A 274571-nucleotide genomic window follows, 5' to 3' on the forward strand; every position below is an offset into this window, starting at 1 on the left:
CTGATGGCAACAGGGAAGACAGAAACTCCCTGCTTGTTCTGGCTGTGAAGGTGCAAGCTGCCATCCTGCCCTGTTTAGCTCTGGGCTCACAGGCAGGTTAGCCTTGCCTCCTGGTTTACCTTCTTCAACTAGTTTCCATTTCACTGAGCCTTGTCACATTCTTCAGTTTGTTCCCTTCTGCACGTGCAGAACCAATTTCCCGGCGGATCCCACCGTCTGACAGGTATTGCTGCTGTTGCCTGGATGGCTGCACAGACAGCATATACATGATGGAGGCATTTTCTGGACAGGAATCAAAGCAATGAGAAACAGCTCTTGAGGCAAAGATGTCCAGGAGCAGAAAGATCAAGGAAAAGCATTCGAGCTTCTTCTCACACATTTTCTCTGTGGATTTTACCCAGCTGTTCTCCACCTTCTAACCCTGTCAAAAATACAGCAGCTTAGTGCCCCTCCTGGAACTGCAGACTCCTCACTGACCTGACACCATGCTTCCAGGGGCAGGTAATATCTAGCTGCCAGGTAAACAGAGTGGATAAACACAGGCCTTTGAACAAATCTCACATGCCCCAGGCATCAATCCTCAAATAGCGGCACAGATATTCACAGGTCTCAGGTGTTGTCTTACATTGCAGATTAGGAAAACAGACCCTGTGGGGCGGATTGGCATCGTGCATCCCTCTCCTGCTGTGTTTCACCAGCTGAGTGTCTTCCTCAGGTGGCATGCGAACAGTCCTCCCCAAAACACCGCGGGTGGCTGTGGCTGAGCTTTAGGTAGTTGTGAGACAAGGCCCCTGTTTTTGGTAGGTCCTGCTGTCATGCTTCAGTGGGACATGGTACCCAGACTGCAAGGGCGGGGCTGTGAGGTGGCCACTGGGTTTTAGGATTAGGAGAAGGAATAATATCAGCCTCCATGAAATATGGGGTTGTGTTAGTGAGGGCAGGTAGAGGGAAGGGGTCATCCCACCAGGGCACAGACAGACAGCATAGAGCCTGGGCTGGTGTGAGGCCATGACCTTGATCGCAAAAGTTCTTTTAATTCTTGGCTAATTAGTCATCTATGCCTACAATAGCAATATTATGACCTAAGTACATCAGCAAAACACTCCCAAAAGCAAGCAAGGAAACGAACAAAGCCTTGGGAGAAAAACAAAAGACATTGAGACATCCTTTCTTGATGGTCATGCCCTCACAGTTCCAGTGACAATGAAGAAACCTGAAAATATCCAAAAGAGATGACTTTAATTAACCTCCCGGGCATTATTCTGCTGTCTGTGGAAAATCTTAAAATATAATTTATTAGAAGTTGTGAAACATGGAGGAAGGGAGAATTAGTGAAATCTGGTGATGACCCATAGCACTAGACATATGTGCTGTATAAAATGATAATTTCTCAAATTCTTGTTGTAAATAGGTCTCTAGGGGAGAGGATAGTTGATGGGTTTTTGACTGATCATTTGCAGCACCTTGCCCTCAGATCACCTCTGAGGGATGGGTGGGAGAAGAGGGAAGGATCTTGTCCTGCTTTGAGCAGGAAGCCGAAAGCTGAGCATTGCTACGGGAACATGTTTTTGCCTTTCTGAGGAAATGTTACCCAGCCAAATGCTTCTCATTTCTTCAACACAATTAAAGGAAAAGGAAGAGGAAGGCTTGGCTTGATCAAAATAGGCAGCAGATGCCGGAGGAGAAGAATGGGGAAGGTTGTCATCTGGAGCAAAGGGGAAAGAGCAGCCCGGTGTGTGTGGGCACAGCTGGAAAGGCCACAGGTCCATCCACAGCTCTTCTGTCCAAAGCTGGAGCCACACCAGCTTATTATGTGGAGGAGGATGGCTTACAAATACCACTTGCAGAAAGTGAGAAATGATCTCTAAGCACCAGGATGTAAGAGATCAATACAAAATTGAAGCCAGATAATTGCTGTAAGAAAATCTACTATATTCAGGACCTCTTCTTACAATTGTCCCACCCAAACTCTACATGGCTGGGGAGGAATTATCTTTCTGCTCTGATGTCTTCTTCGTAGGTATCATTTTTTCCTGTAGGCATTCAAGATATTCCGTGCAATGGTAGGAAATGGCAGGCCTTGACCTGGATGACTTTCAGCCTAACTGTGTAATACAGACAACGGCAGATGAAATAACTCGGTGAACATCACATAGCCAGGCAGTACTGCAGCTAGCATGGCAGGTGGGTCTTTGGAGTTGCAGTACAAGTTCGTATACCCCAAATAGGTCACCCTGCTCCAGGCTTCCTGAAGCACAGCTCCCAGTGACAGAGACAGCTGTCACAGAGAATTTGTTCTCGTCCCTGGGAATAGACCAGGTTACACCAGGTTGTAACGACAAACAAACAACAAAAATCCCCCCTTCACTGGAAAGCAGAGAGCACCTGTCCTGGGGCTGTGTGGAGAAACCCTGTGGAAATGTATAAATTTTGTTAATTTTTTTCTTTGTCATTCTTTCTCAACAGTGACAGACAGAAGTGGCACAACTCGGTGGAGGTTCACTTACTTGTCTTCTGCAGCTAAGGTAACTACAAAATCTCCTTCAAACTTGTAATAAGATAGAACAAATTCTCATCCTGAGTTCTTATGCACTTGTGCACTTCTGCAGTAGCCCTCAGTCAGGATTTGGTTGGCAATTTCCAAGAGCGAGGCATGTAGCAACTTGGGTTGAGTGTGAAAAGGGACACGCAGAGGAAAGTATTCCTGCTGTGTTATTTTTTTATTCTTAGTGAGTAACCTGTAATGGCTGTGCTTTGCAATTTGTTGTTCTCCTGGACCTCCACCACATTACCTGCATGCATGCACATGCACACACACATCTATAACAACTTTTTCTGTTAAGATCCCTACCAGCTAAAAACTGCTGGAGCTGCTATGGCCTGTGATTGTCTCCCAGACATTCTCTCATCCCTCCAAATGACCTAAGCTAACATTTTGCTCCTGACAAAAAGAAAGAGGATTTTCTGATAAACTACACACTGAAGCATCCCAGCACAAAGAAACCACTCCTGCAAAGGGCAGCCGGGAGAAGTTCTCTTTATTCTGTGCTATTATATGAAATTATTTCTAAATGACGGCCTTTCACTCTAAGTGAAAAAACAAACAGGAATGTCAGCAGAGTTGGTCTTGATGAGTCTCCCAGTACCTCAGAGTTTGTCATTACCGCAGCTGAAAGCAAGGAGAGAGAGAGGGAGCATTCACCTTTCTTCTTCCCACTGCTCAGAGAAAAAAATAAAATTGATGAATAGTTCACCTGCAAGCAGTGTGTACCATAAGCAGGAAAGGATAGTTATTAATGAGTGTTCTTTGTTAAAACTTGAGCAGAAACATCACATCGCAGAAAACACTTAAATAATCTCAAACTGGAGAGGGGAGAATTTTTCTGTTCTAACAAAGACAAAAAGAAGCATCTTCTTTTCTGACTTACCGGGCTGACTTCATTTTTATATAGATCAGTACAAACCACAGACATTCCCAACACCTCCTCACTCCTACTCTGACATCCCTTAAAATCCAAATTTTCACACAAGCATCTGCAACCACCTCTCTTTAGTCCTTAAGTTAAGAATATATGCGTCAGCAAAACATTTTCTAACATTAGTCTTTGAGATTTGTTTTATACACATGAAAGCAGCTCTGGTTTCCAGCTCAAGAAAGCTGGCAAGGAAAGGTTTGTGCAATGGCTTGGTTAGCAGAGGGGTGAAAAGCTTCATGAAGCCTATAAAGGCAGGCTGGTGTTTGGGTGGATGTGCATCCAGAGGAAGATTGGCTGGTGTATGTCTTGAACTCCTGACATTTTTGGACAAGAGATAAGACTCTTTAAGTAGAAAACAGAAATGTTTGTTTGTTGTTGTTGTTGTTTTTTAATGATTTATTTTTATTTTTTTTCAAAGAGGAGCTAGATCTTACAAACCTTGTCTCTAATGGCTGTACATTTGGACTTCCAGTGCTGTCCTGTACCTCTGTGATTCATGACAAATTTGGGAGTTATGCGAGTAAATGTGTGTGCTTCTGAGCCCTTGGAAAATTCAGCTACAAAGCTGAAAAACCCTCACAGCCTTAACTAGGAGAATGCTGCTTCCTGCTGTGATGTAGAGCAATGCAGTGAGTATAGGGAGGGATGAAAATGCTGGTTAAAGACATGAGAAAGCTTTTAAAGGAAGACAGACTGGAAAGATAGAAACTGTTCAGTTTACGAAGAAAATGAGTAAGAAGGATGTGCTGCAACTGTGTGAATTATGGACAGGTTAGAAAGAGTAAATCCTTAACACTGTCCCCTAGTAGAAAAATAAGAAGAAATCCATGAAGCTGATGCTTGGTAAATGCAAAACCAGGGGAAAAAAAATAAATTACACAGCACACAGTCAGCTCGTGAAACTCAGTGATGCTTAAATCAGGAGCTCAGCAGGATCCAAAGAGAGAGAGAGTATTGTATGGGGGGAAACACCCCGAGTACCTCGCAGGCAGAGCCAGGCAGGCCTCCCACCCTCCCCAAAAGCAAAGAAGGGCTCAGATTGTGCAGCTCCCACTCAGCCCTGTCCTGCTGGGCAGATGGGAGAGCAGTGAACAACCAAAACTGAGAGAGGCTGCCAAAGCACACACCTGCCCTCCCGTCCAGCCCTGCTCCTGAATGAGGATGGTTCTGGGATCTCCGAATCTATGCCATTGCCCAGTTTGACTCCTTGTATCAGTCATTCATGAAAGTAGCGATTGCTTAACTACAGTTTTTAGAAAATCAACAGATAAAACTTACTTTTTATGTCTGAAAGCTTTGAATCTTCATACAGGCTATTTACAATGTGTGCTGCTCAATTAGAGGAGCCCTGGTTAAACATTACAGTTCTGCTACTCATCATCTTGGGAAATACAAAACAAAATAAAACAAAAATGTTATTAACCACACTTGGTATTTGACACAATTAATATCTTTAGTGATTTTCTGTCTTTGTCCAGTAATTCCTTCTCCACGTTAATTTAATGGTGATTTCCAGCATGAAGTCCAGTCGTGGTGATGAATGCTTCCACAGGCACAGAACCAGGGAACCAGGCTGGCCCTGCAGCTGGTCTTTTTGGGGTGAGATAATGATCATTTTGAATGCAATCAGGTCATCATATATCATCTTTAACCATCTTGGCAACAGTGTGCCAGTGGAAATTTGGCATTTTGGGTGTTGAACGTTTTAGCTTCTAAGACAAGTCTCTACAAGAGCTGTCACCACTTAATACCAATAATGTCACACCACACGTATGCAGGTCAGGTGGGCCTCTTCCCCTGAACCTCTGCTCCAGCTGATATCATGCTCATTTGCAGTCTCCAGTCTCACCTGAGTTTTGTAATTTCTCTGAAACATGTAGGAAGAAAAGACTCAAATCCTCACTGTGGCAACTGCAAGTGACCCTGTCACCACCTGCACAAGGTGGAGCTGATACAGCTGTGACCTCCTAAGCTACCCCGAGTTTTCTGTGAAGAGCAATGCCTCTTTTCTCACCTGGTTTTATCCAAAGCCTTCAGGACCACTGCTGGCTTTGTGTTGCCCACTGTGCCCTCCACCAACGACGAGCACACCACAGCCTTGGCGAGATTGCCAGTGCTGGTGGTGCTCTGACGTTAGCTCCTTATGGAGGAGGGCACTTGTAATGCACCTACTGAACGAGCCCCTGTCCTCAGGCGTGCTTATGCTATATGTCAATGTAAATCATCTCATCTATGAGAGGTTCCTGTCAGTTCTGGGAAAGATGAAACAGACTTTTTTTTTAGGGCAGCTTTCCCAAATCCTCTCTTGTACTGAAGTTCTCAGTCACTGGGAAGGCTGTCAGATTTCTCTGCTCTTCAGCTTGGGAGAAAACAGCTCTGGGCCCCGAGCCATCTCGGCACAGTTTTGTGGCTTCAGCTTTCAGAACATCCACACCTGCCTCTGCGCTACCAGCCTGTCGCTGCTGGACTGCGATCTGAGATGCTGGTGACGTGGCCGTGGGGGAAGGACGGGTGGGCACTGCACAGGCTGGAGGGAGCAGGCTGGAGATGGCCATCAGCTGTGACAGGTCGCCCTGCCTGCTCTTCCCCAAAGTGATGGTCTCAGCTTTCCATCCAACTCAGCCACAGTACCTTCAGAGGCAGGGAAATCACTACTTCTGCTGATTTCGTCTCCCCTGCCAAAGTAAATTTCATGCATGAAAATGTGAGATAGGTTTCTTTCTAGCACTTAGGGATAATCATCCAAAACCTACACTTAAATGAAAGTATGAAAAATGAAACCATTCAGGGATAACTTTCTTTTGAAGGCAGTGCATCCGTTTATCAGGGACACTTTGATGATGCCATTCGAGTAGAGCACGTCTCATTTCTTCAGATCAGTGTCCAGATCAGTTATAGGATAACCCAAACAGGTCTTTTCTGTACTGCCCCTGTGTCACTGCACATGAGAAAATGTGCAAGTAAAAAAGTGCAACATTGCCCAGCAGTGACGAATAGCATGGAGCAGCTCCAACACCCTGGTCATGTAACATCCATCGAGCTGACAGAAACCAGGGTTCATGCTCTAGAGTAATTATTTTTGCACAGTTAGACATGTCATCTCTAGCACGATCTATTCTTGGTATCTAGCTCCTCTTTTATGTATACACAAACTCAGTAAAGTCCTTATAAACAAATTTGGAATGCCTTATTAATAACAAAAGTGGTTGTGATCTATGGGGCATGGTGCATACTTGCATGCCTGCCCAAAATCCAGCAAAAGGATTTAGTCTTATTTAAATAGGTCTCCATTTTCTTTTTATTCTTTCTGAAATTTAACCTGCCTCATAAAAGCTAGCATTTATCCCAGTTCTCTGATTCTTTCCCAACTGTTTGGTCCTCATGTGTATCCCTATGACACATCTGATGTCGATGGAGCTCTTCTGGTGGCACCACATGGCGCTCACTGCTCAGAAACCTGGCGATGCTTCTGCACGTTCATTTCTCTTGCATTATGCTGTAGAGGCATATGTTGCTTTACACTGTGTAACCTAGTGGAGATGACTTTACTGCGTAGGCATGTTTTAATATTGTGATATTAAGGGTTAAACCTTGATTACGGAGTGACAAGGTGCTGCTTTTCCAAACACTCTATTTTGCAAATTGCCCATTTACTTTCTCATCAAGACACAAAAAAAAGGCTGTTTATTCTCCTGTCAGAGTACTAAGAATTACTGCTTTGATCCCTCTGCAGTCTCACAAAATCTATGAGATTTCAGAATTCCCTTGCCTATGTTATTATGTTTTTCATCTTCTTTTAACCTTCTTTGCTAAATGGTCACGCACATGGTTGAATTAGCGCTTAAACTGTCAAATTCAGCTTTCCTTTCTTTAAATGAGTTTAAAATGGACTCATCCATGAATCTGAACTGTTGTGACTTCTCTGTTTAGTCGGTGAAGGAGGGCAGCAGTTTCTGTCCCTGATGAACTGCTCTGTCTGGTTCGGTCACTGATGCATTTCCAGAAGATCCCTCACTGAAAGTCCGTGTAGTAACACCCACTGCCTGCCAACCTGTGCCCACTGGCTTATTAGGTTGCCTCTGAAGCTGTGAATATGATGGTGTCACTTCCACGGAGGTGTTTTGAAAGGTGCAGCTGACCCAGTGACCACAAAATCTTGCTCCAGCATTCATAACAGGAGCAGTTTTTCCAAACCCAGCCAGCACTAAGCATCTCACTTCCCACAACATGCAGATATGGTCATTTTACCTAAAAAAACCTGTGCCCTTGCTGCATCTGCAACTTAATTGTCACAGCTGCCAAAGGGGCTTAGATCTGAGCTTCATGTGTGCAGGGCAGGGCTGGGACTGCATGGGCAGGTAATAGCAAGTTTATTGTCATCACCTTCCTCTAATGCATGTGCTCATTCAGAGGGGTACACAAAAAGCTCTTTGTGTTTGCAGATCCATTGCTTCCAGTTGTTTTCACACAAAAGAAAATGATACCTGTGCAGGACAGCACACAGCCATTTCCCCGAAGCAGTTGCCATTGAGAAATACATTTTGGATGAACACTCAGCCTCCCAGAGCAGGCTGTCCTGCTGTGTATGAATCCAGCATCTGCAGGGGATCAGAACTGGTATGTTTTACTGTTTTATTTATTTTTATTTATTTATTATTTTTTTTAGAAAGAACTCCAAAAGCTAGTTGGAAATAATAGCGACTAGCTAACAGCAGTAATCACTGGGAACTGGAATCCAGATTGAAATCCTTTGTGCTAGGAACTGATTGGATGGGTCCATGGTAAAAATCAGCTCTGTCTCCAGAAAAAGCACTCATGGAAGTTGTCTGTCGGAGCTCACCCGCCTGCTGGAGAGCTGCCAGGTCCAGCAGATGATTAAGGTGTCAAAGGAGCACTTCAGGGGAGAAACAATTGAAGAAAACAAAAGGAATGATTTGCATCAATGTTTATGGTAGAGGAGCTCAGGGAGGCTCCTACAGCAGAGTTACTTTAAACAGGAGCCGAGTTGAACTCTCTCAGATTCAAACGCAGGGAAATTTTTGGAACAAACTAATGCAATGAGCAGCAACAAATCACCATGACCAGCTTTCACCCAGCCCTTAAATGGTGTGTAAATACAACACGGTTGAACTACAAATTTTGGGATATAACCTGCTGCTTAAATTTGACTTTTTATTGGAAGAACGGAAAGTGGGAACCATGGCACAATTTTCCAGGCCAGAACTCAAGGGATGATGTGAGAAACCATAAACCAGCAGTTGTGTTGCCCACACTATCAGATGTTGAACGGTGCAGGGAAGAGGAACTACCAGGGTTTTTGCCTAGGGAAGCCAAACCTCAGTTACCTGTGGGATCTCTTGGAAGCAATCCCCACCCCTGGAGCTGCTGAAAACTTGTCTAGGCCTAGTAGGCCCCTCTCACCTTGATCTGTCCCTGTTTTCAGTGGGGAATAGGGCTAGACAATGTTATGCACGTTCTCTGAACTCCCACTACAGGTTTCTGGAAGGGCTACAGCATTAATTGGGCATTTATTGTGACCGGTGTGCCTGTTCTCATGTACAAAAACAACACGAGGAAGAGAGTAGTGCGTGCAGGGCTGGAGGGGAGGGAGGCAAGGCAGCAACAAGACCAGTGTGAAGCAATGCTTTTGGAAGCTAATTGTCTTCAATTAGCCTTTCACCTTTGATTTAGGATGGACTGCTACTGCCAAAAAATGCCTCCTGAATATTCATTTAAATTAACTTGCCTTGACCTGCTGTTTTCTAGCTGGGGTTTGTTTCCTCTGAATGCTCGCAGAGGGTAGTTATTGTGGCACAGAGGGGGCTGTGAATGGGCCTGGCAGAGCTGTGTGCCCAGCTATTCATAAACAAGAAGCCCTGGATTTATGCACAGGAGTGTTTATGTTGGGAGCACCAAGCAGGAAACTGGTGCAGTGTGGCTTTGTTGAACAGTCTCAGTAACAGAGCTTGACTTGCAGGGAGCTGTTAGTGGCCCAATGGGGACTGAAAACAGAAAGCTGTGAACATCGTTTGATGTCTAAAAACAAGCAAAATGAAAGAATATGCAACAATATACAGTCAAGGGAGAAGAGACTAAACAAATAAGCCCTTACTGACTGCAAATCATTTGCTTGTTTCTTCCCAGCAGGTTGAATTGTGCCTTTCTCATAGCCCATCAAACATTTTGGAAAGCAAGAGGCTGTGTAGTGTAGAAACTATGGTGTCACAGTCCTCTCAGATTCATGCACCCACTTCTTCATCAACCTCTTCAGCATCCCTGCAGGAACTCCACGAGCTGGCTCAACTCTGGGGCAGAAAAGCTGATGCACATGGAAGGATGTGTCCCCAGAGCTGAGACATGCCAAATCCACTGAGTAGCATCAGAAACCCTGTGCTTTAGGTGCTCAGAGCTGACTTTCTTCCTTCCCTACACCACTCTGCCTATTGTGCCAGACTGCCTCAGTCTGAATAAATCAGAGTCATAAGGTCCTTTCTACCACCTCTTAAAAAGCAAAGCTCAAAGAGTCCTGGCAGTGTATAAAGCCCTCCTAACCCCTATCCAAGTGGTAATGATTAAATTTGACTGCCCTGCGTGACTTCACGTGCAGCATTTACAGCTCCCAAGTCATTGGAAACCTTCATATCTATTCAGGGCACATTCTGTTCCTCCACAAATCATCCACACATTTTCTTCCCTCCATAAATGCTGTGATAACAGCTGAAAAGTGAGAGAAAAATAAAGCTGTGTGATATATGTGAAATGCAAAATGGTTGCTCTGTTCTGGCACCACTTGTACATTCATTTTTCCCCATCACCCACAAGAAGGAAGGTCGTAAATAGAACAAGGCAAGGACTGTAAGGGAGGGGATGCCTTGTATTAGGTTAATTGGTACAGTTAGTCTCACTGTGACAGTGGACTCTTTTAGCTGAATTTGTATTGAAAACCCATCCTTGAAAAATACAGCTCAGAAATTCAGAGATAATTTAAAAATGGAGGTATGCAGAATGACATAGCTGCCACTAGGGCCTCTTGCCTTCCTGAATCCCAGCACAAGGAATAACTCTGCTGTTTCCCAACCAGAACATGGGCAGAAATCAACATCAGCTGGAGGATGAACAGGATTTGGGGCGAGGGGAAAACCTGCCTTGGGAGAGAGCTCATAGTTCAGAGCCTGGTCCTGAGTGGTACAGCACAAGGTGAGGAACAGGCCAGCAGCTGTTGCAAGAAAATGAAAGAAAAGAAAATGAGTGAAAAGAAAATGATCATCAAAATTGCCATTTCTAGTGAGGATCATTGTTCCCTGTCTTTTGAGGGACTGGAAGTGTGGTCTCTGCTCAGAATAGCCATCAAAAAAGGGTACGATGGCTCCCTCCTGGCCAGCCCAAAGTCACCACACGCCTCCTGTCCCAGGAAACCCTCTGCCCTTCCAGGGACCGGCGCTCTGCCAGCTCAGGGGAGAGGTCTCTTCTTTTGCATGGTTGAGCACTCAGCTCGAGTGTGTCGACACCTGGTGCTCTGCAGAGCGGCAGAAGTGCAGCAGTTGCCAAGTGCTTCATGGAGAGATGAAAGCTGCAGCATTACAGACACGAACCCAAGCACTTGTGCGACCCTTCATGATTTAGCACGGGCCTTTCAAGATGCTCTTGAAGGCCAGGGAGAGGAGGCAGGTTGGGCATCAAGGGCTGATCTGGAGATGTGCAGATCTGAAACTCTTCTATGGCTGTGCACACACACACGCATGCAGGTGTGCGTTTATTTTCACATTAATACCTTTTTATATCCTTTTTTCACTTTAATTCCTTTTTACAGAGAAATAATGAGATGAATCTGTATGACAGTAACAGTGAGGGATTAGGAACTGCAGACTCACTTTTCTTATCCACCACATGTGAAAGTCTCCTTGTCTCATCCCCTATCCATAGGAGTGGATAAACTTCCCTTATCCCTCTGAACATTTATCTATGTAATTGTAATGGCACCTGTCCCAAGAATGTTCCAATTTGTCATGTCAGTAGAGCCAGCTCCAAAATCCCTCAGGGATTAAAATCTATTCATACTGGGGTAGGAAAGAAATCTATGCATTGTGCAAGCAGCTCAAACTAGATAACATCGAATCTGGCTGTCAGACCTCTAACACATGACTGATAATAATAATAATAATGAGAGAACATACTGCACATTGTCTTTGATCCAACCAAAACAGTCCCCAGCCTCTTTTGCTATGCTCGGTGGCTTCAGCCAGGGCTGCAGTGGTTTGATCAGGATGAGGATGATGGTGGCCCCTGCGGTGGAGCACCGCGGGGCTGGGCTCATTAGCATGCTGAGAAAGCCCCATCCTAAGATGGAAAGTACCACCAAAGGCTCATTTTAATGCTCCATAGTTGAATAAGCCTGCAAACAAAAAATATATCATTATCTGGGCACATCTTGTAATTCTTGTTCGAGCGTTTTGCATAATTTGCTGCTACTTTCAACTTTTCTGTTCCCCATGTGGCAATGTTTGACAAAGGGGAAATAGTAAGCTATCTATTCTTGGAACATTTTCCATTGCTTATTGTCATGTGGCTTCAGGCCAGGCTCTAATTCAAAGGAGAAAAAACACATACAATGAGGAGTATGAATAGGACTGTCTAGTGGAAATCAATACAGCTTTTAGTAGTGGTTTGGTAAATGTTTCGTTACCTCTCACCTAGAGCTGGGAGTGGGAAGGGACCTTAGGCAAAGCCAGATGAGTCAAAGATCAGTCTCATTAAATACAGCTGGAGTACGCTCTCACCACTTACCACTTACAAATGATGAGGGAAAAGCAAGGAAACGCACAAGAAATGTCTTTCCCGTACCTGTGTGCTTGTGTGGTAATAGGATGCATATCTGAGGCAACAATGTCTCAAAACTGCCAATTAAGACCACTTGGGACTTATTATATGATATAAACCTTTGCTCTGCAGTTTCCCAGTTGTTTGTAAGTACCCAGAGCAGCCCTGTGCTGCCGTTCCTGGGCACACGGGAAGGCAGCGGCTGCATCCTGCACACAGATCTGCCTCTGCCCTCCTGCGAGGATCCTCATCCCCTCGGCTGAACGGAAAAGCTTCCGCACCTTCCAAGGGCAAAGGTACTCAGTTTGGTGGGTAAAAACACAGGTAAGGTCTGGCAGAATTTTGCATGCGTTTTTTGAATGTCAAAGGTGTGGAAAGAGGTGATGTGTTTAAAGAAGTGATTTGTGATTTCTGTGCAAGCTAGAGAACACCGTGATTTTCTTTTCCCCTCAAAGAAAAAAAAAATCAAACCCAAAGCATTAATATTCATGCTTAAACACTAAAACATTTGTTGCTTAAAAGTAAGTAAAGGCACCAGTGACTAATTCCAGCCATAAACACATCGCAGCATCATCCATTTATCTCAGATTAATTTAACTCTGCCTTTTGTATGTGTGCAATAAATGCTAATAAAACCACGCTGGGAGGAATGAGGTGCCTTGCCTCATGTATGGACACTCACTCACAGAAGATGCCAAGGTGTTATTGGAGCATGGTACTGTTGGTTTGCACTGGCAGGAACAGGGCAGTACCAGCCGTACCACGACTCACAGGCAGGGCTCAGCAGGACCTTTCTGCAGCCTTGTCCTGCCTCTTGGCTTGTGCACAGGATAAAGCAAGGGAGGCCAAGTGCTGAGCCTGCCCCCTGTGGGAATTGACCACTTGCTCTGCTCTTGGAGCATCCTCCTGGGCCGTGTACACCACGGGGACTCCTCCAGGGACAGGTGACACAAGGAGCAAGTGGTTATGCCTGGGAGGTGATCCCAAGCCCAGTCAAGGGCTATTTACCTTCTACTTTTCATGTTTTCATATGATGAGGAGTTTATGGCAGAGCTCATTGGTTGTACCTGAGAAGTTGCAAGGGGGACAGATATTATAGCAAATCTGTGTTATGATGAGGGCGTTTGTAACGTGGCTCAGCTTCATTCTGGAAAGAATCCTGTCTCCACAGCGTTGGAGGAAATCAGCTTTGGGTATTTGTTTTACAGCCTGCAAATGCTCTGAGATCTTCCATGAAGTGTTAATTAGAGGAAGGTAGCACTGGGTTTATTTTCATCCTAGATGTTGTGGCATGTTCATTTGACAAAGAGAAAGAAAAGACAAATTGCTCAGGCTACCACTGGATTTGTATATGGCTGAGAAACTTTGTCAGACCAAGGCAAAATCCCCCTGTGGTGGTGCAGAGAAATGATGGTCGGGTTGGTCTTCTCCAGGCAGGGTGCCAGGACATGTCCAGGGGGGCATCACTGCGCTGCTTAAATGGCACAGTAGTAAATGGAAGCGGATAAACTCACCTGCTGAGTCTATATGAGAAGTCTGCTAACTCTGTACTCGCTAAATTGGAGGCAGATAATCTCCTTTATTCGGTTTGTCCTCAGCTGCACACAGGGTTATTGTGAGGGAAGTCAAGTTGCCTTTCCTCTGTTGCCAAATGCAATTACAGGGAGCGTGTCCCCATGCCGCCGCTGGCTCCGAGGCAGTGCCAGAGCCACCCGAGCTGCTAGAGCCCCTAAAATGAGCAGAGGTGCCCACTTGGTGTCTGTACCCAGAGCCTGCAGCTTCCTTCTGCTAGCAGAGGGGCAGGACAGTGGGATGCAGGTGGAGAGTTCATAGTATCGGCGTCCTGATTTGCCCAGTGCTCAGCTACTCCTCCAGTAAATTTTGCTCTCAATTTTCCTTCCTTAGCACTAGTTCTTTCTTTCTGTTTTATGGTCTGCTGTCTGTGTGATTAATTCCCCTTCCCTCACGGCTTCTGTTGTGAAGCGTTTACAATCTCCCGTCAAGTCTCTCTCCTCACACCTTGCAATCACTCTGAGATGCACGATTCGCATTTCACAGGCCTGGCTTCTCTCTTTCTCATGTCTCTCCTCACTCCCTGTTTCCTAGGCGTTTTTCTCTTTGTCCTTCTTAGCATTTTTTTTTTTTAATACTAATTTTTTGGCATGTTTTTGTGAAAAGAAACAAAGACATAAAAACAGGATCGCAGAGCATCCCTGGTCCCACCCTGTAATTCATTGCCTTCCTCCTCGAGCAGCTCCGATAAGGTCTCCATGCTCCTGCTGTGACACACTGGCAAGTGCTCTACAGGACATACAGAGGACCCCCCAACCACAACTTGCACTTAGCTCAAGAAGAACATCTGCTTTTAACCCTTTGCATTGTAGAGCTAAGCTAAACAAAGTAAATCTGACTTTTGCCTGGGACATCTGTGTTAATTATTCTAATTGCTTAGTTTTCATATTCTACCTGCCTGACAAACTTCATTAGCTCTGGGTTTGGATGATTTTATTTTATTTTGTTCTTTTAATTTATACTGTGTAATGGTACAACAAATGTGATTTCAAAGAAGTATTCAGAGATTCCACTTCAACTTCCATGACATTTCAAACCTGGCTCGAGACAGATTGTAGTGATCACAGAGGAGGACTGAAGACAGGCAGACTTGACCCAAAATGGAGGTGAATACTATATCTGTAAGCCATGACAGGTGAATAAACAGTGGAGTAATATAAATTATCAAAAGAAGTGAGGACAGTAATCATAACTGTCACTGCTGATATTAATCCCATATCAAAGAAGCACCGTTCCCCGGAGAGATAGGAGCTGCCATAAAGTAATAAAAGAACGGTATGAAAGGACTGTGCACTCGGTCAGGGGAAGCAGCCAAGGGGCTCGCCATCTGCGTAGAGTCTTCTGCAATAAAGTCCAACAATGTCTCAAGGGTGGCAGTGATGGGGAAGAGATCCCAGTGTGCCCCTTGGAATGGACTTTGTGAGATTCATAGAGGCAACAAAATGAGAGGCAATGTTCAGTTTTGCTTTCTTCTTGCTCTGTCTGAAATTAGCTGTTCTGAACCCAGGACACCAGAGGTACCTCCCGGTTTAGGCATAGGCTGTAGTCCATGGTTTAAATGCCTTTTTACCTTTTATCACATTCCTCAAGCCAAAAAGGGGGCAAAATGCAGGGATCGTGTTTGATAGCTGTGATAGGGTTTGGGTGTGCTTGTTATTTGTCTGGAACCCTTTACAAATGCTGTTTTCCTGTACAATCACTGCCAAGAGCTGAGTTTTTCCTGAAAAAAATAAAATAAAGTAAAAAGGAAAGGAAGTGTCAAGAGAAGAACTGGTCAGCTAGTAACATTATTCAAGAATGTTGAACACAATTTTCAGTAGGAAGCCAAGAAAATGAGACTAACTTGCCAAAGATGCTCTCACCACTATGATCTCAGGGCCCCTGGTCTGCCAGTTTCCAGACACCGTGATTTCCTTCCCGCAAGCATGAAAAAGGGTGGTGGTTGGTCATTAGCTGGGCTGAAGACCAGTGTGGAATCCAGCCTCAGCTCTTGCTGGGTTATTATCTCTCTTTAATTAAAATGCCCTGTAACGTTACTTTTCCTTACAAAGAAAGAGCCTCTAAAAGCTGTTAAAAACCTCAGGGCTAAGTAGCAGAACTTACAGCTCTGATAACTGGAGACAAGGGAAGGGTTGCTTGTGCAAACCAGGGAGGCAGATGCAGGAGTATATTTGCCAACTGAATTCAAAAAGGAAATCTTTATCCTCGAGACGAAGCCAATTAGCGAAGCTTGTGACTGCGTGTCCCACAAAGGGCATTTTGTGGGAGGAGGAGAAGAAGTCATTATTAGATTTTGAAAAGGCGATGTATTTCTTGTCCTTTCTGTACAGGGCAGAGCCTTCTTCTAGTGATCATACTGGCCCAAGGCTTCTGCTCTGTTGACCAGCATGCAAGACCTGAGGTCTTCATCTCTACTAGCCAAATCCCCAGCATAGGGTCCACCAAAACTTGCTGATCCCCACTGTCATAATCCTGAGAGTACCTGGCATCTTTCCAGTGTCTTGAATGCTGGATCTGACTCATATTGTCTGTTTTGTTTATATACTCACCATATTTGCTTCCCACTTGTGCATCAGTGTAGCTCATGTCACAAAATTAGAAAATGAGACAGACTTGTCAGAGACCAAATACAATCCCTGGTTTGATTCAGTGGTGTTTATGTGGTACTACCCAGATATAATGTGCTTCAGCAGGTTGAATGACACCTGAAAGGGCGGCTTATCCTAACTTCCCATTTTTTACCTCCACCCAGGAAAAAAAAAAAGTCCAAAACACTGAAATTAATTGGCAACCTATGATATTTTCATAAAGAATAGAAATAGAGACGCATTGACATGACTTAGGTTTTTGTTCAAAACTTAAACCTCCCTGAAAAGGTTTGCTGACTTCTCCCAGCTGTAGGAGTGATTCTCATGGCAGGTGCTCCACTCCCTCCCAAACTCTCTTGCTCACAGCTTTATGTAGGATGTAAGATCACCCTGATTTCAGACCTGCAGAAGCCTGAATCATCTTTATCTCCAGCTCTGAGGCTGGCTGTTTCTTTACATGTTCTGGGGCAGGTGTGGACGAAGTGACTGGCAGTGGAGGCCTCCAGAAGAAATGCGAGATCTGCGTGTGATGCCCTGGCTGGGGCTGGTTGCTGCACTCACAGCCACGTGCAGCCACATCTCCAGGGGGTGGCAGAGGAATTCACATGGACAACAGCTATACAGGGCAGCTTCCTGGAGTTTGTGACTGGGCCAAAACAGGATCAGGCAGCCAGCAGAGCAGATCTGCGTAGCCAACAGAAACAGGCACCGAAGGCAGTACCTCCAGGAAAACAAATACAAGTATAAAGGCACTGCAAAAATACAATATTATGGTGAGGAAGGGAGCTGAGCTATTGGAATGACACAAGCACAGAAGGAGACAATTGAGTTGGGGGATGATGCTGGTGAGGGCAAAGGACCCTCCTCTGCCTCCACGAGCCATCTGCTGAAGGAGTGGTGCAGCCTTCATGCCGGGCGGATGCCATTCTGCTGCAATGCTGAAGAAATTTTTGGCTAAGATGATACGGGAATCTAAATCTACCGGGTCTGCATCCCCCACCTCATCTATATATCTCACCGTGTCCTTGAAACTCTCCCTCCGTCACAGCCAACATAATGCTGTGCAGGACAACTTGTCCTCTCACAGACAGAGATGAGTTCAAGACAGGTATTGACCTAGCTTTTGAATCCTAACCAGCCTGTGAGGACACACTCTTGATTTTTAGTTCCAGCCCCAGATTCTCTGGACTCACATGAAAATACTTGATACCCTGTGACTAAATGAGTTCAAAGTGGGAATTCTTCTGTCTCTCTAAGAAGACTCCCATATTGTTCCCATCAGGTAATTAATATCATCTTTTCCTGATGGAGAACTACTGGATTCCTCCATGGTGTTCCTCACAGAGCCTAAATGGTCTGACCCTCCCCACTGCAGGTTATGAAGCCCTCTTCCAAAACCTTCCTGCCATAATGAGAATATTTCATAGCTCTTAAAGTGAAAAGGTTGCTGCTTCAGTGGATGGATTGGGGAGGGAAAATCTAACAGGAGCTTTGCCTGAACATCTGACTCTCCTCATACTTGTTTTGTGGAGAAAGCCTTGGTATAAGGGGCTAGATGAGTAGAAACAAGAGGCACTGGTGCTCTAGATGTGCTTCTGGTCACATTTCTAGAGCCTGCAATGCCCCTGACTGTGATGTTAGTACTATTTTGGGAGTATGGGTGAGATTTAGCAGCTTGCTGGGCAATGGCTGCAAGGTGTGGTGTACCACAGGCTTGGCACACACAAACCCGAGGCACCAAGAGGTCTGGTCCTGATCGATGAAGCTCTTCCCTGAAGGCAGTCCCTGAGCTGGACGCTGTGAGGCTGTGGAGGTTAATGACAGGGTCTCTCTGTCCGCAGGATCAATAATGAGGAGAGAGGTGGATGTGCCACGGGCCCTGTCTGCCAAGTGCTCTTTGTGCTCCCCCTCGGAGAGCATTGGTGCACGTAAATCAAAGCAGGGACCATCGCAGCATGTCGCACTCATTTCTTGTGAGAGAAGGTGCAGCTAGACTTTATTTCTCTTTCAGTTTTATTTAAAGAAGGAGAATAATCTTTAATATATTGAAAAACCTCTTTAATCCCTCACACACACTACAGAATATGACAAAAGCCTCAGGATCCCTGAAGTGAGTTACAGATCAGGAATGCTGTTCTCACTTTCATAAATCAAAAAACAGAGCAAATTTCTTGAATTCAGTCCTGCTATTGTGGTTTCCCCTACTTTCAATATGAACACCAACCCTCCTCGCTGTATGCAGCTCTTCTAATTGCATCCCCAAATCCAAGAGGATACGTTAGCTCTCACAAAGGACGAGTTTGCTGTCTCCAACCAGTAATTCATATGATTTGCTGTTCCATTGGCAGCTTAGAGGCTGTACAGACAAATCTGCAGAGCTCTGAGCAGCTCGCAGCCCAGCGGAGCTGTTTGGGCACCAAGCAGAAGCGATGCGGGCTGGGGGAGAGGCGGGAGGGATGCAGCATCCCCGCGGCTGGCAGACCGTGGCGTCTGACTTCAGGTTTGCAAGCCATTACCCTTACACCGACTTGTGCAATTGCTCCCCAAGGAGAGAAAATTGGAAAATACAAACATTAGGGTCTGACCTAATAGTTGGAGGCATATTATTAATTCAAGTAACAATTAAGTCCGATTCCAAATACGCCCAATCCTTCATCTCCTGTTTATTTCCCAGCCATTCAGCATCCCACCTGTACCCCCTCACTAAAGCTGCTTAACTAGGGGGGAGGTAAGGTTGCTGTTCCCTAAAATGCTCTTCTTTCATTGCTGTTTATGTCTGGATCCCTTCCTGCCCTTATAATTTGTACATGTTAAACACTGTGTGCTCTCAATATTTACCTATTTTTAACCCTGACTCATTCTGTTTATTTCCATAATGCATGCCTCTCTACATTTTACTTCTCAATGTTCGTATTCATTTTTATTTTTTTTAAACTACAGAATATCCTCATTTATTTTCATTTGTAAGCACTTTAGTAATTTCTATTTTCAGTTTGGTTTTAACCCTTCTTGTCCAGATCTTGTTTTTTCTGGGATGCAGGAGGCTCTTCTCCATCCCAAAACAACAAAAGCATTCCACATCCCTCTGCATCCCCAGCTTGGAGCTGCTGTCTGCTCATCAGAAACATTCACCTTGCTCACACTTTCCTCTGCAGACATACCAGTGCCCCCCTGAGTCACCTGACGAAGCGTTGCATCTCATGCTCCATTGTACAGCAAAGATAGAGTGGAAAGTGTCAGGAGACAAATAATCTCTGCAAGCTCAGCTAGCAGGAGAAAATCAAAATGAAGATGTTAGAGCTGGATCTGGTAGGAAGCCAGCATGGGCAGCAGTAGAAAGTAGCCCCTGCCTGTGATGGGTCTTCCTCTTTCAGCTGGTCCCCATCCTCCCCTTGGGAGGCTAATTGCAAATGTAGGGCACGTAGGAGCTGGCGTTAGCATCGCTCCCCTAACGAGGTTGCGTGGCAAATGCCGGGGTTGTCGGGAGGTCGCTGGTGACCCCCTGACCCTCGGGGAGGCAGCGCTGGGATGAGGCTCCCGCGACCTCCTTTGGGGAGGCCGGCTGGGGCTATCTCCCAGCGAGCGAACAAAGCAGCAGACAGAAGGGTTAACGCTGCTCCATAAATGAACTGGCATCAAACAAGAGAGGCTGGAATCTTTCTTCCCCTGTAATATAATTTGCCAGCGGCTGGGAGCCTCCCCTCGTGTAGCTGGGGCCTTTCTCAGACAAATCGGGGCGGGCGCTGCTTGCACAGCTGCAACATTAATTTCCAGTTCGGGGGTAGAAAAGGAGTTATTTTCTCCTCCTTTGTGTCATCCCCTAACGAAAAAGAAGAAAAATAAATAAAAATCCCCGCTGTACTGGATATGACAGCGAAGAGCATTGTGCAGGGCACAGCCCGTCCTCCACCCACCCTCTGGACACAACGCTCACCATCATTAGCTGGGCTTTTCATACAGAGGCCATCGCCCGAATTAATTTAGGATCGTTTATTGGATCTTATTCAGATCAGCTTAATAGGGCTTCGGTTAAGCGCAGAGAATCCATTTCTCTCCAGCAGTAATGGCAAGCGTGGCTCAGAGTGACCCCTTCCAGCACAAACACCAGCGCTGGGCCCCCAGGGAAGGCTGGGGAAGGGTTAAAAAAAAAAAAAAGAGCTTGGCCTCCCCATATGCCAGGGACTTTTCAGCGACTAACCCCCGAGCAGCTCAGCTGTGTGCTGATTGATAAAGGCTTTCATTTCAACCACAGCGTCTGGGCCTTTGTTCACACACGTTGGTGACCGCCTGAAGCCCCTCTCACAAACCCCTTTTCCTCAAGGCACATCTAGCATGAAAGGGTCTCGGGTGGATGCACATGCATGGGGGTATGATTACTCGGAAGATATTTAAACCTCTCCAACGGGCTCCTCTGCCTGCATTCTCCGCTGCTCCTCTGTTCCCATACCACGTTTATTTTGGAGACCTGATATACGTCACACTGTGTGGATGGATTTGCTGCTCTTTGCCCCACCGCCTTGCCAGCTTGCTCGTGTCAGGCTGTTTCCAAGGCTCTGTGAACCCGTATCGCAGGGCCACCCCTCGGTGCCACGCTGAAGGTGGGTGACAGCCTGCTCCCGAAGGTGGTGGCCTCCCAGCACCCACACGAGCTGAGCTCTGCTGATTAAAATGCAGCAGGGAGTGGGGTGAGGGAGAACAGAGAGAGCCCCTTTCACAGCCTCCCCGAGCCCTCTGACCCTTTATATGAAAAATTAGCATCATAATACTTGGCGGTATCCCGGCGCCTTTGATTCCTCTCTCATTGTCCCCCTGAAAGACGCGGATGGCATCGCCTATTGCTGATTCTCAACCACAGAGCTCTCTTCAGAAGAAGATAAGCGGGTTGCCCTACAACCAGCCCCATGGGTTTTTGCTGAGCCCAAGCACAGCTGGCTAGCCTGCTGAGGCACAACACATGCATTTGTAGCCCAGTGTGATAGGAGAGCTCAGCAGGTTTGTGGCAGAGCCTCTCCATTCCTTTGGCAGCATCACTGGGTGCTCAGGGCAGCGGGGAGAGCCCTCCTGTCTTGCGTACCATGAACATGGATGACATTAAAGACAGCTCAGGAACAGCATCTTCCCTGGTTTTCTTAGTCTTTTGGAGAAGAGATTTTTGGAAAGCCCGAAGGAAACATTGACCTAAAGCTACTCTCCAAAGATAACAGCCACCACAGACAGCTTTTGCAACCCTGTCCCCAGGCAGAGAGAGCCCTTCATTCAAACAAAGTGGTGGCAGTCAGAGAATTACAGAGTCATGAGCTAAACTTCAGTTTCAGGGGGAAAAAAAATCATAAAACAGATAATCGAACAAAATTTTTGCAAGCACCTCAGTGATAAAGCTGAGAAAAGTTGAAGTTAATAGGAAGATGTCAAGAATAAATCACATCAAGAGAACTCAATTTCCTCCCTGACAGGATAATAGGCTTTGTGGATGAGGCAGGAGCAGACGATGCCATGTGTCTTCAGCAAGGTTTATGGCACCGGTCTTATATGACGTACTTATAAGCCAGTTAGGGAATCGTGGCCCAAAGAGAGCTTCTACGGACTGGGTATAAGGAGGTCTTAAAACTGCTCTGTTAATTGTCAGGTTGGAATGATTCATCAGCTGAGATTTTGCAGTGATCATTCCTGTAGCAGATGTTATTCAATGTTTTCATTAATGACTTGGATGATGGAATGAGAACACACATTAAATTTGAAGGTGGTATTAATCTGGGAGGGACTGCAGACACATTTGATAAGATTAGAATTCAAAATGGTCTTGATAAGGTAAAGAAATAGCCTGAAAATAAGAGGAGACACTTCAATAAAGACAAATACAAAGTAGTACACTTAGGAAGGAATAACCAAATTCTTAAATACAGGATGGAGATGGCTGGATGAGTATCAGGCTTGCTGGAAAAAGAAGGGCTTATAAAGGATCACAGATGCAGACTTTAGAACGTAGTTACATTTTGATGGAAAAAAAATAAATGAGATCGGAATGTATGAATAAAATTTGTAAAACAATGAAGTTAGTCTACTTTGGCCAAGAAAAACTTTCCTACCAGTGCAGGTTCCAGCTTCAGGCTCTGCTCTTCCAGAAAGGTGAGGACCAGAGTGTCAGAGTCCAGAGGAATCCTAAGAGGTCTGGAAAACGCAAGCCATGAGGAAAGAATTAGGTTTATTCACCCCAAAAGAGAGAGGATGGAAACAGCCCTGAGAATTTAAGCAGCAGGAAGAGCAATAAACCATTCTCTGTGCTTACAGCGGATAGCACAAGGCATAACCTGTTTCAGGGACAGCGAGAGATACTCAGACCAGACAATGCACAAGCCTTTCCAGCTGCAGGGACCACTCAGCACTGTCACAAACTGCCCGGGAGACTGGTGAGTCTCATCACGGGGGGCTTCCAGGCCTTCTAAAGCACAGCAGCTGCAGTTTATGTCTAAACAAGTGGCCCCAGAGCTGCCTCTTTGCTGCTTTGGGCGCACAGGTCCCACTGAGCATTGGGCAACCAACTCTCCAAATGACCAACGCGTGCAAACTGCTCAGACGTTGCCCTCACTAGGCAAAATGGTGATTGTTTTTTTTTTCAATGGAGCAGAATTTTGCAATTCTCCTACTCTGAAACCAGGCTCTTCCCCAGCTGCTCGTCGCTGCCCAAGTCCAATTAGAAATGTACATGCTGTCCCCTGGGAACCCTGTGACCGGTGATACAGTGACAAAGTCTCCCTGAAACAAGCTTGTTTGTTTTCCTTCACTGCTCTCTTCCATTTGCTAATAAACAGCCTACACACATATTTAGTCCCATCTAATCTTATGCTTCACTACAAGTGGAATTAAATTGGTTTCTCTCTTGTATAACAGGAAAAAAAAAAAAAAAAAAAAAAAAAAAACACAAGAAAACAGATGCAACCTACAGTATTTCTAAAAGTCAAGGACCCCATGGAATCCAAGCTGGTCTTTACTTTCCTCCTGACTCCCACTCCTCTCTGCTTTTTAGCAGAAAAAAATATCTTTTTCTTCTTTTCTCCCCAGAGCAAGCCTCCTGGAGCCTGCCCAAGCCCAGCTACGCCCATTTGCTGGCATTTGCCACGAGCGCTGGTTTCTCCAGGAGGCAGTTTCAGGGGTGTTGGAGCAAACCCAGCTGCTCTCACCCTGCTGTGCCCCTGTCCCTCTCCTTTGCCTCTGCTCATGCCAGCCTCGCAGTGCATTAGTATGTAAGGCTTAACAAACGCCCGCTCAGCCATTCCAAAGCACACAACTTTTACCTTTATGTATACATTGCTGTAGACAGCTTACAATATCACGATGATTGCTGTTTGCTATAACCCAGGCAAATGCTCTCCTGAGTGCCCGCAGGCTTTTCAGGCCACTCAAACTAAGATTTTTTACAGTCAGAGGGGTCGTTTCGCTGGCACGCATTCACCTAACAGCACATTTGCAGGTAGCATTAAAACCCAATAAAAGAGGAGAAAAGAAAATTGCAAATCTGAGCATAGCAGCCTGGGAGTCACACGTGTCCTGGTGATCCCATTGTGTGTGCTTGGATGCTTTCTCAGCCCGTCCTCTGGTGAGAGCAGGGATGCCTTGCAGGAGCAACCCGCACCAGCACCCCCATGCTGGAGCTGCTTTTGGGTTCTGCCTCCACCTGGCATTAATTCATTGATGGATTAACGGGGCGTACGGCTGTCCCAAGCCCTTTTCACCACCATCCTTCCACTACAGGCTACCCCCACCACTGCTGGCATCACCCATTCACCCCACCCCCAAAGGCAAAAACACCCAGTGCAGCAGGGACCTGGGTGCCTGAACATCTCAGATTTGGTAATTCGGAGCGGACACAGCTTGTGCTCACACAGCAGCTTTTGGGCAGCTTTTCTGATGTGCTCAGATGGGGTTGGGTTGTAGGACTCAGCCTGAAGGGACTTTGTTCTGCTGCAGTGGAGCATCTGGCCACACAGCACAGCTGAATGAGGAAGCGCAAGGCTGAATTGCTGTGGTAGTTTCACCGTAATAAAGCACAATTGAGGAAATGGATTTGGTCGTGGTTTTGGCTGGGATGGAGTTAATTGTCTTTGTTTCATCAGAAGAGCTCTGCACTAATGCACATGTTAAAGAAACACACAGAAAATCGCCTTGGACAAGAGAAGCATTACAAAGATATGGGGGAACATGGCAAGGGGCTTAGGTCCCCAGGCACCAAGCTAAGTGGTTTCCTCTAACCTGGGCTGAAGTTAGCTGGGCAAATCACTTTGGGCTTCAGCAGTAAAGAGTGGGTTTTTCCTTAATTTGTCATATGGATTTTTCCTGATAAAGAGAGTGCAATTTGCCAGGTGTGATCCTAGGAAAGCTGCTAAGCCTTATTTGGCCTCTACTTAACTTCAGTATAATTTGAGAGTGCACAGACTTTGTACATCCACTTCTAAACAAAAGCTGGAGCTCACACTTGTCATAAGCAAGTTTGGGCTGAAATGATGGACTTCTCAATCTTTCCCATGTGTCCTTTCCACCAAGGCAGAGCTGTAGCCTGCTAATTGCATTTCCCCTGAAAAGTTCCCAGTTTTCCCCATAAAGCAGGCTCTCATCTCCCTGATAGTGCTTGTTCTAATTTTATGCCATTTGTCTCCTTGACTACCTGGCCCTACTCACCTCCAAGTGGCCCAGAGAAATTCTATTTTTCCATTCTTCGGAAAAAATACAATTACAATTTTACTAGAAAGTGCGGGCCGAGGTCAGCTTGCACCTCAGCGAGGTCAGTGTTGAAGAAGAGGAGCCAAAAGCACCTCTGCCCACAAGGGCACACTGGAAAAGTGGGTAAAGTGGGTGCCTCGCTCTGCCCAGGCTCCTGCAGATCTGAGAATCCAATGTCTTTTCTCTGAGCCATGCCTGGCCTAGGGGACAACCTGTGGATCTCAAAAGAAAAACATTTTTCCACAGTCCCATGGCCAGCTGATGCAGGGTCTAATTTCTTCTGGCTCTCAATGGAGGCACGACATTTAAAACTCAAGCCACGTGCTCATCTGGATTTGCTCACTGCTGATGCTTGCTGTTCTCCTTCTGGGGTGTGGGCACATCCCTGCAGCTGGGGACGGGGCGGAGGGCAGGGAAAGGACCAAGTCTGCATCACTTCATGCTGTGGGATCCGCCCGATGCTTCCTGCCAGCGCTAGCTTTTGTTCCCTCCTTCCCAAACCTAGCCCTAACTTTGGCTCCCACTTTTAAGGGGCCCATTTCTCCTCTCTCCCTGGACCCCAGGGATGGCCGCCCTGGGACCTGGCTCCCTTTCTGTGTGAGGGCGGCTGTCTGAGTGCCCAAGGATGCAAGGAGTCCAGCTGGAGGAAGCCTTCTATTTACCCTAATGGGACTGAAAACATGTTTCGTAGATTGGCAAAATATACTGAGAGCAGAGCTCAACATGCTGGAAAATATGGGAGCTGGCAAACGCATTCATGGCATTAAAAGTATATATGTAGGGGTGCCAAGCACGATATTTGCATAGCTAGCAGGCCGTGGAACATTTCCATCCCGCTACGTTGTCACCAAGGCACTGCTTTACAGGGGAGAGATGTCCTCAGCATCCAGCCATCAGCTGCCAAGAGCTCTGGGCTAAACGCCTTGATGTCTGCACAGGTCATCACCTGGGCACCATCCAGCACCTCCCGCCTTGCTCAGCCTCACGGGTTTTCCTTATTGTTAAAGATCTCAGTGATCGGTCTTCCATGCCTTGCTTCCACGTAACAACAGTGAACTTAGGTCAAAATAAATACGCATCTCTAAATTGCAATAAGGCTTCCCCGTCGGTGCTGATGCTGGGCTGCTTGCAGATTGATTTCAAGGCATGCCAACACCCGTCAGATGGTGTCTATGCCTTTTCTTCTTCTTGTCCAGTCCCATGCTACAGAAGTAGAGCACAGATGCATCAGAAATAAATACATGTGTACAGCACAGGATATAAAGGCAAAGTGTCCTCACTGGTGCTGTATAACAACACATCATCCACATTCCTGCTGGAAACCCTCAGTCCATGGCCTGAGTCCAGGGGCTGAAGCAGTTAACTGCAGAGATGTTGGAGATGTTAAATGTGATGGCCTATATATGCCAAGAAGCCTCATGATTGCTCTTTGATGTTAAATTTAATCTGTAGTACGCTGTGCGAGCATGGCTGGCTGTACATCTCCTATAAATTAATTACAAAGGCCTTGCCATGCATGTCGAGAAGGGGCTCCATCTATTTACAGATCTCGTGCTAACATATGTATGCTCCCATACATATAGCAGCCCTCTGTGAGGACCAAATGTAGGGCCTTTAGGTACAGAATCCACCCTGCTGCTACTCCTTGAGCTAAAAACGAGACCCACCTGGTGCCGAAACCAGGTGTCCAGAGAGAGGGGAACACCTGTGGAGAAGCTCTACCATTTTCTGTAACCATTTTCTTTCTCCCTTGTGTGTTGACCAGAAGCCTTTAGCATTCAGGAATGCTAAAGCAGCTTCTGCAGAGCTGCTTTAAAGACTGGTCCCCGCTGCCTTTCTGGAAAGTGTGCTGCAGCCGAGGAGAAGCACGAGTTGTGGTGCTCGATACAGCTCTGACCAGACGCGATGTGAGAAGCTGTGATGGATACAGGAGGTTGGACTGGGCAGTTTAATCATCTTTGATTTTACACGTTACAGATTACCACTCAGCGCATTTTCTGAGGCATCTTTCAAAGGAAACAGCAGGAAATATTTTCTAGGATGAGAAAATGACTATCTAAAGGGTGAGAATTGATGTCAGCAAGTATCTTGACATGCTGTGGGGACAACAAGACAATCTTCGATACAGAGCACAAAAGGACCAAAAGGGCTGAAAAGAGGACTCTTACGGGTGCTCAGAGAGGCTTGAGCTGATGTGGAGAGTAGGCAGAGGCAAAAGCAACTAAAAGGTTGGAGGGAAAAAGCCGTAGTTTGAAAACAAGGGTAGCAAACCAGAGGAGTATGGGAGGCTGCTGAAGGGGCAAGAAAAAGAGGGAAAACATTCTTGATGTGGCCTTTTACAGTCGATGGAGTTTGTGCCCATCCTGCTGAGACAACAAAGCTTTCTGCAGGTGCTGGAGCCCCTGTTGGTGATCTCTGGTGCACAAGGACACCTTCAGAGTCCTTCAGATGACACCCTTGGAATAGCTGGGTGACTGTTTTTTATTTTTTTTCCCCCTGAAAATGCCATTTTGGAAAAAAAAAATGTAATTGAGAAGGTCTTATGCTGCTTCAGGAAAAAATAGAAGAGACTAGAAGAGACTGTTAAGTTTTTATTTGAATGGCACTTGATTTTTCTGCTTAATTGGGTAAACACAGAATTATTTAAAAGACAGATGTTCAAATGCAACACTTCGCATGCACTGAATCAAAATGCTTTGACCTGAAACAACAGTTTTTGAGATTTCCTTGGGAAAAAAAAAAAAAGAAGAACAGAAAGCTCATGCCAATCTGGAAGCTACTTGTTCTTTCTAGGCCTCACCACTTCTCACAGATCAGAAAGTACAATTTGCTCAGCAGCTTTTTTCCGCGACATCTGTCTGTCTGACTGTGCAGCATCCTCAAAAGTGAGCAGCGTGGGGACACCAGATCTTTGTGCTCCCCTCCCCATCCTCAATTTGATGTTGCTGTGAAAGCAGCCTGGGTCTTGTTATGGGTTAAGACATCATCCCTGTCATCATCTTCACCTTCCAAGCCCCACCTCGGTGGCAGAAGGAGGTCCAAGCACAAGAAATGCTCTCAGCACAAACTGTGCGCTGTCTAGCAGGGCCTGTGGGGACCGGGGTTGTGCCGTGGGGACCCAAGGAGATGTCTGGCTCCAGCTGTGAGAGGTGATAACAGCAAAACCAGGATCACCTACGGACTATTGATTATTTCCCTCTCCTTCCCTGTTGTACACAGCTGCCTGCTGCGTGTGAGCTGGCCGCCTCGCTCCCTGGGGGCTGAGGAAGATGCGTTGCCCTCCGTGCCCCCCCAGAAATAAGGGTCCTGCATGGCTTCCTCCCAGGACGTGTTTTAGTGTGCTCAGCGCTGCAAAGAACAGATCCTGCTGGTCTCTCTGCCTTGGCACGCCAGAGGCACAGAGGTTCACAGGCTGGCCTGTGTGGAGGTGCAGGAGGCAGGCGGCTGTTTCGCCATCCTGGGACTCCACAGGCCGCTGCTTGTACCCGCTGGCCTGCGGCACCACGCTCCAGTCGTGTGTGGGTCTGTGGGAGAGGTTTCTGGCACGGATCCTGCATGCACCAGCCTGTCACCTGGGGACCTGGAGCCAAATGCAAACGAAAGCCTGGGGTTAATTATTAAAGCTGGTTTGCATGGCCCGGTGCTAATGCCGTGGCTGCACGCCCTGAGCTCACGGCCCCAAAGAGAGGCAGGATGGGGGCAGACCTCGCAGAGCATTTTTGGGCTGCTGCTGTGCCGTGTTTAGCAGCATGGACAAAGGCTGCTCCCCGCTCTCTGAATGAGGAAAAGGTAGGCAGGAGGGCTGGGTGGTTCTGGACAAAGCAATCACTGCAGAAGGCCTCGGGCTCCAATTTACAAATTCAAATCTTGTCTGAGGGTAACGCTTCCCAGAGCACATTTATGCCGCTTTCAGAAATAACACTGGTGCTCCCTGTGACATATGATGGCACAAATGCTTGAATCGCTTTTGCAAAATGACACTTGCTATTTACTGCTTGCCCCAGTGCAATAGCCGGAGCTATTGCCTCAAAACTGTTTGCTCATTAGGTCTTTGAAAAAAAAAATAAAAAAAAATTGAGCGATTTCCTTGAATGCAAATTTCTATTTAAATAAGTCAACATGACATATTTTGACTTGCCTTGTTTGACAATATCGTAGTTATTTCACTTCAATAAAGTGAAACATGGTTGTTTCAGCTCTGCCTTCTCACTTTGTTCGGCGTGCTTTTGTATTACATTACGATATTTCACTAGCACAGAGCACAGATGGAGCACATGCAGTATTTCAGCTCCTCTATACGTCTTGGCATAATCGCACTGAAAATTTTGAACGCTAGCACAGTGAAATGTTCTGCTAGCTCCAAGTCGGGGCTGGATTTGTTTTGGAATTTTAATATATATTCTTTTGAAAATATAAAAACTTTAGCTTTTTTTTTTTTTTTCTTTTTTTTTTTTTTGCTTTTCTTTGCCTCTTTTCTTAATTTTTTTTGTCTTCCCCATGTTATGCAGCAAACCCAGCCGCTGAAACGACACTCCCTCCAAAGAAACGCTGTTTCCTCCAGATTCATTCCTTGGCCTCTGTGAAACGAGTTTTCACCCCGGTTCCCTCTGGCCAAGCCTTCTGTTCTTACAAGGACCCCCTTGTGCCTGGGATGACCTCATCATGCTGCACATTTTGGGATGCACTTCCCCATAACGCTTCGCCCATGGGGTCCAAGCCAGCTCCAAGCCTCTCCCCCCACCCTGCCTGTTTGTTTCCTCAGCCCTTCTCCTTCGCGTGGCACCAGCTCGAGGTGCGCCGGGTCGCGCACCCACACCAGGCTCCCCACCGGGCGCACGGGGGGGTTCCCAAATTGCGCCCTCGGGGTCTCCCCCGGCGGGTTGCAACCCCTCTGCCTTTGTTCCCCCGACGGGGCGGCAGCAGGGGGGTGATGGAGGCAGCACTAGGGACTGCGGGCGGGGCCGGGGCCGCCCCGACAGGAGGGGCGGTCTCGGTAAAGCGGCGGCGCGGCGGGGGCCGGGCTCAGTGCGCGGGGCTGCGCGGCGCCGGCCGCTACGCTTCGCCCATGGGGCAGCCACCGAGGGGCCCCCCGGCCGGCCGGTGAGTGCGGGGACGCCGAGAGGGGGACGGGGGGAAAGAGGGAAGGGGCGTGGGGGGCTCCCCGCTCAGCCCCGGGTGGGGGGCGTGGGGTGCGGAGGGTCCCGAGACGGGCTGCTGCAGGAGGAGGAGGAGGAGGAGGGAGATGCGCTGGTGGTGGGTAGGTGGGATGCAGGGGGGATGGTGGCTGTGGGACCAGTGAGGGGACACGCACGCTGCTCCTTGAAGGCTGGGGTCCTGCCTTGCTGCTCCCCCCAGCAGTGCCCGTCCTTTCTTGCTTGCTGGTGAAGGAGTGAGAGGACCGCGGTCCCCAGATGGTGCCCGGGTGGGGAGGCTGCGACCCCAGCCCTGTGGGTTGGGATGTTGGTCTTGCTGGGTTCTTGTAGGATCCTGGGGGTGGAGGGAGAGGGACGGGGTGAGGGCTGGATGGAGCTGGGGGTGAAGGGAGGCAAGATGGGGGAGAGCTCCCCATGGCAGGAGGGGAAGGTGAGGAGAGCCAGCTCTTTGTGGGCTCTGCGTCCCCGTCTGGCTCTACCCGTGCCACCTGTGGGCATGGCTGTCCCCCAGCTGATATCGGGCTCTCCAGGTGTCTTCTACCCCAACTCAGCAAACTGGGCTGAGAAGGAAGCAGCACCTTAATCCAGTGCCCAGTCCTTGCAGCTGGAGTCCTCAGGCAGCTGCCCAAGGGCCAGCCAAGCCCGAGCTGCTGGTGGTTGAATGGGTACCGTCTGATCCATCCCCTCTGTCTGCACGGGCTGCGAGGTAAAAACGCCAGCAGCGACCGAAGCCTTGTTGACATTAGGGCTACCGGCGGTACAGCTGAGCCATGAGAAATTACAGAGCATGCAGGAGCACTGGCTATTCTGGACTTAAAATAAATAACTTGCCCGGTAACTCTATCTGCGCTAAAGCAGAGTCTGCTGAGTAATGACGTCCAGGGCCCGCGGATGAGGAAAGTGTTCGCTTAAATAAATAGTAGTTACCCTTTAGACAGGGGAGCTTTTCCTCTGGGAGGAAATTGTCTTAGGTTGTGGTGAAAACCAAAACCAAACAAGATCCTCGGGCTGGGCGTGGAGGTGCCTTAGCTGGCCATAGCCATTCCTAGCTGGGATGCATAAATACACCTTGTGAGCGCACGGTGGTTTGTGGGGGAAGCCACCAAGGGGCCCTGGTGCCCTCAGCAGGGGCGCTGGGTGCTGATCGCAGCTGGGAGAAGTGGGATTGGGTTGCTTTTGGATGTCTCCTTCCTTGTTCTGCACCTTGTGCAGAGCGAGGCAAAGGGAGCCTGGGTGGCTTGTCGCAGCCAGGAGGCTGAAGAGATGGTGCCTGCCATGTGGTCCCAAACTCAAAATCTCAAACTTATCCCTCCTGCTCGTGGACCTGCAGCGAGGATTTATTGCAGAGAGGAGTGGGCAGAAGAGCATCTCCAGAGATGTGTTGGGTGGGACTGGGGGAGCCACAGATTTGTGGGAGCTCTGCCTGGGGTCTTCTGTCTGTTTGGAGCTGCTGGAGGCTGGGGCTTGATCCAAAGGGAGATGTTTTTCTATTCCCAATGAGCGTTGAGTGCTACAGTGTGCAAAATGCCCAGAGTACATCCTCAGCTGGTAGTTGCTTGTCCTGCAACTCTCTGAAGGTTGGAGTTAACAGCAGGGGATGCTCCTGGTAGGGACCATTCCACCCATTTTCCTTGGAGCTGCCTGGATAGTGGTCTGCTCCGTCCCATGTGTGTGCTTGACGATGCCTCATCCATTCAGCACCCAAACTTTTAATGAGAACTGCTCAAAATGCTGTCACAGCACAGAGCATCTCGCTCTGCGGTGGGCAGGATGGGCGCTCGCAGCACCGGGCTGTCCTGGCACAAGTGGGACCAGGGGTGGGGGTCTGCGTCTTCCTGCTGCTATGTTTTTTGGTTTCGAGCCATCCCCTGTCACGGGGAAAAAATAGTCATAATAATAAAAAAAGGCACACGTGCAGCAGAAAGAGGTTGGGGTTGTTTATGTTGTGATTTTGGCCTCGTGCCAGGGTGAACAGTTTGGTGACCTCAGCACTATTGGGACGTTATTTATAGAAAGATCTTCTGGGTTTTGTGTTTTTGACGTAAGAGTGAAGAAAAAAAAAAAGTAATGGGAGAAAAAGACCCAATGTTGACCCCCAAATACATCGGGTCTTTCTCCAGATCAGCAAAAGCAAGATGTAAGAGGTGACCAGGTGCTCCCCATTGATGTCACTTTCTGCCTTCTCTTGGAAAATGTGGTTTTGATTCTGTCCTGGAGATCACAGGCTCGCGTGAGTTTGCTCTGTGTTTGAAGGGTTATTGCTCAAGATGCTGAAAGATGTTCACAAAGACAGATCCAGCTACAGCTGAAGACAGCTTTGGAGTTAAAACACGAAGGGAAATGACAGATGAGTTGCTGGCCTTCTTCAGTTTCTTCTGTCTGTGAAGCTCTGCCATCTGCAAGGGTTAATGCATCTCGGTGCCTTTCACTGCCCATCTGTGGCGCTGCGTGGTGCGGCTTCCCTGCCTGACAGATGGGGAGCAGGAGGCTTAAGAGCTGTGTGGGGCCTTGCTGGATGACCCCACTGGAGTCAGTGCTGCCCCACAGCCCCAGCTCCCAGGGGTTAACCCTGCAGCAAACTTTCCCTCCTGGTTTCATGAGGTGCAAACCTTTCTTGCTCTCGTCCTGCAAAGTGCTTGTGTGCTCCTGGTAGATACATCCACAGGTGTCTCTCTAGTCCTACGTATGCAAAGCAGGAGTTTCTTTAGCATGTTTGAGCATTGATTTTGATGGGGAAATCTTTGCCTGGGCTATACACGAATAATCTCTACCAGACCTTGGTTTGTGCGCAGTGCTTTACCCAGCTCCTTCTGCAGGGCGAAACCAGGGACCCAACACAAGCAGAGCCTGTGAGGAAGCTCTGATCCAGATTTACCCTGACAGCCACTGTGGTTGCAGGGGATGAAGGAGCAGAGATCTGTCGCCAAAAGGAGGAAGCAATCTAAATGATTGCTAGCAGGGTTTAGCACTGAAGCTGAGAGGTTGCCACTGGTGGTGGCGAGCCCCGTGCTCCTTTCTTGGATTTGGCCCAACAGGCTTAGAAGGCTGGGCAGGAGGACTGGTAGCTGGCTCCTGGCTGCTGGGCTTCCTCGAAGTTGGTGTTAGGGATTTGATTTAAGATCGTCGACGGCACTGAGCACAGGGAGAGAAGCAGTTAGGAATAAATCAAGCAGTGATTCAGTGGCCTGGTCCCCTGGGGAGTGGCATTAGCAGCACGAGTCGATGTCGCCGGAGATGTGTGTGTGTGCCGGAGTGCCAGGTCTGAAGGGATCCTGTGTTCAGAGGGAGATTAGAGAGAGTCCCCACTGCAGCTGGCTGCTGCTGCCTGCAGGAGAGAAATCCCTGCCTTTCTTATTAAAATCAGGCAGCACTTAAAGTGCAGGGCCTGGAGGAAAGCAGGTGCAGGCAGAGCAGTACACAAAGGCTTGCAGCCGTGTCATTTTTAGCTGTATCCTGCCCGGGTTGAGAAAGTAAACAGTCTGAGGCCGTGTCAGCAGCCGAACAAGAGACCTACAGAGAAAACCCACAAATCTTCAGGAAACTCTGTGGGTGACTCAGCCAAGTGTTTTTGTCGGAGTACGAATTCATTCAGTAACCCATGATGGCAGCAGGAGTGCTCTTTTGTGCCGGTGCCATCTCACAAGTGAAGTACAAACCCCTGGCCTTCGGTGTTTTGTGGTCATGGAAAGACTCGAGCAGCTTTTACAGATGACAGAGGTTATTTCAGGAATCCCACTGTTGAGCCCCCAGATCCTCCAGCCCTTGGTAGATGCTGCAGTCTCCTGGGCTCACATCTGGGCCTGCTGGCGATGCAGATTGCTGTGACAAAGAGCCAACAGCTTTCCCGAGCTCAGCCAGTGCTACCTAGCCCGTGTTCATCGTGGCCAAGAAGATGCCTTGAGCCCAGCCCAGCCCTCCTGGCCACTCTGCCCTGCTGCATGGAGCTGCAAGGCCGGGGTGTGCTTGGAGAAACTGCACTCGGTACCGCTGGCAGTAAAGGAGCCTCAGGAAACAGGCTATTCACTTAGGAAAGTAGGTATTTTAAAGGCTCACGGTTTTTAAGTCCCTCTGAATCCTGTTACCGAACGCTTAATTTCAGCTGCCTGGCACTTAATTCAAGGTTATGTTCCTGAGAGACAGAAACACGAGCTGCCTCCTGCGAAGAGGAGAGGGAACTCCAAAACAGCAGCACTGAGTCCAACAGAGCTAGGCGGCATTGGGTTTTCACAAGCAGGCATCTGACACGTGAAAACAGCTACATTTTCTTTGTGTTTGGGAAAGGAGCTGCTGTAGAAGCTGCTTAGCAGCAATCAAGAGCACCCAAACTTTGCTTCACAAGCAAGCAGGAGTCTGCCAGCAGCCAAAGGCTACACCTGATGGGGCTGAAGAAGTGGGACCATCTGTGTGCTCCTTCCTAGGTCGTTTTTGTGGTGACTGAGAGTGCACGCTTGTGAAGAGCAGACACCTGTATTGCACCCTTTCATCCTCCTCCCCTTGTGCCCAGTGCAGTCACTTGCTCATTGTGGTGTGTGAGCCTTATCTGCGGGCATCAGCCCAGGTGCTGCACACCATGAGTTCAACAAGCCCCTTCCATGAGCCATGTCGATGTGTGCCCTTCAGCTCTCTGGACAAGTAGCTTGCATTTAGGGTCGGTGCATGGGGAATTAGTAAAGCAGGTAAGCTCGTCTCCAGCCCATTTATTACCTGCTCCACATTTCCGGGCAAAGCGAGTGCCTTTCATCAGCACTTGCAAAGAGCATGGGGGGAGGAGAGACTGGCCTGCCGTCCCCAGAGCCACTGCTGCGTGTGAGTGAGTGGCATTTCGGGTAAGGTAATGGGAAAGTGTTGACTAAAACATGACACTTCTGTGCCGTGAGCTGGAGGCTGCGTTACAGGCTTGCTGATAGATACACCAGGAAAGCAGTAAGTGTGCGTACACACATCCACGCGTACACAAGCTGATGGGTGATGCTGGCATTACTGGGGCTTTTTGGATCCACGTGTCTGAGAGTTAAAATTGTAGAAGTAAGGGAAGGTCTTTGAACCTGCCTCAGTAACAGAGGAGATGTGGCAGTGCTGTGTCTTGTGTGGTTGCTGATGTGCATCCTCCGTGGCTGTGACTAATAAGAGCGGGTTACTGAGGATGTAGCTTCTCCATGCCCGGCAGCTGGGAGGTTGTTGTCAGGTTTTCATAATCCCAAAGTGTGACTCTGGTATGAGATGTGCAGAAGTGATGTGATGTTTGCTGGGAGTGTGTACTGAAAAGTTGAATGCTAGCATGAGGAATTTGCCTTGCCCATACGTATAAAAGCAATGAAAACCCTTGTCTAACTCATAGCCTGTGGCATAAGCCTTCCCAGAAGCTGATGCAGCCCATCCTAAAATAGGCACCTCTGGGGGATGGCTCCCCCTGCCTGTTTCCCAGATAGCCAAAAATAGGGAGGTGAAGAGAACCATAGGTTCCCGATACATTTCATGCTTCCCAGCCCCGCTCTCTTCACTTGTGAAATGTATTTATTCTGTGTCAGGGACAAACCACCTCGTCGTGATCCTCGCAGCACACACATGCTGGCCTTTTGTGGAAGCTGGAGAACTGCTCTCACATCCGAGGCATCGTCTCTTTTTCAGTCTGAAGGTTCTTTATATTGTTTCCTTCTTCCGATGAAAGCTTTCGAAAGGGTACTTGTGTGCTGAATACCCACTGCTGATAATGCACGTTATGAAATCTGAAAGGAAGGTTGAGATTAAATGTCACGCACTTCACAGTCGGGGAATTCAGAGTCTTGTTGATCTGTGCACAATTTGGGGGCTGACAGCTCATGCATAAACAACCGTGTGCACATACACACACACGCGTGCATGCACAGGGTGATTTCCCCTGACTTAGCAGCAAAGAAAAGCAAAGTCAGGCTTGTATGAGCTGCTTGCTGAGGGGGTGAAACAGCATTTGTGTGGGAAGACTCTGGGTTTGTTGGGGCCGCCCTCCTTGTCCTCCTCCTGTGGCATTGCCCTGAGTTGTGGCTGCTTTGGTCTTCTGCAAAGGGGTTTTCTCTGCCAGGAGGGTCTGCTGAGAGCCTCTGGCACATGTGCAAGGGCAGTTTCCTTGAAGAACTTGGGCGATGGCTTTGTTTTTCCAGGAAAAATGGGAAAATGGAGGAGAGAGGGGTCAAATGATTGAGTCGGGGTTGCATGGAGGGCCAGCAAGTGCCGGCTTGCGGGTTAGCGAAGCCTGCGGTTGCTCTTTTCCCACGTAGCCGATTATTCAGAAGTTTCCCTCGTCTAAATCGGTCCCATCCCCTGTTTGCCCAACACGGGGAGTTCTGCATTGAACATTTTTAGCATTAACCTGTTGCTATAGAAACCAGCAAGGTGTCAGAGGGAGATTTTTGCCACTCGGGGGTAGGCTACCAAGTAGCTGAAGTATGTGTTGTACTGGGAGGCCGTCCCCGTTGCTTATTTGCTAAGCAACTCCCTGAGTCTTGCCTGTGCTAATTTGGAGTCTGAGGAGCCACGAGGGAGCGATAAACCTGAAGTTGCAATTGTGTGCAGATGAACAGGGCTTAACGTTGGCAAACTGCTGAGGGAGGAAGTGAAAATGTGGTCCCAAGCTGCAGGTGAGAGCAGTGTGCAGGGTGACTGGGGCCGAGGGATGAGAGCTGGCATCTGCCTCTTGTGCAGCAATGCGATTTAACTGGATATGGGATGCGAACATGTAGTATGAGATGCCCTATAACATAGGGTTGATGAGAATTCAGCTGTTGACTGATGGTCACCGTGGCCAACCCCTATCAGGCCTGACTCACAGGACAAAAGGAGCAAATTTTTGTGCTTGCTCAATGGGAAACTTGAGTCCTGAGAGGGTTTGCATGTGTGGTGCTCAGGAAATGACCTGATCAGACCAAAAGGCAATCTCCCTGCTTAATGCAAATGTATTTATCTGCCCGTTTTTCCCTGCTTGTGTATGCCTTGACTGCACATCTGGGCGTATCATGGCAGAAGAGGAGCCCTTTTTTAAAGAACAGGATAAAAACCTGCTGGTGTGGGGATGCTCTGAAAAAGCTGTTTCCAGGCCAGGGCTGCAAATCCATGTGCAGCACGGGTCAAAAGTCTGCTTTTAGGATGCAGGCGTGATGCAGCCGGATTGATTTCATCTTCCATTTCATGTTTGTGGCCATTTTCGTAGCCTCTAAATTGCGGTTATTACATTGTGTGGGGTAAGCTACTGGACTGCAGATGCAGAACTAATGTTGGTGTAGATGCAGTTTGTCATCTTTTGAGAGAGACTCCATCAAGAACAGCTTTGAAATTACAGTCCTTGGTGGTGGTACACAGAGAGATGTTGCCCTCACATGTGGTGGAGGGGACCAGATCTTCCTGATTGCAATTTTTTTTTTATTATTATTTCCTTTTGAGTTCTGGAAGGGGGCAGAGCTGTAGGGTGGTTGGGAGGAAAGGGCATTGGCTTTTTGGGGAGTGCACGAAAGACAATTGTGGAGGGTTTGAGGCTGGAGTTGTTTTGTGGGGGGATGATTATTTTTTTGCTGGTGCTTTTTTTTTTTTTTTTTTTTTTTCCATTTTGTGTGTATATATAGGTTTTATTTCTGCTTCTAACGTTTCCCTGTAGAAATCATCTGCAGGACAGATGGCCCACTGAGCTGCTGGGGCTGTCTCCCACAAACACCTGTCTAAGGCAGCTGGGAAATCAAAAGAAGAATTTTTGTCTTTTACTGCTCTTAAAGGAAAATGGTGCCTGTTCCTGACGCATCTTATTTCCTTCACATCCTCCCAGCTCCCTTGTGTCCTGCTGAACTCAAGTGCTCGGGATGTTCAGCTGATGATGCCGAAGTTGTCTGAGTTACCCAGAGAGGAGTAAATCCGCCAGGAGCGCCTGGCCGAGCGTGCTGGATGTGTCAGACAGCCCGGCAAGCTGCTGCTGGCTGCAGGACAGCATTTCTTGTCCGAGGTGAGCCCAGCTGCTCGCTCTCGCCGTTGGCGTGCTGCTGCAGGTGGTAGCAGGACCGGGGCTGCTGGGTTTAATTATAGCTCCTGTCTGAGACACTAATAGAGCAACAGAGCGTTTCTGTCTTCTGCTGGGGAAACCGAGCACTTTGCAGCTTTTGATTGCTGTGTAACACTTCCCGTGACATGGGAAGAAACTTTCCTGTTCCCTCTGCGAGAGGAAATTGGAAACCTGTGGGCAGTGAGATCCTGGAGCTGAGATGCAGCCCCCAGGCTGCGGTTTGGCCTCGGTTTGTGGTGCTCCTTGGGATAGGATGTTTCTGTCTCCGTGCTGCCCAGCCTTACCAGAGTGTCGTCAGCCTTTTGTTCTTCTCTCAGCCACTGTCCTGTCCATTTGCCAAGGGAGTGCATATCTTAGATCCCACCTTTCTCCTTCCCCACTCCTTACAAAGATGGGCATTACCCAGGTGCAGGCAGCCCCCAGTTGGCTCTGTGCAAAATCCCCCTTCAGCGAAGGATTAGTTGGGGTTAGTCCTGTGCGTGTGCGTGTGTCTGAGGTGTCTCTGTGTGGTTTGCAGCCTGCAACGCAGGTGGTCTGAGCTTTGAGGTTTCCTCTGGCTTCTCTGCAGGAGATGGTCTGGAGGCACCGCTGAACGAATGTGCCTTTGGGCCTGTGCCTGCTGGAGCTGCTTAAAGAAGCAGCAGGGCTGTGGCAGAGCCAGGGGATGAACCTCTGGCAAGAGATGTTTCCTGCTGGCGTTGCAGAGGGACTTCTGGAGTTAAAGGGCAGCTTTTCACATGGGAAAGGAGTCCCATGTACCTGGCAGGTGAGGAATCTGCAGTATCCCTGTTGCGTGGGTGTACGGACTGTGCCAGACTGGGCAGGAGCAGCAGTCACATCGTACTGCCACGGCAGCTGAGTGCTAATTGTTTCTGCTGCCTGAGCATCCGATTATTTCGGCTAGATCAGGTTTCATTCCCCGTAGCTCCAGAAGGCTTCCTGACCTGCAGAATTGGTTTGGGGAGTTTCTTTTTGCTGGGCTGGTGAGCTCATACCCCTCATGCTGGGCAAGGGTTGCTGTGCATTCCTCCCTGCAAAAAATGCAAATGATGCTGTTATTGTTTGAAGATGTTGGTAGCAAAGACTTGAGCTGCAGCTGGCAAGGAGGATATCCACTGGGAGGTGGGCAGAGGGATGCTCTGCCTCAGCTGGCTGGTGGCAGAGAGGTCTTAATCATCCGAATCCCAGCTCTGGAGAGAAGTCTAGGCAAAGGGCTGGCTCGCTCATCACGGACTCAGAATGTGCAGCTGCAGAAATACAGCATGGGATGGCTGTACCTCGGTACCCCTGGCTCAGGGGTCTGCTCCAGTATGGATATCCCAGGGAAACTTTTATGAGGTTGCTTGGATAGGATCCATAAAAGAGCCTTGTGGCTCTTGGGTGTGCATTTTGGGTTAGATGTGGGATTTATCTTGTCCCTTAGGATTTCAGAGTCTTCAAATGTAATAGTTTGCTAACCAAGAGATTTTCTGCACTTAAAAGCAAGCGTGCTGCGCCTTCGTATGTGTGTGGGGAAGGTGTCTTAGATCCTGCTTGATGAGGCAGGTCAAAGGTTTGCAGGAGCCAAGGTAACGAGTACCTCTTTGGATCCTGTCTTCAGTCTCCTGGTGTTTCCAAAGCGGGGATGCCATCTGTCCCGAGGGTGCAGGGCTGCGGTGAGGCGAGATCGGGAGGCACCAAGGTACTTTGGTAATGAGCCTCTTGGAAAAGAAGAGGGAAGAGAGGACTTTGCACATTTTTTCCATCAGACAGCTCTTTCCCTTTCTGACTGGCCTTGCTCTTGCATGACTGCTCTGACCTGTGCACCCACTGCCTCTCTTCTTTGCCCTGCCCCTGTGCTTGAGCCCAGACTTTGTCTCTGTCCCTAGCTGTGTAGGTGCCTGGAGACCTCTCCTGGGGCCTCCCGCCCTGGGTCTTGCTTTCTGCTGGGCGGTGGGGCAGAAGGCACAGCTCAGCACGGGAAAGGAGCTGGCTGCTGTCCCTAAAGATGGATCTCTTGCTCGCACAGTCCCTTGTTTGGAGACATCTGTTCCAAAATTGCAGTAATTAGGATGTAAACATCTGTGCTCTCTCGCTGGGTGCCTTGGCCACTGTGGCTGCTCCTGTGGCATCAGGGATGAAAAGCTGCTCCATATGGCACGGTTGCCTCAATCTTCCCCCGACAAGCTGGCACAGTGGCTGTCTGGTGTGATGAGAGGGAGCGGGGCAGGATCTGTCCTGCTCAGCCTGCCGGCCCTTCTGTGGGAGCTGCTGACTGGGAAACCATTTGGCACTTCTGCTGCCATCTCTCTCTTCCCCTGACGCAAGAAGGCATGGTTTTACCCTCGTGGCTCAGTGCTCATACCTGTGAAATGCCTGTAGCAGTGTTTGCCTCTTCAGGTTGGGTGAAGAGCACCCAGGGCTTGCAGAGCTCAGTGGTGACGTGGTGTTGTACAGGGGCAGTGCTGCATCTCCGTATTTACCAATGTCTCTTGACCTGTGCTCTGTGAAAGGTGCTTGGGCATGGCAGGTCAGAAAGAGCATACGTCCACTGCAGGAGTATAATAACTTCTTGGTCAACATCTACAAATGAAGGTGGGCTCAAGGCCTTGCCTTGCCTCTGGCGTGTTGGTTTGGGAGCTCTGAAACTGGAGCCTGTCAGGAGAGCAAGTCTACTCCCTGGCCTCAGCATAGCAGAGCAGACCAAATTTATGGCCAGGATAAATGTACTAACGCTGTACTTTCACTCATCCTGGTTCAACTCCAGTTCATTTTTATTTTCACTTACTCTGCTGGCAGACTGGGAGTGTTCTCAGACCCTTGCAGCGAGCTTTGTGGTGCCCTCATGAGCAGCAGGACAGCTCTCTCAGCTGCTCAGCAGCAGCGTGCTGAAGCCATAGGAACAGGGGCTGGTCATTTGGTTGCTGCACCTTGCTCCTCGCCAGACCTCCCTCGATGGGCACGCAGCTCTGGCTGCTGAAGGATCATCAAACATCCTCTTGTTCTCCTCTCCTCTCGCTGGGAGGGAAGCAGAGATGCTGGGGGAAGAGCTGTGGAGGTGGGGAGAGATGGAGCTATCTTTAGCGTGGCACCGGTGAGGTTTCTTTGCACCACTAAGCAGTAGCTGTCACCACTGAGTACAGTATGCGAGGGGACAGATTCCGAAAGAAGCCTGTGAAGAAAAGGGATATTGAAATTTAAATAATAAAAAAACATCTTTCAGCTTCACATGGGCAGTGTCAGTCACTGGGGGGGGGCGGGGGGGCAGAGGAATTTCCTCTATGCAGTGATTGATGTACGCAGCCACTGGGATGCTCAGAAAGAGGATTGAGGAGAAAATCACGACAGGAGGAGGTAGAGGTTCCCATTCTGTAAATGCACAGGCTAATAGGAAACATCCTCCAAATTCTCAGTGTGTCAGGGTACATTAATGTAAGTATAATGCTTTCAAATGCTCAGCATCTTCTATCCGAATGTCATCGAATTAGTGCTAATGCATTTGTTAGCTCATTATTCATTAATATTCAGTACTCATTAGACTGGCTCTTCCCCTGGAAGATGGGGATAATGGGACGTGGGATTGGCTGCAGGGCCGTGCCATAGCTGTGCTTAGCACAGTGGGAGCATGGTTTTTACGTAGCAGAATGGCCTTCAGTGATTATTTTATTGGTGTTTCTAGCTGGCTTATCCTGTCCCAGTTCTTGGCTGCCAGTTTACCACAAATCAGTGGAAATTCTGAACAGGAGAGCAATGTTAATAATGATGTGGATAAATTGCTACTAACTCATGCCCTGAAGGCAACTGGCAAACACAACTGATGAAGCCAAATTTTGATCTGTTTGCCTGTGCTCGGAACTGCAAAACTGCCTTTGTAATTACAGAGCCATTTATCTCTCAGCCTGTGAGTCCTCCCTTTGAGCCCTACCACCTTCCTTTACTTCGTGCCCTCAGGATGCTCTAGATCTGAAGATGTCTTTTTCCTTTTTTCCCTATCCGAAAGGGTCTTAGTAAATGTTTGAGTATGGGATTCAGTCATTGCATTGTCACAGCGAGACCTCTCAGATTTGCATCACAGCAAGATTTATGTTGGCGTGCTCTGGGAGCCTGCCGAACTGACTGGCTGCTCGCGTGGACAAAAACGGAGAAGTTTTCCTGGGAGATGCAAACCCTTTGCGAGGCAGCGGGAGAACGCTTGCGTGCGTGATGCCAAAATAACTGACACCTCTCACTTCATTACTCCCTGGAGCCTTGTGAACCCTTTAGACACGAGCATAAATTCTGTTCCCCTGGGACAGCCATGGGAAAGTGCAGCTGGGGTGAGGGATTGCCTGTGCTTGAGCCCTGGCCTTGTTTGGACCAGAGGAGCTGTGTCTGATGCCTGGGGGGGACATTTTTATGGGTCTCTTGGAGGGTGAAGTAGCAAATGGAAAAAAAATGTTTCTGTGTTCAGTTGAGCCGAGATGAAAGGAAGACAAATTGGGAGGAAGGACTTTGTGAACTGAGAGTTTCCAGGGTTTTATGACTGGATAATGATATAGAGGGATTTTTCAGGGACTCCTGACACCTCTATGTGTCCAGGAAAGTTGTCTTTTCCACCTTAGCTTCTGTCAGATACCTCTAGCTTGTTCTTTTCCTAGTATTCCCAGTGTTTTTACTCTGTTTGCTGTCATCTTCTGTTTCTGAGGAAGCAACATGTTGTCAAGGAGGATCTAGCCTCTGGTTTCTTGTAGCTGTAGGGCTGGTGTGTTCTGGCTCAGCGCAGGGGCTGCAGCGTCTGGGGGGAAAGACAAACAAATGTCTGAGGTCTGCATGGCATTTTGCCTGAAATGGCAACCGAAGGGTGTGATGTATGGCAAGGAGAAAGTCATTAAATGATGCTCTGCTTTTTGTCTTCAATTCCTCTTGTCTGGGAAGTGTTTAATGATGCTTAATTGCCCTAGTCTAGGAAGCAGCAAAGAGTTACCATGCTCCTAATGGGATGTGGACACTGCCTCATGCTGGGACGGGCTGGAGTGTGGTTTGTAGGTCAAACCCACTTAGGGCACCTTCTGGTGAAGCTCGGGGCTGCTCTCAGCATGAAAGCATGCACATGAGACATGCCGATGGGTGGAAAGCTGGCGCTCGCACCATTCCCCTGCCCCTTTCTCAGGGCTGATGGCAAAAGCCAGGGTGAAGGGCGTGGGGAGCATTTCGGTGCCTCTGTTCCCACACTGATGATTTGGTTTCGTTCCCTGTCTGGCAGGTCACGGTGACAGCCGGTGCGTTGCTCTGGGACCGGGACAGCTTCCCCACAGCCCGCGATGGGTTGCCTGCAGCCGGCCCCCAGCACCCTGCCCTAGAGGGGATCGTTCAACCCGCGCCGGGGCGATGAGGAGCAGTCTACCGGCGTAGCAGCAAGATCTCCGTGCTTTTTACAAACTTTTGATGCTCTGTACCCGGCGAGGTTTCATGTGAAGCGCTTCCCACAGCCTCTCCCCTCAGCTGTCCTGCCGGCGGGGCAGAGGCCCGTGTGTCGCCATGGCGGCCAAGCAGCCGCCGCCGCTGATGAAGAAGCACAGCCAGACCGACCTGGTGAGCAGGCTGAAGACGCGCAAGATCCTGGGGGTCGGCGGCGAGGACGATGATGGCGAGGTCCATCGCTCCAAGGTGAGTTGTGCTGGGCAGGGAGGTGTTCCCCATCCCGCCTCGGGGTCCTCCGTGCTGCTGTCCCGCAGCCAGGGGGCCACTGCTGCAGGGGGATGGCCACTAAACCTGTGAAGTGTCACCTGCTGGCACGTGGCAGGCCACTGAATAAAACCCAGTTAATTTTTTTCCAGCCTTTACCTTCTGCAGCCTCTTTGCCAACACCAGAGCTCCCAGCTCTGCCGGGTTCATGCAAGGGCTGCTGTGATAAGATTAATGCTGCCCTTTGGCAGAGACGGGCTGTGCAGCGTGGTGGAGGCACAAAAGCTGCCTGAGACCACTTTTCACAGTAACACAGCGAGCTCTGCCTTTAAGTTGCTTTAATCCACTGGTGAAATGTTATTGTCAATATGCCCATTAGCTAGCTCGGAGCTCATGGTACCAGCTCAAAGCTCACTGTATTCCAGCACTGTGCCCTGGAAACTGGGGCGGCAATTAAAGAGGCAGGGTGGCACCTCTCTGAAGCGACCCAAATCACAAACAAAGGCATGTGGTCTGTTTCAGCAAAATACCAGTGCTGGAGAACAAGGACACGTCCCTTGGGAGCCCTGTCCCGAGTGCCCTCTGGAGAGGTCGCTGGCAGGATGCTTGCTTGCAGGAGAGCTCACATGGAGCTTGCTTATTCCACCCCGTGCTGAAATTTCTCGTCTTCATCCTCTTTTCAGTTGTCTTGGAGATAAACTGCTACATGGGGTTAAGATACATGTTGTCTGGTCTGAGTTATGCTTCCTAAAGGCTGGGGAAGGGTCTGCTTAGTCACCTTGTGCCTTTTGTTTGAATTTCAGATTAGCCAAGTCCTGGGAAATGAAATCAAGTTTGCTGTCCGGGAACCCTTGGGGCTCAGGTAAGACATGAGGCCACCTTAGAGCAGGGCCATCAGAGGGCTGTTGGCCATAGTGTTGCTGACACCAGCTCTGTCCCTGATACAAGCCTCACTGCTCCCTGCAGAGCTTCTCAGGGCTGCAGGACCATCCATCCTGGCTCTGCTTTTTTCCCTCATAAACCAGCCTGAGGGCCATGAGCTCCAGTCCCTTGGCAGGTGCTGGGAACCACAGAGGCCAGAGGACCTCCCTGTCCTCTTTGCAGGTCCAATTCTCTCCTCTGCTTGGGTGAGGGGGGTTCAGCTCTGTGTTGCTAGTGAGCCTTGAGCTAGCAGTGTCTGGGGAACCACGTCTTCATGCAGAAGAGCCACGGCTGCCTCAGTTGGGTGAGGAGGGAGGGCAGAGGCTAATAACCACATGGACAGCATTGGGAATGCATTGTGAAGCAGGGGCAACAGGCTCACTCTGGGCCCTCTGTTTTCCCTCCTGTGCAGGGTCTGGCAGCTGGTTTCCGCAGTTATGTTTTCCGGGGTGGCCATCATGGTAAGTGAGGGCTGCAGTCCTGGGCACCACCAGCTCCTGGATGCCACAGCGTGGCTCCTTTGCCGCTTATTCCCCCTGCTTTGCCTTCAACAACTGCCGCTGCTTTCTCGTGAGAGCCCTTTGCCCTCTCTGCGTCTCTGTAATGGTCTCGCCAGCAGTGTCCTTGGCTGTTTGTTCCCATTGCCAGAGTCTGTTTTCATTAGCAGGTTCATAAACCACACACGGCACGGCAGCCTCGGTCACAGAAACCGGCCTTGAAGCCAGCAGCTGACACGCTGATACTTCTCGCGCCTCCTTAATTCCCAATTTCCTGGCCGATGGTTCTGGTCACCTCATGTCTCAATGTCAGAGCACCACTTTCCCCTGCCTGAGACAGCGCGTTTTGATGGCTCTGGGAAAGTGCTGCTGAGTCTCTCCCATTCCTCCGCCAGGCCCTCGCTTTCCCTGACCAGCTCTACGACACCATCTTCAACGAGGAATCGGCGAGCAGCAAGATTCCCATCCGGCTCTATGGAGGAGCCCTCCTCAGTGAGTGCTGTGCCAGTATCTGGGGTGTGATGCTGCCCTGTAGAGCAATGGGGCGAGAGGCCAAAAGGGCAGGAGCAGACAAATTCTGTGTTTGGAAACAGCTGCTGTTGGAATATTTTTTTTTTATGGGTCTCTTGTAAAGATCAGCTTCTGTTGCTTTTTCCTAGCAAGGTCTCAGGCTCCCTCATCCTGTGATTGCAGTGCTTGGGGGGGACCTCGTGTATGGCACAAGAGACGGGGCCAGAGGGGAGGGTGAGGGGCTTGAGGGGAGCCTGGAGAAACACTCTGGAAAAGAAAATGAGTGGAGGAATGAAAACACAGAGGGTTGGTTAGCTCTGCACCCTGTGCTGCAGCCACTGCTGCTCTCAGGCTGCGAGGGAATGCGCAGGGAGTGTTTTTGGAGGGGTGGCTGGGCTTGAGGGCAGGCAGCCAGGGTGGAATGCCCTTGCACTGGCAGGCTGGTGGCTGGCTGCTTCTCGCAGGCTGCAGCAGCATCTCGTGGGGACGGCTGGAAATGCAGCAGCCGCACCAGGCAAGGGGAGAGTGCAGCAGCTGCCTGCACTTCTTCCCTCTGCCTCCCCCGTGGAGGCCAAAATGTTTCACCTGGGGGGCAGGCGGGTGGGCTGCCCCTTCCCGGTGGTCCTCGCCTTCCCTCAGAGCAGCTGTGCTGCTGTCTCTCCGCAGGCATCTCGCTCATCATGTGGAATGCCCTGTACACAGCTGAGAAAGTCATCATCCGCTGGACCCTGCTGACGGAGGCGTGCTACTTCGCTGTGCAGTTCCTGGGTGAGTAGCTGGGCTGGGCAGGAGGTGTGTGCTGTGTGCCCACGATCAGGGTGGGGAGGAGGGAGCTGTTCACTCACTGTTCTAGGGTAACTTCTGTTATTAACCAAAAAGGGAGCTGCTCAGAAAACAGGTAGTGTGAGTGGACTATGTTTTCATTTGTGCTCTTGCATTTGACAAATACTTATCAGCACTGGAGTGGTTAAGCCACAAAGCAACACACAGATTCCACAATTAAGACCTGAGCAAATGGGAAATTCACATCTGCTTGAGTTCATGTTTCAGGCTGGCTACCTGAAGGCAGAATTGCCTTTAGGGAAGCGTTTCTATAAATGGGAGTTTTGTGACCCACGGGCCCTGTGCCTAATTTTGAAGCTGTCAAATCAAGCTGTGTAAGAGCTGTGTGTTGCAGGTTTGCTGAGTGTGAGACTGGTGGGCCTGCAGTGACAGCTTTTGTATTCACAAGGCTCAGCTGGTCCCTCCAAAAAGCTACGTTAGAGGGCAGCAGAAAACAGCTCTGTGCTGCTCAGATCTGTTTGTTTCTTGTCACCAACCTCTGCCTTATCTCCCTCCTTCTCCTCCAGTTACCACGGTTTCCTTGGTTGAGAGTAGCCGGATAGCCACGGGTGCTGTGCTCCTCCTGGTCAGCCGAATCCTCTTCGTCCTCATCAGCATTTATTATTATTACCAAGTTGGACGCCGTCCCAAGAAAGTCTAATTCCTGGGCTTTTTGTCATGGGAAGGGGGGGAGGAGGGGTTGTGTCGGTAATTTTGCATTTATAATTATAACTTTTTTTTTTTGTTAGTCCCTTTTTGTTCTAAAATGGTTTCCTTTTCCACTTACTGGCATGACTCAGTGTGTAACCTGATGCTGGTGGCATTGCCAGGTGAAAATTTGGGGAGAGCAGCGTCGTGCGGGTCCCCTCCCACCAGCCCCTCTGCGGGAGGCAAGCAAAGAGCGCGAGGAAGGCTCAGGGAGGTGCACAGGCCTGGCAGCCTCAGGGAAAAGAGCTGGTCTCCCGGGGGAACTGGCTGATGGGATCACAGGCTCTGAAACCATTGAGAATAAAAAGCACAAAACAAGAAAGAAACAATCCTTGAGGAGAGAGGGAGTTAAGGCAACCAGTGAAGGACTTGGCTACTCCCCCTGGTAAGTGTTGCACCTGCCTGTTGGAGGGTGTCCTTGTGTGTACAGCCTGTCCCCTGTAGCACGCACTTGCTGTTCACCTGGCCGGGAGCTGACAGCAGCTCAGTGCTGTGTCTGAATTCACAAACAGCTGTGTTTTCCTTGCTGCCAGAGGTACCACCCTGGCTTTATTTTCTTCAGTGGGTGCTGCTCTCTTGGCAGGAGAGACAGCGAAAACTCCTGGTTTGTTCCCTTTGCAGGGACAGCACTGGGAACGGTGGTGTGCAGCTTGAACTATAGTATGCGAGAGGTCAAGGAAGCTGTTGAGAAAAGCCTGCTGAGCACAAAGATGTCCCTTTGCTTGGGACATTCCGTGACGTTTCTACGCTGGGCTCCTGTTCCCTTTACCCCAGAACATTTCCTACAACTGCAGCTCTACTGCTGGTCACAGCAGGGGTAGGTGTGAGGCAGAGGGCCTGACCCTAGTGGAATAGGGGCTGGAGGCTGCTGTGGTTTGCAGTAGTGAGAGCAGAGTGAGCATCAGTGCAGCTGCTTGGATTAGGCTGCAGCCTCCAGTGAGAGTCCTGCTGCAGGAGACAGTGTTCCAGTTCTGCTACAGCTGGTGGCGTCTCTGGTTTTGGGAGTAAAGGACCAAAGTTCATAGCATTACAATGCTTAGGACACTACTTAACTGGGATGAAGAACAGCAAGGCGTGAGGGGTCATGAAGGCTTTGTTGTCTTCTAGCTCAATCAAGGCAGGATGTATGTGCTGTACCAGTCACTGGCCAGTTTCTCCAACACCTATGGGGCTTAGCAGCACTGGCTGCCCATTTTCCTAGCGCTGTCCTTGCGGATTATCCCTGTCCACAGCTGGAGGCTGCACTTTTCTCTCTGGGCCTAAAGGCAGAAGGGCTGTGTACAGGTATGGACTTCTTATTCAAGCACTACTGTTGGTGGGATCGAAGCATGCCCTGGAGAAGAGCTGTCCCAAAATCCTGGTAGAAAGCTGCCTCCGCAAACAGAAGTGCTTGTGTGACCAACAGACCTCAAACCACTGGTGAGACTGGGATCCATGGCTGTTTGCTGTTTAATACCTTAGTGTAGTTAGAAGAAGCTAGCGGGTAGTTACTGTATGGTGTGTTAGTGTTTTTGGCGCTTAGAAGCAGCTGCATCAACCTGGGACACTGTGTGCAGTGCACCCACTGGCCATGCAAAATGTGTGTCAGGTCAGAAGTAGCGGGACCAGGAGGCTGGTTCAGCCTGCAACTGGAAGTATTTTCTCAATGAAATAAATCCACCACAGAGGCAACATCCAACAGCAGACTAAATGCTGGAGCTTCCCCACGTATCCCTGCCAAGCTGCTTTCAACATGTCCAAACTACAACAGCAAGCAACTGAAATTTATGTTTTAAGAGGAGCCTTCCTGTTTAGGTGGAGGAGTTGGGCTCTGGGAGGGAAACCTCTTCCCTGTGAGGCAGGAACTGATGCTGTGCAGCCCACAGAATATCACAAAGGAGACCAAAGGGTGCTGCATGTGGGAACTGGCACGTGGCAGGCTGTGGCTGCTGCTCTCACCCTGCACACCGTCTGCATGAGCAGCACAGGGGTGCATGGCTTCAGTGCAGCCCCGCAGCTCTAAGTGTTGGTATAGGTAAGTGAAGCGTGATTCTTTTTGTGTTTTGGGGGTCACATGAATGTATACACAGACTGATCGGAGGGTTGGGGGTGGGGGGAGACTGTTTCTAGGAAAGACAAGTAAAACTGACCAAACCAAAAGCAATCTGACAGAAGGAGATGAAGGGCCACCTTAATGCTGTCCTCTCCCACCCGTGGTGGCTGCAGGACCTAGGATCTTAGTTAAGCCATGACTTTGGGGCTGTAGAGAGAACTGCCTGAGTAGGGTACCTTAAAATACCATCCAGCAGGTGAAAAATTAGTCAGCACACTACATGAGAACAGTTCTTTGAAGACTTCTTGATGGTTAAATCAGGTAGGGGTGGGCAACGAAAGCTTTCCAATGGAGCTTTAAATCAAGTGAGGTGAGATTCCTCTTCAGTTCCCTGCTTAGCAGCTGTCTGCAAAACTTAGAGCAGCAAACCACTTCTCGTTTTGCCATTTGATGTCTGTCTGCAGCGCTGCCAGCAACCAACTGTGGCTGTTTGTCTTCACTCTGATGTGAGCAGGGGAGAGGAGGGAGGAGGATGCTGAAGCTTTTGTACTGAAACGTGTCCCTGAGGACAGCAGTTTCGGGCTTGTGGCTGCAGGTGGCAGTTGTGCACATAAATTGGGATCAAAAGCCTGAGACAGCGCTTCAGGCCCTTCTCCTGAGAGAGCTCCATCTCCACAGGCCTCAGTTTCCTCAGCTGCTCATGTGTGCAAGAGGCTTGGGACTGCTGTCATCTCCCATGGGAGGCAGCTTGCACGGGATTACCTGTTTGCATTTGTGCCACGAAGGTCGTGCTCTCCAGAGGGCCGTGCTCTGAGCAGGCACAGGCAGGGCTGAGGCTGACCTTGCTCCTGCCAGCGAGGGACCCAAACCTGGCATTCCTGGAGCTCTCGCATCTGAGGGTGAAGAAGGCTCACGTTCACATAACTCTCTGCATCGCCGTATTTACGCCTAACCAACATCTGGCAAACTGGACCTGGTGACAAAAGAGAGGCTGTCCGTCTGTCTGTCCTAAGCCGGCCAATTCTTTCTGGTCAAGGGTTTTTACTTGGGGGGAAGGGGAGAAGGGGACACTTCAGTTTATACCTCATTTTGGCTGCTGTACCTGAATTTATTCTTCCTCCTTTAGTAAGAAAGTGACTGTACTCAACACCAAACAAATAGTGAAAATTAAAGCCGTTTCACTTCACTGTCACAATAGCTTTCTTTTATTTCTTTTTATTTTTTTTTTAAGAAACGCACACAAAAACCGTGCAGAGAGTGCTTCAGGCTTGTGTTCTGGTTTATATTACCAAAAAAAAAAAAATCCTTTCAATATAAAAAAAAGCATTACAGTAGGGAATACGGGATAAATAAGCTCCACTATCTAATAAAAAGAACATTTACAGTTTTTTAAAATAGATTTCAAACATCATTATTTCACACGCAGCCCTTTCCCAGGCATTTGTGACAGTCGGTTGAGCATTAAATAAGAGCCGGGAGGCAGGGGTGTGCAGAGGGGCCGTGGGCTGGCAGGCACAGGCTGCTCTCCACAAATTACATCCAAGGTGCATGGGCTGTGGTCACAGTGCTACAGCGAAGGAGCCAGCAGCTCCCTCCGGTCCCTGGCCCACCCAAAGCTCTCCAGCAAGCAGGGATGCTTGCTTGAGCCCCTGCTCCCACCAAACTCACCCATAGCTGTTAAAAACAGATAGAAAAATACAGGTGTTTCTCCTGCCTACTGCTCTGAAAAGAGAAAAAGCTACTGTACAACAGAGGGGGCAGCCACGTAACCACTGGACAAAACCAACTACTTTACATGCTTTGCCGTACAACAGGAGGCTGTTTTCTGGGCTTGCTTGTTCATTAAATTCCCCAGGGAGAAATTCCTCCCACCCGTTACCTACTTGCACAGGTCCTCTCGGATTTGCATGGATCTTTACAGCAATTTCCACCTCTTGTTTAAGATGTGCTGCCTGGCCTTTGCTTTGGTTTCAAGCTGTGCTCCCAGGGGCACGCCAGCCAGCTGCAGAGGGGAGGTGAATTCTCCATCCAGAAAAAAAGCAGAAGGGGGACCAGACAAGGTAAGAGAGGGGAAACTGTGCAAAGGCCAGAACAGTAGAAGAACAAAGGATCTTTTGAAGACAGAGGGACAGCCCTTAGGGAGAGAGGGGATGTGAAAGAGCTAAAAACAGAGGAAATAGTACAGAATTAGGAAAGCCAAAGAGAAATAAGCCTGCAGCGATCCTACCTCAGGCTGATATATTTATGCCTTAGTGCGCTGGCTGCTCTGAGAGTTAATCCCCCATACCACTGGTCATGAAAAAAAGGGCATTGATTTTGGTTTTTAACTTCAACCCCCCTCCCCCCCACATCAATCAAGGTGTTCTCCTTCCAGGCTCTGCCCTGAGACAGCCAGAACTTTTCAAAACAAACTCAAAGGAAAAAAAAAAACTGGAGGGGTGATGGGGTGGTGTTTTTGCTTTTCTTGCTCACCTGCATCCAAGTTACTGTCTCTGCTCGCAGTTTTGTTCCTCCTTTCTGAATTGCTCTACCAGAACAATCACTGACTAGCTCCTGAGGCAGAAGTAGAACAGCAAAGCTTGCCTCTGTTCGAGTTTGGCTCGTGTGGCAGCCCATGCCCTGTAAGATCAGTATATGCAACAGATTTTTCCCTATCTTAAGAGCAGCACCTGCTGTTGGGTACAAACACTGCTGCTTTTTGGCTAGCTAAATTGTTTTCCTTCATTAAACAACAGACCAGAATTTAATGCTAAAATGCATCATTAAAAACAGGTCCAGAGGGAAATTGTTCAGAAAAGCTTTCCATGAGGTTTAATGCAACATCTGAGGCCACTCAGCAACCCTGACCTCACTCTTGCTGATGGCGGCGCAGGGAGGGCTGCTGCTCTACCTGCCCGGGCCCTCTCCTGCTGCTGAGCAAATTGCTGTTCTCAAATGAAGCCTGGAAAAGCTCTCACACTTCCTTCCTCTTCCTTCGTATCCCCAATTCCCCAGCCTGGATGTTTAGCCAGGAGCTTTGTTTACTACGGAGCAGTCTTTCAGCTGCTTGCCACCTTGCCTTGCAGCCTCTGCAGGTGTATCGGCACGGTGCCCCTGGGAGGGCTGCAAGGATGCAGAGCCCTGCTGCCTTCCCCCTCTGTAAGCCTTACCGGTGGTTACAGCCCTCAGAGGGGCTGGTTTAACTCTAAAAGCACTCCTCGACTGTGAAAAGGCCTGAGCTAAACAAGGAAACAGCCTCACTGTGCTTGGGGGGGACCAAAGCGTTTGAGGTCAGGGAGAGAGCTCGTGAATAATGAAGCCAACAGGGGCTGAAGCTTCCTGAAGTGCTCTTAGGCACAGTCTGGGGCCTCAGCACCACCTAAGCCTCTGACCACTACCCACTCCCAGGCACGTTTCTCAAGTTCACTTCCAAACAAATCGGTTAGATAACAACTATCTCAAGTGAGGAAATGCTCTCGACTAACACGCAGGCTGGAACAGCTCTGACTTGATGCTTTCCTTGTGAGCCCATGGGAAAACCTCAGGGGAAATCCCCAGAGCAGAAATGATGCCCCAAGGCAATTTAAGGCAAGCAGCAGGGGAGCAGCTGACAAACCTCAGCCTCTCCCATCCAGCACCGTGCCTGGAACTCCCCTTGGGGCAGGAAAGCATGTAGGAGTCCACTACATGGATCTATGCTAACAGAGCACCACGAACTATATTTATTTTTTTTTGCAAGTACAAAGTGAAAGGCAAAGGCTGGCAAGATTTAAATGCTATTTCCTCCCCTTCTCAGGAAGGCATCAGTGTCAGCTAATCTTGACCAGAGCCACCATTTTTCCCAGGGGACAGGAACACAGCAGGTAACCACTTGCTCTCTCTTTCACAACAACAAACAGTAAATCTAAAAAAACAGGAAGGTAGGCACCAAATTCTTGACCATCAGCCAGCCTTAGACAAGCCCCATTTCTACGCGAGACCACTGTGCCCCTGCTTGAGGCTCCAGAGAAAAGCCAGGCTCACTGAAGTGTTTGACTTCTCTGACAAGTTTCAGGTGATAGGGGCAAAGCTTCCACCAAAGCACGTGTGTTTTCATTTTGTGGCTGGGAATTAAAACCAGAATCATGCAAGCAACAACTGCCTGTTCCTCAGAGGAGCCACCACCACCACCACCACTTGTTTTCAAACCCACCTGGGCAGTCACAGACTTCGGCCAACCTGCTGCCTTATCCAGCCCCTGCGCTGCTGTTCTTCAGTCCTTTGCGTCTAAAGCACGATAAAGTTGCAACCAGCAGGCACAGCCTTGCGCTGACGAGCGGGAGAGGCAGTCGTGCTCCTCCTCCCGCTCCCCTCTGCAGGCTCTGTCCTTCGTTAGTGCAATCAGCTGCGCTGGGCTCCTGCTCCACGGCTGCTGCGGGTGGCTCTGGGCAAGGGTCTGGTGTACAGTGTAGTGCACATCACCTCAAAGTTCCAGCCCCTGAAGTACAATCCTTTTGGTCATTCATATATTACAACCCTCTTTTTTTTTTTTTTTTTTTTCTTTTTCCCCCCCTACCCCGTTTTGTTAAAAAAAATAAAGTTTTTTGGATGTTTTCAGGTTTTGTTTCTTCTGATTTTCCTTCCTTCTTCTGAGCGTGTGGGGAATGTGTCGGTTCACAGGCCGCCTCTTACTGGATCCCTCGGAAGAGACACATGGCAAAGACCATGGCGAACAGCTGGGAAGGGGGGAAAGAAGAGGGCAAAACCAAAATGAGGAACCACAAGAAACAGCTGCGTCTTCGAGAAGAATGGCAAAGCCCTCCCCAGCCTCAGGACCATTCCCATCCCTCCCTCCTGCCCAGCCGTCAGCGATGTGATGTGTCGAGAGGCCTCTTCCCACCACCCAGGGGAGGCTGTGGGAAAATGTTTTTTGCCTGCAGGGGATTCCCTCCCTTCCAAGCGGAGCTGCTGCTGGCTGCAGCAGCAGCAGCTTGCTTTCATTTCCAAGCTGCCCTTGGTGTCACAGCGGAGCTCTGTGCCCCACTGCCACTGCCCAGGGGCAGGGTGCACTCGTGGGGGGCTGCTGGGGCCCTGCCAAGCTCCCTCTCCTTTGCACAAGACGTGGGGCTAGGGAAAACACCTGGCCTTGTCCCAGCCATGCTGTCGGGTAGCACTCCTGGGCTAAGGTCCTGTCTGGTGGAAGCCTGTTCTGCAGAAACACCAGCAAAGAGCCAGATGCTAATGCTGGATAATGGAGGTGCTCCTACGGCAGTACATTTCCAGGCTCTAAACTGAGCTTTTAAAGCAAAGGCACAGTTCGAACACAACCAAGTGACACAGCAGGCAGCTTGCTGGGATGCTGCTGCAGTGAGGACAGGAATCACATCAGGTCCCGAGGCAGGCAGCAGGATCCCCAAAGCCTCCGCGACCAGCGCGGCACAGCTGCAAACTGCGGCAGGGCCAACACGAGGCGGCACTGCAGGCTTGCAGCAGAGGTTATTTCCCTGCCTCTTGTGGCAAGGGACCAAGTGCCCGTCTCTCCCCAGGCAATTAAAAACCACAAGCTGATAACCCGTCCGCACGTCGCAGCAACAGCTCCCTGCCCTGCAGCCGGACATCCACTGACAGTGCTTGTGTTCCTTATCACACAACAGTACCTCGATGGCCAACACTCCGATGGCAAGGGCTCCCGCAAGGTACACGTAGGTCTCAAAGGAGTTCAGGATCACGGTGTAGCAGCCCTAGGAAGGACAAAACACGGTGAGAAACACGGAGCAGCATGCTGCATTGCTCTCGCAGCACAGCCCGTGTGCATATGAGAGGTGCTGTCAGACCCAGGCGCCAAAAGCACGGCTCCCTCTCATTCCCCCACCCAGCCCCACAGCAAGGGAGGCAGCAACCAGCGTGACACTGGCAGGGAGGGGAAGGTTTTGCTGCAGTGGAATGAGAGTAATCCACACACACAATCCCTCACTGACCAAGAGGAATTGTGACTTCTTGCAGAACAGAGGGGAGCAGCAGGGGAGAGACATTTCATCTGCAGAGGGGAGAGACTGAGCACAAAGGAAAGGGCCCTCTGGGCATATGACAGGCAGCTGAGGCTGACGAGGGATACAGGCTATTTATTTAAAGCCAAGGCAAGAGATTCTTGCCTTGTATTTCAGTCACAGCCAGCAGCTATTTCACACCCTGGGACCTTTTCTCTGTGCCTTCACCCAGCAGGAGCATGGATGAACACTTGCTGATTCCTGAATATAGGAGAATTAGTCATTAAGAACCCATGGCCATGCACTGCTGTAATCCTTCCATTTCTGCAGCAGAGCTACCATCATCTTTAATGTCATTTGTTACCGCTCACACAATTAACAGCAGGCAGATCCTCTGAAAAGTTTTTAGGGTGGTTCTGGAAATCATCAGCTTATCCTGGCCCCAGTTCTCCCAGCCTAAAATTCCAACCCACCAGCAAATTTCTGCAAATAGGTCACGTATAAAGACAGAAGTAGACTGGAGTTTCTCCAATGTAAAAAGGACCTCTCCTGTCCACTTACACATGCAAACACAGATGTGTAGTTCCATCCATATATCTGGCACGTTTCAATCACCTGATTATTTTGCTTTCACCCCAAAAGAAAATGTCTGAATTGAAAAAATGGCATGACACTTCCATGCTGGTGTCCGTCCCAGACCCTACTCACCAGGAGCGAAACACAGAGGAAAGCAAGGGAAAGCATGGAGGGGACCCACTCATGACACAGCCCCACAGACTGAAGGCCATTTTGGGGCAGTGGCCAAACTATTAAAATCACTCTTTTGTCACCAGGAGGCTGCTCAGCTGCAGCTCTGTTCCTGTCATATTTCCACACTGTAGTGACAAGGGCTCACAGAAAAACTCTTCCCATAGAAGTGTTAGGCCTCGGCATTACTGCTTAGGAAAAGCTTTTTTTTTTTTTAAAAAAAAAAAAAAAAAAAAAAAAAAAGCTAAAAATCAGCTTTATCCCTGTTTCTCAAAATGCATTTCTTTCTCCTCCCTGCTGTTTGTCATCTCTCCTTCTCTCTCTCTTCCCTGTCTACTCGTGGCAATCAGACCTGGCAGATGCAGTATGGTGCTGTCTGCTATGATCTCTCACCCAGTGTGCCTTTGCCAACCGTTTCCAGCTGCCAGACAAGGAACAGCTCATGCGCTGCTTCCAAACTCCTTTACTCCCTTTCACAGTCTGTTTTCATGTGCTGAAAAGAGGACCGCTGCTTAGACCGGAGAGAAAAGGAGGCTTAGACACGCAGTCAGCACAGAGTTCAGCTGACTTGTGAATGCCGAGATGAACACAGTCAAGAACTTTGCTAGAAAAGTTTTTGAAACTTTAGGTCTTGGGGAAAATATAAAGAAACAGGGCTGGTGGTATCAGTGTCAACGACTTTACTCTGAATTGCCTTGTTCTAGCCTAGCATAGACAAGAATTGCTAAGTCAAGAGACCTGCTCAGAGAAAAGCCCTCTTTTTACTGTAATCAGTAAAAGGGCAGAGAAACACAGCTTTCCAACACTTCTCTTCCTCGGGAAGCGGACATGGTTTTCTGTGGCTGTTTAACCCGCAATCTCTTAGTTGAATATGGTGTTGATGAGTAGTCTTTGTGAACTAAACTGGAGCCCCTACCACAGCCTATAAGAGCCAAACTCATTACATCATTACTGACCTGTGCTGGCTTGCCAATTAACTTCTTCTCAGAGACAGTACTAACCTTCAGAGCCACAGTAAAGCTTGACATGAACTTCTACCCCACTTCTTAATCCCCTGGGAAAGTTTCCATTATTTCTGCCGATACAGCACAGCACGGACTTAGCAGTCCACACAATGAAGGGGGATGTTCAGAATCAGATATATCCACGACTTCAAAAGCTGTTACCAGTGTAAGCACAGTTGCAAGCTGACCTGCAGTCAGAATGGCACAACCTGCTATCTTCACAACCCACCCATGGCTCCCACAACTCCTTTTCCTGGCATTTGGCACCCCTTACCTGTCGGTTCTGAAATCTCTCAACGCCTGTGAGGCAGGCTTCCTTGTTAATAAACATCCCTTCCCGGCTCTGGAGTTCTCGCTGGCAACAAGCCTCTGGTGTTGCCTCTTCAAAAGAGGAGTTTGGAAGATGGGGGACAGCTTCAAAATCTTCTGGTCCATTCACTCCACAGCAGGCAAACTAGAGAGAGGCATGGAAAAAAAGGAAGACAGTTTATGCTTTGCCCTGAAAAGAGATACCGGAATTCTCCCAAAGACCTGTTTTTGCAGGGATCAAAACTTTAGTCAAAGCAGAGACAAAACAATTGCTATTTCCAGAGAAGTGGGTTGTGCTTGTACCTCGGAGCTTCTGTTTCATCAAAGCCTCTTTATGAAGTCCCACTGTTCCCATGTCACACTGTGGACTCTAAGGTACCGCTGGGAATATTGCCATGATCTACACAGGGCTTTGGAGCACATCCAGAATGACTTGCTTGAGATCACCCAGCAAGCCTGTAAAAGAGCCAACAGTGCAATCCAGGCTCCCGACTGCCCGTTCTCCCATAGATAATGGTCAGGATTGTTGCTGTTCAAAGGCACTGCTAGGTGATCCAAGAAAGCTCCCTTTTTAGGATTCAAGTCAGGTCCTTTTTAAGGATTCAAGTCATAGTCTGTCTCCTTTCAGTCAGCAAAAGGAAATGTCTTCATTAAAATCCTGAATCAGCATGAAGGGCAGCAATCATCTTTTTCTTATAAGATTAAAATTGACTTTTCCTCTGCAGAGCCTGACATCTTACTCTTCATTCCTGAACAGATACAATGTGGGCTGCACTGAGCCCAAAGTTCATGTGTGTACACACAGACACAAGCACACACAACTTCTTGCAGCAGACAGGAAGGAACAACTTGTAGCAGATAAGAAAAATTCCAATTCCAATGACACAGCCAATCTTTAATCCGCCTGATTAGGACTGTAGTAACAAAGTCAATTTTGATTGCAAATATTTCTGCTTTGAAAATACTCCATTAGGCATACTCCTGCCTCATCAGTCGCCTACCAACTCATTTAACAGGCTGTAGTAAGAAACCTTTAATAAGCACTATTTCTAGCTTTGTGAGCTGGGAACAGTACCAATGGCAGCTCGTGTAGAGAAAGCCTGTCTGCCAAAGGAATTGTCACCTTTGTCCCACTGCTGCCACCACAAACCCTGGTGCTGTGCTTGACACAATGGAGTGGTTGGGGCAGGCTGAACCCAGGCGAGCTGAGGGTGCTGGCTGAGCATGGCATTGAGAGCTGACCACCAGCAGCATGGGACTGGCGTGGCCTGGCTTACCGTGATCATGACAGAGTTCCAGGTGGCGGAGAAGACATCTGTGTCATTGTTCCTCAGGTAATGCTTCTTCAGCTCCTTGGTGAAAAACTCTCTTGTCAACTGACACACACAGACAGGCGGAAATGCAAAGGGTTACTGCCAACTTCTCTCTTTAAAGCACATCTTTTAATATTCAGGGCTGTTTGAAAGCATTTCAGAAATTAAAACAAGACTAAAACAGATTTTAGGGAGATCTTCAAATCCATACCCAAATAGTAACTTAACTTACTATATTACTCAAGGTCTGCAATCAAGGCATGATTTTCCCCTCATTTTTCATTTCAAACCAGTTATCTTCCTACTAGCATCAGGGGAACTCCATGTGTGAGAAAGGAGAATCAAGCCCTAATACCAAACTTGCTGGGAATGAAAATGAATTAAAACACATGGAATGAATATGAAATGTTCAAGTCAACTTACAAATCAGAAAAAAAAAGACCGTTTCCCTGACAATGTCTTAGATCTAAACTCACCCACACATGTGAAGAAAAAGAAATCCCCTTTTTATATTTCCAGTGTTTATATAATTTAAACTTTTTTTTTTTCCTAAGGTCAACAATAAAAACTAATGGAATTTCATTTACTCCTGTTTACATTTATAGTAAAATAGAAAAACCAAGCCAACATTTCTGCTCAGACTCTCCTCAAAAAGTTAGACACCTTGAAATTACATTTATGTAGGATCACTCTCCAGGGGACTAGTAAATATTCAAACTTAATAGTCTCGTTAAATTGAATACTTTGATTCAATCTTGGGCCCTTTCTATCACTTCAGGATGAAAACTTCAAGGAATCCCCTTTTCAGGCTCCCAATAGGCCTTGACTTGTGTGGGCCCCTGGCTAAAATACCTTCCGAGTTGATCCACACAGACACCATCTCTATGCCAGCGCAAAGCCTCAGTGTTACACCCATGCAGGATTGGGAATTAAGCTGCTCAAGAGAGAGGGTTTTTTTTTATCTTTTCTTTCCTTTTTTTTTTTTTCTTTTTCCTTTTTCCTGTTGTTCACACAGTGTAGCAGTATGTGTTAGTGCATCTGCAATGAGTTGGTTTCAGGTTCTTGATATGCAACGTGAAATACCACAGATACACATACATATGCATGAGATGTATGGGGTGGGCACAAAAGCACAAGCACAAGCTTGGCTGTTCTCTTTGTAACTATATCACAAAACTTAAGGAAAGCCAAGAAGGCTGTGGTCATTCTTTAAAAGACCCAGAACACCACTTAATATTGTTTTCTCTTTTACAGATACAAACTAAGGCAAAACTTAATGACTACATAGACACTGGGTAAAACTTTGTCACGACAACTTGCATGGCATAGGGAGCTAAGTCTCACTACCTTTTAATGAGATTGTCTCATAAAATCTGAGTTCCTAAATCACTTTTAACTCATGGTTTTTTGCTTCCAAAATATTCAAATACCAGAGGATCATAGAGGACTGGCATTTTCCTTTGGGAATTTGGTGCAGTAAGGGGAGGCTAGGCTTGAAGATGCAGAAACATGCCCTCAGTCTTCTCCTTTCCTTCCCTCTCTGCATACTTTACCCACCCAGCATCCTTGCCTGCAGAGACAGCAGCACATTTTTCTGATGCTTGTCTGTTTCTGAAGCACAGACTTTGAAACTGATATTACAGTTGGTAATAATCCCAGCTGGCTGCCTTTGGCCGGGTCTAAAACAAAAGAGTCATTTAAATATAAAGTGAAACCTTTATTTTGACAGCAGCAATCCCAGAGGAAATTGTTCAGAGTTTGTGTGAGATTTTTACGAGACTTGGCCCAAAACAAAGCCTAGTGCTGGAAGGGTAAGTCTGCCAGGAAAATAACTGATTCCATTTCATTGTTCTTAAACTGTTTGTCCTGAACATCTGAAGTTCAGAAAAACGTTAAAAATCGATCAGCAGAAGTGTCTTTATTCTGTTAAAAAATTGCTGACAAAGGAGGACAGCAGTCAGTAAGACAGTCCTACACGCATATCCATGGTCCCCCTGTTGCTGAAGCCAAGGCTGTGCACACTGGAGTACTGTGCAAGCACTGCTCAGAAGGGAGAAAAGGACCTAGTAATAAAATGACATCTTCCAAACACGCTTCTGACAAAGCAGATACATCAGCCACAGCCGCAAGCAATAAAGAGCCATTCAGTCGTGTTCCTTCCTAGCTGATCAGGGGAGAACATCTCCTGTACAGAAACAGCGCGTATGTTTACACACCAGAGCATGAAGTGACCACCAGTGAATGAAGTCACAGAATCACAGAATTGTCTAGGTTGGAAGAGACCTCAAGATTGAGTCCAACCTCTGACCTAACACTAACAAGTCCTCCACTAAACCATATCACTAAGTTCAACATCTAAGTCACCACCACACTGTGCTTCACTGACGCTTCCTCTCACGGCCAATCTCAACAGCAAATATCTCTTTTCTCCCTTCCTTCTGCGTCTAAAATTTCTTTTACTCCCACAGCTATTAATAATTTAACTCTGCTGCGTGCTGGGGAGCTGGTTTGCATGTAAAACCATACAAGAGAAAACTGCACCAAACATTATCTGGAAAGCAAGCAGATAGAGCTTGCCCTTTTCTTGTGTCTGATTTTCTACACCCAGCGTGGCTACAGCCATAGGTACTGGTTCAACGACCATCACTGAACCTGGTAGGCCTCCAGGAAATGTTGGTTGCCCAAATGTGCTCTTACCACTGCAAGCCTTGAAAGTAACTTCTTGTTTCACAGGGAAGAGAAAAGCACATCTGAACCTGACCTTAAATGACTACTGTGAAGACTTCTTCCTGACACAGGGTCACTGGGAGATCACCCCACGGGCATTCTGCCCAGCCATCTGGCTAACCCACAGATAACAGCAAAATTAGCTGCAAGTAGTTACCCAGCCAGAGGAGCTACCACCAAAACATACAGCAACAGCAAAACAAGTTTTTTGTTCAGAAGAAACCCTAAGAGCGGACAAACAACAAGAATTTTCAGACTGAGTTTATCTTCTGCGTAGAGCTATCTGCAGCTATGTTGGGATCCTGACACCCTTCATTTCTTCCCATTTCTGCCTCTTCTGTCAGTCATTCTGACAGAGTGGGAAGCTGGTGATGCAAACGAGACAAGCTCAGGAGAGACAGCAGAATAGCTTGCTCCCTTGCAAGTTTTGCCTCACAAACCATCACCAGATGTCACAGAAGTCTAGAATAACCACTGCGATCTTATCTGGCGAGTGCCACATCCCCGCGCATCCCATGGCTGCCAAGGAATGGCAGATCCTGATGCTCTGCAGGACTCTAATGGCTGAGGGAAGAAGGCACAGCCATCCCACACACATGACAAACTTTGTTCCTTGTGCCTCTCCTAAGCTCCCCACAAACCTGGCTCACCGGGCAGTGCGTTATCTCCCCTCCGTGAAGATCATACCTGGGCCTGCCGGGAAGCACACGGGTGCGAGGCGTTTCTACGTGTGCGGTCTGCTGCTTGTGCCGTACCAAAGGAATTCCCTCAGAGCTCCTAACAGCAGAGTTGTAATGACCAGAACACACCAGACCCCCCGGGCTGCAGCCTATTTACAGAGCTGCAGCTATTCCCACAAAGGCATGGTCTCAAAGCCTAGGCTGTAATGGGGCACCCACACTGTGTACAAAGTGAGTTTTTTTTTCCCCACTGTTCAAATCCAAGGCAAAGACAAAAGACCACCGGCTTATACAGGGGAAAAAAAATGCTCCCACTACCTCTCCCCGGACTATCCTACCGTACAAACACTGCACTGTTTTGCCGTGAGCTTTTTAAGTATTGATTCTTTTCTTACCAAAATCTCTTAATGTGAATAAAACTAAAAGTATATCCTGGCTCAAGAAAATCAAAATCTGATCATCATTTTAAAAGGTCCTTACTTGCTCATGCTACACCTCTGTGACAATCAATACAGGAAATGCGCTGTAAGTTTTCTTACTGCTGGCAGATGCCAAACAAACAAGATAAAAACTAACAGTCACTAACTAGTGACCACCATCACTAGCTGATGTTTTGTCACTGCCATCACTCAGAGTCGTATTTCAAAGGTGGGCTGCCTTGAGAAGGACGGACCTACTTTAGTCAGGCTCTTCTTTGTGCATGTGGGGATGTGGAAAAATGCAGAGACTCTTGCAGGTTTGGGAAACAATGAGGCGACGCTTACTCCTAGCATGGGGGGGATGATGGGCATATAATAATATGCACAGGAGCAGTGCAGAGAAAAGCTACACCATATAAAGCTGTGGAGAGAAGGATTCGAAATTTGTAAGCAAGGCAACATGCAAGAGAACCATTGATGGGACTCAAAAAAGGACATGGGGAGATTTGGTCAGAGCAAGCTAGGGGGTGTGTCTTACAAGCAGCATTGAGAGGAATCTGGCAAGTATCAGAAGATGAAAATTCAAAACAAATATTAAAAGATGCACAAGAGAGTTTTTAGCACAGCAGACAGAGCAAGCATTGGCTCTGCTGGGGAAACGGGAGGTTTCACCGTTAATATTAATATTAAACATATGCTATATTGAAAAAAGAAAACAGTGCTTTTAACCTTAGTGTGACTTTATTATAAAGCTTCTCCCTGATGGAACATGCACTTGGTTTGGCTGTGAAAGAACCGAGAAGACTGAAAACTCCAGGACTTAAGTGGTCCCCCAGCATATATATCTTTTGTACATAAACCATCCACCTTGCACATGCCAAACTAGTTAGCATTCACTGGCTTGCTGGCAGTTCTGCAGCCTGAAGATAGTAATGAAGCAGGTTTGTTGGCATTTGAAACAAACAGTCACTATCAGCCACCATCTGAACACCACGCTCCAGCTGGGTACAATCCCACTGAGGTTCATATTTTGCCCACCATAGGATACTTACATTTTCTCTGAAGATAAAAGCCAGGATTGCAGCTGAGAGCTCCGCCAGGAAGATTAACAAAATAAACATGAAGAACTACAGGAGAGAAGATAGAGGAAAAAAAGAGACATACCATTATGTGCACGCAATAGGCTTCTGGAACACAAGGTTTGCAAGTCACCAAAGACATGGAAAATATAACTGAGGAAATTTATTTTCCTACCAATTAAAAAACAAAACAAAAAAAAAACAAACAAACAAACAAAAAAACACACACACACACAAACAAAACTACGAGACTATAACCTGGGGCAGTTGTAGCCCCTCCTCTGATCATATCACAGGACATGGGAGCTCACAGCACGTTTTGGCTTGTTCTAATGGGTACAGCAGATAAGCAGATAAGGCTTATCTGCTAAGGATCCTTATCATCCCCTGATAAATCTGCACCAGGTTAAAACAGGAAAGCCTATTTTAATAGAAAAAGTTATGTGATTGTGTAGATGCTCATATAGGGTTAAGCTGCCCTGACACAGTGAGGGGAATTGATGCAGGTAGCCCATCACACATGCACCCCTACACACACAGCCCTGCTCACCACAACATAAACAGCTGTCCTGTAATATAAACATGGCTTATTTTGTGTGGAAGGAGGCAGTTACCGAAATAGTTACACCTATGACCAAAAACTGGACCCTTTTTGGATCATTCTCCATTTCAGGAGAAAATCAGCCTTGGTTAACAGCCTCCCCATCCACACGATGGGGTTGCACTGAGTTAGGTACATCAGTCACTCAGTTGTTGTTCTCCTGTTACCAGGCCAGAACAATTCACAGTGCCTTCCTCATGCACCCCCCAGAAGTAAATCAGACCTACGAGGCCTCATCCCCACAGAGACTGATGCTGTGCTGGGAGGGAAGCGTCCCCAGGACCTTTTTTGCCAAGATCCCTCAGGTGCTGCAGAGTTTCCTGCCCAGGATGAACACTGGGACCTCCTGCCTGGAGGCAGCACAGAAAGCTGGCCCACAACTTTAAGTACAACTTCTGATTTTTTTTTTTTTTTTTTTTTTTCTGTATAAGAAGGCTATTGAAGGTCCTTCTGAAACAGAAGGAAGGCAGATGGGGCCAGAAGTACTATTAAGATCCCCAAGCAATGATTTATAAACGATGTCTGGAATGCTGTGCACCATGTATTTTGGTAATGGAGAGAAAATTCAGACCACCTAATTGAAACATGAAAATGTTCTTTTGGTGTCAATTATCAGAGCTGTAAGTGATTTTTCCCCACTGGAAAAATGCACACATTACCCTGTCCCATTTGTCTTCCTGCCTCTGCAATGGAAACAAAAGAAAAGGTTCCCAGGCTCAAATGACAAACAAGACGAGTCAGATGGACAGGGACTTCAGCCTGCTAACAGAACACCGTGGCTTGATTTGCTGAACTAGTTAACTATAATTTATTCTTACTGCTAGAGTTGTACATGTGGCTTCTTTTTTTTCCTGCTCAGAGACTGTTTTGTTTTTAATTTCACCATAGGAGGGCAAAGAACAAGTGATGAGGATGAACCACGCTTTGCAAATCCACATCATCACCCATCAAGGGATCTCAGCATAGTCACTAAGAGGTCTAAGGTGGTGATCAAGTGATTAATCCCATCACCTTGCTAATTGCATTTCATTTACTGATTACTAGGAGACACACATTCACCCGAGCTCCAGCACAGGTCTGTGCAGAAGTGGAAGCAGCCAATTCCCAGATTCTGTCTGATAAGCTTCATTATCATTCCCAAACTGATTTACACTTACATTGTGTAGTCTGCATTACCATTACAGATTTGAAATAGTTATTGTAGAAAAAACATGAGCAACCATTAGGGCTGATGAGAAAAAGGAGATGGATCATCAGTGTTTCAGAACTTGCTCTCATTCTGCATTTTAAGGAAGGGCTGAATCTGCTTATTATGTTTTGCCTCCCAGAATTAAATTAAGCAATTACTGATATATGAGAGCACTAAACAACCACTTGGTCAGTGCAGTGTATGGGACACTGCAGCCTCACGTTCAAATTCAGGTGCTGAGACCCTGAATACAGGTACCCTCTTCATCCAAGGTGAGGGCCTGAACATCCTTGGAAGTGCTGTCTCCCATTTTGGTCAAAAACCTCGCCTCAGCTCCTGGTGATGCCTCTCCATTTGTCAGAAATTTCTACAAATCAGCATTTCACATTTGTTTTTCACAACACATCTGCCATTCCAGTTTCAGCAATGCTGTTCTGGAAAGAGCTGCCACTGTCCTTTAATCCAAAGGACACATTTTCATGCTGAAAAGTGACTACTGCATCTATTTTATAAGAGTGCAAAACAGGACATTTGCACTCACAACTAAGACAAATCAAGCTAACACAGACTTCTCTTGTTGCAGACTTGAATGCAATTGTGTCAAAATGACATTATTTGCACATTATTTTTTGTACATTCATCAGCATTCTGGATTCTGATTTTTATGGTGTTGTTTTGCAGCCATAGGGTCTTTAGGGCAATTCAGAATTCACTCAATCTTCAGTTTAGAGCACAATGCTTGTTGCTTTTTGTGAGTCAGGTTCAAATGCTGGGAAATCTAGAAACACTTCACCGCCTTGTGGTTAAGGCAACACGCTAGGCTCCACAGTGATTTTTCAGTAGTGGTGGTGGTGGTGAGGTGTTGTTTTTTCCTCAAAAGACAAGCAGCTTAAGGTAAAATAAATGGCCTTGCAAATACAGAAGCCAGAACTTAGAGAACATGCATGTGTGCATCTGTCTCGTCCCTTCTATCCTCTATTTACATTTAGACTGAAAGCTTCAGATATACATTATGCATCACTGTGAAATCCCACTTGAGCAGCTCTGGCTCATCAATTCTTTAACAACTTTGTAAGCGGACTTGATTTGATCAGGCAACTTCTCCCCAAGCACCACCTCTGAAGCCTAACACTCTCAGTTCCGCAACGGTATTTCCAGTCTCGCTGGCATACGCTCATGAATGGTTTGCCTTTCCGACGCCTGAAACTTACTCCCATCAGACTTCTGCTTTCACAGATCTTTCATGCTTTTTAAGGTCAGCTGGTGTGGTCCCAAAAAAGCAGAAATGAGCAAAATATTTCTCCTCATTTGGTATCAGCACAGGTTTTTGTACAAGTGCTTTGCTGCTACTGGACACGGGATGGCAGGTTACAAGAGCTGACTTCGACACCAGAAGCCCTGCTCAGGCTGGAATGCCAATTCCTCATCCAGTGATTATTTTTAGAGTTCCTGCTAGTCCCAGGCATTACTTCCAGCCCACATATTTCTCACATCCCACGTATAAAATAAAAACATAAATAAATAAATAAAGCAGCAGGGCTCGGAATTACTTCTATGAGTCAGAAAAGTAATAACCACAAAATTGAGTTTACTGGAATATAACTAAAACACCTGGAGGAACACTCAAACTGTGGTGTAACGCTACTGACTTCAGCGATGCTAAGTCAGGAAAGCGCATGGCTCAGAAGCCCCTTTTCTAGCCAGATTCCTCAATCTGTATGCAGCTTACATGGTCCAAACTGAAAATACTTTTTTCCCCATTCATTTTCAATCAGTGTTTCTCATACTTAAACATATTCAATACTTAAACATAACTGCTAGTTTTTAATCTGACTGGGACAGGCTCTGGAGTAACGTCAGGCTCATTGGGCCTGACTCTTCACATTTTATGAGATTCCTTTAGGCAGATTTCCCTGACTTCACAGGTGATATATTTAGTTTTCTGATTTACTTCTGAGATGAGTTACCACAGATCAAACCCACAATGGCTTCTGGAGAAAGGCTCTCGTGTGCAGGTCATGAATTCAAAGGGTGGGTGAGCAAAATGCCAGAAAGAATTAATCTCAGTGGAGCCAGGCTGACCTCGAAGAAAAAAAAATGTTTATCTTTTATAAAAAAGTGGACTTTCCTATTCTGTTAAGAGACAAGCCTGTTTCACACTGTGAAGCAGCTGTGCAAGATACAATCATAACAAAACACTGTAAGAGGGAGACTTAAACAAACATAAATAAAAACAAACCAACAGACTCAGAGGGAGAAACAAAAGGTCACATTTGACAGAAGTGAGAAATAAAACTATAGAGCTTTGTGTTTTGACACATAATTGGCAATGTCTTCAGCTAAGAGATAATGGCTGGAAACCCTGTAGTATCAGAATTTATGGCAGAGGTCAAAAAAGACTTATTTTAGTGGCTAGCTCTTTGCAAATATTACCTGATGACCACATGGGCTGAAATTTAACCCTCAAAGGGAAAATTGCCTGAAAATAACAAATGTGGTTCATTTTAGGAGCAAAGTAGATGCTCCCAGACTCCGCACTCACTGGACTCAAGCCTGGTGCAGGGAAGAAGCAAATTCTCTGCCTCACTAGTAAAAATGCCCTAAGTTTATTTAATATCTAAGGCAATAACGGCTACAATAATGGACATCCATTCACGCACTTATCACAGCATCATTTATTCAATGAAAAAGTCTCCCCCGTTCCTGGGAAACACCAAAAGGCCAGCAGAAGGTGCAAGGACACTTACAAAAAGCAGGAGGCATTTGTTCTCACGGATGGCGCCGCAGCAGCCAAGGAAACCCAGCAGGAAGAGCATCGCTCCCATGGCCAGCATGATGTACGCTCCGGTGAAGAGCAGAGGGTTGGCAGCCACTATCTCTCGAAAACCTGTTGGATCCACAATGACCCAGATCCCAACTCCCAGCAGGCATGCTCCTCCCAGCTGTCATGGAACAACAAGAAGGGAGAGAGGGAGATAGGTCAACATAAGCAACTGCTGTGGGAAGACTGGGTTCAGTAGTATCTTTTGATCAGAGGTGTTCTGGAGAATCTGTGTTTCTCTGTGACACACATTATCTGCTGAGCAGGTGATTGCTGACATGATGCTCCTACTGTCTCTTGCTCATTAAATGAAACATTTGCAGTAAAAGCACATTTCTTTCTCGACACTTCACTCTACCAACTGTTGATTCCCTGCCTAATCCTGAAAGATTGCATCTCAGGTTGCTGCCACGTTTGCAGGGGACAGACCAGTGAAGCAGCACATGAGAACCTTCCCCAACACAGGGGTCGCCCTGCCCCCACTCTGGGCAGGGTGGCTGGGCGCTCCCACCCTTATTGCCAAAGGCAGCAGCAACACGGGTCACCAAAAACAACTCTACATGTGGTAGGATAATGGCTGTTTCCTAGTCAAAACCTCTTCTGCCATTCAAGGTTAGACCACGTACACCAGTAGTTACAGCTTTCCCACTGGTTTCCCTTGCCAAGGACGGACATAACTCAGACAACAGTGACCGCTGTGCTGCCTTGCTGAATGCCTGAGCACCTTTGGCTGCCATAAAACAAAAACACCTTGGTGATTGCTAGTGCAAAGCTGAGGGCATCTTCTGGCAACTTTACCAAATTACAGTGTGTTCTGCTGGGGAGTAGCAGGCTGCTGGAAACATGAGGATGCAGGATAGAAAGTTGATTCCAAATACTTACGAATATAAAGAAATTGAAAAGAAACATCAGGTACTTCATGCAGCTCAGACAGTCTCCCTCCATGGTCTTCAGGCTGCTTGATCCAATTCTTCCTGCAAAACACCAGAGTTCCCTTAGCACACTGAATGACACAGGATAATTTCCATTTGTATTCCCCCCAGACCCTGTGGAGTTCATTGTACAGAAGGGCTCATTTCTTAGCTGAACATGGTACCATAGCACAGGTTAATAAAAGATAAAGTTCACTGTTAATTCCTTTTGCATTCTTCCAGGTGTAGAGGAGAATGCAGATGGGAAGAGGAAGGTTGCAACAGAAGAAAGAGCAGAAAAATGTTTCAGGGGAAACATTTAGATGGTTAGAGGAGGTGGGCTGGGAAGCTTTTAATCACAGGGGGGGCGGAAAAAAAGTCATTTTTGCATCTTGATACGCCTGCACTAGACCACAAACTGCTTAGGACAGTACTTGTAATGGAAGAGCAGCGACACATTTTCACAAGGTGAGGCAACATTAGAAGAAAATTTCTGCCCCCAAAAGCTTGCTGTTAAATGAATTGACTGTGTCTCCCAATGTGCAATTATATCACCAAGCACCCTACAGGGACAGACAAACGAATACATAAAATAGTAAAACTTTCACTGAAACAGAAGCTAATGCAGTCACTGCACCTTGCACAGATGGATGCTCACATATGCAAACACAGAGGCACAATTTTGCTAAGCTCTCTAGAGAAGCCCTCTGAAAGCCTGCATGCTTCTTAACCTATCTCTTCCCCCTTGGCCACAGCAAATGCCTTTCCCAAAACAGACCTACACCCAATTATATGATGTTAGCAAAGTATACTCAATCCACTCGAAAGAATAAACCAGAAATTATCCAAGGTTTTCACCAGCTCAGAAATAAAACTCTTTCTTCATTGCTCTTGTTAATCCACAAAATGAAGGAGTGCTGTCAAGCCCCGTGCGGTCCTTCCTTCTGCAGCCACGCTCTGCTTTAGCCAAGAGGCTGAGAAAACCCAGGGCAGGCAGCGCTCCCAGCCAGGGGCTGCTAAGGTGAACAGCCAGATCCGTAGTGTGTCTGTGTTTGCCAGACTTCTTTGATTTACTTTAAAAATCAACACAGTTCTTTCCTAGTGGCAAAACAGGGAGAGGCATGAGTGGTGTGATGTAGGAACTCCTGTACCCAACTGTTCTGCCCAGAGAGACTCACAGCCGCTGCTGTGAACACAGGAGGTGGAATGGGGTGCAGAGCTCTTCGGTGGGCCTGCAGGAGATGCCCACAGCTTCCTGAGGGTGTTTAAAGCCATGTCTGCCAATCTTACAGAGAGAGGAGATCTGGAGGAACAGAAGGGAAAGGAGCTGGGGAGGGAATTTTTCATTTTAACGTGAAAGGTGAACCTCCAAGTTTCACTGACCCATGAAGTTGGAAGCTATGGTAGAGAGGATACAAGACGATGAACAAATGAAGAGAATACTGGTACTCGAAAAGCCCCAGAATAGTGGCACTCACACGTTCCCATCATCACACACAAAAAGTTATGCCCCAGTGGAACACAGGATAGCAAAATCCCACTCTGTCAGCCACTGCCTAAAAGTTCTCAGAGAAGCTTCTGAGTCCTGCTGCCTTGAGCACCCACCCACATGACCTATATCATAGTTGTCCTAGGCAAAAAAAATGATAAAAAGGAAACCAGTTCAGCTGTACTGTGCTGCTTTGCATCAGGCATGCTCATCTCACTGCACAGGCACCCACAGGAAAAACAGGCCAAGAAGCAGCAACTCCTGAGTCCAGCCCTGTCCTGCTGCTTTACAGTGTAGATAAATCACATTCCTGCCTTATTTTACCTTCCACGTTGGGGTCTGCTTCCTCTGCAAGACGAGCAGGCTTCCTTGAACAGCTCTGATTCACACTAGCTGACCACAGGCCTCCTCTTCTTTTCAAAGACAAACCTAAGCTACAATTCCTTGCATTACTCCTTCACATGCAGCTACTCGGTATGTTAAAATGTTTTCTAGGCGCGAGCTGGGAAGGGAGACTAAATCTACTGAGCAGTAGTCAGGTCCTGAAAACATCACTGCCAGGGCTGGCATGGTCATGCAGCCTCAGTAACCTGGGAGCAGCAGAAACAAATACACCCTCAGCTTTGACAAGTGAGGGTTCCCCTGTTTGCCTGGCCCAGAAATTGTTGCAGTGGTGCTGCTGGGTTCAGATTTGTGATTTCTAAAATCACCATGCTTCACACAGCAAAACAAATAAGTGCAACCCAGCTCACCGTGCTGTGCTTCAAGCCGGGAACACTCCTAGTGGGCTCACAGATCCCACAAGCCTTCCAGCTCAAGATGTGCAAATGAAGTGTGTCACCGGCGACAGCACGAGGACTGGGCTGGGAAGCCTGGAATAGAGCTTCTCAGAGATTCACATCATAAGAGCTGCACACAAACGTTCAAAAAAATGCCAACCCACTGATCTGATCTGAGAACTGGGAGCCCTGAGTGTCTTTCTCAGTACTGGAACTTACAGCTCGGAGAGATCCACACGTAGCAGCAGGATGAACCCCTTCCAATTTCGTCTGAGCACACATATCCCCAAACAGCACATGAAAGCTCACCATCTGGATCCTTTGACTGCGCCGATTAAAACAGGGCAGATCAATCTGAGGTCATGATATGACCCCTTATACAGCACTTAAAACTCTTCCAAGTCAGAGCTCAGCCACTTCAGCATATCTGAAATGTGTTCCCATCTAGTTTGTACAAGTAGTAGTGCTCCAGACTTGGAGGGGCATATAACGAACACTATTTACAAACAATACAAGCAAAATGCAAATAATGTTCCTTACAAACAATGTCATTACTAAACCATTTGTGGTAACTGCTGCCTTACTAATTAGCTGAAAATATCTCCGATCACAGGCTGCAAGGAAAAAATAACTAACATGAAAGGACAATCCTGACCCACAGAGCTGCTTTTTCCTTCCACTTTTAATCCATACAAACAAAAGGCAAATTTTTTTTGTTACTCTTACTGCACACTGATGCAAGTGAGATAAAATCTGAACGCATACGTCTTAATCTACCCTTTAAAAATATCATCTCTCCCCTCCTCCAGGCCTCAAATTTGTGACAGATTAAGTTCTCCTCTGCAGGAGACATTTAATGCTAAGCAAACATTAACAGTCAGAACTGCAGAAGACAGCGGCTGACAGATGCTTTCCCTGGCTTGTCCCATCTCAGACCTGTGAGACATATGAGATGCATTTGTTTTTGTCTGAAATGTAGCTATAAATGTTCCACTTTCTCTTAGGCAGCTTATTCAACATTTTCCCCCTCATATGAATTTTATCCGGCAAAGTGATGGGGAGGCTAAAAACCCCAGCAGTGTAGCCAGGAAACACGCCCCAGCTGCTCTAATCAGTTAGGAATAAAGTCTAATTTTTCAAGGCAATGCATTTTTTTGTCCTACAACCACCATTTATTTCCTTCCTTCTGACATTCATTTTTGCACGCCTTGAAGCTACCTTGAACTTCTCTTATCTAAAGGCAGCTGCTCAACCATTCTCCTGAAAACCGCTTACGTGTTTCTCCCTGCTACCACTGAAATTTCCCTCTACCCCCAAATCCCTTTCACACTGGACTGAAACTTGCAGTTTCCCTTCAAGTGCTCCTCCACCTTTGCCTTGGCGATGAAATCACAGAAAAATGTAGGTTGGCTAGGACCTCTGGATGTCATTGAGTACAACACCCACTGCCTCCAACCTGGGCCAGTTCCAGGGCTCGTTCCAACTTCAAAGTTAGAGCAGGCTGCTCAGGGTCACATTTTGTTAAGTTTTGAGTATCTCCAAGGGCTGAGATATCCCAGTCTCCATGGCACCTTTTCCAATGTTTCACCACCCTCACTGAGAAAATATTTTTCACAACAGCTGTTCAAAAAGCATCCAAGTTACCTTGTGGCAAAAAGAACAAGAGCATTCTTCAGATGTGGCAGTCTACCATAACTCTCAGAAGCACCTTATCATCACCAGTATAAATTCTTGCCTCTTCCATACCATTACTACTCCTACCCTCTACAAAGACAAGTGTGTGAACCATTTTCCACATACAGTTCAGACATTGTGCACTTGCTTGATGGCTCATCAGAGTCTCACAGTTTCTGCAACTGGATAGAAATCACAGCATAACCAAGACTGGAAGAGACCTCTAGAGGTCACCTTGTCCAACCCTCACACAAACCACTTTTTCAATCTCTTATCTTCTATCACATTGTCCATGTATTTCTTCTTCTCACATAAGTATCTCCTTGCCTTCATCATACATGATGACCTTGTCCACTGAACTGATCCCACTGCTTACTTGAAGACCTGAGAACCAGCCCTGCTGCATCTCCTACAAAATATGAGCCAGTGGCTTGAAGAGCAAATGCTGCTAACTCACACTTACTCTCATATTTACACATAGCGCAACCAAGTAAAAGCAGAAGATATATTTGAAGTTCTCCCCACCAACACGGCGCACACCCCTTGGCTTGAAGGTATGGGGACTTGGCTCAGGCTGCTTCCCTTCCTTCACAGAGGCAAGCAGTTCTATGTTCAGTATTTGCAAGCAGTATCTAGCTTCTTTTTAAACCAAAGCAGTGGAGTCTGCTAATAGAACTTATATAGTAGATGGTGCCTTCCAGAAAACCCTCTCAGAGTATGACTTCCACACAGTCTGCCCCTCTAGACAGAACAGAGATAGGGGCAGATTGAATTGGGAGACTGAAGAGGGATCACTTGGCGAAGTACACCTCACAGGTGACATGACAGCAGATGAGCTGTGCACTTCTTACCCCACTTCTGCACACCACAGCTACATCTAACCAGCCCTGGCAGAGACACAGAGAAAGCATCTGAAACGCAGAAAGAAAGAACCATAAACAAGGTTCACCTTTGGAAATCTTGGGACTTGTAGCAGAGTGTCTTTTCTAGTCTTTAATCGTCTGTGTGTCCCATATATCTCTTTGTTGCCAAGCTTGTCCTGTAAGAGAAAAACATGCAATTACTGCAGAAGTGAATAAAATACAACTTTGTTAAATACACAATTTATTAAAACAAACCATCCTGATGAATATGCTTGGTCTAATTTCCACCTTAATTTAGTGTACATTAGCACTAATGAAGAGCTTTTAATACCCAGTGAGGGATCTGATTCCTCAGAATCGCTTTAACAACATTTGGGGTGTTTTAAATGCCCACAGACCACATGTAAATCTATAGTCCCATTGCATACGCACCTCATACCACAACAGTGCTAGATTAATAGCAGCTGCACCTTCAATATTTTATAGGAGGTTTAGACAAACTTTAATCTGCTGTGACTTTACAGCCCATTTACTGGGAAAATGGAAAAGGCAGAGGAATGGAGATGGAATGTGTCTTTGGGAGGCGCAGCACAGCCGTAAGGAGCGATGGCCTGAGACGCTGGGCGATCTCCCTCGTCCTCCCTGCCATCTCTCACGTGAAGTCGAGCAAACTGTTTCCTCTCCCTCTGCCTCATTTCCACTGCCTGTGGAGCAGTGAGAGAGGAGCCACAAAGCCGCAGCACTGCCTGCCCGAAGCCTCAGAGATAAACCGGTGCCGGCAGAGGGCCCTGGGTGCAGACCGACGCTGCCCTTGAGCGAACAGCAACAATTTCCTCAGATGTACCCTTTTAATTTCTGCCTGCACAGTGCTAATGACAGCCTTCACCTAAGATGAGGTGAGACCACAGATCAGCACACAGAGGGTCCGATGTTCACGTAAGGTTGCTGTGCCCTGCAAGAGAATAATTCATCCTCCTCACATTGTTTTTGAATGCTCGCAGATAATCTGAAGCCACTGCTTAGCTGTGAGCCATGAGATAGGTCACCTGGGTCTTGCTCTGCTCCCTCATGGAAGAAGCGTGCCAGAATTTCAGCGTGATTTCTGGGTAGGGTGTATTTAACATCTGTTTTCCACAAACATTTGTGAATGCGCCTTTGAAAATTGCCTCCCATTAAGACTTCTGTGAGCAAAAGTCTATCGTTTGTTGTTGGCAGGAAGTGAACAAAGAGTTTCAAGGTGGCTGAAGCTAGTACAACATAAAACATTTAATGAATATTCATAGAGCTTTTGTTTTGCTTTAATCCCTCTTATTTTATGTCCTTTGTCACATCACGGTGGACCTACATCTCTGAATGACGAGCAGGGATGGCTCTCCTTGGGAAACCTGCAGGGTGCAAACACCCTCAGCCAACTGCCCCATCTCCATTGCCAAGTCCTTCAGGTACCTGCCGAGCAGCCCCTTCATGATGCCGTGCGGGAAGGCAGCCCCAAATCCACACCGCATTCAGGCTGGTGGTGCAGGTGTCAGAGGGTGCCACAGGGCCAGCAGAGAAGGCTGCAGCAGACGCAGGAACCTCTGGAGAAGGGCTTGCAGAGGTTGCAGCTGGGACAAGAGCCACTGTCACTGCCCTGCAGGAGAGGGCCCCTTTTTGACACTCAGAGCCCACTGCCCACCCTTGCCTCTTATTTTTTGTGTGTGGGGAATGCTTTGTCCTGTGTTTTGCACATGCAATTGAGAGACAATTTCTTCAGTTGTCCTACTCTGAGATGCCTCTGCCCTGGGACAGCTGCTGCCATGAGAAGATGGCTCTAACTTTAAAGCAGAAATGACACTGTGCTACATAAACCTATCATTAGGAAAATAACCAGAATGATAGGATTCCTGCTCCTACTGCGCGTGCATATAATTACATCCATACAAGCCCTCAAAGGTCTGCGTGGGAGAGGAATTTTTTTTTTATTATTCCTCTTAAGTCACAATATTTTAAAAGAAATTACAGCACCACAGAGAGGAAGAGCTTAAATGCTTCAGTAGGTACCAGCAGGTGCTGTGTCAGAAGGGATGAAAGAGCACGTCTGGTGCCAAACAATAGCAATTCTCCATCTTACTCTATGGCCCTAAAGGGGAGGAAGTCCCTGCCAAACAGACTCTCTTTGGTTAATAGCTACAATTTTGTCATTAGGGAGAACTGCAGAAAGTGCAAAACCACCGTGCCTAATTGTGACTTGAGCAAGCTGATGCCTTTAATTGCAGTCGCTGGGGAAACGTGGGGGAAGCTGGAGCTAGGGCCGAGGCCAAGCCTCCTTCCTTGGGGCTGGCTCGTGCAGGCCACGCTGCCTCAGCTGGCCGGGCAGCTGCGCCTGGCACACGTCTTCCTGCCTCCGCCATGGCAAGCCTCCTTGGAAAGAGCTGGCTTCTCCTTGCCTTCAGAGCAGCCCTTTGTGGGGAGCAAGCTTTGATGAAGGAAAAGCAGCTCAGCTCCTGGCTCCCGCTGGTCTCCCGCTGCATGGAACTGAGCTGGAGAGCCAGAGCAAAGAGAGGGGAGGCAAGAGGCAGCTGATGTAGTCAGCGGGTTGCAAGGCAAGAAAGAAAGGAGTGGAGGTGTGAGAGGGGGGAAACATCCATCTGGTTTTGGAGAGAAATCCAGTCTCCTGTATGTCAACCAGTGCAGGAAGACAACCAAAGAATGGCTTACGGGTATCCTGCTTCAGGAGTGCCCCTAGCTATTACCAGACCCCTTTGCTCACCATACTTGCAGGATCTAGAGAAACAGAAACACGTGCCAGCCCAGATATTCAGCCAGAGGAGAAGCCGAAGAAAGAAGTCTCATCCTGTGGGATCTCTGCAACAGGTCACAGCTTTACTGCTGCAGGGTGAGGAGAAATGTCTCCGCAGAAGCAGGCTCTGTTTAACATCATTCCTGTGCAACAGCTTCAGAAGAAGGTAAAACATTTACTACTCCTGAACTGGAGCTTGGCACAAGCTGTCAGCCCCACGTGTTATCCTGTAACTACAGCTTCTAAATAAATAACTAATTGCCCTGGAATTTCATAGTGCTTACATAGCAGAGTCATTGCTGTGACACGACTCCATTACCGCATGTAAATCCAATTAGATCCCAAAGTGCACTGTGCAGCTACAATCGGCCCCTGCGGAGCTGCGATGAGGGGACCTGCACAAGGCCATGCAACTAGATACTAAATTACAGTCAATCTACCTCCTCTTTAGTTGCATTAAAATGCTAATGCTACTGTAATATGGGCCCATTTACCAACAATGACTGTCTTACCATGCAACACTGGAGTGAACAAGGTGCACTGCCTGGGAGCATTTAATTCCTCAGTACAGTTTAGCGAGCAAAGCCCTGCTACATCTTATTCCTTAAACCAATAACCAGATCAGCTTTTATAATGCTGCAATCGCACGAGGCTGGGGATGGTGTTCACATGAATCTGAGCTGCTGTTATGACTACCCTAAGTTTTCTGGCCAAGCAAAGCACTCTGGACAACTGGACCATGTCCCCTCCTGACTGTCTCTTTTTAATGAAGACGCATTTCTGCCACGAAGCAAATGTGCCTAGGAGCACATCAGCCACACACAAGAGGAAAAAGAAGGGTGGACTGAGCCTCTTTAAGCTTCATATAAATAACATTAGCTCTGCAACAAGAACAATAATACAACACTCAGAAGCTACGTTTTGTATTTGCAACTTTGCACAATGTGCACACAGAATACATGAAATCATATGGTCATAAGCTCTCCCACACATATGCAAAAATTCAGAATGGAAACTCAGAAGTGCCAGAGTGGAATGTATTCTCCCAAATGCTGTAACGTTTGGAGAAGTGCTAGTGCACATGCTTTAAGTACCAGTGTAGCATGAGGCCACAAGCCACTCCACTTCATTTAGTAGAGCTGTGCTTACAGCACTATTCCAAACATGAACTGCTCTCTTTGGCTCCTTCCCAGGCTGAGTTCAATAAATAATGTCTGGCTTTTCACACACAGACACCAGCCACCCTAAACAAGAAGATCCTGCATTCAGAACCAACGTGTCTGATAGCCTGCAAGTCTTTTAAGTTCTGTTCCTTAAAAAAAATAAATTAAAAAAAGTCCTCACACAGCTTCATAGGTGTACCTTCCCTCATCCTAACTGCAGTACAAGGGAACCACATGGTACAGATTGTCTTTCTAAGCAGACATCCCAAAGATTATAGGCACTGATAATACAATAATATTAATTCATTTTAAGAAATAAGAAAAAACAAGGCGAAAAGGGGAATGGATGCGCTAGATCTCCTGACTGACCCACAGGACAGCACTCTGCTCCCCAGTCCATACTGAGACCCATGAAAAGGTTGATTCTTTCTGGCTGACAAATTCCACCCTCTGAAAGGCATCTTCTATCTCAGAAAGAAGCTTACTTAGCATACGAAAAGGGATGCAGCTAACTTTGGCCTCCTATGTCTGAAAATATTTCCCCTCAGATGGAATAAATGTCACCCCCAGAGTGGATCGTGCAGTTGCATCACAAGCCGAGTGACATTACCTGCTGTCACGTCAGATACTGTCAAGTGTTGAAACACTCCATACACTCGCATGGCACTCCAGATGGTTAGGGCATTTAACATGAAGTGTAAAAGCCTGACACTTTTTCCTTTAGCCTGACACATCTCACCTTTACAACTGACTCCTTGGTGCTCTTTTCCACTCTTTTTCTATAGCCTTGCTTTGTTTGCAGCAAATGCCTCAGCAGTTTGTGGCATTTGAGATAGCTGGGAAAGATGCAGGAACACATCTCCGAAATGCTGGGCAGTTGCTGTGGCAACCTTGTCCTCCTCAGACCACAATTTCCAGTATTTTAAGAAGTTCCCTGATACTTTGCAGGCTTGAGGGAAACAATGCAGTGGAGAAAAACGAATGATTTTAAGGTCAGGAGGCAATCAAAATGGATTACTATGAGCCACTGGTCCTTGGCCTATCAAAAAGATGATAATGACCTCTTCTTGGCAAGGAAAAGCAGCGTCAAAGCAGTTGTGCAGAGGCACAGGCAACGGCCTGTGGGCAAGGCAATTTGAAAACCCCTGCTTTTATCATCTGTTTTAACGCAGAACAGAGCTCCAGATCAGTAGGTTAACAACTTTTTGTTGTTGTTGTCCTTTTCCTAAGTTGAAGTTGGGGAACAAAACCAGCCCTTTAACACCATTTCACTGGGGACTAATAATCATAATTGCTTTAAAAAAATCCCAAACAGAACTATGAGTGCATTAATTATCTCACAAAAAAATAAAAAATAATCTCTCTTTGTTCCAGGTAGCTGCCTACACAGATGCAAAACCGAAACATTCAGTTTAGTCAGTTTAGAAAAGCAAAGGTTAGGAAAAACATCCTGTAAAAACAGATGATCTTAAATGAAGGATTTCAGTAATTCTAAATAAAACAAAATTACTGGAAATCTGAGTGGTGGCATCATTTATGTTATCCTGGTCCTCTTTTAAATCTGTAAACAAGAATAACACATCCCAAAGTGCCACGGATGCTACATACAATAGGAGATTCTTTATACTGCACAATTCAAAGTGATCTATTCCTTTAGGAAATACATAAATCTCACAAGCTATAGGGGCTATATTTTAAGTAAAACTTGAATGCAACAGAGGTGGTGAGAAACAGCCCAAGGAAGAAGAACAGCAAACCTGGGATCTAAGTTCCCCTGTTAATAGCCAAACTGATGCATGTAGCACATATTGCGTGCATAAATCTGAACTTAGTTTCACTGCAATCAGTACCTGTAATTCACTCCAGGACACAAAATTTTAGCTAATGTGGTGTTACAGGTCAATGTGAGGGATCTCAACCACACATGCCTCGATTAAGGTACGAACACCCAAACATCTGATGTCTTTTGCTATTGGTATTTCTGATTAAGAACGAATAAGAAGGCGAAGGAGCAGGGAGAGCACTGCAACTACAGCCCACAACAGAGCTTCAGATGTTCTACAGGAAAATAAACGAGAGTTAATAAATCCCATAATCTTGGCATACGTGTTTCTAAACGCTCTCCCCCTGCCTTCAGAAGATGTATAATCTAACGGCTCCAGCAGCGATCAGGTTCCAGGCAGACAAAAGACCCTCGGCACAACTCATACGTAGATGACAGGAGCGGCAGGACGAAGTGAGGTACGAGCCAAGACTTGCAGGCTGGCTCCCAGCTGCTTTTGCTTTCCCAATGGATAACAGATACTGCATCAAGACACACAATGTCATGCTAGTGAATTCGCTGCTCTCTTAACACCTCATTTTTCTCCCCATCTGAACTTATTTTGAAAGCGCGCAGTTCACTGTCCCCTTCTCCTTTGTCCTTACTTGTGGCAAGGGAAACATGAAAGAAAGCATGGCTGGTTACTGTTAATGCATCCCAAAGTGCAGCCATTAAAAGAAGGGTTATTCTGGAACGTGTCACGGTTTTCCTTGCTATTCGCCCAGGCAGCTAATGATCGCCCTAATAGCTCCTCTCTCTGAAGTCGTAATAAGCTTACAAATGAACCCATTCAGCACGTATTAAAAAGCAAAGGATGCTCCTTTGATTATAGCCTTTATGGAAACCTGCGCTTATCTGTTTTGTTGCTGCACAGCCGCAATTAGGAGATGCTGCTGGGAGCCGTGTGGCTTGGACACCTCCGAGTGCCATGGCAACACCGTCACCTCCGCTTCGGAGGCTCCCGCTGCCATTGGGGCCAGGCCAGCACACTTCAGCACTTCCAGGGATTAAGGAATAATAGGGGCCTAATTAAACCTCTTCGCTGACGCCTCGACATGGAGAAATGTGTGCTGCAGCTCCCGTCAGCCAGGCAGGCGGGATGAGAGCTGGGAGCCCCGTCCTTGCCACACTGCTGCCCCGGACATCTCATGTCCCACTTTGGGCAGGAGGCATCCTGCCACACGGCAGGAACTCAAGGCAGTAAGGGCTACATGTGTTGAAGAGCCTCTACTTTTCCCCGTAGTGAAGAGAACACCAGGCACAATTATATACTTCCCCCAAGTATCCTTATTCCTAAGCATCTGTGGGGAACTTCAGTGGAGAGCCGCGGGGAGCAGGTCCTTTTGCCAGATAAGGACCGCAGCCTACGTGCTGATGAAGTGGATGAAGGGGCTTTCAGACAGCCTTCCCCGTGGGGTGAACTTTGCCCCCAAAAAGTATCACATCTGCTCTTAAAAAGCTCATCCTGTAAGTAACCGCTTCTGCTTTGCCTGAAAGACAAGACCTTTGTGTGGAAGAGAGATTTGCTACATCTCCAGGAGACCGGCTGGGGTTAAAGCAGGTCAAACCATGAAATACAGATAGCTTTGTGTTGATACTACCCACGGTGCCTATTAGGAAGGCCATAATTATAAGAAAGCATTGCTCAGCAAGGATATTTAATACAGTGCCAAGGAGTCTCCCCAGGCAGGCTTTGTTTTAAGGTTTGCAAGCTTTGAGGGGGAGAAAGGATTGTATCTCTTGTTGTGAAGTGGTTCAGGGCCAGCGTGTTTTTAGCTCCATTTAATCTAAATAACACACAACGGCAGCAGTGGAAACTTCACTACCAGAATCGCTTGCAAGCAGGCTGGGAATAGCCTGGGGCAAAACCTGAAGCACCATCAATCATCCCTCTACGTAAGAACCGGTGTGCGCTGACAGGGTGTCATAAGGACTCTTTCAAAAATGAAACGGCAAATTTAACCATGGAAATACTCTGGATGCTGATGAAATTTCTTTTACTCAGCCTTTTACCTTTCAGGATTTAGTAACTGAAGACAAAACTTCTTCTAATCCAAATCAGAATGGTGGATTAATTACAAATGTACCAGCGAATGATGAAGGCATGATCTGAAACACCAGCTTGAAGCAGCTCACATGGCCTTCCCTTCGCACCCCTAAGAAGCAAGAATGGAGTCAGATCTGGTCCAGCAATTCCTGTTTTTATAAAGACTTGCCCCCCACAGGGAATGAGCACCCAGAGGTTAAGGGTGGCCTCAGTTTTGAAGCTGGTGAAACAAGCATGGGCTTGCTTCACCCAGACCCAACCAAAACCACTCCCCATCAGCTCAAATTTTGTTTGAGAGGCTACATGATATTCTTTCTTTCCGCACTTCCCCTCCCTTCTGCAATGCACTGTCTTGACACTGTTATCTGCATCATATATCACATATGATACTTCTTTTGTCATCAGATTCATGCATACAAGTTGTCATTTGGCAAACCTGATTTTGCTCAGAAGCATCAAAAAAAAAAAAAAATCTGAGTCAAAAAGAATGAATGAAAGTTTAAAAGGGAATGCCAAGCAAGCCCTCGGTTAAGCACTTCACCTATTCTGTATGGAAACACCAGCTCCTGAAATTCATTTTTTGTTGAGATGGCATGTCCTTGTGTAACACCTTATCTTTCCATTATCCTAGGGCAAAACTGCTCAGGTTTCTCAGCTAATACTTATCTGCTGCTTTTCCTGCTATTCTTGGAGGATTACAAAGCAGTTAGGTGTCTCCAAAGCATCTTGGGGTAATAGCCAGCATATCCTTCTGGTAAAAAAGGCAAGTCAGAGGTGACCAGATAACTACAGAATCTATCAGTACACACTGGGGGGATTCACGCTGTAAATCAATGTAATGCTGCTAAGCCTATACCAAACACCCAGGATAATGACTTACCCACTGCTTAATCTTTACTATTGGCCCAATGAATCCAAAATCAGTCCCTTCAACTGGACTATTGCTCAGTCTAGAGATTAAAAAATAAATAAATAAATCCCTCTGGAGACAGGATTTTTTTTTTTTTTTAATGTCATCTCATTCACACATCCCTTCTTTATTTTAAAGACACAAAATACAGGATTTAGCTCATGAAGCCAGTTTGAAGTTACCATCTGAGGTTATTACCTTAGCCTTGTTAAGAGACCCCCACTTACATCCTAGCTGTAGCAGCTTATAAAAACAAAGGCGTCTGCCTGGGGCGAAGGGCCCTTAACCTCCATGGGTATAATGATATCTTTGGGTTGACTGTGTTTCACCTCCCCAGCCATGCAACCAGACCATGGCCTGATCAAAGAGCCAGCTTCTGCTCCAAATGAGGCCACGTTTTTCTAGCTAAAATAAAATGGTATGTCACGACTGTGTTCCCTTTACAGGATCAATTTCTTTCCTACTGCATCTGAAGGCTTAGCAGGCATTTTAACTGAAACGCTAAAATTTGGGGCATTTGCCTTTTTAAAGAGGATGTATCCTTTTTGTTAAAAGATCTAAATGCAGATACACCAGAAAAAAATTGTTCTCTCCCATAAACTAGGATAAACCATACCACAGAAGGGGATTTTGCCACTTCAACTACACAAGTACAGCTAAATTAGCAACCCTGCTTAGTACAGAGCAAGGTTTCTTAGCATCTGTCCACTTTAAACAATGTCCAGCATGAGCTTTCAAACCAATACAGCTTACTCCAAAATCCCAGAACAAAATACCATCAAAAGCCTTTTGCTCACACCAGTTTAAACACAGGCACTTTAAGCTTTATACAGCCACTCAAAATATACGTCCGTGAACAAAAAAAAAAAAAAAAGAGAGAAAAAGAAAAAGGACAGAAGGTCCATGTGGATCTGACCTGTGAAAGCATTACTTTATATATTAAATCAAAGTAGTACCACTAATTACAAAGCTTAACGGATTCTTTGAACACCGCCAAAAAAAAACAGAACATGCACTTGTAATGAGAGGATTGAACAAACGCATAAAAACATCAACAGAGCATACAAACAAATGGCTAAATCAAAACCTACCAACTGTCCCTGGGCTCATCCTCTGGGGAAAATGTGAGCAGAGACTGACTTCGTACCGAGCCCCAAAGGTCAAGTGCTTCAGTCACGTCCCCAGCAGTCCCCTCGCCAGCCTGCTGCCCCACGCTGCTGGCGATTACGCACCTCAGACAGCAATGGGCTCTTGTGCAGTTTCTGGAAATGGGAGAATCTGAGACCCGAGCCAAGTTCTTGTACTTGGAATTGCTGCACGGAAAGCAGCAGCTGCAAAGCTGGGTGACGCAGCCCCCAGCTCCAGCCAAGGAGGACTGGGGAGCTGCGAGCTGCCTAATAGCAAGGTGGGCACCATGCAGCACCCAAGGGACCTGGCACCAAGCTCGTGTGGCAGTAAGGGATGGCAGGGATGAACAAACAACCCCATAATTGTATTACAGATCATCTGGGGTGAAAAAAAAACAAACAACCAAACTATAATGTGACCTACTCAAGAGCTCAGGGCCTGAGCTCTTTCTCACAAGGTGCTGGTTCAGAACAAAGCCAAATCTTTCCAGCTCCCCTGCCTCTGCCAGCATTCATTCCTTACTGGGACAGTGAAAGGGACAGCAAATGGTCTCCTACAAAGTCTGATTTGGCCATACTCTATGAATAGAGAAAATGTAGCATAATTACATTAGTAAAGGTAACTGCCACATCGTTGTTTGCTCTTTAATTTAACCAAAGAGTGGAAGGTGGCCATAATTGGGGGAAAAAAAAGAAAAAGGTGAAATTGTTCTGCTTTTGCATAAGTCTGACTGCATGATTATAGGATGTTGGATGTGTCTAAGAGGGAATATTCTACTGAATATTTAACCTTAGAAATGGAAGCTTGGTTGTCTCTTGTCCTATTAACATCCACACGTATCTTCCATTAACTCTAATTAGGGATAACAGGGTGTTCACATAAGTATCTCCATAATTAATGTTAATAGCAGTTACGGGCAAACGCTGATGGGAGACAAAATGCCAAGTTTTTTCTCCGGGGTTAAACATTCAAAACCTAGATGTCTCATTTCCAGCTTCTCCAGTAAAGGCCGTCTAATCAACTGCATGCGTTGTGGGCAGACTTACACAGCAAGCCTTGCAAAAAGAGACACACATGGTCACGAGTAACAGCACACAGTTATTTATACAGAATGTAAACACAGACACACAATACCTGACACATGTGATGCTGATTCACTCCTGGATGCTTACTGCTGTACATATCCCACAACAACAGAAAACTGGTGCAGACTGACACTTCCCTTTCCCTTCAAGGTGCCCAGGCTGCACAGAGGAGCAACAATTTTTCTATCACATATTAAGATAAGTCACTTTCAATTAACAAACCAAAGAGCAAACAAGATTATAGCAACAACCTCAATTACCCTTATTAATGCTATTATGCCACCCCTACTTGATAGACTATACCATATTCCCAAAACAGACATTATTAACAAACCATTAAATCTGTAAATGAGAATAGCAGAATTTTCTGCCATAATCAGAGCAGTGATAATAATGCACCTTCCATTGTGCGTCTGCCTTGAGCCCTCAGCTCTGCAGCAGTTCATTTAAAAGCATTAGCAGACTGCTGCCAGCCAGGGGTCACTTGCTAGCACAAAGTCTCGCTCTCCGCCCTCTCATCCCATCACAAGCAGAGAATTTCCATCCAACTTGTGCAATTCTGAAGCAGAGCGGATTTATAAGCTGCCTTTAGTTGGGCAAGTATTTATAAAAGCCTCAGGGAACCAGGCAAATACTTTGCTGTTTCTCTCCTCACGAGTTGCAGACATTATTTGTAGAAACCTTACGGTGCTGAAGCCTTTGCAGGGACTTCGTGAAGGGGCAAGAAGCACCAGAGCAGGAGTGACGGGGAGAGCCTGGACAGGAGGAAGAAGCAGGATGAAGTCCTGCTGATGTTTGCCACTGGAGCCAGAGGAGGAGCTGTGGAAAATCTGACTCATGCATCTAAGCCCTCCCTGTGCCCTAGCGCTAACAATCCCTGGTCCTTGAATGCTTTGGGATAGCTCCAGTCACAAAATGCACGCGGGCATGAGTCCCACTGAAATTAGTAGGTGCTTTGTCTAAAGGATGAGGAAAAAAAATCAATTTGTGCGTTTGTCAGCTCACCTACGCTGACCCCATGCTGCATTACAGAAGGGATGTCCCCCAGGACTCATCTTAAATCAGAAATGGACGTGTTTTAGCTTTGCTGTGTAAAAACAAACTTTTTTTTTTCCTTGCTTTGTTTTCTGCCTTGGAGAATTGGTGACTCAGGCAGGATGCCGAGTACTCAGTGGGATTTATTTTTCAGCATGTTGAGGCTTTTTTTTTTTTATCAGGCCTGCTGGTTTCTTAATGCAGCTCCATTCCAACTAAGATTTTCATTAAATCATCCTGCTTCCCATTTTTTCATTATAATTTTAAAGGGGGGAACTTGGGGAGCTACTGTTCTGGAAAGCAAAGAATAGGGAGCACAGAAGGCATAGACCTGGCTGCCTGCAACAGTGATAGAGCCATCGATGCTTCTAACGCACCAGCCCCTTTGCCATTCCCTTCCCAGTCCCTTTTACCAAAGGAGAGCATCACACAGCTGCCAGGACGTGCCCTGCACTGGGCACCCAAGCACTGCTTTATGGTGTCACTGTCCCCATGCTGCTTCCCCTCCTTTCTCTAGTCCATGCTCCACCAGACGCTTCTGAAGATCCATCTACCTGTGTCTTGTGCTGACGCACCCACTGTGCTGCTGAATGCTGCAATCCCACAGCTTCAAGATGCACAGAAGTGCCTAGGGGAAAAAAAACTTTCCCTTGGTCAGGTCTGGCTTCCCAGAGGCACCTTTCCACGCAACTTTTCTCAGAAGAGGAAAAACATTCTGTCCAGGAAGATACTTGGCCCGCAAACATTTTTAGCCATGTTCTCACTAAACAGAGCAAACAAAGGGTTGCTTTTTAAAATACATTTTGAATACTCATCATACAGTATCTTTTTTTTACAATCGGACAAAGCAGTGGAAATGTATTTAGCAGCAGCAGAACCCAAAATGAGCAGACCTCAGCATTACCTGCTGCAAAACTGCCCCCCTCTCCATCCTGCTCATACTTTTGGCATTTAAAAGTGAAGCAGAAAACATAGTCAGTAAAAGTAACACTTGTAAAATTACATTTTAAAATCAGAGTGCTGTAAAGTGGCGGCTACAAAACGAGGTGAAATGCTAAGCAACGAGTTGCCCAGGCATTTTTATAGGAATTGGAACGAGTGGCCAGTAAGTGTTCACGGAAATGGGATTTAATTGAAACTTCTGGCTACTCTGTCTTTTAACTGCATGGCTGGTGTGGCTTCAGCTCCTGGCCAACAGACTGACAAGGATATTAAAGGAGAGCAGGAGGGAATCAGCCAAGTGCAGTGAACAGTCAGTTTATAAGAGGGCAGTTCATCTTTTCTTCATTATGAGTCAACTTAGCTAGGATGTTCTCTGCTTATGCTGGATATTCATTTAATTTTCTTCAGGGCTGTGCAAAACACAGACCTATACTGGCAAGACAGGTGATATAAGGAGATGGATCTTATCTGTAGGAATTTGCTTTCACTATTTTTCTTTTCCCTGAACACAAAATCAGAAGTGATAGAAAAAGGTCACAACCACAGATTGTGGTACAATAGCTTAACCAGAAGCTGAAAACGTGCTCCAGGGTGTGTTTCATAACTTCCTGACATCTCTTTGTCTTTTTGTGCTTCTACTGCCCACCTTGCCTTTATGGGTTTTCTGTCCTAGCTAAAAAGAGACCGTCTTCCAGTATGAGATGCATGTGAGCGCACTGAACTACTGATACATGAACAGCTGACTGGTTTCTGACACAAAACAGAAGAAAACTCTGACCTTCTGCAAATGTAGCTACCTGGGCAGCATTTCTAGTAGCAGCAAGTTCAGAGGGACTCCTCACCCATTTCCCATCATTTTGCACGATGGAACATCACAGGCTGCCAGGCAGCTTGTTGCATCTTCCAGATAAAACCTGAATCTGTCAGCTAAGAATTTATTTCAGGCTGGGGAAAGAGAGTTGTTGTTGCTATATTCTCACTCTTTCTCTCTAGGAAGAAAGTTTTAACTAGCTAGGTGCTGCCAACAGGGCATTAACCTGGGATACAGAGGATTAAGACTGACGTTCCTGGTCAGCCCAGCTCTCAGCAAGGAACTGAATTAACATTTCCCTTGCTGGGCCATTGAGCCAAACACTCCACCAGGCCAAACCATGGTGGTTCTTGGAGAAGGCATCTTGTTCTTACAGAGACCTACATTTTTTGGTTTTGTTTCTTTACTTAGAACTGTAGAAGGGTTGGTATTTTTGGACCACAACCAGAGAGAATGTCCCCAAAACTTCAAATCCTGGCATCTGGCTCATGAAAGAGATGAAACAGAAACATGCCTCTTCTGCATGAGCCTAACTTAAAGATGATGCAATGTTTCACAGGGATTAAAGGCTCTAGATTTTGGGGTCTGCAAAGCAATACTTTCCAGCTAGAGGCATTGATTTTGTGCTTACGTTCCTATTCAAAAGGCTACTTGCAATTCTGTTTTGTACAGGTTAGGAAATGTGTTGGGAACTTATGGATGAAAGATAGCACTGGAGGGAATAGTATACAAAACAGCTGACTGGCTAGAACTTAGCATCCTCCACGGAGCACTCCAACCAGATGCTGGGAGATACTTTCTGATGCACTGACATGTCTTGTGTTTTTAACAGGCAGAACCAAAACCAGCTGCAGACTTACTGATATACCAGAGACAGCAGAAAACTTAGCAAGGATCCCAACTACTGGCTCAGCAATTCACACCAGGATGACAATACAAGTTTTTGCACTGCCAGACCCACCCGTGCACTCACAGCAAAGCCCTGCTGCGATGCTGTGATGCAGTGAGAGCTGGGCACCGTGCTCAGGCTCTCGTCCAGCTGCTCAGCCACAGCCCTGACTGCAGGGAAAGCACATGTGGCACCAAACAGCCCAGGCTGGCATTGCTTAAGGACCAAAAACAACCACAGAAGTCATTTGCATCCAAAACCCACAAAAAAAAAAAAAAAAAAAAAAAAAAGTATTTATTTTCTTTCTCTCTCCAAAATAAAATTAAACACAGTTATAATCATCCTAACCATAACAGATACTTCAGCTCGCAAACACTCTCAAAGCTGCAGCAGGCAATAAATCAGACGTGTCACTTCCAGCAACTCATTGCTGGAATTGCTTGCTACATGGCCAAAATATAGAGAGAGGCTTTTTTCCTGGTGATCCTCAGAGCCAAGAGGCTCTGGCTCTTCTCGTGCTGGCTCTTCTTTTAACAAGCACTCCTGTAAAGTACAGATAAATCTAAATTTAGCATTTAATTCCTAATCATTTTCCTCTAATTACTGAGTTGAAGGTGGGTTTGGTTCTGATAGCCTGATACACTGTGTCTTATTTATTTAAAGAATTTAGTTTAGTTTACCCAACTCCAGATGTATGTAAATGATGTCTCCACTACATTAACTCATCATCATCACATAAACACTTTGAAGGCAACTGAGATCTGGTTTCCAGGCAAATTGTCCCAAAAAAAACAACCAGAAATCAGTAATGGGCAAAAGAAGCTTCTGCAATGTCATGAAAGACCAGCAAAATGCTCTGAGGACATGCCCAAGCCCAGCTGCAACATCCCATTCCTTCCACATTACTCAGAAGGATAAAAGAGCATTTTCAATAAAGCCATGAAGAATGAAGGCTCACACATCTTTGATATCCTACATCAGCAGTTAAAAGTCCACTAATCGTGTACCATTTCCCATCCCTTAGTTTCACTTTTGAATTTTGGATAGTGTTGAATCAAGAAAGAGAGGTTAATTGTTTAACCTTACAAAAATAATCATGCCTGTTTTGGTGCTGCCTTTTTGCCTGTTTCCTATTTTTAGTTTCCCAAAGGATTTGAAGCTCCACACGCTGAAAAATTCTTTAGTGTGTACCACACCTGTGGATTTGCTAAATAAAAATGAGACAAGTCTTCAAGTTTTGACATCCTTCAGATCTACCTGTTGTAAATACACTAGGAAAAAAAAATCCAATTTCTTTGGAATAAAACTTGAAATCAGGCACTTCTTCATTTTAATTCAGTGTTCAATACTGCGTAAGTTCAATTCAATTACCATCATGCCACTTAGTACTGTAAGCTTGCTAGGAGAAGAGGATGCACGGTTGTGTGGAATATTTACCACCACTTTTAAACTCTTCCAACCAGCTTTTTAAGAGTTCACTCCAGTTCCACGACAATTTATCCTCCTGTATGTTGTGAGCTATGATTTTTTTTTCCAGTAAAGAGGTAGTTAAGTAGAGATTGTTCCTTACTCTCCCAGTGAAGGAGAGCCCAGCCTTGCCACTCAATGTTAATCCAATCTTCCGTCTTCATTTCAACAGAAACCAGAGTGCACATTCACTCCTCTCATCCCACCTCATTCATTCCAGAAACGATACAGCCCTTTTGCCTGCTGTCTACATAAAACAAAAACAAACCAACCAAAAAAGAAAACCAAACAAACCATCACAAAACCACACCATCACCACCACAAAAGAAAACAACAAAAAAACAAACAAACAAACAAAAAAACCACCATACATTCAAGAAAAAGGGGTGTGCTTTTGCTTTTAAAAAGGAAAACTTCTATGGTATAAATTGCTTGACCTAACCAGTTAGAGGGATGTTAATACTAAACTCTGATTAAGACTTAGGATTTTATTGCTACCTTTAGTTAGCGTGTACTTTGTTTTATCAACACAAAAGAGCTGGCAAAACACCTAACAATTTTATTTAAGAAGAAAGGAAGATGACAGGAATAATACACCTATTTAAAAAAAAAAACAACAACTTGTACTAGTCTACAGCAATTTTATATCTAACTTTGCCTTCAGTAGGAGAGGGAAGGACTTCTTATTTCTGCTTACAGCAGACACTAAGCTTCTGTGAATAGTGTTATTTGCTGACAATCAGTGGCTTTGTGTACATATTTTCATTCTTATATATGTGTATGTATATTTATGCACACACACACACACAGAGCCTATGAATATATTATGTTTTCTTCTCTTCCCCTCAGAAAAGCCAAGACAAAGCACATTCTAGCCTGGCCTTTCAACAGCTGCCTCACTGAGAGTCGCAGTGAACTGTATCCTTCACCCTCTGCCTTTCTTCATGCACATTTAAACAGAAACACAAAGCATGAACTCCAACATCAGAACATCCTGCTTGCGTCACTGATCGCTCTGCATTCATTTTGCAGAGATTCAGAAACCTTTATAAAGAATGTTTTCTAAAGACCTAGGAAAAATTGTTCCAAGTTTCCTGAGCTTCCACTGTCTTGAAACCCTCCAGATTTTCAGTCTTCCAGTAGATTTGGTTTTAATATTAGCTCCGTCAAAGTAAGGTGCTCTTGTCCTTCAGCACTAAGGATGAGCCAGTCTTCCCATAACATTCCCATAGATGAGTTCCATCTCTCAGAGAATATGGCAATGTGTTTTAGAAGCCCAGCACAGAAGTTATGAGAGACCCAACCTAGTGGCTATTAAAGTCACTGGAAAGACCACTGACTTCTCTGTGGCCTCGTTCAGGTGTTCATTTCCCCTGCCCCTGCTGCACCACGCTTGTTTGTTTTCACATGTCCGGCCGAATGTGCGTGTTCTTAGATCTGAAAGTATTTCTGTCATGCAAATTTACAGCACTTAAAACAACAGGACCCTGGTGCCTTGTTAGAGATCAACTACCTCAACATAAAGGTTAATTTCTATTACTTTACTAATGCTCATTGACACAGTTACCAACTGCTGTTAGATACCGTAGAGCACAGTGCTCTACAGACTTACAGAGCAAAACCAGTTCTGTTCCACTACGAACTCGCCTAAATTTAAAGTAACTGAGCCTAAAAATGGAGCTTGACTGACCCCAGTTAGTAAAGCTCATAGGCGCTTCCCTGTGTACTATACACCAGGACGTCCTGCTGATGATGGATGAGCTTTCCAAGTGCTCTGCTGAGGAGCGAGGCGCAGGTTTTTGCTGCACAGCCAGCACGCTCCTATCCCAACACAGGAATTATGCATGACGTGGCCAATAGCTGTCACCAAGCAGGGATACGTACGGAGTGCAAAGAGCAATTTCATGTTTAAGAGGAAATACTTGTCTTTAAATATGCAGCTGCCATTTGTCTTCTTCATATTGTTCTCCCAGAGTCCCAGCCAGAGGGAAGGCAGCTCACGGGCTCTGATGCCATATTGCCAGGATGGCTACTTGTCAGCAGTTGTAGTGTGAGCGACAGCAGGAGGCTCAGAACGAGCATGTGAAATAAAATGCTTATTCAAGAGGCAGCACAAAGGCTGGTTTTCTGAGCAGTGCGGAGCACTTTGCCCTGCAGGAGCCCTCCAAGCTCGACACCGAGCAGCTGGGTTGCACTTCTATCAATAACAATGATAAATAATAATCATGATAGCAAGTAAAAGGAAACCCTGAGCTTACCAGTTGCATCAGGTGGGTTTACTGCCCCTGCCTTCAGGTGTATGGGGTTTAATGACCCCCTCTCCCTGTGCAGCCTCCCACTTCTGCCCAGGACCCAGGCAATGGGCAGCACTGAAGCTCTGCAAGCCCCGGCTTTGCACAGGAGCACTGGTAGGGCAGGCCCTGCTCTCTTCCCCTGAACAGCTGACACTGGCAGAGACTGAACTGGTCTTACTTTGGCAGAGGTACAGTATTTGAGGAAAGACCAAAGAACACCATGAAGTAAGAAAGTAACAGATGAGCTAAAAGCCACACAAGCCTGCTCCCCAAGCATCTTCAATTCACAGATGATCTACAGGCCACTGGCAATCAAAAACAAATTGCAGAGGATGGAGTTATTTGCAAGAGAAATGAAAGTGTATTCATGTAGCTTTTGCAGTATTCAGCTGCCTCCCAAACAATTGCTGGAGCTGCCACATGGACATTATATCATTGTAAACAAACATGGAAGAATGACCGGGAACAGAACAAAGAAATCTATGACAAATTGCAGCACTGAGATGCTCTGATTCAAACCAGACTCAACTCAAAGAAACCCTGTGTCGAGTAGGATAAAAGTAGTCACAGCAGCCCGTTCCCACCTTATTCTACTCGCTGCTATGTCTGTATTTGAGGATCTGAGCTATAAGCTTCGTTCATGACACAACACTGCGCAGCAAACATAACACAGTCCGACCTTCCTAGCTGTCCCCGTACTGATCTGCAGTTCAGTTGGGATTTTGCTTTCATTCACTCTGACCAGAAATGTTAAACAAACACTACGTAGGAGCCCGTGAAATGCTAAAATCAGCAGCACTCTTTGGAGCCTGGGAATTCTCATGGCTCTTGCGCTGAGCTTAGTTCCCTGCCTGTGCCCTTCCTCCTCTCTTAACAATTCTTGCAGCCTCCCTGGCTTGTCAAATAGCTTCTTTGCCTTTTGGTAGCGACAGCTGTTATTGTAAGAGACAGCACAGTATAAAGTTACTCATTAAGGGAGGTGAAGAACTACCTCCCTGGAATATAGCGTTACCTCCTGTTGAACTCTGGGGAAAAATAAGTACAATCCTTCTTTGCTCCTTTGTGAGCATCAGAAGGGACTGGCCAAAGTGCACGTTATACCGGTGTCCCTGAGATGATTAATTCATAGCACGCAGCCCCAATACTTCTGTGAAGTGCAGCTCTAGCGCCAGGAGGCCAGATCCTTTGCAGTACAGGGTGTGTCCTGCCCATTCGAGTCCACCAGTTTTACAACAGTTTGCTGACAGAAGCATGAGGCTCTGTCTGGGGATCAGGTGCTTCTGCCATTTAATCCCAGTTTAGCCACTGATTCACTCAGAGCGAAGGCAAAGTTCTCTTGATCTTTTACACCAAAGCAGCTATCCCACCAAATTTTCTCCATTCCTATACATGCAAAAACTGTCGTGCATCACAGAAATTTTCTTTACAGCCTTTCCCTTTACAAGCCCTTTTTTTTTTTTTTTTTTTTTTTTTTTTGCAAAAAAGCTCTTTGCCATTACCTCAGCAAAGCAAAACAACAAGCAGTCATTTGCAGCAGAGCTCAGTTGCATCAAAGAATGTGGAGGCAGAGGGAAGAGGAAAGACAGAAGGAAGGTGTGATAAGTGGCAGGTCTGTGATCTAACACCCTGCAGAACTGAGAGAAGGAATGCTCCAAAGGAGAGCTCGCAGCATCCAGGAGCACAACTTCATCCTGACCTAGGAAACCACTGAGATGCTCAGAGCACACTTCAGAAAAGCCCAAGCACCACCGGCTTCTTCAGGACCCATGACTCCAAACAACTGTTTTAGTGCTGTAGAGACACGGGGCAAGGTGGCTTAGCCCATCGCACCACCAAACTCTTCTGCCTGGTGCTGGTCTGTGCAGATCGATCCCTCATTCAGAAATTAAAACCAAAACGAGCAGCACTGAAACAAGACAAAGCAGCGCCAACAGAGAAGAAACGCAGAACGACACTGATTGATTATTTCCAAAATGCCTTCCCCAGCAGCATTAATGAAGTACGTGCCTGGGACAACAGCCTCGAGCGGCGCATGGAAACATTTGCAAAGCTCGCCGAGCCCTCCCCTGCTCTCACAGACCTCCCTGCCTGAGGAGTGTGTTTAAAACAGTTCTGCAAAGCGCTAAGGCCTGGGTCCCCACTAAAAACAACATTTCCTTCCTGCATCTCCTCCCTTTGAAATCAAGCTCAAACCCCAAATCCAGCAGCACCTCCAGTATGTGTATAATGGTCTCCGTCCAACATTCCTCAGCAATAGCATCACTTGGGATGGGGAGGAGAGAGCTGCTCACCGAGCAAGGTATCATGCGAAGGATGCAGGCAAGAGAGGGAAAATATAAACACTGTCTCTGGAGGTCTCAAACACAGCTTACTGACGGTGCTGAAGGCACTGCTCTTAATCCTCAATTGCAGTCACCGGGACACAGTCAAAGAGACTTAGAAAAGAAAATGTTTAATGATAACCATGAGCACTCATGTTTAATTCCTTAACTTGCAGCTGAGAGTGTTCAGAAACCCTACGGAGCCAAATGGGGAAACAGCAACAAGAGGCTTACCTGCACCTGCAGGTGACAAAAGCAGCTCAGCCGCAGTAGTGGTAGTGAAGCCCTAATGGTCATTCTCCTGCCAGACAAACCCCAAACTCCTCCAGTGAGGAATCACACACATGACGTTAGCATAAACCAGGAAGAGTGACTGTGTCAGTATCATCCGAAAAAACACACCAAGATGACCAGCAGATTTTGCAGTTTTGGTGACAAATCAAAAACAAAACAACTATGATTAAGAAGAAAACCAAAAAGCAGAAGGGAAAAATTGCCTCATGTTGAACTGGAAGATTTCTTTTTCATGAAACAAAACAATGCAAATATGTTTCTTCAGATCAATGCCCCAAAGTTATCTTCAACCTGAAACTTTTTTTTTTTTTTTTTTTTTTACATTTCCTAACTTTTCAGAAGAAAACCCAACAAACCCAACTCTTTTTATAAAATGTTTGGATCTAATTTTAACAGAACAATGTGGTTTTAGTTTTTAAATGCTGAAAGGAGTGGCTTTGGCATTTCTAAAACAAAATCACATTCCATGAAGAAATTCTGGAATCAAATATCTTGATGTTTACAAACTTGCATATAACCCTTTCACGGACTGAAAGTATTTGCTTAATTTCAACTCGATTTTATGAAGATTTATGGTCTCTGTGAAGACTTTGGAAAAAAAGGTTGTGTAATTTATTCTCCCCTTTCTAAAAACGATCTAGCTCAGAGGTGTGATTCACAGATTTGATACACACAGCTGGTTTTCTATTCACAGGAGAAGAAACATCAGACTGGCACACTTAATCAATTGCCATTATTCTTGATCAATAAAAAATGGACACAGTAAAAACCGAGATCTCAAGCAGAGGACTAACTATGGCAGCTCTTTCAGTTTTGTACACCTAATACTCAGGACTATTGAATACCCCTAGGCATTTATACTGTTAGTCCTAAACATCTGAATTCTGGTTTACATGTATCTGGTTAGTTTGAAGTTTTCCAAATGAGTCATTTCCAACCACATCTTAAAAGGAAAAAAAAAAAAAAAGGCATTTAATTACTCATTTTTAAAAGCCACCATCACTTATCCCCTTCCTGGGATGGAGGCTTGTTGAATGTACGGAATATTATCCACAGTGTGGTCACACCGTGACACTAGGAGAACCAGAGCTTTGATGTACTCATCTTCAGGTGCTTTAAATGACTGTAAACTGTATTCGTGTACATAGTAAAAAATGTATATTATTTCTTTTGCCTACTGGCTTTTGGCAGAATGAGACAGAGGAGCAGAATGCCAACTCCTGGTTCTAATCAGTTCAGTAAGAGTTTGGCCTTCAGTGCAGCTACCAGATAACTTACAAAATTGGGACATGGAAAGGGAAATGGAACAGCAAAGGCAGTTCTGGCAAGTGATTACACTTTCCAGTAACATAATCCATATTCTAAAGCCAACTCCACTAACAAGCCAATAACTTGTGATAAACTTACAGCTCCATTCTGAAAGCTGAACATTTAAGCATGGGAAAAAAAGGACAAACTGATTCCTTGTCTTCTTATTGACTGAATGCTTGGGAGAGAAATAGCTTTAAACTGAGAATATTATTTTTAGCTCCTCTGAAATGTACTCTTCAATGTACTTTGCAGCCACAAAGGTTATAAATGGTACAGGTCAGTTTGAAGAGTCAGTAATAAATTCTGCAATACATGCCATCTGTATAGCACCGTGTCCACCTGTATCTCCCTAGCATCTGCAGGGGTTACCTGGACAGGCAGCAGGATTGCCCAAGCCCCTACTGCAGAACATGGGAAAACGAGTGGGGTCAGACAGCCATAAACTGTAACATCCTGTCATCGACAATTGCCAGGGAAAGGTGCCAGAAACAGTTCAAGATGGCAATTACAGAACAGCCAGTTCCCAGGAGAAGCTTCCTCCTACCCTCCTGCGCTCAGGGGCTGCTTCATGCCATACAGCATGTAAGGACCGGGTCCGCTACAGCTCTTATATACTTTGACATTTCAAACCAATCTGAAAATTAGCACCTACTGAGTGTTGGAGGATGTGAAAATAAACCTTCCACACATGATCAGAAAAGGAAGTTCATGTTGCTTAAACATACTGCTTTGGAATGTATTTATTTTTGAATGTGCTACTGGGGAAGTTGGGTCTGCGCATACGAGTGCCGCGCACTGCTTCTTCAGAAAAGAAACAGCTGCAGACAGGTCTCTGTTCAGCTCAAGACCTCCATATGCTGGGCACTGAAGCTAAAATAGAGGCAAAGCACTGCCATTGTATCACTCCATGTTATCCAGGCACAAAATGCCTGCACGTCGTATCTGCCTTACCACTCCTGCCACTTGCTACCCAGGAGAATCATCCGAACGTCCAGCACAAGCACATCCATGGCCGTTCAGTTCCTCATTTCTAATCTGCCAGTTCTGTCAGCAAGTGTAACATCTGCCAAGGATGCAGCTCACACCCATTACAAGCAAGGTGGGGAACGTGTCATTTTACAAAGCCAAAGCAAGCACTGGATTAGCATTAGCTTTACTATGCACGAGTCTGGGCTGTGGCTCACCTACACTTAGGTTCCTCCTGCCAGAGAGGTCTCAAGGTTTAACACTAGACACTGCAGTACAAGCAAGAAACCTCACCTTTAAAACAACTCAGGGCATTCAACAGCAATAACTTTTTCATATTCTGAAAGTTTAAAAATTATCTGTTTTGCAATTTATGCAAGATGACCATTTTTAATGGGCAGTTTTTATGTGAGAAGAGAGAATCTCTGGATCACCTTGTTTTCTTTTTTCCTTCCCTTCCCCATTCCCATTTTGTCGCGGAAAGGACAAGCAACATGATAAAAAGAAAAAAGAAAAAAAAAAAAAAAAAAGCACTAGAAGTAAAACTTGTTAATCTTCAGGTTTCTCTGAAAATGAATGCAAAGTTTCACAATGCCAGTTTCTGCACAAAATGAAATACTTTAATCACTATTTTCTATAACAGATAACTTTGCAGCTCTCTTACTATCCTTATACAGATGGGAGAGGAAAGCAGACAGGAACCAAGCTACTTCTCCCTGTCAGAAAGAGAGGAGCAGAGCTAGGAAATGCATGCAAAACTCCCCAAACCCACTTCACCTCTTATAGGCTAATACTGTCTTCGTTACTGATTTTAATAGTTATCACTTCTCATGATCCCAGCTCTTATTCATAAACTGAAGAAAAAAAGCTGCAAATACACACACATACATCCCTCTCATGCATCTGCTGCCTGAGAAATCTCTACAGAGAATAATTCCAACAGCTCTTAACCAAAGCCTCCGTCAATATTGTTCAAAATTCACAAATCAAACGCAAACGTACTTCTGGAGGTCTCAGAATAACAGAGGCAAAGCCCTTCTTGCTTTTCTGAGCGATGCTGTCTCAGCCTTTCCACCCAGGATTCAGCACAGTGATGAAAGACAGCTTTGGGTCCCTGCCCTGGCACATCGGGGAAACCTCATTTTCCCTTGACAAAGCACTTTACCCATTATATAGTCAGAAAAAAGAAAAAAAAAAAAAGAAGGAAAAAAGCTTTACATTACCGCTATAGCATTAGAACTAAGTGATGGTAACTGATAGGGGTACATTTCTAGTTGCAATTTGTTCCCTCTTTCTTCATCGTCACTTGGAGGCCACATAAGCCCCCAGCTCAGGAGGACGGGCACAGCCACATGCCATACACACCACAGTTAGCACCAGAAGCCTGGCAATCCCTCTCAGAAGTTAAATCCCCCTCTGGCAGACTGACCTGTGGTGACTGAAGCCGCCTGAGCCCTCTGGCCACGCGTGTCACCTCCTGACACGTAAGGGAGAGAAGAAACAAACACACTTCACCTCTTCAGCAGCCACCCATGGCCTGATGAATTAGCTTACAGCACCTGCAACAGTGGTGTGGCTTAGGGCAGGCAGCAGGGATAAATTAAGAGCTTAAAGCTGCTGCCACTTCAGCCCAGCTCTTGAGCTGGGCCAGCTGCTGCTGGCCACTGTGGGGGTAACGTGCTCTGCCCTCTGGGCCTGACTCTTGCCCTTTGCACTTGCCCATCACCTATAAATGTACATACAACAGATGTACTGTCTGTGGCTGAAGCAGTTAGCACACGGGTATAAATGTCAGCAAACTGGAACCAAACCATGAGGCCGGGGAGCTTGCAGAGACCTTGAGACAACAGCTGTCGGGCGAGGAGCCTCCTGGTTTTCTGTACAGCGTCTACTCGAGCGGACAATGACAACCGTGTAAGTGTCAAAAATCATTAGCTACTTCACTGGTAATCTGAGAACTGAGCACGCCGTTCACTGAGAGCAATATCGCATTTTGATACCTCAGTGGGCAGCGTTTGGGAGCCACCAAATTAAGGGAAGATTATCTGGGAGACTAATTTTGCAAAGACATGTGAGCAAACAATTCAACTGGCAGGATGAAGAGAAATGATAGAAAATCAGAACTTCCCAAATATGACATGTGCTTTCTTTGGTCATTACAGCTCCATTTTCTAGGCTTTTATAAAAAACAATGATTCTTTAAAAAAGTCCTTACGCCATTTTTGCAAAATTGCCGTTTCTTTAAAAGTTGTCCAACTGCTCAACATTTTAAAAGAATGAGTTGGTTTCCAATGCATACACAGTCCTTGGTGATATCAAACAATTAATTTTCTGAAAAAGAGAAAGCGTTAATAGAAAGTATTTTTTTCTACTGCTGTGAACACACTTCAGCATAACACAGATTGAGAATCATGACACGACTGTGGTAAATGAGCCCCCAGATTAGCTGCTGCTGCTCCTAAGAGGGAGTGTTCTTTTTGTTTGCTTGTTGTTTCTTTTCTTTTTTCTTTCTTTTTTTTTTTTTTTATTTAATTTTATTTTCTAGGAAGTCTGTTACATTACTGGTTGCTGAACAGATTTTTGTAGGGAGAATCAACAGATTCCTTATAGGAGAAACAGCAGATTTTTATAGGGCATCACAGGGAGCCAGAAGTGCTGGCAACCACAGGGAGCAGCTCTAAAGACTGTATCCCAATTACTGATAGGAGGGAATACAAGAAGATGAGTCGCCAGCTCCTATGTGCACGCACAAAGCCACACTCCTCTCCAGGAGCTGGCTCTGTTCCCAGCTCCTGGAGCTGTGCTTTTCCCACTCTAGACCCTGCTTCTGCTTTCTGGAGTCAGGGGATTCACGCTCACATTGCTCCAGCTGTTCCTTTGTGCAAGCCCCTTACTAGATTTATTTGGAGTTGAGCCTTATTTCCACGATGCGGGTAGTTCCTGTTCATTAACAAATGACTGCTGCACCAGGAAACAAAACCCACGTCCTTATCTAACACAGTGCAGTCAGGGTTAGCTCATAAACCATGTTTTCATGCAACAGGGAGGAATGGAAGCCCCAGATCAGTGGTGCCGTTTTTGTCCTAAATCACAAAATTCTGATGGGAAGACATTTTCACCTTTCAAAACTTCAAGCATTGAAATTCTTCAGGGAAGACCATGGGAGCAAAAGTTAGGGTCAACTTGTAAGGTCTGTGTGTTTGCATCAGGACTGGAAGCATACACTCGATAAAAAGTAGGTTGTGGTTGAAGAAGGATGCAGAGGAGACACTGGAAGACTCTGTCCCACTGCCTGAGCATCCTCTTAAGCAAGAAAAATCAAAAAACTACTGGGGAATATTACTTCATTCAAGATGCAAGAAAATACACCCTAGCATCCTCTGCTCTCATAGTAGCTGAACCTCATTTGCTGTTGCTGCTTTGCCTAATCACCTAAGCTGTGACAAAAGCCAAAGCAAAATCTTTTGCACAGTCTGAGACTGTATACACGTGTTCTGGAGCCTACTGCTGTCCTTTTGCCCAGATCTTCCACAAAAGCAGAAACACTTTCAGCAAGGAAAAAAAAAGGCAACTGTAAAAAATCAATTTTTAGAAAGAATGTAGCATGATGCTATTCTCCTTATTCGGCAACTGGTATCCCATGCGGAGTCTCACACAATAGCCAGTCTGGCAGGGGGTAGAGTAAGAAGACAACTTGGGGGGAAAAAAATTATATATATATATATTCCCTGCTGGCCCTCACCCTCCATTTCCTCTTGGATTTCTTTGTGACTGCACTGAAAGGGGTCAATAGCTCCCAGCTTGAGAAATGCAGCTTTTGAAAGGACTATCACCAGCATCTGTATTTAAAGCATGCCTTTTACTTCACAGCCCCCCAGCTAACGCAGAGCTTTTAAAAAGCAAGCAGCAAGATAAACTTTCAAGGAAAAGAAAAAGGGAAGAGTGGAGGAGAAATGGTACCTTTTTGCCTTGGGTTTACTGACACTTTCACTGGAATAAAGCTTGCCTGGCAAAGCAGGGACAGGGAGCATAAGCTGCGGATGATCTAATGTGCTATGGATCATTACACCTTGCTTCAGTCACCACCTCCCCATCCTTGAAGTATGCTACAAAACCACATGAAGCAGCCAAGCGCCAAGCTGGAAAAGAATTTCAACTGATTAAAAACAATGGGCAAATTAGCACTGGACTCACTGAACACATCAAAGCTTTGCGACTTGATCTTCAGTGTTTAAGAAATTCTGATCTGACAAACACAGGCGACCTAGTCAAATTTTAATAGGCTTAACTAACTTATCTTGATGATGAAACGCCGGTCCAGTGACTATGCTTATATTTAAGCTTTCTATTTGAGGAATAGTCCAGAAAAGCTACGGCACATTAAAATCAGGGATTTATGGGCAGGGAGGAGGAACGGGGTTGTAAATGTCTCCCTCAGTACCCTGGAGCAGCCCATGTGGAATGCTGGCATGTAAGCATTTTTTCACAACCCCTGGCCTTGCTTCACATTGCAGTCTGGGTCAAACATCCACCAGCAATTACACTGTAGCAACTTCCACTATTACTATGTGTGTTTTAATTCACTTTTGGGGTGGATGAATCCACGCGTCCACCCAAACAGTTTGTACAGGTCAGCTGGTGCCGCGGCATATATGTGTAAACAGGTCCAAATCCCATCCATGTGCTTTGGAAAATAAATGACAGTTCTTGCTACTAGAACTTTTCCAAATTTAAGGAGAAAAATGGGTGAATTGCTACAGACAGAAGCTCAACTTTGTGATGAGCAGAGACATTGACTAAATAAGAGAAGCTACGATATTCCAGCTCCAATTTATTTGACATTGTATTCAGCTAGTCATTCAACCAGAGCCTCTCAGTAAATGTCAGCAGAAGCCCACAATGTTTATCTAAGGAAGTCCTGAAATTCACAGCTGGAAAGGTGTAGTGGTGCCTCCAGCAGCACGGTACACAGCAAAAAGCTATTTCACGTAGATCCTACCAGCTAGTCCATGAGAGAAATCAAGAGCGAGGCCAGCAAATGCTCCAGAAATAGACACCTAAATTGCCTCAGAGAGTCTCTAGCACAAGCAGCGTATGACTGCATTTCACTTCAGTTTCCAATCACACAGTCTTTCTCACAGGCATTCAAATACATTAGTCTGTGCCTTATCAGATCCTGAATTATGACTGTAGAAAAGCTCCTGTGAGTCTGAGAACTCTGTAGTTCAGAGACGTTTATGGGGCTGTAATGAGTACTGACAGATAAGCCACACTCTTGCATACATGCTTGCTACTGATGTCTGGTTTAACACAATACAGCCCTAAGCCTTCGTAATACAGCATAGGAAACAGAATCCTCCCATCGCCTACTACTAATTGCATCTGCAGTGGTCAGGGGTTGAAAGAGAAGTAAGCAGATTAATTCTATTAGACTGTGGAATAGTATCCCAAGGGGACAAGGGAAAAATCCCATCATTTAAAACAGGACTGGTAGGCACTGCTGGGAACAATGTTTCATACTAGTAGGGGATTAAGGGTTTGGACTAAAGGGCCTCTGCTTTTCTAGATCTGGTTGCCATGAGTCATTGAAATCAGAACTAGAGGGGCAATCTGTTTGTTTTTTTTCTTTTCACTTTTGACCTAAGACATCTTGCCCAGTCAAAAACTAAACAATTTAATTAATTTCTTACTTAAACCCTCTCCCCCATACGTGCTTCTTTCTTCCTTTTCTTAAAAAGCTTAACTCAGTCTTGATCCTCTGAAAGTACATTTTTGATGAAAAACATTCCCTGTGCTGTAAACACAACATAAGGTTTCACCCTTACAGATATGTCAGGCAGAGGTGACAAAACCTCTCTTGAGCCAACTGAAAGGAACAAGTCCTTTGCTTACTCCACTGCTGCAAGCCCTAGCATGGCCAGAGCCCAGCAGCAGCAGCCTGAGCATCATCAGTGCCACCTGTCTTACCTGTGTGCTGCTTCAAGGGGACAGGCCTTCAGAGCACTGCTTATTTGCCTCAAGAAGTCGGGTCGTATGAAACACGCATCAGTCCGGATCCTTGCTTGAAGTCCCTAGAGCAGGGATCCAGGATGGTCAACCTGTCAGAAACAGCAATGACACACATAAGACACATACCTCAGTACCGGGTTCAAGGAGGTGATTGTGACCTTGCCTTAGTCACTTCTTCCTACCCTGGTAAAGATTATCTCTTCCCTGTGCACCTGAATGAGGTGAGGGGAACCAAGATAGCAACAGAGCCAGGAGGAGGAGGGTTCAGGGGGAGATGCTCAGGTGGTAAAAGCAGTAAGCAAGAGAAGGCAAATCGGAGCCTGGAGAAAGGCGGGGAAGGCCAGCGGGAAGGGAGGATGGCTCGTGCCAGATCTTGTGAGTTTTCCCCTTGCCAAAGTCAGCCAGACGTGGGGCAGAGAGGTGGAGCCAGCGCTTAACAGAGCAATCGCTCCCTAAGTGCTTCTCTCCAGAGAACAGCACCGAGTCTGGATCTCGTTCTCCCTGACAGCTCCAATTCAGATACGAAGCTGGCGCCACACAAATCCATTTCATAGCACCACCTCTCCTCTCCTTCCCAGTCTACCTCGCATCTTTGCTCCCTTTTGAAAATGAAGCCTTTTGCCATGTCCAGCCCCTCCGACATCCCAAAGCCCATGGCAGCTGTGTGCATGCACACCTGGAGCATCGGCTGCTCCACTGGAGTTTAACAGCAGCTGCAGGGGGAGATGAAAAGCTGGGGGATGAGGTCCTGTCAGCAAGTCCATCCAGCAGTCCCATGAGACGCTGAGACAGGCCGCAGCCAGACACCTTGAGGTGTCATTTGCTGTAGTGCTGTCTGGAGAAGACATCCACATTGAGCTGAGCTAGCATTTTTGGGCTATCCCACAGATTACAATGCCACTAACAAGGTGGCTGGTAAGTGCTAACGTCACACCAGAGCACATGGCAGGAAACACCTGTCGTGCACGTGGGTATCAGCCCTCTGCTGCAGGGCTCTCTCGCACGTCCCCAGAAAAGGCAGAGGGCTCAGCGGGACGCAGGAGTACTGCAGCACGCTGTGTCCAGCCCAAGAGCTACAGTCGAAGGCACTCTGCACCCTGAGAATTCATTTCATGTGCCAGAAGAGCAGTGTGGTCTGCTGAGCTGAGCATGGGCCCACCCAACAGGTACCCGTGCAGATGTTCTCCTTGCCCACGTCCTAGAGGACTCCCATGTTTTCACCTGAGGTTCAACATTCTGTTAATGTTTTGTTTTGTTTTTTACAGGCCTCCCCCCTGTTCTGCACAGGGCAGCATTTCAAATACACACATACAGACCACATTCTGGCTTCTTAAAAGGGGACAGGCAAGTACTTCACAGGCGCAAGCGCTTGCTTGTAGAAAATGCATACGTCCGTATTTCGGCACAGGACAAAGTGTCTGCTGCCTAACAGAAACCTGCCCACTGAACTTGGTCCTAGTCCTTTCAGACATGCATTATTGGACAGTAACTCCCAGCTTGTGGGGACAGGCAGAAAAAAGAAGATTCATTTATTTGTTTTTGTACAGTGTTCTGAAACCGTGAGATGGAAAGTGTCACAGGCAGGTGCACAAGCTACTAAGAGTCATCAAAAATGTGATTCAAAGGCAATTTTTGTGCCAATTTTCCCTTTCTATTATGGAAGAACAGTGTTTTCCTTGTACGCAAAAAACATTCATTCCCTATTACTATTCCAGCTGACGTACCGCTGTGAGCAGCAGCGGAGAGCTCTAATACATTTAGGGTCGCTAATATTGCATTTTGTCTTGTGTGCATACATGCTCAGATGAGAGATTTCAATCATCCCTATTCAAGGAGCAGTAAGAAAAAGAAGATATCATAGGTCACCTAAATCCTCGTCTCCAGAGGAGGATCATGCCTCTCCCCTCCCCTGGCTTTGTTTCTATCTAATCCAATTCGGAGCATCTCAGGCAGCAGGAATATTTCCATTTCTCTCAGCAGACCTCAGAAAATCCTGACAAAGCTGTCTTCAAGACTTGGTGCCTGCATAAGCAGTCTGATTTTTTTTTTTCTTTTTTAATTAGCATGACTCCTTTGCATCTGACTACAGCAAAAGCAACAGCATGTGTGAGAAATGGGGAGGGACAATAAAAACCAGGGACCTTCTCTGAGGCTGGTGCAGAGGGACAGAGATAGATTATGGGTCATCTAGGCTCAATGCGTTTTTAATATGAAAGCAAAAACAGAAGCCTCATGTGGAATTTCTCCTGATCATCTGCCCTGGTCTTCCAATCTCCCTCGTCACTGCTGGCTATCGGAGGCAGGACCCTGGATCAGGCAGGATCTGACCCAGCATAGCAGCTCCTGGGTGTCCCTTCCGCAGCACTGCACTAAGACACAGCCCGGGGGCTTTGGACTCTGCGCCTCCTGAGTCTGGTTTGATTTAAGGAGTACAACAGACTCTGCTGGAATGAAGTAGTTTTGGGTTGTTTTGTTTTGTTTTTTTTCCAATCCAACCCTGATCACAGCCTTTTCCCCAATTCAGTGTTTGTTCACTTTGGGGCCCTGGAGGTGGTATGTTTTTCAAATGACTTTTTTTTCCATCCCCATATACTTGTATAATCATATGTATCCTTGCAGAAAGCTACTTAATCGAGCATAAGGAACAAGAGTTTGCACTATTTACTTATGCAGAGATGGGAGGCACCCAGAAGTGTTCACATTTAACATTTTATAAATCACAAGTAACACCAAAACAGATGTAAAACAAGCCAATTCCTCATTATATTTTATACTTACCACAACACAAATCTCTGTGCATTAAAAACAACTGAAAGGGAGCTGCGGAGTTGGCATTAACTTGACAGATGCAGAGATGAGCAGCACCAGAAAGGAATATCTCAGCCTGAAACAGTGCATGTTAAAAAGGCATCTGCTTATTGTTTGATATGTACATTTATTTACACAGACAGCTTGCTGACATGCTGAAAGGTTGGGGAGGGTGGTGTGGGCTGGCACTCTTAACTCTCAGTGGGCATTTGGCGTGCAGTTTGTCACCCTTGGGTCACATCACAAGCTTCCATTTTATTGCTGAGAGGTGGCAAAAGGGGGGGAGCCAGGAAGGGCAGCAGGGTCCCCGCTGCTGCATGGAGGTGGCTGCCCTGCTGCATCCCGCCCTTGGCACATGAGGCAAAGCTTCCCAGCTCAGCCTTGCAGAGGCACGCCGCCCCCGGGGCTCATACACCAGTTTCTGGGGCCTCTGTGCCTTTGATATAGACATGAGAAGAGTCCCTCAAAAGCAAGTCGAGCACAGCTTCTTGTGCATTTAAAAAAAAAAAAAAATCTTCCTTAACAAGAAAGAAAATTAATTAAGTGGGTAAAATCCCACAGGTTGGAACAGCAGCTGAGGAATTATCTTTCTATCAGGTTGGTAATGAGGGCTAAAAAACCTCACACAGACATTAACAGCTTTATATGGGCTCATTGGCATTCCAGATCAGATGCAAGGCTTGGCATTCCCAGAGCAGCAGATGCAGCTCCAGTTGCAGCCCAGACCACAGCTCGCCCTGCCGAACAGTATCAACACGATGCTGGAAATGAAAAGTACCTACCTCCCTAGCAAAGTAACTTTTTCCCACAGAAATTACACCCAGGGAGACTAGGGATCGTGACATCCAAAGCCCCGGGTTGAGCTGACACCCTTCTGAAACCTGCGTTAAGGGTGGGTGGTATTTATTCAGTGAGCTGGGGGGAGTGTGAACAGCCATGGAGCCCACGGAGCCTCACACCAAGCTGCTAACAGCTGCACTGCAGAAATGCATTAATTATCTCCCCTGGCTACTAAGGTAAAGGAATTCCTCTAAAAAAAAAAAAAGTGCTGCCTAAAAAGACAAAAAGTGGGAATAATTTGTATTTCCCTTGTTGCAGATGGCTAGTAGAAACCCAAAGAAATACTGGAGAACTCAGATAGGAAACCAGTGGCAGACCTGGAAAGGGAACATCTTCAATCTTAAGTTTATCCCTTTAGTATGAAAATAATTGTTTCTTTCTTTCCCATTCTCATGTCTTTCCCCAGAAGTTATTTCTTTTACAGCTTCTAAAGTTCATCCACAACCTATTGACTTGCTTCTCATTTCCAGGGGTTAGGTTTATGGATTCTGGCGTAAATGAGCACAACGAATTCTCAGCTGGCAACCAAAAACTGCCCTAAAGAGGCCAGTTTCCCCCCTCCAAATGAACAGCAAATGCTGGTATGTGCTGTTTCGTGGACGTTTTTAATATACCTTACTGTGGGGCATTCAGCTGACCAGCTCAGTTAGGACCATGCTAGCACATAGACTTCTGAAGCAGATGTTTCATATATTACCTGTGTGTTATCAGTCAACACAGATGCTATCCCTACCAGAGAATTACTTTGCAATTATGCTGAATGAAAGATAGTGCTTGCAAAGGTTTCACTAATTACCCAGGCTTCCCAAAAGGTAAGGATAACTGAGTGTTTTCCCACCACCTCTGCCTCTCATTAATCCAAATGCCCTCTTTGCCTAATAAACTTATTGGAAAAAGAAACCAATAGCACTTCCTGAGCATTAGGATTAAATTACCTACTTTGAGGAAGCAGGTTGCCTAACAAAAGCATTTGCATTATTAATACCAATTTCTATTCTTTTTACATCTCCTTATAATAAGTGTTTGAAATATTTATAGTGTATAATTAACTGTTTTTCAAGTCATTGTTTCTTGTTTGATGCAGAAATAAAGCTTTCTGTCAGCTTGAACTATAATTTAGGTTTGCTTTTGCAGCTCTCTCCTCTTCCCTTAACTAAAGGTCTGGCTGCTCCCTGGGATGCTGTAGCACAGTACTTGTGTTTTCACACTTGGATCCATCGCTCTTTTAGTTCTGGTGATCCAGCTGTTTTCTATCAGATTTTTCAAAGGCTCCCATCTACCTCTCAGAACTCTTTCTTCAGATTCACCTGAGCAGATGCACTGACACCTCTGAGCAGGATGTTCCCAGAATTATGGCAACATCCAAGGGTGCAAAGCAAACAGGCACTGAAAGCAGCACACTATTTGTGCAGCGAGAGCGTGTGTCTATTACTAGCAGTTCAAGCACATGGTGGTAGAGAGGTTAGTCTGGAAAAGCTTTGATTCCTGCTCAGGAATTAGCATCATTTGCTTACTCCAAGGAAGGGCTTACGGTTTCCACAGGTCTATGTATAATATAGGTGCGTGCGATTCTGGCGCTTCAAAAGATTTCTGAGTGAAATAAAACTAATACAGACCGGAGTGAGCAGTACAGCTCTTCAATTCTCTTTTGGAATGCACCATTAGCTCTGCATAGCTGATCTCTCTGCTTTATCTTCTCCAGATCCCCTGTCTTTAAACAAACTCCAGATTCCCACCACCTCCAAAAATGCCTCCTAAGACCTGGTTGTTTTTCTTTGAAGACGTAATAATTTTAAAGGACTTAGTATTTCAAGAGGAAAAAGCACACACACACAAAACTAATAATCAAGTGAGAAAGGCCGAGGAGAAAGTCATAGGCAGTTATGGAGAAGGATATGCAATGCAGTTCTATTATCCTCTTGAAATGAAGAGTAAAAGCTTGCGAAATTCCATTCCAATGCCCGCAACTCAGTCTAAATCCTTCTGACCACAGTAACAAAGCTATTACATATTGCTTCTTGGCATTTTCATCATGTTCCAAGCATCTAGCACAGGGTTCACAGGTTTCAGCCCTTCAGACTAATGAGTCTTGTGATCATGAAATCAGATTGCCAAGTGCAAAGAGTAAAGGAAGATGATTTTTCAAGATATGGAGGAAACTTCCCTCTACGCTTATATCCTTGTTTTGCTTCTGCACCAGGTCAGGTCTCCTTGCCCACATGCAATGCTGCCCCAACCTTCATCACTCAATGTCCAACTTTCTTCTGCTGTCCTCGGCTACCTTCTTCACAGAATTCCTGGTGGCTCCAGCTGTGCGTAGATCCAAATAAACCACAATAAAAATCAACTTCTTTGTATGAGGAACATGTAAGGAACACAACACTTAGCACATGTGGAAGTATATTTTAACTGACCTGGTCAGAAATGGCACTGTAGGTTTGTTCACGGGAAGAAACTGTAGTCAGTGCAGAGCCAAGCCCTAAAGAAGCAGCTAATGGATTTTCAAGAACCAAGAATCAAATGCTAGAATGTAAACACCCTTAACAAGATAAATCCTCAAAAGGATTTACTCTGTCTGCACAACAGAAAGGCACCCATTCAGCACAGAAAGCCTGTCACCAGAAGGGATGCACAACATCCAGAGCCAGCCAGACAAGCAGCAGCAGATAAGGAAGAACACCAGGTTAGCGGGGCAAAGGGATGCATCCGTTCTTTTCTTCTTCTCCCAGAAAATACAAATAGGAAATTATGATTACTTTAAAAGCCATGTTTTTCTTCTCACTTTCTACTCCCTGTACGTTTAAAAAAGCAAGGGAAAAAAAGGAATATTTTTTGATCATCAATCCTTCAGGAAAGACCAGATCCAACAGACATTGTCTGGAATGCAATGTAAAAGTGGTCAAAACTTTTCAATGGTCCAAAAGAAATATGACTACTTGTAAATTAGCAGTTCAAGCACGTGGTAAAAATATAGAGGTGAAGTAACTTTTTCCTTAGCTAAGTTGTACAAGCAGCTTAAAGCCATTTGTATTGCATGGCAAAATTAGAGTACATCAGAAAGGACTGAGCAGGGAGAAGGCAGTTCTTTAATTTTCGCTGGTACTTTCTCATGATGGTAGTCTTGAGCACTCTTGCCAGCTTTCATTTCTAGTGCACATCCCCTATTTGCAAATGTTTTTCATCAACTTCTTTTTCCCCGATCCATCCCACTGTTGCTCTCTTCTGTCCTCTCATTCAACAGCTTCAAGCAGTCAGTAACAGAGAGCAGGATTGCATAATGGAAGTCACAAACGTGGAGCTGGTCAGGCAGCTTAGTTTAGGAGCTATTGTAGCTATTACAGGGCATAGGCAGAACTAAATACACTTCATGTTCTGTAACAATGCTGAATAAACCCAGTTCCCAAAGGATCCTTGAGAAACAGGATGCCACCCTTCTAAAAGCTACACAAAGAGAGCTCTCTGGCTCGCTGTCACTGTGTGTCAGCAAAGGAACATTGCTTCCTCGCTCTCCCATAGTTACTGAAGTGTAAGACAATGTTTTATTCTGTAAAAGCCACTAAATTGTCAGAGAATACCCTTTTTGGAGAAGTCTGTTAGCCAGTTAGCAGAGGAGTGCTTCTGAGCCTGCTGAAAACAAGAGGAGGGATGACTGAGAGAAACTACAACTCCACTGAAACTGAGGACAAAACCCTTATGTCTGCAACAGAAACACAGCCAGATCCCAACAGATGGATGTGGAAAAGCTTCATGGTGAAGGACAGAGGTTTTGGAAGTGGCACAGGGGGGCTTCATCTACAAAAACGTCTCAAGCTGCCTATCCAAGAGTCTTCAGGCAAGAAATGCTTAGCAGTTTACAAACCTGGCCCTCTGAAATAATGGAGCACAAAAACCTCCGGCACTCCCTAAACTTTTAGACATCTCTGGAAAGGCGGGACTTCTGCCTTGCTGATTTACCCCACAATTTTAAAGGGTTTCCAAAATAAAACACATGCTGATTTTATTGTCTGTGTTATTCTTGGAGCCTGGTCATGTAACAGGCTGTGGAAGCCAAAACACATTTTTTTATCAGCCTGTACAATGTGGAAAGCTTCTGAGTCTCAGGTTTGCTCCTGACAACAAGACCACAAATACTCTTTGCTTGTTGTAGGAACTATTCCTCCCAACCAAGACTGTGCATTGTGTTTTTCTATTAGGAGCTGCCTGCAAAGCTATTTCTTAAAAACGAACACAGACTTACCTTTGCCTGACCTTTCCCTTACCCTTCTTCTGATTTTTTTTATTTCAACTTTTTTTCAGCATTTTAATAAATGGCACATCTGTACTTCACTATTTTGCGTCAGACTAGAAACAGTGAGATAGGGAAAAAAGAGACCAATACTAACTGTAAAAGACTAAGAAAGGGTGTGAACCAAAACAGCCTGTTGGCCTTACAATCAATGACAGGAGCTTTTCCAAGCACGCGGCTTCTGACTGCACAACTCTGCAAGAGTCTAAAGGAGGCAGCATCCAGGCTCATTAGGCAGGGACTGCCCTCAGCAAACCACACCACAAGAGAAGTATCAACTGCACAAAAACTCTCTGCTGAATTATTTGTTTTGGACTCTTGGGCACGCACACAAAAAGGCTCCCAGCATGGTTACAGCTTAGCTGCTAAGAGAGCATTACCTACTTCCTACAGCTATACTCCATTTTGGATGGAGCTAGGTGTTTAAAGGCTTTCAGAAAGCAGCTTCTAGCTGCAATAAGCTGAATAGAGCTCCCCAAGGGGGAAACCTTTGTTCCCTTTGGCTCACCTGGTGAAAGCTGTTGCTTATAAACCATGATTACTTAAGTCAGCTCCAATGTCTGGCTACCAGTTGGAAAGATACAGCAGTCTGCAAAGAGCTCAAGCTAGGTCCTTGACTAAATAATTTCCACCAGCTGAAAAATGTCTTCTAGTACATGGCAAGTGAGCCCATGTACCTCCCAAAAGAGGGAGGCTTCACAGCTTCACAGCCTACCTCTTTTGCACACACACAGCCCAAGTAGTACTGATGGGTTTCAACCTTTGAGAGGTTCATTAACACTTACACAGCTTCAGTCCATCTAGGCAAAGCATCAGGCACCTCTTCCAAGGCACAGGCAACACAGTCTCACGATAGTAATGACAGAGAAGTGTAAGATTTCTCATCTAAGCACACCTCACAGTAAATTTGCCAGGACTTCAAGGATATGTGTTGCTAAAGCATTCAACCTACCCTATCTCCTACATGCTACCTGAAGCAGCTGTATTTAAATGAAAATCAGGTGAGAAGGACAAATGAGGCTCAGGCATCAGCTGCCATCACAGATGGGAGTGGTAAGAGCAACACTACAGGACGCATGTCTAGAAGCAGAGCCCTTCTCCCCCTTGGACCTATCCTCAGGACCAGGAGAGGTGGAGGAAGCTTTGACTCACCATGATCTTTTCTTCCCCAGTGCCTCCTTTGAAAGGTGGGCATACTGTCCTGCTCTTACCTAGGGCCAGGCAAGTCAGGGATTTCCTTCGTCCTTCCTGTCTGCAGTGTACACTCAGACAGCAGGCTCCTGCACCAGGAGTTAATGGGCAATGAAGGTCAAACAAAATAAATGGGGTCATCTCCTCACCACATTCTCCTCTACCAAAGGAGCTGCCAACCAATACAACACAAAAGCCCTCACTAAAAACAGCTGCGAGACGCAACAGCGTACTCAGACAGTACTCAACAGGGCCCTTCTCTGCGTACAGCCATTTCCAGAGTCTTGCAACCAGCATATTCAAGCCAGACAAGTAGCTCTTCAAGGCAGACATTAAACATTCATTTCTAATAAACACAACCCTGAGCCCCAGGGACCAATGAAAGGTGTAGGGAAGTACAGCAAACATAATCCAGAGTGGACAGACTCACAATGCCTCACATTGTGGTTATTTGAATACGTGAAGAGAAAAAAAAAAAAAAAAAGAGAAGAATTTTTGAAATGATTCAAAATGCACTAAGATATTTTGTATTTCGGCCACTTCAGTCCTTCAAGGGCAATTTTCCCTTATCTCTGAACAGCAAGAGTGCATGCTTCTCACTGTTACTTTAAAAATGTGTAAAAGAATTTCAAACACGTCCTCGGCATTGCTTTGCAACGCAACCTGGGGACTGAAAAGTCTCCAAACATGCGCTCTTTGTATCTTCTCTCTCTGGAGCGGACAGCAAGGGAGAAAGAGTCAAGTGAGACAACAGCCCAAAGACTGGGGCTTAGGAGGGTGCCCAGCTATTGCTCAGCTAATAGCCCTGGCTTGTCTAGTTATAGTGTTGGATTTTATGCATCTCTTGGTTTATATTCACAGTACTGCAGCTTTAAACAGAACTGTGGGGTTCCAGATATATATAAAAAGAAAAATCTTCTAATATTAGATGGAAGAACACAGGTAAGGCAGTGGGCAGTTAGCTCTGATGATAGAGGTCACTAAAGGCCATTTCCACAGGCACGTGTATAACTACTAACAATACTGATGTGGATCTTTTTCATATAATTGCTTTTTTTCACATATGGAAAAAACAAGTATAATAAAGATTAATATTTTAATATCTTAGTAAGAAGATGGGCAAACAGTTAAATTCATAAAAATGCAATTGAGCAAATAGCTGAAGCTTTACAGCAAATTTGCTCATTTATGGTAATGTCCACCGTGTATTAGTATTTCCATAAATACCCCTCTAAATAAGATTATCAGCAGAAACTGAAACAATTCTTTTTAAACAAATGTTGAAGAGAGACTGCAGAATAAAAATTTTGTAATTCAATGCAAATATTCATGCAAAAAGCTAAATCCTATGAATTATACGCATTTAGTCAAGGACCAGAAATACTACTGTGTGACCTATATGTCAAAATCCAAACAGAATTGTGCAGCTGGAAGCTGAACACTTGAATACCAGCTACTGAATACTAAAAAGGAATTGCTTGTAAACAACCAGCAAAACAAGAAACAATCCATGAATAATTTGAAAAAACTCATGCAATTGAGAAGTCAATAAGCTATTTGTAGACAATTTGTCAACAGAAGAACTTACATAGAAAATTATATTTTAAAATTGCTACAAATTATTCACGTAGCTATCACAAGAACATTTATGATTCATCATGAAGAGACAGAAGTAATTATACCAGGGGTTGAAAAGGCATTTTCTTTCATGTATTATATTCTGTAACTGATCAGGTGTGTTAGGACAATATTTTTAGCTATGATTTTGCTGATCCCCAAGGCATAAGCCGTTAGTGAGTGATGGAGGGAAGATGATGAAACTTGAAGGTTAAGTAGCCTGATTCGCTCTCACCAAGTTTGAGCAAAATCTGACGTCAATGAACCCATACTTTAGTGTAGTAATGTCATTATTCAATCTCATTCTCGCAGATGGTCATACCAGGCAATAGTTTCATTCTCTTGATCTGCAGAAGAGCAATCTTCAACTTGGTTCAGCAAAACCCTCTTTTATTGCTTAAATATTCAAAGCACACGATTTGCTACTATTGTCTAAATGGGAAGAAAAAAAAAAGCTAACACGCACACCCCTTCATAGAACTGGATTCTCCAAGAATCCCTAAGGGATCTCTAAGAGCTGCAGGACCGGGCTCCTAACTCAGGTATGACTGGTAGGAAAGTAAGAGAGATCTTGTACAAGCACTGTATTTCCTTGACTTCTGTAACAAAATCAAAAGAGCCAGTGTTGCTGCAGAGATTCTGCAACAGTTAAGATGAATTACATGGTTCTACTGCCCTCATCAACTGAGTTTCATTTGCTGTATCAGTTCTTCTGCCTACATAATAATGGAGAACAGTAAGTGACATCTATCACATGGAAGCCTTTATTCCCTTTCTCTCAATGTGAGATCAGAGCACTGCGGTGCATGGTCCAGGAGGCAATGATCGCATTGTCTGAACAACCAAGTTTGCCAAATCATGGAAACCTGTGCAGCAGAAGGGGGGAACAATTTTCCTCCCAAACTCTGCATTTTGTTATTCTTCATGGAGTCATGCATCTTTATTCATTTGGGGTTCTACCACCTGCCCCCCCGAAAGGTTTCTGACTCCTAACTCCACTCAGCACATCTCATCTCTACAGCCTTCCATAAATTACACATTTGGGGAGATGTTTATAAACCATGAGACTTAACATACTTCCAGAATACTTCATATGTGGCCTCAAATACTTGTACTGTTTCCTTCAGATCAGATACAAGATCAGATAAAGAAGTCGCTCTCAGGTGTCACTGGATAACTCCAAAAAAGCAGCGGGACAACCTAAGCAGGTGGTTACTTTTTGCTGAATACTGCTTTTCCCTGTAATTGTACCTCTTCTGGCCCGCATGAGAGTCACTGTCAGGAAATGCTGTAATGAGGATAGATTACAACTTGCATTAGCACATCCACATGGTATAAGGAAGCATTCAGACAAAACTGAGTCTTTGCAATTCGGAGACAGAGAGAAGGTAATTGAAAAGGACAGGAGGCTGGTCACAATATACTCGCTACACATTGAGTGTGGAGTCCAACAATTTGGAGGTGGCTCTGACACGGCTGCCTGGTGAAGATTAATCATGTTTCTGCCACACGTCTCTGGTGTCCTTTCCCTGGACACTTCTCCTGTTGGGGTCGCCAATCACCGGTGGTCCAAGGACAGCAAGCGTCTCCTCTGAGGCCTTATTTAAACAAACAACAGCTTCTCCTGGAGAAATGCCCAAGTGTCATAATGACATTCAAGCCATTTTTAGAAATTTCACGATGTCTTTAAGGATAGGAGAGGCCACCAGGCTGGAAAGGTCCTCCAGCAGGCCTTTAGGCACCAGCTGCAGTCCTGGGGGTGACTGACTTTAGGGTGAGCAGACGAGGGAGCTCCAGCCTTGGCCTTGTGAAGGTCTGAGGAACTTTGCTGCTGTGAGGATACGGAGACAATACATAGTGTTTTTGGGGCCTTACAGGAAACACATTTTTCAGAAAATCTTACTTTTAAAAAGGAACTGTAACATTACTAGGAAAAACAAGCAATTAAAACCCATTTCCCAAGGACCTTTGCCAATGGCCACTTAAAGCCGTACTCAAGGGACCGACAGCTTCATTACTGCTTCTCCACTAACATACCCCTAACCTACCCCAGCTTCACAACCACATTTTCTCCAACAGATGGTCGAAGTGATTAACATAACTTTGCTAAACTCAGAGAAAGTGTTCTCAACATGTATTTATTTAGTTTTGGAGGCTTGTGCTTCTATTTCAGACATGAGAAGCCACGTTTGCATGTTTGAAAGGTTACCTCCCCCAACAGTATCAATAGGCCTAATCAAAGATGCAACCTACTTTCCCTGTAAACCTTGCCCAAGAAACTGCCACCACTAGATGTGTTTCAGAGCAGCTCTTCCCACTGAAGCTGCTTGCATTTCTCACTGCCGACTGACCTGTGTTTGTATTTCAGTTGGTAAAGGATGAAACACCAAAAGCAGCAGCTTTCCCCTTGTAGCACACTATGGCATTTGCCTGCTATAGCTTCTGTATTTGCTACCGGTATGGACAGGATCTTGTCATCCTTTTCTCAGACCAAGTGCTCAGGGAGGAAGAGATCAGCAGGAGCAGAGCTTGCACTCACACGCCAGAGACCTTGCTTTCAAGTCCTTTGTACAGTATTTATAAAGTATCGATGGAAGCAGTAGGTGGCAGCTGGTTAACATCATGTAACACCACGACGGAACGATTTTGACCAGAAGTTAAAGAGAGCCTCATAATTAATTGAGGCTGCAGGAGGAATGCAGGCAGACTGACTAATTACCTCAGATACTCCGGCTAAGGCGCTTGCTGTTGCAACACGTGTTAGGAGATCTTCAGCGTTCATAAGCAGGCAGGATCTCTGTTTTGTGTCTGCACTGAAGATGCATCTCTAAATATCTAACACGTCTCCCCCAGCCTGAGCCCTCGCTCCATGTTGTACCACAACAGCGAGCATTTTCCTTTCCCTCCCACAGCACAAGCTCAGATCTGCCCTCCGCTCCTGACAATCATAATAAGACTTTCCTGTTATGTACCGACCAGCAGGAGAAACAAAATGTGAATACTGAGGTCAGCATAAAATAATGTCTGAATTGCCATCCCCAGCCTTCTGAGCTGGATGTATACTTGGAAACAATCAGTCTTGCACTGTGAACATTGTGAAGTGCTACAAAATGAGCAAGAGGCAAGTGGAGTGGAGACATACAAAAAATCACATTTCTTCAGATGTAAAATGGAAGGAAAAAATTGATTAATTTTAGAGTAAGTTTAATACAGCATTGGCCAAAATGCCTGCTAAGGATACTTATACGATAAATCAGCTTCTGATTTCCGCTCAACCTTAAGACCTTTTAAATCCATAAGTGGAAAGCTTTTTAGTGAGGAAAAAAAAAAAAAAAAGTAAAGAAAGGGATCAAGTTAAAAAGTTAACCTGGCAAATATGCAAGAGGCTTAAAAGGCATCAGCCTCAGTCCCCCACATTAATCTGCAGTGCAAATCTGAAGAGGCTAATGATTTCTTTCTCACCCCTCTGTGCACAACTCCCCCTTGGTCTCCTTAAGACAGAAAAATGAATAATAATAAAAGGCACGTGCTCCTCTCATTAACAACTCTGAGCTCTCATTTCTGACTCAGTATTAAAACATCAAAAACAAGCTCCCCAGCCCCCATCACACAGGGTGATCAATGCTTCTTTACCACTTAGGGAAGATCTAAAGAGGCACCTAATACATTTATTATGTTACAGTCACCAGCACAAATTCCTTTCAAAATATAATAATCCCTTCCACGTGATACTTAACTCCCCAGTAGGTCCTTTTGCAGTCAGGTTAATAACCTTCACATTATGTAGGTAAAAGAAGATTAACAGTGAATATGTTGAATCCAAGTTTATGGCACTGTACCTCCTCCTTTTGTTTGCTTCCAGGCCCTGCTGGCCTGTCTAGGACTTGACAAATAAATCCCACTTGGCATTGCCAGCAAATGTTTCTTGATTAAGCATTTGGGATCAAAGAGGTTCTTCTCATTTCCTTACACTGCAACTCCAACGGTCTAGTCTCAATTTGATTTGTCTCCCGAGTCCAACAGAAACAGGAGGGGGGTGAGAGAGAAAGCGGGAGAATAATTTGTTTCCCTTTAGACATGCAGTCCTCAAAATTTATTTCTAAGTACTGCATTCTATCCTCATTGTTTTTAGAACAAAACATCGTATTTTCAAACATCAATAGGCACCCAAACACCTCTCAACTCACAAAATGCTCATTGCAAGACAGAAAAGCGATCTCTAAATATGACTTCATATTCTTAACAAAAGGCAAGTGTTTTCTCTCTCTCGTGTTTCTGTCCTGAAAACACAGCACCCAACAGGTCTGCAAGCACAGCCTGTTCTGTCCAAGCCAGGGCACTCGGAGCAGCAACCTCCTCATCAACCAAAGAACCAAAATCTTCACGTATCAGCAACCACCACCTTGCTCCCTCCTCAAGCAAGGCTGAGCCACCCAGGTCAGGCACCCAGCAAAACGTCCCCATCAGCTCCCTGGCACAGGCAACTAACTGCAACTGGGTTCATGTAGCAAGCAATGGAGACTACAGAAGTGGCAGGGGAGAAAAAGAAATGTGGGAAAATAGAAAAAGGTGGCAGGCCCTGAAATTCTGAAGTGCTTTAACATATTGAGAAGAGGATTTTACAAATAGAAGCCATAAACCTGGTCAAAATCATAAACATGTGAAAGAAAAACATGGTGCCAGAAACCACCTGCCACCACATGTACAGTTACAAATCTTTTCCTTCCCAAAGGAAACGGGAGCCTTATATTTCTGGGATCTGATCATGTTTCCAAAATGAAACACAGCTGATAATAAACAAGACCCCAAACACTCATGAAACAGAGCTGCTCAGTGATCTGAAGTCAGACTCCCAGCTCTCTACTGTATGGTACTCACCAAGGACAAATCCCTGCAATAAACAGGGAATAGACTGCAAAAGCAACCAGGGAATTCTTGCCACTGGGTACTGTCAAGAGCTTCTAGCTGCATTAGGCAGAATCCCTCATCTCTTTCCTGCATCTGCTGGGTCCTGGGGGTATGAACTGCAGCAGACACCCTTTCAAACAAGTCCACAGTCAGATCTAGCTAAGAGGTGGAAATTAGGATTTCCTCACCCTGCTCACTGCCTCAGGTGACAATCTGCAAATTCACTGCTGTCTCCGAGATGAGCCAGACAAACACTGCTGTCTTATGCAGGCACAGCTGCAGGCCTCAGATGGGCTGGGAAACATCCAGGCACACCGAGGTAGGGAACAAGGCTTTTGCAAGGACTTTTCCTGCTCTGATCTTCTGATGTTGTACAAAGTCCTGCCACACTTCATCCTCTTCAAAACGAGAGTTGGAATGAGGAGAGATTATTTGTTTGTTTTAGTGATAATGACTTTTTTTTTCCCCAGTGACAAGCCTAGCTGATATTTGTTAGCCAAAAGGTCTTCTCAGAACTAAAACCGAGCCAAAACACTAGAGTTCACATCTCACCACTGTACAGGCTTTAAAATTAAAAATATCCATCTCACAGAAGTTGCACAGAAAAGACTGCAACTTCCTAGGTCTCAAAATAATTGGGGAGAAAAGATGAAGCAGTTTAGGCAAAATGTGTGCCACTGGCTTAAACTGAGCTGAATAATCACTACTGCTCCTACCCTATGGCTGGCTGGCAAGGGCTTGCTTCCCTCCGCTCGGACTCCAGTGCTAGTCGCTCATTATTATTCAGCACTTGCTCAGCACAGACAATACACACACTTTGCACTGTAGAAAAGCAAAGGAAGGCACTCTTCCTGCCTCAGTGGATTTATATTCTAAGGCCATCAATCTCATCCTGACACTTGGTACATGCAGCAATCAGCAGATGGATCGCTGTCAAAGCACTGCATCCTTTTACCTTTCCTATACTAGAGAGAATACATCTATATTTGGTGCCTCTTTTCAGAAAACAAAGCTGGTCAAAACATTTTGAATTGCAAACTTTCTCAACCAAAACGAGGGAGAAGAGAAATGTTCCACGGTAATTCTCCCTGCTTTTCAAATCACTCTACTCAAAAAGGAGCTTTGAGGAAAATAATGTTCAAAGAATATTTGGAGCTAACTGAGCACCGCTCACGGGGAACCAGAAGAGCCTGGAGCGTGTTGATTCTCCTTTGATAAGGAGGCTGTTTTTAATGTTATTGCCTCAAAACTAGAGATGGGAACCCCTGTGCAGTGTGATCACCAGGCACTCCAAACTTGAGGGATTCTAGTTGCAAATGTATCTTAATTTGCTAGGACAGGACAGGATAGGATCACGTAAGTGGAAAGAAAATTTGCCCTGACACAGACAGGGTAGCAAATGATGTGCCCAGCCAGTGACATGCAGTACAGCAGCCCCGTATCTGATGGATACACACCTGCCAAATTAGTCCTGCAAGGCAGCTAGCAACTACAGCAACTTGCTCCACATTGTTGGCCACGCTGCTGCCATCCTGCAAAAGCAAACGTCATGCTTCTTGGTCACAAGTGAGGATGAGCTAAAGCTATCCTCAAAAGCTATCCTGAGTCTCATAACAGTAAATAGGAACGAATGGACCTGCGGGCTTTTTCAAGCTGTTAGATCCATAATCATGTGCTGCTCCCAAAGCACACCGGAACAAAAACTGGGGGTGGGAAATCTATCCCTAGGGAAGTGCTCTAAGCTTTACTGGAAGGAGAACCTGGCTCAGTTTCCCACCGAGAAGAGCTGGAGACAGCAGATATCCATCCAAATGGATATCCATCCACACGGCAGCTAGCTACACAGTGTTCTCCAAAGCCTCCCTGGGTCTAATAACCAGACCTACCCTTTGTGCACGTAACTTTTGGATGCACAGGCCACAGGTACAAGCATCCATCAATACTGGTGCTGGTAGAATGGAAACCTCCTGCTGACCCTGAACACAGAGTCTTTCTCCAGTTCATTTTTCCTGTCCCCTGGTAATCATTCAGCTGAAGCTAAGAACTATGTTAAATCAACACGGCTCTAAACCCTGCATATTTTCATTCCTCAGTGTCTAAGGCAGAACACCTAAAATCCACTGGAAAGTCTGGAGTTTTTACTCTCTCCGCAAAACACTGGATTTACTCAGAGGACAGATCCTCCTGTCTCCCACCTCCTTCATCTCATACATCACCACCGGCTGAGAAAGACTGCCTGGCCCCGGCTATAGTTTTATGCCAATTCACCCTACATGACCTTCAGCAGAACAACTGAGTTTTTGCTGCCTCTCCTCCAAACATGAGTGTCGTGGGTGCTGCCGGATGCATTCAGGAGGCTGGGGAGAGTGCTGCTACACCCATCAGCATCTTCTGGATGAGGATCCTGCCTTTCGGAGCCTCTGGGCAGCTGACTGTAGCTGCCAGCCATATCAACACCACGTAACACCAGTCAAGCCAGACAGCAGGACTTTCCAAGCTAAAAAGAGACATAGCCTGGGCCTGGTGACACTCTGCAGGGACAGCTGGCTTCCAACGAGGGGCTGGGTGGCAGCTGGGCTGGTCCACACCACATTCACCATTTCTGGCCTCCTTGAGGCAGCAAGAGAAGAGGCCCCTGGGCCTCTCTGCTGCTGCACAGGAGAGACCTCCATCTCTGAGCTGCAGCCTGGCTCGAGGGCAGTCATCAGCAGGGCCAGCAACTCAGCACAAAGAGGTAACTTCAGGCCCAGAGGTTGTAAGGGTAGGGTCTGAAACGTGGCATTTATGTTCAAACTGTGATTTAAGGTTTACATTTGGGTTTGTACATTCTGGACTGCCTACCTGCTCTGGACTACATGGGTGAAGCAGATGCTGAGTCCTTCCCCAGGAGCTGGAGGCAAAGGGACACAAGGAGAGCGTGCAGAGGCTGAGCCTCCTTTCCCTCTGATGGCAGCAAAAAATCATCCATCTCACTGAGCTGTGCTGAGCATGCTGGAAGTCAGGGAGGCAAATGACAGCACTATGCATCGGGACAGAAATTATGTAAAATTATGCATGCAGATACACGGGGAGAGGGAGGGAACCAAACTTCTCCCAATTGTGGCAGACAAAAGGTCTTCCGCGTGTGCTTGCAGTCTCCTTGAAATCCCCAAAGGACGGGATACACAAGTCCAGAGAGAACAGCCCTAAATGAGCGAATGATATAGCATACAGGCTAGACTTTCTTCTTGCTGACTTCAGCTTCACAGCCCTGTGACTCCATTTGCATTGGTGGTGCCAATCCTGGTTAAATGAAAAATCAGGTCCCTAAGGTGCAGCTGGGGCACCAAACTGCAACTGTTTTCCTGTAAAGCAGTCCAGGCATACGCTCAGAAAATAAGAGTGTTTTTATAAGCTTAGAGGAAAATGCCACAGCATGGGTTGCACAAGGCACAAAATACCACGCGCCCCCTTTGCCCTAGACTTGTTTTAGCAATCTCTGACTGCTAACATCAGTTAACTTTAACAGAATTTCTATTTTTGTTTTCAAAACAGCTTACAAAACTTACAGCAGACAAAACTGAGTAAGTGAGAAAACTATGCAGACACGAAAGCCTACTTTCCATTCCCATTAAACCTGAAACCCTTTCAGGTATTCTCTAGCAGCTGCGACCATCCTTTGGAAAGTTTCTAGGACATCTGTTGGCTAGCTGCACACCAAGTAACAGAAGCCTCTAAGAATGTCTCTCTCTCTCCTTGCAGAAGGAAAAACAGAGATTAGATTTGTCAAACAGGGATAAGAAGTTAACGGGGCCGATAAGGTTAGACATGCCAAGCAATTCAGCAAACAATTCTGGAAAGAACGATTAGATCTAGGGTAACTAAGTATGATAAATGCTGACTTTAACCCAATTACTTACAATGATTTTAGAGGTCTGTGAAGAGCTGAGCACTACAGCCTTGTAATGAATGAATGTGCATGAGACTGGGCAGGCACTATTCCTCACCCCACCTCCCAAAGAACCAGAAATTCAAGTTAAACAGATCTCGTGGAAAAAAAAAAAAAGGTCTTTGGATTTTATAAATTCAAAACCTTTGTCTTGGCTCTAGCGTAGTCTTGATAGCAAGGAACTCACGATCAATTCCCAAACCAATTTTTTTCTTCCATTTCAGAAAGTTAGCTCTCCTCAAAGATCTTTATGCAAGTTAAAAAGCAATGGAGACGTATGCTCAGTTTCTGCTCTTTCCGAAGCAAGTTTCCCCTCTCCCCCTACAAACAACATCAACTGGAAGAGTCAAAAGAAAATATTTGTATTAGAGAAATACTCCTTTCCTTTTTCTCTAAATTACAAGCCCAAGGCTGTGAGGCCATTTTCTGCTCAAGCTGGTGTCTCCTCACTTTCTGAGGCTCTGCACTGTTGTTGTCTAAGAGTGCAACTGAGCCAGCCCAAGCTCTGCGGCTCACTTCAGTCGTACAGACTCAATACAAAGATCAAGGATTTGGGAAGCCAAGACCATTTTCATCAGATTTATAAAACCCTTGACAGGGAAAATATCCTGGTCTAGCTGCACAACCCCAGATGACATTTAATAATAGCAAAAACAACAACTGTAGGTTAGGTCAGAGCGTTTCTTGGTCACCTAGGCTTTGATGTATGTGGCTTCAATAATAAATTCATTTGCTGTATGCATTTTCATGTTGAGGCCTTATCCAGAAGGAATACTGGCTCCTTTTTCTGTTCCCCCTGCCCTCCAATCTGCCTTTCATTTATGTCATGAAACCTATCAGCCTAGCTTTTTTCATCTCATTTATTTTGTGGCCGTGGCTTGCTGTAACATCAAAAGACTTCTTTAATATTTTGGTAAAGAGCAGACATGTACACACACACACGCGCGCGCGCTTTACCTATTTTGAATGGGGAAATTTTGAGGGAAATTGCTTGGAGAGGTTTAAAAAAAATAATACTATATTATTAGTAGCACTTGTAGAATGCAAATACAGCTCCCAACCATCTTTAATTGTTCAAAAAAAAATCTGTACATTAGAAAAAGCCTTGAAGTTACTGCAAAACAGCAAGCTCCACACCCACTGGTTATTTTGTAGAAAAGAATACTTTTTAAAAAAAAAAATATTATTGCAAGCATTCATAGTTACAACGTTCTTGAATTATGCTGGAAACCTAAAACAGAGCTGAACATAAACAGGATGCATCAGCACGCTCCGTGCTGAACCAGCAAATTAAATACAAAGCTACATGAAAGAATTTTGCTTCAAGATCATATGCTCCCTCCTAACGACAGGGTTATGGGGTCTCATGTGTGTTTTCTCCCTGCAAGGCTTCAGTAAGCCAGGGCAAGCCTGGCTGCTGCAGGAGAATGCCTGGAGGCAGTGGCCCTGCAGGGCGCAACCCTGCTGCCAGGGCTTGGTGCTGGCCACCAGCCCCGCTCCCCAGCATCGCCAAGGCAGCTCCTCGTTAGCAGCAGCTCTGTGTTTGCAAACCTCAGTGACTTCCAGGCTGAGTTAGCATGCAAGTGTAGTAGCAAGTGGAATTCCTCCAAATCAGCTGGGATAGACCCAAAGCGAGGCTTACGGTCCTCAATGTGTGCAGCTGCACGGATGTAATTCGGGATGACCAACATATGGGAAGGGAAGCTTAAGGTCCCTGATTATTTTTTTCCTAGAACTTTTGTTTAAAGCTTGTCTGGCAAGCAGTTACAGGACGGAGATTTTCAGATGGATTACATTTGTTACTATTGATTTAGAAGACTTTGTGTCTCAATGGCTTCATGGTCAGAAATTCACCTATCGATCAGGTAGGTGCTGGGCACAACTGATAGATAGTTCTTGTAGCCACTGTTGTTTCACACACATTTCTTTTCTCAATCCAAGATTAAACTACTGAAATGCATGAGCAATTCATCACCTCCAGGAACGGGGTGGGGGGGCTCTAGAAAAAAAATAAAAGGTGGGAAGGAAACCCTGTTAAGTGATGACTTGGTGTTAGCCGGGGAGCACCAGCCCTCTGTAAATCATAGCTGGAGCAGAGCCTAATGCTCTCCAACTGCTCCTTCCCACCCCAAGGCTCGGGGGCACCAACTATAACCAAAAAGGCCAGAGCAAACACAGGAGCATTTCCCTAATTGCTGAAAGATTAAATGCTGGACGTGGAGGCTGATTAAATCAAGCCATTACATAAAGCTGATGGCCACCAAAGTGTTGAATTCACCTGCGTGCTCAGGAGGAAGAAAAAGAAGAGAATGGTCTCCAAAGAAATGAAACTGCCACTGCTTCCTGTCAGCTCATTTGAGGGCTTACTCGACAGGGGACTAAATACCACTTTGCCCCAGCCCTGAATTCCCATTGACAGTTCTTTGGCTTCCAACTCTACGCTTTGCTAGCAGCTGTTCCAGCTACGTGGATTGCACCCGCAAAAGAAAGCGCTTTTCAGGAGGAATTACTTGAGCCCAGACCAGGGTTTCTGAGGCTGCTTGGCCCATTTCAACCTGCAATTTGCTTTGCTGAACTTTTCTTGAAGAGCGTGGACTCATTGGAAGACACTTCTAACTATTGCAACCTCAAATATCACGGGAAATACATTGGCTCTTCAGTCAGTCTACAGTACCAGGCAATACCTGAATACCAGAGGGTTTTTCTTTCCTGCATTTGCTCCCACTGATGCTTATCTTGGTGCAGGGGAAAAGTCCAGTGGTTTGTGGGAAAGAATGGCTCCTGTGAGACAGCCTGTTTGGAGCCCTGCTTCACCACAGATTTCCCGAGTTATTTGGCTAGGAAGCCTCTCTGGGCTTCTTCTTCCCACCTGGGGATAAAGTCCCTTCTCTGCAAATCCCACCAAGTGTCGTGCGGCTGAACAGCAAAGTGGGGTGGGAGAAGGAGGAAGGAAAAGCTGAAGGCTGCCCAGATGGCACCTGATGGAAGAGCTCCCACGTGCAGGAACACGCGTGTCCAGGGGTGACTTCCATCATTTTCTCCTTGGCTGGTCAGTTTTTTCCTGAGTTGATCAGAACACCAGAATCACAGGTAGTAAGGTCATGTGAAAGTACAGCTGCTACTGGATGAATGAGAGCCCCAGACTTCTAGACAGAAAGGTATGCCAGCACAAGCACTGTCTGATGATGCTGTTTACCTTCAAACCCTTCTACTGATGCTCTTCCATTTGTAAGACACCTGAGTGACAACTAAAATGCTCAATATTTAGCTAAGAAACTTATCATCTGGTTTATTCAATATGCTGGCACCTGCTTTGTTCTGGGCAGAGGAGGAGAGAGAAACAAACAGCACAGAACAGCAATGGAGAAAACTGCAGGGATGAGGAAAATCCCCAAACCCTTATGTGTACCTGATAAAGAGCGGCAACTCTGCTATCTCCTGAGCTTATGAATTGTGAAATCCCCGGAAAAACTACTGGTCAAACAGGGTAAACAAAGAGATAAAAACAAACAAGTGTAATGTTTGAGGGGTGAGAGGCTAGAGGGTGAAACGGACACAGGCTTCTCCCTCTCTAAAAAATAAATAAAAAAATCTCATACCTAGTCACAGGAACAGAGGTTAGTTCTCCACCTCATGCACTGTGGAGAAAATACAAACTAGCAGAGAAGAACACCTCTACTATTGCACTTGGGCTTTGCACCCTAATTCGGAGAACAAAATATTTAGATAAATCTTGGCAGAAGAGCATTGAAGGTGACATTGGCAGGAAAGTAAAAGCAAATACGATTACAAGAATTCCTTGTAAGCGCCAGCCCCTGAAACACAGGCGAAGATACTGCTGCTTATAGGAAAGTAGTCAAGAATGTCTTTCATTTATTCATTTCTCATAGGACTAGAGTAATTTTCTTTTCATTCCACATTTAGGTTTACAGCAGGCTTTAATTCCCTGCGATGCGCAGGCAGTACTCCGCAAAGGATGGACACGGAAACTATGCAGAGAAGACCGCTGGTGAGATAACATTTACTTTAACTTCAATTTTCTGGTGACACGTAGACGAGTTTGAAAATAATAAAGGTTGTCAAAATATTTTCCATAATAAACTCCTACACACAGCGCATTTACAAGACCAGCAGAGTTTCCTACCCAGCTGGTGCACTGGCTGCTACCAAGAGAGTCTCTGTTTGCTAAGACGCCTTCCTAGCCTGGGCAGGAGCTGCCTTCTTGCTACTCCCTGTCCTTGGTGTTACACCGCTGACTGCCACAGCCTGCATTCTCTGTAGGGGCTCAAGTGGCTCTCACTTTGGGGCTAACTGATGACCCCAAAGGTATCGACTGCCCTAAAGCAATGGCAGAGGAAAGCAATGTAGCTCTGTAACAAGAAATGGCTCTGGGTAGGATATGGAGGACAAAACTGAGATTAACTCCCTTGCTGTACTTCACATTGCCATGGATATGTAGGAAACAGGGGTAAGGGAGGTTTCCATTTTGCAGTGGCACCAGTGGCAAGACAGGCAAAATAAATGTAAGGGGTTCTCTCAATTTGAGAATAGCAGATTTGTCCCCACCAGCCATGCTACACTTTCCATCCCTGGCTTGGACTAGCAGCTCTGAACACAGACTGTGAGGCTTCTTTATTTCAGACCTTCATTCAAAGCCTTAATAAAGCTTTTTTTTAAACCCCCTTTTTTTTTTTTTTTTTTTTAATTGGGGATGTAAAAAGAGAAACAAACAAAAAAGCCCTCAAAAACCCACAACAGGGTGAGGCGCCCGTGCTGTCTGCCGTAATAACATTCGCTAATTAAAACACAAAGCAGCCAGGGCTGCAGGATTAATGGACATGGTTTCCTCTTTTCAAGTCTCGCCCGCTGACAGATCGCCTCATTCCTTCCTCGCTCTTGAACCTCTCAGTTAAAAAAAAAAAAAAAAAAAAAAAACACCGAAAAAAAAAAAAAACACAGTTTGCTTATCTTACAGTGTGAGGTTGCCACGGAAACCGCATCCCCCTGTGAGATGCTCTGTCATAACATTTCAGCACTGTATGGAAGGCTTAAAGACACAGCATCCTCTGCTCTGAGGGCTTCGGAGCCAGCCAGAGTCGTTGCAGATGAGCAGCTGTCAAAGCCAGCACAAGTTTCAAGTCGGGAGCGAGAGGGAAAGAGAGAAATCACAGCAGAAACATTCCCCTGCCCAGTTCTTTGGGAAAATCTGCTCCTTGAATGGCTGATTAATATTGACCAACAAATGCTTCTATTTGGTGTAAGACGTTCTGCTTTTGGGAGAACCTGCCTCCTGACCGCCTGTTGGAAGAAAGAGTGCTGGCACCAAAACATAACCCCGTCGTTCCACCACGGGTTAGCACAAAGCACCTCTTCAGTCGAGGTTTTGTGTCAGCTTAGCCTCTGAGCCCTAGTTTCTCAGTCCTTTGGTAAGAAAGGAAGAAAAAAAGTAGCAAGCGCAGTAATTGCCCATAATGGGAACAGGCCTCCTATAGCCTGCTCCTTAATTACAAGGATGGCTTCCAGGCTGTAATCACTAGGGGTCCAGATGGAAGTTCTCCAAGCTCTTTGAGGGACAGAATGTGTCAGTTATTAATTAAACATATGAGGCAATTAGCCTCAAAACTTTGTAGTAAATCACTACAGCTGTGTTACTTTCACTTTTTCCTTTGGTGAGTGCAAGCAAATGCACAGTGCATTTCCCAAGGGGGTCACGAGGACCGCAGCCAAAAAGCATTCCCAAACAAGACCTTTGTTGTTGGGTGGGAAAAAGTATCTGTGGAAAGCTTGTTTACAGAAGTCAGCTACTTCACAGTCACATCCCTCACAACAGATGATGGATTCTGTATATGACAGCTAGTCACTGCTCAACCCCTTTGGGGTGCAACGCAGCTGAACTCTCTCTGCCACCCTAACCAGCAGCCTGGTGTTGCTCTGGGACATCACAGGGAAGAAGTCATTTGTGTATTTAACACTGGCCATAGTTCAGCATCAACTACTGACCTTAATTCATTGGTTTTTGAGCTTGTCAAGACTTCTAATCCTGTAGATTCCTAGGTTCTGTAGCACTCAGTTGCTGCCTGGTCACGCATTTTATAGTAAGATGTTGTGTTGCATTCTTTGTCTATCTACAAGTTCAGAAAACAAAATCACCATGGCTTGTAAAATCCATTTAGTGATTTATTCTAGTGCTAGTGTTCACAGACTAAGTCTCCTCTTGGTCACATCAGGAAAACCCGACATCATTGCATCCTTAGTCCGCATTTCAGTCTCCCAGCAGCTCAGTGCCACAGCTGGCAGTGCTCTGCATAACCTGCACCATGCTCAGGGTAGGCTTTATAACATCTATTTGGCACCCCAAAGAAAAAGGCAGAAGGCAGGGATGAAAGGAGAGTTTGTGTTGCACAAGAACAGAAATGCACCTTAGCTTCTTGTATTTCCAAGGTACACTATGGGCAGGGTGTGCTATAACAGGAATTAAGTCATCCCCTTCCAGAAAGGAGCAAGAATGGGCCTTTAGCAGGCTCCAATTTTAAGCTTACAGTTACAAAGTTGAGTGCAGAAAGTCAGGCATACTACAGCCCACAGAATAGGCAGAGTGTCACAACATTAGTACTATCTCCATTTTTTTTCTACCCCCCCAAATATTAGCATTAAGCTTTAACAATGAAAGTAATTTAACCATGCTAGTACATTTAAACCTTGAGGGTCTTTGACATTCATGAAAGCAGGGAAGTTGTTCCGTATACAGAAGGTTACCCAAGAGTAACCTGATAAAAAAAACGAGCATCAAAATAAACCCAAACATCAAAAGAATAATCTCTAATTAAATATGCTGGGGATTTTGTCAGCCTATTACCAGACTCTTGATGATCTTTTTCTGATTTCCCAGGACTCAGGCAGGAATAATGACATTAAATATTCTGTGTGTACTTGGAAGAAAAGAAATGTGGGCTAACCTACACAAATAGCTTCAAACGACCCCTAGGATCCTGACTTGTAGGTACGAAAAGGTGAAATATCTACTTGGTCAACTCCTAATATATTGTCACTGCCAAGCGAGTCCCAGGAACACTGTGGCCAAAGAGCTTCTGTTTTGTGGAGGTGATTGGCAAGATGCTACACCACTTCACAATGCGCAGGCAGACTGCTTTTGTCCTTCAGAGCTTTTTTTTTCTTTTTTTTTTTTGGTAACAGTTCTGGACCTCTATGCCTAATTGCACCCACTTCATCTGTGAAGAGAGATTTATAATGGAACATAATTTTGAGGGATTAACTTTGATGCTGGTACGCGGCCCATCCAGAAGTGACAGCAAAAAATTTATATTAGCTGCTGTTCCTGCCAAAGAATAACAGAGAAGCTTATTACACAGGCAATCAAGCTCCCAAATTAGTGCTGATTTTCACCCCATGCCACTTTGCTGCTGTTAATGATGGGAAGCAGCAGCAAATATGAAGCAAAAAGCCATCAGGAAGCTAGCTTTCAATTTTTATTATTGAATGGGGTGACCAAAGCCCTTGTTCAGGTACAAATCTCATCACAGGCAATGAGAGCTGAAGGATCCACAGCAAAACTGGAAGAGCCATCTACTGACCACAGTCCTTACTGAAGAGTTTCTGGGGAGCTTGCAGTTCAGAGTGGCTAATTCACAGGGCTAGGAAAGCACCAATCTTCTCCCTTTTTTCCTCCCTTCCAAAGGATCCTCCTAGAAGCTGTGGCCAAGGCAGGGCTATGTGATTTTGGGAGCCAGTCACGTTTATTTGGCACTACTGTCTCTGTAAAGGTACACAACTATGGCATGAGCAGCACTCCCTTACCCATAAGAAAGGGATACTCTCCGGCTCCTGTGACACTCCAGACGTCTGATAGCACCTCCAGCAGTTTGGGACCATCTGTAGGGACCATCCCCGCCCTAGCCAGGACTGAACCCAAGACATTTAGATTTGTTTTAACCCATGGAGACCCCAGTACAAGCTATAATGGTAGCCATCACATTTCCACTTACAAAACTAGACAGGTAGGAGGCCAGGGCTCTGTCTAGACTTTCTCTACCACAAATCTCTTGGAACAGAGTGTAAGTGGACAGCACTTTCACTATGAGCAAGCTGTGAATTATGGTGCTTAAAATATTGGCGTTGCTCTGCTTCACTGCCAGCATGATGCTCTTGACAGACCTGAGCCACTGGAAGCAACTCAAAAAGAAATAAATCTGGAACAAACCAGAAGAAACCGTGCCCCTTCCTATTTTTCAACACAGGAATGGAAGCTTCTTTGGGATCTGCCATCTGAGCAATGCACAGAGGCGTGATCCAGTTGTATATATGCACAACGTGATATGCTTAACAGCAAACACAGCTAGAAACAAGCCATCTACCCTGGAAAGGCTGCGACACCAGAAAGATAACCAGCAGTTAACCAGAAAGTTCACACTGAGCACCTGTCTTTCCTTCAAAGAGATCCTGATTCCTCAGATCACCTGAACCATTTCCCATTCACTGTCCCTTCTCAGTGGCTGTTGATTCCTGTTGAAGTTGATTGTTGAAGTTAGTTTAAAAAACAAACAAACAAAACACTTCTCTTTTCTCCTGACTTTTGTGTCTTGAAGTTAAGTGGCACTTCTGTGATAGGCACAAGAGTACTGCAAGATTCTTCCCTTTGAGGGGAAGCAGAAATGGATGTGCCAGTCTCTTCTCCCTGGTAACCGAAGTCAGAAGGCCTGAGAATGGCACAAAGACATGCTGGTGTAGGTTCAGATGGGACACTGGTTAAAATGTCTTTACTGTGAGGGTGGTCAAACACTGGAACAGGCTTCCTAGTGAGGTGGTTGATGCCTCACTGCCTGTCTGAGGCATTTGGATAATGCCCTCAATATGCTTTAATCTCTGGCCCTAAAGAGGTCGGGTGGTTGGACTCAATCTTTGAAGAACTGAATTATTTTATTCTACCTACACAAAGTCATGTAAGTTTTCTTTCAAAAACAGGCTAATGCCTTACTCAGCTCTTACTGAAAGCTGCTGGATTTCCTCTACCAAGTTACAGACTGGAGTGATCTTAATTGAAATGGTGTATACATGCAAAGTGTGTCCATAGTTTGCACAAAGCATCTGTGGATTAATCCAACCAAATAAAGGTTGCTGTCATAGGTAACTGAAGCCCTGTAGCATGAAGCAGGCCTTCTTGCAATGTGCTAAGAGGGTAACAAGCAAAATGTTTCTCAATATTTTCTGCTTTTTCGGACTGTGCTACTCACAGTTTACTTCTTGGCCTCAGCTATAAACCTCTCAGTGTAGTCTCTCCTAAAGCTATAATTTAACAAGACTGGCTACTTCTGCCCACACTATGCATGGCCATTCCTACGGCTGAGGAGAACCAGTGGATCACTCGCTAATCCCAACATCTCCAACTGCTACTGAAAGAAGGCATTGCAGTCAGGAGGCAAGGGAGAGACAGACCCTTAGATCAGCTCTGATACAGGGACGTTTCAGTCATGTCATGTACTCCTGAGCGTGGTGAGACCAGGATGACAGTCTGGGCCTGACAGCTCTGTGACATCCCTTCTGTTCACTTGCTAATAGAGTCTAGAAAAGCTTTTTATGGTAGCTGGCAGCAGCAATAATAGTAACTTGAGATATGTTCGTGCTACACTCACTTCGCTAGTGTTTGGATTAATGGCATACTTTCATAAATTCTCAAAGCAGGCCCCCTCACCAGAAAACACTCAGGTTACAGGGCCCTGCTCTCCGGGAGATGAACCCAAGCGCTCAGCATCTCACCCTCTTGTGAAGCATCCGCTCCTCTCCCACGCAGATCCCCTACAAAGTCCTGTACCTCCTGGGCAGAGGGGGGATTAAACCAGGACAGCTATTTTTAAGGATGCAAAGACCCGAGGGGTAATTTTTCGAGGGAGTAACTGTGATTCACAACTGTGCAAATGGGTAAATAAAACCAAGGTAGGGCATGAAGGGGCTCTTAGAGGGATATTTAAGTTACAGCTTCAAAATACCAAATAAGCAGTCCCATGGGTGGCAGCCCAGAGGGTTGCATTAGGCAGGTGGGTGCAGCCATGAGCTGGGTGAGGCAAGGGAACAGCCCTGGGGCTGTATTGCTCTGCACAGGGCTCATGATGGGGAAAGGAAGCAGGCAGGGGCTGCTGCTTGCTAGCCCCTCCAGAGGAAGTTGCTTTCAGCCTCCAAAAGTGTGCTTTCCGTACATCAGCCAGCAGCTCCTTCATGTACAGCCTCACCGTCAGCACTGCAACACAGGCAGCAACGCATGCGAGAGGGGACAGCTCGGAAGTGCTATGCCAGCAGAAGCAGCAGAGTGAGTTACAGCACTGGCCTCGGTGCCATCGCAGAAAAAGAACAGCTGGAGTCAAGGGTTTGTGATGTGAATTGCTCACAAAGACTGAACGCCGTGGTTTAACCCAGGTAACAAAGCACATTTAGTGTATGTACAGCTCTGGTGGTTGATGGCATGAGGGCCCACTAAAGGACCAACAGCTGCCAAAAACATTCTTCAAGTGCAGAAAAAGACATACCAAAATGAAACCAAGCCACAAGGAATCAGCCACACACAATGGAGAGAGGGTTGGGGAGGAAAAAGGGGGCCTTCAAGACCCCAAGCTCTACTGCTGGACACTTGCATCCATGGCACGTGCAGTGGGGCCAAATCAAACATACCGCAGTTGGCTCTGAGCAAGGTGATGTGCTTATAAGAAACAGGAGTGCTGTATGAAATGCAAGCCCAGGTTCCAGCAGCTAAGTGAACCCACACCCAACTTATTTGAGGCTGTTTACTAGGCGCCCTGATGCAGCTGTGTTACTTCCAGTTCCAGAAGCAGGCTTCTAAACGCTGTCGCTGGCATCTCCTCAGTGTGGTATATAGTCAAGGGTAAAAATAGCTTTTACACATCTTTACACTTGTCTTCCCCTCCCTCTGTACTTCTGTTTCTCTTCTTGTAAAGAGCAGAGTAACATCAGTTAAGCCATCCAGCAAATGTAAAGTGTTTATGGTGCCTTCTAAAAGGGTCACTACAGCCACAAAGCTACCACTGCAATTAGTGATTTGAGGTCTAATGGAGCAGGAAGCTGAAAACTACACAATGGAAGCTTTAGAGAACGTCCACACTAAGCACACCACGTGTGCATTAGGCTAGAGGCAGCTGTGCCCAGACCGATTTCAAGGTCCTCTGGAAGACTGCTGCATGTGCCCGAAAGGACCCGCTTCTTTCAGCGCCTTTTGAGCGTGATTGAATCAGACAGTCTCAGCGGTTCTCACATACGAGGCATGCAAGTTCAGCAGCTATGAGCACCCTTCTCCTTGCTGGTATGCTCTTACCCTTTAAGCTTGCTTTAGGTATCACACTTGGAAGCTAGAGAGCTTCATTAAAGCTATCCAAGGGTACAGGGCTGATAGAGCCAGGCATCATCTCTGCAACTGCAACACCACTAAGTGCAGGACTGTGTTTTGCTTTCCATACTGGGCTGGCTGTTGGAGCTGGTAGCCCCAACAAGGCATCGGGAGCTGCCACGAGCTTTACTGGCTCTGGCACACACTCCCTTATCTTGCTGCATGCAACTCTGCCTTGGCAATCTCCACGGCAGCTCATGATGCCTCTGCATCTCAGCTTTCTCATCCATAAAACAAGGGGGAGCGCACTGCATCTCCAAATCTCAATGGTGTTCTGCATTATCCATGGTTTGCACACCACTAAAAAGAGACCAAGTAGTATGCTTCCTTGGGTAGACACATCAAGAGAAAAGCTCTAGTCCCAACTTGAAGGATGTATGAAAAATTAATATCTTTGAGCCTCCTTTATCCCCATCAGCAAAATCCACCCACCCCCATAATTTGCTTTGAAATAAGGGAGAAAGCACTAATTGTTCAGAATTATTTGCTGGCTGGAACATCAACATCTAAGAGCAAGCATTCTCTGCAGACATGAACTTGCTCTATCCCAAGGCTTGGGAAAGTACCAGTTCCCCTGGTGCACAGCACTATCTTTTGAAAGCCTCACCACAGCATGCACTACATGAACTTGCCTGTCTGAACCTAGATTGCAAACCAGAACAAAATATATTACTGTGAAATGTGCAAGACATGTCTGAGCAAGTTATTTCTAGACAATTTTCCTGTGAACATCTAACAAAACTGAAGTTTACGTTAAATATACACTGAGGATTTTCTCTTTCTTTTGAGGGCAATCAGTGTCTGAGTTCCTCTGCCCCAGGAGGTACTGGCACAATCCACTCTGATTAGACTCAGGAGGGGGAGCAAACAGACAATTACCCTGATAACAATCTTATCTGAGGACAGAAATGAGATTAGCTGCCTAGCTGCAGTGATTCTTCCTTGGATTGAGAGTTAGGAGGACCGACTAATGCAACATGGGATAGAGGGAATTTCCCCACAGAGCATGATGGCAAGTTAAGTAGGTGAAATTCTTCCTGTACTGGTCCCTTTCAAGCAGGGAGAGCTGTCTGGTAGGACAAAGCGACCGGGTTCCTGGATAGACGCCGTCCTGAAAACACAGTTGAGCAATTTGTTCCTTCTTGTTTTGTACCATTATGCACGATCTCAGAATTCAAAAGCAGTGACATCAGCTGGGAGAACAACTCCCTCCAGCTATGCTTTCTCCTATTTTGTTTTTGCAGACTACTCTCAAAATTCTCAGATGGCACAAGATGCATTAGGTTTCCATGAACCTAACAAACAACACTGTTGGGAAGTTCTCTTGAAATAGTTTTGATTTTATGTCTCTAACTTAACTCCCGTCTTCTTAGTTATTCCCTTTATAACAGCTAGACTAATCCCTCTCCCCTGGGTTTTTACAGCCTTCACATCTCTGGAACGATCTCAAGTAACAGCGAGGGCAACATCAAGGGATATTAACAGAACATCCCTGAGATAAGGATCCCAGATAAGTCTGTACTTATAAGAAATCTTGCAATGAAAGAATAGCTAATACAGTAATAGGACAGAAGCCAAATGGCTCAGGACTTGCCTACGCTGTACCTGTACCAAGAGGTTTACCCTGTGGGTTTCCTTGCACTGGACGCACAAAGCAGCCTGACAAACATGCCGTCTTTGTTGCTGTAATTCCAGATGCTGTGTGCTCTGCTATTCAACCCAGAGGACAACAGTTTCAAAAACTCTTTACATTTTCCAGCTGCAGGAAAGGGACAAGGACCTACAGAATACAGATTCACCAGAAACAGCGTACCCAAAAAGAGAATAAAAATCACAGACCAGGTAAATAAAGCTGAAGGCAAGCTCAAAATCAATAAAGGAAAAATTGCTAGTAAAAAGGCAGAGGGGTAAACTTTCTCCCTGCAGCATATGACAGCACTCTGCTTCAGTATTTGCAGTTTTCTTTACACATCTCTTTAGACTAAGATGAATGTCCTTATAAAAAATACAGAAGCGAGCAGGCACAAGAGAGCCAACTGCTATACTTCTGCCTCGCTCATCTGAATTCACAGCATTTATTTAGTTATAATCCTTCACATAGGAAGTTTATTTATACAGACAGGGATTTCTGGAATTCTGCAGGATTAGTCAATCTACAGCATTCTCAGCGCATGAGTTTTAGCATCAGAATTACACTGCCTGGATGTTCAATGCCTAGAGTAAATATTTGGGCTGATGAAGGTTAAACAGATTAGTCAAGATGAAGCCAGGGTGCTCTGCTTATTTACTCTAAAGCTTAAATATTGCTCTTCTTCATTTAAGAAGCCTAGTTTAAAAGAAAAACACACAGAAGCGACAAATGAAACGTACTTGCCCAACCCGAAGCGAGACAGCACCAAGATCTCTATCGTCATGCATGTGACAAAGCCACACGCTTGCATCGCACATCTCACACTCCTCGGCCTCGTTACGGGAAGCGCACAGAGGAAACAACAGCTTCAGCGTGAGCTGGCTGCTCTGAGTTTCAGCTGCACCAGGGAAATGGCATAAACAACCACCTCCCCTCCCCGCACCAGTTGTATTCAGAAGCACGAGGGAAATAATTGGTGTGAAAACCACTTGCAGTTCAGTTTGAGATGTAAGGAGGCAGTCAGGAACAAGGCTGCTTGAGACAGGATCATGTCCACACACCCTACCAAGGGGGAGATTTCCAAATGCTCTCAGCAATGCTACACGTCAGCTTTCATCAATTCAGCAATAAATTCCTACCATTTTCAGGCAGGGTTATGTTAAACTAGTTCGAAATCCTGGCCCCACCTGCTCCATCCGCCAAGCTTGCGGTGCTGATTTTCTGCAGCATGTCAGGTGCCTGATCCAAAGCCCCTTCGCTGCCAATAGGCTTTGGATCAGACGATGAAGGAACAGTAGTTCAGCGTTAGAGCCAGAAAGCAAAACTGGTTGATTTCACTGTTTGATACACGGAGATTAAGATTAAAAGCAAAAGGATAAGCGATTTAATAAAAAGCAAAAAAAAAAAAAAAAAGACCGTGTGTCAGCAGCTACAAAACTAGCTGAAGTGAAGAGCTTAAGGAGGAGCAGGCAGGCATTAGAAGTTTACATTTCAGTCCACTTGTTCAGTTTCAATTTCTGAATCAATTTTATTTCAAGGCACAGACATTAAAAGGTTTTCTATTAAGGCACCAGGAAAATAAAACCCATGTCTCAACTAAATACCTCTGCAGAAAGCTACTCCCAGTTGCTGGTTTTCCATCCTTTACTACTGCTCATCATCCATCCCCTCTGAGGCTGGGTCCTGTTTACTGCACTCTCAAGAAAATTTGTGCAGAAATTTTGGACACTGGAAGAGGAAAAAGTGCCGATCCATGTTTACTCTGAACAGATGTAACATTCCTAAGAAGCTCTCAGCTGACTGCCTTTGAAGTCTGGAGGAAAAAAAAAAAAAAAAAAAAAAAGGCTCGACCTTGAAAGCAACATTTCTTCCCTTAAAAGAAGAAGTCTCTGGGGACTCTTGAAAGAAACAAAAAGCAAATTCTCCAGATCCTTATCTCATGCTATTTTTGAGAAGCTTTTGTTTCCTTGCTCTCCTTGGGGTGTTTTGAGTCAAGAACTTTCACAGACAGTGCACACGTGCGATGGGCTCCTGCCCCCCAGTACCAGGCTGGGGTAGACCCCACAACTCCACTTGATGTCAGCCCTGTCCAGGGAGCGCACAGCAACACCGCAGCTGCAGCACCGAGCACGACAAGACAGGTTTTGTGGCAGGCAGCTTGCAAAGAGAAGTTTTGAGGATGCAACGCACTGACCCAAAGTGAATTCACACCCACAAGCGCTGTCACAGCAAGCTGTCCCTGGGGACAGACGTGGCTCTGAAGAGCGCTCACGCAGCACACAGACCCGCACACAGCACCCCCGGATCTAACAGCCACTGTGGCCTCTCACACTGCCATGGCTGGAAGCACCGTTATTGCAGCAGGCACAGCTTGCACTTACCCCAAAATTTCCGCTGGTGACTAAATTAACTTTAGCATGACAAAAGGGGTCTGCTTTTCCTGTTTTACCTCCCTCTTTCTGCTGCCATGTCCTCAGTGTTTCTCTCCTCCTTTCCCAAGCTCAGCTCCTCCTCTGTTAGCCTGCCCTATTAACCTTCTCCGTTTCCCACCCACCCAAATTTGCACATTATTACGCATCCAAAGCCTTTTGTTCAAGGTCCTCAAACAAAAGCGCAGCTATCATTTCCTGGCAAGAGGTGCCTTACACCCAGCAATCACTTAGGGCGGCTCTAATAAACCTCATTTCTCCCAAACACAAAAACAGGGCATGCCAGACAGGCGAATTCAAGGACATGTCCTTTCCTGAATTCCACAGAGCAAGATAAGCCCGTGAGCCTTGCACTTACTTTATCTTAAGTAAGAGGCTTCCCCCATTCTCCCACCCACCAAAAAACTAATTATTTACCACTGAGGCACGGAATAGGTTAAAGTTTCCTCTGTCTTGTCTCAGCTCCCTTCGCAGATTAGGGGAAAACAATGAAGTCTCCGCACTTCATGATATTGCTAATGCTTCCTGTGGGGATAGCAGCGCCTGCTGCAAAGAGGATTATGATTACGGTTTAAGAGGAGTGTGCACTGTACTGCCGCAAGAGGCACAGGCTTATCAGAAAAGAAACCAAGCTGCCCCCAAACTATGCATGCGGGACTCCTGCCTGCCTTCAGCTCTGGCTGATGGCTCTGCCTTGGATCACACACCCGCTTATCAGGAGTGATAAAGCAGCAGCTGGGCTTTCAGGGAGCATGGGGAAGGGGGAAATAAACGAGTCACACCGTGCAAGCAGCTTGCATACGTTCACCATCAGAACACCCAGTGATGTTTACCAATCATCCCACCACATTCATCTGCATTGAGACACGGAGATGGCCGGGCATGTCAGAGCACAGGGGCTGTGCATTCCTGGTCACAGTTGGGAAATCATGAAGGAAAACTGTTGAGGGAGCTGTGCTAGCTGTGGTGACGTTGGCTGGCCTAACACAGGCAAGACTGCAAATGCTTTGAAAAGCACAACACCATCAGTTAGACCTGCTCCGAGCAGAGTTAGCTTTGACGTGCAGCTTCAAGTGCTGGTGAAGGGTCTCTGTCAGACCTCTTGGTCTTACTGCTGAGTACAGAGCTGACTCAACTGGAGAAAGAACAAGGAATTACAACTGAGCAGTTGTAAAACATACCACCCATCATTCTGGGCTCTCAAAGGTGCCATCAGCAAGATAGCAGCATACTCACACCCATCCATCTCTACCAGCTATTAAAGAACAGACACAGCACGATTTCTTTTTTGCAATACAAAGAGCTTCAGCCAAACCAGTCATCATAAATTCCTTGACTTCAAGAAGTGCTCAGCCTAAGTGGCAGGACAAACCTCTGGCTAATGCACATGTCAGGACCAAGAGGGCTCGAGGCCTCATGCTGACTAAAGTCTCTCATGTTTCAAGGCTGAAACATCCACTGATGTAAGAGGGGTTTTGTTTTTGATTTTTCTTGTTGATTTGTTTTTATCACCAGGCTTGTTCTTCTCCAAGTTATTTTTACAACTGATGCAAGTTGAAGTTTCAGATGTTCCCCCTCATCCCTAGCTCTGTTCAGAGGGGTTTAATGGCTCCCTATCTGCTCGTTAGAGGCTAGAACTGCATTAACGCATGCTCTCGGAGTTTTTACAGGTTTAGAAATCACTGAGCTTCACTCGCCCCAGGGCTCTCCCTGAGTGGCTCTGTCTCATTACACAGCGTTGTTCTAAGCATAAACACTCTACACACACAAACACACACAGAAAAGCCATAGAGCAAACCCTCCAACCACTCGTAATACTGAACAAAGCAACAGTTTTAAGATGCTCACAAGACTTCCCTGAACTGCGACACGACTTAAACCAAGGTGCTTGGCTCCTTGGAGAGGGCTATGGTCTCCTAGAGACAGTGAAAGTTGCATGCTTTTAATTAGCCAGAACAAACCTTCTCTCGTGCTGGGACAGTTCACGCAACTCTCTACTAACCTTCACTGATGGGTGCTGGACTCCTCCGGGTTCCCTCTTTATCCACTTTTTCTTCCCATTAATCTCTGTGGAAGATAAGAAAAAGAAATAGAACTGAAAGACAAAAGATTAGGATGGCTTATGGTCTCTCAAACCAGAAAACAAACTAAAACAGCACTTTCCCATTAACCTGCCTTCAACAAATTTGTGCTTTAGGGGATTTGTAAGCCACTGCATAGATCTGAATTCCAATTGACTCGTGTTTCTGACACTTTCATACTCTTTGAAAACAATGGGGACAGAGGTATTAGCAACAATAAATTAAGTCGGTGTCTTTCAAATCTTAATCAAGTCGTCACGTGGGCTTCTAACCCTTGGGAAGGAAAAACTTCAGTGCATTTCTCAACATCACATCCAATGACAACACAGTGACAGAGCAAACTTAAGAAACCTCAGAAGAATTGTCCTGCTTTATGTGATGTTTTAAAGATTATCTGTTTTAAGGGGATTTTTTCATAGCAGGTTCTGAATAAGGCAGCAATGAGAGGAAAGGCAACCTTAGCAAGGAGGACCAACACAAAGCAGCAGAAAAAAAAAATTATATCCATCAGGGTAGAGGCTGAATTAGTAGACTTGAGGGAAAAAAAACACAAACTGGTAGTGGATTCAGGTCTTGATAAAGGCACCTCATCATCACCTCTGCGGATAAGTCATTTTCATTTTGATAATAAAGATATTGAGTTGTATCAGCAGTGTCAGGATGAGCTTTCCACACAAATCTAGTCAATGTCTCTTCTCCCTCCAGCCTCAATAGCCCAGTTAGATGCCTTGATTGATGGTGCCATACATCATCACACTACAGAGATCTTTGACACCCTCTGCAAAGGGGACATGACCACAGTACAGACAGTTGGTTTAAAATAGAGGAAAAGCAGGGAGAGTAAATATGCACATCACATTTTCAGGCTACCACTAGCAGCGATGCAGATGGAAGAACGCTTTGCTCTTGATGTTTAGGCAGAACCAGTCAAAACTACCATCCAAGAGAAGGCTGGAAGCAAGCAATCAAAAGCAGGTATGTAGGTAAACCTTACCCCTCCATCCTGCTTGAGAATGCAGGGCTAAACCTGCAAAAACTCTACCTTAACTAGTAACTACAATTAAAGGTTGATTACCTAGATGACTAAACATCTGATTTTCAGTCCAGACCGGGTACACAGAAAATTGCATTGCAGCCACAGTAAACAGAAGCAAGAATTCACCTGAGAACATGTTTTCCAATCATGGTCCTTACCCTCAAATTCAGTGATTCATTTTATGACCTGCACAGACTCACCAACTCATTTCTCACGGGTCATCTGTACCACAGCAGCAATCAAACCAGACTGGACTGAACTGACCACATCACACCAAAAGCTCCACAGTTCTGCAGCCTCTTGGGCCTCCTTACCTGAAGGACGTTCAGCACCCTGCTAGGTAGGTGAGGTAGGCTCACACGTCAAACTAGGGAGTGCTGGCTGTCCTACACAGACATATCTCACTCTGCCTACACAGAGATTTTGGTAGATCAGTTTTCAGAACGCAATTTATACATTTCTAAAACCAATCAGAATCTCTAAGCTTTCACATAAGGGAATGAAAAAAATATTACTGTCAAACACTCAGACCTAGAAGCGTAGGTGAATGTCATATATTAAAGAAATTAAAAGGCTGCATTTGAGACAGGGATAGGAAGTGTATGTACTACTTCGAAAGGCTCTGGTTAAACTCTCTTAGTATCAAAATTCAATTTCTTTCAGGTTTTGCAAACAACGGCCTTGAGCTGAATGCTGCCAGCCTGCCTGCAGCCTTTGAGGAGATTAGGTTATTACCAGCCAACTACGAGAAACTTAAATCCAGTATTAATCCTAATTCCCATTTAACCAAATCTTCATTGTGCAGTGAGAGCTGGCTGTGCATGAATTTGCACATGTATTCTGCCATGTGCAATGATCTGTGTCACAAACAACAGATGCTAGACCTCATGTATGTTTAAGGAATACATCCTGACTGTGGTTTCCAGAGAATCCCAGTAAAGGAGAAAGATGGGAGCTGGGGAAAAGAATGGGCCAAATGGAAATGATTTCTGGGAGACAATGGGAACAATAGGGCTTACAACAAGCTTCTAGCAGCCAATAATTGGAGAACTCAGCCCTGGCTTGGAAGAAAGCAGTGCACGTAGCCAAATCACAAGGACACAGAAGCATCTGTAATAATGCCATGGTGCTGCCAGTGTCCATCATCAATACCCAACAGCTCAGACCATAACTGCCAGGACTGCCAAAAGCACTGCCCACTGCTGCTGTGCTCGCCCTCCCAAGATGAGCTCTGGAGGCAGAGGACTGCAGGTTTCCTTGGAGCAAGCCCTGGCTCCCCACTCCTGGTGCCAGCCCTGAGCCCCATCTTGCCAGGTGCTGCTCAGCCACCGACCCATGGGGATGGGGCCAGGTGGAGCTGTGGTCCTCCCACTGCCCACTGAAGGAAAGGCAGCTCCTGGTCTCCTCAGGTAACGCAGACACAGGCTTGCTACAGAAGCTTTCACTAGCAGCTAGCTCTTCCTACTGCAAGCACACGAGAGGCAAAGTGCCTCTCCAACACCATTTGACTCCAATTCCCTTCCAAAATCCCATTAAAGCAGACAAATTGTGCATGGCTCCAGGCTGCCATGGCTTGCTGAATTGTCCACGGGCAAGACCCCATCACTCAGCACATTCTCGTATTCCTAGAGATAAAGGAATTGAAGGTTAGGACAGACTGCTGCTTGGTCTACTATCAAATGGGACCAAAAGAAAGTTCTCACAGTTATTTGGGAGACAGTGAGGGGGGTGAAAACCACAACAATAATGTTTCCTGTATTTGAAGCACAAGAATTCACTGGAGATGAAAGGGACCTTCAGAGAAACACGGTGCCAAACACATCTTATTCTCCTGGAAACAATACCTCTTACAGGCAACAGGCCCTCCCTACTGGCAGAGGAGTCAACATCTGCTGGAAAGGCAAACTATTATTATTATTTTTTTAACCAGATAAGGTAATTGCTGGAAACCACTATTTCCGTCAACCCCAAACTCAGCAGACTGCAGCCCCTCAAAATGCTACGAGATTGACGGGCAATATCCATTAGCTGGAGGCACAACTAGACCTCCCTTCTCCTTGCAGCTGGCTATTACCTATTGCTTGGTCACTGGGCCACCCAAGTAAGGCCCCAGTAAAGCCATGGCAGAGTGAAGTAGCAGTAGGCTGTACTCCAACTGAGCTGTGGTAGCTCTCCATGTGCACACTCATCCCCTGAAGCTGATGTCAGGTAATTTAATTTAGCAGTGAGAGAGTACTGCTAAATTGCATTACCTTGCAGTTGCCATGGGCTAAGACCACACATGGACAACCACCACAGCTCATCCAACAGCAGGTAATTTGACCGAGTGCCTGGCTTTTGGAATACTGCAAACTGGTTCAGATCCCCTTTTTGCCAAAGTTCAAGCCAAAATTTGAACCGAAGACTTTCCCTTTCCCAGAAGGTATCCTATCCACCATGCTGGTGCACGTCCTGGGTACTCTTCAATCAGAGTCTGGAGATATGAAGATTCTTGCTGGAAAGAATTCCTGCTGCAATAAATACCAAAATCTCTCAGAGAAGAGTAGCTCCCATATAAATAGCTCCCACTGCTCCTCTGATGGGAGATCTGGTCTGGGACACTGATCTGTCCAGCCTGAGAAAATGGGAAAGCTTTATCTGCTCACTGTCATGGGCTGGATCTCCTGTGACCCTTCCCACCTCAGAAACAGACTGGTTCTTGCAAGCGAGGCCAACAGCTGCAGGCTGGTACAGGATGGTGGTTTTGTTTCTGGCAATCAGCACTTCAGCACCCTTTCTTTCTGCATTCAGTCAGAAGCAAACAGAAGTGGGGCTTTTCAATTATGCGGGCAAGTTAAAAAAAAAAAAAAAAAAAAAAAGAAATTAAAAAAAAAAAAAAAAGGAAGAAGCCAGACATTCCCATTCTATTTTACACAAGAATTACTCTCCCAAGGCAACCGTAAATAAAATGAACACCTGCACTGCTTTTCATCAAAGATGGTAACCTTCCAAGAAACACCGTTCCCTTCAAAGACATGACCTCCACAGACCACGACTGCATGCCCCCCTCCCTCTTCAGCCAGCCCAGGATCCTGCTTCTCATGCTCATCCAAAAGCCCAGCTCTAAACAGCAGATTTCTACAGAAATGGCAAAGGATTTGGGTTTGCATTTGTGTTTAGCATTTAATCTGCAGAGATTAACTGCATACTTAATCACAGAAGTGAGGCTGATACATCACGTACATACATTCCTCCAGGTCCTACTTTTCCCACTGCCAATACTGTCATCCATTAGCATGGAAGAAGGGGTTGTGGTGGGTGGGAGAATGCAGCTCAGGCTCCACTCTCTTCACACACACAAAACTAAATGGAAACTGGAAGGTACTTAGAGAAATTCCGGGCCAGAAAAGCAAGTCACTGCACACTTACTTCTGTCTGCAAAACAACCACAGACACAATAAAAACCATCTCCTTATGCATGCAGTCTTAAATTTTCAACATTAATCAAAATATACTTTGTACAAGGAAGTAAGTAGCTCTAAATTGAAAAACATAATGAGATTTTTCCAGTGATCAGAAACATTTCAGGGGGAATAATTTCTTATTGAAAGGTATTGTTTGCAATACCTAAAGCCACTCACTGAGAAATGTAAGACTCAGGCAGAGATGAGTACACTGAAAACAGCCTTTAGGTACATAGCTTGTAACTGTCCATGCTGGGAAAAACACAAAGCACAAAGATTTTTAAATAAAAATAATAATAAAAAATCTATTCCCTCTCCCAAACACACACACTCAGAATAATCAATTCATTAAAAGCCACACAGGAAATCATGGTCAACACACAGACTGGATTTCACAAACACCCCATTCCTCGCTCACTATGCACCAGCCATGTCTTTATATCACTGAGAACAATCCAAGAAAAAAAGAGTTGTCTCTAAAGCTGATTTCCCCAGTGTCCTACCCAATCTAGCTCAAGATGCCCCAAGCGAAGCAATACCTCACGACACCCTTGTTGAAAGGGAAAGAAGAAGCCTACTCCAATCTCTTACTGCTATCCAGTCCATCTGCCTTGCCTTTGCTTCATCTGGCATCCTCCTGGATCCAGCCCCAAGGCAGATCCTTGCAGCAATCCTTCCCCTACTGCCTGCCCCTGCTCCTGCCCCCAGGTGGTATGTGCTGGCAGCCGTGCTCTTCTGGATGACAGCTGCAAAATGGAAAACACCGATGCTTTGAAGATATGAAATAAACTGGCAGAGAGCTACTATTTAAAAGCAAATACGCCTTAAAAACAAAATAAAATAAAAAAAAAATACGCTGAAAGTTCATTGAAACCTAAAAGTCACAGTCTTAATGGCAAAGATATCCCTGCAGCTCAGTGATTCAGGCTCTCTTGGGGGCTGAAAGTGCCTGCTTAGGCCTGATTAAAAAGATAAGCACAGACAGACCCATTGCTCTAAGATATTTCAGAGACAGCTAAAGCAATGACAGAATCTCATGGGTTTAATAACACTCATAATTTCAGTTATTTATATCGCCAGTTATCCAAGTGTTTACCTGGCTCCAAAAGCATAACATTAACAGAATCTCTGCAGAGTTGAATGAGATATTCCCGACATTTCAAAACCTCAGCCAAAAGCCTAAACAAATGGAACAGAAGTTCCTCGCAGATACAGCTAATATCCCAAGAGGAGGATGCCCGCCGGCCTCCTGGGCAGATTTACCCAGCCCAGCTGCTCTGGGCAGGCGCAGCAGCACAGAGCTGGTGCAAATCCAGGATCTGTGCGCCCCCCTGAGACAAGCCTTGCTGCCCAGAAACAAACACACACAGTCCTCTCAGCTGTAAGCCTGGAGCCTGAGCTTGCCCTCGGTGAAGACAGTGCAGGAAGAAAGCCAGGAGAATTGAGTTTTATTGGTGAAAAACCAGAATGAGCGCACGGAGGACATGCCTCCACTGTTGCAATGGATTTGCAGCCAGGATGACCCACCTGGTCCCAGGACTCAACTGGATGAGTTGTGCTGACAGCAGAGCTGTGCACACCTCTTGCACAACAGATGCATCCCCAGAGCTGTGGGCAAGGTGTGTGTCCCAAAAATGTGTCTGTACTGCCATTTACCGAGCCTCCAGCCTGCTCCCTCAGCCTGTGAAGGAGCTGCAGGAGTCACCCAGCCTGATCCTGTCCTGATGCCAAGAGCATCATTCTTCCTTATCGCTGCAGAAGTTCTGGCTAACAGAGACGAAAAGCCACTTAACACTTAATTTCTGGCTGGACCATCCTTTTGCAGTAAAATAACACCATTCTTCCCCACTACCACCCCAACTGCTCTCTATACTGAAATGGTTAAAAAAAAGCCCTCAGAACCATTAGCATTTTGATAGCTTTCCGCACATGTATAGCAAAAAGTCTTTAAAATTCATTGCGCTGAGATAATCCTTCAAGTCTAGCATTTCCTCCTCAGCTTGAGGCAACCAACTGGTTTTCTGCCCCTTAATACCTTAATAGAAAGCTCTGAGGAGTTGCCAGGCTAGAAGCCTCAAATACGCTCCAGAAAAGCAGAGTCCCGAAGTTCAAGAGAAGCCATGTAAACTGTCTGGGGTTTCACTAAGAAACTATTACAGGGGAAACATCTCAGGCACTGCAACCCCCGAGATCTCTGCTTCAGTACACAACGTACACACACAGTTTTACTTTCAAAGGGCTGAGCACACACAGCGCCCACTAATTTCAGCTGCCACCAAGGGTACTCAGCATCAAATTAAAACTTTGACCCAGATTCAATACAAGCTCGGGGACTGGAGCTCCTCATCAGGATCAAAGATGATTTTTTTTTTTTAGTATTATTACAATTTCAGGAACAAAGCTGTGATGTTGAACTGCACAACTGGCATTAATACTTAGCAACTCCCCATCTGTGCCTGGGAAGTTTCTACAGCAAGTGCCTTTGTAACAGCTCCAAAGCACCACTGCTTTCTCATGGAAGCACCCAGGATCGCCTCGGGGTGAAGAAAGAAGCCATCTCACTACCTCGTGCCTTTGATTAGGATTTCTGCAGTGAAAACAGGTAAATGCTTCAGGACCACAGCACTCCTGAGATGCCACTAAATGGTAGGACTTGAGTTGCTAACACATTAAGGACTGTTAGGCCTAATTAGATCCTCTTTGTAAATATTTTTTGGGGGAAACATTCTGAAAACGTTGGTCTGCTCAAAGGAGAGCGCTTGTTATGAACCTGTGCATGCTTCCAAGAAAGTTAACAGGTCAAAAGTTTGCAGTCAGAAGGCAAGAGAGGCAGTGCTTAGATGTGGAAAAATGAGGCTTGGATCCCAGGGCCATGACCCCCACCAGTCTCCCATGCTCTAATGCTTATCCACAAACCACAAAACGTGCACTGTTTTGGCTGAGATAAGATTCTCCCCTCAGTTCTCCCAAAACTTCAGAAATTCTTTGTTTCTCCTGTGAGAAACACACACACCCCCAAAGACTCATTTACAGGGAGAAGGGCGTTCTATCCAAATTTAGTGAATGCACAATTAATACGGGCAAGAGAAGAGCAACAGCAGAACACTGAGCTGCATGGGACATGCAGCCAAGAGAGCGGTGGAGAAAGCTATTTATTTAGCTGGGAAAACTCTTCCAGTAAGACAGGAAATACTCCCTTCCCATTTTTCAAGCGTGAAATGTCTTTCATAGGAGAAGAATTTGGGTAGGTGCTATTAAGGAAGAAAGCGATTGTGACTCTTTCTAAACAAGGCTTTTCATTCTCTCGTCTGTCACAAGTTTCCTGCAACACCCTCGGCAAGTCATTTCGATTTGACATTACCACTGCCCATTTTACTGATGAAAGAGGACTCTGCCTGGAAGAGGTACCAGAGATACAGCCCATTTGCAACTGGGAGATACTGAAATGCTGTGTATTGCACAGAAACTCAATAAGTAAGTGGTAGAAAATCACTGTGAAACAAAACAGAGAGGCTGCATTTGCCAGGAGGATTCTGAGCAACACTCTGGTGGGCGAGCACATGGATAGCTCAGGTGCCTGCCCAAGCTGCTCACTCGGGAATGCTGCACCATTTCATTAGCTACCAGTCCATCTCTGATTTATTTCCAGGAGTATACACACAATAACACATGCTACTAGCAATGTCAATCTTCTTTCAAATGCATTTACAGCTATTGGAAGGGTGAGAAAATTACCTTATCACAAGTTTCAACAACAGCATCCGATTCACCACCTCCTTGCTAAGCAATAGAGTACCTGGACAAACCCTTGCCTTGCTTCATCACAAATCAGAGTGATGAGGGATCACAGACAGCAGAACAGGAAAGGTGGAGGAAGTGATAAGTCTTGTACATGCAAAGTCACGAAGCTGCAAGACAGTCGAACTGAGGCATTCTTACACTTAATAACGTTCTGTTTAAAAATCAATCTTTGGTCCTAGTCCATACCACTGCACTTTATAAAGAATCAAAGATCACAGCTGAAGGTTGCAGCTTCACATTAAAGGACAGTCCACAGGTATAATTTTATAGGATGCTATCAGGAACAGATCCACTACATGGCTTCTTCACTGAAGCCCGCAGTACAGATCCAGCTGCAGGAAGGATTTTGCAAGGCAGCCCCACTGAACAGTTTGGGCATGCAGCCCTGGTCTGGATTTTGGCTAACCCTCCCCAGCGCTGTCCTAGTGCAATCTGTACTTAGCTCAGTAGGATGAATTTGCAACCCAGCTCCAGAATACATCTTTGAGACACGCATCCAAGTTCTCAACTTAATGAAACTATTTTCTCACTAACTTGATTTTTTTTTCAGTTCTTCATCCCTGATTAAGAAGAAAAAAAGAAGTGTGAAGTCTTAGATCAATAGCTTGCTTTTCTCATTAATTTAAGTATACTGTATACTTGACTAATGTGCAGAATACAGACATGCAGTGGGTGCAAAGAAGTCTGGTCATTCACTGATTAGAAGATGCAAACTGACTTTAGTGGGTAAGTGGTCTAATCCTTAAAAAGGTCTCACATCATCCCCAGCTCCAGTGATCATTAACAGCACAGTCTAAGCCTCTGAAGAAAAACAGCAGCTTATCGTCATCCGCCTGGGGACCTAGGGAACCTTAACAATGAGCTTCTTAAAGGCTTCTTTAGAGGTTTTTTTCCAATGATTGTAACCAGAAGAAGAGGCAGAGATCTGCTGATGTTTCAGGCAAAGACAGAAGTCTCAGACTTGATTAATTTAAGAAAAATATTTTCTTATTTTCTTAAGATAATTGTCACCTAATATTTGAGAAGTATTGCCTGTCTATCACCAAAAACACATGAGCAAGGCTTAGAGGTTTTTTATTTGTTCCTATAAACACTCTGCACCTGGGGCCTGCACCTCTGCATCGTCACACACAGGTTGGAGTTTCATCTCGCACCCAGGACTGCTCTGACATTACAGGGGTCCCAGAGCCAAGATGTGGGTTCTAGACCTACCTGCTGAAGCCAGCAGAGCTGTATGGACATCCTGGTTCTGGATGTCACCTTCTGGGGCCTTCTGCTGCCCCGTGATTCTGTGTGGTACAAACACACCTTGCACCTCCTACTTCAACTCGACGGAGAAGGAGGAGGTAAACCAAGGAGGCAAGCTCAGACTCTTCATCTACCACAATACGAACAAAAGTCTTCTTTAAACAGGTTAGCAGAGACCACGTGAGGATGCATTTGGTTTCCGGAAACAGCCATTATTTAAACCTCAATTACACAGCAACAGCCTGGAACATTTTGCCTCTAAAAGGGAGTGTTTCTCCTTTGCCTATGCAATGTTGGAGCTCCAACCACCAGCTTAGCCCTCCACCCACGTCCCACCTTTTCTTTTTTGAAAGATGGAAAAAGAAAGAATACCAAGAGAAGGCAAAGTGGGATTCTCATACAGTCAGAGCTGGAGTGACCACCTCAGTTCTGCAACTTCACCTTTTACCATAGAGGAAGCCCCAAGAAGCTGCCTTCTGCAGCCAAGCATCACATCGGCGTTCAGGTGCCTGAGCTGCTCTCAACAACCACATCCGGAGCCTTCTGCAGACAACAACCACAGAGATCAAATCTCCCGGTTAAGCACACACCTAGCTTTCTGGAGACCTCAACACGGCTTTCTTTTCACTCTGAGGAGAATTAAGAATGTACGAAGAGAGGACCACTTTCCTCTCCCCTCCATAACATAGGAGAAGGGAAGAAACTGGAAGAAAGAGGCCTCTTACTGAAACCACGTGCTACCCCTCCTTTGCTGAGCTCACTGCAATCAAACCAGCAGGAGAGTGTTTCATCCTGTTCCAAGAAGCTCCTCTCCTGCCCTAAGCGTTATTTTTTCATACCCTGCCCAACAACAATGGCCCAGGCACAAACACATCAGCCGTGTTCAGCTATATTTTCCTTGGCTGCTTCAGGTCATTTTCTAACAGCACTCCTCGGAGAGGACAGGGGGTTAGGAGCATTTTCATCCTATAACCAGACTCTCACTTGTATAGCCTTGACCCTGCCAAAATATACCAGAAGTGCTTTAGGGACAGTCACTCTTCTCCTCTCCTGACTGATGTGCTGATTATTTTTTAAGGTCTCCAGAGATTTTTCTCTCCACCCTGCAAAGATAACATCCAGGGGAGCCACAAACCTGCAGAACCAGGGAAGAAAGACAGCAAGGCCACAGAGAAACACAAGGACATGTAGACAGCAATCTATTTTCTCACCCCAGCACATTTTTTTGGGGAGGCAGGAGATTTTAAGATTTTTTTTTTTTTTTTTTTATTTCCCATGGGTATTAAGCTATGGAAACCACCTTGGAATTCATCATGCAAAAACCCATGTGCACGAGAACATCAGTCTTGTGGTTAGGACATACATATCTGGCATGTAAGAAACCTGCTTTCAGGACCCTGTTTTGGATCTGTGACAGCATAGGTGAAAAACCAAAACCACTTGCCTCCCAGCCAGCATCTGTGTTTTGACTAAGAAATTCTATTCCAAACCCAAGAAATTCACCTAAGGAGAACTGAGTGGAGACCAGCCCTTTCCCACAAAGCAGTATTGGTTTCAATAAATCAGCATTTTCTGCATGCAAATAGTCTCCTTGAAAAACTCCCAGCCAGTCCTAACCTTAAGAAGTACCTTGTGTGGTTTCTGCTGAAGACATCAGCCGGGAAGCAACCCACCCCACTGAGGTTCTGGCTCGGCACAGCTCGCCTTCCCTAAGCAGGGGCACTCCAACACCACGCCAGGAAACAAATAAGGCTTCCTGACGCTTGCCCTGACGCTTCAGGATTCTCTCGTCTTCTAGCTGTATTGTTTAACAGAGGAAAGGAGGTGTGGTGGGAAAGCCTCATGCACTTCGTTCCTGTTTACTTTACTTGTTCCCTCGTCTGTGTGATCTGAGACAGTAAAAATGCTGCTGATGTCCAAAAGTGTGTGTGTGTGTGTGTGTCTACATACACATGGTGAAAGCTTTGGAGCCTGGCCTGGACGTTACGTGGACAACTCTGTGCACGGGGGCAGGCAGCAGCTTTCTCCTCTGTAGCTCTAGGGAGAGGTTAACCTGACTGAGAGGGAATTAAAAGAAAACACCCAGTAATGACACAGTTTGTCTTGCTGTTTTGAGATGCTTCCGCTGAGCTCACTTGAAAGCATCTCCAAAAGTACAGCTTTCTTAAAATAAATTCTCCAGAAAGAACACTTTTCCTCTTCTAAAGTCAGGATTTTACGTGCAATACAGGATTATCCTATATAGGTCACTGACACTCTGCGGAAACCTATGTAAGAAGGACTATTTAGTGTGGGAATAGAACTATTTATCTACGTTTTTTGGCTTCTCTTCCTTTATTGCTAAGAATATTTCAACTGAAACAACATCTTTGTGCCTTTGAGGCTATCTGCTCCCACTGCCACTTCCCCACCTGGAGCTATAATCCTACGTTTGTCACAGACCCAGCCACTGTGGCAGAAGTTATTACGGTTACAGTCTGCAGATTATAGCAACTTTTAATAGGGGATAAGCAGCAGGAAAAGGTGAGCTTAAGCATTAAAGAACCTGCCAGTTCAAAGAACTCTATTATTAATATTTATCATTTTTAAGCATTCATTGAGTGCTGTAGAAGATAAAAGAATGAGCTGAATGCAAGAACCAAGGACCCAAGTTGATATAAGACAAGACAACGGGAGAGCAAAAGGAATGAGCATATCATCTGGGGAGGAAGAGAGCCAAGGAAGAGGCAGCAACAGCAAGGAGAAAAGCCACACCTTTTGTCAACAAGATGTTCCTAATAGTAAGGAGTCTGAAGAGAATTAAAGAATTCCTCAATGTCTAATCAGAACTGTTCCCCATAGGGGATTTTCTGCGCGCTGTTACATGGCACTGGCATATCTTTAAAGAATGGAGCTTTGATCATAAAAAGCAAGCTGAGGTGGGGGGGACGGGAAAAACAACAAAAGGAAACGCAACTGCATCACCCTGTGGTGTAAGGGCGAAATCCAGCCCCAGACAGATCTCCACAGAGCTCCATGTAAAACCATTCAGACTTTGTTTAAAAGGCTAGAATGAGGCACCCTTCTCTCTCACGTCCTCCATCCTAGGTAAATTCTTCTTCCAGCCCACAAACCCTTGGCTCCTGTTGCTCCAGAGGGACGACAAGCTGCTACTTCTCTTTCCTAAGGAGGCAAGCTTGTGGCTGACACCACTTTAAACCTTCACGGTTTCAAACTGCAAGCCATGAGGCTTCTCAACTCCAACGCACATCGCCAAGATTAGCTAACAGGAGCATGCATCACACCCACATGCTGAGGCAACCGTCTACATCTTCACAGCTGGCCAAACAGATGCTCAGAAAAGCAAAGCAAGTTGCCCACATAGGAAGAGGCTTTATCTACACATCAGGCTGATGCTGGTGGTGCTGGTATTTGTACTTCCCAGTTCTGAGCACCAAAATCATTGAGAGGACTTGAGAGTCCCACTCGCTGCCCAATGCCCTCTGCTCCCTGAGGCTACTGCAGTGCTTCATAGCTGCTCCCTGCAGAAATACCAAGAAAAATCCACTACAAACTGAGGCTTGGAAGTACCTGTAGTGGCATTAACAAAGAAAATTAATGTTTGTAAACTCAACTGATTCTTCTCCCGCCAAGCCTTCCCCAGCGCAGTATCAAAATATGAACACACAAAATGCAAAGCACGAAACCTTCTGTTCCTTTCAGCACAGCGAGAGAAAAAAAGAAAAAATAGCAACCTTCATCCATCCACCTTTGGGAAGCCTGTTTCTTCTTAATCTCATCAGACTTGCTAATGACTGATGTGACCCATCAAACATTTAAAAGAAGAGGTTTTGTTTTTGTTTTGTTTTTGGTAACCTGGCAAAGCACCACGCTGAGCTCAAATCCTAATCTGTTTGGAAGGTCTTTTTCCAGGCCTGCCGACCCAGTCACGCATCACATCAGCAAGCTGGGTCTCAGGCGGCTGAAGGAAAACAGAGGTCAAAGATCTATCGATCCTTCCAGCCTCACGCCTTGAGCATTTGCAGAAGTAACTCCCAGCATTTCCTGCATCTCATTCTGGAAAACAGTGTGGTGCAGCTCCAGAAGATGCTTGTCACATGTCTGTGCTTCAGCCATGTTCCCATAGGAAGCAAAAGCTTTGTTGATCAACACAAGATAAGCGCCTCGTTTCAGGCGGCTCTGAGAATCCCCCTTGACATTAACAGGATCAAGAACCCAGCGGTTCAAAAATACATCACATCCCAATCCAGCCCTCTTAAGAGCTTTTTGGGACATTCAGTCCTTCATTCTCCATTATTTCTAATGCATGTCTGTTCTAGATGCCACCTGAGTTTCCGTATTGCTCTCCCATTTACCCTGGCAGCAGGCTTTTGCAAGTTTGGCTGAAAGGCACCCACAGGTCCCAGAGACTTCCATGAGAAACAGGTTCTCAGCAGGTCTGAGAAACCAGCCCAGGCCAGGCGTAACAGCTCCGTGCACAAGAAGATCTGGTTCTCTTCACTCCCCAAGAAAACGAGATGTGCCATCAAGCGAGCCAAGAACAAATCCTATCGCTGCTTTCCCAGCATACCGCGTTCCAGTTCAGTGCCCTGCGAGGGCCATGTCTCACGAACAGGCAAGCTGCCAGTCAGCTCATTTAGTCCATTTTTTTTTCCCTGAAGAAGCGTAGACACCATCATTTGGTGCAATCTTTATTACTCTGAACTCCCTCCTCGTGGACCGTCTTACACTGCGCTTTTCATAAAGAGTAAATATAGTAACTGTTTCCACAATAATGTTAAAAATACCCTAACAGATTAAATTCAACAGATAAAATGGGGCCATAAATACGTACGTCTAGCAACATGACCAAAATCACCCTTCTTCAAACTGGGCATCGGGCCATGAAAAAAAGCTGTTAGCATTACAATTTCATTGCTTAGCCTTCTGAGAAGTGCAGAGCTGGAGAAAGGCTCGGCATGGGAATAATGCACAACACACACAACCCGAGTGGCCACCGCTCCCAAGCCCCTGTGGGGCTGTGCCACTGAACCACAGAGAACAAGTGGCCATATGGTCCCACACCCCGACCCGCTCAGCTGTTCCGCTTTCTTTCCAGACATCTGGAACGGCATAAAATTCATTTAAAGCTGTTTATGACTCAAGTGAGAAGTTTGAAGGGATATAAGAGCTATTATTATCTCTGCTATGCTACACGACTTTTCACATTAGCAGCTTGGTTCGGTTCCACTTCCCCAGGATCAACGAGATGCTTCTTCCACCGCTTCCCAAAGACTAACCTGGACAAACCCCAGACCACATCAGGCACCATGCAGATACCCTCAGAAGTCCTGACACAGCTGTATGCCAGCAAAATGAGAGAGAGAGAAGGGCAGGAACAGAGCTTAACTAACTAAACACTCAATCAACAGCTGAGCAGAGGAAATCCGGACCTATGCCCTGACTCACGAGATCATGCAGCCCCTTTTTAATGGCCATAAAGGCCAGTAATACCAAGTACATGGACAGAAGTTTTACTACTGCATCTCATCCAAAGCATCTTCTGTTTCTTCCTCAAGTGATACACTGGTCTAAGAAAACTGAACTTCATTTGGGCTCAAGATCAGATATTTCCACAGTGACCTTTCAATTTATTTATCAAGTAGCTGCATGCTTCCATTTTAGACCAAGTTTCTGGAGTAAATATGTATCAAAGCAAACATCCTGACAGCAAAAAACAAACAAATGACACAAATATGGTAAGAACCTCTAGGGATGTTCTAATTGTAGTATCTGTGTAGTCCCTCCAAGAAGGATTACAAGGGATCCCATGCAGAAATAGAACCCGTACTAAAAACCTGTGGTGGTCAAAAACCCACTTCTGTCTTCTCTGAGGACAGCTACAACTTTTTTTTTTTTTTTTTTTTTTTTTTAAACTGAAGCTGGTGAGGGAAAAAAATATACCACAGAAATACCCTCAATTGTCATGTAACATCCACTGCATCTTGTAAGTCTGGTCTCAGTCCAGCAAACACAAAGCATCCACATAAGCAGAAGGTAGCAGAGGTACAGAAGCAAATCCCATATGGGGTCAATTTGTAAGAGTAAAACATCTTTAAATCATTTGTTTCTTTAAGAATTATCTGTGCAAAAAAAATTATAAATAAAAACATGCTGACAAACTGTTTTAGCGGCTGGTGTGGTTAACAAAAATAAGATTAACACAATGCCTTCCTGTGGCCACTTTCAGTCTCAGCACCTTGTACTACACCAGCCCATGACAGATCTTTACCAATGGAGAAGGGGTGAGTTAGGTCCAAGGTGAGAGGTGGAGGCCAAAAAAAAAAACAAACAAAAAACCAACAACCCATCGAGTATTCAACAGGTGATGAATCCATTTGAATCTTCTGCCAGAAACTAAGGGATAGGGTCGTTCATTCACCATTTTGGAAACTCAGGACTCCGTGGTGATGAGAAAGCAAGACAGGTTGGTGTAGGGAAGGAACAGACACAAGGGATGCTGAACGGCACAGTCCAAGCAGCAGTAGGACCAAAAGCAACCTTCGGAAAGCACCAGTCTGGACATCTGGAACATACCCTCTTATGAAACACGATTAAATTCCAGCAATCTTCCGAGTGCTGAGAGGTGGTAGGAGAGGAGGGAATGGACAACACAAAATATTCAAGGAAGCTTTAGAGGGAGTAAGCATCATAAGAAACAATACCATTGTTTGGACTTATTTTTCTGTACAAACTTCTTCCTCCTCCTTCCTTTGATATTTAGAATTAAGATTAGAAATAATTTCCAAGTTAAAAAAAAAATAAAAGAAAAAGAACTTATGAAATAGCTTAGAAGGGAATAAGCAATTTCAGATCCTAACTAGCTCACTTCTATGCATTTTGGGGTACAGATACATGGGCTGTGCCCTCTCATGCAAATACATTACTTGGTTTTGAGCTACTATTTTGAAGTCACAACTACAGACCTCAGCTTCCCAGCACTCACTGTACTATTCTGATTTTTTAATAGGAAAAAAAAAAAAAAAAAAAGATCCAAAATCTTTCTCTCTGATTTTACTGATGAGAGCTTAAGTTTAAGTTGGGGGGAGGATCAACATAAACTTTAGCCAGAGAGACTCTTAAAAAAGCAAAAGTAGCCTTTATCTTGCAACAAAACCCACAAACAAGGGCTGCTTCAGCAGCCTCAGAGGATCAGCAAGAAGTATAGATATTCATCTCATTTAATTATAGCTCCCAGACAGACCTTGGACCTACAAACACCTCATGCAATGACTCATCTTCAAGATGTCAAGAACTATGCACTACCTCACAACACTCTTCGAATACAACTTCGACCACCATCTGTTTATTTAGATACTTAAAGCCTCAATTTTGTAGCATCTGAGCTTCTCGTTTCAAGTCCTTCCTGAGCTAAGACCCACGGCCCCATAAATTCAGTAGCTTCTGTTTCCAGGGCAGTTGTGTCTGTTTTCCTGCAGCCTGGTGAGAACAGACAGGACTAGAGATAATTAAATAAAAACACAGGAACTGCATTATTTATTTTAAAGGAAAACGTGTCTTCTAGGAAGAAAGTCCTTTATTTGGGCAAATCTGTAAGCTGTTTATCAGCTTAAACTCATTATCTGCCCATATGGTCTTAGCACTGTGGTTTAAAAAAAAAAAAATGGGCATGCACTAGCTGATGAAATGTCATCTGCCCTTATGCCAGAAACTAGTATTTTTGCATTGACGTCAAATTAGGATCCTTGCCACTAGTGAAGGGCTACCATAAGGATAGTCATAATATTTTAATTAAGAAGGGATCTTACAGAAGGCAGCAGGAAAGGCAGGGGGAAGGCAAGAAAACCCATTCACAAAAAAAAAAAAAAAAAAAAAAAAAAAAGTCATTTAATTCACTTTTTGCCTCCTCTGCTCTAGTTCTTTTTGTTTGGGGAGGTGGGGTGGGAAAGAGAGAGCTAATTTAATTAAAAAGAAAAAAAAAAAAAAAAAGAAAGCAAAAAAAGGCAAGAGAATGAGAAGCTAGAGCCAATAAACACACATCAAAGCATGAAATGGCTCTGCTTCAACTGCCTACAGTATTCAACCTGGGATAGATTAAGGGAAGATAAAAGGTGCTAGGAGAGAAAATGCTGCCCCTACAGCACACGGAGCACCAACACCCCAGCCAGCTCCGTCACACTGAAAACAGTGAGCACAGGAGACTGACCCAGCCCGCAGAGACCCACACCAGCCGGCCACCGCCTGCTATCGGGGACCAGCCCCGGGCAGCCAGGTGGCCTGAAGCCTTTCCCCTGTCCCACCGAGCAGGAGCTGGGGTTACAATTCTGGGGGTCACCACCGGCCACCCAGGGTCTCTGGCACAGGACGTCGGACCTGGCCGACTGACCTGTCACCCTGCTGATGCCAGGAGAGGAACAAACCGAAGTTGTGGTAACAGATGCTAGCTGTGTTTTTCTGAACCGCAGGGCTATTCCTGGTTACGGATCCTGTTTCTGCCTTTTCAAACAGACCTGCAAGGCTGCGTGTATGAAATTATTTGAATTAAACAACGCACAGACAACTTGGCAGAAGAATTGAGGATAGCTCAGCATTTTCATACGCACACAACGATTCCCGTTTCCCTTTTGCCCAGCCCCACCCTGAGAAGTATAATACATGCTACAGCAGCCAAAAGTGAGATCACGCCGGGATAGTCATTCGTTGCCATCAGCTGAGGAGAGGACGCAAGCACCCCGATCCCACTCCTCTTGCAGGGAGAAAAAACAGAAGGAAACACCGCTCTGCCTCCCTTGGCTTCCACTGGGGGGACGTGAAGTTGCTGGGCTCCACTCTTAACTTTTTTAGGCGAGCCTGGAAACGCAAGCCTGGTGCTCTTCCCAGCATGCCATATCCTTACGCCCCAGAGAAAATAAAGGGATTTCCCCATGATTTACAAAGGAAACATTGCATACTTGCTGTACGAACCAACGCAGCAGCTGCACGGGGCTGCCACGGCACTGCACAGCCCTCGCTTGGGATCACCCCCGAGGCTGGGGGCTCCCAGCTGGGGCCCCCCAGCCCACCCCAGGGCTCGGTCCTGTCCTGCCCCAGCGCAGAGCTGTTCTGCAGGCTGATGTTTTCTCCCTTTGCTCCTCAAGAGACAACCACCCGCTCACCTGCACCTCTCCTGGGCTGGAACACAGTTCCCCAGCTAAGCGCTGTGTGGGAAGGGCTGCTCTGAGGGAAGCGCGGGACGGTCAGAAATTGTATCCTCATTTCGCTGGCAAGTCTGGGCTGTCTCAGAAAAGTTAAAGCTCCTCTTTCCCCTCTTCTCATCCCCCTCCACTTAAATTCATGGCAACTGCACTGCACAGTTCTTTAGCTAACGCCAACAAAAGCAGCGCTGCGGCCACAACAAATACAGAAATATTAACTGCCTTCCAGGGAGGGTCAGCCGCTTGAATCATCTGACCGTACTACACAAATACTTCAGAAAAAGCAGACAACAGAGAAGCATATACACCATCCTACACAGCCAAAATTTGAAAAAATCTCTCTCCCCCCCCTCCATTATGAAAAAGAAAGCACACACCTATGTCTTCCAGCAACGTTCCTATCATTTGCTTTCAGCCTGCTCACTTTTGAGACCCAGCGACTGCTGCTCCCTACAAACGCACCAAGCACCACAACGCTCATTTCACTGGCATAGCCCACGAGGCACTTGAACACATCTCGCTAAGACAACTCTAGAATAAAGGCGCTCACTTTTACCCACTGGTAAAAATGCAGGGCGAGCCCGTGCTCACGACCTGAGAACACCCAGGCAGGCGCGCAGCCATCTCCAGCACGCTCCTGTCCAACCAGCTCTGGTAGCCACTGGCTATTCAATGAAATACGTGCCTGGAGCCTATTAATTGCCTTCGCATTTTCTGTTATTACAGAAACACAGGCAGCAAGCATGCAGGGCTCGCTAATAGCCGAGAGCAGCATTGGGGAGAAATAAATTACGCTTAACCAAAGAGACCTCACAGAAAACCACCCAAATGCAATGCAAACGCTGCCTGCTCTGAGCGAGCAATACCTAACCGCAGAAGTTTAGGTTCCTACAAACCCGGCTCCTACAAACCCCCGTCCTCGGGCAGCACCGAGCCGGGCAGGCAGGGCTGCGGGTGAGCAAAGCAAAGCTCACCGGGCTGGGCACAAGTGGGAATTGCGGGTAACTCCCCCCTTTCCTCCTGCTCCATCCCAACCCCGGGGGCTGCAGCACCCCGACCCCAGCCCTACAGCGGGGCGCGCAGCGCTCCCTCCCGGCACCGGGAGCGGGGACGAGAAACCGAGGGATCTCTGCGGACAGCAGCTGGGGGGCTCGGCTGGGTCCCGGTGCCGAGTCCCGCAGCCCCTCTACAGCAGCCCCAGCCCCAGCCCCAGCCCCTTACCTCCCGGCGGCTCCAGCTGCCGTGTTCGCCCCGTGCCCGGCCGCCGCCGAGCGCCGGAGCCGCCAGCGGAGCTGCTCCGCCTCCGGCCGTGCCCCCCGCTCCGCCCCCGGCACGGCCCCACCGCCCACAGCGCCCGGACCCGGCCGTCGGGGAGCCCCGGGGGTCGGCAGCACCGAGGGGCGGCAGCCCCAGGGCTTGTGACCCGGGGACAGCCGGGGGTGAGCCCGCCGAGAGCCTCCGGTGAGATGCTGCACGGCAGAGATGCTGCGGGTGGCTAGAAGGGGGCATCTCCGGCCCCTGCACGCAGCCTGAGTGCACACAGGGGTTGGATGCGACGAACCGAGGGTTTTTTCCAACGTACCTGGTTCTGTGATTCGCTGATAACCCAGCTGTGCCCCAGGGAAGCGATGCTACACGGGCCCTGCTGCTCACAGAGGTGTTTGCTGCCTTGGTGGTAAGGAAAAAGTGTGCAGAAGTAGCACTTGCTCTCAGTAACAGCACCTCGGGAGCAAGGAGTTAGTAAAGTGGATGTGGCACTCACGTATGATAACAGGTAACAATGCAAGGGGCAGCCCCTGTGAGATGTCCCATGCAGACAGGTCCTGCTGCAGCCAAGAAGCCCTGTTCACACTGCCCTACAAGACAAGGGGATGTGGATCTGGATCCTCCCAGCTTGTTGGAAGAACAGGAGGCAACACACATGCCTAGCAGTGCAGTGCAAAGGAAAAAAAGACGTGCCAGCATCTCCATGTATCTGCTAATGCCTCCTCTATCTGGTAATGAACAGATACAGGGCTCCCCAGGTGCAAATATTGGCATTGGCTTTCTTTTTTTCCTCTTGTGATAGAAAAATAGGGAGATACGCACAGAAGCTAACACTTACGGCCCCAAATCCATTTCTCTGTAATAGCAAAACTAGATTGCACAACCAGATCATATTTGTAACATATGTTTTGTTACAGTCTATTGCTTAAGACAGGCAATCATTTTCAGGTCTGATATTTTCTTATAATGCTTGGGCCCGTGTTTTTCCATTGCTGTTTCACTGTTCATTTATTTGTGTCACAGCATGAGCCTACCTCTCCTTGCTCTTTGTGGCTGAGTAGGGGATTTCCATTTCTTTATTAGGCACAGTTTGACACGAGGTAATAGCCTTGTTCCTCATTTGATTCCTTTGCAAAGGACTCGGAGTGCTATTTTCCAGGAGGCTGGCTTGTCATACTCCTCAAGCAGCAGATTGTGGTAGTTCTTTCAGGTCACGATGACATTTGTGCCCAGCAGACCTGTCACGCTGCACCCCCCCGACACGGCGCCTGCACCCCATATTCAGCCCCATTCTGCCCCAGGCCTGTGCCAGGACCCCACAATTTTGCTATATATACGATGAATAAGCTATGAAAATGTGGGATCGCATGCAGAGGGCTTCTAGGAAACCGAGTGGTCTTGCCGTGCCCCAGACACCCCAGTTTTAAACAGCTCCACGTCCCATAGAAAACTTCCCCTCCTCCTCAGGGGCACCCTTGCATTTTCCCAACAGCTGCCCCCCCCAGCTCCAGTGACATCACTGTTCTGAAACTATTCTGGAAAAATGTACAGGGTGATGTATTGAGACTTTTACATGTTTTCTGTTTTCCACCCTGATTCCATGAAACTGTTTTGTAAATGAACAGAAGGGAGCTATATGTGACCCCAGCTTCCCAAGCTTCCACGAGCTCGCGTAGACACAATAGTCCTCTTACATGCTTGATGTGCAATTTAAGGGGCCGCCGCCGAAAACGAGCTTCCCGAGCTTATAGTGCTTTCACTATCATGAAGGAGCTGCTTTGTGAGTCCCAGCCGGTGCTGAGCTGAGCTTTGCACTTAAAGCTGGGGTTTACATTCATCACTATGTATGAAGGACATAGTATATCCCCCACGAACTGAGCACATGATGCCAACAACTTTGGATAAAAACAATTTTGCTATAGATAAGCTTGCAAGAGGGATGTTTTACTTGTTTTCTGCTAAATACATCACTGACATGAAATCAGGAGAAGGAAATAGTTCCATGGCTTCGCCCAAAGCACTGGAGCCACTTTCTCCTGTTACAGCAGTGCCAAGAGCTGAAGGGCTGCCCCGTGAATATCGCATCCCACGTACTGTGATCTGGAGCCTCTCCCAGTACCTTTCTGGTAGGTACAAGTCTTCAGAAGCAGAAATTGCCACGTTGGGAAGCCATAAACAAAACGGGGCAGGTTCCTCACTGGTGTAACTATGGATTTGGAGAGAACTCAGTTTAACTCCATGCAGCTGACCCAATGCTTCTAACCCCTCTCCCGCCCGTGCTTTGCGCCTGACTTCTCAACTCCGCAGTCTCCCTTCTGCTTCCTCCCCACCTTTCCTCCTGCTTCCTTTGCCTCCGGACATCTCCTTTTTTTTTTTTTCCGATTATTTTCTCTCACTAGTCCTACTCGTGTTTTTTGAATTTGCCGTAAGGCGTGTAAAGAAGTGATCCAAGCACAATCCAGCTTGGCTGCAGTTCCGAGAGCTGGACCAACACGCAGCCCAGCTCGTTGCCTCGGCAGATGGGCAGAAGGAAACTCTCTGGCATCTGCATGCTGGAACCTGAGTATCAGTCTATTTCCAGATAACTGTGGCACATTCCAGGAGCAATCTGTGCTCAGTAGAAATCACACAGTGTTATTAACTCTGCCACGAGGCTGAACGGCACTTCTGAGAGTGCAAAGTAAATAAGACCTTAGCCCTAGCAAGCCGAAGATGACAAACTGACTGTCCGAAGCTGATCACCTGCTACCAGGTAAAGGCACCAAAGGAAGCGATCTTGTTTTTCCCAAATGTTGAGCACTCGTCCCACCCATCAGTATGCTCCATCAGCTGCTATCAGACTGCTTTCCCAGGGCCCCTCCATCAGGCCTGGGAAAACAGCATGAGGGGACAGTTGACGTACTGGTAGCGAGAGGTTTGTTCAAGCTTCATCATTAAAAGTGTAATTAAAACCTTGCCAGTATATTTTTCAACCCAGTTTTGCTTTCTCAGGCTCAGCTGGGAAAACTGAAGCTACAATGCTTACAATGTGGTTTCTTTGTCAATATCTGCATTTCCCAATCTTTTTTGCTCAAGCTACAACGAGCATTTTGGAGAAAGAAATATCACAGGCCCTCACGCAGCTTTGCCATGCTTTTTTTTTTTTTTTTTTTTTCCAATCAGGAATTAATCTGTTTTGAATATTCATTTGCAGATTTATTTTTCCCAATTTCAATTACATGTTTACTTGCTCACGTTAACACACATGTATGTTTTTCCAAAGGGAAAAGCATGTCCTGTCACAATTTCACCCTCTTACATTGCAGACCCTTGGTGACTCACAAACTACAAGATGGGAAGCAGGCTTCTAGGGAAAAAAAAAAAAAGAAAACATTCTTCTGAAGATTACCCACTCCGTGAACAACACTTTGTGCACACTGAGATACACAAATAGGTAGACATAATTTTGCTAACTGCTTTTCTGCACATCCCCCTCCTTCTTTGTCACTTTGAAGTAGCAGGATCGTACAAAAGAACTGGCAGTGATGCCTGAAACCAAAACTCCAGAAGCAACAATTGAACGAGCCTCTGGACCCTGTCCAGAAAAATCTGAATTAAGAGAATTCTTTATAATAATTTTAATATTAATCACTGAAGGCATTTTTTTAAAGAAAAATGAACATATTTCAGATGATACCTGTTTCCAGTGCTAACAGATAAAGCTGTATAATACTGAAGGAAACAAATTAACAATGATAAAATAGAAAATATGCTTTGCACTGTCATTTTTTTCTTCTTTTTTTTTTTTTAAAGTTTCCTAAAATGAAGTTTATGCCAAAACCCCATGATTTCCAACTGCACATCCTATGCAAAAGTTTTTAACTTTCCTATTTCCTCTGAAATTTGCAGCTTTTTTTTTTTTTTTTTTTTTTTTCCTGTATTTCTTGAACGTCACAAGTAAACAAAATTTGTTTCCCACAAACTTTTTAGTCATTTTCAGTCACTAAGGACAAGCACCATGGAGGCCCCCATTGCACCAGACACCCCACAGTCCCTATGCCCTACAGGTCTACGTACGACAAGAGAGACAAATAGAGGGGAACGGTCATCCCTGTTCACAAAGAGGAAATCAAGGCACAAAGAATTAATGAAGAAAAAGTACTGGAGGTCTGTGGCAGCTCTAGGACATGAGCTAGGAAATCCTGGATCCCAGACAAGTGCCTTATTCATCCAAACATGTATCCCCAAATGTTTTGACACTTCTTGGCATTTGCATTTCTCTTGTAACACTAAGGGAGGAGGCTCAAATGTGATTTTAAAACCCTGTCTCACATTAAAATCCTGAAACAGTTTTTGTTCTCATAAGATTTTATGAAGCACCTATTTCTTCCTTTAAGAGAAAGAAAGCTAACAGACATAGCTTCAGGGTTTATTTTTCCTTGAGATGTTCCAATTAAGTAACGCTTTATTGGACAGTTAGAGGGTTTTTTTTGTTTGTTTGTTTTTTGTTTTTTTCAGACAAAGAAAAGGTACACAGTTCACAGATATCTCTGCAGAGAAAAGCAGTAACTGTCAAGGGGCAGATGGAAGTGTTGAAAACTTCACTTCTGACAACAGCTAGATGGTCACCCTGCAATTTGTTTCAACACAGCCAGTTGTGTTGCCATAACTTGTTAAACATCTGCTAAAAACATATGGAATCCTCCTGGGGGATGTAAATTGATGCCATTCATCAAACTATTTCACGGCTTCCCTTCTCCCCAAATGACCCCCTCCAGAGAGCCAACTGAAGCAAAGGAGCTTGACGTCTTATGTACGAAGGGATCCCTGGCCAGAAAAGTGGTGATAGCTCCCCTTGAACGTGGGAGAAGGTCTTATCCAGACGCATTCTTCTGAAGCACATAAAGTAACATGGTTAAGGAGAAAAGCAAAATAACACAGCATCAGAACTCTGAATCAGCCATCCAGTGAAAGGAGGAAGTGTGGTGTCCTACAGCAGAACTTGTCCCCATTTTGCAGAAATTAGTTTCCGTGGGCACTACCAAGTTAATTGGGAGACTGTTGAAATTATGACCTTTGGCATGGAAGGTCCTGCAATTTTTCCTGGTGTCACATTAAATAGAACTTTATTAAATCAAGAGAGTTGGACTGTTTCGTGTCTGAACACTGGGATAAATGCTCATTGCTGTGTAAAATGACCGCAGGAAGGCTGCAAAGCACCCGCAGTGTTGGTGACTTGGGGCGTTATGACTGGCAATCAGTTTGCATGGTCTAATGGCTGCTGGACATCAAGCATGATCCTAGAATTGTTCATGGTCCAGTTCAGTGCCCTGAGTCGAGTGTAGCTTTCAAGGTCTGAGCTGATCTCCAGTGACAGATGGAGATGTCACATCCTGACATGAAGTCCATGAAGCAATGATTGGATTGTGATGCTGCCATAACCTAATTGGAATAGCTGCCGAAATGCACACACCTTCCTTTTGTTCCCTGAAGCTTCTCTTGTTTGTTTGTTTGGTTGGTTTGGTTTGGTTTCTGTTACATCACTTTCTTTCTTTAGTAGAAGATATTATTTCTCTGCAGACCTCTTTTAGCTTGTCATTCATCCCTCTTGCAAGCACACACAGCCAGGGCAGAATCTGAACCGCACAAGTTTTGCTTCCTTTTCCTCGGTCTCAAGAGTCCTACTGTGTAAGCATGCGTAAGGGAGCCCTGCTCTTCTGTCAACAAAAGGAGACTTGTAAGAGAACAGGGCACCTCTGCGGGGTGTGAGGCTGGGAGATTGCTGAATGCTGTGTGGTGGGACTGAGGCACACTTTGTGCGAGGGTAAGGATCAGTTATTTTTAAAAGTGCAGTAATAAAATGAGCAGTCCTTGTGAATCCTTCAGCAGGCACTAATTAATTACCCTGCCATTTTTACAAGTGAGGGCGAATGAATGCCAGGGATGGGGAGTGATTTCCCCTAGGAGGCATCAAGATTAGAATTTACGGCTCCTAACCTGTGATCGAACCACGGGATCGCACCTCTCTCGGCTACTTCAGACGTGAGGTTTCTTTACCTGATGATGGAAACCCTTTCACTGGCTGGACACTCGTTAGTTGGAATGACTGTCATGCAAATACGGTTATTTTATGACTGAAAAATATGAATTATTGTAGGCCGATGTGGAACAAGGGTTGGAACTGTGAGCCCCTTATCTGATTGATTCCTGCTGTGAATATTTTAAACAACATTGTGAGTTACTAGCTGCTGTTTCCTATCAGGAAGAGATAACTGTGGATTTATTAAAGGTTGGAGCCAACTTCACCCCTGGTTTAACTAAACTGATTTGAATGAAAAAAATGCCAAGGACACATGCTTTAAGTAGCTCCTAGCTACCTAATGACATTAACTTATTGTACACACATTGCAAAAGTTTTCAAAGCAAGAAAAAAGAAGCCTCTTCTTGTTTCCTGTTTTTCTGAGCTACCCACAGAGAAGGATCCAGAATCCAAATTCTGCTCTCAAACATCCCCAAGATGCTCTTCCAGACCACTAGAGGCTGAATCCAGCAAACCCTTGAAACCTGAGAAGTAAAGAAAGCCTGGCAGAAGCTCTGAAGCTTCCTGCTCCTCCCTCTCATATCCAGCCCCTTTGAGCAGCCTTTAACGCCTTGCTTTGGCATTTGTGATCCTGGCTGTGATAATGAATTGCAAAAGTGGGCGTGAAAGCAAAAAACTTGAGAAGAAAATGTTAACTGGACTTCTCTGAAATCATGGGAAGTACAGCTGAGTCAAGACTTAGGAGTTTAGAGGGGAATAGGGGTTTGCCCAAATCACTTCTGCAGCACTGCTTTTAAGACGGTTTAAATTTCTCTGGTAGAGATATATGCAGAGGGAACAAAGCAGTGCAAGCCCTCAGGTCAGCCCCCCTGTGCAGTTTGCAGTACTGTCTGTGCATTTCCATCCCTCGCCTTCTCAGTACATCTCACTGTCTCTCAGAATTTCATCTCCTCTTCTTTTCTCTGGGCTTGTTTTCTCCTCCAGTTTCCTGCCCTGTTGTTTTCTATATTGGACTTGCACTAATGCTTTCTTTTCCTCTGTGTCTTCCTGTGATGTCCTTTTCTCTTTAACCTGACAGAGTGGGAGCAAATATCTGTTGTAAGCAAAAGCAGTGACATGCTGAAAGGATGAGAACGGAAACTCTGGCTTCCTTGGAAACAGCCACTGAAATGAAGCAATACTTTTGTGAAGGCCAGGGTATTGATAGAGCAGCTGGTCGCCTTCCAACGGGGATTTTCGATGTTCCAGGGCTATAATCAGGCAAACACAGAATTTGCCAACCAAGGTTTTATTCAATGTGCCAGGGAGCAGCCGTCCCTTCACCTGAGCCAGAAATGGCTTCACTAATGTGCAGCATGTGCACGAGCCACTGAAGAGCCTTCACCCTTCATCAGTCAGAGAAGTGCAGTTTGGTGTGCAGCCTATATATGAAGAATGAAGGAACTAAGAATGAAGCCTAATGGCCCCTTGAGAGCATGGAGAGTGGGGAAATAAAATAAAATTAAAAAAAACCTTCACCTGAATTTTAATCACACCCAAGGGAAGACATGAGATTTAATACAAAACATTACACAGCTGCTTTGCTACACGAGATTAACTTCATGTAACAGGATGAATAAAAATATTCCCACTCCAACTTTCTGAAACATTCTGCCCCGAGGCGGCAAGAGAAATGGCACAGAATACAGAATAAGGCAGGGAGATGAGCTAGAGATGCTTTTAAGCTCTGCGTAAGTCACTCATCCAAAGCTGGGCTCTGACACAAATCTCCTTCAGCATCTCAAATTAATAATTCATCTTTAGTTAGGCAATCATTACGAGATCCTTTTTTTGTAGACAGACAGACAGAAAGAACACATAAAAGAGTTAATGCAGGCCGGCCATACTATGAATCTTTGAAAGCAACAGGCTAAGATTGCACCTCTTAGGTTCTCCTAGTGCTATGCTAACAGCTTGGGCATTTGCAAAAGGCTGCAAATGTGCCTGTGTGAGGAGTGACCCACTTCTGCAACTGGAAGCTGGAATGCCTCCCAGATGCACACATGACGTTTTGGCAGCAGAGAGAGAGAGAAGTTCAAGGAGACTAGGAAGAGAGTTCAAAAGAGGAGTGTGAACAAAAATGCCAAAGCAGCAAACCATCTATCTCTGAACTCTTTGAAATCCGTCTGAGAAGAGCTGCTATCAAGGTCACACGAGATGTCTGTGGTAGAAATGAGGCAACTTCCCTCAGTCACGAAGGGAAGTTGTAAGTTCATGCCGCAGCCTGCCCAAGTCAGCAGGGACTCGGTCACAAATTGATTTACAAGAGTATCAGCTGGAGGTATAACCTTTTTGCTTTTCAAGCTGTAGAGTAAATGCATGTCCCCTGACATGTAACTTTCCCTGGTAACCCTGCCAGCCATTTATGAAGCAAGAGTGGGATTTCCTTAGTGCTCAGCCTGACAGGCACAAAACACGCATCCGTAATCAACAATTCTTGTAAGTCCTATTCCTGATAAACAATTATCAGAGACATCCAACTGATCATCATGCACGTTGTACACATATCTTTTTGGGGCAGCAGTCCCATTCGGACCTGGAAACTAAGCAGCCTCTAGCACTGACTAGGCCTTGGAAAATCTAGCTCTCAACCATTGCTTGTGACTCAGATACGATTTTCTTCTTCTACGCCAGATGAGAATTCACAATTTCAGTGTGATGCCAATCACAGAAATAAGCAAAACAGAGAGCTGCCCAGGTCAGCAGTCTGCTCAGGGACAGTGTGCTGCTGCCTACTTAGCTTCAGCTGGAGCTCTGGAAAGGCAGGCGGTGTCTGCGGCTACCGGGACAGAAGTCAGGGTTATTCTGAACAGATGCAGCACTCACTTACCTGATCTCTCCCAGGTGTCTAGCAGCGGTAGCTGCAGCAAGCCCAGTTCCTCAGTGCCTTCAGCCTGCAATTACAGTTGTACCCCTTCCTGCTGCTCTTCCCTTGCCCGTGGAAAAAGCAATCTTGCTCCAGTCCCTCATCTTAAGGGCTGAAAAATTCAGCTTCGTCTATGCTGTTGAGAAGCCTCGAGTCATCCCTGGGCACGGGTGATGCTCTGTGGCTGGAGGTGTTGTGAGTGAGAGGTAAATCAAGATGTTTGGTTATAAAGCAGAAAGTGACAAGTCTTGGAGGAAAAAAAAAGAAAAAAGGTGTTATCTTTAGTAACCAGGCCAAATGCCAGCTCCAGCTAAGATAACAGACATTCTACTGACTTCCTGCAATTTTCCTTCAGTGAAATATTATCCTCTTTACTTCCTGCCAGAGTGTCATTTAACACTGTTTTGCCAGCCTACCGTGATTCACTCAAAGGAAACTGCATTTTAATAAAGACTAAAGTAACTCCACTACATTAGAGATGCATCCAAACCGTGAGGTTCAGAATGAGATTTAAATACGTATTCAAGAGGCTGTGTGAATTCAGAGGTTTAGTTCAGTGAAATTACCAATACTCTTTTACTGTAGGAAAAAACAACAACCAACCAACCAGTTAAATACATGGATGACATGAGCGCTCCTGTCTGCATCCAGAGAGTAGATGTTACTAAAAACATTTATTCAGAACAATAGCAAAAACCCTTTTCCTATAGCACCCTGATTTCAGATTCCAGCAGCCATCAATCCTATCACCTGGAAACAACTGCTGCTCCCAGACACTGCACTGAAGTGCTCTCCAAACAACAGGTACCAGCCAATTTCCACTATCTTTCATCACGATAACTGCTGGGCCATATCTATACCAGCACTTGCTGTGCATATTGCAGTCATGCCTCAACAATGCTTTGCCAACAGCGTCAGGTGATAGAAATGCTTTGTCATAACATATTGCCTGAAACAAAATAAACTCACACCGAAGCAATTTATCTCTACCTGTAGATTTGCACTGGAATAGGCTAGCGCACCAGAGGAAGATGAAACAGCTCCCAAAGTAGGCAGGAGGAACTGTTTTTCTCTTCACAATGGGTTTCCTCATCAATCAGGCATGTTCATTAAAGCTTGCTTCCTTTAACGGGATCGCAATAAAGGGCAATTATGGAGGAGGAAAAGGAGTACAGAGTTATGACTTGCCATCTTCCAGGATTTGTCCTAAGGATTAATTGAATACACCGCGCTAAGGAAGCTGAGTCCCCACTGAATGGGTGACCAATATTTTCATACCCTAGTGTGACTTTACAATAACAAGACACACTTTCTGCACACATCAGAGCACATCCTTAGCAGGAACACTTGATACAGAGCACAAACTACAGGCTAAGGAGGAAAGGTACAGCTATTCACTGCCATCCAGGTAGCGGCAGAGCCTCAGGATCTACCAGGCCAGTTCCACCGTAGCTAATAGGCAATTCCTCTATCAAGTGTCATGCTGTTCATGTGTTCCTGCTTCTCCCCTTCCTCCTGGAGCACTGGTGGTGGTGTTGATGGAGGTGGGATTACAGCCAGCTGCTCCTTGACGTGAGGTGTGTCAGGCAGCGGGACGCTGCTCCCAGCTCCAGAAGCTGTCAAAGCCATCATGGATTTATATTCTGTGGAAGTAATTAGGGACTCCCCGTTGCTCCTGAACTCACCGCCCATTTGTAGGGCAATCACATCAGACTAGAGTCATGCTCAGACCGTGCTGCCAGCCTCCCCTGCAGCCAGTAGAGACTATTAAGAGAGGTTACTGGGGCAGATGGAATATTCCCCACTAGAATGCACACACGGAGCTATGGATTTTGCCCTTGTACATTGCCTGTGGCAATTTCCAGCAGATAAATGAAAGCTCCTCTTCTCATTGATTTTTTTTTTTTTTTTAATAATTTGCACCACTTCTTGCTTCCAGTCCTAGTGAGCCCATCTCCACTCTGTGGTGCAGACACTCATTCACGTTTATTTTCCTGCTTGCCTGTTGTTTTTCCTGTTCATTGGCTCACAATCTCCACGAGTAGCACAGATACAAAGCTATTGTGCTATGAGGCTGGAAGGGGAGCTGCTGCTGCTGCTCACCAGGCTCCTTTTCATAAGGTTTGCACACAGAAAGGGCTGGCTCTAAAATGGTTAAGCAGATTTCTTCGTCTAGCTTGGGTCCTTTGCTCACCACCCACAAACAGGACTAGCAGCTCAAAGGCTCACTTTACCCTCGCATCAGGAGAAAGCTTTCCCAGAGCAGTGAGTTTCTTCGGCAGTGGGCTTCCCACTGCCATGGGAGGCTCACGGGGGGAGCAGGACCCATGATTTTGAGATTTTGGCCAGGATGAAAGGCCAAGCTCTTGCAGTTTCCTGCCTACCAGCGGATCCCTCTGGCAGAGCCCTTGCCCTCCCCCCTGGGTGAACTGCAGTTGACCCAGCGAATTCAATTAGAATGGTTCTTCCTTTATCAAACAAACCCCACATGGCCCAAACCAAACATAGCATATTTGAAAACAAATGGATTGAAACAGCCCTAATCCACTCAGACGCTGTCCTCTGCACATGTTCCCTCCGACTCAGCCTACCCGCAAACACAATCAGGGAACCATCAGGATCCCAGCTGGTCTGCAAGGGGAGAGGAGCGTTTGACCCCACAGAGCAGAGAGTACCACGGACCGAGGGCTCTGCCACGCAGCCCCTTGCAGGACTTGGCTCTGCTTTTTGGGCCAGTTTCCTGCCTGCCCCACTGGCTGGCCCTTAGGGAAAGTGGGAGAGTGCCTCAGCTGGAGCCCTAGGGAAGAGAACTTGCATTGAGTTTGACAAAGCCCATCCCAAAAGGCTTCCTCCACCTGACAACTGAGGCAGCAAGGCACTTGAGCTGTCTCCGGTGGCAATGCCCACTGAGGCTACTCTCCCCTGCCTCAGCAGCTCCTCCTTCAGCCTTACCCCTCTTGGTGGCAACCCAACAGCAGGAAACAGGCAAGTGCGAGGGCAAGCAGGCCAGGAGGGTTCAAAGCGAGCAAATCTGTTTCCTTTCTATAACCTGTATTTATCATTTTTTCCACTGTATAATACATATTTCTTAGGCGAGTTTAACAAAACTGAAAGAAGATATCTTCTGAAACTAGACCAGAGATCTTAGTAAAGTATATGCAAAGAGACCACTGAAAGGCATAAATTGGAGATTTCCATGTTTGCTATCCCAGGCTGCCTGGAATGTAAGGCAGGACGTACATACCGAGTGCTGGCCATGGATCATCCCGCTGGAACCAGTAGCCACTGCTCCAAAGGTCCGAGACGAGCTAATCTTTTGGGCCACTTCCTTTGCTGCAAAGCCCTCAACCGGTTTTCCATATTCTCTAAAATATTGGATGTGTTTTCATTTTTTTTTTCTTCTGTCAAAAGGTTATGAAGGTAAAAGGTCAGAAAATCAAGAGGGAATTTCTGTTGCGTGACCCAGTTACGTTCAAAGTAAAGAACCAAAAGTGACTTCCAAGAAGTTGCTGCAAAGCCCAAACTCACCCCAGTGAGAGCTCCCTAGGGACACCAAGGGGCAGGTTTTAGCACTCACTGCTGCTTCTTTTTCCCCTGCAAACACTTCCAGTGGGGTACTCAAGCAGCAGTGTGGTCTCCTCACCGAGAACAGACTGAGATGTCTCCGAGGGGACTTTTGGGAAGGCCTTTGGAGGGGGCTGGAGGGAGCAGTACGATCAGCAGTGTAAACACATTGTGTGCAATGGAATTCACTGGGAGAAGGCACTGATCTGCTTCTGCTGATCTGGAGATTTCAGCAACTCAGAAGACCGCGTGGAGTTGCTCATTTACATTTTGTTACCCACAATTCACTTCCAACTCATCTATTTCCCACAGGCACCAACATCAAAGCTGTGGAAACAAGCTATCTTCGCATGGAAGTTTTTCTTTTTAATTAAATGTTATAATCTAAGGCCAGAAATTCCTTCTTCTGTCACAGCTGGAGAAAGCATAAAGGGAGAAGCGAGGGTAGAGGAACAGAATCCATCAGTCACTGTACAAGGAGAGCGATTGCTTGGCTGTGGATGCTTACAATTGCCTTCTGCCTGCTTGGCTCATTCATGTAACATATGGCAAAGCATGGAAAACCCACCTATAGCCCAAAGGTCACTATGCCACCTGCAGACCCCAGACAACACGCAGCCTTGCACAAATACACATGGAAGTAATTAGGGAGGCAAGGGAGCTGGGATTTGAAGCGGAACCCCCTCAAGTCTGCCACATTAATCCTTTCAGCTGAGCTGGAGAAGAAGTCTGAATTCCCGGGGGTCTGGTTGCTGCAGCCTGGAGCCCTGAATGGAAAAAAAATTATTTACTGTTTTCCTGCCGCTAACGTGCCATTGCATTTGTGGGGTTTGGGTGGGGAGGAAATCCTAAGGGAGTTCCAAAGGGGCCAGGTTTGCTTCCCTTGCTACCTGCATAGCTGCAGCTTGGCAGGCTGCTTTCTCTTGCCAGCATCACTGAATGTGCATTCCGTTTAGAAATTACATTTGGGTTGCTCTTCTAAATGTACTCACCGAGATCCAAGTTTCCAATGCCAGTAAGTCTTCAGGCTTCTCCTCCTGTAGATCCAAACACCTGTGGTCTTCCTACCACATTTGCTACCAGGCAATTTGAAAAAAAGTATGATGCCAGACGTCATTCCCTTCACAATACTGGCATATTCCTCTTGTCTCCTGCCTACTTAATTCCACTGGATTTATCATCTCTTGCACATAGTTTCCTTGGCTTCTGCTTTTTCTCTCAAAGGTTCACTGCTCAGGCCACTCCTCACACAAAATTACGACTTCACATAATGAAAATATCACACAGTAAATGGGGAGGGTGGCTCTGGTAATGTTAATGAATGGAAAAACAAAAACAAAAACCTTGTCACCAAGACTTCACCCGAGTCCCAGGGCCAGTTTCTCAGCCTCAGTGTCCTTCTTTCCCACGCATAGCCTTGCAACGGGACTTAAGGGAAGGAAGGATTTTTTCCTCAGCAAACAGGGAAGGACCAGGACAAATGCTGCTTGCCTTTCCTGGGGCTTATGCAAGCATCAAGGCATTTCTAGTGGCCGGAGATCTAAAATATCCAACGTTCACATATTAGGTATATGTAGAAGCAGGGGGTGGTGGTGGTGGAGAGTGAGAAATGGAAGAGAGAAAGCCAAGGTCAGAGGAGGAGGAAGATGAGGAGGCACCAGCAGAGATATTCCCTGCAGCCCTTGGGAAGGTCCACATGGGAATGGATTTTCCTGACAGAAATCAGAGCAGAGGAAAGGTGTGAGGGGGAATGAGTGGCAGAGAGAAGCCACTATGCACTGACCTGTAAGCCTCCATCCTTGTCCCCCTGCACTGCCTGGGGGAGTGAAGTCCAGTGAAGAAGTCAAGTTGAGCCAGGGATAAAAGGTGCCATTTTAATGATTTTTGTTTGTTTGTTTGTTTTCTGCTACCCAAATTAGTAACTACATTTTAATTGGCAATGAATAAATTTCCCCAAGTCTGTTTTGCCTGAGACAGTAATTGGTAAGCGATCTCCCTGTCTGTATCTCAACCCACCAGCTTTCTCTCTCTCTCTCTCTTTTTTTTTTTTTTTTTTTTCAAATTTTCTTCCCCTTGGAAGCACAGTGGGAAGGAGGGAGCAAGCAGCTGGGTGGGAGTTTAGCTGTTAGCTGGGGCCAAGCCACCACAACACAAAAGTAAAGCCTTTGTAGACCACGCAATCCAGCATCCAACACACCCCTTAAATGAAAACAACTGGTTTCAAGGCATACCAGAGCGTGCAGTCTCTACAGACTACTAGCAAGTGGCACATCATGCTCTTATCACCTCATCACATTATTCGTATACACTCGGTGAAAAACAAGCCACTGCATTCATCTCTGTGCCTCCTTCACTAAGGGAAAACATCTCGTAAGCCCAGCCATCTACCATGTTTCTGTGTCATTGATCCCCTAGAGCTTTTCTATCTAATTTTAAACTAACTGTTTACATTTTCTGGATTGTGTCAAATAAACAGACACTACTATGTGGAAGCTCAGGATACAGGAAGGGGCAGGGTTGGGGAGCACTGCTCGGCTCTTGCTTCTCTTCCCATCTCTTACAGGAATGAATATAAATATTGAACAATACAATTCCTAGTCCACCTGTCTCTGTTCTTATGGAAATGTCTGGGTAAACTCTCTGGCATCACACAGAGCTGCCTCTGCTTCTTGAAAGAGCAGGCAAGCTCACGGGGTGCAGCTCTGAGTGAACAGCAGAAATGCTTCTATCCTACCTTTCTGTTGTTGCTTGGCCAGCGATTTCCAGGCATTTTACATGATGCAGTCACTCAAACTGGGGATCAAGATTATTTCCCTTTCATGGTGGCTTCCAGGGAGGAAGGGGGTTGGTGTCTGCTGCTCCTGCTGAGCCTCCCAACTCTGTTACCTCCCAGTGGAGGTGAACAAACCAAAACAGTTATCTTCATTTTACAAGATGTTCCATCTCCTGTTGAGAGAACAGAAGGCAAAACATGCTGGGACATCAAAGACAGAACTATGGGGGCTGCTAGGTGTTCCTCCTGTCATATGGAGAAAATCGAGTTCCAAAGGCGCAAGCTACCCAGCAAAGCCTCCTGCTGAATATCAACTGAGAAGCTGATCCTAAGTTCTAACCTTGGGCTACTATCTTCAGCTGGGCTTTGCTGCCTTTCCTTACATTTGAAAATGAAGAGAAAACCCTAAATTGCTCTAGAACAGAGTTTACTCAGCAGCTAGTTGGCAGACACATGCCACACAAAGTAAAAAGAAATTGCATGGGGACAATGGACCTAAACTTTCTTTTGTTGGTTCAAGCATCAGAGCACAGGGATGCTCAGCTCTATAACCCAGAATAAGCATTTGTGGATGTCCCCAAACAGCCATTTAGGGGAACGTCTGCAGAAATTTAATGTCATATCAGCATTCCTGAGTGGGAAATGGCAAATATTTAAGCACTGAAAATACAGAAATGCATGCGTTCAGAGGCTGGCTTAAGGGACTTTCCCTCTGAATGCATTGCTTGCTGAAAATGAACATAACTCGTCACTGGAAAGCTAGAAAACTACAATTCTTTTAAGCATCACTTAATTTTTTGTATGAACTAAGCGGATGGATTTTAGCTCTGTCTCAACACAAAGGTCTGAAACCAGGCACCATTTTTCCCCCAAAGGGCATTTCCCATCCTACCTGTAAACTTGTTGTTTCCCTAGTGAAAAGCAAGGTTATCTTGCTAAGGGTCGAGGAGCACATGTCCCCTGTGAGAGATCAGTGGCATCTCTGTTTTATCAGTCCAGTACCACAAACATGACACAATCCTGGAATGGCAGAATGGATAAACAGCTCCTCAAAAAAGATACCTCGTATTTGAGTTTCTGATTGCCCTAGGTAAGGGAGGTACATATGACTGTCTAGTTTAGGGTTTCAAGCACCTTATAAAGATAATAATAATAATTAAAAAAAGATCTTCTTCCATCCTTAGCAGAACATTTTTCACAGGCAGTTCAATTTTCGTGGAGCCATCAAGAAGTAACACAAGGCGGTGCCCGTTTTCTCCATATACACTTTCTCCACATCACTCAGAGGAGAACAACTCAGTTCTGCATCACTTCCCGTCAGTGTGTGGAGAGAGCTCTAAGTGGTTAACAACACCCCGTCAGCCTGGTGCCTCCGTGACAGCAGAATGGCTGAGACAGGGTCTGAACCATCCACTTCATGTCCTCTTCAGTCACTTCTTAGCCCTTGCATGCTACAGCTATTATCAAAGTAGCTGGACGTGTTAGTGTAATGCTGGTTGGTATGCACTCCAAGGTCTAAACATACGCCTGACTCTTTCCCACTCCAGGGTGCTGGATAGCCGATAAGCTGGCTGCTCTTCCTCCAGATGCCTGGTCCTACTGCTGCGTAAACACTGTGCAGACTTTCACTGTCAGAAAGTTCACCTTACTGACCGATTCCTTCCATGAAATATAGTTTCAGCACAGACACAAAGAAACCACATGAGATTCCCACTGGCGGAAATCTCCTTGAGAGTGAGATAGATACAGGGACATTTTACAATGATCCATCAACACGGATAAAAGGTAACGCACTAAGAAAAGCTTGGAAAGTATTTCTTGACCCCGTGACCAAAATTTCTTACTAACTACATTCCTGTTTGGGCTGAGAAAAAGCTGAAATGCCTAGCTAGGATCTAACATGTACTTTGTTCAGTTTTAGCCAAGATTGTTTTTTTTTCACCTCTAATAAATCAGTGTCTTGGCCCCTCCTTCTATGCCAGGGAAAGGAAGGTAGGGCATTAACACAGTTTGAAAGGCTCTGATTTAGGGCTTGGAGAAACAATTGCAAGTAAATTAGTCACTACAGCTTAATGAGTGCATAACAGCTGAACTGATGTAACTGTGTGCACTCTCTGCTCACAGTGAATGCTTTTTATTTAATATGCACATAAAATGACTAACCTGCTGAGTCCTTTTTTTGGTTGCCTTTGCAATGGAAATATTGCCTTTGAGATCCTTTCTTCTGGTGACCATAGTTATCTGTGCCATGTTTTCCCTCTAAATAAATCTCTTTCAAAAGTGAATATTTATGAAGAGAGATTCAGCCAAGCAGAGCAGCAACCTGAGGCTCTGGAAACATCTAACCATTGAATGCACCACAACAGCCGCCGGTACCATCTGCCGTATCAGAGAGTCAAGGTGCACAGCTATCTCCTCTTCTGGGCTGGAAGCTGTTCCAAGCTTTAATCAACATTTGGAAGCAAACAACTGCCAGGCAGAATAAATGAGAAGATCTCCATTAGTCTACACTCTAGGTGGCACTTGGCTGGCTTCCACATTTGCGTGCCTCTGTGAGGCATTGTGCCTCGCATCGCTGTGTGTGAGATGGGACTGTCAGGTTCTCCAGAAGCACTGCGTATTGGATATTTGCCACTGCCAAGGGACAAGGATGCATGATTTGATGGAGATGATATCCTGGACCACCTAGTCCAAGTATCCATCTGTATCATCCAACTGCTTGAACATCCACAGTGCTCATCAACAATGAGCTTGAAACCAGTCTTAGCAGGAATAGAAGGTACAAAGTCTAGGAGATAGTAGGGGCAGGAGATAGCACTGGATTAAAATTCAGCCCTTCTCCTCATGTCTGCCTAAATTTTAAACTCTCAAGGAGCTGAAATCTTAAGTAGGATAATTATTTGAAAATATTACAGCAAAAGATGAATCACTCAACTTTATTAAGCTTTAATGATTGTTTTGATTGCTCTGACTGAGATGACAGGGCTGATTCGACTGTATTTACTAGACCACTTTAAAACAATATCAATAATTTCAACATTAGACCTGCTGATTTTCTCCTTGTTCAACACTTGGCCAGCAATCCAGGCTCTTTGTGTCTGCATGCTGGCTTATGGAAAACGTGATGGCATAATGCCACAGCCCAAGGAAGCATCATCACCCAGATGAGAATGATTGATTCAAGAAACGAAAGTCAGCACTGCTAGGTTACTATACCACAAGCTGGAAAAGAGAAGCCTTCACAGCCCTCTCCCATGTAAAGTAATTTATAAACACCTTGGAGTTTGGCCGGATGGACGTTTCCTTTGCAAAAAGGAGCAAATCCCACTCATCTTAATTTTGCCAGATGGCTCTACACGTTCTGTTACAGGACCGGTAGCAGCAATTTCATCACACTGGAGGGATTTACAGATGGGCTATGAGATTTTTACGTCTGAGTTGCTCTAGAGATGCGTGTGCTCCAACACCCTGTTGTGAAGAAATGAGACTGCCCACACTGCATGTCCTACTCCTTTTGCTCCGGCAACACTGGAAGCGCTTGTCATGGAGTATTGTATTACACAAGATCAGACCTCATAAGCCACTTCCAGTGGTTACTGACTCTTTTGTTCCATTTTAAACCTTGAGTTACTGAGGTCAAATACAGTGACCCTGGCCTTCATTTGGCATCAAAGGGCGGGATACAGCCTTTATACGCTGTGGGAGCTGCAGCTTCAAAAGACATAGCGTCAATACATACAGGAAAGTGCCTCCAGCACTTAGTCATTACTAGCTGGGGGAAGGCAGGATTTTCCTATAGGTTCCCAGTGGGCCCAGGCGCAGAGAATACCAGCATAACAGTCCCTGTGGCTGAGAACAGCAGAGGCTGTACAGAAGGGGATGTTTTGTAAAACTTCCAGCCAGCCAGTTCCTTTAGGGTGCAGGGGATTCCTAGGAGGTCCACAGGAGCAGACACCCTGAGACTTCTGCTCCCCCAGATCTTTGCAGGTGCACTCTAAAATAATGTTAAGTATCACGGCAGAAGGATTCCCAAGCTATCTGCCACCCGCCTGCCACACTGAATTAAGGGCAGCATTCAGACTTATTTGTCTTCCTCTGAAAAGCTTCTGTCTGCAGCTGGAGGCAAAAAATCTGCTTCCCCATATGACTTCAGTGATGTTTGTAGGTCTGGCTTCATTTCACATCACACGGACTTCACCTTTCACACTACACCAGACCACAGCCTGGTCACCAGACCACACGGATGTTTGTCCTCTTAAGCTTGCTATTCCCTCAGCTCACAGACAGCTGTATGTTAGTGAGCCTTTGGATTCCTGAATTTTTCAAAACCGCAGGGAGGCTGCTACCAGTAGGCCTCAAAGTGACACAGATTTATGTGGCTGCTGGGTGTTGGGCTACGAGCAGACTGTAGGGCTTGCGGGTTTTTCTTCTGGTAGACTTTGGGGAAGAGGTGATATTTTAAAGGCTTTACTTGATATGCTTTCTGTTCCCTGTTAAATTATACAGTACATTGTACTCTGCAAGTTGCTGAGATGGCCTAGCTTTAAACGCAGATATGTTAATGCAAAGAGAGACCTCTGTGACTATGGGAGTGCTGCTGGAAGCTGCATGCCTGAATTAATACAGTCGCTCATTTAATTTAATATAGAAAGTATCTCAATAAAATATAAAGCACAGATTTAAACACACGCACACAGAAACCACCCTGCGGGAGAGCTTTCCCATCCTAGCAGTACAAAAGTAAGTCTTTTCCATCCACTCCAGCTGCGTTCAAAGTTCTTTAGCAAATGCTAGAATATTACAGTCCTGTTGCCAACCTCAGATCCTCAATTTCAGGAGCTGCAGTGCCCCTCCACATCCCTTCAGGCTCTCACCGGGAAGAGTTAAAACTACTTTTGATTTGGTGTGGAAACATGGGTCTGACAGCACTGGGTATAAAGGGCGCTCCCAGGCTCCTCGGGGATTGTGATCTGGAGACCCCCCTTACCTCCTTCAAACATTCCCTTGTATCGTTGAATTTTTTTGTGCGTAGAGTATCCACCACCAGAAAATATCTGAAACTAGCAGAAAAAGGGAAAAAGAGGGATCACATGACTGTTTATCACAGATGTCTTGTTTTGAGAGTGCTAAAGAGGGCCCTAACTCATTACTTTACAATATATCCTAATAAAAAATATATACCACTGCCAAAAACATACTTTCCAATGCTATCACTTTGCCAAAGATTACTGTTGAATGTTCTTTTTTTAAACTCTCCGAGCCTTTGTCCACTGCTGCTTCAAACAATGACAGCTCGTGAGGATGTGGAACAAACAACCACGTTTCTTTTCTCAGTGTTTGCTATGGTGGGAACAAATAGGGAGAGCCTAAAGGAAATACTAGTTGAGAATAGCGCAGGTGAGAGGAGAACTGGCACGGAAAGGCTTTTGCAATTACAAGCCGGCATTCTCTGCTCTGCAGCGGAAAGGAGGGAATCTTCTCCTCAGCTGGGATTGTGGCTAAAAAGGGAGTCTCTTTTAAGTCTATATATGAAGCGAGGTGAGGATTTTCGTGCCTCTTTGGAAGACACAAAAGGTTGGGTGAGAAGGGGGCATAAAGGCAGTCTGCCCCAATAAAGCACTCCCTAAAAATTCAGCTTAGAGTAAAAGGAAAAGTTGAGGTGGGTAAATCTTGAGCAACAAGAGAAGAGGCTTGCAGGCTGCAGAAATTCCTCCTAACAATGCCTGGGGATCACATAAACAACGTTATTAATAGAAGCCTGCCTCTCAAGCAGCCCTCAAAGACGGCTTCCTCCCATTCTTCTATCTGCATCAATTCAAGGCACAGAAGCCCAGGCTTGAGAAAACCTCATTTGCTCCCCTCTTGTTTTTATCTTTCCCTCCGCTGTATTTCCTGTCGAGATTGCAAGGTCAGAAAAGCCGGAAAGCTCTTTGTACCTCCGCGACTGCCAAACTCTGACCAAGAAATAAAGCCCAGAGCGAGCCCCAGAGCCCCTGCGCCCCAGTGTGGGATCAGGTGGGGAGGAGAACTTGCCCAATGTGCGTGCCTGGGCAGGCACGGCTGTTTTTCACCAGTAGTTGAGATGGACACAGGTGAGGGTGGGAGCTGGGACTGCTTTTCCAATTACTTCAAGCAAATCAGCATTCCTGCATCACAGCCACAGAACACACGGAGGACTTGACCTCAATTTTTCTGACCCTTCCAATGAACGTCCCAGCAGACAGCCCCAAAACATTGATTTTCTCTTTTCTGGCTTCTCAAATCCCAGACAACTCTTCAGTGATTTTGTTGTTGTTCTTCTGCTGTTACCGAGATTCCAGCCATATCCTTCTCCACGCCAAAAGTTAATTTGCTCAGTTTCTAGAGTTACAAGAGGGCTGGGGAATAAAGTGAAAAATTTACACGGATTCTGGGATTATCACACGCCACCACCAAATACCTACCACATAGAACACAAGGAAATCAAACTCAGACTTGCACACACAGCAGTGAAGAAACCATTATTAACACTGCAGAAACACAAAAGGTCAAGACAAATTTCTCTGCATCTACCTCCAGCTTCAGGTGAAACTTTTGGTAAGGTTTGCTCTTCTGCTGTAACGGCCCAGTCAGCAGGGAGTAAGCAACAGAGAGTGAATTTGGAAAGTGCGCCCATTGCTCTGACCTGATAGCTTCTTCAGATTCAGACCTAACAAGATGTCAGGACAGAGGCTGCCCTGAGGATTTGACTTCTGACCCAAATCAGATACCTACAGAGAAGTAGGCATATGCTCCCTGCCACTCATCTTTCCAGATGCAATCTGTATCTGAACGTTCATGCTCTGGTTTAATACACAGGTTGTTTTAAACTGACATAAAAACACCTCCTGAGCATACAAAAAGCCTCTTCCAGTACACGTGAAGAAGCACGAGCTGCTGTTGCCTTTGCCCAAAGTACCTCAGCAAAATACATTTGAGTACTCTGCTCTGAACTCCCCTTGGCTGTATCACTTTACCATACCTCAAGGACTTAGCATTCCTTTCTCCAACCTCAGTCAGCCCTTCTCAGTCAAAACAGCTTCTTTTAGTCTTTAGCTTCCTACTGGACACCCTGATATATTTCAAGAGAAGGCAGGAAAACACAGAAATGTCCCTTCCCAGTGGGAAGCCGTCACAGAGCTGCGCTACATCGCACAGCCTTACAGGTTCAGGACTCGGGACTAGCTCTTCCCCTCTCTCCCCAGAGATGTTACAGGCTTGTCTCAGCAGCTTTGCTGAAAATTGAGCACTGTGCAAACGAAGAAGGAGAATTTACAAGTGGAGAAAAGAAAGCCAAAGGCAATACAAATATGATCAGAAAATATTTTGACCATCGTATTACTAAGTGTTGGGACTCACTTCTACTTTTGTCACAGAAACCAGCAAATTAAAAGCATTCAAAAGATTACAGGTAATTGTGCTTGCAAGGTTACTGCAAGCAGTGTAAAATGGATAGAGAAGTGATAATCCCGTAAACTGCTAATCCTTTAATTGCCTCTAGGAAGATGAAATTTGTCCTCTTCTACTCATCAGTAGTGATCTTATATTTTCTGCACTCCTTTCTGAAGCTCTGCTGTTGGGTACCCTCTGAGACAGACTTATTTTCATATATACATCGCATTTTCATATAATCTACTGTAATCATGAGATTCTGTCTGCATTAGAAGTCAAAAAGGCATGAAGATTCGATTACAGCGAAGGCAGGTAGCAGACCCAGCAACGGACCTAGCTTTGTAAGGAGAAATACTCCTGGATTTTTTTTTTCCCTTTTTGTCACATTCTGCACTGACTACAGGAGCTGGAGAAAGCAGAGAGCAAGTAGGTAAGAACAGAGAGTAGTAGGCTGTATATCCAGTTGTGATGCTCATGTGCTGTTGGACTTAGATCTGTCAAATTGCAATCAAGAAGACGCACAGCTAAACAAAGAGGCCAGCACCTCCCTTATTAAACATTCAAAATTCACAGGGCTAGCAGGCACCACCACTGATAAAATCACAAAGGAGCTCGGGGTGTGCAGAGCGGCCCACAAATTTCCAATGCCTGTTCTCTAAAGACAGTGTTACTTATGGCAACCAATACCAAGAACAGTCACGCTGATGGCACTCTTCCAGCAAAATGTTATCAACACTCTACTTCTGTACACAGCTAATTATACCGTGCCCAAATGCCACAGGGAGATGGTTGCTCTATCAGGAAATGCACAGAAACATATGCTGCCATATGGAGGAGACAGTCTACACTGGGCCTGCCTCTCTGTGTGAAGAAGCCTCTCGGCCCTATTCTATTACTGTTTATAAAATAGCTTCCCTAGAAGATAAGCAGGATGAGGGAAAAGCAGGGAAAAAAAAAAAAAAAAAAAGGCAAAACATTTCTGTCTAACTTTTGGGATAAGAACATCAGCAAGTGGGAAGGAAAGTTGTCCCGGGGATCTGTAGTAGGGATAACAAAGCTTTATGGACATGTTGCAGAGCCCTGTTTCCTAAACAGGAACTTTGCTTTATTGCTAAAAAGCATTGTGCTGATATATCCGACTTAGGAAATTTAAACTCAAGGCTTATACACCACTTAAAGCCCACTTAAAATGCAACAGGAGTCAATTAAAATGCAATTGTACCAAACTAAATGGCTTGATCTCTAACAGCAGCTTGGTAACCAGCCAATAAGTCTTTATTAGAAATTATCATCTTCATGCTAACCAAAATCCATTTACATTTTTGTCCTCACAAAGCAATACCTACTGTGCAGTGGGATTGACAGTTTTCTCTGCTCTCTCTCCTCATTCTCCTCTCCTCCAGATAGGAGGAAACTGAGGGAATCCTTTGCAACTTGTCTGCCCACTCTGACTAACCTCATACTCGGGTGACTGATGTAACTACCAGTTGTCAGCAGTCATTTACACCCATTGCAAAGTGACTGTGAGGTGACGCTAAATAAGAACAGTAGCAGTCTACATCCATGTAAAAATCACAGTGTTAAATAATGAAACCGCCCCACTCATCATCCGTTTGCAATCACAGCTATGAATTTGGCTTTTACCTTAGAACCTGTTAAATTATATCTTTCATGTTGCTGGGTCTTGGTGTTTTTAACACCTAAATCTCTCATCTCTCTGCACCAGCGAGATATTCATATGCCACTGTTAACTGTTGCAGCATAAAATCTGAGCAGAAGAACAAAACAGTTTTACTGCACACACGCAATTTAGTTTGAGGGCCTTTTCATAAACCCCTCCTCCCATGGCTTGCCTTCACTTCACCTGCAAGGCTCCATCAATCAAGATGAAACAGAAGAATAGGTTAAGGCTCTCAGAATTGCAATCTGGAAGGCAGTGGTTACCAGCAAGAGGCACTTACATCAGCCAAAGAAAGACAAACTGCTGAGCGGGATGGCAGCAGGAGCTATGTCCTGCCTTTCCTGATTCCCATTCAAATCCTTGCCCTGGACCCATCATGAGACAGCATGTGGTCCAGTTCCACTGGAGGGTGCAAAGGCAGCAAGTGGTGCCATCAGCCTGGGAGAGATTCAGGCAGGAGAGATAGTACTGAGAGGCGATTCTGATGGCAAGTGTCTGACAACCAATTTCAGCCCTCTGTTAAGTGGATGAAGCAAGACTGTTTCTGAATACCACTGTCAAAATAAAAAGAAAAACACCATTCTAGGTAGTATCGTGAGAAGTGTTTCTAAAGAACCTTCGAAGAAAGTCCAGAGGCCTGTGTTTGTTAGTAATAAAAGCTCCTGTGTCTTCCAGAAGGTTCACATCCATCATTTTGTGCCAGGACTCTCACCTTGCTGAAGACCTCCTCACAGAGACCAGAACTGAAGAAGCTCGGCTACCTGTGATGACTTGGGGTTGATGCTTTCATGACTAAGGTTCAAGATGCATTTGAAGCTTTCCCCATGGTTACGGCCTTAATTAAGGCTTTTTATCTCTCTCTCCCCCTCAAATTCTCCCTTTATATGGATTTTCTGATGTCTAATAGCAGGTGAACTAATACAACCATTCTCCTTGAAAGGACACTTACCTCTTCCTAAGTGTCCCACTTCCAGAAAAACCTGTAGTAGTTTACAATCTCTGATTACTGGTGCTTCTGACAGTTCTAATTAAAATCAGTTTAAATGTTATCAGAACAAATGCAAACATTTGTGCTTTTTACATTAAAGCTGGCTGAAAGTGGAAAGTAGTGGCTGAATGATCACTATAAGTGTTTGTTAAGCACAGACTTGCAAGTATCTCTACCCAACACTGGGGGACTTTGCAGGCTGCTTCCTAGCTTTTTGCTGGCTGGACTGCAAAACGATGCCACGGATGCTGAAGTTGCATGGTGTCAATACAGTTTTGTAGGGCTGGGCTTTGAATTCAACTCAGCCTTTCCCAGTTTCCCTACTTGGTGAACACTTGGTTTACACCATATTTGAACCAAACTACAGACTAAGTAATAGAAAAAACTGGGCAGAGGGCAGCTTGTGCCAGGGCTAACCTGTCAGAAGGGTGCGCCTCTAAAAGCACAACCTCCAGCATCTTCCTTTTCAAACCAATATGAGACTATCGGTGATGACATACAACAGAATTTCAGTGGCTGCTTTCTCTCTCAAGCTGCAGAGAAAATCTCTGCCACAAAATTTGCAAATCTCTGTTTTTAGTCTCAAAAGCCTTAGGAGCTTGTTGTCTCTGCTGCGATTAGCATCTTGCCTTTCAAGGAGCCCACCTGCCTTCTAGCTCCTCCTGAGCTGAGTGAGGAGCAGGACTCAGAGATGACTGCTCTTCATGAGGCTCTAGTTCTTGAGGAATACAACTGCTCTAAATTCCTGTGAGAGACAGCTGGACTTGGAGTGCAGTAAGGAGCCAGGAGTCAGAAGCAGCCAGTTTTGCACCCTTCCTACATTAGCTCCTACGCTCACCTTGAATATAGACAGTTCTTTAAAAATTAGATCATAGTGGTATCTATAATACAGTAGCAGCAGGGTATACAGCCTCGTCATGCATCATGTCATACCGTCTGCTACCCTGTGATCTTCTGATGCTGCTATTTTGAGCTAAGAATTAGGCATGAATTTGTTTTTGGGAGTGTTATAATTGAACCCGATCTGTGTCCTGTAACATGAACCCTGTAACGTGACTCCTAAGCAGGTCTGACCCACTTGGCTTTTGGGGGAGTTTGTATAAGAAGGCAAAGCTGATGCAGAAGGCTCTGTCATGAGCTCTCTTGCAGAATTTCCCAGTGATTCACTATACGACCAAGATGTTTCCTGCCCTGTGTCTGAGCCCTGTATCCATCTGTTAATGGGGACAGTGATCCCTATCCAATTGGGGTCTTGCAATATTTTGTACCTTCAGCGAACATGCAAGTGCTAAAATGGAGTCAGATGCTAAAGCGTTACTCCGTGCTCTGCTCTTGATGGAAGGGACTTGGGCATTTCAATTACAGCTCTGGAGCACGGTCTCCAGCACAACCTACCTTTTGTTCATGGATGGGTGCACTAATGAGCAGAGCTGGACATAAGCTTTCTGATGGAACAGCTTTCCATTTGAAAAATGCCAGTTTAACAGAATTGAACCATTTCACAGGAATCCACTTGCTTAATTGAATTTTCTGGCAGAAATCAACCCATTTCCTCACACGTTCTCTGGTGTACCTGATCAGCGAGCAGAATTGAGAGCCTGGCAAACCTAGCTCCAACTGGGATGCTGAAGGTTTCCCTGGCAGGAAGCCTGGGATCCAAGGAGCCCTTTTTGAGCCAGGGCAACCAGGACTGCTAGGAGCCCAGCTGTGTGGCAGTAAGCCTGGAGGGAAAGCGATAGCAACTCTGAGCCATTTGGATGAGTCTGCTTCATTTAAAAAAACTCAGAGAAAAGCGTTTTGATTACTTGTTTTCAGATTGCACCACTAGGATGTACAGCTTTGGATCTCACGGAAGACAAATGGTTTTGATGTTAGCCTTTTCCCCAAAGCAGGGTTCTGTGCTGCAGGCAGACCTGCAGACAAGCCTCCTGTCTTAATTTCCCTGTTGGTTCGTGTTCACACCTGGAGGTGAGGGAGGAAATGAGCACGGCTCAGCAGGGGAGAGACAGTGCCTCTGAAGATGATCGTGCTGATAGCAGCCCATCTGGGCTCCTTTCAAGGACAGGTGGTAAGGGAGGGCCGTGCTGACCTTACTAAGGGTTTTTTGATTGCTCAGCCTACTGGTGTTGATAGATTATGTGAATAACCAAAGCAGAGGGTCAAAAGCTACCCGTTAGTTAAAAAAATACCAGAGTGATAAGCAGCAAACTGGCAAGCTAAGCAACATACAACATTAGAGAGCAAATACAGTAGAGCCAGACTCCCTAGTGATGTCTGTGTGGAGTCAGGAGGCCAGCAGATGGGTTTCTGCAGGTGCAGCTGTATGTCCCTGAGGTTGCTGGATAGATCTGGTAGGCATGGTACAGATCTGCAGCCCCATGGACTCTATGTTGATTCTTTCTTCTCTTCCATGACTTTAGATAGAGCCTGCATCAGACTCTGATCTGCTAAAACCATCAAATGCATGTGTCCCTTTCTCCTTGCAAGTCTCCAAGCTGTGTAAAGGACAAATGAAGAGAAGACAGTGGGAGGAGAGGAAGCTGCACATCAAGGAGTCCATAAAGATCAACCATCAAGCTCTATGAATAAAAATGCAACCCAATAAATAACTGAAAAGGCCACGCTTCCTGGTGAGTGTCTGATCTTGGTTCTCAAGCTCTGAAGCCTGAGCTTTTCTTCTATTTTTAAAGAAACAAGAATTAAAAAAAAAAAAAAAAAAAAAAAAAAAACACTTTTCCCAAGTTTCTTCTTTTAGAGAGGAAACTTTCAACTGACAATTTCAATGTGTGACCCCTTAAAAATGCACATCTTCCTGCCAAGAGACCCAAAGCTCTGCGTAGATTTGGAAGATTCGGTGCCAAAAGAACCTCCCTTTCTTCCCTCTCAAATGCACAGATAAAAATAAAATTTTACTAATAACATTGGTGGCAGCTCTGACTACACATGTAGTAAAGGGGAGGGAGAAGAGTGAAGAATAAGGTCATAATGATTCTCCACCTCTGACTTCAAACTCCATTGCAATAACAATTGCTAATGACTTGCTAGTGGAGCTAATTACAAAGCAGTCAAGAAGGTGAAAATTTTTCAAAGAATGTTCTCTCTTTTTAGAAGATTAAAACATCTAATGTTTCCCACAAACTACTGAAAAGAGTATAAATAACCTGGAGAATCCTTAATGACTCACACAAAGCTTTCATGGGAAGTCTTCGTCTTCATCTTAAACTGATTTTTGCTTTAATTTCCAAGCTGAAGCAGTTTTGGTTGCTTATACACCCTTATACTCTTCAGTAAAATGCACCCGTGAGGGGTGGAGCTGAGAGTGAAAGGGTCAGTCACCCTGCTGGTGCTTTGTTGCAGGAGGGCAGGACACCACCACATGTAAAAATACAAAATACAGTGGATTGAGAATGCTGGTAGAGTGCTGGAGAGAGAGGAGACAAGACTTGGAGACAAGGGAGGATGCAAGCAAGAGGAACAATGAGCTGAATATTCAGAAGTAGGCGTCACCCTCTTGCTTTCACATTTTTCTCTCCTCCTCCTACTTGGCACTTCTGCAGTGTGGGACCATAGCTCAGGCTGGAAATACCTACTAAGACAAATACCTTTTCACCACCCTCCCATCACACTGAACATTCATTCCTGGAGATCACATCTTTCTTCCTGTCAGAACATTGGTGGCCTGTAGCTGGGAGAGCAAAAGCTTGTTGAAGATTTAGACTAAGAAATATATGCAGAAACGTGGAAGTGGGGAAAGAAACACAGGTTTGGGATGACTGAAGACTGCACTCAGAGAAGTTCGACTGGCTCCTTTTCAACTGGCCTACCTGAAAGCAGCTGGTAGTTCCTTTCACTCACAGCCTTTTCATAAAATTTTAAATGCAAAGCAAACAAATCCAAAGAGAACTGACAAAACTCTCAGAATACCAGGTCAGAACAGAATGTGAACTTTATCTTTCAAATAGAGTTCAAAAGCTGACACAGGCTGAGAGGCAGTGTCTGAGGAATAGCTCAGTCAAACTGGCAGTCTCAAATCTCACCTTTGATAGAGCTTAGCTCATCCCAGACCCCCACTTTTTGCTGAGCAAAAAGCATAATATCTTGTTAATAATGAATAGCCCTGTGTCTCCTGTACTTAACACTGGAGCTTTGAGAAGATCCATAGCACTTTAAAAATTATCTATTGCAGCTGATTCAGGGCCCACTGGGAGTGTTCTTGCAGCAAGCATCTTGCCTGCCTGTAATGGAATCATACCATTAATGCAATATCAATTAAACATACATTATAGTGCACAGGTGCCTAAGCAAACAGTGTGCAGGAAGCCTCCTCCAGGGACCCATATCCTGGGGAAAAGGTGTGTAAGTGGGAGATTTTCCAAGGGGCCCTATAATTGCAGCAAAAAAGATGCCAAAGAAACCATCCTGGACTGGAACGAAGAATGTGTCAATAAGGAGGAAAGAAATGGTCTTAGTTTGCTAGTATCCTAGCTAATTCCAAACTTCCACCTTCTCTGGCTATGAGGTGAAGAACTCTTTCACGCTTCATGCACTAACCACTTCAGCAACAATAACAAAATAAACCCTATTCTTATCAGTCTCTGAGGCTGCGCTCATGGCCCCTGATAGGAAATCCTTTCCTCCTTTGAAAGCTGCCTGTCATCCATGGTGCAAATACTCAGTGGTCCCTTGGTCTGGCTGAGACTCTGAGCCAGCTGGATTCCTGCAGAAGAAACAGATGCTCACCATCTAGATAGTCACTCTTGGAATAACAGTCCTGTCTCCCAAAGAGCTGGCACCAGCAGTAGGTAGCTGCGGTGGGATATTTCGCCAGCTCTCTAGCCAAACAAAACCTTTGGTGTATTACAGGCAATGCACGGAGTGTCAAAATCTCATTTAAATCTACATCAGGATAAGCTTTTCCAGTCTATTGCTCAGGATGCTATTATACACCCGGCCTGACCAGCAACGACCCTTTCTGTGAATGTTGTTGATAACTCAGGAAATATGAGAGCACGGTCTCTATCAGATTTTCCCTCCCTGCAAGACAGCAAATGAAGCATCTAATTAATGTCAGTTATGGTTGATGTTTTTCTGAGGGAGAACTGAATGAAAGATCTGCTAATTTATTTCATGCAGAGCCTACCAAGAAATATCAGACACTAATAACTACCAGTCGCTGCTGAGCTTAACTGGATTTGAAATGGAAGTTACAGATAAAAAACTCCCCATCTCCTCCACTGTCCTGCTTCCTGCTGATCACCCTTATTAATAAATTCGTATATTTGTGGCAAAAATACAAATTGGACTGAACTAATGTAATGATAACACTGGCCTGAAAGAAACATCACCATCAATTCAAGCAGGGTTTTTTTCAACAACTCAGGAAAAAAATAAAAAACCAACAACTCTTCCTTTCTTTGTGGGCCCAGATTCACCAGCCTGGGCATAAGCATATACTCCAAAAGCAGGAGAGCATCCTGGCCAACATGGCACTTACCCCAGACTCTCAGAGAGAGGGTTGAGAGGGCTGGCATGGCAGACAAGACCTGTTCTCCACTGAAAATTTACTGAGGAACATTATGGAAAGCCAAATAAAAGGATGTTTTAATTTGCAGCCCCCTACCTAATTTCCCTGCACAGCAAATGTTAGTCAGATGGCTTGCTTTCTTACTTACCTTTCATAACAATACAAGTATGCATGGACCTCAGGAAAACCACAGCCCAGTCATTCATGGCCCTGCTGATGAACAGCTGACATGGTCACCTGCTATTTTCTTTTTATTATTTTTTATTTTTATAAGTAACCAACCAGATTAGACCTCCCTCATACGTCATCCACAGTCAAGACAAAGAAGCAGGCTGCTTCCAGCCTGGCCTGTAGAGATCGTGCCCTTTGAGCCTGGAGATCACCAGGTCCTACAAACCCTGCAGAGCTCCCACTGCTCCAGCAGTGACAGTGCTGCAGGATACCAGGATATCACCTGGCAGGTGATGCCATCTCCTACACCTCCAGAAGATGAAATATATTCGTGTCAGCTGCCAGAAACAACAAAACATACAGTAAATCCCTTTCCTCTTCTATTGTTGGTGACATCTTAGATATGCATCAGGTGTCTCCCAAAACTACTGACTTCATCCTTATCATGGTTTTCTTTGAGCCTTGTTCATCACAGCCTCTTAGCATACAAAAGGAGAGACAAAGCAGAAGGCCCAACACTTTAATGTGGGCTGTTGGCTGCTGTGTCTTTTCCACATATGGCTAAGACATACAGTGGCCATTTCCATGGCTGTGCTTTGTGTTTCCTGTTTGGACATACAGAGGGAAATTCCTCATTTGTCCTGTACATCCCGCACTGTGAATCACCCTGCAAATCACTCCCTCAGCACCAGCACTCGGGGGAAGTCCAAAAGGGTTGTGCTTGTGTAAAATCATCTCACCACTGACCCCAAGGAACGTGCTGCACCTCTGACAGTGCTTCCTGCTGACCTTCAGGGATAATTCATGCACAAGGCTCCAGATGTAATGAGGCTTCCCGTGTTAACACTACCAAAGGATTAAAATTATTGGACAAAGTAGGCAGGCTGCGTGCCCTTGAGGCTTAACAAGCAGCTCAGGGTGGGAGGGATACAGCCCAGGCAAGATGGAAAATTCCACCAGTTCCCCACCTCTCTGCACTCAACCTCAAATATTTTGGGCTGTTAATTTAATCTGCAGCCCTCCCCCAGCTAACCTCATGGCTCAAGAAGGGCTGAGGTTATCACCTCATTTCCGAAACTGCTTGTGGAGGGAAACAGCTGGAATTGTCCAGCTGTTCCCCCAAATAAAGGAAACGAGTGGAAAGGAAGTCCTGTGAGCATGCCTGGGGAGAGGTGACTTTGAAAGCCCTGAGGGTAACTGTAGAGGAGAAGGCTCCTGTGAAGGAAGTGCCATTAGCAGAAGGTTTGCTCTGAGGGGAGCTGCAGCAAAACAGGTTGGGAGCAAGGGGATCACCTGTGGTGTCCACAGCAAGAGAGGTGAGGGAGGCTCAGGGGATGTGGCAGGGAACAGGACCAAGGGAGGATGGCAGTGGCTGTACAGGCTGTGCTCACAGACAAAAGGCTGAGAGCAGTGCAGGACACTGCCCACAAAGCATTTAGATGCCCAAGACATCAGATCAGCATCCAAACAACAAAACGGCTTGGTTTGTTGGGGCAGAATTCTGCCAGCTGCACGCGGAGTTGAGCCATCTGCCATAAGTCCATCCAGTATCTGGGGCTTCCTGGACTCTCCTTTAAAACCTTGAATTATTGCAAGTGAACAAAAGGGAAGAAGGGTTTCTGCGTGGCACCCTGCTGAATCAGACTGATGGTGCCTGGTTCTGTTCTGCAGCTCAGCTGATTCATTTCAGCTCCCTGCAACTTCTAATGCTCCAGTTCAGAGTCCTGCAGCCCCCTGTGACCAGGGCCCCAGCTGATGCACTCAGACTGACCCCTGTTCTGGGACCAACCTGCCCTCTGTTCCCATCCAGGAGTAAAACCTACTCACTGTAGCAAAACTGCATGAACGAGGCTGTGAGGAGTCTGCGCCAGCAAGACATTTTGAGACGATCAGATAAACTCTCTTGACGTGACCTTGTCAAAAGCTAATCCCAGAGCTGCAGAGGTGAATTGCTGTTTCACACTTCCACTGCCTCCCTGCCAGCTGAACGTTTCAAGGCATCTTGGGTTTGGCAGCGGGAGGCTTACGGCACCCGCTTCTGATGGCTGCTGGGGAGCACAGGCTCTGCTTCAGCCCATATGCAGCACTAACAAGAAGAGGGGCGAGAGCTGACACGAGTGTCTCTAAAGCACAGAGAAAGGCATAGATTCCCTTGCTTTGAACTACATAGGAAGCAGCTTGTGGCACCAGACTACTGTATTTCTCCAGGACTGACAGATTTAAGTGGCATTTGAATGGCTTGAAACACTTTCAGAAAAGCTTTAGAGATTCACAGAAAAGTAATATCTTGCTCTGTCCAAACTCTTTTGCTTCTCTCTGGCTATAGATGCTTTTGTCATTTTTCCTTTAACCCACAGCATGCCTCTTTTCAAACCAAGCCTATAACACAAGAACCTTACACAAGAAAAATCCCAAATCACAATTCAGAGGAATTACAGACAGCCTGAATTCCAGTGAGAGTGCATGGCTCCAGAAGGAAGGAACAGAATAGGTAGCCTTTCTTGAGCAGAATGTAAACCCGAGTCCTGCTGGCTAAAAAGACAGGGAGGAGTCCCTTTAACAAAAATGTGACTTGATTTTCTAATTCTAAAAAATGGAAATGAGAATGGCTCAAAAAAACTGCCATTAAAGCTTACTGACAATCTCACAGACTTTGAGTGACCCAGAGAAGGTGATTCAACTTTCAACAACTAGCAAGAGTCAATAAAGTCCTGCGTAGCAGGTGGTGGTAAATGATGTGAGAAATTTGCCTTACATCTGCCTGGGCAAAAACTGTTACACAGATCTGTGTCTAATGGCGATCTCTAACTTCACCAAAAGGTTCCAGCATTAATGAAACTTCTAGCACCCACCAAAGGCAAAAGAGTTTGCTGAGGAGCAAGTGGAGTGTTTCCCTCAGGAATCAATGGTCCATCACTAAATCAAAAACTTGTCACTGGACTGTACAGCTTTGTTATTCTTGAGTTGGAGTATGTTGCCCTTCGAGCACCCTTACCATCCTAGGAATGGCAGCTCTACCTGCATGTAATTGACCTGCAGCAAACCAATGACCTCCCATCCCTATTAGAGCACCCCAAAACCATGCAGTCTGCCTGCCTGGTGCCATCTGAACGTGCTGGGAAGAGGCTGAGACATGCTCTCCAGAACAGTCACCTCTGCACCGGGGCCCCTCTGGGTAGAATGACTACTAAATTAAGGAGCCTGGCCCTGGGATAATGCTAGACTGTCCCATAAAACCCACTGGGCCTGGTTCCACTTGCAACAAGAAGAGATACAAGAAATCTTGGTGAATGGCAAAATGATTCCGTCTATGAATCCAGTGGTTACTGGAAGAGGACTGGGATACCATTGGGGTTAACTCAGCTCACCACAAGCTAATGATGTGCAGAGCGCTCCTTCCTACGAGGGCTTGGACCTGCAAGCAAACGCCTTGCCTCTGAGATTCTCGTTTACCAAGGCTTCATCAGGAGATGTGGGAGGAAAACGCGTCATGTGTGAGACAGATGGAAGGCCCTGCTGCTGGAATTTGGGGTTGTTGAAGAATCTCCTCCTAAAAGGCACAGGCCCAGTCAATGATAAACCACCACAGCGTCTTCTCTGCAAACTGTGACTAGTTAAGGTTTCATTCCTGATGTTCCTGGAAATGTCAGAACTGCCAGGCCACCTTTACTGACTTGCTAACAAATTGCAGGTGTCTTTCCACGTATCCAGGAAGACTAAAATCCACGAAATTGACCCCTTCCTCCCCTCCCACTTCCACCCCAGCACACTAATACAGACTGAGGGATATTCCCAGAAAGTCTTGTTAGCAGTTATTGTCTTTTTTCCTACTGTTGGTGACCCTGGCAAACAGAAATCTGAAACAACCTAAATAGTATAGACTACAGTCCATTCCTTAAGCTTCACGAAGCCATGAAGCCTATTTCTCTCCAGCCAGAGAGCAACCTTTGATAACATGCCAAGTAGTGACTGGAGCGGGATGGAATTTTTCATTCAGAGTTGTTTTTAGCCTGGTTTACTAAGGAAACAAGCCACAAGAAACCCAATTCTCCTTTTGTCACCCATCCATACTATCCCAACAAAACTTTTGATTTTGCTGGCCAGTTTAAGTCCAACTGAAGAGGGCTTCTTGGCCCCAGACTATGCAGCTTCTACAGGTTTGGAAAAAATCAGTGGCTGGGTAAAGGAGAGAAACCCTCCTTTTGTGCACCCCTCCTGCACAGGAGAAAATGCTGCAGGGTGAGCTTGGGACTTAGATACCAGAGACTCCATGGCAGAGAATATTGGTGGAAATGTTCCCATTGTGGGAAAATCTTTGAAAGTTACTTACATCCTACCACACATCAGACCCTGTTGGGGTCAATCTTATGAGAATCTTAGAAAGCCAGGCATGAGTAGTCCATGTGGCTGTTAGTTTATTTCATTAGGCTGCTTTTCAGAGCTGTAATGTTAACTAAAAACAGATTTTCACACAACTATGTATTTTTAGCCATTTTTCGATGCTGTAAAACTGATGTTCTTAGATTATTAAGGCAGCATGCATCTTTATTTGAAAACAAACAAACAAATGAGAACACCCAAGCAACTTCACATGGTCAGACCTAATGCCTAGGCATATGGGCTTCTACCCACCCAGTGCTCTGCACTGCCCCTTTGTAGCAGCTTTTCTGCCTGTTGGACGTGCACCTGCTCTCCTTCACAGCAGGTCCCTTTTTACACACATACTGAGTCTTACTGAGCACAACAGGGCCTGTGAGTGCTATTGTAGCGAAGATGATAGCTCTGCCCGAACTGTGAAGACTATGCCATCAGTCCATTTGGAAATCAACACCACCAACAGCCTGAAAACGCTGATGCACGGCTTCAGCTTCCAGCTGGCTTTGACACCTACAGCCCCGCTGATGCACACGCCTGTGCTCCCCCTGTGCTTGCACCCTGGCACACAGCTGTTGTGCACATACAAGCACTGACGTGCCCTGTCCCAGATGCACTCCAGCCCTGTAGCAGCAATATGTTCTGGGCTTGCTGCCATTTTTGTGAATAGCTTCTAGGTTCATCACTTTCCAAGGAGCACTGCATTGCTCTAACCTTAGAGTGCGAAGACTTGCATAAACAGTTCAGCCTCCAAAGGAAATGTCAGGATATTCCTGCCATCACAAGGTGTAGTTTATAATTCAAAGAAGACAGTCAAAGGGGAGAGCGTTCACTTGATCTACTTTTTGTTCCTGTTACCATCTTTACTCTGGGCAGCTTTTTCTTCCATGCAAGTCCATGAACCCTTAACAGAAACCTATCCATGTAACATTAAGAAAATTACTCTGGACATGTAACTTTGCCCTTTTATCCATCAAAGGAAAAGCCAAGCATGAGGATGGGGAGCTTGTCCAGAGAAACCCTGCCAGGAGCTGTCAGGCTGTAATCATTTCCCTTTCAAGCTCTTCTGCTCTTAGAACAGCCATCAGTATCAAGCTGCTCTGAGTCTCTGACCTGCACCCAGTACCCTTGCTCATCTGAAGTTGACTTACCAGAGAGCATTCAAAACACCAGGAGAGGAGCATCCTTTGGAGCCTAATGTAAGAAAAGGATGTCCTTAGGATTCCTGGGACCCAGACTTCTCATAGAGAAGCACTGACCTTCCTATGCCAGCATCTGCAGCATCTCCAGTAAAAGGCAGTGCCAAATGAGAAGGCACGTAGTCCCCATTTCAACTTGCTTTGCCAGTTACCCACACTACTGGCATTAAAACCAAGGACTACTGAAACCAGAGAAAGAAGAAAACAAGGGCAAATTAAACCTACCTGAACTATCCGAAAACTATTTTGTGAAGGGTTGAAAAATGCTAATTTTATGCGACAGAGGTGGCCAGACGACAACTAAGATATCCTGAGAGGTTCATCAGTTGCCAGGGAAGTCTGTAAGGAGGAGGCCAGCTGAACACTTTGGTCCTTAGACCAGCCACAGAGCATACACAGAAGAGAAGGCAGAGATCCTCCCATTGCCCTGTTGTGGATGTTGAATTTACACTAATTCTCCTGGCAGTCCCAGTCCTGGAAATGGTAGCCACACTCCCTGGATTGATCACTTTGCTCAAATTGTCGTATTCTTTTCAGCTGGGTGGTGGATTTATTCTCACTCCCATTTGAATCAACCTCGTCTACCTTTATTGTACAGCTCGCTGTAAGAAAAGGGGGTGCTCAGGGTCTTTGTGAGGGGATAGGAGAGGGAGATTTCTGCTTTTCAGTCAGTGCAGTTAACACTGAAGTCTGTGTCTGTGCCCTGCCTGCAGCTCCCTGCAGCCTCTGTGCCAGAGATGCTCCCAGCTTTGGCACAATCAGTGAGAGTAAATACTGCAATAATTCACGTGCTTCCCTTCCCCCACCCTGACCTTAATGGAAACCACATGAGGAGCACAGGACACGGGGAGACCACTGGGAAAGGCGAAGCTATGCAAACAATTAGCCACTGAGCTGATGGCATGAGAGCCTGGCAGCTGCCTCACGCCTCTCTCCTGCCAGGGAGCCACCCTGCCTCCTGCTCCTCCTAAGCACGAGCTGCACCTCCTGCCACGGCACCCAGGTGGCAGGGCAGGAGGACGCAGACACCCGGGTATCAGCAACTCCAGCACAGAGGCTGAGGCCTGAACAGCCTGTAAATTGTGGACCAGGGGAGAATCTGGCACCTCCCCATCCCCAGTGGGTACTGTGGCTATTATTGAGAGGCTCTCAAGCACTCGTCTTCTCCTGACCCGAAAAGACGAACAGAAGAAAAGAATTTGTTTAAACTTTCCAAAACAATTAAACTTCAGAGACCAAGCCTGAAGCACTTGAGTCAGAAAGCAGATGTTTTCAAAGCTCCGAACATATATCAAATTGGGGCGTAGGAAGTCCTAGAGGAGCTGTGCAACTACCTTCACAAATCTGTCAAGCTCAGAAGGGAATTAACATCGGTAAGAAGAGGTGGTCCACAGGGTAAGGCTGACCTACAATGATGAAGATGACTCTAATAGATATGCACCAAATGACCATAACAGTGCTCGAATCTGTTAAAATTAACTGGGTTAGTGCAGTCCATTGAAGAAAGGCTGTCATGGTCCCTAAGAACAGCCTCTAATACACCATCTTCACGTATCCCTTCCCATTCACATGGTTTCCAAGAGAAGGTGCCACGCGGTGCCACCGTGACTCATTCACAGCGTGTGTGCGTGGGTGTAAGCGTGCGCATATGGGCACGCATGCCACATGGCTGCTCTTCCCACTACCTTTTTGTTGCTTTCAGTGGATTACTGACCTCAAATGACATTCTTGGTTGGTTCTCTCACTCGGTAACACGAAGGAGCTCACTCACCTTCCCTGGAACTTCCAGTGAATTGTGGAGGAGTGATATCTTAGCAGTGCCCTGCTCTGAGGCCTGGGGTTTCAAAGCTCTGTGAACAGCTCAGCCAGCTGCTGCCTTCCTGTGTGCCACACGGTGTGAGAAACACCTAGCTGCTCTCTGCCTTCATTTCAATTTCCAAAATAGAAACAATACCATACACTTTAAAAGAGCATTCTCTGCAGCTCCTGGGAGCTTTGAAATCCTCAACCAGAAGGTTGTGTGTGTGTGTATAGTATTTTAAGCTGTTTTGAAAGACCAATTGATAAAGATGATGCCAAAAGAAACAGGAAAAAATAAAGTAGGGAGCAGTTTATAAAAAAATATTGTAGAGTGAAGAAAATGTGAATTTTATTAACTGAAGCTCATCTATTCAAGTAACCTTGGAACTGAAGCATCAGTGGAAACAAGAAAGATGATTCTGTATCGATCATGGGATTCATTATAATTTTTCAGTGTATGCATTTGAAAGATGCAATGTCTACAGAAGTGCTCCCTAATGTATAAAATCCACTAGCTGCCACTCTCAATTAAATGCAGTTAATGAGATCTCTGTTCACCCTATAGAGAAAAGGGTTGTGTCTCCATAGTTCATTGAAAATGGAGTTAAAACATGGCTGGGATTTTAATAGGTTATTGTGGATATCACCAGGACATGTCTCCTACGGTCTGTCTGGTGTATATGAGGTTCATAAAATCCAATAAAGCATTTAAACAAAATCCAATAGATGCCTGAGGCCCTGGGCTTTAATACCAGAACATGAAGCAGACATACACAGAAATGACAACTGACAGGGTATCCCTTGCTGATCTGCACATGGCAAAGGAGAAGTAGAGCAGCTTTCACAGCTGTATCCCCTCCCCTCGATGTAGTAGGGCATGGCTTTATCCCACATGAAAGAGGTGCAAGAGAAACGAGTTAGAGCTGTCGTGCTCTGTCACCTGACAGAAGGATGAGGAAGTGTCTTCTGGGAGCTGCCAAGGGGCAACCATTTGTTTTTTCCTTTCGGGAATGTTGGGAGACAAATGACCTGGAGGAAGGACACGGCTATCAAGGTGATTCTAGCAACTGGAGGCTGAAAGGGATGGCTGCTGATGGTGATGATTAGGACTGTGTTATTTCCTACACTCCTCTAGTCGGAGATTTTTCTGCTCTGGCTCTAAATGAAGAAGTGAAGTTCACCCTTCACCACTCTGTGGGAGATTTTTTCATAAGATGACAGAGCGGAAGGTTGTCTCAGCTGAAATTCCTCTTCACTTTATTTTATGTCCAGGCTCTCAGTTCATCCCCGGAAACATGCAGGCCTCTTTCAGCAGCCTGCTGAGAGCTCCCTTCTCTTTTGGAAAGGGTACAGGAGAAAAAAAAAATGAACTGGGGGATCCCTGATTGACTTGGCTTGGGAATTTATTTTTCTCTTGGTCACCAGTTAAGAGAGAACAGGACTAAAAAATAGAAAGGAAAAAAAAAAAAAACACATAGCAAATTCAGCACATTCTTTCATCTCAAAGGGTCTAAAAATACTCTGGAATTATTGAGCTGAAAATCACAGTTATAATAAAGTGGAAATGATCCCATCAGACAAGACAGGCCAGCTGTATCATTACTGTTGCTGGGCTGAATCCTCAGAGAGACCATTACACCATCAGCTGAGCAATTACAAAGACTCTAACTGCACTCCCTGCAATAACTATCCTTAAGTGGGCACTGGCCTAGCATATCACACAGCAGCCTGACAAAAAGCTGAACTGAGCGGCTGGGAAGGGGGGCAGGGTGAAAGAGAAATGCTGGGTGGCTATATGCTAAGCCTTTCTGCTGCTGTTTGCTAAATATGAGCGATGTTCACTCACCTGTCTCTTGCACTGATTTCCTACGGATCGTCATCTTTGGGGTTCTCCTCAAAACACTGCTTTGATCTGCAGAGGACACCAGCCCCCAAGCTCCCTTTTTAATCTTTGTGATTCTTCAAAGCTTCTGAACTTCTCAGCTGTGGCCTGAGCTTAGCTCCAGGGGCTGTAAGTTTCCACAGAAGCTAACAACAGCTTCTTAGCCTAGGCTGGGCTAGCCAGCTAAACCAGGGACCACAAGTCACAGATGGCAGCAGTAGCACATCTCATCCTTCTCTAACTAAAAGGAACTTTCACTGTGATTAGCTTAGTTGGCTCTGCTTACAGTAAAGCTAAGTTTGGCCCTTTCCCTTTTCTGTGTTTTCCTCTATTTTTTCTCCTTTGCTGCTGGAACAAGCCTTCTTTGCAGTTCCTGTTAAGAAACCCCGTATCCCACCAGCTTTGCATCTTTCCTTTCTCTCTAGCTTAGGGGCTGGTTCTGTCTTGCAGCATGAAACTGCTGCACTGTGGTAGACTGCACTTTTTGGGATTGCTTTGTTTTATTTGGCATGGAGGGGGCTGCTGTGCAGCGAAGGGTGGGCAGGGGAAGGGAGCTGCTGATTCACTGCAGCTGTTTAAACAACCCAATCACCTCATTCTCTCCTTTCCTTCCGAAAGCCCCACTCAGCATTTTAAGGCCAGCCTGGGCTCCTGCTTGCTTTTGTTCTCCTGCCTCTTAAGGCTGTGGCAGCAGCAGAAGCATGTTCTTGGCTTGTGTTTTCTGGAGCCAGGATCCGCCCCTAGATCCTGCAGCAACCAAAGCCTGGACCCAGAATACACATATAACACCAGCACTCCTGCTCGCCTCACTCAGGCTTTCATGGGCTCTAATTCAGCAGCTGAATGCAGACTAAGTTTATGGCAATATCTGTGTTGGTTATTGCAGGGGAAATAGAAAGGTAATCAGAGAGGACACCTCAGCAAAAACTCCTAGGATTAATCACAGTGTGCCAGGAACATTCCTGTCTTTTCCTGAGAAAAGGTTTAGCAGAATAATTTGAGTTTTGGTTTGGAAGCAAAATCAATTCTCGGGACCAGCAAGGGAAGTCAGCCTTCTGCAGGTAATGCAAGAAGACTTGGCCTGCCAAAGGCTGGGGACTCTACACATTTTTATAATCAGCATCTCCTGAGACCAAGAGGTAGTTTTGGTATGTACAGTGTGGAGACACGCAGTGTGGAGCCCTAACCTAGAAGTCCAGGGAGGCAAACAAAAGGAATCAGAGATAAAGTTTGGTATGCACAGGACAAGTAAGAGCAGGGATTAAGACTTATTTACACGGTTCCTGTGTTCCTATGAGGTAAATTATGTGACCTTAGGTTTGGTAGCTATTAGGAAGAGTTGGGTAACTTTGAGGCATGAAAAAAGAAGAAAGGATTAAATGAATACAGAAGGCATTCTGTGGTGTGGAGCTCACAGAAAACAACCACAGCATATTTACAGAAACTCGAGTCTAGCAGGTGATCAAATATGTTTTAAATCCCTGGATCCTGAGTTTGCCTCTGATGTGAACAATATTGTACAAGTCAGTTCACATCTCTGCTTTCCTCTTGTTTTTCTTTTGTCTTCGTTAGCTAAAAAATGGCTGGGTATATGATGTTTGGATATCACCTACCATAGCAGCACCACAAACTTCATCATTGACTCCAGATGCTTTGGTAGTTATGATAACTGAATGTGTTTTCTAAAGATCACAGTGACAAGTATATTAGGGTCAGGTGGGAGAGGCAGACTTTTAGGGCTGCTAGGTGATATTATAGAGACAAACAGCTCTAGTAAAGGGTGCAGGATAAGCTGGGGTCATCAGGTTGACACAGCATTCATGCTTTCTCCACTGAAGAACATTGTCATCCTCAGCTCATGTGCAGGGACTGGATGGAGACAAAACACTATCAAGAGATGCTAAAATGAGACTTCCTACGTGCGACTGTGGTTTGCGACTCACTTTCTCAAGTACTTGGCGTCTTTCCTTATTGACATGAGAAGGAATGCATGTAGAAGCTGAGCTCTGCATGGGAAACTAGTGCATAGCTTTGGGGCCTGGAAGAATGTAGTTATGTGCTGGAACCAATCTCACACATGGAAGACCTCTGGGAAGGAAGGCAGAAGCCAGGGAACAGTGGGAACATGCTCAGCACTGCCTCTCCCTAAGGACTGCTGTCTGGAATTTAAGTGACCATTTTCCAACAAATTGTAAACTCTCCTTGTCCTAGCAGCTATTGTTTACCTTGAGTACAGAAATGTTTTTGACACAGCCCCTCATAATATCCTTGTAGTCAAACTAGCGAGATTTTGTTTTGAATAGGTGGACTCTGAAGTACGTAGAAAACAGGATCTACCTCCAGGTTCAAAGGGTTGTGAGCATTGCTACATATTTCAGCTGATGCCTGATAACTAGTGGTCCCTAAGGACCAATACTGGGGATAATACTTTTTAATGTCAAGTACTGTCTATGCTCATGATCTGGATTTGGGGACAGAGTGCACCTTAGCAAGTTTGTGGATAGTGCCAGACCTGGAAAAAGCAGTCAGTATGCAAGAAGATAGAGCTGTTATGCAAACAGACACCAACAGGCCAGAAAATGGTTTGAGGGAAACCTGATGGGATTTCAAGAAAGACAAATCTGAAGTTCTGCAAAGGACATAGCAGAATCCCATGCAGTAGTTGTGAGTACCTGGAGTACCTGGAGTGCTATGTCTGTCTGGGGACCCCAGCACAAGAGTGACAATGACATTCTGCAGCAAGTCCAACAGAGGCCCACATTAATTGAGAGAGGAGCCAGAGTGCTTGACGGCCACGGAGAAGTTGAGAGAGCTGAATTTCTTCAGTACGATAGAAGGAGGTTAAAGAGATGTATTATTGCTGTCTTTGATTATATATTGGGCATCCATAGAAGAAACAGAGCCAAATTTCTCTGAGGTACACAGTGACAGTCTGACGGGAAATGGACACAAATTGCAAGAAGAGAAATTCCAACTAGATATTATGGGAAAAAAATCATAATGGGGCAATTAAATGCTTAAATAGTTTCCCCAAGAGATGGAGGAATTTCCATTCTCAGAGATATTCACAACTTGTGTGGGCACAAAGCCCTGAGTAACCTCATCAAAGCTGGCCCCACATGGACTGGGGGGGCGGCAGGGCTGGATGATCTCCTGAGGTCCCTTCTGAGTGAAGTTTTCTGTGAAGGAGCTGGGCTAATTCCTGCAATCAGATGACTGATGAATTTGCCTCTTGAATATGTGAAACAGCATCCAGGATCTCACCAGTTTATCTGTTTGATCTCAGTCAGCACGGGTCTAGTTGGAGAACTGAGAAACTATTTCAAAGAATGCCATTTTCTTGGCCTGTGGGTTATTATCGCCAACATTTCTGCGCAAATAGCATATCTCTCAGGGCAGCAATGCAGACAAAATGGCACTGAACCAGAGCTGTTATCTCAAAAGTGACAACATTTATATTATGCATTAGTATAATAAACAGTTGATGTAAGACAAAGGAGAACCAGGCGCTTAGATTTAGCTAAATTAACAGAATCACGTTATTATATTGGTAGGAGAGGAATCAAAAGGAGTTCCATGCCTTATCCCAAGCTTTCCCAACTTCTCTCCCACTTTGCAAGATGGTAGGCTGGGAAGAGGGTGCATACCCCACCCCACCATTGCCACCTCTCCCTCTTGCAGCAGCTGTCAAGAAAGAGTTTAAGCAAATCAGTGAAAGCACGTCTGAGAAAGAAATTAATATATATTTTTTCAGGATTGGTAGTATTCCACCCTGTGTGGAAACAGGCATCTTGAATATAACAAACAATTTAGGATTAAATTGCACACTTGGTTCCATATGATTGACTTCCCTGGAATTGCACTGACAGAAATGAAAACAGAACTGAACTCCTCGGATTTCAATTAAGTAGATAAGTCATTGTCTATGCCTCCCTCCTGGTTACTTTGAGAAAAAAAAGTCCATTATTAACTTACAAGGGTTGTCAGACAAGGAATTCTGCAGTTGTCAAGTTTTGTAATATAATATACACCCAGAAAAGATATTGTCAAACCTAAATGCAAACATGATGTGAATGAGAGGACTGAGAGCTTAATGCACCACGCATGAGCCCCCTTGCTGCTGCCCCAATAACCCACCTCAAGGTAATGTTTACAGTTTTATCAGCTTTTACAGTTTTATTTTGTTCCAGAGAATGCTTTATGTGGGATTGTGCAATATAGACCACTCTCAGCACCAGACCACAACAACCCATGCCATAATCTTTTGTAAGATATGTTGCTATGAGTGTCTCAGACTGCACGTTATGAAGGCTCTCTGTAGACTCATTTGCCCTATTTACCTCATGTTGCAGTGCATATTTAAATTTAAATGGCAGCTAAAAGCCCAGGGTACTGACCTAATCATCACTCAAGTATTTTTTCCATTGCTTTTCTCTTTCTGTATCTGCTGCTATAGTAAATTAGCTTGCTATGTAATGGGTTTGGGGTTGTTTTTTTTTTCTTTCTTTTTTTTCTCCTCTTCCCTCCAACACCCCCAATACATGAGAAGCACTATAGGGCAGGAAAGAGCATACTACTCAGCAGAACAGTGCTTTCATGTTCTTCACAAATAATGCAGCAAATAAAGAAGCAGAATAATACCTAGGCTGTGTCAGCAATACCATTAAACCCAATGATTTGTCCTTCACAGGAAAAGAAAATGTTTCATTTCCTGGTTTTCAATCAGCTATAGACCAAACCCAAATTTTATGAATTTTCAATGAAGTGAAAATACTTCTATTTCTCACTTTCCACAACCAACAATTCTAAGATTCTGAAATGTTGTTCTGGACATGTTTTCACAGTATTTCAGGATATGAGAGGAACTATGACAACTGCTGACATAAAGCTTAATAGAATAATGGAAATACTCTATTACATTTAATCACTAAGGGCACCTGCTACTTAGTACTGATTGAAGCAACTTATCTTAATTTCTAGATCAAGTGTCTTCTGTTAGTGCCTTAATGAAACAGTGTGACATACAAGAAAAATTACTTTGCTTTGCATATTGCAATTTAAAATGATTCAGGGGAATAATCAACCCAAACAAACATTTCAGTATTTTCCCTGTTTTGTAAATATCTCATTTTCCATGTAAAACCTTTTACAACAGAAATGTCTCTTGGGCAACTCGTTCCCCCCAAAATAAAAAATAAATAAATAAATAAATAAAAACACAACAACCTCTGAAGGGACTCTCTTATTTTATCTTTGGAATGTTCCAGTCACCTTGTATTGACTTAAGCATAATAAGTGTAGGTTTCCACTACTTCCAAGTATGTATACCCTCACTGCCATGCTGCACCAAGTTAAAAATATCCAGTTCAGTTACACAGGGTCTCAAACTACACATAATCAAGGCTTGGAAACAAGGATCTGACTTATCAAAACCACAGTCATACTGGGATATTAGGATATTAGCAAGCTTTATTTCAAAGGAAGAGGTGAGATGATAGGGCCTTTGGAAGAACTAGGGAAAAGAGGAAGAAAGGCAGCTGCAGTGGTGCCTGGAGGCTGCTGAGAAGCAAAGCAGGAGCACTCACTAGCAGCTAATTCAGCTGCTGAACCATGCTGGAGGGTCTGCTTGCACAGCCCTGCTTACAGGTAGGCTCCACTGAGAGTGCAGTAGCTAAACAAGTTTCAAAATCAATGGATGTATTATACAGTAGTGCTTCTCTCTCCCTGTTCTGCTTCTCTCCCTTCTTAGGCAATCCCTGCAAGGGATAACACTTGCATTTTTCCCTCTGCTTCTTTGATTGTAGTTCCATTTCCTACTCCGGTGTCTCCCCTGAGGGCTGCTATTATCCTGCTCTTCCCAACCCCACCCTGTTTCTGCCCTTTCCTCTCAAAGCTTAATTTCCCTGACTTTGATGCTCTAATTGGCTATTTCCCGCTTTCAGCCATTACTTTGCTTCCCTGTGTGCTGGCCACCATCCCATGCTTAATCTACGTTTTGAAAAAAGGGTAAAGCATAGACCAGAAATGGCACCCAGGAGCACGCAACTGTGCTGTGAGAGGACTGAGTAAGCCAGGAAAGCACGAGTGCATACCTATTAATGAGCAGTATTTACAAGTGCTGTTACCTGAGGCTTTCTTATGAGCAGAAAACTTCACTGTCTTAGTCCAGTAGTTTTGCAGCTTTGTGATGTTTTGTAGCACCCGAGGCTGTGTCATCCACTGCAATACAGAATGATGAGATCTCCTGCAAGAAAGATTTTGTGCAGAAGGATTTTAGCCACTGGCAATGTAGCAGAAAAGAAACTCAACAAACAAAAACAGATACTTAAGCAAACTGTAGGATAAGGAGCTAAGATCAAAATTAAACCCTTCTAAACCAACCACAGATGTGCAACATCTAGTATGGAAAATATGTTCCAGTATGTGGAGATCTTTGAAATTTCTTATATTTTGGAGAGGAAGATGTATACAGTCTGGAAGAAACTGCCAGAAATGTTGAAAATCTAGGTTCGAGTTCTTTTTCTACATTCCCAGGAGACTGTCAGGCAGTGCTGGTGTCTCTCTTACTTTCCAGATATGAGCTGAAATTTTAGAATTTAATCAAACTTTACATGTTCACAAAATATTTCCCCAGAAAACCCCAACATGTCAAAATTTCCCAGCCACTGCCAGGAAGAATTCTTGGGTCTTGGAATAATTGGCTACATGATTCTGATGTCTTCAATCCACTAAACTGGTGGTGGGGTGGAGAGATTAAAATGAGGGAGAACTATAGTTTGTAAGGCAGTGGAGTAAAAAGGGAAACTGAGATAAGAATGGAAAGGGAAGGATGAAGAAAGAAACATGGGATGCAGAGCAGTATGGATAGCTAATTCTCTTCCTAGGACAGGCCAACAGATAGATATTTTTCCAGGCAGGATCAGCCCACCTCACAGCTGCTCAGAACATGAGCTGGGGGATGGGAAGGGAAGCAGGAAAAATAGCAGTTCACTGCCAAGCAGAAATTGCACTGGAAACAGGCGCCTGGGAATGTGCAAGATGGGATTTGCAGGCACAGCTATGCAAGATGGAGGAAGAATCCATATTCTACAGGGTAGGGAAGACCACTGAAAAGATCCCAGGTCTCCAGTAAGGTCTGTTTTCTTCAGAGTTAATCCACACAATTTGGAAAGGAAAAAAAAAAAAAAAAACTGCATTAAAATTTATGGTGATTTTATGGCAGCACCTACCCATCTGGTGCCAGCCCTCGCAGCTTCAAGCTTCCTTGACCATCAGCTGCATGCTGTCCTTGCACTGCTCAGGGGTGGTGACCCAAGCCCAAACCCACAGACCTACTTGCAGCCAGAAGGCACTTTCCCAGGGCACTTTCTCCCATCACAACAGATCTTCCTGACAGTGGATTGCATGGATCCATTAACCCCATGGATTTCTAATTAGGGGCCATGTGAAGACACAGCCTGTTCATCACTCAAGACTTGTTCGCCATCATGATATCACAGTCAGGGATGGATATTTCAGGTTAAGATGTCAATCAACAATAGGAATAACTTAGTTTTCCTCACATTTTATATAAACAGGAACAAACATTATAAACATTGACTGAAGTTAAAAAAGAGAACTTGTCAAATTACTTTTCAAGACAATCTTTTAGTGAAAACATCAGATTTCAAAACTTTAAGAAGAAAATACATACTTGTAGGAAATCTGATAATTTTTAAAGAGTTCTAAAAGTAGGTAAAATTCCTGTTTTTTTCCCTTCTACTAAGAAAAAATGGAAGTGAGAATTAAAAAAAAAAAAAATCGAAACAATTTTTCAAAAGTGAAAATTCATGTCTGCCTTTGAAATTGAATTCTGAGGCAAAAAAACACAACTATCATAATATTTTAGACAAACATACCAACGTTTTGTTTGTGAAACAACATTCTCATGAAAACACACTGTGAACAGAGCATGGAAAAACTAAGAACTTTGTAGATGAGGTATGAATTATGCAGATAGTGACACTGTTTCTTATTTCCAATTTAAAAACCCAGCAGAGGAGATGAAGTGTGAAAAAAACAGGCAATTTTTCCCAGAGAAAGATGTAACACGTTGAGGTGCACAAGGTGAGAACTGTTTAAAGTCACAGAGGTGGACATCAGCTTTGTGATAGTGTCAGAAGACAACCGGTGGCATCCCGTAAAAAGGGTCCTGGGTCCTGTTTATTGGAACCGACAGGAGTTAGGAGAACATCTCATTGTTATCCATCAGCAGTAACGCTGATCTAACTGAACTAGGTGTTCATTTCCATGGAGCGCTGCCGCCCACAGTTGTACTTACACAAGCCAGCGCTATTGGCCTTCCAGACATTACAGACTTTGTGTTGCCTGAACAACATGTAGGCATTTGCACTGGTGAGAGCTGCATGCAGAATGTTTTTCTATCTGGAAGGGCAGCCGTTTACATTTTTCTTGCACATCTTCAGGAGAAAGGAGTCCACAGGGTCAGGATAACAAAGAATTAAACACAGTATGTCTGAGACAGGAAGAATGCAATTATTATGATTTACAGTGCTGTCAGGATTAACATCTCTCTCTAACAAGAAGTGCGAAGGAATCTCAAGCCATTAAACTGTCTCGCTCGTAGCTATTACATGTGATCCACAAACAGTACCTTCAACAGTACAGTGCCCTCTAGCACTGTCATAAAGTATTAACCACTAGTTAATACTTCTAATTTGCTACTTGGAAGCGTATTCCAAATACTTACCAAAAAAGTTCAGTCTGAAAGGGCTGCAGACCCTTGTTTAGAATCACTATTTTACTGTCTTGAAATTGCTAATTACTCCTCATCCCCTGGGGGAAGAAAAACTATGACTCATTTTACTGGTTTCTAAATGAAAGTTTGCATTAAGCTTCCCCTTGTGTGTTCAACAGCTCCTTAAGACGATACAGGCTGCTCCCTGAAACAGAAATGGTAGTAACTGAGGAGTGGGATCAGAGTTTAACAAACCATCTTTCTGAAATGAGGATAGGAACAAGGGAAGTATGTACATTTGTGAAGCAATTCACACCATATAATAGGGTTAGCCATTGCTGACACTAGTAAGTGGATATGTAAATGATGTTAGAGTACAGTTACATTTGATTCAGGAGCTGCTGTGCTATTTCTTGTGTCTACATGCAGTTTGAATAAACTAACTGCTGAGCAGTGACCAAGTGGAGCTAATTTATAAGAGATCGATGAATCTGAGCTGCTTTGATCCTAGATCACTAGCCTTGAAGAAGAGAAAGCCTGGTGCAACTGTCCTGTAAATGGGGACCAAGGGCTAAGAGGGAGATTATCAGAAATTAAACACGTTAGAATATAGCTGCGTACCTGCTGCAGGCATTGGGCAAAGTTCAATGGGTGCTATCTTTTCAAAAGGAACAGGGGAAAAGCAAGAGAATCCCAAAGGCCTTTGGTAACAAAGCCAGGGCAAGGAGGCAGCAAGCAGAGAACCAAGCAGGGAACATACACGTCAGTGCCCCTGCTGACTTCTACTGCTGCCCAGGGGAACAGGCGATGGTTTGTAGAAATGCAGATAAAGCTAAGTGTGTTTAATGATCTGTGAGGTATCTCAGCTGCCTAGATGTCTTGCTGTGCTTCCGTTGGCAATATTGCACAGGAGCAATACTTACTGCATAATAAATTTTCTTCTTCAGTCTTGCACCTCTAAGTGCTCCTTGAGTTGCTAGTCCTACAGCTTCTTTATGGAATTCAAAACTTCTTCCCAGCTCACGTTCTTGGTCTGTTTAGACCCTCTTGTAGACACAAGCACAGACCATCTAACCACACTGAAGGAACAACTCACCCAGTTTCTATTGCATTCAGAGGCTACAGAGACAGAGGAGATCCTCTTTCATTCCTCAAGTAGTTATTCTAGCAAGGTCTATTAGGCTGTGATCTAACTGGATATAACAGGATCTTTGAGATCCCGTTACTACTTTTCCCCAGTCCTGGTTTTGACTGTATAGGACAACCCCTCAATGACCAAAGAGGAATGGATGAGGTAGCATAAAATAACAGGAGACCTACTTTTCCCTTTATTTCTAATATCTATGCTATGGATATCATACACAGCAGATTATATCTGTGCCTAAAAGCAACAGGCCACTCAAGGGAAATTGCACTAATTAAGTATACAGGCTGATTGCTGTCTCATTTAGTTCCTGTCTGCTCTGCCCTGGAAGAGGACACAAAGAAGGGATTGTGGAGGCTTCAAGAAGCATGGATGAGTTTTTCCCCAAGTTCAGAATACTTGTATGTTGGGGAGTTTGGGATCAGCTTGGCTGGTGTACTCTTTGTTCCTTACTGGCTTCATCTTAGAAGTCAGGACTCAATACGGTAAGCAAAGTGCATTCAGTCAGCACGGTGGTTACTCCCTGCAGTCAGAGATTCTCTGGGCAATGAGGAGCCAGTCATCCTCAGCCAGCAAGCTGCTCCATTTGCCAGCTGGAAAAGGACCCACAGACTGCCCCAATGATGCTCGCATATAAATCTGGGGGATTAAGGGGAATGCAGAATGTGGCAAAGACTCTGGAAGCAAGAAAGGGAATCACAGCCAAAAGCTCCCTCCTCACACAGCTTCTCCATATCTCCTCCAGGGGCCCGTAAGTGCTCTTTATTCCAGCCTCTGTTCTCAATCTATTTGGTTAGATAATAAAGGAGCAGCTGGAAAACTCTTTCCTATAGGCCATGGTAACAAGCTCAGCCCAGCACACGTGGAAGATGACCAGACTAATTCCTGCCGTTTGCTTGAAGTGTGGTAAAGGGTTCGCTCAGATGAACTGCAAAGCCTCTGAAGTGTTGTCAGCACCATCGATTAGACTAGAAATAAAAACTATAAAGACCTCCTATTTGAAAACAGTCTGTGTGGTGCAGAACCCTGTGATACATGTCAAGAGTCATGTGAGACACTGCACCTACTGTATGGCTTGGATCTGTGTAAATGCAGTGTACAGTTCATGAATCCATAGAGTCTGGGTCAGCTGTTATCTGTTTTTCCAAAAATCTAATATATTTAAACAGGCACACAAAAGGCACAGATGATTTCTCAAAACATATTAGCACATGGAGCTATTTTGCAATAATTCATGTGTTACTAGTGCTAGCCAGTAGACTTCAAATGTGTGATCCTAGGTATGAAAAGCCTATCTTTGTTTTAAAAGGCTCCCAACGCTTATTATGTAGGCTTTGAACCCTGAAGAGCTAAACTGATATTTGCAAAAGATCTTGGCTTTGTAGAAAGGACATGATTAGTATTTCAAATCAAGCATTTAACTCTCTGATGCATTTCAAAAGTGCATTGTGGCATGGGACGTTGCAGGGGTTTTATTACTACAAGCGAGGGGCAGCCTGCATATCTCACTCGCAGCTTTGCCAGATCCTTGCCAACAAGAGCAGAGGCCCACAGTACCCAAGCAGGAGAGCAGGGCAGGTTCAGTGACATTAACCAGTCAGCCTCAGTCCAGCGACTGCCAGACAAGTCCACAAAGACAAGGCAGGTCTGAAGTCAAGCCTGGAATTCAAGTCACCGGGTCAGGGGCCAACTTAATGTACCCTGCAACGTAGCTCAGGCCAGGACAAAGAGTTTAAACGTGGCTCCCAAGGAAAGGAAGGGGGAGATCCCTGGTAAGGCTCCACACAGCTCTCACACAGCTCATTTCACAGCGGCCTGACCCCTGGCCACAGCTGCATGTACCAGAGCTGGCTCTGGGCACAGGCAAAGCCCTTACGGGGGGAGGAAAATGCTGCAAAACCATGTTGGTGCTCTCTGTCTGTGGCACAGGGGAGGTCCCTAGACCCACTTCATGCCAATGACTCTTCTGCATCACCCCAAAGCTATCCATGCATACAGCATTACTGATGCCATGTTCTTTCTTCTTTTCCCATCTCTTCTTAATCTCAAAAGGTGGTGTATCGCAAATAGGTGGGTGCTACACCTCCATCAAGGGGTGCCCAGTGAGCAAGGATATGCTATTTTATCATGGTCTGGAAAACAATGCATAGATCTCTATTTACTGGCTCAGCAGTAGAACAGAGTGAAATCTCCAAAGCAAACACGCAAACAGAGAAAGAAACAGCGCATTATGGAGAGGCACTGAAACAGGGACACCTGCACCCACACCCTTTCACAAGACATGTTACAGGTTATTACAGTATTACATTTGTTTCTGCAAAAGAGAAGGAAAAAATGCCTGAAGTTTCCTTCTCACTGCATGTTTAGCATTTCTGATTCAATTTCCTCCCACTCTCCATTCAGTTTGACTTGGCTAAGTATACCTTTCTCCTACATCAACCACCTAAAGTTGCATAACATTCTCTGCCACTTCAACCCATCCATCCATGGCACCAAATAACTACTTAGAAGGCTCCTGCAGCGTACCCAAAACTGTGTAATGCTGCCTTGGGATCCTGAGGGACAGCCTCCTGATACAGATGTCACAAGATACAAGAGATATTGGGTATACAGGGATGTGTAGTAGACCCTGGGAACTGAACCTCTGAAAACTTATAACTGAAAAGCAGGCTGCACACTGAAAAACATCTTCTTTGCTTCAGGAAGAAAATAAAATGCAGTCCTTACTGAGTAAATCTGGTCAGCTACAAACAAAGCCATCTGGCTGAATCCTTGCCACTGCTCAGAAGAAACTTCAGGAGCGTGCATCAGCACTAGTATGCAGACTCTGAATTATGCTGCTATTACGTTGTTCAAGCATCATAACTCAGGTGATGGGACAGACAGACACCCAGAAGACGATGTTAAATGGTGACACCAATTAACACTGTCCTTTTGTCACAGCCCCTTAGAGACTTGGATTCCATTATCCAACAAAATCAAAATCAGGCGAGAGCTGGAGATTAGCTTCTGCCTGTTCCCTAGAACCTGTTGCTGATGTGTTTCACATTCAAAACAATAAAAATTGAACCATCAGTCCAGCAAGATAGCAGATTTTTTGCCCTAGACTGAAAAAAACCCTAAGGTAGTCACAAGAACCTCTGGACAGAAATGAGAAAGTTTTGTTGGTGGTAAAAGCTCACCTGATACAATCTCTAAACAATATTTGGCCCTAGCTTGCTGCTTCTGCTTTAGAAGTGTTTAAACAGTCCTAAAACTATAAAAAGAAAAACAAACAAACAAACAAACAAAAGCACAACAAGACAGACAACTGGGAAGCAGAGCAGTGATAAGACATAAATCATTTGCTGAGTAATAGCTTTGGGTAAACTGATGCCAGGGCTGGTGCAGTAACACATTGTGGCAAGAGGAAAGGGACTAGAACAACAAGAGGAGGAAAAAAAATAGCCCTATCTCACTCAACACCATCATCTGGGATATAAAAGAGGGGAAGAGGGTTCTCCTGAGCTTGGCACATCCTTCTACAGTGGGAAGGTCACAGGACAGCTTTTGAGAGTTACTGACCTGGGGGCCTTCCTGCTCTTCGAGGGCAATGCTTTCCATGCTGTGTTGCTCCACAGAACACAGACCGTGCCTCATAGTTGACTTCAACCACCTGGACAAGGTCAAAGTAGTAGGAAAGCAGTTAACATGTGCTAGAAAAAATGCGTAGTGCTTTCAGAAGCTTCCCTGGTTTGGAAGAGAAAAGGTTAAAGTAGTAGGTTCACTGATAAAGAAAAACTGTCAACGAGCTTTGAAGCTTATTTTAACATTAATCTGTGGATTTTATTATAATGCAAATTAAAAGTAGTGCTTTTTGTGGATTTCAAGGCACACAGGATTCATCACTGTGTGGGGCTATCTGTAGTACAGAACACAGAAACTAGAAAACAAGACTTAGAATGTATGGCTTAACGTGTTCGATTCAGTTTACAGAAGGGGAGGTTTAGAGGTGACATAATTGCTGAATATAGGGAGTTACACATAGAAAAAGCATTTTATAGGAAGAAGTGGCAAGCATGCAGGCTTTTCAGTCTTTCTGACAAAAACGTAATGTCAGCCAATAGCTGGAAGTTGAACAAGACAAATTTCTGTCTTACGGGCAGCTGGAACTGCCACAGCTTAGCTGGGGAGGTCACCATCTTCTGGCAATTTTATAACAAGACCATGAATCTTTCAAAAACACTCTTGCTATTTAGTTTCAGGGGAGAGTATTACTGGGTTGGCATGTTCAAGCTGGATGTTTCTCCTTGTGAGGTCAAGATACCTCTGTAATGTGTCCATCCAGGCAGTGAAGTTTGGGATGGGGCAGCCCATGAGAGTTGGTATGAGCAGGCATTGTGCAAGCAGCCAGGGTCCGGTGCCCCCCAACTACCTTTGCACACTCGAGAGAGCAGACAAACAGCTGCATGCCACAAACGCCTAGAAGATAATATGATCAGTTAAGAATAACTTGCCCACCACAGGGATCATGTATCTTCCTCTGAAGCATTTGGCAGTGTTTAGAGATAGCATACAAAAAAAGAGACAGCCTACTGGGCAGACGCAGTCTGGCAGTTCCTATATCCTTGGCACAGGCTCATCAGCACACAGGGTGTCCTTGGAGGTCTCCTATGCTTGCATCGACCAGAGCTGACCCTACTTAATTTATGAGCTCTTCTGAGATCACAGCCTCATGTATTATGGCTCCAGGCTCTATTGAAATGAACTTCATTAAAATAAATTCCAGCTGCTTGGAAGGAGTTAGAGAAATGACAAAAAGAAGGCAAACTTCTCCATTCCTTAACTGAGAACAGAGGAAAAAGTAGTTACAGGAGACCAAGGAAAATCAGAGAGGGAATTCAGCTGGCCTAACTGAAGGGGCATGAGAAAAACATTTGGTTAAAGAACAAGATTATTTATTTATTTATTTTTGATAAAATGGGATGGTTGTGAATGCTGAGACAGAACTCACAGCTAGGCGACATACAGGGCAACCAGTTTCAAAGCAGAGAGGAAGAGGGACAAAGGGTCAGGAGGGCACTTGATAAAACTTCGGACAGAAGGTGGGATGCATTGCAATAAATCAGATTCATTGCAAGGGGTCTTGAGTGCTTGTCCTTTTTCCTGTTTTGTCTGTTCCCCGGCCTTTGGTCTGTTCTGTTTCCTTCCCCAGGATGCCTGTGGGCTGTTAATGGAGAATATTAGGGAGCAGGACCAGGATGTACCTCTATTCTGCATGCTGTTGCCAACAGCCTACATGTTGATGATTGTCCCTATTTGGTAGATGCTCTTTTTACCTTGCTCAGCTCTGGGGTATTTTGAAAGGATGACTTTTCTAATAAGCCTAGTGTTCTTGTCCAGAACATGTTCTACTCATATCTACTCATAATTGTAGTCTAATAAAGATCTCTGAAGTAAAGCTTGACTTTTTTGCCCTTTCATGGGCCAGCAGCTAGGATCTGGAACCTACCAGACCAGCTCCGTTGCTCTCCTTGGTCACAGGATGGCCAGGATAAGAACTGTTTCTAGAACTGAGGACTCTGAAGCTACTGCAATGCATAGTGGGGAAGGAGCTGAAAAACTGTGATTAGTTTTTGATTTAGATGAGAACTAACCATGTGTTTATGAAGTGCTGGTGAACTAGTCAAATTTATAGGACACAGAGATGCTCTAACATTCATCTCCCTTTCACTATCACATGCTGAGTCTGCTCATTTTAGTGATCTGGAAAGCAACGGCATGGCAGAGCAGCCCACCACTCCCATGTCACACGTTACCACTGAACCTGACCCTTGGATTTCTATATTGAGTTCACAAACATCCAAAAGTTCGAGAACTGAGACATTAGCAGTGGTTACATGACCTTGTCCCCACCCCTATCGTTCTGCTTCCCAGCAAACAATTCTCACGGCTTTCTAACAGATTTCTCTGGTTTCAACCAACACGGCTTAGAGCCTGCTTTCAGCAAGGAATTCTGGACTGTCTTCACCATCGTTACTTGACAGTGCCTGAAATAGCCTTTCCTGCTTGGTGTCAGGCAGCATAGACAGGAAGATTGAGATTTTAACTGAGGTTTTCAGATCCAAGCCAACCGTAGTGTAAAGTAAAATTAAAAAAACCCACAACTAGTAGTCTGGGATCTGATAGGTTCAGTGAAGTGGAAACAGCACGTCTCTAGCATAATCAGCAAAGCAAAAATATTTGCCAGATGATCCCATAGATAGGGAAGACCTGCAGATCTTCACAGTTTCATGGCATGCCATTGACACTACAGGAAGGATGCGACACCTCAGTAAGAGCAGGTTCTGTAAAATACAAGACAATTGCAGTTCAGCAGCAATTTCACTTAATATCAGCTCTATAGCAGAGGCTCAATAGGAATATTGTAGCTGAAAGCCATTAGACATTTCCCTCATGCTAGCATCAACCACTTTTGGCAAGGCTTGTAAAATGGAATAACTTGCAGAGCGAGCCAGAAATGGGGCCTGGGGAACAGATTCCTCAGATCACAAATGTTAAACCATGGAGATAGATTGGTGACAAAGAGGGTGGAGAGAGAAGTTTCCACATACCATTTTTTCTCCCCCATTACCAGCACAGATGTGGTCTACACCCCAACATATGTTTGCAATGAGCGTAGCATGAGGAGTTCCAGATCTTACTTGAGGGCTGAAACTTAAAAGAATCAGCTAAATTTGAGATTAATCAAAGAGCAGGGTAACAGTGTGCACTAAGTGTAATGGAGTCACCCATGTTCAGACCCCACAGGCAATGGATAAGGAGATACAAATTGCCCCGTAGTGGTGCCTCCAATCTATCATCTGAGTCTCTCTTCATCAGCTACCGAAGGGCTCAGCTCCCAAATTAGATTAGGTTTTCAACTGTGATGAGGCCATCAATTTCAGCACCTCAATTACACCCTCAAAGCCAGAAAGATTAAGCTCACTTGGGGGGACTTTTAGCTTTTTAAACATTTCTTTAAATGTCACGGTCCCTTCCTTTCCTGCTCCTCCCCTCCCCTCCCCACTACCACTGAGGTGAGGCCCTGAGGGAGCCGTTTTGGTTAACTGATTTTCACAGAAGCTCCCTGTGCATAACAGCAAGCATCTCCTCCTTTAGCTAAATCCAAAGTATACCAGGTTAAATGGTCGCTAAGGAGCGAATACCACCTCAGGTCAGGTCAGGAGTTAGGAAGCTAAATGTCGATTAACAAAGAAGAAATTAAATACAGAGGAAGCTTACTGAGGTCCACAGAGCATTCATACTGTATTTCATGCAGTTCCAATGCAAATCAGTCTTGTATGCATGCATTTAATTGAGACATTTTTGAAATATATATTTTCAAGTCTGTAAGTTTGAAGACTTACCACTTCTTTAAAATTCTCGAAAGCAGGAATTCAATTATACATACCGAGACAGTACTCAGGTAATAGAAGTTAATTTAGGGAACACCCGTTAGGATAATGAGATAAAGAAAACGATGCATGTGTATAAACCGTCACAAATGTTTGTGTAGTAGATTTAAAACAGTGAAATATTTACTGGGACCTGGGATATATGCTGTGGGTTTTTATAGTGCATATAAATGAAAAGGGAACAGAAAGACAGGAGAAACATCACTCTAAATTTATATACCCAGGACTGAGACTTGAAGTAAATAAAAAGCAGCAGAACAGTTATTCCAAAGAGCCACAGCTCTGTGACACATGGGCCTGGTGGGTAACACCTCTGATACTGCTATGGGAATGTCAGTTGGGAAATTACTCTCCAATTTATTTATTTATTTTAAATGGAAATTTTTCACAATGGATTAAGTGCAGTAACTAAATAAAAATTCATGGAATGTGCTGAATTCTGCAGATCCCCATCTTATCTGAGTTTGTGACTATGTTAAAATGATAAATTAGTTTTGGCAAGTGAATTTATAGATTTATAGGCTTAGTACTGTGAATCTATTTATTGCTGTTTTTATTTTCTTCAGTGGTTGAAAGGCCAGCAGCCAGGAAGGAGGCCTATAAATCTTAACATTAGAGATGGGAAGGGCAAGGTGTTTTACATAAACACAGGGGCTAAACAAGAGAGTTTTTTTTGTTTGTTTGTTTTTAGAGAGAAAGGGCAATGTATGACAGATTCCTTTTGAAGATTTTTAAGTTACAGAAAAAGATAAAAAAATCTGCAATGCACATCCCCTTCATTCTTCTCATTCCAGATTTTGTTGATTTTCACAAAAAAGGTTGTATGTGTTTCAGTCAAAAACATTGCTTCTTTTAAATGTAAAAGTGATTGCAGATTATTGCCGGAAGGAGAATAAATGACAAAAGAAAACAAGCCTGTTTACCTCTTTGGAAGGTGCTAAAACTGCTGAGTTTTTCTGGGGGTAAGAATACTTTGGCAATCTCCTTACCTTTAGATGAGGTGTCTGACCCAAACAGTGGTTTGCTGCGCTCTGCTACAGATCGCATGTAGGAAAAACACAGTCCCCATGGGAAAGCAGCTAAGCAGAGCTGCATGTGGCACAAAGCTGCTGGAGGGGTGCTGGGAGCAGCTCTTGTAAATGATTAAAAAAAGAAAAAAAAAAAAGAAAAAGAAAAAGAAAAAGAAAAAGAAAAAGAAAAAGAAAAAGAAAAAGAAAAAGAAAAAGAAAAAGAAAAAGAAAAAGAAAAAGAAAAAGAAAAAGAAAAAGAAAAAGAAAAAGAAAAAGAAAAAGAAAAAGAAAAAGAAAAAGAAAAAGAAAAAGAAAAAGAAAAAGAAAAAGAAAAAGAAAAAGAAAAAGAAAAAAAAAGGGCAAAGAAAAAAGTGCCTAGCATCAGTTTAAAGTAGTCTAAAGAGCTACAACCTGTGTGGGAAAGCACCAGAGGTAGCAGCAAATATTTAACTGTTCTCATAAAGCTTTCCCTGGGCTATGTGCAGCGATTCTCTGGATGAGATGAACAAGATGGCCTAATCAAGTCCACAGCTTTGGATGTCCCAATCAAACCAGCTTCTCATCTCCTCTTACTGAGAGGCACCCGGCGCTCACTGATTGAAGCTGGTGGCAGCACTTGATGGAATATGCTGAGATCTTACGGCTAGAGCAAAGTTTGAAGCTCTGAGAATCTCTCCCATGCCCTTGTACTTGGGATGAAGTCGGTAAACAGCAGGTTCTAGAAGTAACATGGGTACTTCAGTTCGAAATGAGCTATTAAGGAAATTCATAAACTCTCTGGTAATAGCAGGTGATGACAAGAAGCACTCAGGGGTAATGGGGGCTTCAGAAGAGGGCTGCCTCTTACCTTGGCAAGCACAAGGGAAACTCCCTCTTCCTTTTTCCCCTTAAACCAAAACAACCCCCCTTGGAGCATTTTGGAAGGGAGCACTAGTGCACTAAGATGACAAGGCGGCCTGCCACATGGGCCTGAGGAACTGATTCCAAGAAAGCAATCCTCGTACACACAAGATCACAGGAACTTGAGCCCCTTTTGTATCAAAGCAACTTCCTCAGAGGCCTTTGAAATTCATTCTCCTTTCCAAGGTCTAATGAAGTCTGAGACCTTTGAGAAGAGAAAAGAGAGATTCCTGCCAAAGCACCCCACTCCCTGCATTTTTAAGAGATCAGAACAATTCAAGCTGCTCATTCTGCAACTATATATATGGCAATACATAAATGACAAAATGGGATATATAAAACAACACTGCCTTCATGCTCCTTCTTCTTCAAGCCCCTAGTTTGAGAATGGTTGAGGACAGGGGTAAATGAGGAAGAGAGAAATTTTTCTAAAACCCAGGAAAAACAACTAGGAGACGAAGCGATGACATTTTCAGAAACTGAAAACCGATTTACCACAAAATATCACTGTGGCATTGGCATGAGGCTAGAGCAACTAAATCCGCGAGTTATCACCTAGCATAACTCTTGATTTCCAAGGAGCAGAACTGCCACTCTGACACACTGTGTACTCGCATATAATAGAACTGTTTCAGGTACTTATGGCAGGACAATAGTGACAGCCAGAGCAGCAGCTGATGACTCTGCAGCAACCCGGCTAAGCTGTTCTGGTGCAATTTCCACACAAAGATTAGATCAGCTTGTGGCTGAAGTGAAACTTCAGATCATGACAAGCTTTGCTCTGATATTTCATGGGAATCATATAGAGGCAGGCTCTGTAGTGGCTAAATGTAAGATGAGAAATGTGCAGGCTCCCGGGACGAGCTGCTAAGACTGCAGGATGTAGTTTAGATTTTGGTCCTTCTGGAACTGAATGCTATTAAGTTTTCTGAAAGAAAAATTTCCAGACATTAAGACTCATGTTCACACAACGAGTATATCCAAGGCCTCAAGAGGATTCTAGATTGCCTGCTGTCTCTTCTCTTAGTAGCTACTACTAGCTACAGTGACCACTTCCCATAGTAAGCCTCATGCATATGCTGAGACTTTCATCAGCCTATCTTAATATTACAAATCCTGAATAGATCATCAAAATCCCTCTCAGTCCCCAGCTCTCTCAAGTGCTACCCAACCCCAGCCTTGCCTCAAGCTGCCCTGGGACTTGAACATCCGTTGTCCTCTTGGAAGCAGCCCTTATTCTTGCCTATCAAAATGATAAATCTTAATCCTAGCTCAAATCCTGACCTTGGCTCTGGTGAAAAGCCACCGAACAGTTCTGTTCAGCATCCTTTTGCCTTCACTTAATTTCAAAGCGGCCTTATGACTGTGCTCTCACATAAAGAGTTAGGAATATGATTACTCAACCCTAAGTTGGATTCACAGCCACAATACTGAAGAGTAGACATGAGGAACATCTTAGGAACTACCACTGCTTGCTTTGAGAACATTGGGCTTCAGCAGACCACAGTTTAGACTAGCATTAGGCAGCTGTAAAGAACAGCTTTTACTGGAATACCAGAAGGCTTGCATACATAATGAGAGTTGTGGCAAGGACCCAGTGACTTCTGCCTAGCTTGCAGGGAGGCCTGTTTCAGCGCTAAGTGAACTCCAGGGTTCAGATTGGCATTATCCTCCTTTTTCCAAAATATAAGCATCAAAGAGTTTCGGTCTGTCTCCTGCATGTAGGTTTCCAAAAGTCAGCTGTGACCTCAAGCCAGAGAAGGCTCCTTTAAGCCATGATTACTTTCAGGGACACAGAGCTTCAGTAGCCTTTGATTAAAATTAGGATTATGGATAGGAAGTAGCTGGGAGCTCCTTTTGCTGATGAATCCCAGAAATTTGCAGAAGAGGGTAAGAACTGTTGCACTAGGGCTCCTGGGCTTGTGCTTTGTTTGTGGTTAAGCCTGCAGCTTCAAACTGTCTTAAACACTAGAGCTGTATTTGGGGTTGGGCTTTGCTTTTGGAAAAGTAAAGAACATGGCCAGTTGTTATGTCCTTGAGGCTTCTGAAGGTTGAACAAGGAAATAGCAGCATCCAGGGGTGTTACTTAGATGCAGACTCTCAGCAGTCATGATGATGTGTCAGGGTTTGCAGAAAACAAGAAGAACGTGTGTTGTTTTTACACATAAAAGACTCCCACGGATAAAGAACTACTTGCACTAGGAACCCACAGCTTGCAGCTGCTTCCCTGACAGCCATGCTATGACAAAGGCTAGGCCTGGGAAGGATCAGACTGAACTTTTGTCTTCCCTGCCCAACCAAGGACTGGTTGCCCCCAGCTGCTCATTATTCTGGGCACAGGCTTGAAGCAGACCTCAGTCAAAGGTCATACTAGGACTTGAGAAAAAAAGTACTCATTTTGGTGCAATTTTAATTGCACCAAATTACTACTAGTGACACCAGAACACTTAAAGGTAGCTTTTTAGTGTTTGTTCTCATCAGTGGAGATCTGGCCATACATTTAAGCTCAGGAATGATTAGAAGTAATTGAATTGCACAAATGAAATCCAAACACTTTAGTTATTTCTGTAAGATAATGTTCCATCCCTTTTGGTCCCAGATCCAAGTATAATGTTATTTACAGGCCAACTAAACACTTTTGGAATACAAAAACAAAACAAAAAAACCTTTGGACCCAATTGACTCTAGAATGTTTTATATTTACTGCCTAGACCTAATCCAATCAAGAAGTTGACCTTTCTCTTTCCAGTGCTTTTTTTTTTTTTTCTTTCTTTTAAGAATTCAACAATAAGAGGCGTTCTCCAATCTATGCCATCCCAAAGCACAAAGTTTAATATTAAATTTATCCACAGATTAATACTAATTTTCATTAGCGCAAGTTTTCTTAAAGTAGAACCTCCTCACACTGCTTTTCATCCTTCACTGCTAACTCATGTCTCATTTAATTTCTGTGGAGGAAAAGTTACTGAAGCCACTGAATCCTATCAACACCAGTTTTCATCCGTTCCTGAGGACTTGGCAAATCCCAGATTCAATGTTCCTTGCTCCAATCCTCTTGGTAGCTCTTAGTTGCAATGAACTCCACAAAGAAACGTTGGCTGCTGGATCCTGCATCAACGCTTTTCATTCATTACTGCACATTGAGCACTTCAAACACTTCCTGCCCAAATTCTGGATAACCCTAAACCTGACACGGCATGTTGGGCTGCTCCCCTAAGCATGTCTCACAGCAGCGGTGTTGCCAGTTAGGCTTAGGCTTGATGACACAAATACAGCCTGCCCCCACCCCCTAAAAGACTACCAAGACATTCTATTTCTGTCACCAGTTAGTCCATTATAAACAGGTGAACTTTATGGTATTAACAAGTTTTTATTTTTCCTTGCCTGGATCCTGACCACAATCTTTCCTCTCCAGTAAGCTATGTTTGCTTTACTGATGGATCCTGTTACAGGAATCTGACAGCACCAGCCATAAGCACTGCAAGCTGTCAAGGATCCTGAAATATGCCACTCTCACAACCCTTCTGGCCCTTGGTTCTTATCTCTGTGTGAAACATTGTCTGCGTATTATAAACCAACTACATTCTTCAGCTGAAGTCCTTTCCCTGCAGACAGACAGTTTTAATGCCGAATTCTAGCATGACCACACACACAGTAGGAGAGGGCAGTAGAGGCTGCCACATCAAGGACAGGGTTGGAATTGGGTTTGCATGGCACTGAATTGTTGGCAACACTACAAAGTTCCTACAAGGTCCTGGTGGCACCAAAAGAAGCAAGCAACAAAGAAATTCTGTCAGTTTGGGAGAACAAAGTTTGGGAGCGGGAAGCAGTTGCCCTACAGATTTCACTGTCAAGAGAGGAACTAGCAGACTACCCTTTCCTACCAAGCTGGTTTCAAGGTAGACTAAAAGATTGCACTCTCCTCTACTTCTGCTTTGCCCTCCTCTTTGCTATTGGAGCACAGCAGCCTTCAGCATGGCCTGCAATGAATTCAAGAAGAAAGGAGAAAAGATCTCATTACCATTTTGCTGCCTATTAAAGAGTGAGACAATCTAGCTGTGGTAAAAATAAATAGCTGTATGCAATTATGAGAATCGCCAGACATCTCATTTTATGTCAGGCAAGGCTATTGCCTAATAGGAATACAATGTAATCCTGCTGTTGCCTTGCTCAGATGAGAGATGGCCTTGAGCTAATTAGCTTCCACTACAGCCAGGCATGAAATTGCCAATTTTATGATAGTCATCTGATCAGCAATGTGCTCTCTGCATCTTCTCATCACATAAAAGCTGGTGTAACCAGCTTCTTCACTACTCTAACACAGTGCAGGCTCTTTTTAACGACCACCGTGATACTGAGAAAAAGTTACGAGGAAATTAAGAGAGGGTTTCCAACTCTTAGACACTGCTCAGGTCTGCAGCCATGGTCCTGTGTGGATGTCTTCCCACCTTTGCTCACAGCTCGTCAGCCCAGGGAGAATCTCTGCAATCAAGGGAGCAAATTGACTCTACTGAGAGCTTATAGCCCATTGCTTTCTGCAGCCAAACATCTTCATCAAGTTTGGGCACTTTCCTAGCCAAAGCAGGAGTTGCTGGGGACTTCAGGAATAGCCAGCATCTGTGAGAAAGAACATTCAAACCAGGGTGTTACGGGAGGCAGAAGATTGTTTCCATAAAGGCTGCGGTGAGATTGTGTAAAGTAATAGAGTGCCAACACTTGGATGTACTAAAAAGGCAACACAGGCAATCTATTAGAATGTTTTATAAACAACTGTTTTCAGACTGATCCTAAAACGAATGGGAAAGGCGGCAGAGATGCTGAAGGATAAAGGTGCTGTGGTTTCTTCATTCCCTGCTGACGCCTTGCATGACACTGCACCGCAGTGCTCCTGCCCAGGCACAGCGCTGGTCCTTCTTGGTAACCTTGTGGTGGCCTGACACGGTCACACTCACCTTGGCTGGAAGATGTTTGTCCTGCTGGCCAGCAGACCAACCTACTGACTGCATCCCTTGTGGCCACTGCTGTGCGGGTCATGTCCATCCCTGAGGCACCTGTGGGCACATCTCCTTGCAGGCGGGACCTGTCCCTGCTGCATCCTCAGTGCCTTGCAGAAGGGCAAAGCGATGCCTTGGTGCCACCACACTCATCCTTAAGATGAGCAGCTCCAAGCCATGCTTCCGTTTCTCACGGCAAACCCCATGGCAGCCCCGGACACCTCTCTGGCCTCCACAGAGGGTGCTCATCAGAGGGTGCCCCTCCTGCCCAGGCACACAGGCCTTCATGCTTCCAGAGCCTTCCATGCTGCCCAGCCCTGCAGCTGCTCATTTTAGGTGACTGTGAGCACAGGTTGGTCCTAGGGCCACTAGGGAGTTCAAGACCAACATGTTTCTTGAGGACTTAATCAATTTTTTTCTCATTTGGGAAGTAGCAGACCCTCCACAAGCACAAAACCAGCCCCACAGGTGTCCACAGGCAGCAGTTTGCTGCTAAGATCGAAAGACTTGCTCACCTCACGTCCCTCTGCCCTGATAGGTGTGGCAACAGGGTGCTCTCACTTTATGAAAAAAATTATATATATGTATATACACAGATAGAGAGTATATATATATCAACATGTACTGATGAAATGCTGTTGTCAGCATGTCAGACATACATAGTCCTGGGATATTGCCCTTCAGAGTTGCTGAATTAATCGCATCATTTGCGTATAATAGGTTTGTACCATTTCCTAATTTTACACACTGCTTGGAGAAGTTGCAGCAAGGGATGTTAAAAAACAACAGTGGCAGCAGGAGCCCGTGATTTTTATGCATTTAAATTTGTCATAATATTGAAGTATCATATTTTAAGTTTGATTTCATAACAGAGATCCCTTTCCTCCCTTGGTTGAGTAAACATCTAATTAACGTTTGCGTCAGGAGCAACATGTGACGTTCAGTTAAACAGTGCCACAATGCAGCACACAGCTGGATTTACCTCAGATGGGATTTCATTTCAGGTCAGAATTTCATTTCAGATTGGGATTTCCTATTTACATGGTTTTAGACCATAGCACTGCTTTCTTGCAAACTTCATGCACCAGACTTGTGGCATTCTGTTTTAAAAATAATCAGATTCTTTATTGTTAGGCAAACTATGTTCAAAGCACCCCTGCAAGTCAGTCCATGATAAACCTCCAAGGACAAACATTCATAACACATCCCTGAACATGGTCCTTCACCCCTTCCTCACTGGGTTCCCAGGATCTCATGTGTTCCTTCTTTCCCAGAGATGAATCTCCATCACACACCAGTGCAGATGAAATTCTTCACAGGACACAGAGATGGTTTAAAATACCCTTTGGGCATTGAGAGATTTAAGACTTTTCTATCAGAAGGGCACAGCAGCTTCCTGCTTGGCTAGCCCAAGCTACCCCACACAGCTTCATACTCTTGCATTCAGAGAAATTTTAACAGAGTACAGGTACTACTTTTAACAGAGTATACAGATACTTCCTATCTGTGCTTCCCATAGGTCCTGAAAACACTTTGCTATTTCCAGGTGACTACATCAAGTACATGAGTTTTAAGGAAAGGGCCCCCACTGACTGCTTCCAGCGGCTTCTCTCAGACCCCACGCAGCAGCCGCCTGACTGCTGCTCTGCACTGCTTGAGCCTGGCCAAGTCCTGCAGGTATGGAGAATGGCCTACAGAGGTCTAGAGGAGTCTCTCCAAAAGAGAGAGCAAGTGTTCAGCTTGCTTCTTCTATGGAAGTGAAAAGTCAAAGCGGGCCTGTCCCACAGATTTGTTGCAGATGCCTTTACTTGAAGGGGAAGCAGCTAATGTTCCCAATCTCTACTTCCACACAGCCTATGTGCAACAGTAGTAATTTGGATAGTTTCTTTTATTTTTTTTTTCCCCTTTCAACCCCCAAATCTTAAGAAACGTGTATTTAAAAGCAAAAACTTACCCCGTTCTCTCAGATGCAGCCAACACTCTTCACTATTCACATGGGAGAGAACTTACCCTTCTAACCCAGTCTATATTCTCAATACCAATACATCCTGTTGTTAGGTCACATATTTAGAATATGGTTTTACAACTCTATTTTGTCCAATTCCAGCTCTTTTACATAATGTTTACCTCAAAGCATCCACTAAGGAAGCAGGAGAAACCTCTCTATAAGTTATCAAACTTTTTTCAGTCCTGTTTAAGCAAGAGAACAAAAACAACAACAAAACAAAACCCACTTTTTTTAAAAAGAACCTACGCCCTCCAGGGAAACACTCTTCTGCCAAAAGAATTTCCAACCAGTGCTAACCAGAGTTAATTACAACATGGTATTAAAAGGACAAATTATTTTGAAATACTTAAGAGCATCGTGAAACAGGCTCCGCCAAAATTAAAGGTCTGTTCTCTGCTGGGTTATTGTTCCAGGCTGTCTGCAGACATCTCGGCATGAGTTACGCTATTCTGACATCATTTTGCAAATGCATTGCCCAAAGCACATGCCTGTACTATAACATGGTCTTGACAGGACCTCACATTTCCACCCTAGTAAATCCTAAATAGCTTCCAGAAGTGCTATGTAGAAAATACCCAGGAAGCATGCTGGGTAAGCAATTCATACGAACACGTGCTCTGGGATTCTTGCTGTCTCTGAAGAACTTCCATATGTCCAGTCTGCAACTCTAAGCAGGCCAAAAAGAAGAAAAAGTTAGTGCTGGAGATCAGAGGAACATGCACCAGACTGTCACAATTGTTGTTTTGGGGTTAGTTACTTGGTGCCTGATCCAGAAAGAACTACAGACAGAGAACTTCCAGGGAAATTGCTTAGGAAGAGACAACACGGACAAGGCCTAGGGTTATGAACAGCAGCTAGTGCTGACAGGAGTCATATCATGAGCAAGGTCTGCAACAGTGGTCACATAGTGAGGATCTAGGGTCCTAGGGCAGGTCTAGATCTGATCCAGGTCTGGAGCAGCAGTACGATGGCCTCATATGGGTGCCATACAATAGTTCCTAACCTGGCAACCATTTCAACACCACTCACAGAACAAAGTGCAGTATTAAGATAACCTCTGAGCTGCTGCCATTGCTCAGAAGAACGCTGTGAAGAAATTGGAGTTAGTATCACCCGAAGCCTGTAGGATGAAAGGGAAATGCTCTCTAGTTTTCTAGAGGTGGGACCTGTTGTAGTAGGTTTCTAGATTTTCAGCTTAACTCTGGACTGTTGTGGGCAGGCAAGTCACCTCATGATGTTGTAAGGGACATAAAGGAAAGACAACACCAAAGATAAGTTAAATTGAAGCAAATACCATCCTTGGGGTCTAAAGCAGGATTTTCCCTCTCAGATTCCATGCTTCTCAGAGCATCCACATACAACTTTGAGCCTTATCCTTCTCTTAAATCCCTGTGTTAAAAAGGGGTAATATTTTGCCTGGAGAAGTGAGAACACGTTTTCTCCAGATCCAGAGTATCCACTATTCCCTTAATCCCTTTCCTTTTGGCAGAAGAGATTCTTACCACATGGCAAGAATTTGCCTGTGCTCTACCAGCACACCACTCCTAGAAATGGTTTACAATGACCAAACCAGGCTTGCTAGTTTTACTAGCACCATTTTACTAACAGCTTGGGTTCACTGACAGCGTAGCTCTTGCTAGGCATGTTTTGCAAGCTTACAAATATTTGAGGACTTCCACGTTAGCAGATTTTGCACTGACAAGTTTTTAGCATCAACCTGGCTTAAGATCTCATTCAGAAACCCTGGCTGCCATCTGAGGTTTATTCTTTGTAATAAAAGGCCAGGGCTAGAGCCAAGAGTCTTAGAGGCTAATGGGTTAGAGCCAGACCATGAATAATTGAGGGTGTGTTCTCCATTTATGGCATTTAGTGGCAGCAACTGGCTGTGAAAATGCATTTGTGGGAATCCCATGGTCCTCGGGCTTTCCAGCAATGAGCCCTGATAGCTGCTGTTCCTCACCTTTCCCAGCTGTGGCAGTCTGACACCACTGCTTGCAGTCTGTCCATCAGCAACCAGAATTCAGCCTACTATCAAACTCATCTTCAGTTCCTGAGCCAAGTTGGCCAGGACCAGGCGCACCACCATGTGGGAGAGCTGCAGAGACGAGAACAGCTGCCACACATCACATTCGAGTACGTGCCATGCAGAAACCATGACAAAGAACAAGATGCATTGTGACCTGCAGACTTACCCATACTAACTCTATTGCAATTCCTCTTCTCTTTCCAGAAGGGAAAGTGCCTCACGGGAAGAGTTATAGCAGCTTCCGAGTTCCTCGTGATTATGCAGAACGAAGAATGTCACCAGTTCATTACCAGGGGCCTTACTTCAGGCCACAGGGAGGTCACAACTGTACTTGTACAATATTAATTACTGGCCTGGGACAGCTATATAGCAGCTTGTTCGTTACACACAAAATACTTCCATGTGCTGAGCTACTGCAGACGCTGGTACTCTGGGTTTTGCTAGACAAACACTGCAGCTCCTAATAAGTCTCTGATTTCTAGTTCCAGCAGCAAACCTTCACCTTCGGAGATAAGCCAGGAGCCTGGACCAAGATTCAAGTACACCTCAGGAGCAGCAGCAGGAGGGTTTTTGCTCTCTGACAGTCTGAAGGCTTTTTTTTTTTTTTCCCCCTAGAGTGCTTTTTAGGACACATTTATAAGTATCATATCCCCTCCTAGCCTCCTCCCAACCTACCCTCCAAAGGAAAACAAGAAAAAGATGGGGACAAGAAAAAAAGCAGCAGCAGAGGCTCCTTGTGCTTTCTTCAACTTCCAGAGCTACTTCAGGCAGAAGCCCCAGACGTAAGCACAACCCATATACAGTAGTAGAAGACACACAGCAAAATATCCAACTGCGTGCTGCTCCAAGAGATGGAAGGGAAAATTATCCCTAAAATGCCAAGCAGGCAGTGCAAATCGTATATGAGAATACATTTGTAATTACAAGTTATTTTAGCTACCCTGCTGCCAGGAGTAACTAGGAGCAGAAGGAAGTGATCAGTGTCATCATCTCGCCCCCCAAGGGACCAGTCAAGGCTGGTGATACCACAGCACTCGGGCTTGAGCTTTCCTGGTGGAACACCTCCCTCCAGTGGCCAAAGGCAAGTGGTTTCCACAAAGCTCAGGCAGCTGGGGCCCAGCACAGTCTGAAGGAGCAAGTTTGCTCCCCAGACAGGTCAGTGCATCCTACCCGAGTCCAAGATCCACTCCAGCACCTCTTGCTCCATTTTGGCTGATCAGGGTAACTCGAGTCTTGACTTCAGACCAGCTGCCACTGGTGCTTACTGGGAGCACCCCAGCACTTCATTCTCTGCAAACTTCACTCTGCTTTTTTGAACACTGAGGACTTGCATCACAATTAGTTGTATTCTAAAGCAAAAGTTTACGCTAGAACACAGCTAGGAAAATTGTCACCTCCCTCTGAGGGGCAGTATTTTCAGAGCCCACGCTAATCTCACCAGAATCTGCAGAAGAACTTCTGAAGACCTCAGAAGGGTAATGGCACATACTTCCTGCTTTTTGACAGGGCCTTTGCTACTTTAAACAAACAAGGTGTCAGTGATTTGCATGTAAAGCAGAAGGGGACAGAGAGGAAGGAAGGAGAACCCACTACAATTCACAAGGCTTAGCCAGAGTATCATTTTTTTTTTTTTTTTTTTTTTTTTAGCAAAGTCTTTATTACAGAAATATTCACCCTCTAGACTTTTACATCTGTACATGCATTTCTTCCAGTCGGAAGATGTTGCTAAAAACAGACAAAAAAAAAAAAACACAAAAAAAAGGAAACCCAGCATGGGCTTCTTTTTACTTGCTGCTCAGCGTTGGCATCTGTAACTTAACAGGAATCTTACGAATAAGAACACGTTAGAGAATAGACTTTATGCTATGGAAGCTAGCAAGCTTTACTGCTACGAAAGGTGCCTTCTGCTATAGCCAAAGGTCAGCTGGAAGGGTCTGTGCAAGAGAGGGCAGGGGTCTCAGAATAGCAAAGCCTTATCAGACTTCCAAAAAAAATAAATCAGTTGCCCAGTCATATCTACTCTTCCCAATCACCACTGAGTCCAGACAAAAGGACACTGCAGGGACCCACTGCTGGGGCTCTGTCCCCCTGCACAGGCCTTTCTTGCCAGAAGGGGAGTTGAGTGGGTAGGGAAGCCATGCCTTTGAACTGCTGCTAGGGCTATTCCTACCAACCCCAGCCCTGACAAGAGCAGGGCTGACTGTCCTGGGACCATTTCTGTAAGGCAAAGGCTCTCTTCACCACGTACCTCGCATCACATCTCAGGCAAGGACCATCCACTTCTCTCCCTCACAGCTTCTTGCTGCCAAGGTATTTATTGCATGCATATGCAACTGCAGGAGATCTGTTGTGCCCAAGCCACCTCAAGGACTGAGGATTCCTGCCCAGCTCCCTTATTTAAGAAGTTGGGGCAGTTTTTCCATGCACATTTCTTAATTTTCTCGTGCTCTACACCACTCCTTGCTGCTGGCCGCTGGCAGAAAGGAGTGAACAGCCCAGCCATGAAGTACACAAACCACCCAGCCTGCATGAATGTGAAACCAGCTCTCTCTCTGCTGCAGTGTTTACGCTCAAGGCCAGCCACTAGCAGTCATGGCTCCAGACTACAGTGGAGTCAGAAGACTGGACAACTGAAAATAAAAGCAGTTTATCCTTGCATCCAAACTACAGAACCTAAACTGGGCACTGGTAGCAGTGATATCTCCAATATACAATGCCTGCAATCCAGTCAGATCCCTCCATACTCATTATTAAAAAACAGTTAACATTTCATAACAGGGAAGAATCCAGTTAACCATAACCTCTACAAAAATTGGCAACCCAAGAATGCAACTAGCAGAGCCAGCCTGGGGCTGAGTCTACACCATGCAGCACTCTCCAAAGTGCCTCCAGGCTGACAGGAGCCAGAAAAGCAGTGCTAGAAGTGGAGGAAGAAAGAGAGAGGCAGATGGGAGAGACTGTAAGCATCAGACCCAGAACCCAGGAGACCCATTCCAAAAGCAGCTGAGCACCACCACTGCAATCTGCCAGGCCACACTAGGAACAAGTTGGCTTGCCTCTCTACCAGTGGCTCGTCACACTCAAAGGGAAGAGCTCCACCGAAGGCAAGGCTTGGCGGGCTCCAGACGCAGGAGAAGTGATTATGAGGGTAGTGCTCAATAGCTGAGATGAGAGTCTAGGTTGGAAGATGCACAGTAGAAGCAGAATCAGGTTAATCACAAGGAACAAGGCCTATAAAGCACAACTAGTTACCACCACTGCACCAGTGAAGCAGGTAAAGATACCAAAGTACTGGAATCTCAACAGCAATCCTGACTCATGGGACAAAAGGGAAGTATTTCTTCTGGGGGAGAAGGGAAAGACTGGGAGAATAGGAAGGAGGAATAGTTACAGTATGTTAGGCCAAGTGGATTGTAGAATTGAGATATGAATATGATATTTAACATGGAGCAGGCAGCAAAAGCGTTGTCCCCTCAGGTTAATCAGGTGTCTCATGTGATGTGAGACAGTTAAGTTCTGCTTCATGAAGTAGAAATAATCCAGAGGCAGGATGCAGGTAGCCCAAGGGCCCTATTGCCAGAAGATCAGGCTGTATTGCAACTCTAATAGTTCTTAGCAGAGTGGTATCAGAAATAGGATGTCACAGGAATAATGGTCAATGGTTGGACAGTCTGGGTGCGAGGCAGGAATGTTCTGTTTGTTCCTTTCTCTGTGGTGCCGTAGCTCTGGAGTCAGCAAACTCAAGACTTGGGCACTTTGGTGTAGTCTTCACTGTGTATGTTCTTGCAGAGTGAAATGGACAGTATCATCCCCAGCAGCTGGAACGAGTAATAAGGAATGGTCAGTCAGTCAGCAACCAAAGACAACAAGGTGGGAAGAAAGGGCAGTACAGGGGAGCAGAATACAAGGGTTTCCTTTTATTCAGGTGAACAGAGTTGACCCAGCATACAAGGAAAATGCAATAGTCAGGATGACAAAAATATTCTACTGCAAAAATACATGCCTTCATCTGGAATCTATGTTATGGGCTTTTTATGGCAAAAGGTGGGATTTCACCAGTGGGATGGTGCTTGTCAATTCACTGCATGCCTTGCCAGGAAGAATGAGAGAAGTGCCAAACAAAGCAGCAGGAACCACAAGTAGACAGGGCTTAATCCAGTCAAGGCAAGGAACAGTTCAAAGCTCCAGGTAGACAACAGCAAGAGCTAGAACTGCACTGCCATCAAGTGAGGTGTCTATTATTAAAAACAGCAGTTTTGTCTGCATTAAACCAGGTGTCTACTACTAAAAAAAATACAATAGCTTTGCCTTTGAAAGAACATGCATAGGAGTACAGGGTATGATCACGTATCAGGGAGTGACTTACCTCTATAACAGCAACACCTGTGCAGACCCCAAGAATGATACCAAGATTGTCCTTCAACCACTTCTGTACCCCATCCATGCAACCCTATGGAGAAAGTATGGTCACAGGGGAAAGAAGCAGGAATCCAAGTATTTCAGGAGTAAAGATCTGTAACACATCTCTTCTCGTGCATGCAGAGATTATCCCAGTTACGTGCTATACCAAATCTCTCAGTAGAAATTTGTCACCCTGTTCACTAGAGTGAAAAACATTCTCCAAAATAATTTCCAGAGGAGTAAGGACAAGGCGACTTCAGCAAAAGCTTCACGTGCACCAGACATTCACTTACCTGCTGATGAACAGGCCAGTCATCAGATGATGCAGTGCTGTTCTGTGGGCCATCTAGTTTACAGAAACCTGTTTCAGGTTTCACGTCGACACTGCAGGAGCAGGGATACAGAAACATGCTTTCGTTTTTAATAATCTTATTATCTTCCCAGTCCTTTGCTCCATTCCAGCCACAGCAGGAGATCTAATAAGCAAAGAGAGCACTGTGGTCATACAATTCACACTGGTAACACCCTGCATGCGAAAACAAACAGGAAACAGGAGCAGGCAAACACAGAGCAAGAACTTTTCAGCATCTGGTTGCAAGGTACCATTCAGGTTAGCTTTGTCCACCCTGACACACCAGCAGCCGGCCACCACACGGTGGCGTGGACATGCTGCCAGGCCCCAGTGAGCTACAGCTAGCTTGCACACGCCTGGCTGCAGTTTGGGACTGGCTGGAAGTCGAGATGAGGAAAGTTTTCCACCCGAAGAGACGTTTACATTCCTATACCCTCACGTGATAAAACTGCAGTGCTGTAGGGGAAAGCACATCAGGAAGTCCAGCGAAGACTGTGATCTTATCTGTAACCACGTAGCACCACGCAAGCACGGGGATCCAGAGCAGAGGCTATCAAACTTGAGGTGGAAGTTAAGGAAAAAACCCTCAGCTCAGAAGGGAAATGTAATGTTTCGGTCTCACATAACATACAGGAGAGTGGAGGTACTAACAGCTGAACACCCACACCAGGATTAGCAACTGGTTTCCAAACAAGTGTTGAAAATCCAGCCTCCAGAAGGAACTACCTCTGCCTCACAGAGATTTGGACTTTAACGCCTGTCACTGGTTGACAGAACAACTCCCCCCAGCCCCTTTCAAATGCAAACTCTGGTGTATGAGGGGAACTGGATTCCTAACACTCCACTCCTCCACAACACTTTTTCTCTTCTGCTCCTACATAAAAAATGTAGGATCCTTTCTCTGTAGTAAGCTCAGCCTTCTCTTGATTCCTCTACATGAAGCTGCAAGTACAGTGATAAAACATGAACAAACCTTCCTCCAAGGAGGAAGAGTACTGCAGGTCAGTGTTTTGCAGTAAGGAGCGGAAGGAAAAATGATATTATTTGTACTCATTACACATCAGTCCCATGCTGGTCATGTATTTAAATACAGCAGCCAGCCAGCTCTCAAACTTGTGGTTTGGCAGTAAGCAGCTACCATGACTCCAGTGTGGCTCAACACTGACCTAGTTGCTCAAGCACTGACCCTGATGCTAAAGCAGGAATCATGGGCAGTTGGATAGCTCCCAAAAACGCTGACACTTGCAAAGAAGCTGTCAGAGTAAGCAGGCAACCCACACCAAGTAGTAAGGCAGCCAGTGCTGTTGACTTGCCTAGCAATAAGCTAGGGATTTTACTTGCTACAAAAATAGCATGCGCTGTGACTTTCACGCAGACTAAGGCATTCTGGACACACTACAGATGAAAAGCAGAAGTGTTGGTGTACTGTTTGATAAAACAGACACATTGGGCTTTGCAGCCAATACTAGCTAGTCCTAACAACCAGCATGCGGGAGTGGTTCAAGGTCTTACCTAGCACTAGCAAGTGAGACAGTTTTCTGGTCTGCAGACACCAGCTATCACAGGCAGCTTCATAGATCAGACAAATCAGTGTGCCATAGTGCTATCCAGCAGTCAAGAATGCTAGAAATGTAGCTTTTAAAGACATTTAATGGGTGTAGAGCAGAGAGTTAAGTAGTACAGGAGATAGTTGCTGTCCACCACCAAGAAACATGGATAGACTACGGGCTATGGGGGAGCCTTTGGAGGTTGTTAACATTGAGGAATAGATGTGAGCACCAGTAACCTAAACATATAGAACTGGAAAGGTATGACATATGACAAAGGACTGAGAATCACCGTCAGGCCGCTTACAATACCTGCTTCCCTGTCCTCAGCCTAGTTTTAAAGGCCATTTGCTGCACTGGCAAAATATCACGTTACCGTTCCTTGCTGCAGCTTGTCTCACCTGTTTCTGCACATAGTCCCATGCGTCCTGTAAGTTTGCATCACCATTTTCAGGGTCATAGTCTACAATCAGGTTTCCGACTATTTTGGACAACTCATCTCTCAGCTGGTAAAGGAAAAAAAAGGCAGGAGAGTTAGATTAGTCAAATCCTTGTACTCTTTTTTTTGGGGGAGACAGGGGAGTTGTGTACATGACATTCCTCCTGATCAGCTGTGTTAGTCCTACTGTGAGTCTGCCCCTCCCATAGCAAGGAGCACGGGCTCATCACAGTCATGGGTGTTGAAACACTTTGCTTTGCTCTAGGATCCAGTGAATGAGGCTAGAGCAAAGACATAAACTGCAGATGGAGATTATAAGCACTATAAAAGAAGTGGAACGAGCAGTAGCTTCTGCTTAGCCCTTTTCCAAAGGATCTGAAGGAGACAGTAATAGGTGCTCAGGCTACCACACTTCCACAATACTGCCATTTTTAAGTTGCAGCAAAAAGACAGATACTTATTTCCCAATAATTTTATTGCTGTTTGTAATTGGCACATAAACAATAAGGAGAAAAGTAGCCAGACAGTGGAAAATCCCCCAGACTGACCTTGAAATATCTTGCTCTGCAGCCTTGTCTACGCTTTTGAGAACAGGTGATAAATATGATCAACAAGATGAAATACAAAATGGGTTTACCGAGATAAAAATCCCACTATGGTGACCAGATGGTATTTCTTGCTGAGAATTTTTTTCCAGGCAGAAGTAAACACAACAAATCCACCCCAGCTTTCAATGATGTATGGCCTTGCTGCTGCGTAAGAGGGAAGTTGTTCTGGAGAAAGTGAGTTAATTCAAAGTCCCATTTCCTCCGCCAATCAGTTACTTCAGGTTTACTGAGCAGATGAGAGCCTGCTACTCTTGTTCCTCAGAAGTTGAAGCTTGGAATAAACTCCTTCCTGTTCTGACTAACACATTACGTTTGTTATAGTGTTAAGAAGCACTTCTGATGCACAGAGAAGTCCAGGCATCAGACTGAGCAATCGTATAACCCCTTAAAACCGGAATAGAAAGGGAAGTAATTTTTTCTCACAGGAAAGCAAAGCCATGAAGTCATTGGCAAATAAATGTTACAGTGTATGGAAGACAACTGGAAATCTCCCACAAAGAACTTGGGATTCACGGTGACCACAAAAAAAGGTGAACAAAAAACCCAACCCACAGGCTTCAGTGATACAGAGTCAGAGAACACAAACAGGTGGTCTAGTATGCATCAGGAAAATCCTTCCATAAGAGAGAGAGGAAAATAGTAGAACAAGTATACAAAACACAAACTGTGTTTCTTCCTAAATGTTATATGCAGCTTGAGTCACTAATATTTAAAAAAAGCCAGCTGCTACCAAGTAACAGGTACAAATAAGGGGATATATGTACACAGTCTCAGTCCTGAAGGAAAGCTAAGACAGCAGCTTTGCTAAGTCCTCCTGCAGGCACAGAGAAGGTCTACGAACCCAATGAGCAACAGGGAAACAGAGCAGGGTACGGTTATCCTGGTAGGAGAGAGGCTGAACAACTGCTGCCTGCCACGGGTGAGACAGAGGGGAAGGATCAGTGCAAGGTGAAGGACAGCGCTGCCTTGTGGACTCACGGGCAACATATTTCTGACCTTGTGCTGCAAACGAGCCTGATGTAGGATCTCAGACACTGCAGTTTGTCTCCCGTACAGCCGAGGCCCTTTGCTGCCTCTTGGGGAAGCTCTGAGTCACTCAGCTGCTGTGTGTGTGCATCTGGGTTTTCTGACATACAGCTGGTGGAAACTTCCCTTTTTCACAAGGTGTTGATCTACCTCTCCCCAGACTCCTTCAGCTGCTTGCTTCTGTCTTGAGACAGCAAGTACTACATCTCCCTAAACTGCCCGCTAACAGTCTAATCACAAAGCCACTCCTTCACCCCCATCCCTTATCCAGAGAGATTTACAGCACCCCTCAGTTTGATGGGGGGTGCAAGCTACCACCCAGCAGGCTCCTCAACCTTCTTCTTCCCACCTCACTCTGGAGCTCTTCTCAGCCACCCTGCACACAGGGGACAGCTAACACAGCTGCCACTGTTAAGGACAGACCCAGATCACAAGCGACTGGAGAGAAGCATCATTAGATGTCTTGAGGGATGGGACACAGTTAGATCAGCCCAAGCACCGGGATGCTTCCACCCCTGCGTGTTACCTTGTTGTCTGTAGTGCTTCAGTATACTTCAGGCCAGTGTAAAAGGTTTTTCTCTTTCCTCCTGCTGCTAAGCACTGCAGATGACTACGGCAAACCCCAGCCAGCAACAGAAAGCAGTGCCTGTTGTTAGAGGGAAGCTTCAGGCTGTGGCTCGTTCACTTGCTATGCCAGCAGTTCTTCCTGGGAGACTTGGGCACAGCTCACGGGGATCAGCTATGTCAGGCCAGGCAGATGGGAGCTGCGTGACCTTCTTTCTCATGATGTCTGACTCTTCCTCTTTTAATTACTTAGCTTCCCCTTTTCCTTCCCTTCAAATCAAGGCAGCCTGACCTGGTTCCTACTAATGAGATTGGCCTCGGCTGCTGCCGTAAGCCTCGGCAGCTACGGAGCTCTGCGTTCCTACCCTCACATCTGCCCTGCACGTCGGGAGGGAGGCAAGGAGAGGTGGGGATACCATCCCACAGCCCACTGGCCCGTTTGCTGTTAGGCCAGATGGAGCCAAGGGTTGCTCCTGCCAGGATCCCAAGCAGAGCCTCTGTTCTCCATCCCAGGGCCATGCCACAAGCAGACACGGGGCCCGAGTTTGACATCCCCAAGTGCAGCTGTGTAGGAACCTGCATCTCTGCTCTTCCTATATTCTTACACAATCATAGGCAAGAAGCCTTACAAACAGCTCTGGCTTCAAAAGCTGAGGCATTGAAATGAAAGACAGACAGGGATTCTTAGGTGTTTTGGAAAGTAATTGGAGAAAGGGGGGGGTTATTACGCAAACAACGGCACAGGTCTGGAGAGCACAGACAAAGACAGCTTGTTGGCGGGTTTAGCTGGCACAGCAGCCCAAGGGGGAAGCAGGCACCTGCAGCTGAACGCCCTTCTGCACTCAGCACAGGGAAACAAAACACAGCAGGCTAGAAAGGCATGCTGAGCCTCGGCAGGCTTTCAGCACCTCTCCTGTCTTCACCCATTAAGGGCACAGCGCTGCACTGAGCATGACTGCTCCAAAAAGTTGCTATCTGTGGCCGGAGCCAGAAGGAATAACCCCACCACCACACTGCAGGGGAGTCCGAAGCCTGGCCACGAAAGCCAGGGAAATCCAGAAAGCAGCAGGGCTGTCGGGCTCCATTTCCCATGGGCTGACTGGAGAGGGAGAAAAACTGAGTGCCTGAGGCAAGAGCATGGGTCTTTGCTTGCAGCCTTCATCACAAAATGAATCATGCATGCTTCTTCCACTGTCAGAAGAAGAGAGCATCCATCATCTACCCCATCCCTCTGAGACTCAAGCAAGATCCTTCCCCCAGCACATTTATTAGCATCTAGCCTGAAAGCAAAAACAGGCTCAAAAAGCAGGAGGGGGCCCTCACCCCCAAGTCCCTGCAGGTCCTGAAGCTAATGCACACTCTGCAGCCCCCAGCAAGGCTGTTTGCTCCAAACAATAGCTAGCAAGTAGGGCAATTCCCAAAAGGCCACCACTGCTCTCTTTTGCTCAAAGCATTCAGAGCCACACTGCAGAGAACCACATGAACTAGGCCAGAGGGATCTTGCCCAGGCTCTCACAGGTCCAGAGGGGTGTGATCCTCAGGGAAGGCCACACCACTGGTAAAACTTGTGACATTACTATCACATTGACCCTGAAAAAAACCCACCCCACCACAAAGTTTCAGTAGCTAAGGGATGTAGGGAAACAGGTATTCCTTCAACATCCTCCCAGCGCTGGGCAATTCCAGTCTGATGGGGCATTCCTACAGCCATGCCCCAAAGGGAGGCCCAACAGCAGCCTTCCTGTCAGAGACTCAGCCTTTTACACTTACACTAACTCTATTCCAGCATATTTTCGTATGTCAGGGGCGGGGAAGGATTTGCATGCTGAAAGTAAACCGATGTTTCAACAAAAACATCAATCCTGTTGTAAGGCCAGGGAGATAGGCAAGCAAGTGAATCTGTGCAAGTAGCTATTAATCAGAAGAGAGCAGGTAGGGAGGAATAAGCAGTCATCTCCTCTCCTCCAGTAGGAGAAATAAAGCCTTCAGCAACAAGGAGAGGAGCATCATCACCTCACTGCAGTCTGGATCCAGGATTCTTTCCTCAACTCTTACTATTCCTTGTTTTCTATCTAGCCAACTTCCTGAAGTCAGAATGAAGAAATAAACACAAAGAACACAATGGGCACCAAGGGATTAGATCCTGAGCAGTTTTCACTGTGCTCTGTGCGGCCCTGGGATGACGTATAACAAGTGAAGCAGAGCAACACGCGTAGCATCACTGAAGCGTGGCCACAAACCAACGTGAGAGGTTTTGGCCGAGACCTTCCTGAAACAGTTTTTCTTTGTGTTTCAGGCAGGTGCTTCAGAGGATCCCTGAAACACAAGGGCTGTAGAAGAGCTTTTCCATAAATTGTGTTCGCTTTCCATAAATTGTGTTCTGCTGGATCCGGACAAGCGATGGTCTCAGCCACACTGGTCTAAGGGCTGGGCACAACAACCCTCAGTGCTTTCATTCTCTCCCTGGTCTGAGTGAGGCACAAACAAAGAGTTACAGCTGAAAAAATGGAATTTCCTAAAGTAACAGCTGGAGGAGAAATACCGAGGAAGGTACAGAACCTCGTAGTCTGGGAAGTCACATTTCCCCAGTGGCAGGGGAATGCCCGTCCCCACGCCTCCTCCTCTACATTAGTCAGAGCTGTTGCAAGTCAGCAGCTTGTTCGAAGCTGAACTTTCCACAGCAGATACACAGCATTTTGGTTTCTCCTCCAGCTCTAACCAGCCCAAAAAGCAAGCTATATTTGCACCCCGCTCGGCAAGGAACCCAGCCAACAGCCCCTCACAGCATCCGCAGCCGCTTGCACAAAGTTCACATCAGCTACACCGGGGCAGCACCTTCCACTTCCCAGCCCCATCTGTAACTTCCCCTACTACCCACTGCCCGTGAACACCAGCAGAGAGGTTGGCTTGGGAGAAGAAAGCTCAGCATCACTGGGGTATGGATACACAGCCATGTGGCAAAGGACAGGGTCACCCAGAACTGGTACCAAAAACCTGTACACCAGGACAGAAGCCAGCAGGGACACCACAGTTTTAGCATGCTTGCTCTTGGGGAATGTCCTGATTTCAGCTGGGACAGAGTTAGCACCATAACAGCTACTAGAAAGAAAGCTGTGCTTTGGATTGAGGATGAGAACACTGCTGCTAACAAACTGCTGTGTCTGAGCAGAGCTGTGCTCACACAGGGCTGAGGACTACTCAGCTTCTCATGCTGCCCTGGCAGCAAGGAGACTGGGGGTGCACCAGGAGCTGGGAGGGGACAAAAGCAGGACAGCTGGCCCACACTGACCAAAAGCGTGTCCCACACCACGTGGCATCGTGCGGAACAATGAAACTGGGGGCCCATCAAGGCAGTAGTGATGACAACGTGGTAATTACTGCTACTACATACCCAAACAGCAGCTTGCAACAGGATCAAGAGATGTAGTCAAAAGCCTTTCAGATTTTTTATTTATTAAAACTGTTCCCACTACTCAAAAATAAAGCCTGCATATCAAACAACCCTTCCTAATTCTTGAGAAAGCAGAGCTCCTGGGCCTAGCAGATGCAGGAAAAGCAAAGTGGACAGCACAGCTGCTAAGGTGGGCTAGAAGAAAGGAGAATCCAGTTATGCCTGCTAACAGTACATTTGAGTTTGGATGAGGGAATTTCCAGGTGTCTCTTGTTCCCCTCAGACCAAGACCAAGGAAAGCACACACGGTAAGAAACACTCACCACTTCTTTCTGGAAGTAGATAACCAGCCCAGCAGCCACCTGAGTTATGAGGATCACCATGAGGCAAGTGAAGTACTGGAAACAAAAAGAGAAGAGAGGACCATTATCAATCAGCCTTTAGGAAGCCTGCACGTAACAACACAACTTTTTCTGTATACGAGATCTCACTGAAAGTTACAACAACTAGCCAACATTTTTCAATGCCTTCAGGCAAGCTCTGCTATCAGAAACGCTCTCCCCTGTGAAAGGCTTAAGAACAAGTACAAAGAGAAGCTACAACTTACCAGGCCTGTGCACTTCAGCACTTCTCCCATCAGGCCAACAACAGCAAGACTTCAGGAGGCAGAGGGCTCATGAGCAGAGTCTGCATGTGTCATTCCAGCTGGGACTCCCCTTCCCACCCCCAACTCCATTACAAGTCCACTGTGACCTCTCCTGTTTGAGATCTGTCCCCCCCAGGCCTCAACAACCACTGAACACTGAGACATTCCCAATGCCAGGACACACGGCGTGGCCATACCAAGCTTCACATACGTATGTGCTCTGAATAAGCAGGAGTCAATTAGCAGGCTGAGGGTTATGAAGCTAGTTTTCACCTCATCCCTCACAGAGGGAAAATTTCGCATAGATGAAGCATTTGGGGAAAGGTTGTGACACACAGGGCATTCCTGGTTAAGCCTCCCTCAACTCCTGCACTTTCCATGGAAGCAGAACTGCTGCTGCAGAGGGTTGGCTGTCAAGAATTTAACTTACACAGATAAAGAATTGGCTCTGAGCTGACCTGGCAGAAGTACTGTCCCCAGGGAGACCTGAGCCCCAGGACTACCATTCAACAATATGCCGGAAAGATTTCAAAGGGTGATCTAAAAAGGAGTATCTAAGAGACATGAATTCTCTCACCAGAGCCAAGAGACATCGGATTTCATTGACGGCTCCAAGACAGCCCAGGAAGCCCATCAGCATGGTGAGAGCCCCAACACCGATGAGGATGTATGCGCCATTCTTCAAGGAGGGAGATGAAGTCTCTGTAAAGGTCAGGACAGGGAAAAAAAATTAACCACTGACAAATGTAACGTCTGCCATCATCTAGAGAATTGCCTCTATATCCACACAATAGTCTGTTGTCTTCTACAAAGATGCTGCATGGAGGCTTGTTGGACATTCAAACAGAAGGCAGCTTCTGTGTGTCTTTTGTTGAGGGAAGACTTTCAAAGACAACCTACAAATCTCCATTATCTTATATCCTGGAAGACTCAAGGTAACTCCAAACAAGTGCACTCATTGCATAACCTCTGTATGACCCCTGCAAATAGATGTTAATTCTGGGATCTAAACAAGGATCACACCCAAATTCTCTACTTCTACACATCCTTTAGCTGTCTCCTGCTATTGTCTGGAATGACTGTGCTCTCTCACACAAAATATTACCAATACATAGCTGATAAAATGTTATTTCATGTATGTAGATAGGAGAGGACTGACAGTACCAGCATTTAGTACTGTAAGAAATAAAGGAAAAAAGCTTCTACATCTGGGTTGGTCAGAGAAATTTTCTTGCAAAATAGGATTGGAGGAAGCAAGGAGAAAGTCAAAGAGATACTATCTGGAAATATTAACCACAAACCTCATTTATCATCATTCTTAAACCTGTGAGTTGCACAGTGCCAGGGAATGGCCAGTGATTAATAAAAATAATGTTCCTTGAGCATTTAGTTTCCTGGAAAGAAGTCCTAAGAGACAAGCTTCCTCTGAGCTTCTCCAGAAATAGGTTAAAACAAGACAGCAATGTAATCTAGACTAATACTGTCATCCCATCCTGTCCCCTCTCCCCAACGAAACCACCTTCCCACACTTCTGACATACACCAAAAGTGACGACCAGCTTCAAAACTTTTTCCCTACAACATGCTGAACAGAGGAAAGAGAAAGCAATTATCAAAAAAAAACAAACCAAAACAAAACAAAAAAAAACAGAACCAGACCTGTTTGCTGCACAGGTCAAACCAGACACTTCAGCCCTGATTCATTTCCAAGCTGGACTCTCCCTGCATGGACTTACACCGCAGGAACCAGGGCGTTGCTCCCCTCCTCACCAGTCCTGGGACTCTCTCGCTGAGACAGCTCCTGCCCTGCTTGCTGTGGCTCCGTGTTTTCCCCTGTGCTGGGCTGGCGGCCAAGGAGCACAAGCGGCCTCTTTGGCAGCTGGCTGGAAGGCCCTGCTGCAGAGCTGCCTCGACACCACACGGGTGCCAAGGCACAGGGAAGGAGAGGCAGGCATGGGAAAGGAAGCGAGGGGGCAGGGAGAAAGAGCTGAGGCTGGAAATTGCCAGGAAGGAAGCTAAATCCTCAAACGCTCTGCTAGCAGAGATTCTAGGTAAAATGGGAAGAAATGGAGCCAAACCCAGGGACTCTGCTCTGTGCCTTCACAAACAGCGGTGGCACCCATCGGCCTGGGGGAACAGCTGCTGGACCACTGGTACAGGACACATCTCGAGTATGCATTTACACAGAATCACAGAATTTCTAGGTTGGAAGAGACCTCAAGATCATCGAGTCCAACCTCTGACCTAACGCTAACAGTCCCCACTAAACCATATCCCTAAGCTCTACATCTAAACGTCTTTTAAAGACTTCCAGGGATGGTGATTTAAGTACATTTCTGCTCATAACTGCACTTTACACACAGCAGTGTCCAGGTGTACCTGTATTAGTGCAGGTATTCTCTCCACCCAACACCTTCCCAAAGCAGGCTGTAGTGTTCAGCAGGACCCAGGAGATAAAGCCTTTTGCAGGATCAGTGTAGCTGGGAAGAGGACTACAAATGCCATTACTGCTCGTTCCTTGGGCAACAGATTTGGGGCTGCAAGCAGCCTGCTCACAGCCATCCTGCAGCATCTGAAACCAGTGACAGCAGTGGCAATTCTGGAGGTACTAGCTATGAGTAACTGAACTTGTATGAAGCCCTGTCTAGGGAAAGCCACAGAGGAAACAGAGCTTGTTGAAGACAGCTGAACTACTAATTTGGTGACAACCAGAGCTGTTGTGGAAACACAGTGTGCAGTTAAAATGGGATGAAATACTAGTCCTTAGGTTTAAGATGAAGTATATGGATCGTTGGGTGAAAAGGCAACGGGTGAGGAGGTCTCAGTTTGACCCTGCTGTTGCAATACACAAGACTAGGAGAAATGCTGTGTCTCCTGGGTTGCTCCCTTTCACCCTGTCTTTGCTAGGGTCTCTTGCTATAATACCATGTTACTGCTCAGGTCACAAAATCTGCATAAAAGCATTGTCATCCCCAAACTAAACAGTGGTCATGCAGAACCTTGGACTAGAATCATTCAAAAGGAGAAAGAGGATAAAGAAATGTGGTCTTACGTAGAACTGCAATGAAACTGGTTTTGTCAGCCAAAATCCATATTCCAAAACCCAGGATCACAGCACCCAGGATCTAAAAGAGTAAGAAAAAGAATAAGTATTTGTCTCAATTAATAAGCCAGGTATAAGCAGCAGCAGTCACCATCCTTCATTTTTCCAGAGGAAAAACAACCATTCTTTTGCTGTTCCCACCCATCTCCCCCATGGTACGCCTCCCAACAAAAACAGGATTAGCATGACTCCAGGAAGAGAGCTTCTGCCAACTACACAGGAACCCCAGGTTCTGTTTGGCAGACCTTCACACCATATTTAAGTAGTACATGATGCATGACACATGATGGTGGAAGGTTCGAAACAGCCTGATGAGAAGATGCTGCTAGAATTTTGCACAAGGTAAGTGCATGGCTTCTCTGAAGAAGGTCAAGAACATCTATCATGTGATTTGAAACATTTTTTTTTTAATAAAGAAATCCTTGACCGTATGGGACCAGGCTGGAAGCCAGCTGCTGAAGGATTAGATATCTGGCAGCTGGAACCTTCCCAGGAAGGAAATCTTGGGCTTGTCGGGCTCTGTTACGATGTTATGGCTCCAGCCCACAGAAATGCACAAAAAACAGTAGCATTCACTTTGCATACAGGTTCCCATGAGCGAAGGGTTTTTCCTCTTCCAAAGCCAGGCTTAGGCATTTTGGCTTGTGACCTTACTGTATGCCAGAATACCTAAGCCCCTCAAGTACTCCAGCCAACATCTTCCCACCAAAAGAGACACCGCTGTTGTGAAACACCAGCCACAGCCTCTGCCTCACTCCCCAGATTTATCTAGGGGAAGGATTAGTAGAGCAGTACGCCCCTGTGAGTGCTCTGCTGAATCCAGACACTGAATTGAGAAGGGCAGAGACCAGCTTTCCCACCTGGTTTTGAAGGAGGGGCGTGGGTGGGGGAACATGCTGTTTCAGCATCTAGGTATCACGGTACGTGGAGGTCACCCCAACTCCCCCATCAGGAGCAGAACACCATTAAACCATAATAAAGTCATTATGCTGGGAAGTCTTTAAGTCTGCAGGTTTGGTAAGAAGCCAAGACTTGGGCCCTTCAGACAACTGAAACTTGCAAAGTGTTGGAAACCACAAGCACAAAGATCTGAAACGCCCGGAACAAACAGGGGAAGGACAAGGAGAGTAAGTGAGGTGCTTCCAAAGGGCATGAGCTGCAGGCAGTGGTTCTTACACCAGCAGGATTTCAGAATAGGGTGAAGAAAAACACTAAATAAATCAACAGGTCTGAAGAGATGGCAATCCTGTGCTTCGTCAGAGAGTGCTCAGACATTTGGGAGACAAGGAAAGTGTCAAACCACCACCTGAAGCAGGCTGGCAGACAGCTATATGGCCAGGCATTGTCTCAGCACTTTGAAAGCTTACATTATACTTCAGCTCCTCATACAAAGATGCTTTTCAGAGCAAAGACACAGCAGCACTGAAATAAGTTGCTTGCAAGCTTTCCTTGTTTGGCAGCGGGCATAACAAAAAGGTAGCTCTGGTGGCTGGATTAGAAAGTCACCAAGCAAGTTCTGAATGCTTGAAAGAATGATGAAGCCAACTGACTCAGCAGCAGAGAGCATGCTGCTGTTGTTTCCCAGGAAGAAAAAATAAAATCTCGACAAGATGACAGTAACAAGAATCCCCTCTTGCTTCATGTCCTGACGTGCTGCACCGCATCTGCTGATCAAACCAGAAAGGCCCCTTGTACATACAACAGCTGGAGGCTCCTAAAAAAAAAATTCCTCTCAAACTTTGCATTCACAAGAACTGCTGAATTGACAGTTTGAGGCAGGCTCACATTTAAACCAGTCGTAATAAAATATTTGCCTGGAACAAAGACGCAAACCCGTCTTTATGTGACATCTCTCTTGGCTTGCTGACCCTGAGATGCCACCTCGGTTTTGGTGTTGCTGACAGAGCACAGAGCTCCTGCTGGACTGGGGTCCCGGGAAGTTATCAGTTAGGAGGTTACGCCGGCTTCCCGAGGCCTGTTTTCACTCTGATCTTGTTCTAGTCCACAGCTCGTGCGTTTGCCAGGAGCTGCTGTTGAAAACACTAAAAGGGGCAGGCAGTAAGAAAAGGAAGCACACGGAGAAAACGCTGCTCTGTTTACAATGGGATTGTTACCTCCTAGCAGGATTCTGTGCTCAGTGTCTGTAGGGTTTTCCATAGCATGATGAGGCTGCTTCTGCCATCAGCTTGGCTTCAGACCCTCCACAGAGGGATCACATCTGCTGTCCCTACAGTTGAATTCCTCTGCTCCGCTGCTTTACACCCCTGAAGCAGTGCGTGGATGTCTGCCCTTCAGCCCAGACTTCACCAAGATCCCCATCCAAACCCAAACCAGGAGGCGGTGGCTCCCTGTAGGCAGGGCGAGCAGTTTTCCACAGCACAGTCCAATGAGGAGAGGTACAGAAGGACCACGCTGCTACTGGACTTCAGGCCCAGCTGAGCCCAAGGCCTAGAGATGTGTAAAGATTTGACTAGAGAAACTGAGTTTATACCCTAAAGTTATGTTTTTGGCATCTTCTGAGGCAAGTAGGTAAGCAGTCCAAATAAACTTCTTCCCTTTAATCAAAGCAGGTCAAACCTTCCCCTGAAATAAGACTCCAAGGCTGCAAAGTGCCACTAAGTCCCTGAACTACTTCAGCTACGGCAAAGGACCTTCTCACAGTCCTCAAGCTGTAGAGAAATGCTATTTCAGTGATTAACTCCTAGAAGAGTCGCTGGTGTCTCTAAAGGTTTAATTCATCAGCTCCCCGTCAGGCTGGAGAACACCCTCCTGACAGAGGAGGTGCGATCACAGAGGCAGCAACTTCCCAGGAGTTTCTCCAGTAGAGTAACACTGATCCAGAAGCACCCACAGTGTATAAGCTTGAGCATCCCCATTCAAATCGTGAACAGGAAAAAGCTTCTCATGTCCCCTACTTCCTATGACAGCAATAGAGTAAGGGATACTGCTTTCCTCAGGATCTGGCACGTGCAAAAAGCCTTCCATCAGCTCAAACAGGCACACACTCAAAATCTTTGCTCTAGAGAAGCATCAAGTTCCCCAGCAGAACAGAGCAGCCACAAGACCTTCGTTCCCCAGAGCTGTCTGATGGGAAGACCATGCCTGTGCTTTTTACCTACTGCCTCCCCTCTGACAGAAGTTGTAGGCAGATAATAACAGAAGACAAGCTTCCACTGAAGAGGAAATAAAGGACAGTGCTTTTAGTAAAGATTGTGGCTAGTCTACGAGCCATCTGAGTCCTGGTACTGTGCCTGTCACTTCACAAAGCAGGCCGAATCATCTGGAAGATCTAGTGTCACTCTAAGCCTCCTCCCCTCCCCACCACCCCATCTCTGCTCTGAGCACCCAGACCGTCAGCCCTCAGTAGGTAACTTCTCTTAAAATGGGAGCAGCACGCGAGAGGAAAAAGCCAGCAGAGAAAGCCAAGAGCAACCAGATCCAGATGTGCCTTCAGCCCATGCTCCAGCGCCTGCAGCACAGCACAGGCGTGCAGGAAGGCTGAGTGAGGCTGCATTCAGGGACGGACCAGAAAGCAGTGCTCACCTTACCACGCTTGACTTACCTCCCTGCCCGGCCCTTCCTTCCCCTTAAGTGCTACACAGAGGGTAACATATCAGACAGGCTATTTTTTTTTCTGGTATGTGGAAAGTTGAAGCCATGCCCTTCCCCAGAACACCACCGCACTTTGGGAGGGCAGCATCAGCGGTGCCACCACTGGCCCCACACAGATTCACTCTTCACATGACACAGAGTACCTGAACTTCACAACAGGATGCACATGAGAACGTGTGCCTTCCTAGACCCAATCTGATCCAAAAAGGTGCTCAGACTGGACCACCTTTTGCTGAGCCTCACGCCTGAGAATAGCTGCATGCAGTGGGCTGCTGTGTTTCTCCAGCCATGTCTGCCCCAGTCTCCCCTACCACCCAGTTCCATTTCAAATAAGGGACTTGGACTAATTCACCTTGTTAAAAATCAGAACCGGCCTTTGGGACTCGAACAAAATTAGAGTTGCTCTTTGAAGCCCTGTCTGGCCTATTTAGGAGGGCACCGCTGTTACGCAGCAGGTTCTGGAGCTTTGCTTCTCAGGGGCAGCTCAGCTGCTGCTCCAGATGTGGCAGAGAAGGAAGTTACAACTACTCTCCTTCCAGTAAAAGCCAGCAGCTCTGGTTTTCCCTTCCCACTGCAGGAAGGGAGCTGTGTGCACTGGTGACAGCAGGTGGGTACTGGGAGCAGAGCTATTCAGCATGCCTCGGAGTCGCCTAGCAGCTCTGATGTCCTTCAGCTTCAGGGGTTCCCTCCCTACTTCCAAAACCTCTGGCTCTGTTATTTAGCCAACATGCTGGGCCAGCATCCAGGAAAAACACCTTTCCAGCTAATTTTAGCTCAGGCCTTTCCATCTCCTCTGCAGACACCCACAATACTTACAAGGAACAGGAGGTTGAAGAGGAAGAGGAAGTACTTGGTGACTTTCAGGCAGCCGGACCCCATCTTCTTTCACTCACAGGATCTAAAGGGAAAGCAGAAAAACACCCAGCTATTAGTGTCAAGTCCCCCAGGCAGTTTGAATGACTCCTACACCCCAGGCAGAGCTTGGGATCTCTTGGCTGGCCTTGGAACAAGCATATAAGAAGCATGTGCTCAACAGAAGACCACCTGAGTTGCCTTTTCAGGGCAGCACAACAGACAACACAGTCATTAAAATACAAACAGCTGCTGTTGCCAAAATATCCTAGAGTGACAGAGAGCTATCCGAAGTTCCAGAAGGGACTCGATCACAAATATACTAAGAAGCAACACCCAGAGGCAGAGCAGGACTAGGCTGGGGGCACCAGCCTGCTCTGGGAGGAACCAGCCCCGTGGAAAGCAAGGTCAGCAGGGCTTCCTGCCACCAGCCGGGGTGTACTGAGGGTCACTGGAGCACCGCACGTTCTTTTGTTTCAATCAAAGGCTTTTGCTTAATCTTATTAAAAATTTAGGTTAATTCTGGAGCTAAACTGACGTGAAGGCCTTGTTGCAACTGGCTAGCGTTCCCACTGAGCAATGGTCACCCTCCAACTACCAGGAGGGAGTCAGAGCCTGAGCTCTGTGCTTGGAGACAACACTGCTGCTCGGACTTAAGGGATGCCACAGCTAGAAGCTGCACTAAGCCCATAGCTGCACAGCACTTCACAAGATGCCACTGCATTTCTGGGTCATTTTCCCACCTCAGTATCAGCCAGCTGTGCCACAGGCTGATCTTTAAAAAATCCCACCTATATAGCAATTGTCACATGAAAGGATCCCCAGCTGCACACGCTGGTTAACGCCATCTCCATCACCTTCTGTTCCATCACCTCCTCAGGTCAAAATGCTGCAAGAGATGAACTGTACTGCAGCTGCACCCCTACCAACCTCTGAAAAGTGAGTAAAGACACCCTATTAGTAGATTTTCACCCTTGGTTAATAGCAGCAAGTTTATTAAATAAGCCTTGCTTAGGTTAGAACACCTTCCTGCCACAAATAACCTGCCAGCTTACCATCAGACAACAGCAGTAACCCAAAGAGTACAATGCCCTTTGAAGGTATCTCAGCAAAGAGCAAATATTTGAGCAGGGACAGCACGAACATTGCTTCCTCCAGCCTCTGTTCCCCTCCTTCCCTCCGCAGGAGGAGGAATGGTTTCTCAGGCCACGAATCCTGGCAAGGACCAATGCTTGAGACTGTAGTTGGAGAGGATATGCAAGACAAGTTTCCCCTTCCAGCTGGCTTACTTTCTGGCTTCACCAAGAACACATCTCCTCTTAATAGTATCTCAAACTGGAGCCTGGCAATCCAACCAGAACATTTAGGCAGCCAGGTCCCCAAGCGATGATGAATGTCTGTTGTGGGGGATGCAAGAGTTTTTCGACTCTTCAACCCAGCCACAAAATAAGCTAGACGGCTCCTGCACAAGCCATCGGCCTTCTTCCCATAAGACATCCCATCCCAGGTACAATCCTTACTTCCAAGCTTGAGGAGCAATTCCCAGCAGTTGTATATTTGCTTCCAAGAACTGAGTAGCCACGTGCTGCTTCTTACTTGGCCCCGTGCTATTCTGATTAGTCAGGAAAACAGATTTCCAGAACTATTAGGATCATTACAATAGTTATCTAAGATAATTACATTGTCATGCAAGTTGAAAAGAGCTGCAGGGGAAGAAGCTGTGCCTGAGGTGACAGAGTAAAAGATTTGCTTTCAAGGCTCATCTACTCCCAGCTATTTGTGTAAGGCACGCTAGCTTTAATATTTTATTAAGAACCCAAAAACCAACTGTGCATTGCAGCATTATGCACCACTCTCGCCACAGGGAGATATACCTCTTTCATAGCTTCTGGCCATAAAGAAATAATTCAAATGACAGTTCAAGCCAGAAGCAAAACAAGTTTATAGTCTTTTTTTTTTTTTTCCTCTGAGCTTTCAGCATACCTCAGGGTTCCACATACTGAAATATTACATTTTCCAATTCTTCTGTTATTCTTAAAAAAAAAAAAAAAAAAAAAATCTAAAAAAATGCTGTCCATGCAGTATGGCAGTCAGAGCTGACCATTCACCTCTTGAAGCTGGATAACTTTTGAGCCTTAACATCCTGCAGAAAGGCGTGCAAAGGTTTAATATACAACGTCTGCAATTTTTTAATTCAATTGTTTGTCCGTGGTTGTTTGTTTCCTTCTTTTCCTCTCCACCCCAACTGCTTTAACCATTTAAGTTTGTGCATGCTTCCACTACATCCTTTCTTTACTAAGCGGTCCCACCCAGGCTTTTCACCAATCCTGCTGACACGCCTCCAACTTTCCATGTCATTCTCTAGCTTGATGACACCTCTGCAGAGGATCTCTTAAGAGACCCTACTGTCAAGTTACACAGTGGCGTTTCTCCCAGCGCCTCGTGTCCCATCCTGTAAAGGTATTAGGGACTGCTTATGGCCATCTAGCAGCCCACCATTTTGAGGCACTATTGCAGTACAATCCTGGTTGCTGACATGACCTGGTTTGCTTTGGTGTAGCCGAATCAGAGGTCTGTCTTAGCCAGGCTCCAGCCCCAGGATGTGGAGGGAGGGCTAACAGCAGCAGGGAGGCTTTAGGGGACCCAGGCCGCTGGGGTTTCCCACAGGCAAGGCACAAGACGAGCCTAAACAGGCTAAGCAGCACCGAGAGATGGCATCCTGCCACCTCCAGCTCTCAGGCCTGTCATCCTCCCAGCGAGAGCCACAACAGCAAAGCTGGTACGTGGACCATGAAATCCAGGATACATGTGTGAGGAGGGGCAGGCAGGCTCCGGCTTCGTCAGCAGCCACACAGGCGTGCCACCAGGGCTCGGGGAGCAGCTTCTTCTGTGAGAGGAGCCCCCAGAGCAGAGCCCCCAGCCCCTTTCTCTCAGGAAGAGGCTGTGGCGAGGACGCCTCAAGCAGCACCGCGGCCACGCGGCCAGGCAGGAGGGAGCGAGCGTGCGGATGTCGTAACCACAGCAGTCGAGGTGCAGAGAGGCTGAGCTACTCCAACTGCAGTTCTGCTGTCGTGAACTCGATCCTGTGCAGCCCATACCTAGCGTGGTGCTGGCTGAAGTCTGCGATCCTTGGCTGGGGGCAGTGCAGTACGTGCCTGCCCTCGCTCCTTAGTGCGGGTGGCTTCCTGGTGAGTTCTGGCACCTCGGCTGCCAAGTTAACGAGCAGCACAAATACAGGACTCATTTACCAGAGCAGCGAAAGAAGAGATAAGCGGGAACAACCCTAACGCCAGCCAGAGTAGATGAGCTTGTGGAAATCACCTCAGCACATTTGCAAGTCCAAAGCTTCCGCAGGCTCTCAGAGAGCACAGTCGGCCCTGACATGCCGAGCTGGGCAGAAGAGGGTTCATGTTTGAACGCACATGCCTGGCCTGGAAGGTGCTGGTCCCTTTCCCTTCAAATCTCTCCCTTAAGAGAAGGGAATGACCACAAAGAAATTGCAGGTTGTTTCTTTGCCCTTCAGCCAGCTGCTCCCTGCTACCACCTTTCAGGCTCTAACCACCCCAGGGGATATAAAACAAAGGCAGGCCCCATAGGACATGCTGCTACCAGCTTTCACCGGGTTAGGAGGAGGTCAAAGCCTTTTTGCAGGATTCCTTACCCCAGAAACCAGCTCTGTGACCTACTAGGGGACAGCAGCCGGGATCAGGAGCTGCTCACAACATAGTCACCCCTGCTCCCAGGGGACCTGGAGAGGGGCATGATCTGCCACAGCAGGGGAGGAGAAAGCCACCCCACTTATTCCAGCTGCTGGGAACATTTGTCTACCTAAGAAGGTAAGGAACAAGCTCTTGGCAGACCGAAGGGCTCCTGATCACTGGCAGGGGAGCCCTGACAGCTTCACAGGTTAATGAACAACGAGTTGCTAAGCCTCCCAGTTACCAGGTACAACATTGCCCTGAGGGCACGGTTCCGGTAACGCATAAAGAATATACAATGGAGTTCATCTCGTTGACATTAAAATTCAAAGGTCTTGGACTTTCGGCACACCTGGGAAGTACAGTTTGTCTCCCGTGAGCAAATAACTGCTGAGCCAATAAAATATCCGGGTCTGAATTCAATGAACTTTTCTTCAGGCTCACTGAGATAATAGCAGCGGTGTAGTGACCTTGAAAGCGTAAACATGATCATGTTCATGGTGCAGATTTTCCAACCAGTGTCTCTTCTTGAGTTTCAGCAGAGAGATTTGAGGGAGAAACTGGACTCCCAAAATTATGGCTGCTAATTAAGGTTGCCAGCTCAAACCGGCCACTTTCGTGGGTGCAGATCTACGCATGTGGTAATGTCACTGTGTCAGCTACAATTTCTAATAAAAGCATCAGGGCAAAGCAAGAAAAAAAATGTATTTCTGAGTAATACAAGCTTTGGAAACAGGAGGGGGGAAAAAGTTATGCGGAAGAAACTCTGTCATTACATCTACGCTAGAGCTAGTTGCTTCTGAAGTGGAAACCATCACCTTTTAAACCATTGCCTTTTTTTCCTCTAGCTTTAAGCTAGAGGAAATTGTGATGAGGGCTCAGCACGGGGAGATAGCAGCATAGCTGTATCAGCCTGTAACTGCTGCAGCCAGCAGACTTTGATCTCGCTAGCGCTCGCCGAGCAGGGTGTCACCGTACCTGCCTCAAAACACGAGCAAGACCTTTGCACATCATTAGAGGCTCAGGCATGCATGCAGTCCTTGCATGCTTGCTATCCCCAGAGTAAGAGGGGGGCAGACCGGAGCAAGAAGAGTTGGCAATGTCACTCACACTCCAGATTTCTCAGGAATCAACTTCTATCAACTTGCACGGGGGGGAAATCTAGTTCAGCAGTGTTATCTGATAAGACACGAAGCTTTTTCTGCTTCATTTCTGTAGTTACTACACTGTTATGTTCAATAATCTGACGCTGTCATCCTGTGAGATCCCAGATTAGAAAGCACCCTCAGGACTGTCAATAATCACGAAGGTTTTTCAGCACGTTTTGCAACAGCAAATACATTGTGCATTTTGGAAAACGGAAATACGTATTTTAGAAATACATTTCTGATGCACGAGAGGAAGTGATTAGATATTTATAAACCGCTGTCACACACTAAAAAGAAACCAGCCTGCATTCTGGTATCAAAGAGCAAAGCAGGTTTTAGAAGCACCCATTAACATCTCTGCATATTCGCAAAGGATGCAGTCAGATTTTAAGGACATCTGGACTTCACAGTTCTGTATGAAAGTCCGCATTTAAGTATGTCTTCAGTCCCTACAGCTTGGAAATGGGGAAAGTTCCTTGCTATTTTCAGTCTATACAGTCATGCTCGTACAGCATGACAATATTTGCAGGACACTCCATTTCTCCAATTTAAGCAAATCTTTCCACTCAGCAAGACCAAATGTACTGGTCTGCCAAAAAAAGGGGAAAAAAAAAAAAACGTACAACCTATCCCAGAACTCTTTTGGTTCCTCCCCTGCCAACCCCCCCTCAAAAAAAAAAACAAAAAACAAAAAAACAAAATAAACACACAAAACTTACCAGAAATAGCAGACAGCAGAAAAAGCCAAGAGTAGTTCAGTGGAATTTTTTTTTTTTTTTTTTTTTTTGTTTCCTGCTTACCACATACCAGATTGTTATTTGTACAGCAAGCACTGCAGGTAGAGGCCAGGGGGAGGTCTCCACAGTGACTACAAACAGCGCGCAGCAGTGAAAAACGCAGGCATTTCAGGGAACTGGTCGGGCAGCTCTGCCACTCGACCATGCCGGGTTTTTAATGGCTCCAAAAGCCAAGCCAGGTCAGCTTTGTTCTCCCACTGGGAGCTGTTATGCTGTAAACCCGACCTCTGCAGCAGATACCACAGGCAGCGCCCCCAGCACTGCCGTGCCCCACGGCCTCCCTGTGGAGAAATGAAGCCCACGAGGCCACCAGTGGGGCCAGGCACTCACCTGAGAGCTTACACAATGCCTCCCAAGGCCACTTGGCTTGGAGATACCTCCTTGAGACCCGGCAGCCTTTGCTGCCTGCCCAGATCACTGGGGCTCCGTGGCACAAGCACTTCTGTGGGTGTGGAGAAAGCCTTCATGTGAGCTTTTCTCCAGCTTAAGGGACAGATTCCCCGAGTCTGCGGTTAGAAGCCAGGTAGTAAAACTGATTTGTATCTCTGCCTCCTCCTACCATAGGATGCAAGAGGTCAAAGTCAAGGACTTTCTCCTCTTAAAGTTCCCTTTCTAAACAAACTGGTTCTCAGTCACTTCCATTTTCTCAGATGTTCGGGCAGATAACTAGAGGGTGTTTAAACTCAGCGCACCCGTGCCAAGCATATTTCTAAAAAGCTACAGGCATCTGCCTCAACCGGGAAACGAGGTTTCCTATCCTCTGGGGTTCCTTCCAGGAATCAGCGAGGATGCAGTAAAGGTGTGGAGGGAGAGGCTTTACTTTAGAGATGGGAAGCTGCACAGCTTGTCTAGAAGGGAAGACAAAACCCTCCCGAGCTCCCCACCGGCTGCATCCATCTCCGCAGACTGACAGAGGGGGCAGAGCAGAGGCAGGGCACCGGCACCCTGACGGGAAGGAAGCTAACCCCAGCTGTGCAGGTCCACCGCCCTTCCCAGCAATAGCAGGGTTTCCAAGAGTTCAGTCCCCAGCTGGAGCCAGAGGCCGCTGGAAGCCAAGCTCCAGGCAGCTCCTGCCCAGGGGAGCGTAGGAGGACGAGCACTCCCTCGTGCTCCCCGGGACGGAGCCTTGGGAGGAACGTGGACACCCTGCCAGGTTAACCGAGCACTCTCTGGGGCGTGCAGGTCCCTTGCTGCTGGGCACCACCAGCTCTCCGGGGGGCTGCAGATCTCCCCGAGGGCCCATCCACGTGATCCTGCAGCGGCAGAAAGGAAGAACAACAACCACCGAACGGGAGAGTCCTTCGGCTTGTTATTCTGAATGATTTGTGGAGCTTCAGACTTAAGTCAGCTTTCTCCAGCAGGGATGAGACAGGCTATTAGTCTAATCATATCACATGCTTCGTGTTGGATCCTCTGCTGACAACAAGGCGCTGACCCCGAGAACCCGCAGCGTTAACCCTTCACCCCACAGACCTGGAGGACTCGGGCAGCTCCAGCAGGGCTGGGAAGGGGCACGAGTCCCACTGGCACCACAGTGCCTCAGCCCACGAAGGGATGCACCTTTTGGCTGGTTCCCAGAAACATGCTCCTTGCTGTTTGTGATCTCAGGAGCCTTGTTTTCGACAATTACACCATCTGCTAATTGCAGCACCCTCCCCATTTCCCATTTACCAGCTGCCTGTATGCCTACAGCTGCTCAACCTCCATACTCTCACGCTAAGATATTGAGGACATTGGCACTGTTACACATCAACATAGCTCAAAAGACCGTAGCTGGATGTCTGTGACCACCACTCCTCCTCAGCAGGGCCTGAAGATGCCTGGGGCTGCCCGCCAGATGCCCCGGCATCCCTGTCAGGCTGCCCCGAAGCCACAGGGACACGGCTCCAGACCTACACCCCACAGAGCAGTGCTGCCACAGCAGGAGGACAAACATTTCGCAACATCCTGCCTTTCAGGCCGCAGACACTGCTTGACACTACCAGCGGGCACGAATGAAAAGGGAAAGGCAGCACTATGAAAAAAAACCTCAAGCTGGTAGAGACCCTTCTTGTCTCAAGCAGGCCTTCCTTCCAAAGCAAGGGTTCAGAGAGGGCAAAGGGCGAGAAAAGCCCTGAAGTGCGAGAGTTTAGAGCACAGATGTTTTCAGTTGTTCCCTTCTAATAAAAAAATATCCACCTGCAACCACATTCCCTCCCTCCCCCCTCCAAGATCCCTGGTTCAGATTTGTGACTGACAGCACCCGGCCACAGCAGCCAAACTGCTCGCTGATCCGACGGCTCTGAGGATGCTGCTCAGAAGCAAACTCTTGCTGGTCCCAGCAGGAGCTCCTGCAGTCTCCAAGACTTACTGCAGCTCTGTCTAGCGCTTTTCCCCTTCACCTTTGCAGATTTGTCTCCTCTCTCCAAGCCCTTCCTACAGGGGGAATAAACTGGAACAGAAAGCAGCATTTCACAGCAAAGGGCAGCGCTGAAAGAGGGTACATTTGCAGAGACTGCAGCAGAGCAGCTTCATTCCGAACCTGAGCCTTTCCAGAAGTGAAATGCCACAACGAGGAGTAGCAAACAGACACAGACTGCCTCTGGACGAGGCTCGACCAGCTGGAAGAGAGGCTCCAAACCTTTCAGTTTCGCTCTGACGGAGGTGGCCCTGGAAGCAGAGGCAGAGGGCACTGCACACACGGTTGCACACAGGTGTTTTGCTCCCTGGCGGAGTGCTGGGTTACCAGGCAGGCGGTCACGGCAGGCTTATCTGGAGCCACGTGAGAACATTACTCAGTTTCAGACCTGCCACCTGCAGTTAGGATCACTCCTCCACCGAACACCGAGCAGGAGATGAAAAAAGATGAAAAACCAAGCCACTCTCCCAAGCACCGCACGCATAGGCTACGGACAGGGCTGCCTCAAGCCAAGAGGAGCAGACATATGGGATAAGTTCCCCAGGAATTTGGCAGTTAAAATAGACAGCAAGGCTTCAAGAGCTGGGTCTGTTCAGGGAAAAGGAGGGGCTGCCCTGCTGTCCTGGGGGATTTATGCACGGTGCTCTGCTTGCAGCAGCCTGGAACAACACAGGCTGGGCTGAACCAGAACCAGGGGAGGCCGGGTGGCCTCTAGGGCTTGCCAGAAAGGGTCTCCTTTTCCAAATTTAGAGCACAAATATTTTTGGAAGACTATTTGATGGAACAAAGCTAGAAGAGATGGAAAATAGCAGTTTGGAAATATTAAAAAAAAAAAGAATGAACTTTCATCCAGATTAACCAGTGAATTCACAAGCATCAACTAAGCCTCAATGCAGAGAGAAGTGATCCCACTTTTGGGGAGGAAAAAGAAGCAAGGCTCTCTTTTTGTCTTTAATCAGTAAACCATGGTTGAGGCTAACATTACTTTTTAATAGAGCTGAAGACATTTATTTATTTATAACATTTTTTCTGTCCCACCATTTCGCATTCTTTCCCCCGCAGCCCACTCCCTGAAGGCAAACATCTCCACGTTAATTCTGCAATATTTATCAAGCCAAACGTGGTAACACCACCGAGTTAGGACAAGTCGTCTCCTCCTTAGCCAGGAGGAGGATGACCCCCTGCAGGACCGCAGCCCAGGCAGACAGAGCTCTTCAGCAAGATGCTGGGCAGGCACACGGTCACCTCTCTGCAGGCTCCTTCTCCTGACAGCAAGCACCTTGTGGCAAAAGTCCTCTGTTTTCTGAGCAAACATGGAGCAACTGTTCAGGTTCCCAGGGGACAGCACTGGGTGCACAGCACCAAGCTGTATATGCTCTGCGAGGTGTTGCTCGTAGCCGCCAGCTGGGCTGGGTGGGAAGCTTCCCATCCACCTGGGACGGACACAAAGCAGGAACTGATTGCTTCACAACACAACCAAGTGTAAAGCACTGCTGGGACAGCCCAGGCTAGCCTCCCCTGGAGGCCCCGAAGCTGTGACACGACGGGCCGGGAGTGAATGATCAGCCTCTGAAACCACAAACAGAACCGCGGCATCAAAGGAGCTCCTGAGGTCTCGGGCATTAAAGCTGCTTGCCATTCCTCGAAATAGCCCTCCCTTGAAATAGCCTCTTGTGCCAAGGCAGCAGTCGCTTCCAACACACAGAAATCCCCAGGTACTTTTGGCAGCAGCCTTTCAGTCCCCCCAGCCCCGCTCCAGGAAGCTGTGAGTCAAAACGCCTCGCCCCCAGGGAGCAGCGGGCGAGAGGAAGCTCTGACGTGCCGGGTCCCTAGGGCAGGCAGGAGCGGACCCCTCTCCTCTTCCTCCTCTCAGCAGCGACTCTGGGAAGCCCCAGCTCCTGGAGAGGAGCAGCAGAGCCTCGCAGGAGCGGGAGGAGGAAGGCTGTGCCATCATCACCTCGCTTCATGTGCTCCACCACCAGGGCTTCTCCTCAGCACCGCGGTCTGCAGGCAGCTGCTGGTTCGGCGAGCTGTTCAGCACAGCAGCCTTTGAGCAGAGATCTTCTCTAATTAAAAGAGCTTCCTGAGGGAATACACGGATCTACTGCACAACTCGGAGAGCTCTTTAGTTATTCCACATGCAGAATTCTCTGCAAAGCCTGCATTAGAAAGGAGCCTGAACGCAAAGAGCTCAGCAGCTTCCTCGGCTGTTGGGAAGGTACCTCAAGGCAGTCCCTTTGGGTCTGGGTGGTTTTTCCCAGAAAGACTTCAGAAATGAGCACAATCAGAATTACCGCCTGCCCTCTGAGCATGGTGTGGATGCTGTAAAGCAGTCGCTGGCTCTGCTTGGTCAGTACAAAACTCAAGGCAACAGCAGGGGGGAACTGACTCACTGCCAGTGACCCCGTCCACGCCGACACATGAGCAGCTCCATGGCACTCAGGGTGCCCCGGTTGCGCCACACCGCCAGCATGAAACAAGCCTCAGACCCAGTGGGAAGTTATAACCACAGCGTTAGGGACGGCGTCCTGCCAGCACAGCATCCTCTGACGTGAAGAGGAGCCTACAGATTGCTCGATCACAAGCGGGACAGGGATGAGCAGAGCAGATCACAGGACACGTTTCAAAAACAAGCACATGAGCTCCAGGGACCAAAGTCCCAGTATATACTCGATACTGACATCACTGAGTATAGGAAATCCCCTCCACATTCAATTTCTGATCACACATTGCACAGCCCTCATGTTCCAAGCAATGCTAAGCCAGCTGCTGGACCAGGGAGAAATCAGAAAAAATAAAGTAGGGGATAAAACATTCCCAGCATGGATATTTTTGCCTAGGACTAGAGCACCTAGCAACCCAGAAACCGAAATGCTGTAAAAGCTCCAGGAATGTCCTGGAAAGGACTAACGTGAATGTCTGAAAGGCAGCATTCAGCCATTTTATGCAGCAGTAGAGCTCCTCTCGTTAAGTTAGGCTTCACTACTGACTTCCAACCAAATTGCTACTCATCCATCACGGGAGACAGGCTGGCTCCGGGTGCTCGGGATTTACATGTTCTTATAGGATGGGATGACAGCAGCAGCCTTTGTGCTGGTAGAGGACACAGACATATCCAGTGACCACAAACCCCTTCTCTAGGGCAAGCCTGGGAAACAGGCTCCCTTGCTCCCAGCAGGCAGGACTGCCTCACAGCACACCACTGCTCTCCCTCCCCGTTCCCAAATCACCTCCAGGGCCACTACTGGGCAGCCACAGGGACAAGGAGGATGGATTCAAGCTGTAGGAAGGTGCACAGCTGCTGCTCCCAAGTCTCAACCTTCCCTTCGCTTGCTCAGGAGACTCTTCCCCCTGACTTCAGAGGGATTATTTTTGCCTGTGAGGGGAACTCTGCATTATATAACTGCAAATCCCTGGGCTGCTGGGTATCCCAACGTGTATAGCTCTTTTTCAGCTCAGCATTTCTCCGGTACACATGGCCATGGGATTATCATCGTACTGCAAGAGATCAGCAGTCTATTGCAGCTGGGCAACAACTTTGCAGTAATGAGTAACAGGCCCTTCGTTAGGCACCTGTTTGCTGCGCTGCAGGGAAACTAAAACAGCAGCCCAGCAGTGTCCTCAGGCAAAGGACTAGTGGTATTCGCTGTTTAAAATGCTCCTGATGGCATAGCAGAGCTGCTGAGCTCCTTAAAGTCAGGCAGGACGCTTACCTCTGCAGCAAGTGTCAGAAATAGCGTACGTGCACCACGCTTTGCTTTGACTCGCTTTTAATCAGTGGTGTCCCAGTTCTGGAGCTCCACCAAGGAGAGCAAAGAACTAGAACCAGGCAGCCCACACGTGTGCCTCTTCCCACAGGAGAAAGCCTGCCTTTGGCTTAGTTTCCTTCCCTCCTTTCCCCTGTATTTACCTTGGATGAGCACTGAGCAGCCCAGCTTCCCTGGCTCTGCTGCGTGCATGCTCGATTACGGCAATGAGACCCTACGAGATCATGGCTCTGGTCCCCATCCATCTCACCAGGCTTGGGTTTTATCCCCTTCCCCTGCTATCACCCTCAGACCAGCCCCTCTCGCAGAGTTGCCCACAGCAATGCCTCATCTGTCTTACAGGCAATTCGCCAGCCCTGAAGCTGTCAGCGCGTGCGAGCAGTGATTTGAGCCATCTCCAGCACGCAGTGCCCTGCGCTTCGCTGGTGACCCTGCCGAGGTGCGAGCCCGCTGCTGTTAACCACCTCGGCGTGCCTCAGCCCTGATAATCCAGGGGACTTTGAGCAGAGCACGGAGCTGGGCAGCAAACAGGCTCTGCCACAGCTGACTGCTCACCCAGGAACTGCTGGCCGTGCTTCCAGGGTTATTTTTCTCCCGTGCCAAGGAACAGACTGTGATTTTTCACCTTTGCTTCGTTTTAGCACCTCTTTGGGTCAACATCCAAGCCAGGAGAAGACAGAGCTTCTCAGATACCGACTGCAGGAGCTGCCACACCTCAGCCACCACTCAAGCAAACCAATATTGACCATGTCATATAGCAAGGGACATGCCCAACCTCACTTTGGGTTTCCCATAACAGGTCCAGGACCACCAGTGCCTGAAGTCCTTGCTGCAGCAGCCACCTTCACCCCTGCTGGATGCCTCCCACTGTCCCACCAGACACCGAAACCCATGGCTATGATTGGAAAATGCCTTAAGAGGAGTTTGAGCAGGGCTTCCAGGCTTCCTGGACAGCCAGCAAGCCCCGCAGGGTTTTCTCCAGCCCAAGCTCTGAGCTCAAACAGGAGATGGAAACAGCAGAGCTGGCCCCAGACCCGGGAAGGCTCCATCTCGGGCGAGCTCTGTGCAACAGAAACCAACGTTTTGGTTCCAGGGCAGTTGTTTTTTTTTTTTTGTCCCCTTTGCTCCATTTTACGCCAAACCACCCCCAGCGGGGCTGCCAGGCTCCGGAGCACACCGCTGCCGGCCCAGCCCAGCTCGGGAATCCCCGAAAAGCCCCGAAAAGCTCCGGGAAGAGCCCCCGGGGGGGGCCGGGGGGGGGGGGGGGGCTCGGAGCCCAGCGGAGGGGCCGCAGCCCTCGCCCCCTTAACAAGCCGGGCCGCCCCGCTCACCTACCTGCTGTGCTGGGCTGTATTGGGCTGTGCTATGCTGTGCTGTGTCGCCTCCTTCCTCCCTTCCCTGCCTCCCTCCAGTGCCGTGTCCCCGGCCGGGCTCCCAGCCCCGCGGGGCGGAGCTGGAGGCTGCGCTCGGCCGGCCCCGGGGCGGGCTCCCCCTCACCCACCGCCCCCTCAGCCCCTCCATGTGCCAAGCAAAGGCCCGAGGCCCTTCCCCAGAGTGGCAGTGAGCCCCCCGACCTGCTAAACACCCGGCATTTTGCTGTTCTGTAAACTTTAAACCCTCTGCTAACAGGCTGTAAAACCACAGCAGCCCTAAGGCAAGGGAAGGTGGGGAGTCCCCTCGCCCCGTAGCTGTGGCCACACGATGGGTAAACACGAGCCCCCGGCCTCCTTCATGCACATCATGGGGGCCAGCAGGGCGAAACTGAGGGCTGCAGCTGTGCTGTGGGCTGGCCAGGGAAGGTGCCCGGCCTGCAGGTGCCAGGCAGAACAGAGGGGATGAGGTGGAAGTGAAAGGGGTGATGCACGCCGCGCTGGGGTTTTGGAGGTTCACGCGGTCTCGGCACCCCCATTTGCAGCTGCCTGTAGCTATACCAGGCTAGTCCCAGCCTGAAAACAAACTGTCTCAGAAACCTGGCCTTGCTCAGGCTCCTTTTTCTCCTTAAAAGTGTTGTTTGCCAAAGCTGAGGATACATTTTGCATCAGAATTGCTGGGGCGGTATCTGGAAACACGTTTAGGGCCAGCCCTTGGGATCGCACTCCTACCTGTCCTTCTGGAAGGTGGCAGTATCCCAGCGTCTCCTTCTGAGCAGAGTTAACCTTGAGTAAAACCACCCCAACACTCAAACAGCACATTAAGGGGGCTTTCTCTTCCCCCTCTCCCTCTTTAAAAGGCTTTGTCCTTAATTAAAGCACCTGGTCAGGCTTATGCCCTTAGTAAACTCACCTGTAAATGTTTGGGGGCTGGGGGAGCCTGCCTGTCCTCATGCTCAGGTGTCTGACCTATACACGCTGAGCATGTAGCTTGTTTCTGATTCTTACGAGTGTCCTACTTTGAGGAAGGAAGTCTAGGCTCAGAATATTGCCCCTGAGGATTAGTGGAAAGGCTCTTTTTTTTTTTTTTAAAAAAAAAAGGAGTTGGTTTTAAAATAAAAAGAGATTGCAAGGCGCAGTGCAAATGGATTGCTCGTGTGCTAGCAGCTCTGGTGCCCAAATGAATTTGTGTCAATGGCTCTGAGAATAGGATACATGTTAGGAACAGCAGTGTGGAGGTATGTATGCATCAGTGGCTGCATGTATAGCTGGTTATGCTTCAGTGCTGCTCAGATATGAACAAGCGAGGCTGTAGAAAAGCATTAGGTCTGTATCACTGAGTTTTCTGAGGACAGGGGATAGATCTTTAAAAGATAGCTCGCAAAGAGCTTGAATTTTGCTGGAAAGTCCGACGTGAATCATGCTGTTCTGAGGGCTTGCAACAGGGAGTTGGCAACGGTGCAGAAGCAGATCTGCGGAGATGTTGCAGCTGAGCTGTGCACAGATGGTGAACTAAAAGCCCAAGTATAAACAGCATCTTTTACAACGTACACAGTAGGCTGGATTCTCAGCTAGTGATTAGACCAAAGTGCTTGTAAGAAAACACACGGAATGGAGAAACCCACCATTATGTGGTGTGTCACACCGAAGACCGAATGCCATTTCGAAGGCGGCTAGACGCCCGCCCAGAGGTCACTCAGCCAAGCAATCTGCTTTGGCCTCGGGTCATTTTCATTGCAAACCAAACAACCGTTCCCTGTCAGATGAATCCTTTCTTTTTAGAAGGAATTAATCTCTTTACTCAATCAAGCGATGGCCTATTCTGCGAGGAACCAGGGGAAGCCTTTGCTCGCCAGCCCAGGTCCCTGGGATGCAGCCTGTTTCAGTAGTACAGGAGGTCCCTTCAGCATGGGGAATCCTAATGCCTGCACAGAGCGTTACTAATGCCCCACACAGCTGGCTTTGCTGCACCTTTGGAGCTGGTTGCAGCCTTGCTGTGTGTTGTGAGAAGTTGTGCAGCCCTCAGAGCCCTTCTGCTTTGCAATGTAAAGCAAAGGCCCTGCACAGGTGCCTGTGTACGGTGCTGAGGGACCTACGCCCCTTCTTTGCTGGTAAAACCATGCCTGGCTGGGAAGGAACGATGCTGGGCCGGTGGGCTGCAAGCAAGCACGTCCCCAGCAGCGCACACACAGGCAGTGCTCCCTGTGCAGCGGGGATGGGAGGTCTCAGGGCTGGAGTCCTGCAGCAAGATCAGCTCAAATGAGAGGGGAGCTCAAATGGCTTTTCTCTGCTCTTGGAGGCTCTCTGAGAAGAAGGGGGCCGAGGCTCAGCTGGCACAGTTTGCTGCCTGACAAGACAAACACCAGAGCAGGAAATGAGCCCTGGGTTTGTGCCTTCACCGTTGCAGCGGTTGCTGAAGCAGCTGTCCTAACGCTGCGGCCACTGTTAGGCAGCCTCAGACAAATACTTGGCATTAAGGACAGCAGAGTTTAGGAGAAAGACATATGCGAATCCATAATGTTTCCAGATTTATTTCCTTAAAAAAATATATATTTTTGAATTGCGGTTAATCTCAGAGGGGCAGGATTTCAAATAGTGAGGGGCTAGGTGGATACAGTGACGTGCACTGTAACAATCCCTACACACCGCCTTACTTTGAAAAAAATATGCTTTTGATGTTGATCTCCTAAAGAGAAAAAAAAAAATCAAAAACAGAGCTAAGAACTGCTGTATTTGTTCTGCTTAAATTCCAGGTTAAAACAAACAAACAAACAAACAAAAAAACACCCTGCAGTCCACATTTAGTGTCTGTTTAATAGCACAGGGTAAAATAAGAGCTAGACTGCAAAGCATGGTTGAAGATTATAGCTTTTGTCAAGTCTAATGTTGGCAGAAGTGCTTTCATGGCACCGTAAGTGGAATCCACCCCTTTTATTTGCCCAAAGCTGTGCTTTTATTAGCAAAACTAGGATGTGGATTAATTGTATACAAAAAAAAAAAAAAAAAAAAATTATTAGAGTGAACAGCAACAAAAGTGCAGTGGTTGCTGGCACTTGAGGCAAGTGGAGACTATTTTAACTCACATTAGGGAAAAACATGTTTACCAAAAGGTACGATTTTAAAGTAGTCTGTTCTATTTCAGGACTAATTATTCCTAACAATTCTGAGTTTTATGGCTTCTGAGAAAAGGAGTGAGCTGCAGTACATTGAAATAATTTTCCTGATGACCAGTTGCCCTCCCCTGGTTGGAGTGAGGAATGCAGGCAACTGAAATTTTGGAGCAGAAGTGAAACCTGGGCAAGGCGAAGGGAGCCAGATTGGTGCCCCGAGACACCCCAGAACCGGGGAGCAGCTTCTGTAGGTTGTTAGTTTGGGACCGGGGTGGGAGTGCCTCAGAGCTGACTGCTACAGGAGGGTTCAGCACCCCCAAACTCAGTATTTTGCAAGTGAACACTGCTGCCCCCTCTATGGGCGCTGGAAAATGTAGCACACAGGGCCGTTTCTTCCTAGGCACTACGTGATTTGAGCTTTTGCGATCCATTGAGCACTGGAAAGTATGAGAGCATGTGCCCCCATGAGGTGGATGTTTGTCTAACCTTTGGGATGGGAAACTTGCTGGAACAAGGTGTGTCATCAAGATTTACCATCCTCTGATTTCCAGAATTTCTCTGTTAAAAATAAAAATAAAATTAAAAATAAATAATAATAAAAAATCATACAAACAAATCTCAAAAGGTCTTCCACAGAGTGTGCGCAGGTCACAGACATCTCTGGACTGAGAAGAGCCCATCATTATTTTTAGGGGCTTGCTGATTTGAGTTGGATATGTCAGAAAATGCCAGGTGAGTGTCAGAAATCATCGCTTACTGAAATCATCAAATTAAATTACAGAATTCATCGTCATTAAATTATAGAAATCATCGTCACTTAAAGAGCCCTTGCTGATGCTGCTGAGCTCTGGTTAGTGCCTGGGCTAACAACAGCCATGGTGTGACTTTGTGGGCCTTGGTGGAGGTAGGACTTAGCCTAATTTTACAATTATCCTTGCACGCTTTGCATGGATAAACACCTGAACTGAAGTAAGCACCTTGGCTTGAGAGGAGAAAACGTTACCCAGAAATAGAGAGAGGTGTCCTTGCTGGTCTGTGTTGGGGATGAGCTGGGACAGATGCTGTTGCTTTGGCAGTATGAATTCCACACCCCATGGCCCCAGAGACTGGTGAGAAGTTATCCCTTGCAGTCCAGCTAACATAAACACTTGAGAAAACCTCAGGAAGGAGAACCCGGTTTAAAGGCTGCCAGAGGAAATGAAAACTCTCGGGAGCTGACATTGGCAGGCTGAATATTTTCTCAGTGAAATGTGTGCAACACTGGCATGATTTACCTGGAGGAGCAAGGCGAGCGGAACAAGCAATCCTATGACACTAAAACTTCTCACGTAGGCTCAGATCCACTGGAGTATTTAAAGACTTAATTCCCTCCAATTTCATTTCTGAAGGCATCCAAGTACCTCTCTACATAGAGCCAATTTTAAAACTTGCATTGAAAGAAGTCTCTTTTCTGCCTTTGCCTCCCTGCTCCTTCTCACACAGATACAGGTTTCAATGTCCACGTGGGCAGAGCAGTGCCAAAATGCCTCCCTGGTCACCTACTGATGCTGGTACAGCTGCAGCAAACCGCTGGTAGAAATCACAACCTCGGGGCCTGCGGGTGACTTGCAACTGCCCTTGTGCCTTTCTTCCACTTGGTGTCTCTCTTTAGTCTCAAATCTGGGGCTGGATCTCCAGTGTTGCTCTCTTGGGGGACTATTATTTGTTGTTTGCATTTTAGAAGTACCCCAAAGTTTAGGTTTGGCAGCACAGCTCCATAGGGATCAGCAATGTACAGAACCATCAAAACATGAGACTCTTCTTCCCCCTCTCCCAGGCAGTATAGTGTTGCTGCACCCTCCCCATCCATTTTAAATGTGTTCAGAAAATTCAAATACTTATTTTCGTGTGCCTTTTTTTTTTTTTTTTCATGGAAATAACTGGTTTTTGTGTGCAACTTGGTCTAATCCATGATACAGAAGGCTAGGGCTGGTTTGCCTCACCCTCTCACCAGCGCGAGAGCTTACAGGCATGCAAGTGAAACACAAAGCATTATTTCACTGAATCCACAAAATAGCATTTTTTAAAGGGATGAATTCAAAATAATGTCACATTAAAATGCTGCCTTTGTCCTTGGTGCAAACATAGGACATGGGGAAGAATTTAAAAGCACCGTACAATGCTTCTAATTCTTCTACATGTCGCAGTGGAAAAAATTGGGGGTGGGGGTTGGAGGGAAGGTGATTTAAACCTTTTTGCACCAGAACCCAACATCTTTATGGTACATTAGACTGACTTGACATGGAAACCCATAAGCTTGGCTTCCTTTTCAGTTGCTATGAAGTGCAAGCCAGCTTTTCAATGGCAAAAACTACACTGAAACTCTTTGCTGTGAAACTCTTTAGATACTTGCTGCTGCACATGGAAAACACTGTAGCTTGCAGCATAAATGCCTTAATGTGCCTGATTCACTCCCATTTCTGGACCTTTTCTGTTTTGCCAGCTCCCCTGAGATTAAATCTCTGAGAGAAAGTGGTCCAGATCTAATGTGCTTGGCAGTCCCCTCAAATAAAAGCTCCTTTCTCCAAAGCCTTCTTGGTGTCTTGCTTAATTCTGATCTGGAGACCTAGAGACTAGACTCTCAGCTAGTATAAACGAGTGAAGTATACCACATAACAGCAGCCGAGGATCTGGAAAATAATATCTACCAATAACTTCTTACTTCATGTGGGTTCTACCCAAATAATTCACTAGCCCTCCTGTGGGAGAACAAAGCACTGTATATTTCCTTTTACGAGCTGTTTTGCACATAAATGCTCTCTGCAGTCCTAGTACATCTCCACTGAAACCAGCGAGAGCAAGTTTGCAAAATCTGCGTGTAGCTTATTTTTAAACCCTTTCAAAATCGCAGAGGAATGTTCATCAGATTGCAGATCCCCAACGCAAAATAACTGCAGCGCGTGCCAGCGTTTGCTAAAAGCAGACGCTGAGATAACATTTCATCCTTTTACTGTGCCTGCGTGGGATGAGAGGCACGTCCTGGACTTTCGTGGCTGTGGGATGCTGAGGCTGCAGCAGGATGGACGTGCCATCTAGCGGCTGCTCGTCCCCATAGTGCTCGTAGCACGAAAGCGCGGCTTGGACTTTGTCAGCCCAAATTCTTAACGGGATACTCGTTTGTCTCTGGGAAGTGGAAAATTAAGCACAGCAGATTCTTATCGGAAAATTTCACGTGGGCTATCGTTCCCAAACAGCACGGAGCTGGAAGGTCTCTGTACCTAGCTGTGGATGGCTGGCAGGATTGACCACAGCCGATACTCAGTGGGTGGAGGGTTTGTCCAGTGCCCCTAGCACCGACCCAGGAAAAGGGGTTCCTGCTGCTTTCCATGGGTGAAGGTTTCTCTCTCCAGCAGCTTTTCTTCCTCCTCTGCTTGCAAGGCTTTCCCCTTCCCACCCCTCATTCCCCCCCTGCCCGTCCCCAGCGCAGGGGTGCCACGGGGGTGGCAGCACTGCAGAGGAGGCTCCAGAGCGGCTATAAACCACGCTGTAGCTCCCCTCCTCATGCAAAAAACTGGCTGAGGCTGCTATGAAAGGGATGTTAGATGTGGGAAAGCAATTTGCATCCCTCAGGATCCTGCCTGCCACCAGCAGAGGTTCCCCAGCGAGAAGAAGAAGGCAGAGGCATACTCCACGCTGTCTCGAGACACCCTCCACCAAGCCGGCACTGAGCGATCCCATACATCAGGCCAATATCAAATGCAACCGCAGAGGAGGCTTTCCCTTATCTTTCAGGACAATTACCAAGCTATACATCACTTGAGTAGTCTGGGAACTATGGGAGATTGTGGTTTCTGGTAAAACAGGAAAATCTTTTCATGGTTAGCACTGGCAATGAAATTTGTATCCCACCTCCATCTGGACTGAGCCACGGGTGATCGTTCTCTGAGATATGAGCTTCTCTCGATGTCAAAGGGCAAGTAAATAAATAACTATATGGGAATGTGCGTTTCGAGGAAAAATCATGCTTTTTTCCCTTTTTCCCCCATGCCCCCCGTTTTGCCTCGGAGAAGTTACGGGTTTTCTTAGGTCCTCAGAGAGGTTGAAAATGGTCCAAAATGTGCTTCAGGAAAGCGATCGCTCAAAGTGAATCAGTTTCCAGGGTCTGCTCACCATCTGTGCGCCTTTAGGAGATTGTCACACTTTCGGCTGGCTTCATCCATCTCTCTAATTCCTTGGTTACAGTCAAAACAGCTTTAAAAGGGCTCAGTTCCCACAGTGGGAAAGTAACTGGGATGCTGCCTGCTAGCATCACTTCACCCAGGAGCGGCTGACGCCTCATGGAAATCTTTGAAAGGCAAACTTCTGAGTCAGTGCTGCTGATGTAGCTTCCACTCAAAGTATTTCTTTGCTCCCTTCTGCTTCTGTTACTGGTAAGGCCATTTGTATGAGAAGGGGATCCTGCTTTCCTGGAAGGATGCACTGCTTCTGGTGAAGTCACAAGCATCTGCGGCGTTGGGTCTCCCACCCTGAGCAATCTGGACTGGTTGATTTTCAGGCAGAAGGAGCTTGATACGATGAGCCATGGCTTTCTGGTCTGGCATGTTTTGAATTATTATTCTGTCTCTGTTACATTTTTCACATAAGTGCCCCAAGCCACTGACAGACTGTTTAGCAATAAAGAAATACTCGTCTCCGCAGCAGCTAATAGGATGCCAACAAAGATGCTATGTGGCTGAGTCATCTCCGTGTTGCAACAGTGCTGCCCAGCTAGCCACCCTACAAGATTTAACAGGCCCAGACTTTTCAGCTGGGATAATTCATCTCTTGCAGTCTCTCTCAATAATCTCCAGTAACTAGAAGGGTGAAAAAAAAGAGCCCCTTTCATTGCAGAAGACAACTGATGGTCTCACCACCTAAGGTGCTGACTGTCCCAATATGTGTCTTCAATAAATGTGGCAGTCAGTGAGCAAGCTTGGGAAAAACAAGTCCTTTCATTGTCTGAGAGCTCAGAGAAAGATCCCTTAGCACCCAGTCATTTGTTGCAGACAGCTCAGACTGTTGGCCAATATCTGGATTTCAAGTGCAGTTGATGGTCACTAAAAGAGCCCTGGTAAATCCAGCTCAGCTGCTGCTGCTTCACAAAGTCTTTCACATAGACTGGGTGGTGTTGGAGACAGGGTGAATGACACTCGAGGCTTGATTTTGAATGTTTGTGTCATGTTGCTGGAGACCTCTGCATGTCTTTGGGGGTTACCATGCTGGTCCTGAGCATTAATTAATTAAATGCCATGAGGCATTAAGGCAGTTTTGTACTCTACCACAGACACCGTGAGGTATGGATTCATCCATCCCGCATACCTCAGCCATCCAGCGGATGGGATGGGAAATACAGAGAAAGGGAGTACTCTGTTGTGAGCGAATGCATTTTGCTTCTCTGCAGTGCTCCAGAAAGTTTAGGAGGACAAAGGTTGATGGTTTCACTGGTCTTCCTTGGAAGAATAAAAATTAGTCCTGCTCTACTGGCTTGCTTGTTTTCCTTCGGAGACCTTATGGATCTGCCAGGATGGAGAAGGACACAGAAACTGATAACCTACAGGTCTGATCTCAAGACAGAAACTGTGAGGAAGAAGAAAGAGAGTGCAGTTAAATGGAAGACACAAAGTGAATACACAAAAAGGGGTGATGAAATATAAATCAGAGACTTCTAAAGAAATAATTTTTGTGGAAAGGAATCAGGTTTTGCTGCTGCTGCTGAGAACAAAATGTAGCCATCACAGTGTTTGGAGTTATCTATTCATTGAAGGTACAGCAGCAAATGTACCCATTAAGTGCCCAGAGAGCAATGGGATAAATTCTTATTTCTATCAGCAGAAAAAATGAGATAATTGACAGAAATCTGTGACTGCCAGGATCCCAGGTCCTCTAAAGGATTTAGGCATCTGTCTCCTATTTAGGAACATTTCATTAACATTAATGGGAATTCTAAGTTTAAACAGGCATTAGATATTTGAATAATTCTGGGGGATGTTAGGAAGATTAGGAAGAGAGGAGGCAGTAGCCCAGAATCTGGTTAACTGTGAATAAATGATGGCACCTTTTTACTTGTGTATTGTCTGGGGGGACACTTGCATCTATCCGGCTGAGGAGCAGCACCAGCTTTCTTCTGATTCCATGTTGTGGTCAGGGATGGGTATCTCCATAGCTTTTCTTGTCCCTTCTCATCTTTTACTGCAGTGTGAAAGCATTTGCATTTGCTTTGCTGGACCATCCACATATGCTAGATCCATCCCAGTGGAGGAGAGTTGCTATTGTCTCACTGTAAGTTCAGCAAGGCTCTCTACATCCTGCCCAGGAATCAATTGTCTACATTTACTGAACACACCACCATGCTTGAGACACATTGGATCCTCTCTAAACAGCAGGAGCAGGCACCTGGCCCTTCCCATGCTGGGGGTGACTCTATGACTGGGAGCAGGGAAGAGGCAACTCGTGGTGGCCTCAGGGGTCAGTCTTCTTCATCCCAGTGGTGCAGAGCTCCAAGTGGGCATTTACAGCACGAATCCCCATGCAGGATTTATGGCTTGGCTCCACACTGTGGCAAGCCATGCAATGCTCAGGGTATGGTATAAATTGGTTGGGGGAGAGGCACAGAGCCAGAGCTCCACGAGCAACACACAGGAGGTCGTGCTTACTTATGATGTGTGTGGCAAAATGATGGCTGAGGAAGTGGCTACCATAAATGTGGGTATCACATGTGTTGCTCCAGTAGATGCAGCATCATATAAACATTAACACGAGGGTACTTAAAATGGCATTCTGCAAGGTCAGGGGTGTTTGCTCTGCTAAAGAGGGCACTTCTTTTCTCCATTACCAGAAGAAATGAGTATATCCCTCTGTTGCTATGTCACTTCACCTTACTGTGCACTAAAACAAAATGAAGAATGAGTAAGGAGCAGGGCAGTAATGAAGAGAAGTACGTTTTTGCACTGCCAGCATTTAAGCAGTCTGGATGCCGCAGCCTTTCACAGACCATGAAGCACATGGCCTATAGCTGAAGGCCAGCCACTTTTGGAAAGCTTGCAAATGGCTACCTGCCTTTTGGGCTGGGGTATTAGCCACCTACATTCCTTCCTAAATAACCCTCAGCAGGCCCAAGACCTGGTGTGCCACAGCGGCGTAAGGCTAGGAGGCCTAGCAGGGCTTTTGGGTGGGCTTCTAGGCTTTCAGCACCTCATTTCAATGAGTGCTGATGGAGGGGACAGATTTTTGCTGCTGGTTGGAGTCCTTTTGAGAGCTACATGTTACCGGAGGTCATCGCTGCTGGAGGCTGTTGCCTGTGTGAGAGGAGCAGGTTGGTTTTCTTCCAAGCCTTAGACTCAGCAGCACTGAGCCCATCACCACATCTGCTCGTACAGCCGCGCAGCCCCTTGCTGGCAGGCGCAGTGGAGAGGATAGTGCTGAAATATGGTGCAAAGACTGATGACACAGTGTCTTCTGTGGAGATAAAGGGAGGCTGATCCCTTTCATCACTGCTTAAGCAGTTGTTTCAGATGTCTTTGCCTTCCTTTGTTCAGGAGGGAGGGAGAGCTGGGGGGGCCCTGGCGGTGGTGGGACAGCTTTTGCCAGGAGGTACGGCTCCCTGGGGGGAGCTCGGGCAGCTCCCTGCCCAGTTCACTGGCGGGCAGCCCCACACCGGGGTGTCTCCATCCACTGAGGCCTGGTGCGTGGGATGTCCCCACTGCTGTCTACCAGGACCTCACGTGGAAGCCCTTCAGACCAGCCTTGGCTTCTGCAAGGCCTCGCTCCCACCGCAGCCCCACTGCGGCCTTCTGCCTCCGCGAGGGCCTGGCCCCGCTGCTCCCTGGCAGGCAGCATGGCAGCCAGGAGCGTGGCTGCAGAACATCAAAGTCAATTAGCATCCCAAAGCAAATAAATCAATCAATACGTTCCCGGCCCCCTTAGCAAATCTCATTATTGGGAACCAACCCAGGCAGGGACTCCCAGGAAGAACTACAGAGGGAGAGATCCTCCAAAGCTGTAATTTTTAAGGTTGTACCACTCGGAGAATAATTATAACCAGCAAAACGATGTTCACATCTCACATTAATATAGAGTAATGACTGCATGCCTGTAGCCAGCTAACCACAGAACTGAGAAGAGACTGTCAACTCTTCTGCCCTGCCATAATACAAAGCATCTTGGAAATGCTAACAGCCGCCGCACGCCAGCATCTTGTCATCCCTCCTTCTTAAAGACGCAGACTGGGGGATGCTTCGGCCTCCCAGTATCGCTTGTACGGGAGATGTCATCGTTGATGAATTTGCCTCGCTGGCTAAACCAAAAATGAAAACTAATATGTTTGTGATTTTCCGTGGAGCAAAATTTTAAGATCATTTCAGACATTATAAACACTTTTGTTTCAGGAAAGGAAAAAAAAAAAATACTGCTTCCAGTTTTGGAAATGCGTCAAATTTCAAAATACCATTTTGAATTCCTTCCGTTTTATATTATATTTGCTTATTTATTTTTTTTTCTTAATGCTAGTTTTGAGTCCCTAACTACCATGTGCCTTCCTTGCCAATAGTGATGTGCAATGACATAATGGAAAGAACAAGAACATACAAATGATACAATAAAATGAAATAAAGCAAAACAAATCAAGATAGTACTTCTGAAATTACAGCATGATATCTAAAACTGGAGAAAGATGCAGTATCAATTTTTTTTCTGTGGGAATTTTCACCAAAATCAATACATTTTCAACACTTTTCCCCAAAGTGATTGAAAAGTCTTTCAAACATCCAATCAAA

The 274571-nt window shown here is 46.0% G+C and overlaps 3 protein-coding genes and 1 long non-coding RNA gene across 17 annotated transcripts; 2 read left to right on the forward strand and 2 right to left on the reverse strand.

The window, feature by feature from the left end:
- Window positions 1–30171: 30171 nt before the first annotated feature.
- Window positions 30172–50666, forward strand: TP53I11 (tumor protein p53 inducible protein 11). 2 transcript variants are annotated; one of them, XM_084520360.1, is made up of 8 exons: window positions 30181–30268; window positions 38111–38284; window positions 43563–43966; window positions 44788–44846; window positions 45318–45366; window positions 45798–45894; window positions 46579–46680; window positions 47262–50666. In XM_084520360.1, exons 3-8 carry the CDS (start codon window positions 43838–43840, stop codon window positions 47393–47395), a joined length of 570 nt encoding a protein of 189 aa, XP_084376486.1. In that variant the 5' UTR covers window positions 30181–30268; window positions 38111–38284; window positions 43563–43837; the 3' UTR covers window positions 47396–50666. The 2 variants fall into 2 exon arrangements, with proteins under 2 accessions (XP_084376485.1, XP_084376486.1); XM_084520359.1 differs by lacking the exon at window positions 38111–38284 and having other exon boundaries at window positions 30172–30268.
- A 7-nt stretch (window positions 50667–50673) lies between these two features.
- On the reverse strand, window positions 50674–160447 carry TSPAN18 (tetraspanin 18). 10 transcript variants are annotated; one of them, XM_084520351.1, is made up of 12 exons: window positions 160365–160442; window positions 144137–144237; window positions 140343–140407; window positions 103256–103386; window positions 74111–74200; window positions 69191–69282; window positions 68235–68429; window positions 63671–63745; window positions 58757–58855; window positions 57445–57624; window positions 55090–55173; window positions 50674–54168 (listed from the first exon to the last, which is right to left on the reverse strand). In XM_084520351.1, exons 6-12 carry the CDS (start codon window positions 69251–69253, stop codon window positions 54121–54123), a joined length of 744 nt encoding a protein of 247 aa, XP_084376477.1. In that variant the 5' UTR covers window positions 69254–69282; window positions 74111–74200; window positions 103256–103386; window positions 140343–140407; window positions 144137–144237; window positions 160365–160442; the 3' UTR covers window positions 50674–54120. The 10 variants fall into 10 exon arrangements, with proteins under 10 accessions (XP_084376477.1, XP_084376475.1, XP_084376478.1 ...); XM_084520349.1 differs by lacking the exon at window positions 144137–144237 and having other exon boundaries at window positions 160365–160447; XM_084520352.1 differs by lacking the exons at window positions 144137–144237; window positions 160365–160442 and adding an exon at window positions 159521–159588.
- LOC311437310 lies at window positions 98935–101037 on the forward strand. Its single transcript, XR_014693399.1, has 2 exons — window positions 98935–99202; window positions 100332–101037. It is a non-coding gene; the product is annotated as an uncharacterized lncRNA (long non-coding RNA).
- A 72058-nt stretch (window positions 160448–232505) lies between the features above and the next one.
- On the reverse strand, window positions 232506–263448 carry CD82 (CD82 molecule). 4 transcript variants are annotated; one of them, XM_084522335.1, is made up of 9 exons: window positions 263405–263448; window positions 249459–249540; window positions 244980–245052; window positions 242506–242630; window positions 241606–241680; window positions 235656–235760; window positions 233649–233831; window positions 233321–233404; window positions 232506–232772 (listed from the first exon to the last, which is right to left on the reverse strand). In XM_084522335.1, the coding sequence occupies exons 2-9, from the start codon at window positions 249519–249521 to the stop codon at window positions 232695–232697; spliced, it is 786 nt and encodes a 261-aa protein (XP_084378461.1). In that variant the 5' UTR covers window positions 249522–249540; window positions 263405–263448; the 3' UTR covers window positions 232506–232694. The 4 variants fall into 4 exon arrangements, with proteins under 4 accessions (XP_084378461.1, XP_084378459.1, XP_084378460.1 ...); XM_084522333.1 differs by lacking the exon at window positions 263405–263448 and adding an exon at window positions 262638–262764; XM_084522334.1 differs by lacking the exon at window positions 263405–263448 and adding an exon at window positions 255468–256069.
- Window positions 263449–274571: the final 11123 nt, after the last annotated feature.

Source organism: Aythya ferina (genome assembly GCF_964211825.1).
Source record: "Aythya ferina genome assembly, chromosome: 5".
In the NCBI taxonomy this organism is placed as follows: Eukaryota; Metazoa; Chordata; class Aves; order Anseriformes; family Anatidae; genus Aythya; species Aythya ferina.

Coding starts and splice junctions, on each gene's coding strand:
- TP53I11 (XM_084520359.1), top strand. CDS start 43,838: ATGGCGGCCAAGCAGCCGCCGCCGCTGATGAAGAAGCACAGCCAGACC. Junction 43,967..44,787: donor GCGAGGTCCATCGCTCCAAG/GTGAGTTGTGCT, acceptor TTTGAATTTCAG/ATTAGCCAAGTCCTGGGAAA. Junction 44,847..45,317: donor CGGGAACCCTTGGGGCTCAG/GTAAGACATGAG, acceptor CCTCCTGTGCAG/GGTCTGGCAGCTGGTTTCCG.
- TSPAN18 (XM_084520349.1), bottom strand. CDS start 69,253: ATGGAGGGAGACTGTCTGAGCTGCATGAAGTACCTGATGTTTCTTTTC. Junction 68,430..69,190: donor TTTTCAATTTCTTTATATTC/GTAAGTATTTGG, acceptor GTTCCATGACAG/CTGGGAGGAGCATGCCTGCT. Junction 63,746..68,234: donor ACAAATGCCTCCTGCTTTTT/GTAAGTGTCCTT, acceptor TCTCTCCTGTAG/TTCTTCATGTTTATTTTGTT.
- CD82 (XM_084522335.1), bottom strand. CDS start 249,521: ATGGGGTCCGGCTGCCTGAAAGTCACCAAGTACTTCCTCTTCCTCTTC. Junction 233,832..235,655: donor GGGACTATGTGCAGAAACAG/GTGAGACAAGCT, acceptor TTTGCTTATTAG/ATCTCCTGCTGTGGCTGGAA. Junction 233,405..233,648: donor ACTGGCCTGTTCATCAGCAG/GTAAGTGAATGT, acceptor CTTTCTCCATAG/GGTTGCATGGATGGGGTACA.